At 41.3% G+C, this 288,358-nt stretch overlaps 4 protein-coding genes across 10 annotated transcripts in view; 1 reads left to right on the top strand and 3 right to left on the bottom strand.

Moving 5' to 3' along the window:
• TASP1 (taspase 1) overlaps positions 1-6,518 on the bottom strand; it is a 209,214-nt gene extending 202,696 nt beyond the window's left edge. For 2 of the 3 annotated variants that reach the window (XM_033939302.1, XM_033939300.1), the window contains exons 1-2: positions 6,387-6,518; positions 2,830-3,049 (exon numbers count right to left, since the gene is read on the bottom strand). In XM_033939302.1, the coding sequence (XP_033795193.1) occupies positions 2,830-2,968 (139 nt within the window). In that variant the 5' untranslated portion in view covers positions 2,969-3,049; positions 6,387-6,518. Of the gene's footprint in view, positions 1-2,829; positions 3,050-6,230; positions 6,252-6,386 lie in introns of those variants that run through there. The other variant, XM_033939301.1, reaches the window with a different exon arrangement.
• A 42,467-nt stretch (positions 6,519-48,985) lies between these two features.
• Positions 48,986-133,449, bottom strand: ESF1 (ESF1 nucleolar pre-rRNA processing protein homolog). Its single transcript, XM_033939799.1, has 14 exons — positions 133,312-133,449; positions 129,568-130,194; positions 125,103-125,449; positions 122,651-122,764; positions 118,851-118,951; positions 114,379-114,531; positions 113,204-113,318; positions 108,183-108,330; positions 98,631-98,795; positions 88,266-88,384; positions 74,262-74,358; positions 69,602-69,690; positions 65,825-65,971; positions 48,986-51,244 (listed from the first exon to the last, which is right to left on the bottom strand). Exons 2-14 carry the CDS (start codon positions 130,184-130,186, stop codon positions 50,933-50,935), a joined length of 2,526 nt encoding a protein of 841 aa, XP_033795690.1. The 5' UTR covers positions 130,187-130,194; positions 133,312-133,449; the 3' UTR covers positions 48,986-50,932.
• A 58-nt stretch (positions 133,450-133,507) lies between these two features.
• Positions 133,508-171,164, top strand: NDUFAF5 (NADH:ubiquinone oxidoreductase complex assembly factor 5). 5 transcript variants are annotated; one of them, XM_033939800.1, is made up of 11 exons: positions 133,508-133,765; positions 136,671-136,711; positions 139,084-139,147; positions 143,977-144,024; positions 144,127-144,230; positions 156,293-156,332; positions 163,133-163,330; positions 165,634-165,694; positions 170,341-170,424; positions 170,524-170,606; positions 170,926-171,163. In XM_033939800.1, exons 1-11 carry the CDS (start codon positions 133,550-133,552, stop codon positions 171,022-171,024), a joined length of 1,038 nt encoding a protein of 345 aa, XP_033795691.1. In that variant the 5' UTR covers positions 133,508-133,549; the 3' UTR covers positions 171,025-171,163. The 5 variants fall into 5 exon arrangements, with proteins under 5 accessions (XP_033795691.1, XP_033795693.1, XP_033795694.1 ...); XM_033939803.1 differs by having other exon boundaries at positions 133,627-133,765; positions 136,645-136,711; XM_033939804.1 differs by lacking the exon at positions 139,084-139,147 and having other exon boundaries at positions 133,627-133,765; positions 136,645-136,711; positions 170,926-171,164.
• Positions 171,165-180,514: 9,350 nt separating this feature from the next.
• On the bottom strand, positions 180,515-283,777 carry SEL1L2 (SEL1L2 adaptor subunit of ERAD E3 ligase). Its single transcript, XM_033937651.1, has 18 exons — positions 283,582-283,777; positions 259,168-259,270; positions 256,602-256,764; positions 250,424-250,477; positions 250,252-250,311; positions 250,078-250,159; positions 248,797-248,951; positions 246,202-246,258; positions 242,807-242,875; positions 238,224-238,301; positions 225,058-225,120; positions 215,772-215,859; positions 215,527-215,675; positions 200,550-200,715; positions 200,381-200,455; positions 194,567-194,739; positions 185,010-185,138; positions 180,515-180,648 (listed from the first exon to the last, which is right to left on the bottom strand). The coding sequence occupies exons 1-18, from the start codon at positions 283,775-283,777 to the stop codon at positions 180,529-180,531; spliced, it is 1,980 nt and encodes a 659-aa protein (XP_033793542.1). The 3' UTR covers positions 180,515-180,528.
• Between the last annotated feature and the right edge of the window lie 4,581 nt (positions 283,778-288,358).

Raw genomic sequence — 288,358 nt, 5'->3', positions numbered from 1 at the left:
CTGCAACATGACATAATTAAGCTCGAGAAATGGTCAGCAACATGGCAAATGAGGTTCAACGTGGATAAGTGTAAAGTGATGCATGTAGGTCACAAAAATCTCATGCACAAATACAGGATGTCCGGGACGGTACTTGGAGAGACCTCCCAGGAAAGAGACTTGGGAGTTCTGATCGACAAGTTGATGAAGCCATCCGCGCAATGTGTGGCGGCGGCAGTGGTGAAAAGGGCAAACAGAATGCTAGGAATGATAAAGAAGGGGATCACGAACAGATCAGAAAAGGTACCGGGCCATGGTGCGCCCTCACCTGGAGTACTTCGTCCAGCACTGGTCGTCGTACTTGAAGAAGGACACGGTACTACTCGAAAGGGTCCAGAGAAGAGTGACTAAAATGGTTAAGGGGCTGGAGGAGTTGCTGTACAGTGAGAGATTGGAGAAACTGGACCTCTTCTCCCTTGAAAAGAGGAGACTGAAAAGGGATATGATAGAAACATTCAAAATACTGAAGGGAATAGACTTAGTAGATAAAGACAGGTTGTTCACCCTCTCCAAGGTAGGGAGAACGAGAGGGCACTCTCTAAAGTTAAAAGGGGATAGATTTCGTACAAACGTAAGGAAGTTCTTCTTCATCCAGAGAGTGGTAAAAAACTGGAACACTTTTCTGGAGTCTGTTATAGGGGAAAACACCCTCCAAGGATTCAAGACAAAGTTGGACAAGTTCCTGCTAAACCAGAACATACGCAGGTGAAGCTGGACTCATTTAGAGCACTGGTCTTAAAAAAGTGCCGCCGCGTGAGCGGACTACTGGGCACGATGGACCACTGGTCTGACCCAGCAGCGGCAATTCTTATGTTCTTAAGTTACCGTATTTTCACGCATATAACGCGTGCGTTATACACGATTTTACAAACCGTGCATAACCGTGCGCGTTATACGTGTGAGCGCGTTTTACAACTTTTTTTTTTCAATCCGATTGGCATCCCCCCTGCAAACTGGCATCCTCCTCCCCGCTCGCGTCACCCCCCCTCCCCCGCTATCCTACATCCCCCCCAGCACCGCAAAACATGTCTTACCCAATTGGGCACTGGCACCGGCACCAGCACCAATGCACAGGATGTGCCAGTGCCAGTGCCCGAAGATCCTCCCTCGTTGGTTTGGGTTGGTTTGGGCTGGGCTGGGCGGTGCGGTGCAGGAGAGATCCTCCTTCTTCCTGCACCGGGCTGGACTAGGCTTTGAGCATTTGCGCATGCTCAAAGCCTTCTGGTCTCGCTCTCTCCGAGATTATCTCGGATCGTATTGAAAAAAAAAGTTGTAAAACGCGGGTAAGCGAGTGGGGGGGAGGATGCCGGTTCGGAGTAGGCGGGAGGAGGTTTTAGCATGCGCGGTATACGCGTGTGCGCGCTATATTAAATTTTTTTTACATAGATTTGTGTTCCCCGTGCGCTATACCCATGTGCGCGTTTTACACAGGTGCGCATTATCTACGTGAAAATACGGTATTACACACTTCTCTTAACATTTTTCTTTTCAATGAGGCAAATGCATCTAGTAAATGGGCACAAGTATAGGGAAACCAAGCCATTGTGACATCACCGTTGAGGTTGGCTCTTAGGCATTGGTGAAATGAGGCATTATGACATCATAATACATCATAATTTGCAGGAATTCATGCAAAACCTACACCTTAAATGGAGAAACGTTGACCAGGACGATAGTTGAGCGAGACTTGGGAGTGATCATCAGTGCAGACATGAAGGTTGCAAATCAGGTGGAAAAAGCATCATCCAAGGCAAGACAAATGATGGGATGTATCAATAGAAGTTTCGTAAGCAGGAAACCTGAGGTCATATTGCCACTGTACAGAACCATGGTAAGACCTCACCTGGAGTACTGTGTGCAGTTCTGGAGGCCACATTACCGCAAAGATGTGCTTAGAGTCGAGTCGGTTCAGACGGATGGCCACTAGGAATATTTCGGGGCTCAAGGGTCTCTCGTATGAGGAGAGACTGAACAAACTGCAGCTCTACACTCTGGAGGAACGCAGGGAGAGGGGAGACATGATTGAAACGTTTAAATACATCACGGGTCGTGTCGAGGTAGAAGATGACAACTTTCTACTCAGGGGACCCTCGGCCACAAGAGGGCATCCGCTCAAACTCAGAGGAGGGAAATTTAGGGGTGACATTAGGAAGTATTTCTTCACGGAAAGAGTGGTAGGGCACTGGAATAAGCTTCCGGAGCAGGTGGCCAAGGCCAACAGCGTGCTTGACTTTAAGAATAAATGGGACATCTACGTGGGATCCCTACAGAGGGATCTCTACAGTGGGATCTCTACAGTGCTGCCTACGGGCTCCAGCAGCGTAGGCAGCACTTTAAACATGCTGCTTCACGGCCTTCTACTGCCGATTTCCTCTCCCGCGTCTGTCTCCGATGATGTCATCAAAGACACGACAGAGGAAATCGGCAGTAGAAGGGTGCGAAGCAGCGTGTTTATAGTGCTGTCTACGCCGCTGGAGCCGGGAGGTTTGTGGAGGGTCAACGGGCGGAGCGGGGCTGCTCTCCACCACTCAGTTGCTGCCACTGCCCCACAGGGCCGCGAGTGTGGGGCAGTTGTAGTCGCGCATGCACACTTCTTCAGGCCACGGACATACGGAACACGCAAGTGGAAGTGCGCATGCGCGGCTTAGGGTTTTATTATAGAGATGGCATCTTGGCGTACTTATGACATCAAAAAATTGTAACTGCTGCTGGTTTTTTTTCTGTATGAGATTAAGAATGAACAAATATTTAAACTTTACTTCTTTGCAACCACACACCTTTCCCCCTTACCTGCATGTACCAGCACAAATCCTAATCGCTTTCCTTTTTCAGCTTTATTTGCTTCAAATTCTTTGGCTGTCATCTTTGTGCCAGAAGTTTGAGATGATTTGGAAGGCAATGCTTCAGGTGAATTCATGCCCTTTTCCATGATCACACACCGAGATTACCATCTTCTGTCGCACAAGAGGGCATGCTACCAGTCAAATGCAAACCCCGTCGAGGGATATTCCTAAAGCGGAAGATAACAAATGTTATGGACCTTCTTTCTACCAGCACATTAGTTATAAATGTACTAGTTTACCATACAGACAAAGAAAGTAGATGGATTATTGTTACTATTCAGATAGTCTGTCTCTTATGCCTTAATTAACATTTACAGTATGCTCTAACACAGTGTTTTTCAATCTTTTTACACCTATAGACCGGCAGAAATAAAAGAATTATTCTGTGGACTGGCATCGGTCTGTGGACCAGCGGTTGAAGAACACTGGGCTAAGTCGTGGGCCAGATCCCGCCTATCTCTACTCAATCTCCACCCCAGACTCCGCCCCCATAACAGTACTAATTGTAACATTATTTTTTCCATTCATTTTTCACATATACACAATTTAATCTTTTTAACAACACATAATGGTTAACCACAAAATTAAACTACACAAACCACACTGACAGCAGATGTAAATTCCCAAAATTGAGATAATTCAATCACTAAATTCAAAAATAAAATCATTCCCCCCCTACCTTTGATGACTCCCTCCCTCCATGCTATGCCTTACCTTCTGGCCTGCTCCCACCTGGCTATTTTATGCCGCCCCCTATATTATCTTCAGGCCGACTCCCTCTTCCTCACTGATGCAGTACACAAAGCTGCAGGCAGCGGCTCCTTGCGCGTCCTGTGCCTCATCTAGAAGCCTTCCCTCTGACGTTGCAACATCATAGAGAAGGCTTCCGGTTCAGGCGCAGGACGCACCTAGGAGCTACTGCCTGTGGCTTTGTGCACTGAATCAATGAGGAAGAGGGAGCTGGCTTGAAGATAACGCCGCATTGATCACATCGTGGACCAGTGGTTGAAGAACACTGTTTTGGGCCTGATGCATGTGCTGGCCCTATGGACCGGCAGGAAATTTCTGTGGACTGGCACCGGTCCACGGACCGGTGGTTGAAGAACACTGGACTAGAGGACACAGGGTGCCAGGTACATATTTCAACAGAACCTCCTTTTAATGTATGGTGAGCCCTCCAAAACTCTCCCATCTGTCTACCACCCAAATAGACCTTATGGCTGCAGGTGTAGTCTTGCAAGGTGACAAGCATATGCTCTTCTGTAGTTCTTCAGAACCTCCTCTTTTTCCGCATTTCTATTTTTTCATACAATGCCTATTCTTATTTAATTCAATTTATATCCCATCCTCCCCAAGGAACCCAGAACGGGTTACATGATAACATGGTAACATACATAACAGTTTTCTTGCCCTACATGCCAGCAATACTCTTATATGTATTTTTGCCCTACATGCCAGCAAATACTCATATGTATTTTACAAACAATCTGCTATCAGTGATCCTATTGTAAAATACACAGAAAAGTCTGAATGTCTCAAAATGGACAGCCCTTTTCTGTCTTAAAAGTCCTAAGCAAAATAGAGATTTTAGACACATTTTGTCTTTTCCAAAAGGTTCAAAATCCTATAGCCAGGATGCCTAAAAATACTGATCTAACTCAGCAGATTACCTCTGTTTGAAGGAGCTTGATTAGCTCTCCATGTTATGGTATTTCCATTTAAAAAATCCAAATGATTATTTAAAGAAGTTTTACAATGCAAAGACCTGTTTCAGTTAAGGGACAAATTACATTTTGCAAGTTCTGTTAGATCTTGGGTTTACTGCTACTCATCTTTTACTAGTGCCCAGTGTTATCAGTGTTTGTGTGTAATTATTACAGCCTCTTTATCTACAGCAGGCTTTTCTACATCTTCAGACCAAATTGGATGCTTATTTATTTTCACTGGCATTTGATACCTCATACAGAGACGTGATGTTAGATTTTTTATAATATGATCTTGTATTTGAATTTGGGTTATTAATTTATTATTTTTTATTATTGCTTGTGTTCTGCTATGATCCCCCTACATACATGTGTTGAAGACGCAAAACGACTCAAATAAGATCATAAGATGTCATCTAAGATGTAATACCAGGAAATGTTTGCAGAAAGGGTAATTAAGCTTTTTGAGGAAGATAACAACCATAACAGATTTCAAGAAAACATGAACACAGAATTCCTAGTTGGGAAGAATTAAAGGAAACAGCAGAAACCATACAGGGCAAAGAGCCAGGAAATAACGTAGGCACCTTTGTAGAGACAACAAAGAAAAATGGGGAGACCCAATGATCCACAGTGAAAACAATCCACTGATGAAAACAAAAACTGTGGATACAGATTAGAGAATGACACGGTGACAAAATTCATCACCGTTCCCGTCCCCGTGGATAACCGCGGGAAATAATCCCATGTCATTTTCTAGTGTCTATTTCAACCTCAGTCCTTCTACACCAGCATTCTTCAAAGCAAAGCTTGCGGGTCAGTGGTTTTGCCAAATTGTACTCTGATTCTTCCCTCTCTCCTTAAAGAATGACATGAAAATGGTCTCCCGCGGTTATCCGCGGGGACGGGGACGGTGATGAATTTTGTCACCGTGTCATTCTCTAATACAGATGTTCTGGAGATAATTTATTAAACACTGACATATAAAACCATGAAAATTCAATTAAAAAGTACAGTGATAAAAATCCAACCGGACCCTACACAGTCCGTGTTTCGGCGAACACACCTTCCTTAGGGGTCCAATGGCTTGCAAACTCACATATAAAGAATTGGACTGAAAATAGTCTATTGTCTTTAAACATGTGAGCAAAGAACACTGCAGAAAAATGCTACTCCAGCTTGTCTGCGGTGTTTATTGCTCACGTGTTTAAAGACAATAGACTGTTTTCAGTCCAATTCTTTATATGTGAGTTTGCAAACCATTGGACCCCTGAGGAAGGCATGTTCGCCAAAACACGGAGCGTGTAGGGTCTGATTGGATTTTTATCACTGTACTTTTTAATTGAATTTTCATGGGTTTATATGTCAGTGTTTAATAAATTATCTCCAGAACATCTGTATCCACAGTTTTTGTTTTTACCTTTGTAGAGAAACCACAAATAAGTGGTGGTGGAAGAGAGCAGCTGCAGAGGGTATAAGCCCCTTGCGGGTACAGTAAGGAAATAAGTTGGGGGTGAAAGAAAAATTAGATATGAGCAAGAGAGAAATGCAAGTATACCACAAGCACTAAACTAGTCTGAGCTCTGTGCGCCATCATATTTTGTGTTATGCTAAATAATCATTTATATGCAGAAATTCCAAGGACCATGCATTTGACGGCTCTCATCCACCGAGCACCCCTCTTCACACGCATTCAGACACAGGCAAGACCTCTTCCGCGATCTATCCTCTTTCCCTCTCTTTTTCACGCTACTCTGTCCCTCTCCCTAGGCTCGAGCTCCCCGCCCCTTCCCCGTCATACCTCCAAGCTCATAGCTAAGGTCGCTCCAGAACGACCCCGTAGATTTCCTTCTCCGGCGCACACCCCTTCGGACGCAACTTCCCTCCCTCGCTCTGCCGGAAACAGGAAGTCGTATTGGAGGGGGCGGGATGTCGGCGAAATAAAGGCGTTGGGTGGCCGAAAAAAACCAGAAAAGAAATTTAGTGGGTTGGTTGGGATGAGTAAAGTTGGAAGGCAGGACGGGGGACTTTAAGAATAAGGGAGAAATGGGGGATCGGGGCTTTGGGAGAGATACCTTTGCGGACGAATGAGTTCAGTTGGTCTGGTTTGTTTTTCACCGCGTTAGAAGAAACCGATAGTTCAAGACAGGTTGGCTTCGATCTCTTGAATCCCTCCTTTGGCTTGTCTGGGAGTTACCCAGGTGCATTACAGTAGATAGATTGTGAGCCCACCGGGACAAATAGGGAAAAATGCTTGAGTACCTGAATAAATTCACGTAGTGTAAACCGTTCTGATCCGTATAGAAAACTGAATAAACAAAGAACGGACTTCTCCTTGGATCTCTAAAAGAGAGAGGTCTTGTCTTGTCCGGTACAGTAGTTTGGCACAGGGCTTGAGTGTGGCCAGTAAAGGGCTTCAGCAGTTCAGAAGTGCTTCCTAGACTTCTGAACTACACTTAAGTTTAAGCAAACATGTATTGACTTATTCCTGCACAGGACGTTCCCCCTCTTACTGCCTTGGAATATGTACTGTAAATACCAAACCTTTTCCTGTAGCTTTATTTTACTGTTGCGGTTTTGGAAAACGATTTTTTCTTTTTAACCACTTTAAATGTCTAACTTTCTAAAGCATTTTCTGCGTGTGAGCCTTATGTGGACACGAGTTTTATAAGAACATAAGAGTTGCCATACTGGGACAGACCAAAGGTCTATCAAGCCCAGCATCCTGTTTTCAATAGTGGACAATTCAGGTCACAAGTACCTGACCAGATCCCAAGAAGAAAGCCAGATTTTATGCTACTTATCCTAGGATAATCAGTGGCTTTCCCCAAACCATCTTAATAATGGCTTATGGACTTCTTTTTTTAGGAAATTATCCAAACTTTTCTTAAATCCTGCAAAGCTAACCACTTTCACTACATTCCAGAGTTTAATTAACCCTTTGAATGAAGAAATATTTTCTCTGGTTTGTGTTAAATCTACTACTTAGTACTTTCATCACATGCCCCCCAAGTCCTAGTATTTTTGGAAAGAGTAAACAAGCAATTCATATCTACTCCTTCTGGTGCGACAGATGCTCCATTCTTGAACCTGTGGGTAGTCAATCTTTTATGAGAATTCTCATAGGGAACTTCATTAGCATGCTTTTGCTCCATCTCCCATCCTTCTGAGCTGTTCTCCAATTCCTCACTTGTCTCTCTGCAAGTGAGATGGTAGGAGTTGGTCTTTTCTGCTCATGTCTATTTTCAATTAAATTCAGTTTTTGCTGACCAGTTGTGATGCTTTTCAATGCTGCAGAGGATCCCACTCTTGGGACAGCTCTGGTTGTGAGACAGCGCAGATTCTGAGATCAAGAGTGCTTCCAAGGGGCAGACTGCTAAAATTCACCCACTTGGACAGCCTGCACTAAAAGTTCAAAGGCTCAGTGATTGTTCCCTTGGGAGCAAGGCTCACCACAGGTTTTGCCTTAGTGGGTTTGAGTGCAGGCTGAGCGGCTCCGTGGTGGTTTTTCTAGGATCGGAGCCAACTAATTTCCTCTCACGTTTTGCAGTCCAGTGGGGGTTGAGGTCTTCAGCCAGTTCATTGGGCCCAAGAGGCAATCAAAAGACACAAGTAGTCTAGATTCTAGGCTAGTTGAGGCAGAGGTTCTCCCTGTAAGCTCTTTGCAGCTTCCACACTTGCAAGGAGGAAAAAGCCTCAGATCCCCGTCCCAACTCAGAGTTTGTCTTGCTTGAGGACTAGAAAGGGTAACAACCTTACTGGCTTCAAAAAACCTCCTTTCCTCCTGATTGTTCAAAGTCTTTATGTTTGTTCTCTAACTTAGCACAGTTCAATTATGAATGATAATCATCAATCTTGACTGCATCAGCTCTCCAACTATTGCTGGCCATCTTCTGAAATTAGGTTTGGCATCCTTAAATGCCTTCCGACGTTGGTCAGCCAGCGTTTCACTGAAAGCTGCGTCAGGGTGGTCGGACTCGTTTTTTGCTTATCGGCACCAGACTTTCGTGCTAGTTTTTGGACCGCAGTGTAGTTCCCCTGGGCTTTTTTTGGCATTAAAATTGCTGCTGCAGTAGTCATCTTGAATTTCCCAATTTGAAACACCTTGATTTTGCTTAAAAACAGGTGTGATGGACTCCTCAGGCCATGATAATTTGGATTCATGCCATATATGCGATGAATGCCCATCTGAGGATCATCTGTATCCGATGCATCGCAGGAGATGATGACTTAGCCTCCCCAAGTCCCTTGGGGGAGTCTTAGTACCACTTGGTGCAAGGGCCAAGGAAAAAGTCCCAAGTTTGAGCAAGAGAGATGCACAAGTGTGTCCTTGGTGAAGCGCAATTGTGCTACTGCTTCTGCAGCAGAACCCCAGAAAGGAGCTCATGAGCATCTGCAGGAGACATCTGGATGTCCTGGACAGGGTCCTGCCCTCTCCCCCCTCCCCAAATTCATTTTTTTTTTATATTTGAAGCTTACATGAGTAATAAGGGCTGCATGGAATCTCAGGGATCACAGCCATACGGGGAGGTCCAGTCTAAGGAGGACTGGAATGAAGAGGGCCCTATTTCAATGCCTTTATTTTCCCAGTCAAGATCCTCTGTAGCAGGAGATGCTGCGACATCTCTAGGGGATCTGGATCTGGTGGAAGCTCTTGATCTCAGGTTGTTTAAGACCTCAGTGCTTTTGGGAGTGATCACGGAATCCCGCCAGGAATTAAAGATAGAGACTGCAGTCCTATGCTACACAGTACTCACTTATGAGCATTACAAAAGCACAGACCACCTGTTTTCCCTCTCATCAAGACATTATAAAAATGCTCACAGAACATTGGTGAAGTCCCAGAGGAGCCCCTTTGAGTGTCCAAAGCCAGGGCAAGCCTCTATCTGATGGATACTGAATTTAACCAGCTCTTCGTTCCACCAAAAGTAGATTCCCTGGTGACACAGTTTCCCAAGCGTACCTCTCCAATGAATGCATGGTATTAAAGGATGCCCAGGATCACAGGCTGGATTTTGTTCATAAGAAGCTCTTTGAGGCCATGGTCTCTGGTTTGAAAGCAGCTGCTTTTTTGTCGCCCAGGCTTGCCATTCCGAGTTGTGCCAAGATCAGAAGGCAATTACCGGAATGAGTCACCAATTTTTAATGTTGAGTAGATTGTGTAGCTGATGCTCTGTATGACCTTTTCAGAGTCATAAGTAAAATGTATGCTTATTCTGTTTCCACCTGCAGGATTCTGCGGATCAGACAATTGGCAGGGGATGCCTTCTCCAAGGTGACCTTACCATTTAATAATAATAATAAACTTTATTTTTGTATACTGCTGTACCATGAGTTCTAGGCGGTTTACATCCAGAAAAGCTGGACAATCAGCAAATCATATAAACGCATCACATATACGTATCATAAATACAATATTAGAACAATTAAGATATACATTTATCAAACAGATAGGTTTTCAATGCTTTTCTAAAAGTATGATAAGATTGAGCTTGAGGAATTAGGGTACTCCACCAGGTATTCATTTTACTAGCCTGGAATGCTAAAGTTTGATCAAAAAAACTTGTGTAATGACAAGTTTTAGGTGATGGAAATGCAAACCAGTAAGATTTGCGTGTATTCACGTTTGTTCTATGAAATTCAAAATGAGAAACAAGCTGGAGCTATACCAAATAGTACTTTAATGCAAATAGAGCCAAATTTAAATAAAACTCTTGCGTCAAACGGCAACAAGTGAAGCTGTCTATAATAAGAGCTAACGTATTTTTTCAGACTGAAGATCAAACGAACCGCTGAGTTTTGTATTCTTAGAGCTCTTTTTACTAAGATGCGCTAGCGTTTTTAGCACATGCAGCAGATTAGTGCACGCTACACGGCTAGAACTAACGCCAACTCAATGCTGGCATTAGCGTCTAGCATGCACGGCATTGTAGCTTGTGCTATTCCGCGCGTTAAAGCCCTAACACAGCTTAGTTAAAGGAGCCCTTAATCTGTTAAGAATTTTTTAAATGAAATCCTAAATAAATTATATTACAATAATCCAGGACAGACAGGACTGAAGACTGAACCAATAGCCTAAACATCGCTAAATCGAAATATTTTTTAATCGTGTACAGTTTCCAAAGGACAGAAAAACATTTCTTTATCATTAGATCCGTCTCATCATCTAAGGTAAGATGACGATCTAACACAACACCTAATATTTTAATAGTATTAGATATCGGGAAATTATGTCCATTAAGTTGAAGTACAGTTTCATTGATATTATTTGGACAGGCTAAAAAGATTTTCATTTTTTCAGGATTAAGTTTAAAGTTAATGGTCCATTTCTCTACTTGTGCCAGAATTACTGAAATCTAATGTTTTATATCTGCCGTAAATGACATCATTGGAATAAGTATAGTAATATCGGCATAGATGCAAAATTTAACTTTCAGATTTTGTAATAAATTACCCAGCGCAACTAGGTAAATGTTAAACAAGGTTGGTGATAATGGAGAATCTTGTAGGACCCCACAAGGATTACTCCTAGAAAACAAATATTTACCAGCACTATATACCTGGTAAGACCTATTTTTTTAGAAAACCCTGAAACCATTTACTAACATTTCCCAAAATACCGATTGAGTCCAAACAGCCCAACAAAATCTCGTGATCTACCAGATCTAATGCAGAGCTTAAATCCAGCTGAAGTATTAATGCACTGGATCCCATACTGAACAACCCATGAAGATGGTCCATCAATGAAGCAATTACAGTTTCAGTACTGAATCCCAAATGAAATCCAGATTGTAAGACATGAAGAATATCAAATTTTTCCAAATATTTTACCAGTTCTGAGTTAACTAATCCTTTTAATAACTTTGTAAATAACGGGATACTAGCGACAGGTCTATAATTAGAATCACTAGTAATAGATTCTTTAGGGTTTTGGTTTTTTTAATCGGTGTTAATAGAATATGACCTATCTCCTTTTGAAACAAACCCTCTCAAAGAAAAAGTGATCCATTTAAAAAGATCTACTTTAAAGGTAAAAGAAGCATTCTTCAGGATATTAGGTGGACAATTATCCAATTGACAATTGGATTTTGTATATCTACTAAATAGTTCACACAAAAGTGTCCAATCAGGAATTAAATTGTTGCCAACTCATGTCAACCCTAACACCATCATCAAATCATAACATATTCATACAAGGATCATTGTCTATCACTTGATTAAAATTTGATCTCAAGTTAATGATTTTATTCTTTAAAAAAAACTCAGCAAGAACCTCAGAAAATGGTGAACTTTCAGTCTTTGAATGCTTTTTAGATTCTATATCAAACTAATTATTAACCAATTTAAATTGTTTTTGCTATTAAGGGACATTTACTCTTTGGAAAAGGCCTGGATGATCTTATGGCCAGTGTACAGGATCACAAGCTGAAGTTTTTACCGGACAGCAGACCTCAATCCACTAGGAGGTCAAATGCGGTGATTCTCGAGCCTCCAAACAATATTGATAGCTCTCAGGAGGGCTTTCGGGCTAGAGAATATTACAAAGCTTGAGACAGGGGAAGAGTGGTGCTGTGGTTAAAGCTACAACCTCAGCACCCTGAGGTTGTGGGTTCAAACCCACGCTGTTCCTTGTGACCCTGGGCAGTCACTTAATCCCCCATTGCCCCAGGTACAGATGAAAAAAAATGCTTGAGTACCTGAATAAAGTCATGTAAATTGTACTGAGCTCTCCTAGGAGAATGGTATAGAAAATTGGATAAATAAATAGGCATCCCCAATCTTTAGGATCGCATTCTACAATAGCTCCCAAGAAGCATTTATGAGGTCAAGCCATCAACCGAGCTTCAACGCATCAGAGGGAGGTTATCAGCCCATTGGGAAATATGAGCAGAGACACAACAGACTTTCATCCCTTCCCAAATCTCTTTCTGGAATCTCCGGCTGGTAACTGAACAAAGCGGTCAAAGTCCAAGCAACAGGACAAAAGGTCTGGAAGCCATAGAGCCCATACCAGAGGAAGACTCGGGTTCCAGGAGATTCTCAATATATTTTGTAGTGCCTAAGGGAGGCACAGAAGATTCTAGACCTCAGTGCAGTGAATGCAGCCATCAAGATACCCCATTTCTAGATGTAGACAGGGAGGTCATTGGTTGCATCAGTGGTGCCAGGGGAATTTCTCACCTCGCTGGATTTGACGGTGGCCTATCTGTACATTCCTAATTTTCCAGAGCACAAAAAGTTTTTGCTTTTCTATGTGCTAAAACAGCACTTCCATTTTGCAACCTTGCCCTTCAGGCTGAACACAGCACCACGGACCTTCACCAAAGCAATGGTGATTGATGCAGCACATCTATGCAGAACAGGCATACAAGTACACCCGTTTCTGGACGATTAGCTAATAGCCTAATCAGAAGGCAGAGTAGTGGTTCAAAGAGTGATTCAACTGTTGCAGACTGGACTGGGTGGTCAACCTTTGGAAAAGCCACCTGGAGCCGAAGCAAATCTTGGAGTATCTAGGAATCTGGTTCAACACAAGAGAAAACAAAGTGTTCTTCCAGGAAGGCCGCAGAGAGAAGCTTATACATCATATACTGGAGTTTCGGAGCAAGATTGTTCCAGAGCCTGGCATTATTTATAGGTGTTGGGATCAATGGTTGTGTCCACAGATGTAGTCCCCTGGGCAAGGACACACTTGAGTCCATTCCAGGATGTGCTCCTCTCCCAATGGTGCATACAGAGAGATGCACTCCAGCAACAGCTGACTTGAACAATGGAAGTTCGTCGCAGTCTAGTCTGGTGGTTGGAGCCTCAGTCTCTCACTAGAGTTCCTCTTTGCATCTCTGATTGGGTGATCCTGATGAAAGATGCCAGCTTATATGGCTGGGAAGGCACATTGCAAGAGGCATCCAGTTCAGGGACACTGTTCCCCTTCCCAGAGGAAGTGATTGATCAACCTCTTGGAGCTTCTAGCTTGGCGCCTCAGGCATTCGGGAGTATGCTGTGGTACAAAGCAGTTTGCGTTTTCTCGAACAACGTAACGGCAGTAGCCTATTCCAATCACCAGGGGGGCACCAAAAGTGCTGCTCTACATTGGAAGCCCAGATGTTGTTTTGATGGGTGGAGGCTCATGTATTGGCATTCTCGGTGACATGTGGCAGGAGTGGATAATGTGCAAGCGGATTTCATCAGCTGGAAGACCCTAGATCCCGGGCAATGGTCACTGTCTCAGGAAGCCTTCACCGTTATTGTGAATCAGCAGGGGTGCCCAACATTTGATCTGATGGCATTGGCAGCCAACAAGAAGTCAAAAACTGAACAATTTTTTTTAGGTATATCAGAAGCAGTAAACCTGTGAGGGGATCCCTGGGACTGTTGGCTGATCAAGTAGTAAAAGGGGTGTTCAGGGAGGATAAGGTCATAGCAGAAAGACTGAATGAATTCTTTGCTTCGGTCTTTACAGAAGAAGAGATCTAACTGAACTGGAAATTGTTTTCAAAAACGATGATGCGGAGGAACTGAAAGAAGTCTTGGTGAATCTGGAAGATGTGATAAGCCAAATTGACAAGTTAAAAGGTGATATATCACCTGGACCAGATGGTAAACATCCCATGGTACTAAAATAACTGAGACATGAAATTGCTAACCTGTCGCTAAAATTGTCTGTAGTACCTGAAGATTAGAGGATGGCCAATGTTGGCAGAGTTCAGTTGTGGATTAGGAATTGGTTATTGGATAGAAAACAGAGAGTAAGGTTAAATGGTAATTTTTCTCAATGAAGGAGAGTAAACAATGGAGTGTGGCCGGGATCTGTACTGGAACCGGTGCTATTTAACTTGTTTATAAATGATCTGGAAATTGAGACGAGCGAGGTGATTGAATTTGCAGATGACACTAAACTGCAGATTGTGAAAATTTCCAGGCAGTCCTTAGGAAATTGAAAGACTGGGCATCCAAGTGGCAGATGAAATTTAATGTGAACAAATGCAAAGTGATGCACATTGGGAAGAATAGCCCAAATCACAGTTACCAGATGCTAGGGTCCACCTTGGTGGTTAGCGCTCAAGAAAAGGATCTGGGTGTCATTCTAGACAATATGATGAAACCTTCTGCTCAATGTACGGTGGCGGCCAAAAAAACAAACGGTACTAGGAATTTAAAAAATAGATGGTTAAAAAGACTAACAATGTTATAATGCCCCTGTATCGCTCCACTGGAGTATTTAATTCAATTCTGGTCTTATCTCAAGAAAGATATAGCAGCACTAGAAAAGGTTCAAAGAAGAGCGACAAAGATGATAAAGGGGATAGAACTCTCATAAGAGGAAAGACTAAAGGTTAGGGCTCTTCAACTTGGTAAAGAGATGGCTGAGGGGGAGATATCCTGAGTGAAGTAGAACAGGTACAAAATCCTGAGTGGAGTAGAACAGGTACAAGTGGATCAATTTTTCACTCCGTCAAAAATTACAAAGACTAGGGGGACACTCGAAGTTCAGGGAAATGCTTTTAAAACTAATGGGATGAAATATTTCTTCACTCAAAATAGTTAAGCTTTGGAACGCATTGTCAGAGTTTATGGTAAGAGTGTATAGCGTAGCTGATTTTGAGAAGGGTTTGGACATTTTAATGGAAGAAAAGTCCGTAGTCTGTTATTGAGAAAACATGGGGCAAGCCACTGCTTGCCCTGAATCCGTAGCATGGAATGTTGTTACTCTTTGGGATTTGGCCAGGAACTAGTGACCTGGATTGGCCACCATGAGAATGGGCTACTGAGCTTAATGGACCATTGGTCTGACCCAGTAAGGTTATTCGTATGTTGGTTCTTCAGTCAAAAATACGAGCCAGGAAGCGAAGGCCTGGACACCCTAGTCAAAGGCAGGGCTGCTTTACACCTTCTGTCCATGGGCTCTGATAGGCAGATTTCTGTGCAGGATCCTGGCACACCAGGGGCCGGTGATTCTAGTAGCACGGCACTAGCACATAAAGGATATTCGGACAGAGCGGTCTCTACCTTTCTAAGATGTAGGAAGAAGGCAACTATAGCAGCAAATGTGAAAACTGGAAGTGCTTCCAAACTTGGTGTGCTCAGATGAGTGAGGACATGAGCTCAGCAGCAATCTCTGTGGTACTCGCCTTTCTGCAAGAAGATGGGAAAAAAAGCCTAGCAGTTGGCTCCCTGAAAGTTCATATCGCGAGGCCTTTGTATTTTGAGCCTAGGGTTAATAAGAGCACCTTAGCCACACATCCAGATGTGGCCAGGTTTTTGAAAGGTGCTTTGTACCTCCAGTGTGACAGCCCTTTCCGGCATGGAGTCTTACTCTGGTTCTATGGGCGCTGGCTGTAGCACTCTACGAACCTCTCTGATGGACCTTATCATCAAAGTGTTTTCGGTGGTGATTACCTCAGCTTGACTACAGGCTTTGTCGTGTAGAGATCCCTAGTTTTACGCACAGTCCCATTTTTCTTACTAAAAGTAGTTTCCAGCTTCCACATCAACCAAGAACTACCTACCAGCCTACCAGCCTTCACTACTTCAGGATCGAGAAAAAAGTGATCAGGTGTTAAAATAGTTAGATGTCACAGACTCTTACTGCAGTATCTAGAAGTTATGAATTAATTTCGATTTCAGATCATCTGTTTGTATTAGTGGGGACTGCCCATAAAGATCAACCAGCCTCAAAAGTGACCATTTCAAGATGGATTCGTATGGCCATTTCTTCAGCCTATATTAGAAGTGGAAATGTCCATTTATATCCGTGAAGGCGCACTCGGCTAGAAGCAAAATTTCCTCATGGGCTGAATCTTCAACCGTGTTCCAGAAGAAATCTGTAGAGCTTGCCACTTTGTCTTCTCTTAGTGCAGGTTGCTATCAAGTTGGTGACTTGTTTAGGGGTTTTTTCACTTTTTGGATTGCAAATGGTTAAATTTTGTTTATCTAGTTATATGCTTAATGATATGAGCAGCATAGACATGTTTCTCGGGGAATGTCCCAGTATCCATTCCTATTCTGTTTCCTCTCCAGGGCTGACCATCTGTCTTAGTACAAACTGAAGAATGGGAGGCAGAACAAAAGAATGCTAATGAAGTTCCCTATACGAATTCTCGCGAGAAGGGATTAACTACTCACAGGTTCAGGAATGGAGTGTCTGTCTACCAGAAAGAAGATTACCGAGGTAAGAACCTAATCTTTCCTTCCACTCCACTCAATATCATATCTTTCCTGAGCTATCTTTTCCAGGCTGAAGAGCCTTTGCTGTTTTAGCCTTTTCTCACAGGAAAGTTGTCCTATCCCTTGTCCCCCTTCTGTGTACCATTTCTAGTTTTTATTTCTATATCTTGTAAAAATGTGGTGACCGGAACTACACACAATATTTGAGGTGCAACCGCACCATAGAGTGATTCAAAGGCATGATAATTTTCATCTTTTTCCAATCCTTTTTATACAACTGTGTGGAAGTACCAGTATACGCACCTGTAAATATATTTGCAAACAGGAGCATGTGTATTTTTAAGAGGTTTACCTGTATTTGGGAATAGCAGAGGAAATGCCAAGATACATCCACAGAGGAAGTCTCATTGGACATACTGTGGGATGCTTTCAAAGCTACCATGAGGGGGCAAATAATCTCATATTCATATCAGGAAACAACTTATAAAACTGGCACCAACGCACAGGACATGCTGGTGCCGCATGTCCTGTGCGATGGTGCCGGGTGCCAGATGGGGGGTAAGTGATGTGTTTGGGTGGATGGATGGGATGTCGGATCGCGGCAGGGGGGGTTGCCAGATCGCAGGGGGAAGCGCTCGTACATTGAGGCAAGCTCGTTTTCCGAGGCGCCTATTTTGCAAATGTTTTGCTCGTCTTGCAAAACACTCGCAAACCGGTGCACTCGTAAACCGAGGTACCACTGTACTTACCAAATTTATTTGGCTGGGTAAGGCAGCTTAAATTGCTTTAGTATCTTTGCAAAAACCAATTGCGGAGGGTGGGGTAAATTTCTCAAATTTCTAAAGGTACCATCAAGTCTATATAATGTGCCAGGGTATGTATTGGATCCTCCCCGTGCTTATGGAAAATCTTCCAGATTGGCTATACCCATATATGTTAAGGACAATAGTATTTTATTTGATACTTGGAAAACATTGAAATTTATTAATAAATTAACAGATATTCCAATGGAGAAATCTACTTTTCAATCCTTATGGCTAAACTCCAAGATTCAAGTAGGCGGGTCTGGGATCTTCTGGAAGCATTAGATGCAAGCAGGTGTTCATACACTAGATAATGTTATATCTAATGGAAAATTGCTTGATTTTTCATAACTGCAACAATCATTCGGTATTTTAAAATCTCAAAATTATAGGTGGTTGCAGTTGAAGCATGCCATTCATAAGAACATAAGCAATGCCTCTGCTGGGTCAGACCTGAGGTCCATCGTGCCCAGCAGTCCGCTCATGCGGCGGCCAAACAGGTCCAAGACCTGTGCAGTAATCCTCTATCTATACCCCTCTATCCCCTTTTCCAGCAGGAAATTGTCCAATCCTTTCTTGAACCCCAGTACTGTACTCTGCCCTATTATGCTCTCTGGAAGCGCATTCCAGGTATCCACCACACGTTGGGTAAAGAAGAACTTGTAGCATTCGTTTTGAATCTGTCCCCTTTCAAATTTTCTGAATGCCTTTTTGTTCTTTTATTATTCGAAAGTTTGAAGAATCTGTCCCTCTCTATTCTCTCTATGCCCTTCATGATCTTATAAGTCTCTATCATATCCCCTCTAAGTCTCCTCTTCTCCAGGGAAAAGAGACCCAGTTTCTCCAATCTCTCAGCGTATGAAAGGTTTTCCATCCCCTTTATCAGACGCGTCGCTCTCCTCTGAACCCTCTCGAGTAACATCATGTCCTTAAGGTACAGTGACCAATATTGGACGCAGTACTCCAGATGCGGACGCACCATCGCCCGATACAATGGCAGGATAACTTCTTTCGTTCTGGTTGTAATACCCTTCTTGATTATGCCTAGCATTCTGTTTGCCTTCTTAGCGGTTGCTGCGCACTGTGCCGTCGGCTTCATTGTCATGTCCACCATTACCCCAAGTCCCTTTCTTGGGTACTCTCATTTACTAACATCCCTCCCATCGTATAGTTGTACCTCGGGTTTCTGTTTCCCACATGTAATACTTTACATTTCTCAACGTTGAACTTCATCTGCCCATTCCCCTAGTTTGTTCAAGTCCCTTTCAAAGTGGGTTCCCTGAGTGGCAGAATCTCAAAAATCATTATAGTTTGCAGGTCCTATGCTTCCAGACAGATTTGCTGGGGCATCAGGCCGGCTGGTGGCATAAATTAATTTCTGAATTTTTGTTTTAGAGACATTTGGAGCTTTGAGATAAAGCAATATATTTCTGCTCTCGATGGCCACGAATTTGGACTTGGAGGATGAAATGTACGGCGTGGGCATCTATGAGACAAACATGTTTTTTTCTGTTACATAGCTCATTTTGGACCCCTGTTAGGTTACACAAGTTAGACCATTCTAAATCTAATACATTGGGACACTGGATCATCTGTTTTTCCATTGTCCTTTGATACTCAACTTCTGGAAGTCAATATGGGGACAGATTAACCTCATATTAGAAATCAACAATCCCTTTGACATATGAGGCAATTATATGTGGAACATTGCTGCATGTCAAGCCTCCTATGGATCGCTACAAAGGCAGGCTTTTCCTAATTATGACAGGGATCGCTATGCAAATGTTAACCCGCAATTGGAGAAATTGCGACTGCCTCAACTTTCCGTTTTGGTGGGCCAGTTTATGTTTAGATTACGAAAAGATGAACACTAATATGTTGGAGCATAGTAAATTATTTAAATTGGTTTGGGGCCCGTTGACATCCTTTTTACTTCAACATAGTTGTCTTTGTTTAAATTTTTGGTTTATTTTTATACATATCCAGGATGGGGTGGGGGGATATCTTTCTGGTTTATTTCTTGATTAAATTGTTGGAGGGGAGGGATATTTTTTCTGCATTGTCATGTTGATTATTAATCTATGTATACTTTATGGTACTTTGTATTAGTTTTGAAAATGAATAAAGATTTATTTTTAAAAAACTGAGATTTCTGAGTCAGGTAGCTCTACTAATATTTACTACTGCTACTACTTAATTCTGTAGTGCTGCCAGACGTGCGTCCCGCTGTACATTAAACATGTAAGATAATTCCTGTTCAAGAGAATTTCTTAGAGAGAATGATAAAACAGGCATTGGTACTTTACAAGTGAGTAAGAATTAGGAGCCTCAAAAGAATGAGCTTTTAGCCTAGATTTGAATACTGCCAAAGACAGAACTTGACGTACTGACTCAGTCATTCTGTTCAGGTTTACGGTGCAGCAAAATTGAACCATAGAGCCTGTTTTAAAATACATGACAAAATGGGTGTTGTGTCGTGGGCTGCCCTGCTTTGTTGTGCCCTCCTTTGAGATACGTGTTCAGCAGTAGGGTCTTGCCAGGCTTAAAACTTTCTAAGTATGTTACCCCCAGTTGTTTGCAAGTACTTCTTCACTAAGGCACTTCCTGATATATAAAATCCTTACCTGCAGAAAATGCAGATGAATACTTAGGGCGCTTTTTACTAAGCTGCGTTAGCGTTTATAGCGCACACAGCATTTTAGCGTGTGCTAAACCCGTGCTATGCGGCTAGAACTAACGCTCAATGCTGATGTTAACAGCCCCTCTAGCCTGGAACGCTTTGCCGATCTATTTGAGAGAAGAAAGAATTTTAGATAAATTTAAGAGTAATCTTAAAGGATTTCTTTTTAAAAATGCTTTTAGTGATTAATTGATTTTATAATTTAGATTCTAACTTCTTCAATCATTTTAAAATCCCCTACCTTTCCCCATTGTTTTTATCCTTAAATGTTTCTATTATATTGAAATGTATTTCTACTCCTCATCTTACCTATTGTTTTCAAGTTTGTCTAGTTATGTTATGTATACTTCGGATATTTTCATGTGTTTTAAATTGTTATAAATATATATAATTTTGTAATTGTTGATGTACATCGCCTAGAACCTGGAATAGGCGATTAATCAAATTTTATAATAAACTTGAAACTTGAATAATAACAGTTTATATACCGCAGGACCGTTAAGTTCTACAAAGATTAAAAGATGCTACAAATTGGAGTAGAATTAACAAAGTTAAAAGCTAGGGATTAACAGCTCAAGAGATCAGTTATTGTGGAGTAAGATTCTCCAGGTCAGTTACCTAAATACTTCAGGAACAGATATGTCTTTAGGTGCTTCCGAAATTCCCCGTAAGTAGTAGGCATAAGCAATTGTTTCAGATCTTTACCTCATGATGCTGTCTGTGAGAAAATATGTTGATGATGTCTTTTAAATTTACATCCTTTAACCGGTGGAGAAACAAAATTCAAGTGTGAGCTTTTCTTATGTCTATTGGTTGAGAGAGAGAAAAGTTCTGTTATATATTTAAGGCTATTTGGCGCGTTAAGGCCCTAATGTGGCTTAGTAAAAAGAGCCCTTAGTATCTGTGACAATTAACAAGCAAAATACAATATGCATAGACTTTGCATCTAGGTGAAAAGTTTGAAAATTGACCACATTGATAGTGATAGGAGCTGCTTATCTGCTGCACTGGACTGGATTTAAGCCAACTTTAAGTAAGAATAAATATAAATGTGTGTCTAATAGCTGCTGGGAGGTAAATGAAAGAAAGAAATATATACATGGGTGAATGAGTATTGGTGGGTATGTCTGAGACATGGTGGGTGTAAATTTGATTTTATAGTGATTCCTGCTGTGTTCGTTAATGACTTTTTTTTCCAAGCTATGAGAAATCTCTTCCATTTTCACCACCCTATCTCCTTTTATAGCAGCTGCCAAAACCCAAATATTCCCTGCTGTTCAACTTCAAGACCAAAATGATTTTAGGTGAATCAAGCTGTTTGATTACTTTTCTGCATCAATAGAACCAACTGCTTGAATGGTGAGGTTGCATGGTAAATCTGTTTTCTAATTTTAAAATGAATGGAATAAATATGTGCATATTGGCAGCATTTTCACTGGAGGAACATCTTGTCCTTCTAGACGTGCATATCAATTGTGGAATAGCTAAAAAAAAAAGTTGAGAAAACAAACAGGAGAAACTGCCTTCACAACAGTGAGGGGCACGAACACAACGAAGGAGAGCAGATGGTGTTCAATCCTTTTATTTTAAAACAAGTGTTTTTGTTTTATTCCATGTGTTCTGTCCAATTCAAATACCCTATCGGTCTATTAAATTTGACTTTCACTAAGAAAAAAATATTTTTTAAAAATTTATACATGAAAAACTCCAAAGCACCTGATCATTTAATTAGTTATATTTGACAGTTTTGTTAAGGGCACATAAATAGTAAAATACATTTTGATATTGGGATCTAGCACGATAGAGAATAGATTTGAAATGGACTTATTAGTGAGGTCCCACCTCCATTCTGACAGCCTTAGTGCTGTCATGGAGAAGAAAGGTCACCTGAAAGGAGGTGGTAGGAAGTTTGACAGTGGACCCTTTGGAAAACTAAGATAAGTGGCAGTTCATGTGATGACAATTTTGAAGTGATCCCTTGATTTAAGGTAAAATAAAAAAGATGATTAAAACAAAGAAAAAAAGGTTAAACAAAATAAAAGCATAAAAGGTTATGAATAAAATGAAGAATTGGGTTAATGACCAATAAAGATGCAGGTGAATCATGTACTGAGAAGTCCATGTGAAAAAAGCCACTGCTGAGGTCTGGTTTAGTGTTTTAAACTAAGATTGTTGCTGCGATGTTTTGAGATTAGATTTAAAATTCCTGGGCTTTCTTCAGGGTATTCTGTGAGGCCTGCAGTTTGGTTATATATAGTGGGTCCAGACACTCGATTAGTTCCCAAAAAATCACTCTCCAATTTCACATTCAGTCATTTACCTTACATGCTCACGTTCATCAATTCTCCCAGCCCCCTACAAGTTTCAAGTTTAATAAAAATTTGTATATCGCCTATCGGTCTTCTAAGCAGTTTGTACTTAATAAAATAGGGTAACATACATTAAAACATACAGGACCTACTGGAATGATAGGATTAAGGTAAAGAATTACATTATAAAATAGGAAACAGCCATATTGGGTAAATATAAAAGGAAGGGCGATCCCAACTGATAATCAAAGCAGAAATGAAGATGTTTCATAAGGTAAGTGCATTAATGGTTGAATGCATCTATAAAAAGTAACGTTTTTAGTTTTCCTTTGAAATGATCTAGCATGGGTTTATCCCGTAGTTCCTGGGGTAATGAGTTCCAAAGAGATGGGGCTGTGACAGAGAAGTTTATTGTTCGTGTAGTGCTAATAATATGGAGAGATGGAACAATTAAAAGATTTTGTGATTGTAATCTCAGTGATCTAGCTGGGGTGTAGGGAATAAAAAAATTGTTTAAGAATTCTAGCTGGATGTTTCAGAGTGTTCTGAATGTTAAAATTATGATTTTATAGGTTATTCTGTGTGGAATGGGGAGCCAGTGAGCTTTTATCAGAAGAGGTGTGACATGGTCAAATTACACACACACACATGGCGGGTAGGGGCATATTGATGTAGCTTGGAGTTTATATAGGCTGGGGTGATGGCGTAGAACCTTTTATTACCAGTGCCTTTAATGTGCAGTGTTTGTTGATTGGTAGCCAGTGTTCTGTGCAGAGTGCTGGGGAGAAGGGGCCATGGTAGTTGAGGTTGTGTAGGAGACGGATCCCTGTGTTATGGACTCGCTGGAGGCGCTTGAGTTCTTTTTTGGCTACTCCATTAGTGGCGTTCTGGTGATCCTTAGAACGTGTGATATATCAACATTGCAACATTGTAAATAGCGTGATGGATTAATATTGCAACAGTGTATTTTCAGCACTATTGTGGTATTGGTTGAATATAGTACTGAATATTGGTGCCAATTATTACTTGAGACAAATTGGACTTGGACATCTTTTCTGAAAATTGCCCTCATTGTTTTAAAATAGTGTTTAAGATTGTATTGTACTATTAAAGTTTGAATGTTTATCTGCAATACACCTAGAAATAAATTGATGGAGTGGAATATAAATGAATGAATTAAATAAATAAATAAGAGGGGTTTTTTTTTACTCCAGGATAGCTTTTCCAGGATCATTACCATCTGTGGCAGAGGTAGAGGCAATGCCAACTTGCCACAAGTATTCTGCGATCTTTCCTTTCTCAACCATGGTGCTCAAGTATGTATTCTGCCAACTTCCTGAGGTGTAGTGCTGAGATGTGAGAGAAATCAGGAGAGGGTCTATGCAATAAAAATGGTGATTTCGCTGGGAGAGATGTGTAGCTGTGACTGCTTAGCTCACAGGTATCATGTAACACCCCTCCCCCTTCCACACACACCATATTGTGTTAAGTAATTTCTTGTGGGGGAGAGTGTGGCGCAGTGGTTAAAGCTGAATACAACAGGTAAAGGAACAAGGATAATACTTCAAATACCTTATAAACCTAAAGTGGTGCTCAGAAACCAAGTTGGAATGTAAGAACTCAAAACTGGGGAAGAACCCCTAGAGAGCTTCTTATGATATCTATCATTGCACCAGTAGATGGTATAAAGGTACTGTAAAATACTTGTGAAGAATGTTCATAACTATGATATGTCCATAAATTGAATGATCCAATATAACTTCAAGAAAAAATAGCTTAACAGCTTAATGAATAAACTTAGCTTGAATGTTCAACCCGCGATGGTTCAGCTGAAGTTATATTGGATCATTCAATTTATGGACATATCATAGTTATGAACATTCTTCACAAGTATTTTACAGTACCTTTATACCATCTACTGGTGCAATGATAGATATCATAAGAAGCTCTCTAGGGGTTCTTCCCCAGTTTTGAGTTCTTACATTCCAACTTGGTTTCTGAGCACCACTTTAGGTATATAAGGTATTTGAAGTATTATCCTTGTTCCTTTACCTGTTGTATTCAGTATTTTGGACTTTCAGGAACATTTTTTTGACCTAATTCCCCAGCTGTTTATATTGAGATGCAGTGGTTAAAGCTACAGCCTCAGTACCCTCAGGTTGTGGGTTCAAACACACGCTGCTCCTTGTGACCCTGGGTAAGCCACTTAATCCCCCCATTGCCCCAGGTACATTAGATAGATTGTGAACCCACTGGGACAGACAGGGACCAATGCTTGAGTACCTGAATAAATGCATGTAAACCGTTCTGAGCTCCCCTGGGAGAACGGTATAGAAAATTGAATAAAATAAAAAATATTATGAATATGTCATTTATAAATGTGCATAAGTAAATAAAAATTCAATTTGTTCCAAAGCTGGGTCCTAGATCCTTTGTCAAGCCTTACTTAAAACATTGTACAATCTAGGGTATATTTAAAGATTGTGATGAAAAAATTATTTCAAAATATGCAAAAGCATATTAATATCTCTTTAGGATGGCTCTGTAAACATACCAGTAGAGTCAGAAAAGTTATTCTTAAAAATCTGAAGTATTGCAGTGTATTCGTGTAAGTTATAAGATAAGAAAAACCCACTTTACTATCAGTTAAAACGGCAATTTTATTGTCTACCTTGCTAAAACAAATTATTTTAAGTAAGATAAGAACATAAGAATTGCCGCTGCTGGGTCAGACCAGTGGTCCATCGTGCCTAGCAGTCCGCTCACGTGGCGGCCTTTAGGTCAAAGACCAGTGCCCTATTTGAGTCTAGCCTTACCTGTGTATGTTCTGTTCCAGCAGGAACTTATCCAACCTTATAAGTACATAAGTAGTCGCCTCCGCCGGGGCAGACCAGAGGTCCATCCAGCCCAGCGGTCCGCCCACGCGGCGGCCCATCAGGCATATTGCCTGAGCAGCGGTCCCTGACTAATTTTATACCTACCTCTACACTTATCTCTAAACCTTCCACTGCTCTTATCTGTACCCCTCAATCCCTTTGTCCTCCAGGAACCTATCCAGGTCTTCCTTGAAACCCTGTACTGTGCTATTTCTTATCACGGCCTCCGGAAGGGTGTTCCATGTGTCCACCACCCTTTGTGTGTAAAAGAATTTTGTCTTGAATCCCTGAAGGGTGCTTTCCCCTAAAACAGTCTCTGGAAGAGCGTTCCAGATTTCTACCACTCTCTGGGTGAAGAAAAGCTTCCTTACATTTGTACAGAATCTTTTCCCTTCTAACTTTAGCGAGTGCCCTCTCTTTCTCTTCTAAGTCAATTCCCTTCAATATCTTGAATGTTTCGATCATGTCCCCTCTCAGTCTCTTCTTTTCAAGGGAGAAGAGGCCCAGTTTCTCTAGCCTCTCATTGTACAGCAACTCCCCCAGTCACTTGACCATTTTTGTCGCTCTTCTCTGGACCTTTTCGAGTAGTGCCATGTCCTTTATCGTGTACGGCGACCAGTGTTGGACGCAGATGTCAAAACGTAATGGTTAACATAATATTAACTTATGTTCTTGAACACCACTAGTTGCTTAAAAATATGCAGCATTGTATGAGGGGGTGCTGAAAAGTTCTCAGCCCAACCAACCAAGTTCCTAAATTCTGAGCATTATTTTGCCACTGTAGCTGAAAAGAGTGTAACCTTATTTTGCGAAGTGTCAATTTGCAGAAATTCTGTGTTTTGGCATTGTTTCAGATCATTGATTGAACCATATCTACGTCATTCTCTTCTTGGTTCGGCTGAGAACTTTTCAGCATCCCTTTGTACCATGCAGATGTTGCTGAAATGTAAAGAATGAACAATGCCAAATATTGCCTTGAATTGGAAAAATGTTAATGTTAGAAGACAGAGTTAATAAAAACCATGCCTGACTATTCATCTTTAGTTGTCTGATCTTTTTCTTGGCTATTAAACAAATCAAAACATCTTGTGATTTTCAACCTTTAATCATAGTTTTCTTAATCATAAATGCTAGACTTACAATTTCATGCATTTATCATGCATAATAATAATAAATATGGTAGCAAAGTGTTGGACAAGTCTCTCCTGTCTCTACAAACTTTGAAAAGAAATAAATTCATCTCAATTTTAAACATTTAAGGGGCAGCTGTTATAAAGCATGCACCTCATGCTAAAATTCCCATTCTAGATACAGAGTTGTTATTGTCTCTTGAAAAATAATAAAAGGGATTATCACGGCTGCCTTGCTTCCTCTGTAAATGAGGTAATAATCGTGCAAATTATTATTATATGATACAATGCTACCAGGTATATACAAATAAACAGTAATGAATCATGGGATGCTGACTCCTGGTATAAACAGAAAAGAAAGATTTATAAACTATAAAGAGTTTTACCTCTTGCAAAATTGTAATTTCTTTGATAAGACATTAACTATTTTTTTCTGAGGCCCTCCAAGTACCTACAGATCCAAAATATGGCCCTGCAAGGGGTTTGAGTTTGAGACCACTGGTATAGAACATATCCCAAAACCCCCCTCTGCCAAGTCTATTATAGCTAAACCTCATTCCCACTTCCTTCTCTTATAATGTGAGGTGCAGTTTTTTTCAGCTCCCCTCCATCCATACAGAAAGTCATTCTGATCACAGGATATAAAAAGGAAATATTGATGGTTTTTAATGAAACTATTAATACTAACATTGTTCTTATTGAAAGTGTAAAAACAGCACCTAACCCTTTTGAAATGCATAGTTTTTAATAAATCAAGATTAAGGAGTGGAGGAAACCTAACAAATACTAAATTTAAACCTCTCCACCAAAATACTCTAAATAACTACTGTGAACACTCTCTCAGATCATGGAATTTCAACAACAATGGCTCTACCACACACACATCACAGGCATAAAACACCTTCAGTGCTCCTTATGAAATATTATAACAACCTCATGCCTAACCTATATGCTTTGCAAACCCCCCAAATGTTTAAAATTTTATTTTAAATAAAACCCACATGGGAGGGGGGGTGTTGCAAAGCATACTGTATAGGTTAGGCACAAGGACCTGGCTGCGTAACTACATCAATGGAGCCAGGCTGATCTACGGCGCCTTTTGGAGAGTAATTAAAACTGTACTATTTGACAGATTTATCTCCTAACAGAAGCCACACTAAATTTATATTCTCCTTCTGTCTATTTTCTTGTGTAATATTTTGTAATATGCTGATTGTCCAGCTCTCTTCGGTGTGAACCGTCTAGAAGTCATCTAGATAATAATATTATTATTATATTTCATAAGGATCACTGAAGGTGTTTTATGCCTGTGATGTGTGTATGGTAGAGCCATTGTTGCTAGAATTCCATGATCTGAGGCTTTTTCCTTTTCTGCTATGAGAGAGTGTTCACAGTGGTTATTTAGAGCATGTTTCTCAACTCGGTCCTGGAGTACCCCTTTGCCAGTCAGGTTTTCAGGATATCCACAATGAATATGCATAAACTTGATTTGCATGCAGTGCCTCCATTCTATGCAACTTTCTTCATGCATATTCATTGTGGATATCCTGAAAACCTGACTGGCAAGGGGGTACTCCAGGACCGAGTTGAAAAACACTGAGTTAGAGTATTGTGGTGGAGAAGTTTAAATTTAGTTTTTAATAAAGAAATGTTGAGTAAAATCTCAAAGAAGGTTTTGCATATAGTACACACAGGAGGTAGACATGATCAGTAACCGTACATCGGTGTGTTAAGAATCTGACCCCAAACTCTTTTGTCATAGATCAGTGATTCCCAACCCTGTCCTGGAGGGCCCCCAGGCCAATTGGGTTTTCAGTCTAGCCCTAATAAATATGCATGAGAGAGATTTGCATATAATGGAAGTGACAGACATGCAAATCTACTCCATGCATATTCATTAGGGCTATCCTGAAAACCTGATTGGCCTGGTGGTCCTCCAGGACAGGGTTGAGAACCACTGGCATAGATGACTCCAGAAGGTATGCAATGCGTGTTTATTGGGTTGGAAAGTACAATGCAACATGGAGAACCAAATTAAATGGTTGTTGTCTTGCAGCATCAAATATATGCTGCCACCTCCCAAATTCTTCCTCCCTAGGTAAAGGGCTATTCTGCCTGCCTAATGATACTCTGCCCTTATTTGTGATGAGGGCATGCCTGCCTAGTATAAGGTACAAAATTTAAAAATTTTTTGTAGAACACAGGAAAAAAAACTACAGTTATGCTTTCTCTGTAGAAAGAAAAAAGAACTTTTATTTTATGAGTTTGTGTGAGGAAGAGAGACAATATAATCATGTCATGAGAAAATAACAATTAAATGTTGCTGGGTAGCATGGTTGTAACTGTAAAATAGAATTGTGGGAATCTGTGTGAAGGAAAATGTGGTTTTAAACTGACAGAACACACCCCTTCTCTCATCATGTTGTGTTTGTTGGTATAGAATGAGTCTAGACATGGGCGTCGGAATGGGGGAGGTCTCAGCGGCCATGGCCTCCACAAAAATTCTCGGTCGCTGTGGTCTGAGCCCTCCCTTCTTTTGGTGTTTGCTTAAATCTTCGGGCAGCCGCCGCGCATTGTCAAAAAGCAGGCCTGCCCCGGAACCCTTCATTCTACTTCCAGGGGCAGGCCTGCTCGTGGACACTGAAGATTTAAAACTAAAGCACCAGGAGGAGGTGGGTGAGGGACTCAGGAACTGTTTAGAGGTTGTACGCTAGGGCGGAGCTCCTGGGCCCCTCTAAACAAAGCAGCATTCCGCTGTCTATGTGTCTAGACATGTCTCACTGACCTTTCTCCTGCCAAAAAAGGTATAAAGGACAACACGTTAACATGAAAATCAGATATAAATGGCAGGAGTTTGTGTAAGAAAGATAGAAACATAATTTTCTCATTACAGGATTGTATTGAAATGTGACTGGGTACAGTCATATGCTCTTGGTCAACTGTTAAAAAAAAAAAAAAAAGTTTAAGAGGTGTGAAAATTAAGGGAACCTAATTGCACATGCTCCTATGAAGCTATAAAGGACAATTGTTTGGTGATGGATGCACCTTCCAGTGACATCACTAAAAGGGGCAGGGCTTAGGGAGGAGTTATGACTTCATTTCCAGTGACCTCATGAAAAGAGGTGAGGTGGGGCAGGAAGGGAGGGAGTATGGTATGGGTGGGGCTTGGGTTGATCCTCAATTCAGATTGGCTGATGCAACTGAAAGTGGGTGTGACCACCTGTCAAAAATATGCAGATTAGATCTGACCAAAGCTAGTGAACCTTACTACTCACATGCAAATTGGGTATTATATGTGTTTACTGAGTTGTGATGTTCTGACATTAATACAATAATTGCCAACAAGATGGTTTACAAAAATCATGGATGTGTAGTAAAAGGCAATATATAAAGTCTGTAATAACCATAAACAACAATAGAATGTACTGACCTAGAAAAATTTTAAATAAGCCCAAAAAATAAGAAGAGATGGGGAAATGGAGAGAACCTAGAAAATATGTAACAAATGGAAAAACATGAAACTTGCCTGCAGTTAGTGAGTCTAACCAGCTAATATAACACCAATCTGGCAAGTCACTACAAAGCAATCATTCCTTGACTTTTTAAAAATTACTTACCGGTAATCGACCTTTCCCACCAAACATTGACAGGGTGAGAATTCCACATGGTAAGTGGCAGAAAATTAAACATCTCTATCATATCTCCCTTCTCCCACCTTTCCTGTAAGGAATACATATTGAGAACTTTAAGTTTATGATGAAGGCCACCGACCAATTTTGTAGCCTTCCTCAGGACTATCCTATTTATTGAAGGTGCAGTCTACACTATATTCTAAATGACGTCGCACCAGGATCTTATACAGGAACATCATTACATCCTTTATCCTACTGGAAATTCCTCTCCCTATGCACCCAAACATCCTTCTGGCTTTCGCCGTCGCCTTTTCTACCTGTTTGCCCACCTTAAGATCAACACATATGATCACACTTAAGCCCCGCTCCTCTTTTGTGCACAAAAGTTTTTCACCCCTTAAACTGTACTATTTCCTTGTTTTTGTAGCCCAAATGCACTACTCAGCATTTATTAGCTGCCAAATTCTGGACCAAGCTTCATTAGGTCCTTCTATACCATCAGGGGTGTCTACCCTATAGCAGATTTTTGGTATCACACACAAAGAGACAAACCTTACCAGACAGTCCTTCGGCAATATCACTTACAAAAATGTTTTTGCTTTTTTTGTATGTTTTTTATTTTGAAATTTCAAATAATGTTTACAAAGAAATATAACAGGATATGGAAACATATCAGATCATTTTACATAATTATTATCATTACAAAATCAGAAATTCCATCTAGCCCTCATTAAAAGAAGAGGTGCACTATTTAATAACAGAAATCTATTTCAAAGGAAAATTAAAGAAAGAAAACATCTTCCTTCTATATAAGCATCTTTTTCAAATCAGGCTCCTGAATTTGAAAATAGCTATCTCAACCAACAAAATATATAATCCCTCATTATTTTTGATCAAGAAATTGTATCAACTGAGCCGGACCCCATAAAATATAATCTGTACTTTGAAAAGTCACCAAACACTTGCAAGGAAACTTCGGAAAAAAATGTGACACCCAGTTCTACAACTCGAGGTTTACAAAAATGTTTAAAAAAAAACAGGCCCAAGAACTGAACCTTGTGGCACACCACTGGTAACAACCCTTTCCTCAGAGTAATCTCTATTTACTACTACCCCCTTGTCACCTTCCACGTAACCAGTTCCTGAGTTCATCACATTGGGGCCCATACCAAGGACACTCAATTTATTTAATAGACACTAGTGTGGAACAGTGTCAAAAGCTGTGCTAAAATCTAAATACACCAACATAAGAACATAAGAATAGCCTTACTGGATCAGTCCAGTAGCCCATTCTCACAGTGGCCAATCCAGGTCCTTAGTACCTGGCCAAAACCCAAGGAGTAGCAACATTCCATGCTATCGATCCAGGGCAAGCAGTGGCTTCTCCCACGTCTGTCTCAATAACAGACTATGGACTTTTCTTCCAGGATCTTGTTCAAACCTTTCTTAGAACTAGTTAAGTTAATCATTCTTACCAAAACCTCTGGCAACCTGTTCCAGAGCTCAACTATTCTCTGTATGAAAAAATATTTCCTCCTATTGGTTTTAAAAGTATTTCCCTGTAACTTCATCGAGTGTCACCTAGTCTTTGCAATTTTTGATGGTTTAAAAAAATCAATCTATTTGTACTTGTAAGAATATTATAATGCCCCTTTATCGCTCCATGGTGCGACCTCATCTGGAGTATTGCGTTCAATTCTGGTCTCCTTATCTCAAGAAAGATATAGTGGTGCTAGAAAAGGTTCAAAGAAGAGCAACCAAGATGGTAAAAGGGATTGAACTCCTCTCATATGAGGAAAGACTAAAACAGTTAGGGCTCTTCAGCTTGGAAAAGAGACAGCTGAGGGGAGATATGATGGAAGTATACAAAATCCTGAGTGGAGTAGAATGGGTACAAGTGAATTGATTTTTCACTTCGTCAAAAATTACAAAGACTAGGGGGACACTCGATGAAGTTATAGGGAAATACTTTTAAAACCAATAGGAGGAAATTTTTTTCACTCAAAGAATAGTTAAGCTTTGGAAAGCGTTGCCAGAAGGTGTGGTATGAGCGGATAGCGTAGCTGGCTTTAAGAAAGGTTTGGACAAATTCCTGGAGGAAAAGCTCAAAGTCTGTTATTTAGCAAAACATGGTAGAAGCCACTGCTTACCCTGTACCCGGTAGCATGGAATATTGCTACTCCTTGGGTTTTGGCCAGGTATTAGTGACCTGGATTGGCCACCGTGAGAACGGGCTACTGGGCTTGATGGACCATTAGTCTGACCCAATAAGGAAGGGGTAGGGAACTCCGGTCCTCGAGAGCAGTATTTCAGTCGGGTTTTAAGGATTTCTCCAATGAATATGCATGAGATCTATTTGCATACACTGCTTTCAATGCATATTCATTGTGGAAATCCTGAAAACCCGACTGGAATATGGCTCTCGAGGACCAGAGTTCCCTACCCCTGCAGTAAGGCTATTCTTATGTTCCTATGGTTCTTTAAATGTACTAATCTGTTGTATCAGAAGTTTGAATGCATCCAAAATACTCATAATTTCTTTCTGTATGCCAAACTGGTAAATTTCTATTCCTCTTTTGAAGAGGTGTTGTGCCTACAGATGGATGAAAAACAATTATATAAAAGGGATCAATGTCCAACATTCCATATGCTGGGAATCATTTTTTTAAAAAAAGAAGAGAAGAGCAGAGATAGAGAGGAAAAAGAGGAACAGAGACCAGACCAGAGCAAGAAAAAAAAAAGACACATTGAGCCAGAAAATTGAGCCAGAGGCACCAAAGGTTGGAAACTCTTATTGCTTGATTGAAAATATTAATAACTCATCAGTGTAAAATATCCAGGGATCCAGTTCAAAGTCTCTGACCTGGAAGTGTCTCCCGCACAGAATTTACATGTTCATAACAGCTGGCTTTTGTTGGTCGATTTGACTTTTTCTCTGGTGCATGATTACTTTTCATATGTAGGACACACCCACCAACCCTGAGGCTTTTGTATTGGATCCAAAATATTCTGTGGTATGAAATCTTAACTCTGCTTTGAGGTATGTTTTCAGAATAGAATACTAGAATTTTCTGTGAGAACAACCACTCCCATAGGTAGTAAAACAGGTAGCACTAGCAGCCCTTAGTCCTGGAACACTGCCTGATACCATGAAAAAACCCTAGGTTCCTTTTATTAAGCTGCGGAAAGTGCTAGAGCATTTTTATCACACCACTGAGGCATCCTCCTGTAAAAACACAATGTGAGCCCACACAATTTTTCTCCCTTTGGTTAGTTGCCAGTTGCCAACCTGACTCAATTAAGCTTGAAATCCTGTGCAGCCACTCATGTTTAAGCCTGGCCCTCTCCACTTGAGAACTCAAAACAGTTAGGCCCTGGTCAAATGCGGGAACATTAATCTCTCATTTAAAAAAAAAAAAAAAAAGTTCTCTTGAAAATCTTCTCCTTTTAATTAACTATTTGCAACCTAGCTCTGCCTCAGATGCGAAACTTCCTAATTTTTGATCATGGCATCTCTTTTCTTTTTCTATCTTCAACCTTCAACTTTATTCTACATTTCCACTGTAATGTATCCTGTTTGCCTTCATCATTTTCCCTTTCTGGTTTACTTTTCTTAGTTACCTCTTTGCGTGTGACTTTTTCATTTTGAAATTGGTCCTGTAAGAAAGCCCAATTGGAAAACAGTAGAATTGGGAAAAGGCAAAGAAAAGAAGGTGGCAGTTTTAAGGATGTTTAGCAGGAAAATGATTTTGCTGGGTTGGAAGTATAAACTTCTAGATGTCTCTGCTGTTCCCTGCTTACGAGTTTTCTGTATCTGTGGGGGGATGGGGAGGGGTGGGTGGGGGGTAGGATTTTCTTTGTCGGGGGGTGGGGGTATGATGGGTCCGGGGAGGACATAAGAGTCCAGTCCTCCGCGGGTGTTTGATGAAAATGCATACCATGGTTATTATTGCTGTTGTACTTACTGTTGCTTAATAAAATAGATTTAAACATAAATCATCCCAGTGACAACCAGCTGGTTTCAGCATATAGCGATACTTCAACTGGAAACAATTAATTACATTATGTAACACTAGCTTTATAGCCCGTTACATTAATGGGTGCTAGAATATGTGTGTCTGTCTTTATTTCTTTCTCTCTGTCTCCTTAGCCGCTTTCTGTATTTCTGTCTTTCTTTCTTTTGGCTGTCCACCACCACCCCTTCCGTGCTCCCCCTGTCCATTCTCCCTTCCTTTTACCTCCCCTGTGTCCACCACCACCCCTTCACTGCTCCCCTTTTCCAGCAGCAGCCCTTCTCCCTTTGTTTTACCTCCCCCTGTCCATCAGCACCTCTTCCTACTCCCCCTGTCCAGCAGTAGGCCTCCCTTCCTTTTTCCCCCCCTGTCCATCAGCACCTCTTCCTGCTCCCCCTGTCCAGCAGTAGGCCTCTCTTCCTTTTTCCCTCCCCCTGTCCATCAGCACCTCTTCCTGCTCCCCCTGTCCAGCAGTAGGCCCCCTCTTCCTGCTCCCCCTGTCCAGCAGTAGGCCTCCCTTCCTTTTTCCCCCCTGTCCATCAGCACCTCTTCCTGCTCCCCCTGTCCAGCAGTAGGCCTCTCTTCCTTTTTCCCTCCCCCTGTCCATCAGCACCTCTTCCTGCTCCCCCTGTCCAGCAGTAGGCCCCCCTCTTCCTGCTCTCCCTGTCCAGCAGTAGGCCTCCCTTCCTTTTTCCCCCCTGTCCATCAGCACCTCTTCCTGCTCCCCCTGTCCAGCAGTAGGCCTCCCTTCCTTTTTCCCCCCCTGTCCATCAGCACCTCTTCCTGCTCCCCCTGTCCAGCAGTAGGCCTCCCTTCCTTTTTCCCTCCCCCTGTCCATCAGCACCTCTTCCTGCTCCCCCTGTCCAGCAGTAGGCCCCCCTCTTCCTGCTCTCCCTGTCCAGCAGTAGGCCTCCCTTCCTTTCCCCCCCCCCTTCTCTTTCCCCCCAACACTCCAGCATCTCCCTTCTCTCTATCTCCCATTAACCAAGCATCTCCCTTCTGTCTCCTCCTGTCAGCCGTTGCCATGTGTCCAGCTTCGGCGCGTTGCTCAAAGGTAGAGCAGCGGGAGCAGCGCCACCAGCAGCAGCGCCGCCATCTCCGCTTCCGGACACTGCGGGAGCCCTTCTCAAGGGGGCGGGACAGGCTGCTGAGGAGCTTCGGGGGCTGCTGCTGTTAGCCCTCATAGAGACGTCTTCCGATATCAGATCGATTTTTACATGTTACCGCTGAGCTGGCGGCAGTGCCAGCGCCACTTTCCCTCTCAGCGGGCCGGACCAGAAAAGGAGGAGAGTTACAGTTGTGTGCAGTCTGTCTGATGTATGGCGACGTATAAGCGCGCATGCGCACTCTTGTGGCCACATCGCGACGGATCAGGGAACACGGCTTTAGAGTGCGCATGCGCGCTTACCATTTTATTATATATGATGATGATTAAATTAAATGGTTTAAAAAAACAAAACCAGATTGGAATTATACCAGAACAATACAGAGGTGATTTGTTATACGGATATGGGAAGGGATGATACTGTAAACCTTGGGAATGGAGAGAACAATTTCATAGTCAAGAGCAGCTGGGTCTACCTATATATATTGTCATAGGTGAATTTCTTCAAAAGGGTGATAAATCTTTTCCATATCCTGTAATGAATATTAATAGACAATGATGGGATAGATTTTCAGGTACACTTCTCCCTCCGTATTCGCTGTGATAGTTGGCAGTATTCGCATCAGAGATATGACACGCTTCTTTCTTATTTTGGTTAACTCTCTCTGGATTACAGTACATTTTGAATACCATCATTTGTGACTTCTAAGACTTCTGAGGCAGGCCTGTGGGCCGAAACATGTACATGTCAAGTCATTGAATTATTGAGTCATTGAATGTATCATTGTATCGTTGGAGGAATAAAGATCTTCATATCATCAGATGAATTGGAGGACACTTTTTTAGTGCACGTCATTCTGATTTGGACAATTCCATTCTGCTTTTCTTGTATTTGTATTTGTGGTTTTGTTTTTTCTTCTTGTGAAGCTCATGCATCAACATTTCCGAACCTGCAGTTGGACTGCTGTAGTTTTCATTGTTGGGTCATAGTGAGAGGAAGAACTTTGCATGTTTCGTTATGGCAGATGAGGAAGATGTGTTTGTGAGAGTACACCAGAGATGTGCGATTGAATTTTGTGTTAAACTTGGAAAGACCGCTAATGAAACTCTTGAAATATTAAGGCGCAGAAAGTTCTCATCAGATGATGAAATGAAAAATGCCACAGCTGCAGCGCTAAAAGTGAGGTCGCAAAACAGTTTACTGCACGCCTTTGAATCATTTTTGAAACATTGCAAAAGTGTATTGAATGTGAAGGATGCTACTTTGAGAAAGAAAAATGTTCAGATCCTGCGGAGTCATCGGATTCTGAATACAAAAAAGGTCTCATTTTTTTTCACTCAGCCCCCGTTGCTGCTTTCAGCTTGGATTATGGTCCTTCTACTTTTCATTTCTCTATTCAACCTGCCAGCTCTTTTGTAGGGTATTCCCCTCCATTCTACTAAAGTCAAAATGTTTGAAATCTGACACTTTCTTTGTGTTTCTACTTTCTACCCTTTGCTTTAGCTCTAGTATCAAACCATATCATGTAATAATCATTATTGCTTAATTGAGTGCCCACCCAGATGAAACACTTTCTCCATGTGTGAGCACTAAATCAAGTGTCGCCCCTTTCTTTGTGGGTTCCATCTCCATCTGTGCGAGCAAAACACTTTGGCAGGCATACATGATCACTGTGGCTATGATTCTGCAGATGGGACATTCCAAACCACATCGGGCAAGTTGAAGTCTCCTAGCAAGTCTCTATCCCAGGTTAAGGATATCTTCAATGAGAGTGTTGTCCATCTTCTTCAATTGTGAATGGCACCCATGTGGACATATGTTCTGTCTTCTAATAAAAACAAAAGAAACTAGCTGGAAATAGGCAAGATGCAGTACACATTTATCATAGGATTTTTTAGTTATACTGATATTTTTATGACATACACAGATGTTTAAATAAAGAACATATGTCTTTGCAATTAATTCACTATGAGGGTCATTTACTAACAGTTCATGTGTGTTAATGCTGTTAACATGCTTTATGTACTATAAAATCCACACCCATTCCCTGCCTCACAACACACTATAGAGTTAATGCATAAATTAACTTGCACTCTCATGCCAGAACACTAACAGTTACTGCACTCATGTGCTAAGAGTTCACATGGCTACATCATATGCTAGCTGCTTTAATAAAGATGCCTCTGGATGTTGTCAGCATATACTGTACTTTATACTGAACACTTAATCCTGATAAAAGTCAACAAACTGGAGTCAAATGTAAACACAAGAATCCCTGTAGCGCATCTGTCCTTAGGGATAACCAATCTGAATGATCCTTCCCAATATCTACTCATTGGCTTTAGGCCTGGAGATAGGATCAAAGCCATTGTAATGTAATAGCAGCTATTCTTAGACTTTATAACCCTACAATTAAAATCTCATTATCAAATGGCTGATATGTCTAACAAAATACCAGGAGAACTTTAATTCCAGACACAAATCTCTGTTGAATAGCTTCCACACTTAAAAACCAAAAGCATTTGAAATCTGCTAACAGAAGTCAAAGCAGAAGTCAAACTGATAAGGATCAAGTAGTACACTGCCCAACAAATTTTAACTTTTTTTCTGAGGCAAAAAGAAAATGAGGTTTACTTTATAGAATTTGACTTCCTGTGTTTGAAAATAGCCTCAGTTTTCTCCTATCAAGTATAGTTTTTGAGCAAATAGCAAATATTTATAGCATGAGCAGTCATAATATAATGCGTTGCACCAATTTAAGAGTTCCTATAAATATTATTTTCTAGAATCATTTTGCTGTTAAAGTGTGTTTATAAACGAGATTAGAAGCATCTCTAATTAATGTCCAACAATAGTCAGCCAGCATATTGATGAATTCCATCTGTCCTGATAGCGTTTCTCTATTGTAGCAATGTCATGGTGAAACCTTTCCCCGTGCTCATCACTAACACTACCAAGATTATCAGGGAAAATATCCAGATGCGAATGAAGAAAATGATTTTTTTAGTGACATCTTGCAAGTGAGATCACACAGAATGCTTTAAGCATCGTCGCTACCATTTGGACATAGTCTATTTCCTATTCTCCAGAAAATTGTTGAATACATTCTTCAATGCTATCCGTGCATTTTTCTCACGTCCATGCAAAACTTCATCAAAGTGCCTGTCTCTCAGCAATTCTCTTATTTGTGGCCCCACAAAAATGCCTTCCTTTAACTTCTGTAATTATTCTTCCAAAGATAGCAAACCGTCTACTACCTTGGTATACCCTCATGCATACATATTCATATAACGTTCTTAAGGATCCTCAGCGGCACCACTTAGGGCTCAATTCAATCTCATTGCCCTAAGCTTTACGTGTCAAATCTTCATCGGGTCCTATCTTAGCTTAATTGTATCATTTTTGTATGTCATTTTTTACTTTTGTTAAAGTTTTTGTATTGATTTAATTAATTCAATTTTTCAAAAAGCAATACTTAGCTCTTTAACTTGTGGTCTCTGGCCCAGGGATTGTCATACCGACATATTTCGCTATATATTAGCTTTATCAAGGAACTTCCCCATATATTCAATCGCCAGCAACCCGACCACTCTACCTATAGAGATCTATAGGTCGGGTTGCTGGCGATTGAATATATGGGGAAGTTCCTTGATAAAGCTAATATATAGCGAAATATGTCGGTATGACAATCCCTGGGCCAGAGACCACAAGTTAAAGAGCTAAGTATTGCTTTTTGAAAAATTGAATTAATTAAATCAATACAAAAACTTTAACAAAAGTAAAAAATGACATACAAAAATGATACAATTAAGCTAAGATAGGACCCGATGAAGATTTGACACGTAAAGCTTAGGGCAATGAGATTGAATTGAGCCCTAAGTGGTGCCGCTGAGGATCCTTAAGAACGTTATATGAATATGTATGCATGAGGGTATACCAAGGTAGTAGACGGTTTGCTATCTTTGGAAGAATAATTATTGATTTGAGTCCCTTGTGAAGAGTGTGTGTTGTGCTATTGCAAAGATTCCTTTAACTTCTGAGCACTTATGAAAGGAAATTCTATAAATAGCGAAATCCTTCACCTTCCTTGTTCATAGCCTTGACAAAGTTCTTCATAAATCTATATGTGATGAGGTGACAGTAGCACTTGTTTCGAATCGACAAGAGGATGGTGAATTACATTTTTTTCTTCCAGCAGGATCCAAATTATTATGAAGTGGCCAGCCGTTAATGATATAATGGGATCCTCTGTCTCGGCTATCCCACTCACAGATAAAACAGCAGTACTTTCTGTAGCCCAATTATAGACCAAGTAACAATGCAATGACCTTCAGATCAGCACAAATCTACCACTTGTACTCGCTGTACTTAATATGCTGTAAGAGGAGATGCAAATTTTCATAAGTTTCCTTCATGTGGACACTGTGACCAATAGGAATAGATGGATATACGTTTCTGTTCTGCAAAAGCACTGCCTTCAGACTTAGCTTTGATGCATCAATGAACAAGCACTATTCATTATTTTATTACTTATATACCACTTATATCCTAAGTGGTTCACATTCAGGTACTTTATCATTTTTCCCTATCTTTCCCAGTGGGCTCAAACTCTATCTAGTGTACCTGGGACAATGAGAGGATTAAGTGGCTTGTTCAGGGTAACAAGGAGCAGCGAGGGATTTGAACCCACAGACTCAGGGTGCTGAGGCTGTAGCTCTAACTCCTTCACCACATACTACCATTAGGGTAGTGGCTTTGACTAAACGCTTGGAATAATCCATTTACTTCATGACAAAATGTCAATGAGTCTGCCACAGAGAAATGTTCCATGAGGACCTTGTGACAATTTTGGAACATGGAGATGGTCTCAGGTGCCAAGAGATTTCACTGACAAAGCCTGGAGCTTAAGAGTTCGGCGTGTCTCTTAGATAAAGTAAGATCTCGAATGAAGTCATTTAATTCTGCCTGAGTTATTGAGGCTCATCTGAACTTGAAATCAAGAACTCAGGATAATTTTCGGATTCCAGTTCCCTAGAGTCATCAGCACTTGCTTCAGAGCCTTCTTCCAAATCCAAAGTATGGTTTTGAAATTGGAAAATTGTCATCATGAGGTATAAGTCGTATTGCAGATTCAAGATTAGGATATTGGCTTTTAGAAAATCATGTGGCATTATCATATGACACAGTTTTATTTGGCATGGAAATGAGGGCAAAGAAAAAAATTTCCTCTAATAATAAATTATTGCTCATTTGAACAGGGGTTGCCATTCAACAGATCACGTACAACTGGAAAAACTGGAATAGACTCAATTACTGTTTCTGGTGGAACTCTGTGTGCCACATATATAAAATGGAAAGGACATTAGCTATCCAAAAAGGAAATTATAGCAAATTTCAGGATGTGTGGAGGCCCTTGATAGATTATTGCAAAGATTAAAAATATTCTTCCCTGATTATAATATATAACATATGAGGGAGGGAGGGGGTAGGAAAATTTGATTATTAAAGAAATAGATCATTATATAAATAAAATAAGGGGGGAGGGTACAATATTTTAGGATGAAACGATCAAATGTAAGAATTCAAGTGTTTTTAAATGTTCAATTGTTAAACATCATTTACTGTACTTGATTTTAAGATATGAAATGAATAAAGATTTTTTTTTTTTTTTAAAAAGGATATTGAATTTGACTCTTTGGTTTTGAACAAAATCCAGACACTTTTGTTAAGCAGAAATAACAATCTGTGCAATGGTCCTTCTGTTCCCTCCAAACCATTAGAACAGCAAATAGCATCAATGGACAAACGCTTTTCATCCATGATCCAAGGTTGTTGGCACAAGATTTATAATACACGTGAGGCACCCAAACCTTATTTTGATCTCTAACTTTGCAGCCAAAATAGAGTTCATAGGTTTTCCTTATGAGTGGAGTCATATTTCTCTTCTGTATACTCCACACAGATGTAACAGAAGACGTTAGGGTGACTCGCACACTTTTTTGACATACTACCAAAACAACAACTTGATAAATAAGAAGCAAAACTCTGATATAAAATCAATGATTTAATCTCAACTGTACAGGACTGGCCGCAAACTGCCTGTTTTGAGGCTGCCTCCTGCTGACCGTCTGCGCTCGGTAAGGAAGGGAGAGGAGCAAGTGAGGGAGTTTGTGGCTCAGGACCACTGCATGCTTCTGCCACTTCGGGGCTTAAGGGAGGTGAGTTTTGTGGCTCAGGATCACTGCTGCACTGGTGCTTTGGGGCGAGGAGGGAGGTTTGTAGCTGCTTTGGGGCGGGAAGGAGGGTGGATTTGTGGCTCAGGATGTTGCTGCCGGTGCTTTGGAGGACTTTTTTTTTTTTTGTTTACACCAGTGATTTTTTTGCCGGTTGTGTAAGACTGAGACTTATATAATTTTATATAACTCTATGTAGCATCTATGATTCTATGTATAATTCTATGTAATGATATGCTGCTTGTAACTCACCTAGAACTCCAGTTTGCAAGGATTCGGCAGAATATACTAAGATTGCACATAACAAAATCCTTCCTTACTTTAATTCATAAAAACTATCACTTAAGTGTACCACTTTATCTTGGTTGCCATCTCATTCCATATGTTCCTTCCAGAACATTACGATCATCTCAAAATGAATTCCCTTTACATTCCTTCATTACGCCAAATATGTTTTGATTATATTTGTTCCAAAATTTTAAATGTTATTAGCTAACCCTTTGGAATTCTATACATCAACTTTATTTGACTACATCTTTCTCTTAGTTTTGTTCTTCCATTATAACATTCTTATTTCAAGATACTTATTTCTCTTAATCTGTTGACCTTCTGAAATGCCAGACCTGGCTGGAATTAACTGTCTGTTCAGCATGACTGGCAGCCTAATATGTTTTTTAATTTTTATAAACTGGCCTATATTTAATGGAGCTCCCTATTTCGGATTTTTTTTTTTTTTTTTTTTTTCCTTTCTTGCATCCTCTCTTTGATTTTATATTTTATTATGTATACCATCCTGAAACTATAATTTAAGGGCAATATATTAAGTTTTAATAGATATGAACCCTCTCTTGCCTATGTCCTAAGTTGAGATATTTAAGTCTGTTCCCTTATGCTTTATGGTAAAAATTACTAGGGGCATTTTGTGAGGAACAGCGAAAGAGGTCCAATATATGTGTAGTTAATAAAATACAAGGGTACAGGCATTGAATCTGTGTACAAATGTACACAAGCTTTGGACTAGGTATTCATTTGTGCATGTAAATTTGCACATTACTGGGGGTAGTTCCAACTGCCTTTTATATATAAAGCCACATAAATGTCTTTTGTCAAATTTGATTATTTTATGGGTTCTAAGTTATGCGAGTTTTTCTGATTCATTATTTGTGGATGATATACTCGTACAATTGTTGGCCAACTAATTTAGATTTAGATATTCAATGCTGGGCTGTGTCCAGACACCAGTGCTGGATATATAGGCATGATAAGGCATGTTCTACATGCCAGCATTTATGTGGGCTCTGATTGACATTTAGGTTCCCCAATTCCCCTGTTTTGATCCCTCCTCCCACTCTCAGACTTTCCTTGCACCTCCAGGATCCATTGGGATGCAACTCCCTGGTTTCTAGTGGGATGGTGCGAGAGCGATCTCCTTCTGCTCTAACCCAGTCTGGCTCTGAGTTCAAAATGACAATGCTGACTCCTAGGGCTAGGAATCAACCTAGATAAAGAAAAACTGATATTGTAAATTTCTGCTTGTAGAAGCTATTGAGTGGCAAAGGTCTACAGTCAATTTTTTTTCCAATTATGGAGCCTATACTATGAAATAGGATATCAGTTTCCAACTTTATTAAAATTTGGTATCCCGCTATACTGTTATAACCATCTAAGCAGTTTACAATCTAACAAAATTATACTTTTAGGGGAATAACAACCTTTGATTTTTCTGGACTAATTTTTAATATATGAATCACTAGCTAATCTGTTATGAATTGTAATTTGTCACTGACTTTGATAATTTCTTCAGTATTATAAGAATCAAAAGTATAAAGAATCTGATCATCATCAGCATAGACAAACATTGTAACACCTAATGTTTGTCCTAAAGTCAGGAGTGTTGATAAAAAAAAACCATTTGAAAAGAGGAGGAAAAAGTATAGAACCCTGTGGTACTCCTGCATCCACAATAAACGGGTCAGATGTAGAATTTGCAGGTGATACTATGGGCTCCTTTTACTAAGGTACGCTAGCATTTTTAGCGCATGCAGATTAGCACACGTGAACCCCGCGCTACACGGCTAGAACTAACACCAGCTCATTGTAGCGTGCGCTATTCCGCACGTTAATGCCCTAACGCAGCTTAATAAAAGGAGCCCTATATAAGATTTTTCTGTAAGATACAAGATAAACCATTGTAAAGCAATATCAGTAAGCCCTATCTGTTTGAGTCTATCCAGTAAAAGAATGATCAGTAGGATCAAAAGCTGATAAGTCTAAAGATAACACCAGTACATACTTAAACTGATCAAAAGCTTTATAGACATAGGTAGTTAATCCAAAGATGTTTCTGCACTGTGAAATGATCTGAATGCTGTTTGGCATGAATGTAAAACATTTGTTTTTGTAATATAATCCTGTAATTAATTGACCGTAAACAATAACCTATGCTATTTTAGAAATAAAAGATAAATTTGCAATAGGATGATAATTGTTTAAATCTAATAAAGGTAGTTTTATATCTTTTACTTTAGGTCTTAAATATTCTTGTTTCCAGTTCTTGGAAACAATTCCTAGAGTTCACCTTGTACAAATCATTGATTGAATGAAAGGTAAAAAAGTTGGAAGAAAACATTTCAAAAGTGTGTTAGGAATTGGATCAGATGGCAATGTTGTATTATGGAGACTAGTGATAATTCTTGAAAGATCCTGAGATGATGGCAGATTGAATGCTTTCATAGTACTACAAGGAACTGAAAATGGAAGAGAATTTTCTGAGTTTAAATCTGATAAACTATCTATCTGAATAGTATTCCTAACCTTTATTTTATTTAGTAATGCAAACAAATGTGCAGATATGCAGCATAATTAGTGTAGACTATGATTATCTTTGGTTTTGGAAGATGGTGAAAAAACATATTTCAGAAAGCTTTTGAAATATTTTATTTCTTTTAACGACAGGATAAAAATGTGTTATTTTTATCTGTATGTTATAGTGGTCTTTGGTGTTTAAATCGATTTGAATGTACACTAGAAGTGATAAATTTACTACTGGTAAATAAAATAAGATCGACACCTTTTCAAACATTTTACTAAGGTACGCTAGCATTTTTAGCACATGCACAAAATTACCACGCCCGGTATGCTTCTAGAATAACGCCAGCTCAATGCTGATGTTAAGGTCTAGTTCGCGGGGCAATTTAGCGTACGCTATTCTGCGGGTTAAGGCCCTGACGCATCTTAGTAAAAGGAGCCCTTAGTTAACCTCATATGAATTTTTCCTCGTAATCTCTAAGAAATATATTTTATTGCCCACAATTTATCCAAATTTTGCAGCCTGATAAAATGCATACTTTGAAAATCCTTTCACAAAAAAGAAAAAAAAAAAACCCCCAACCCAGTCTGGCAGTGGGATGCATGGCATTATTATGTGGAGGAGTGTGTGGTGCAGTGGTTGGATCTACAACCTCAGCACCCTGGGGTTGTGGGTTCAAACCCCGCGCTGCTCCTTATGACCCTGGGCAAGTCACTCAGTCCTCCATAGCCCCAGGTACGTTAGATAGATTGTGAGCCCACCGGGACAGAGAGGGAAAATGCTTGAGTACCTGATTGTAAAAACCGCTTAGATAACCTTGATAGGCGGTATATAAAATCCTAATAAACTTGAAACTTGAAAACAATTCTATTAAATAAAACATGAAAGAAATGATTAAATAAATCTATCCAAGAAGGGAAAACATCTCAGACTAAGCTTACAAATAGCATAAAGCTGTCCAACAAGCCAAAGTGTCAATCACTTGTAAATAAAAAAGAATTGAAATCCCTCATCAACAAGAGAATTCAAAAATATTTATAATTCATATACAATACACACAAAAAATGTGTATTCAGCTGTGACCAAAAATCAAGCAAAATCCATCCAAAGAACCTTTTTAGAATTTGGTGTATAAATCTGATTTAGGGAATGGCATGACTTAAAATGTTCACATTATTTGTAAAGCAAAAAACAAATTTCAAAAGCTTTATCAGACAACAAATATAAAAATGTGTTGTTTCATTTCTCTGACAGAATGGATACCAGAAATGAAAATAAACCCCCATTTGTCCACAATTCTAGGTAGATTACAGATTTACCAATCATGCCTTACATCTAATAATCATCATATTATAGAAACACACAGATTCAATCCAATACCATAAAAATACTGGGTATCACTCTAGATACACATCTAACCATGGCTGACCACACAAACTTACTGGTGAAAAAATGTTTTTACACGCTATGGAAGTTAAGGACCATTTAAAAATACTTTGACCCAACATCCTTCATGTTGCTGGTGCAATCGCTGATCCTATCCATCCTTGACTACTGCAAAATCATCTACCTGGGTATCCCACGAAAAACAGTAAAAAAAAAATTGAGATTAGTACAAAACACCGCTGTTCGCTTAATCTTCGGACTGAGGAAAAAAGACCACATTAGCCCCTACTACAAAAAAACTGCATTGGCTACCAATAGAAGCGCGAATACTATTCAAATTTGCATGTATCTGTTTCAAACAAGTCTGGGGACTAGCACCTTCCTATCTGCAAACTCACTTCATTCTGCACAACCCCACGTGAACAACCAGAAACAAAAATATTTTTGCATACCCAAAGATCTCAGGCTGCAGATACAAATCCTTCCTGGATAAAACCTTCAGCAAGTCTGGCTGAGAAACTGCATAAATGAACCCAAACTGACTTACAATGCATTCCGAAAATCAATTAAAACCGCCCTATTCGACAAATTCACTGACTAAAATAGACCACCCTCTCTCTCTATGATATTCCCCTCTGTAAACGCTATTACAATCTCTCAAGAAGCTCCAATTTTCATGTATTCTTTACCCATGGAACTTAAATTAGTATGTAACTTTTCTATTTTAGGCTTCTTGTTATTCGCTGACTGTACAGCCTTCTTTCAATGTGAATCGCCTAGAAGTCGCTTGACTATTGCGGTATAGAAAAATAAAGTTATTATTATTATTATTATTAAATTCAAATCCAAGGGTTCAATGGTCTTCAATCTAAAAATTCATTCTTGTTTAACCAGAACCAGTTTCATGTTCAGATTACCATCATGTAAATAAGATTTCATCTGCATGCTGCAAAAACATATCAAAGATGAAAAGGTGTGACTAGTTTTCAAACAAGTAATAAATGGGACAACTATCTTCTTAGTTTTAAGAGCAACAATATTCAAGTACAGCTGCATAATGCAAATCCATTTCAATGGCTTTGTAGCCATGCTAGGTCCATTCATTTAAGTATTGATCGCTCTACATATCATCAAATAAAGAATGGTCTTGTAGTAGTTTGTACAATTGCTCATCTTTTAAACTCAAAATATCATCCCAAGGTATGAAAGCCATTATAAAGCCTAGTTTTCTGTGTTTATACTAAGTAACTTTGGCTTTTTTTGTGTTTCATTGTGTTTTACAATGTTCCTTGTGCATTGTAGTGGATGTAATCCCTTGTCCTTGCTTGGTTTTATATTTATGGGAGCCCGAGACCCCTGTGTTGATGGGCGGAATGTAACACGGGGCCCTCGTGTCGCCCATCGGCTGGGGGGGGGGTGAAGTAGTGGAGGGAGGGGGTTGGAAGAAAGCAGAGAAGGATTGGACGAGGGACCTGTCAGGTTAAAGAATTTTTTTAAATGATTAGTGGAGGGGCGCGGGGGCAAGGTCTTAAAGTCGGGACCCTGGAGGACTCAGCTCCTTCTGAGGTCATCCAGGGTGGCTTTTCCCACCCGCCCGTTGTGGGGGCAGAGGTTGGTAGCTTGGGGGGGGGGGGAGGCAGATCTCCCGAGTTACTGGGTCATGGGGCTCATCAGGTGATGAGCGTTGGGATGGCAGGGAGCCGTGCCCGGTGGGTCAGGTGACCCAGAAAATGGGACATGCCACCCCTCTGACCCTTGCTGTGGTGGCAGGGTCGAGGGAATACATCTAATTCATTTGGTAGCTCGGGAGGAGCTATTTATATGATGTTAAGAATGTTAATGAAGTTGATATGTTTATGCTTATGGTTAATAAAGAGAGCTGCGGCTAATTTTACCAACTAGAAGACTGTAGTGTGGTTTTTGGTAAAGGGGGTCAGTTTATGATGAAAAGAGTTGAATCTGAGTATTTGTGCGGACAGCGGGGTCTATCCAGATCCCGCTGTTATTTTAAGCTACTACTGTACAGTCCTGTCCAATATGAGGAAGAACTTGGCACTTAAGGTGAACAAGATAATGTCACTGCCCCTCCAAGTTTCCTTTTCTATTTTTTCCTCTGCCTCTTCTTTTGCTATTTCTTTTGTCTAATTCATATTTGTTTAGTAATATAGGTGGTGTGAAACCAGAGTTCTGCAGGTAAAGCATTTCACATTAAGGTCCTGTTAAGAACTGCTCAAGTTCCATCTGCACCTATGCCCCTATACTGGCAATCACCCACCTACCAATCTGGTTCCTGTTTGCTTTTATGCAAATATCCTGCACCACTAACCATCCCCTGAAGGTTCTAAGGATTCTGTGATTTCACACAAAATAAAAAAAAAGATACCTACAAATAAAAGTACCAGGATCATCCAGCAAGTTCTATAGGTTACGGATCAGTCCCATACTCAGGAATAACCAATTAAGAGATCATTATCTTGCAGTATGCCAAACTTCATGGACATTTATATTATTTAGTAAATATGAAACTGTTTTCCTTTTTGGTACAATATGGAAATGAGCCCAGTAACACAATTTTTCTATGAACTTTTATCACAAATGTTTTTTTTGTGAAATCACATGCGAACTTAAGCTACATGTTAAAAAAAATAAATAAGCATCCAAAGCTAAAGTACTTTGAATAACTTTGTACCTGGTTATTCATTAGTATTGATTTTGTGGGGAAAAATGATCAAAAGGTGTTTTAAAATACTTGTTTACAATTTAAAAATTAAAACTTTGCACCCTTAATAGGCTAACAGCAAGTGTTATCCCATCTAATGCTTGCTAAAGCAATTTTAACACAGTGAATATAGAAAGGTATTGAGTCTTGGCAGTGATTTTTCAACATTTTGAAAGGCTGGGCTACATTGCTCTTCTTTTTGTGGTAATATTACCCGCTGACATAGAAAATAGAGGATACAATCTGTGTTACTAAGATTAATGACCTCAGACACAGGCATTTTGTCAAAACACAGCCTGTGTTGGGTCCCTCATTAAATCTGGCTGCAAACCCACTCTTGGAGGCCCACTGTGAATTGTTGTTTGGCTGAAAAAAATATGCCCATATTTTGTCTGTTGGTATCTTATTGCAACTGTTTCTGCCTGTCTGGTCAGATAGGGTTTTTCATAATTGCTTTATAAAACCATTCTGGATCTTGGCAATTAAATATATACTATAACTCAATGATGCAGAGAGAGTAAATTTGTCATTCCTTTGTATTTCAGAATTTATGTTTTAATAAAAATATTTACAATATAAAAACATTCTGAAATACTTCCTGGAAGTGTAACTCATAGTTGTTCAAATAAATGTTTTTACAAGATTGGCAATACGTTAACAAACATGGCATTCATTTAGCAAGCAATGAGGCTTACACCATAAAATTATTACAGATGCATACTTAGGCTTAATGTAATTCTGTAAGAGTAATCCTTATTTTATTATTGTACAACCTAAGGACAATTCATTTTGCTAAGAGCTCCTTTTACGAAGCCACGTTAGCGGCTTTAGTGCGTGCAACTTTTCATCACATGCTAACCCCTGCGCTAGCTGAAAAACTACTGCCTGCTCAAGAGGAGGCGGTAGCGGCTAACGTGGCCGACGGTTTAGCGCTCCCGCGCCTTTGTAAAAGGAGCCCTAAATGTGGGATACCATGGACCCCATTGCTACTCTTCAAAAAAGTCAGTGAATGCTACTTTGGCAAATTTGAATTGCAAGACAGTGAAGGTACACACTGAAACAGAATGCAAGAAACCTGGGACAGCCTGTGAAGACAGATGTTAGGTAATCTTTGCCATTTTCAGGAAACTTGGAGATAATAGAATTATACTAGTTCTTGATGCACCATGATGCACAGGATAAAAGGGCAGTAAATGGATATTACATATATGAAGACTGCCATGTGACAAGATGACCAGTACTAGCAGTGCAGCAGAGAAATGATTCTTGGAGCACATTAATGTGATTGACAAATATTACACAGCAAGAATAACTTATGTTTTTTAAAATTTCTATTATGGAAGGTCTGCTGTCTTGTTTTTGTTTGTTTAAGCACAGTGGGGCAATTTGATATTTCAAAAAAGAACAAATATGATTTTGTTGACAATTCTAGACAAATTTATTTACGCTGAAGATTATTTTACTTTAAAGGGAATCTAGTGATCGACAAAGTGGAGTCTTCATTCAAACAGCAAATTGAGCACTCCACAATAGCCAGCAGTATGAAGAAAATTCTTATTTATTTCAATCTGGGACTTACAGTAACATGGACCCGACACAGTACTGTGTTTCGGTGATCTTAAGCGCCTGCTTCAGGGGTTACTGTGATATGGGATCCACAGATCAAAACAACTCCCTTCTTTTGATGTACCTTTTTGCTGGTATAGCTATTTGATTTCTGTTTCTTAATGCATGTATATGCTGTATGTTCAATTAAAATTGAATAAATAAATTAGAAAACAACTCCCTTCTTAATGTGTGAATCTGAGCTGACAAAGCACAATGTAGAGTATGTCAGGAAACAACTGTGTCAGGTCCATGTTACTGTATGTCCCAGTTTGAAATAAATAAGAATTTTCTTCATACTGCTGGCTCTTGTAGAGTGCTCATTGTCCGTTTCCACTGTCGTCTTTGCTGTTTGGTACCTGTGGGTTTTCGTCCTGTTGGACTTTTGATTGCGTCTTTATTCAGACACCATTATCACCTGATTGAAGGTTAAAAAATATAGCTTCTTAGTACTCCAAGTCTGAGGATTTCATATTTAATAAGAAGATTTTTAATGGTGGTAATTTTTAGCAAGCAACATTTCATTCTACATTTGCTCCTCTGAAAGTGGTAATATGATTTTTGTTGTAGTATAGCAACCAGCAGGAACTCATGAATCGGTCAACATTCACAAGCCTGGCACCTTCTGAGTAGGCTTTCTAAAAGAATGGAAATTTATGCAAAATATTAGTGTCTGTGAACACTTGGGGCCAGATTCTGTTCTTGTGCACTCAAATTTAGGTGCCAGGAAAATTTTGCACTAAGTGATGTTCTATAAAAGGTACTCCAAACAAAGCCAGTGTAAGGATATCTGTCCAACACTACAGCTTTGAAGAAATGATACTAGGAGAATAAAGAATAAGCAAGACTGTTGCACTACAAAAATAGAAAAACAAAATTCTTCATTTAATTGACTTCTTGTTTTTCCATGCTTGAAATTGTTTAGTTTTACTTTTTATAGATTTTATCAGCAGTGACAAATCAGGATTTGTGGGCTTCTTGGTAGCATTTTCCTCCTGTTGTTGCTTTTCTATTTTCCTTTGCTTCTTCCCCACTGTCTCTGTGTGAGCCATGTACTCCTGAGCTCTTCTTCGAGTCTTCTCCTCTAAGATTTTCTCCATGGCTTTAGTTTTCCTGAAACTGGGATCTGAAGGATCCACACTGAACATGTGGGAAGTGTACATGGCCTGGAATCTTGCGTCAGCAACATCCATCTGTGCATGAAGAAATTAAATGAAATTAGGTTAGTGTCCACTAAACAGATGAAACTTTTACCTATCGAAAAAAAAAAATCTTCACCAGAGAATCACAGTATGACAGATCAAACTGGTTTTAAATCAGAAGTGATGGAAGAAATGACACATGAAACGTTAACTACTGTATGAAGATTGTATTTAATCTCTACTTCAAAAGGCTACATATGGACCTAGATAGTGGTTCTTCCTTTTTCCAATTATGTTTGTAATGTCCTATACATAGCTCACTCTCATTTTCTGTCTGAACATATTTAAGCATACCTGTGGTTTGTAAATCAGATTCTTTCAGCAACAGTATTAAATCCTGGCAAAAAAAAATCAGCATCCACAGCTGCTACATCAAACAGTGAGTAGAGTATGAAAATACTAGTCAACCAGCAAACCAAACAATCTGATACTTCAGCATTAAAAGTCAAACTATGGACCCAGATTCACAATAGGGCATTCAAAATGCTGCCACTCGGATTTTGTTCACTATGCTGGCTTCACAAATAAAGTATACTTCTATACATAAAAGGCAAACTTTTCTGTAGTTTTTCTGTCTTACAACATTCTTAAAGGAAGATTAGGTACTTACCTTGGTAATCTTTCTAGTAAATAGGCATATCACTCTTGAACTCTTGGATAGTCAATCCCTTTTCGCGAGCCTCATTAGCATTTTTTTCCTCCGCTTCCAATCACTCTGGGCTGTCCTGTACCTCCTCAGTTCATACCAAAACAGATGAAACAAAAGAGGGAGGGGTACTGGGATATTCCCTGAGAAACAAGTCTGTTTGAACATGAATAACTGAAACATATAAACGAGATGGAACAAACTAGCCACCTACCAGAGTGCAACCTGCACTAACAGTCTTAGGGGTTTTGAAGGATACCCCTATTCAGTTTAAATGAAAAATAAATCTCAGCAGAACAGACAAGCTTCTACCATTTCGTGTGTAAAGAGACAAACTGAGGAGGTACAGGACAGCCTGGTGCACTAACCACTATGCTGCTCCTCCACTCCACTGACTTCTCTAATGTTCTTCATGAAAAAAGCAGAACTGCAAGTCCATGCGAGGGTAAAACCAGACTGAATTAAACTGCCTTGAAAAAAATGATACCAGTTGGCAACCCTAGAGGATAAGATAGTGAACTTCAATACTGGGCAAGGATGGCAGACAAGGATAGAGTAAGAGGGAGAGTGGTAGAAACTGGGTCATAGTGATAGCAACAGCTGAGGTCTTTGCTTCATTGGTCAAGGAAGTCATTGGCATGCTGCTGACAGTGTGCTGAGAGGAAAGCAGCTAGGTACATGCTCCTGTCGGTGCTGTGTGAAAAGTGACACATCAAAGGCCCAGTTTACAAAACTTTCTTTTCCCAGACATGGAATGAGAAAACAGCCATAGTAAATCATACCCTAAAATTGTTGAAGTAGATCTCAGAAGGGATCCTTATCCCTCCTTCTACTCCAATTTCAATATGGAGAAAGGGTGTGGTAATACTAACATTCAAAGCTCTAACTTCAGAGGAACCAGCATATCTAGCCCAATATCTTACCTCTACACACCTACAAGAACCCTCAGATCTAGCAACCAGAGTCAACTGGTTATTCCTTCTTATCGTGACATTGAACACAAACACCTACAGCCAGCCATTTTTGATGTTCGTGCTTTCCAGTTATGGAACTCACTCCCCCTATCACTAATACAACACACTTTGCATGAATGCTTCAAATCTGAATTAAAAACCTTCCTGTTCTAAATTGATTCTACCCTATTCTCTATTCGCATGGGATTCAGACTAGGACACACAGCTGCGTGCATGCTCTTCTACCTTTTCTATCAGAAATTGTAGTTCTACCCCTCATCCTCACTTTTATGTTCACATCTCTCCCATGGAACCCTCTCCCAATATTAGATTGTAAGCTACTTAGGAGGTTTTATACTACATAGCAGTATATCAGATCATGAATAAATTTGGAAACCTGGTGGGGGATAGAGAGATGTCTCAGTTGTCAGCTCCTTAACTCTTTCAGCTGGCTCCTTAAGTAAAGTAGGGTTACAGGTTATATATTAACTATATACACATTCCATGTTCACAAGAAAGCACACCCAAACTTTTAAAGACAAATGGTAGGTTCATGGGGATTCAGCCCAATATATGTGGCTCACAATACCTCAATGAATATAAACTACAATGGTTTATCTTCGGTTTAATTAAATGAAACTAAGATAAGTGATCTATAATATTATTTCTTCAAGCTGCCTAAGCCTTTCAAAGGTTAACCCTACTGGGCATGAGTAGCAGTATATGACAACTTTATACTCCTTTTTTTCTCCACGTCTTCCTGTCTGCGTCTTACTCAAAGTTTCCACTCTCTTCCAATGAATAGGAAACTATTGTATGCAACCTATGCCGTGAAGAGTTGTTCTAAAATGGGTTTCAAGCAGCTCAGATAGAATATCCTGTTCATGATATTTCTACCTATTCACCATAAACTTAAATGATCCACTCTTTGGGATCAGCTGTGTATTGTAATAAGCAGTTCCTCTTCAGATCAAAAGAATGCAAATGTGTCTCTCTTCAAATAACCTTACACACAATGAACTTTATTGCTCCATAAACATTATTAGTGTCATATATGATAATATACAGTACATAAACTAATCAGACCCCAAGCCATGCATGGTTATTTTAATATTCCACAGCAATTAGGGGTGGAAAAAATGTAATGTGACTGGAAGAATGTTCAAGGGTATAAAAGATGCACTTCAACAAAAGTATAGTCAAGACTTTTGAGTGCAAAAATGCATTAGACACTTAAAAAGAAGCACACTTGCTGGCCTAATCATTAAATCTTATGTTAAATTATAGACCCTTCTGGAGTTTTGATGAGTGGATTATAAATAAACAATAACAAGACCTTACAATTACCAAAAAGCCCAAGTAATAATGGTCACCGCGGACCTGCCAGTGTTATAAAGCAATAGGAAGAGCTAATAATATGTTTAAGTACATCAGAAGATATTCCAAATGGAAAGCTGCACAAGAAAAAAGGATTGTGGGAATTCTGAAGAATCAACAGGATTCCTGTGGGTATGGAAGAAGTTCCACAGGATTCCCACAGGAGTATAGTCAAAATATCTAGTGGCATTAACATGAGGCTTAGAATGCACAGAGAGGCAATTGAAGCATCAGAATGAGGCTTGGGACATTCACTGGTTGAATAGTGAATACCAGTCAAAAAAACCACAGGAGGCTGTTGGGGTTGGGAGGAAACAGAAGGGCTGTGAGCAAATAAATACAGTATTATGGACTCCTGTGACTATGGGGGGAAATGGAATGGATCATAATGTGTGTGATTGGGTATTAGTCAGATTTCTTGGGAATGGGATGGGTGAAATTTCTGTTTCCGTGCAACTCTATAATTCCAAGCTCTTTTGTAAGCCCTCCCAAATGACTTCACTTAGCTGAATGGATGGCAGTAGTTCATGAAAAGCTACCAAACTGGTGCCCTGCCTGCCTGCACACCCTACTCAGAGACATAGGGAGGTGCCTTGCCTGCCTGCACACCCTACTCAGAGACATAGGGAACTCAGTATGCGTTCTTTAAGAAAGAAAAGGTGATACAATAAACGATTAAAATATTTAGCAAGATTCAGTGAAAGTAAAATATGGTATAGTATTCTCCATAGAAGCAGCATTTCATGAACAAGTTTATCATAAAATGAAGCTGGATGAAGACAGGATCATAAGAAATACTTCTCTACTAAAAGGGTGGTGAATGCCAGGAATGGTCTGACAGAAGATGTGGTAGTAAACAAATCGGTAACAAATTACAAGCATGTTTACAACAAATATAAAGAACAGCAGTATGGGTAAGAAAAGGAAATGATCAGAGACCACATCTGTGTGACTCAGTATTCAAAGATCATCCAGGCAAATTGGGTGGGCCATATGGTCCCTATCTGCCAACAACTACTATATATGATATATGTTACTATGGTTGCCCACAAGAGACTCAGTAGAACTAGAGAGCAGCTGTTTAAACAACTGGGAAAATGATTTTGCAGTATAATTTTTAATTGAAATAGTGTAGGTATTACTATTTACTATGTATTCTTTTGAAATATTGAGCGGTATATACCAAGGCAACAACTTTCTTTAAATGTATTTGACCAACTAAAGTTGTCTTTATCTATGCATACATAATGATTTTATGAAATACGAAGAAGAAAATTCTGGACACAAACATAATACTTTTTCACAAAAAGCGGTGAATGCCTTGGGTAGTGGATGCCTGATGAAGGTGGTGAAGCCAAAAGGGTGACAGAATTCAAAGAGGTGTGGGATAAACTCAGAGGGTCCCTGTATAGCAAGAGGATGGAATCAAAATAATAAAACATTCCACTAAATTCAAAAGTTACAACTTTCACAGTTCAAAAACCTAAAAGGGCACAGAGTGGGGTAATCTGCATGGAGAAAGCAGATGTAACCCTAGCCACTCTCCTGAGCAGCCTAAATGGGCCATCTTGGTCTTTATCTGCTGTCTAACTGTGCTTCAGTTTAGGACTTTAGTAATGTTTTGGGGAATAATGTATTGCCGAAATATAAAATTCTGGTAGTGTCCATCAGATTTGACATTTCAGTCAGCTGCAAACATCAGTTTCCTGGCATTACTTTTAAATTTACCTCTTTACAGCTTTATTTCATGACCTCTAGTCCTGGTTTTCATGTACAGTCAAACCTCGGTTTGCGAGTGTTTTGGAAGACGAGCAAAATCTTCTCGCAAATCTTGCCTCGCAAACCGAGCGTTGACTCAATATGAGAGCACCCCCCCTCCGAGAACTGGCATCACTTCTCACCCCACTTGTGAACGCCTCCCTCCCCCCGCGAACTGGAACCTCCCGCCCGAACAGCATTCAATCTTACCCCCATCTGGCACCAGCATGCAGCCCACAGGACGTGCGAGATCCAGAAGGCCTTGAGCATGCGCAGATGCTCAAGGCCCAGGCAAGAAGCAGGAACTTCTTTCACCGGCACACACACGTGAGGTGGGGGGGGAGGAGTGATGCCGGTTTTCGGGGGGGGGGAGCAGCGCCGCTGGCCTCGGGGGTGGGGGTAGGTGGGAACATATCAAGCGAGTTTTCCTTACTTCCTATGGGGAAACTTGCTTTGATATATGAGTAATTTGGTTTACGATCATGCTTCTGGAATAAATTATGCTCGTAAACCAAGGTTCCACTGTATTTAGAAAAGGTGTTTGTTTGTTAATACTTTTAACGTATTCAAATGTGTATCATATCTCACCTGCCCCTCCTTTCCTCTAGGGCAGGGGTTGGCAACCTTTTTACAGCAAAAAGCCAATTTATCTAAAATGTTTGACCCAAGATTTACAAAGAGCTGCAAAGTGTAGCTTCTCTCCCCCTCTAATCCCTCGGTCTCTGCACCTCTCAACCCCCCTCCCCCTTTCCTCCCAACCCATAGCCAAGATTCTCTCCCCGCTCCAGGCCCTGACCCTTTAATCTTCCTTCCAACTTCACGATTCCCCCCTTCCTGACCCAGGCATAACGAGTTACCTGGTGGACCAGTGAGAGTCTTTGTGGCAGAATCATGGCCCTCTCACTCCTGGCTCCTTGTGGCTGCTGCGACCTCTCGCAGTACTACAGGAAATGCAGCTAGCAGCTGCGAGATGTCACGGCAGCTATTTTAGAAGGCAGCCGCAAGGAATCAGGAGCAAGAGAGCCGTGCTCCTGTCACAAAGACCCTCGCTGGACCAACAGGTACCTCAGTAGGCCTGGGGGGGGAGGAGATCATGGGGTTGAAAGGGAGATTAAAGGGTCAGGGCCTGAAGAGCTGCAGCCACATGCAAGAGCTGCCGCATGTGGATCGCGAACCGAAGGTTGCAGACCCCTGCTCTAGGGCATACATAGTCAGGTCTTTTTTTTTTTTAAATCTTTATTCATTTTTAAACTTTAAACAAGTGATTTATAATACAATCATATACACTTTAATATCACTTTTTAATCACACAAATATTGAATCATAATATAATTCCTCCCTCCCTCCCTCCAATATAACATTATAGTTTCAGATAATTTGAAATTAAACACATCCTCCCCCCACCCTATACTTCAATAAATAAAAGGGGAAGAAATAAATTATTAAATATAATCAATCCTTACAATAATCTGTTAATGGCTCCCAAACAGCACTAAATTTTTTATAACGTCCCTGCTGAATGGATAATATCCTCTCCATTTTAAAAATATGACACAATGAATTCCACAAGAAATTATAATTTAATCTATCATAATTTTTCCAGTTTTTTGTAATTTGTTGAATAGCAACTCCTGTCATTATAAGTAAAAGTTTATTGTTTTTAGAGGATAGTTGACTCTTTTTCCTCATTGATGTACCAAATAATATCGTATCATATGAAAGCGCTACCGGATTCTCAAGTAAATTATTAATTTGACTCCAAATAGATTTCCAAAAATTATGTATTAGAGGACAAAAATACAATAAATGATCCAATGTACCAGCTTCAAGATGACAGTGCCAACATCTATTAGACTCAGAGCAATCTAATTTTTGTAAATGCACCGGGGTCCAGAATGCTCTATGTAACAGAAAATACCAAGTTTGTCTCATAGATGCAGACACTGTACATCTCATCCTCCAAGACCAAATTCATGGCCATTGAGATGCAGTAATTTGATGCTTAATCTCAATGCTCCAAATGTCCTGAAGACCAGTTTTTGTTTTTTTATTCATAAATCCAGATATTAATTTCTACCACTGTGCAGCCTGGTGTCCTAGGAAGTCTACCTGAAAACATAAGAAAGGCAAACTGTACTTATCACTAAGATTTTTCCATTCAGAGAACCCCACCCGAATGGCCTGCTTCAGTTGCATCCATCTAAAACTTTGTGATTTATTGAGGCCATATTTAGGTTGCAACTGTGAAAACTCAAGCAGTTTACCATTAGAAATAACATCTTCTAATACACGTATTCCTGCATCATCCAATGCTTCCAGATAACCTTAAATCCGCCAATTTGAATCTTGGAGTTCAGCCATATAGTTTGATTTGTTGATTTGTGAATTGGAATAAGTGATAAATTGCTCACATATCTTATTGTATTTGGTTACATAGTCAGGTCTTGACGTTTCTTCTCATATCTTCTGGCATAGACCTCACACTATTTTGGTCATTCTTCTTTGAACTGCTTCATGTCTTTTTTACATCTTTAGTTAGATAATACTTCCAAAATTGAACAAACAAGGCTTCACCAATGACTTTTATTAGGCACTAACACCTCCTTTCTGCTGGCTATGCCCCTCTCTATGCAGCCAAGCATCTTTCTGGTTCTGGCCACCAAATTGTCACATTGTTTTGCCACCTTAAGGTCTCTCTCTTGCTCCATAAATCCCTTTCAAGCCATAAGTAATATGAATTGTATGGATGAGAGGGGGCATACAAGACCAGTGGTCTCAAACTCAAATCCTTTGCAGGGCCACATTTTGGAGGGCCGCAGAAAAAATAGTTAATGACAATTTTGCATGAGGTAAAACTCTTTATAGTTTATAAATCTTTCCTTTAACTGTTAAAGGAAAAATTTATAAACTATGAGTTTTAACTCATGCAAAATTGTCATTTCTTTAATAAGACATTAACTATTTTTTTCTGCAACCCTCCAAGTACCCTATTTTTTTCTGCAGCCCTCACAGTTAAAGTTTAACATCTTTCCTTTCTCAGAACCGACACATTTCAATCACTATATTGAAAATAAAATCATTTTCCCTACCTTTGTTGTCAGGTGACTTTATGTTTCTGTGCTTTTACCTATGTTTCCAGGGCCTTCTTATCCATTGACTGTTTTTCTCTCCGTCTTCATATTCTTCCATCTTTGGCATTAACTTAACATTCAGTTTTTCAGCTTTCTTCTCAAAATCTACATTTCCATGTCTTATCTTCCCTTCCTATCTATCTCTCTTTCCCTCCCTATTTCCATGGTCTGGCATCTCTCTCCTTCCCCCCAGTGTAACATTTCTCTTTCCCTTCCTCCTTTCTGCCCTCTGCAGTTCATCTCCCTTCCCTTCCTGGTCCCCATCCCAGTCCAAACATTTCTCCCTCCTTTCCACCACTCCAACATTTTTTCTCTCTTCCTCCTGCATGCTTTTCCTCTGGTCCTCCTTCCCTCAACCATACAACATCTCTCTCTCTCCCTCCATAAATCCAACTTTTCACTCTCTGCCCTCTCCCCCTTCCCCAGTATTTCTCCTTCCCTCCTTTCTGTCCTCCCCATCCATTTCACCTTCTCTATGAGTCCAACACTTTCTGCCTCCTGCATACTTTCTCTCTGTCCTTGCCTCTTCCCTCAGTGGCATCCCTTCTTCCCACCCCCCCAATCCAACATGCTCTCTCCCCATGCACTATCTCACTCTCCCCTCCAATGTGTAGCACCTTTCCTTTCTCTCCCTTTCTGCCAGGTCCAGCAGCATCTGTTGTCCCTTTCTTTTACCTTCCCCCTGTCCAGCAGTACCTTCTCCCTTCCCTGCTCCCCTTGTCCAGCAGTACCCCTTCTTCCTCCCCGTCTTTCCAGCAGTACCTCTTCTCCCTTTCCTGCTCCCCTTGTCCAGCAGCACCCCTTCTCCTTTCCTTCCTCCCTCTCCTCCCCTGTTCAGCAATACCTGTATTTTGCAGCTGCGATCCGTACACGATCTCGCACACTGGGCAGGAAGAGAGGCTCCGCTGCCGGCATCAGCTGACTTGCAACTTCCTGTTCCCATCACATATGCCGGGACTCCTGCCTTCGCGCATCCGGCAGATATGCGAAGGCAGGAGTCCCGGCATACGCGACGGCTGCAGGAAGTTGCAAGTCAGCTGATGCCGGTGATGGAGCCTATCTTACTGAGTCAGTATGCTTGAAATCCAGAATGTTGATTTTGGTGTGTCTTGACTCCACCTGTAACCTTTATAGCAAACCATAATGTGTGATGATCACTGCTGCCCAAGTGGGCAACTGTTCTGACATTAGACACACTTTCTCCATTTGTGAATATCAGATCCAGTGTTGACCCTTCTCTGGTGGGTCTTTGATTGATGCAGTGTATATTGTAAAATGTGTCTCTGGTGTCTGGTTTTAGATCATCATAATAGTGTTTCTCTCTGAAATTGTTTCATTTAGTAGGTGGTTTTGTTCAATCTACATGCTTAGACCATCTATAATAATAATCCTCTAAGTGCGCATGTGCACTTAGGAGGATGTGGGGACCTGACATGTGCCGTGTCTGTCCGTGGCCAGCTTGAGGCGCATGCGCCAGTTTGGCGCATCGGGTGACACGGAGCGGCGCTGGTGGCGGCTGGCGGGCTCATGGCTCTGCTGCCACTGCCGCTCCTGTTCAAAGCAGCCTGCACGTCGCTGACTCCCCCCCTCCCGCACCAACCGCTGCCGCTCCTGTTCAAAGCGGCCTGCTGAGGTTCGCAGCCGGCTGTAGCAAACCTCGCAGGCCATTCTCCAGATCTGGTTCTCATTCACTAACCTATTCATCCCCGGCACCTATAAGCTAATATCAAAGCTAGCCTTACGAAGCAGCCCCCTGGACAACCGTCCACCATACCTTCTTTCAGCAGCTCCGCATCATATCATCAACTGGCTCATCAACCTGTTAAATAATTCCTTGAACCAAGGGCACCTACCCAAAGAAATGGGAAAAATAGCCTTAACCCCTATACCGAAAACAGCCCAAGCAGACCTCTCCATAGCATCTAATTACAGACTGATTGCTGGCATTCCGATCCTCACTAAAATCCTCGAGTCCCATGTCAGCAAGCAGTTAACCTCTTACATAGAGCAACACTCCTGTCTTCATACTCCTAATATGGCTTCCGAAAAAAGCACAGCACCGAGCTCCTCCTCATCACCCTAATCACTAAAATCAAACAGCTGCTAAGTTTGGGTCATCAGGCAATATGACTTCAATTTGATATCTCTGCAGCCTTCGACTCAGTGGACCACCAATATTCCTAACCAAACTCTCGGAAATCGGTATAACAGGAACTGTACTGAATTGGTTTGCTGATTTCCTACAAAATTGTGAATATGTAGTCAAAAGGCAAGAATCATACTCCAAACCTTGGAAGGCATTCTGTGGCATCCACAAGGCTTCCCATTATCCCCAATCCTATTCAATTTATTCATGAGCTCGCTGTGACACATCAAAATGGAAGACAAAACTGTACTATCTTATGCTGATGACATTCTCCTCCTCATTCCCATAACTAATAACCATCCTAATATTACCGAAAAAAATCTCAAACAATATAGATAAAATTCAAACCTGGGCAACGAACAACAAGCTGAACCTGTCCGCGCTCTTCAACCTCTCCCTTAGTATAGGCAGCGTCCCGTTGGACTGGAGGACGGCTAACGTCATTCCACTCCACAAGAAAGGCTCAAAGATGGAGACAGCAAACTACAGACCAGTGAGTCTAACATCGATAGTGAGCAAACTAATGGAAACTCTAATCAAACACCAATTAGATAAGATCCTGGATGAGGAGAATCTACGGGATCCCCGACAACATGGATTTACTAAGGGGAGATCCTGCCAATCCAACCTGATCAGCTTTTTTGACTGGGTAACGGGGAAGCTGGATATTGGGGAGTCCCTGGACATCGTGTACTTGGACTTTAGCAAAGCATTCGATAGCGTACCACACCGCAGGTTACTGAGCAAGATTAGTTCTATAGGATTAGGTGACACATTGACGAAATGGGTTGGGAGCTGGCTTGGAGGTAGGCTCCAAAGGGTGGTGGTGAACGGCACCCCCTCCGAAATGACGGAGGTGATTAGTGGAGTACCACAGGGCTCAGTCTTGGGCCCAATCCTATTCAACATCTTTATAAGAGACTTGGCAGAAGGGCTTCGAGGTAAAATAACATTATTCGCCGATGACGCCAAACTGAGTAATGTAGTGGGCAAATGCACAACAGACGAAGATTCAGTGCCCGACAACATGATGCACGACCTACTCCTACTGGAGCGATGGTCTAGGACATGGCAACTCAACTTCAATGCCAAAAAATGCAAAGTTATGCACCTGGGCAGCCAGAATCCATGCAAGTCTTATACCCTTAATGGCGAGATCCTAGCAAAAACGGTAGCAGAACGAGACTTGGGGGTAATCGTCAGTGAGGACATGAAGTCTGCCAATCAAGTGGAGCAGGCTTCGTCCAAGGCAAGACAAATCATGGGCTGCATACGAAGGGGTTTCGTCAGTCGTAAGGCGGAAGTCATTATGCCATTGTATAGATCCATGGTGAGGCCCCACCTGGAATACTGTGTGCAATTCTGGAGGCCGCATTATCGCAAGGATGTGCTGAGACTGGAGTCGGTGCAAAGAATGGCCACCCGGATGGTCTCGGGACTCAAGGATCTACCATACGAAAAACGGCTTGACAAATTACAGCTATACTCGCTCGAGGAGCGCAGAGAGAGGGGGGACATGATCGAGACGTTCAAGTATCTTATGGGCCGCATCGAGGCGGAGGAAGATATCTTCTTTTTCAAGGGTCCCACGACAACAAGAGGGCATCCGTTGAAAATCAGGGGCGGGAAACTACGAGGTGACACCAGGAAATTGTTTTTCACTTAAAGAGTGGTTGATCGCTGGAATAGTCTTCCACTACAGGTGATTGAGGCCAGCAGCGTGCCTGATTTTAAGGCCAAATGGGATCGGCACATGGGATCTATTCACAGGGCAAAGGTAGGGGAGGGACATTAAGGTGGGCAGACTAGATGGGCCGTGGGCCCTTATCTGCCGTCTATTTCTATGTTTCTATGTTTCTAACCTGAACGCCACTAAGACCAAAGCCATTAGTTTCCGCATTGCACAACAGAATGTCAAACCTAACCTCACTCTTCCATCAGGCATTACTCTCATAATGGAAAAAATCCACCAAGGTACTAGGCTGCATCTTAGATGACACTCTCACAATGGAACTACAAATATCTAACCTTTGGAAAAAGACCATCTACACCAGGGGTGCCCACACTTTTTGGGCTTGCGAGCTACTTTTAAAATGACCAAGTCAAAATGATCTACCAACAATAAAATTAAAAAAAACACAAAGCACACTGTACACTGAGAAAATGTTAATTATCATTCCTATTCCGGGTTTTTTTCAAAGAGGTCAAGGCAGATGACTCTATGCACTGTCACCTCAGTAACAACCATACAAAATTAGACAAATATACCCCCCTCCCTTTTTACTAAACCACAATAGCAATTTTTAGCGCAGGGAGCTGCGCTGAATGCCCTGCGCTTCTCTCGACACTCGTAGGCTCCCTGCGCAAAAAACCGCTATTGTGGTTTAGTAAAAGGGGGGCCATAGTGCAAAATATAGACAGCAGATATAAATTCAGACACATTTTGATCACTAAATTGAAAATAAAATCATTTTTCCTACCCTGTTTGGCGATTTCATGAGTCTCTGGTTGCACTTTTTTCTTCTGATTGTGCATCCAATCTTTCTTCCCTTCTTTCAGCCTTTATGCTTCCTCTCCTCCAGACCTCATTCCCTCCCCCAACTTTTTCTTCCTCTCCCTGCCCTTTCTTTCTCCCTGCCTCCCTTTCTTTTTTTTCTCTCTTCATGCCCCCTTTCTTTTTTTCTGTTTCCCTTCTTTCCTTTTGTCTCCCTGCCTGCCCCCTTTCTTTCTTTCTCCCTACCCTCCACCAAGCCACTGCTACCTCCATCAGGGTACAGGCCCCCAAGCCGCCGCCGCCATCGGGTAACAGGCCCCAAAGTCGCCACAGCACCAAGCTCTCTCTGCTTCCCTGCGGGCCGACCAGCATTCCTCTCCCCGACGTCAATTCTGCCGTCGGAGAGGAAGTTCCACCCAGCCAGGCAGCGAACTGGCCCGAACTTCCTCTCCGACGGCAGAATTGACGTCGGGGAGAGGAAGGCTGATCGGCCTGGTAGATCGCCAAGGCAAAGTGAGTCTGATCGACTCACTTTGCCCTGGCAATCTACCGGTAGATCGCGATCGACCTATTGGGCACCCCTGATCTACACTATGCGTGAACTGCGACTCACAAGATCATACTTCCACCCACACCACTTTGCTCTGATCGTTCAGATGATGGTCCTATCTCAACTGGACTATTGCAACTCTGCCTACCTTGGCATCCAACACCTCTCTCATCCAAAAACTACAACTCATCCAGAACACAGCAGTTAGACTAATCTACAAATTAAAGAAATTTGACTCAATCACAACCTTCATCAGGCAATTACATTGGCTCCCAATATTATCCTGAATAATTTTCAAATCGTTTTGTATCCTACACCAGATCCTACACAGAAGCTCAGCAGCCCCTCTCATCCAATTGTTCTCTAATGTTTGGTCAACATCAAAAAGAATCCTTAACAGAATCCAACTAAATCTACCATCCACAAAAAACCTCCACTATAAGCAAATTTTCCACTCTATGCTAACTTATCTGGGTGTAAAAACCTGGAAAGACCTACCAGAAGTTATCAGGACAGAGACAACTACACTACATTCAGAAAAAACCTGAAGACTCACCTCTTTGACAACTAACTGTCTTAGTTTCTGTATAACTCCCCCTACTTCTGGGTCCCCTCTCTTATTTCTCCATACCCCCTTCCTCCTTGATCTATCACCTTGAGCCTGTATAGGTATGTGTGATGCACAAATGGAAGGTTAGATTAGACTAAGATCAAGAAAAACTACCAAAACATCATTATGTCAGACAAATGTAGCATGTATGCCACTTAGCAAAGCAGTTACTGTTTCAGTACTAAAACCAGTATAAATCCAAATTGACATGGATGCGAAACCAGCGTATCTTCAAAAAATTGAGTGAGTTCATGGAAAATAATTTTCTCCAGAATTTTTGAGAGATAGATCAAGTTCAAAAATTGCTTTTCTCCATGATGAATCCCTCTTTTTGACATCTGTAAACAGAGGATACAATGAAAGGGATCATTGTCAGATTGCAGGCATTGCAGGCACAAAAAAATGGGTATCCAAAATGAGAGAAGTATCAAACTTTGCACAGGAACAAGCCAATCCAATAAAAGAGCAGAGAAGACCTGGTCTTTAAGCCAAACTAATCTTTAATAGCAACCATGCAAACGGTAACACCAGGACCATCGGTTAGAGAATCTGTGGTTAGGCTTTTAAACATTAGGACAGATGCGATTCTGTTTAGGAAGCCGGTACACGATGCTCAGCCACTTCGTAGGTGGCCACCGAGACTGGCGTACTATACAGAATGAGCCCCCTAAAGCAACTGCGACAAAAAAAGAAGTCTGAATGGCTCTATAGATAAGATTAGACTTAGGAGGTCCCACACAACAGTTGTCAGATGGGAACAAGCAAGCTTTCTGTGCTGGGCTTGGTTGGTCACATCACCCATAAGCGAGGTTTTAAGCTCTGCTTGTCTTTGGAGAATATTAATCATTTATGATGAACTCTCCTGCCTTAAAATGAAGAAAGAGCACTGATGATCAAAATTATTACCTGGAAGTCATCCTCCAACAACTCTTGCTTTTTCATCAGCTGCTTCTTCTTCTTCTTGCTTAGGTTTTGCTGCTCAACTATTTTCTCATAGTTGAAATGTCTTCGGCCATCTTCTTCATCATCCATCATAAGCAAAGCCATTTCAGCCTGCAAAAGCAGAAAAGCACGTGTTAATGGCACAAAATACAAAAAAATTCACTACTAGGAATAGTATTGTTTTGTAAGGGTCATGGAATGCATCAGTTTTTCTTTTGGTGAATTCTGAATTAATGTCTCTACAGTAAACGTATAGCTTCTTGCACTGTATTCTAAATGTGCAGGAACTTACAAGTGCAGTGATATCCAAACCTGGTCCTGGAGGCACCACAGCTAGTAAGTGGAAGCAGCGCAAACAAATCTCTCTCATGGATATTCATTGTGGATAACCTGAAAACGTGACTGTCTGGGTTGCATACAGGACCAGGTTTTAGAATCACTGTGTAAGTTAATGCATCTTCAATTATCTACTTTCATCCAGCTATTTGCCTCTGATAAAGCTGTCTGCATATGCCAAATGTGTGGTTGTGTGATTGAACTATACATATTTATATACTATAGTACACAACAGCTGTTATTTATATTTTAACATTGCATTCCTTTTTTTAAATGAAAACATGATATCTATCTGAATTAAGATAATGGCTCTAATTCCACACAATTGTTCTGTTTTACAAAACATATTAATGACTGACCTTGATCGGCAAGTTGAATAAGATCAATAAATCAGAAATACATATTTATATGGTCAAATTAAGGAAAAATGACATCTGTTGTATTAAAGATATCTACAACTTCCTATAAGCAGATAATGGAAGACTAAACTTGTATGCAGTGTATGGGACATAAAGAACACGTTAAGGAAAAAATCTGCTACAAACAGAAATCTAATTCAAGCTCTGACATTATGAGAACAAAAGAATAGCCTTACTGGGTCAGACCATTGGTCCATCTAGGCCAGTAACCTGCAGTGGCCAATACAGGTCACTAGTACCTGAAAAACTCAGAGTAGAAACATTCCATGCTACCTATCCAGGGCAGCAGTGGCTCCTCCCATGTCTGTCTCAGTAACAGACTATGGACTTTTCCTCCAGGAAATTGTCCAAACCTTTCTTAAAACCAGCTACGCCATCCGTTCTTACCACAATCTCTGGCAACTATTCTAACTAGCTTAACTATGCTAAGTGAAAAAATATTTCCTTCTATTGGTTTTTGAAAGTATTTCCCTGTAGCTTCTTTGAATGTCCCATAGTCTTTGTAATTTTTGATGGAGTGAAAAATTGATCCACTTGTACCCGGTTTTATTCCACTCAGGATTTTGTAGACTTCAATCATATCTCCCCTCAGCCATCTCTTTTCCAAGCTGAAGAGTCCTACGCTTTTTAGTCTTTCCTCATACGAGAGGAGCTCCACCCCCTTTATCATCTTGGTCATTCTTCTTTGAACCTTTTCTAGTGCTGCTATATCTTTCTTAAGATAAGGAGACCAGAATTGAACACAATACTCCAGGTGAGATTGCACCATGGAGTGATACAAAGGCATTATAACATTCTTAGTCTTGTTAACCATCCCTTTTTTTAATAATTCCTAGCATCTTGTTTGCTTTTTAGGCCGCCACCACACATTGAGCGGAAGATTTAATCGTATTGTCTACAATGACACTCAGATCTTTTTCTTGTGCACAAATTCCCCAAGGTGGACCCTAGCATCTGTGATTTGGGTTATTCTTCCTAATGTGCATCACTTTGTATTTATCCACATTAAATTTTATCTGCCACTTGGATGCCCAGTATTCCAATTTCCTGAAACACCATATTGAACTAAAGAGCAAGGAAGAAGGACGAGCTTGTATATCTGTGAGTATAACAGTTTTATCATATTCTCCTTTAAGCCCATTATTCTGATTCCATTATATTAATTTTTTCCCTAGATAGAGTGCCAAATACCCTGATGACGTGGTTATAGACCATGAAATGCTGGCCACTGTAGGGGGCTGTGTTATGTATTAAAAAACAAAAAACTTTTTTTTTTTTGGGGGGGGGGGAAGGGGGGAAGGTTAGATTGCAAAAACATATAGATTAGATATAAGGGTATCACAATATTTTATAAGGAGAACTGAAGGTTTTTTATGCCTGTGATGTGTGTGTGGTAGAGTCATTGTTGCTAGCACTCCATGATCTGAAACAAAAAAAGTAGAATCATAATTTCTGGATATCACAGGAATCATTAAACAATCAAAATGTATTGAAGTCCAATATTTAAGGCTTTTTTCCTTCTCTGCTATGAGAGAGTGATCACCGTGGTTATTTAGAGTATTTTGAAGGAGAGATTTAAATTTAGTGTTTGTATTAGGTTTCTTCCATTCCTTAATACTGATTTTGTTGTACTATCTTAATCTGCAATCTCTCAAAAAGTAAAGTCCTCCAACTCCTCATATATCACATGGATATAACCGTAGGTGTCTCTTTATAGTGACATTCTTGCCCAGCAGCTGTTGACAATACTGTGCCAAGGTCTGCAGCATCACTTTTGCTTGGTATTTGCCCTGATTAGACCCAATACCAATGTGTAACAGGTTCCTTATGGGTCCTGTCGTTTGCAACTCCTCAACCTGGGCAGGGTAGAAGAATGAGAGATGCCTGTTGGGTGGGGGGATTGGAAGGTGAGAAAAAGAAAAAAATTGTCAGGGATCAGAGGCTGGGGAGAAATATGAACTGTAACATAGGAAAGACAGGGATGTTGAAGTTCTATTGCTAGTTGATTCGCACTGCTTTTTCACAATGGTAATTGTACATTTGTCTATGTGTTACAATAAAAAACACTTTTAAAAACATACTTGTCTAATGTGCTGAGAAAGTATTGCAATTTCTTGAAAGTGTTTTTCTGTGTGTGTGTGTGTGTTTGGTTTTTTTTTTCAGGAATCTAGACAGAAGTCTCTGGGACCCTGGAAGAAATAATAAGGGAGGGGTGGGGGGAACGGGACCTGAGAAAAGGAACAGAGGAAGAGAAGTAATCTACTTGCTACAAGGCTTTGAGACAAGAAAACGAGCTTTGCTACTTATTTTTGATATTTTTCTTCTTTGTTTAGTACCCTGTATATGCTTCACTTTCTGGGGATATATTTGATAAAGGTGTTTTTATATAACAGTATCCCTCATTTGGATCTAGCTTTATAGCAAAGTTTTTGGAAGTTTTGTGGAGTTTTGTGAGTCAATCAACCAAGGCATTAGGGCATTTCACCTTACCTTATGTTTTCTTAGGCTTCCACAGCTGGCATCATGATTATAGCAAGTTTCTGGGTCTTGCCGCGTCTGTGTAGAAAGAACCTACTGAAACGTCGGTTCTTTCTACACAGACTCGGCAAGACCTGGAAACCTGCTATAATCACATTACATTATGTTTTTCTTCTCTATCTTTTGTGAATCCTCTGGGGCCAACTGCACACCACCAAGAGAACATCATTACATATGCTTTTAATGTACCTTATTGCATGAGCGTAATGAATCATGCACCGCAACAATACCACATATGTTCACCTTACAATCCTCAAAGTAGAAGTACTTTAGTTGGTAAGAAGAATGGACACAATTTAGCCATTAATATCCCGTTTTTAGAAACCATGACAATTGAAGACATATATTTTTATGGTTCAGATCTTTTACTCCAGCCCTTAACATTGGGAAATGTCTCAATCATTAGTAGTAAACCATGAAGGTAATATTAATAAATCTTTAGCTTTACCTTGTGTCTTTCTTGGTCAGCCTCTTCTTCTTCTGAGCTCAATATTCCCTTCTCTTCTTTTAGGTTCTTCTTTGATCTGTGTTTTAAATCTAGTACAAGCAAGCAGTCATAAAATTCAATCATAAAGGAGCTGGGCAAATTTACAAATGAACATTTAGGTTGTTAATAAAGTTTAAAAAAACAGCAGAAATATATATCATGTATGAAATAAAGATACATGATAATTGTTCATGACATCTAGATGTCTATTTTGCTATAGATATTTTCATGATTCTTACATTTGACACATGAATGTCTGTGTACTAAGTATACTATTAAACACCAGGAACAGTTTATCTGTATATAGGAAATTAAACAAGACACAGAGTAAGCTGGTGACTACAGGTGCTAACCAATGGCAAGTTCCTTTACAAATGTTAGATATCAACCAATGGCAAAAAAAAGACTCTATAACATAACAATGTGCTTTAACATTAATCTTGACCTTGAGATATTTAGTGAGCTGACTTATTTCCCTCGATGAAATTAAAACATGAATGTATTTTAATTGTCAGAAGCATCAGGGGGACATAAAAAACAGAAGCTGGGATCACTGGGTGCTCTAGTATTTGTAACATGAATCTAATTGAAACACGAATGGATCAAAAGTAATTGGTGGGAGGGTGAAAGATTATACCAATATATGCTCAGGAGTCAGACAATCTTCTTTTAAAATACTACCAAACTCTGCCAACTAATGAAGTTAGGATATTCAAATAGTGTAAAAAAATCAAATAGGAGTCAATTAGGGCCTTAGGCCCCTCCCAGTCCATCCCAGGATGCACTGGGAAGGGGAAGGCCCGCAATTTTGAAGAGGTAGACCTGCTGGCAGGAGAAAGTGGGTGTCCCTCCTGCTGAACTTCAATTTTAAGGTACAGGGGGGTGGGGGCTGGGAGTTACTGGCATGGGTGGGGCTTGACCCTGTGGCAGGAGGTAGTGATTTTTTTTTATTTTTTAAGTTCTAGGGTGTTGGGGTGGTGGTGTGGTGAGGTGAGGTCCTGGCATTGGGAGAAGGGGGGTCATTCACAGCATCAGGGGGTGTTTCATGTGCTTGGGCAATTGTTTTTTATTCTTTTTTTTTATATAAGTGCAGCTGTTAAGCTCATACAACAGATGCACATATGCTCATACAACACAAAGCTGAGCCTATTGGAAAAAAAAACAGCCTCTGCTTTCCCTGCTTGCTGGTTCAGCTGATCAGGGTAGGATAATCCCTGATCAGCTGAGCTGGAAGATAGGGAGATCAGGGGCTACTTTTTTTTTTGGGGGGGAGGCAGGCAGGAGGAGGAGCTGTGATAGCGATTGCTCTTCTGATCAAGGGCTAGGCACAGTTTCTCCCCTTTTTACTGGTGATATTCTGCACAAATAGCATGCATATATTTTGCATACTACTGTGCTGAGCATCACCAGTAAAAAAAAAAAAAAAAAGAAAGAAAATTGCTCCCACCATCGTGTTTGCTACTGTGGTGTCAGAGTTTTGTGGATCCTGCCCTCAGTGGTCTTTGTCATAAAACCAATGGGAACAGACTTAAATATCTGAACATGTATATTTTGGAAGAAAGGCAGGAGAGAGGAGATATGATATAGAGCAGTTTAAATACCTCCGTGGCATAAATGAAAATGTGCAAATTGCACAGAAGGAAAGCTCTGGAAGGAGAGACCACTGTATGAAGGTGCAAGGGGGAAGACTCAAAAGTAACCTGAAGAAATACTTCTTCACAAAGGAAATCGCGTACCAGCCGATACCGCACTCCTGAAGGGACACTGGACAACTGCTTTGAGATCTAGCAAGCGCTGAAGGGTCTGGCGAAAGGCTAGCGTCTCCCATGCCACCTGACATGGAGAGGCTAGATATGATCCGGCAGAGAGCGGGCAAAATTCAAGTACATAACCGTCCCGCACCACCACCAGGACCCACTGATCGTACGTGATCTCGGCCCACTTGGGAAACAAGTTGCGAAGCCGAGCACCCACGGGAACCAAAGGGGGCGCCGGCAAAGAGCCATCGCGCAGGACGGGCAGTAGGGGAACCGGGGTGAACTCCCAGCCCCCCGACGGGCCCCCTGAAAGGACTGCATGCGCTAAGCCAACCGACCCCGGGGAAAAACCGAAAGCCTGGAAAGAAGCAGTCCCATGCCCCAGGCGAAACTTGCAAAATTCCCGCAGACGCACCTGGGCAATGCCAACCCGAGACGCCGGGCGGGCACGGTCCTCAGGCAGACGGGGCACCTCAGAGTCCGTCAGAGTCTGAACCACCGGATCTAAGTCCTCTCCAAACAAAAACAACCCACGAAAGGGAAATTTTTGGGAAGTTCAGTTCTGGACGCGGCAACCGCCGACCAAGCGCGAAGCCACAAGGTACAGCGTGCGGCCACCAAAAGTCCCAGACTTAGCTGCACCAAGTCACAAAGAACAACCGAGAGGAACGAGGCAGTCATCTCAATCTTCACCACCTCCTGATCCACTAAGGACCAGTCATCAGACTCACGATCCAGGACACGCTCAGACCACCGAAACACGGTGCGAGCCACCAGCCCCACACAAATACCCCCAAGGCAAAGACATCAAAATTATACTTAGAAGTGTCTCTAACGTACGCTCCTCAGAGACCCTAAGAGCAGAACCGTCCATAACAGGCACGGTATGCCGCTTAGTAAGTGCCGAGACCACCGCGTCCCCCATTGGCAAAATTAAGGTAGCCCTATCCCCCTCCGGGATGGGATACCCATGAGCCAAGGTGCACACCAAACGAAACGGCGCCCGTAGGCCACTGCGCCAGCAAAAAATCCCGAAAATCCTGACGCACAGGAAAAGAGCGGGAAACAGGACAGACCCCCCTGAAGCAGAGGGGCCCCCATACGCGGGATCTCCGGTGGCGCAACTTCAAAAATGCAGCACCAAGGAGACCTGCTGCATCAGGTCTAAAAACTCATCCCTCTGAATAAAAAGCGCACCACGGACGCATCTGCTCTGGAAGACGGGAAACCCGCCGCCCCGCTGCCCCCGGGGGGGGGTCCCCTCCAGAGGATCCTGGAAGCCCGCCAAAGCGGCCAGGTCCTCAATCATGCCAACACGCTCCTCCGACCACCAATTTGCAATCCAAGGCCCCCCGCGGGCACTTAGATGAGGGAGGAGGAAGAGGGGACGCCAAACGAAAAGAGGGAGGCAAAGCCATAGAGGGCGCGGAGGGAAACCACCCCCGAAACCCCCCAGGTGCACGTGGGACCCCCAATTATCTGCACAAAGAAATTAAATTGGGGGCAAAAAACCCCTGGGGGTCCCCAGGGACTCCCTGCCCCAGCAGGGGTCCTTGCTGAAACCTGCCCCTGAGGTTGCAGACAAAATGGAGAGGCCAGACAGAGAAAATGGCGAAGTTCCCGCCAAAAATGCTCCCTCCATGGCCTGTAGCAGCTGAGAAGCCTGAACAGTCCCAGCCGCTAAAACAGGCAAGACGGCATCAGCTGTCAAAAAATCAGCTGAGAGGGAATCCCTCCGTGGGCGGTTGGAGAAGACCGGGCTTCCCCACTGCTCCCAGCCGACTCGCGAGGCACCATCGGCGGGGAGCTCTGGGCGCCTGCAGACGCTGCCGACGGAGCTCCACCACTTCACCGGCCCAAACTACTGAATTCAGTCCGGCCGCGAGTGCCTCGCGGCTGGACCTAATTGTGTCCCACTCCCCCGGAGAAGGGCACAATTGCTCCATACGCGACCTAGCTAGAAACAAAGTGCCGGTTAGATGAAAAAATACAGTAAAAACCATTAAACTGACAGGGAAGCAACCCTGCAGACCGGCACTACCTCAGGATTTTTTTTTTTTACAGAACAGACTCCACAGGATCTCGAAGCAATATGCCTTGCTTGATTTAGGGGGCAAGGCTTACTGCTGAGGCTCCTCTAAAAAAATGTGGGGAGGTGGAGGAAGTGGGGGGAGGGACCCTGCTCGAGACCCGCCGGGTTTGACACCCCCGAGGTCGGACGGACCCCCAAACAGGGCCCGCCCAAGCTCCGTCCGGCCAAAAACAGGGACTAGAAACCCCCTAATCAAATTCCAACAGCCCTACCAAGGGAGATGGGTACAGATCACTCAACACCTGCTGGAGACTGAAAGAAGACTGATGTAAATAGAGAAGGGAGTATATTATATACTGTCCCACAGTTTTGTTTTCAGTCTCCACCTGCTGGTCATGATTGGATATATACCCATTCGTAAAGATTAACCTCTACTGGTCTGGAGAGTGCTAAAGAATGTGCAAATTGCACAGAAGGAAAGCTCTGGAAGGAGAGAACACTGTATGAAGGTGCAAGGGGGAAGACTCAAAAGTAACCTGAAGAAATACTTCTTCACAGAAAGGGTTGTGAATTCATGGAACGCATCCTAGTGGAGGTGGTGGTGACAAAAACTGTATCTGAATTCAAGAAAGCTTGGGACAAGTATATTAGATCTCTAAGGGAGAGGAAGGGATTGTAGATGGCATAGATGGGCACACTGGTTAGGCCATATAGACTTTATCTACCTTCATGGTTCTAATTTTCAAGAGCAGGAGGCTAAATCACAAAATTGTTCTAAAACATTTAAATTGTAAAAGAATACCAATGCAATTTGACTAGCTAATCATATTACCTGGTTTTCCAAGTTCTTCAGAAAAGTAAGGATCATTAAAATTCACATCAGTTGGAAACTCGTCGCTGTCTTCACTTGGTCCTTCTTCTTGCTTAGCCTACGAGAGAAAATAGTGCAGTTCAATCAACCCATACTAATATAAATGGTTTACATTAGGGGCAGGCAAATTACGGCTCGCGAGCTAGGACCAATCTGTTGACACTCGGTTTGGCCTGTTGCCAAGTTGCTACAAATAAATTACAAGTGGACTGCAATGCTCTCTGCTCATTACATAAACCAAATACTGTAACCCATAGTTCACTTTAAGATCTTATCACAACTGCGGCAAAGCACAGTTACTTACCGTAACAGGTGTTATCCAGGGACAGCAGGCAGATATTCTTAACATATGGGTGACGTCACCGACGGAGCCCCGGTACGGACCTTTTTAACTAGAAAGTTCTAGTTGGCCGCACCGCGCATGCGCGAGTGCCTTCCCGCCCGACGGAGGAGTGCGTGGTCCCCAGTTAAGATAAGCCAGCTAAGAAGCCAACCCGGGGAGGAGGGTGGGACGTAAGAATATCTGCCTGCTGTCCTGGATAACACCTGTTACGGTAAGTAACTGTGCTTTATCCCAGGACAAGCAGGCAGCATATTCTTAACGTATGGGTGACCTCCAAGCTAACAGAGAGGGAGGAGGGATGGTTGGCCATTAGGAAAATAAATTTTGTAACACAGATTGGCCGAAGAGTCCATCCCGTCTGGAGAAGGCATCCAGACAGTAGTGAGTAGTGAACGTGTGAACTGAGGACCAAGTGGCAGCCTTGCAGATTTCCTCGATAGGTGTGGAGCGGAGGAAAGCCACAGAAGCAGCCATAGCTCTGACCCTGTGGGCCGTGACAGCACCTTCCAGTGAGAGACCGGCCCGAGCATAACAGAACGCAATGCAGGCAGCAAGCCAGTTGGAAAGCGTCCGTTTAGAGACAGGACGACCTAGACGGTTAGGATCGAAGGTCAGAAAGAGCTGAGGAGACGAGCGGTGAGCCCTGGTACGATCAAGGTAGTATGCAAGGGCACGCTTACAATCCAGCGAGTGTAACGCCTGTTCCCCAGGATGGGAATGGGGCTTAGGGAAGAAAACAGGCAATACAATGGACTGGTTGAGGTGGAAGTCTGAGACCACCTTAGGCAGAAATTTATGATGGGTACGCAGAACCACCTTGTCATGGTGAAAAACAGTGAAAGGTGGGTCGGCAACCAGTGCATGCAGCTCACTAACCCTCCTGGCAGAGGTGATGGCAATGAGGAAAAGTACCTTCCACGTAAGAAATTTGAGTGAAGTTGTGGCAAGAGGCTCAAATGGAGGTTTCATGAGGGCTGATAGAACAACATTCAGGTCCCAGACGACTGGAGGAGGCTTCAGAGGTGGTTTGACATTGAAGAGGCCTCTCATGAACCGGGAAACCAGGGGATGAGCCGTAAGAGGTTTTCTGAGGATAGGCTCATGAAACGCAGTGATGGCACTGAGGTGGACTCTGATTGAGGTCGACTTGAGGCCAGCGTCGGAGAGAGAGAGCAAATAGTCCAGTACAGTTTCCACCGCCAGTGAGGTGGGATTGTGATGATGAAGGAGACACCAAGAGGAGAACCGGGTCCACTTCTGATGGTAACATTGGAGGGTGGCCGGTTTCCTGGAAGCATCCAAAATACGACGGACAGGCTGAGACAGATTCTCTGGAGAGGTCAGCCCGAGAGAAACCAAGCTGTCAGGTGGAGCGAGGACAGATTGGGATGTAGTAGAGACTGATGCTGCTATGTAAGTAGAGTAGGAAACACAGGAAGAGGAATGGGCTCCCTGGAGTTGAGCTGAAGCAGGAGGGAGAACCAGTGTTGGCGAGGCCACCGAGGGGCGATGAGGATCATGGTGGCTCTGTCCCTGCGGAGTTTGAAGAGCGTCCGCAACATCAGAGGTAGGGGAGGAAAGGCATAGAGGAACCGATCCGTCCAGTCGAGCAGGAATGCATCCGGAGCCAGACGATGAGGAGAGAAGAGTCTGGAACAGAACTGGGGCAGCTGATGGTTGTGAGGAGCTGCAAAGAGGTCCACCTGAGGAGTGCCCCAGAGAGCAAAGATGGAGTGGAGTGTGGGAGGATCCAGGGTCCACTCGTGAGGTTGAAGGATGCGGCTGAGATTGTCGGCCAGGGAGTTCTGTTCACCCTGGATATAGACAGCCTTGAGGAAGAGACTGTGGGCCGTGGCCCAGGTCCAGATGCGGATGGCCTCCTGACAGAGGAGGGGAGATCCGGTGCCGCCTTGCTTGTTTATGTAGTACATGGCGACTTGGTTGTCTGTGCACAGGAGAAGAACCTGAGGGTAGAGAAGGTGCTGGAAGGCCTTGAGAGCATAGAACATGGCCCTGAGTTCGAGGAAGTTGATGTGATGTTGACGCTCCTGAGGGGTCCAGATTCCCTGGGTGCGAAGATCTCCCAGGTGAGCGCCCCATGCATAGGGGGAGGCATCTGTGGTTATGATCATGGAGTGAGAGGGTAGATGAAAGAGTAGACCCCTGGACAGATTGGAGGAGTTCAACCACCATTGAAGAGATTGCCGAAGAGACGATGTCACAGAGATGGGATGAGAAAGAGGATTGGTGGTCTGTGACCATTGGTTGGCTAGAGTCCACTGAGGTGTCCTGAGGTGGAGTCGCGCCAGAGGAAGTACATGGACCGTCGAGGCCATGTGGCCCAGGAGATCATCATCTGCCGAGCTGGAATGGAGTGATGAAGGAGCACCTGACGGCAGAGGTGGAGCAGAGTTCGATGGCGGTCGGAGGGGAGAAATGCCCTCATTAGAGTGGTGTCGAGAACTGCTCCAATGAACTGAAGTCGCTGTGTGGGAAGCAGATGCGACTTGGGGTAGTTGATCTCGAAACCCAAGAGATGGAGGAACGAGATGGTGTGATGAGTGGCTTGAAGTACAAGCGGAGACGTAGGTGCTTTCACCAGCCAATCGTCCAAGTAGGGGAACACCTGAAGGTCGTGAGACCTGAGGAAGGCCGCCACCACAATAAGGCACTTGGTGAACACTCTGGACGATGATGCGAGGCCAAAGGGTAGCACTTTGTACTGATAGTGATGGTGCTGTATCTGGAACCGTAGGTAGCGACGTGAAGACGGATGGATTGGAATGTGAGTGTAGGCCTCCTTGAGGTCTAGGGAGCATAACCAGTCGTGGTGGGAGAGAAGAGGGTAAAGCGTGGCTAGGGAGAGCATTCTGAACTTCTCTTTGACTAGACACTTGTTGAGGTCCCTGAGATCGAGGATGGGACGAAGGTCTCCTGTTTTTTTTTGGGGACCAGGAAGTAGCGGGAGTAGAATCCCTGACCCCTTTGGTCCGGAGGTACCTCTTCGATGGCATTGAGGAGAAGGAGGGATTGGACCTCCCTCAGGAGGAGGGTGGTTTGGGAGGAGTGAAAAGCAGACTCTACGGGAGGATGGTCTGGTGGAAGAGTCTGGAAGTTGAGAGAGTAGCCGTGGCGAATGATGTTGAGGACCCACTGGTCCGAAGTGATGACCTCCCAACGGCTGAGGAAAAGCTGAAGACGTCCTCCGATAGGTTGAGGGAGAGGCAGCGATGGTGGGAGAATGGCTATGCTCTGGAGAAAAGAGTCAAAAGGGCTGAGACGGCTTAGATGAAGGAGGAGGTTTGGCAGGTTGAGTCTGTGGGCGAGCCTGAGTCTGATGTTGGTGGCGAGGACGGCGAGACTGTTGTTGAGGCGGATTGAGAGGTCTGGCCGAGAACCTACGTTGGTAAGAAGACTGTTGTCTGTAGGGACGAGCAGGTGGAGTCTTCTTTTTAGGTTTGATCAGTGTCCCACCTGGTCTCATGTGCTGAGAGTTTCTGGGTTGTTGAGTCCAGGGACTCTCCGAAGAGTTCATCGCCCAGACAAGGTGCGTTAGCCAGGCGGTCCTGGTGGTTAATGTCTAGGTCAGAGACTCTCAGCCATGCCAAACGGCGCATGGCCACCGCCATGGCAGAGGCGCGAGAGGTCAGCTCAAATAAGTCGTAGATGGAGCGAACCATAAATTTCCTGAGTTGGAGGAGGCTGGAAATTTGTTGCTGGAACAGAGGGACCTTACGTTCAGAAAGATATTTCTGTAAGGAGGAGAGCTGTTGCACCAGATGCTTCATGTAGAAGGAGAAGTGGAAGGTGTAGTTGTTGGCTCTATTGGCTAGCATGGAATTTTGGAAAAGGCGCTTCTGCCAGGAGGGGTGGAGGCATATACACTGGAACCCTGAGATTTTTTCAAAGTAGATTCCACCAGGAGGGACTCGTGGGGCAATTGAGGTTTGTCAAACCCTGGGATTGGGATAACCCGGTACAAGCTATCCAATTTACGAGGGGCTCCGGGAACAGTGAGGGGAGTCTCCCAGTTCTTATAGAAAGTTTCCCGTAAGATGTCGTGGACGGGCAACTTTAGAAATTCCTTGGGAGGTTGCTCAAAGTCTAGGGCATCGAGGAAAGCCTGAGACTTCTTAGAGTCGGACTCTAAGGGGATGAAAAGAGCTGCTGACATTTCCCTAAGGAATTTAGAGAAAGAGGATTGCTCTGGTTTGGAGGCGGTGTCGGTCATGGAGGGTTCTTCGTTGGTTGACGAAGCGTCCTCTTCGGTACCGTGAGGGGAGTCTTCCCACAAGTCTGGGTCCCTATCGTCGGGGTGCGTACGTTTGGACATCGGCGTGAAGGGCTCGGCATGGCGGGTCTTTGAGAGAGATTTTCCTGAGCGCACCGAGGCGGTACCGGGTGAGGAAGACCGATGTCGTTCCTGGGACCGGACAGGGTCGGCAGTAGCACGGGTATGCACCGTAGGTGTTTCGGCCAAGAGGACTGGCATGGAGGTATTAGTCGGTACCGAGGGGGTCGACACCGAAGGGACAGTGCGAGGCTCGGACCGGTCCTGTACCGGAAGGTGCGGTGCCAGCAACGCCGGCAACAGTTGTTGGAGTTGTTGTTGCAGCTGCTCCTGTAACTGTGTTTGGAGTATGGCTGCGATGCGGTCATCCAGGGGAGGCACCGGTACCGCTTTTTTTCTTCTTCGGTACCATAGGTGCCGCTCTACGCTCCGGCGATGAGGAGGCCGATGATGAGGCACTCACCGAGATCGGAGCGGAGCGTTTGCAGGGCCGGTGCGGTGCCGGAATGGCTGGTGTCGCAACCGTGGCAGGAGGGCGCTCGAGGGAAGTGGAAGGCTTCTTAGCCGGCTTACCTGGGCCCAACGACCCCGAGGAAGGGTCCGGTGGTGTCGACGTCGTCGGTGCCGACTTTTGGGGTGCCGTCGACGTCGCGGCAGGTTCCATGGCAGATCCGGTACCAAACAAAATATTTTGCTGGATCTGCCTATTTTTCAAAGTGCGCTTTTTAAGCGTAGCACAGCGGGTGCAGCTGTCAGCCCGATGCTCTGGACCCAGGCACTGGAGGCACCAATTGTGCGGGTCTGTGAGAGAGATCGGGCGTGCACACCGCTGGCACTTCTTAAAACCCGGTTGAGGGGGCATGAAGGGAAACACGGCCTCCGCAAAATCAAAGCCGGAGGCCTGTATGGTGACAACAGGCCCCGCCGGGGCCGGCTCGAAAAAATAAAGAAAACTCGATGAGTTTTTTGTTTTTTTTTTTAAGGAAAAATAAAGTAATCCAAAGGGAAAAAAGGAAGAAATTCGGAAAAAATACGCGAGCGGGAAGGCAAACTAATGATTTCAACGGCCGTTGAAAAACATGAGACTTCTTTGCTCCGTGGAAACGAAGAAACTGGGGACCACGCACTCCTCCGTCGGGCGGGAAGGCACTCGCGCATGCGCGGTGCGGCCAACTAGAACTTTCTAGTTAAAAAGGTCCGTACCGGGGCTCCGTCGGTGACGTCACCCATACGTTAAGAATATGCTGCTTGCTTGTCCTGGGATAATCCTTGATATTTGACACGGAAAAACTAGCACATTGTTAAAAGAAAGCATTTCACCTTGAAGCGATGGGGAGTGGGGGAGAGCCAGCCATATCCTGTCTTCCTGATATAAAGCTGAAAATCTGCAGCTGGTGAGCAGCAAAGTAATTTATCCTTATATTTTGAATTTGAATCATCCAGATCTTCTATTTATCTATTCATAGATTCAAGTTATCTAGACTAAAACTTGGCCTCTAGGTCAAGAGTGAGCCAAACTCATTTGTTCCATGAATATCTGTACACCTTCAACTCCTCAGAATGGTCCCCCAACCCACTCACACTGTCCTCCGACCAACTCACATCTCCACCATAAAGTTTGCTCATCCTGCTTTACAACAATTAGTATTACTGTTTTTCGTAACAGCTACTGTAAAGGCATGAAAAAGCTCTCTAATTCACTATACAGCACTCGTTGTACTATTTAAGTTGTAAATTCATATTTGTGCAGCTGAGCAAATGTTCGCTTCAGACCAGTAGCCAAAACATTATACAGACATGCTTCTGCGTCTGCAAAAATGTACCAGGGATAACATTAAAAATGTTTAGTTCGCATAACAGAAGTAAATCTTTGTGTCAAAAGAATCCTATATTCTATGAATTTACAGTTAATGCAAAAATAATCTACACTTTTTCGTAATAAAAAAAGGGACCAAAAATGTGGAAAGTATACAAACTTCATTTTTATAAGCTTTACTAGTGCTATACAAAGCATAACTACCATAGTGCCATACTGTAATAAGAAGGAATATGCTTTCTTCTTCTTTAGCTCCCATTATAGGAAAACATGTTATAAATCATTCTCAGAATTTCAGAACCTACTGGTCAATATCAACAAGCAATCACACGTAAAGGAGATCTCAAACTATTTAAAAACTTAAAGTTAAGCCTTTTGTAACTTGGAAAGAAAACACCTTCAGTATAATTTAGAGCAGAGGTGCCCACACTTTTTGGGCTTACGAGCTACTTTTAAAATGACCAAGTCAAAATGATCTACCCACAATAAAAATTTAAAAAAACACAAAGAACACTGTACGCAGAGAAAATGTTAATCATCATTTATATTCCGTTTTTTTTTTCAAAGAGGTCTAGGCAGATGACTCTATGCATTATCATCTCAGTAACAACCATACAAAAATAGACAAATATACCCCCCTCTCTTTTTACTAAACCGCGATAGCAGTTTTTAACGCAGGGAGTTGCGCTGAATGCCCCATGCTGTTCTCGACGCTCATAGGCTCCCTGTGCTAAAAACTGCTATTGCGGTTTAGTAAAAGGGACCATAGTGCAAAATATAGACAGCAGATATAAATTCTCAAAACGGACATATTTTGATCACTAAATTGAAAATAAAATCATTTTTCCTACCTTTTGTTGTCTGGTGATTTCATGAGTCTCTGGTTGCACTGTCTTCTTCTGACTGTGCATCTAATATTTCTTCCCTATTTTCAGCCTCCTATATGCTTCCTCTCCTCCAGACCTCATTCTCTCCCCCAACTTTTTCTTCCTCTCTCCCTGCCCTTTCTTTCTCCCTGCCTCCCTTTCTTTTTTTTTCTCTTCATGCCTTCTTTCTTTTTTTCTTTCTGTTTTCCTTCTTTCCTTCTGTCTCTCTGCCTGCCCCCTTTCTTTCTTCCTACCCTCCCCCAAGCCACTGCCACCGCCCTCAGGGAACAGGCCCCCAAGCCACCGCCGACTGTAGAAGCGTCGGGCCCCCAGCATTCCTTTCCCCGACGTCAATTCTGCTATCGGAGAAGAAGTTCTGGGCCAGCCAGGCAGCGATTGGAGAAGAGAGGAAAAGATCTGGCAAGGGCCGGTAAAACTTGAGAGCAAAGCCATCCTGAATCACCTCTAGGACCCACTGATCCGTCATGATCTAGGCCCATCTCCAGTAAAATGCCCACAAATAGGCTCCTATTAGAACTGGGGGAAGGACTCGAACACAGTATTGGGCCAGGTGGGTGGAGATGGAGCTTATCCAACTCCTCCCCCAAAAGGAAGGAACCCCAAAAAGGAAATTTACTGAGCTTCTACTTAGAGGCCACATCCGCTGACCAACCACAAAGCCACTGGGTACAATGAGTGGCCACTCTGAGGGCCATAGACTTAGCAGATGCCCGCAACAAATCATACATGGCATCAGAAAAATAAGAAGCACCAAGCTCAATCTTAGCCACCTCCTGATCCACTAAAGACCAGTCAGCAGACTCCCGGTCAAAGACATGCTCGGATCACCGGAAACAAGCCCAGGCCGCCACACCGCCACAAATTTCCGCCTGGACAGCCAAGGAACCCACGTCAAAACTCTGTTTAAGGAGAGACTCCATCTTGTGGTCCTGGGAGTCTCTGAAGGCCGAGCCACCTTCCACTAGCACCGTATGCCTGTGAGCAATGGCTGATACCACAGCATCAACCACAGGAGACTTGAAGGATCTCTATCCACATCAGGAATGGGATAGAGACGAGCCATGGACTGCACCACGCAAAAAGGCGTGTCCAGAGTCTTCCACTGAACATACACCACAATAACCTGATGCATAGGAAAAGAATGGGAGGCCGACCAGATCCCCCAAAGCAGAGGGTCCACAACTTCTTCCTCAAAGCGCAAAACGAAAGACATCTGAAGAATAAGCTCCTGCAGCTCTTCCTACTGAAAAATGAACACGACCGAAATGTCCTTGTCAACCGGGGCTCAGAAACCCAACCATCCACATCATCCGCCCCCCCATCCCACCCCCAAAAGGATATTGGGGGTTATCCAAGAGGTCCAGGAGAAGCAACGTTAGCGAGGAAAAAAATCCTCATTCCATGAAACCTGCGGATGCTTGGATGGAGGCGGGGGGGGGGAGCTGGTCTGGGGCAGAGGCCAAAGGGAGAGACCCCCACCCAAAGAACCAGAGACCCCCCCCCTGAGGAAGAAGCAGGACCCCCAGCTGCCTGCAAGTAAATCTTTTACATAGCTAACACAAAATCAGGGGCAAAACCCTCTGGAGGCAAAAAAACACACACAGCCGGTGAAAAAGAAAACACCCATGACCTGTTCCTATTTTTCTAAAACAGGAGGGAGGTCACCTGAAGTCACAGGCAAAATGGTGGAGCTTCCTGCCAAAACTAATGAAAAGCCCACCAAAAAAAAATCTCCACCAATGTCTGCAGTGGCAGAGGCTAGAACAGGCCCAGCTGCTAAAGCAGAATTGCAGGCAGCATCAGCTGTAGAGGTAAAGGAATCCCCAGCACTCTTAGCAGTAAGGGAAACCTGATTTCCCTGACTGACAGCTAGGGAAAATCCTTTGTGGGCGGAAGGGGAAGCCCGTGACTCCCTACTGCCTACAGCCGACAAGAGGTACATGCACGAAGAGGAACCCTGCTTGCTGGCACCCAAAGCCAACGAGGATTCCTCCTCGCAACAGCCGGAGTACTTGGTGCAGATGCCAGCTGCATCAACCGCTTGGCGGGAGCACAATGAGTACTTTTTCACTTTCTTTAAAGTGCTCATTATGAACTTCTAGGAAGAAAAAACTAAGTGCCGGTTAGCAATAAAAATCAATTAAGCGCAATTAAAGGCTTCCTTTCAGACCAGCACTGCTTCAGGACAGGATTTTTTGTTTTTTTTTAAATAATAACTTTAACTAACAAAGGAGCATAGGCTCTCAAACCTGTAGTCTCTGCCCGACTGTGGCAAGGCGTACAGCTGAGGCACCTCTAATTAAAATTTGGGGAGGTGGGGGAAATGGGAGTATGGTACCCCCAAGGTCAGACAGACCCCCGAAAGGGTCCCCCAAGCTCAAACCAGACTGCAAAAAAGGGACAATAAAAAGGCCACTAAACAGGCCCTAACTAACAAGAGGAAAGACTGCATAGGTTTACCACCTCCACCTGCTGGAGACTGAGAACAGACTGATTGTAGATGAGACTGCACAGCCCACTTGTACTATTGCTAAAAGTCAATGTGTTCTCAGTTTCCACCTGCTGGCAGAGGAACGTAAACCCATCCATCTGTGCCGGTCTAGAGGGATGATAATGTTCTAACCTCAGAATGAAGCACACCAGTGGAGATGACATACACTCTTCTGTTAGCTGTAAAGGCAAGTATTGTGTGGCACATCATGAACTTTGCTGTAGTACCAGTGGCTAAGTAGCAGCACATCTACATGTAGCTGGTGGGGATCCCCCAAGCCCCACTAGCTGAAAACTCCCGAAAACTCTCCAACCACGTACCTTTTAGAGAGCCAATCTCTTCTGGCAGCGAGCAGTGTGACCAATACATGCTGCTCGTGCTGGCCCCATCTGATGTACTCCACCTATGTGGAACAGGCAGTTGCGTCACGATGAAAGGCTGTGGAACCAGTGCAAGCAGTGTGTATCAGTCATGCTGCTCATTGCTGGTGAAGATCAGCTCTCTAAAAGGTATGTAGCAGTGGGCTTGAGACACCGGAATGTGTTTGGGGGGGGGGGGGGGAGCGGCTCACCTAGACGGGAGAGGGGTGGCTTGAGACATCGGAGTGCTAGGGGAATGAATCGCCCAGGCAGGAGAGGCGTGGCCTGAGCCACCAGAGTGCCAGGGGCAGAAGCTGGATCGCCCAGGTGGGAGAGGGAGAAATCTACCCACTTGACTTGGGACCAGGCTCTCCCAAAATTGGGTGTCTGGCTACGCCCCTGTTGTACTGCACTGAACTAGACATACTCGTATCCTGGAACTATTCACACGGGATAAATGAAATGAACAGAGTAGCTTTTTAAGATTAAAGGATTTATAGCATCTAATAATAAAGCATTTTTAATTGTTTCTTGATTATTACAAATTTTATATATAGCTTTTCATTACACATCAAAGCAGTTTATATTCCCAAAAGAAATTTAGAAAAATACAAATTAGAAGAAACAGAGACTAAAAGGAAATAGAGCAAAGTTACTGTCCTGTCCAATACTATATTAGGCACAGTCATCTCTGATGGATAACTTAAAAGGAAGGAAGAATGAAAACATGAAAAGAGCTACATAGATAAGACTGGCATGAAAATCTGCGGTTCATAGACAAAACCGCCAAAGACAAAGGCGCGCACCGACAACTGAGCACAAGATGGAAGTGCGCGCCGAAGAAAAAGAGTATTTTTAGGGGCTCCGACGGGGGTTTTTGTTGGGGAACCCCCCTTTACTTAATACAGATCGCGGCGGCATTGTGGGGGGTTTGGGGGGATGTAACTGCCCTCATTATACTGGAAACTTAACTGTCTCCCTGTTTTTTAGGGAAAAAGTGAAGTTTTCAGTAAAATGTGGGGGGTTGCAACCCCCCAAACCCCCCCACAACGCCACCAGAACGCAGCGCAATCTGTATAAAGTAAAGTGGGGGTGTTCCCCCCCCACACCCCCCGTCGAAGCCCTTTAAAACAGTCATTTTCTTCGGCGCGCACCTCCACGTTGCGCTCAGTTGTCTGTGCGCGTCTTTGTCCCGGCGCACTTTTGACCTGACACCAAATCTGCTGATTAAAAAGCAAGACCCTACAAAATTAAATTCTGTAGTTAGATAAAGCCAGCTCACACATTATAGAAAATGGGGCCCAGCAATTAGAAGAAAGCTGTCCTTCCAAGAAAGTTAGAAAGTATGCAGATCTAGCTGAATCTGCCTCTTTCAACTATCTGCCTTAAAAGAGTTACCAACCTGCTTCTAGCCCTGCCCAAATCAGCTGCCTACATTCAATAGATAGTAATGACATCAGGAAAGGTGGGATTAAGTTCAATAAACCATAATCACGAGGTGACAGATGTATTTTGGAGACAGCCCAGTGTTGCACTTCCAAAGCCATATGCTGTCATGTGTTTATGTTTATTAAAAATTCTTGCTATACTGCAATTACAAAATTGGTCAAAGCGATTTACACTAAAAAACAAGAAAAGAACTCCAAAATATATTTAAATGTAAAGAAAAACTATATTTAAATGAAAAGAAAAAATATTCTCACAAGTAAAACACGTTAAACAGCAGCCTTTAGGCCTACACAGAGCAGGACAGAAAATGGATAAAGACCCTGCAAAATTACCATATATACTTGAATATAACCTGAGGTAACCTTCCCCCCCCCAAAAAAAAAAGGAGGAAAAAGGTTGACAGAAATATAAATTGGAAGGGGGGTGTTAATATTCAAGTGCAGTGCCCTGCCCGATTTTGTTTCCAGCCCCCCCCCCCCCGGCTCTGCACCCATCCCCCTCCTTTCCTGCTAGGCTCTGCACCGTTTGCCCTCCCTCTCTGCTTTGCCAGGCTCTGCATTCAGCCCCCTCCCTTACTCCCTCGCCTGCCATGCCAATTTCTGCATTCAGTCCCCCACCCTCCCTACATCCATCTCCCTTCTTCCCTCTCTCCTCTGCTGGACTCTGTACCCAGCCCCCCTCCTTCCTGCTCTGATAGGTTCTGTACCCTGTCCACCCTCCCTCCCGCTGCCTTCCAGGCCTCCACTAGGTCTACCATAAGTCTTGGTGGTCCAGCACAGGAGGAAACTCTCGTTGCCTGCCTCAGCCAAATTTAACAATTTTTATCTCCCTTCCCTAGTTCAAAACTTGAATTGAGACTAAGTGAGAGCTGTGAGCCTTGGAAATAAGAAGTGTTTGTGTGTACAAGCATATGTGCAACAGACACCTTGATTCACGCCCTTGTTCCTCCAACAACAGGTTTCATGTTTCTTTTGGCCTGCTACCCAAAAGCATTGATGACATAAGAACATAAGAATAACCTTACTGGGTCAGACCAACGGTCCATCAAGCCCAGTTGCCTGTTCTCATGGTGGCCAATCCATTTTATTTATTCATTCATTCATTCATTTTTATAGCCCGTCCTCCCCAGGAGCCCAGAACAGGTTCCTAGTACCTGGCCAAAACCCAAGGAGTAGCAACATTCCATGCTATCGATCGTGGCTTGCCCTATGTCTTTCTCATTAACAGACAATGGACTTTTTCTCCAGGAAATTGTCCAAATCTTTCTTAAAACCAGCTACGCTATCTATTCTTACCACAACCTCTGGCAATGAGTGAAAAAATATTTCCTCCTATTGGTTTTAAAAGTATTTATTTCCCTGTAACTTTGAGACCTATGATGTACACATTGAGAGAAGTCATTCCTAAACTGTACAAGCTTTTATATGTGTCTGAATAAATCTAAAGCCTTTGCGAACACTTTGAAAACTCAGTCTGCTTAGTTCAGCTGAAAACTCTCTTCCCATTCCAGGGCTTGTATTATCTTTTAGGAATGACTATGAACTCTCAACATTCCAAGCAGCAATAAACAAAATGATCAAAGTTAGCATTCTGGGTAGAACAACAACACGTTTGTTCTTCTTTAATCAAGCATTTTTGTAGTGATATTTATTTTGGCTGTCAGAGCTATAGTAAATGTGTGTGAAGCTACTGAAAGCAACATTGTCTAGACTTTTCTTAGTTCTACAAGATGGACAGACTGTGGCCTCCTAGACAACAGTTCCATCTGCTTGAAAATAACAAACTTCTTTACTTGTGGATATGGAAAACCGTTGAGTGTTTTTTTTAAACTTCTTTATTCTTTTTTATTTCTTATATCAAGTGAAAAATTCATAATAAATACAATTATTTCATAACACTTGAATTACAAACAATTATTCTTATAATATAAAGTAAAGAAACCCCTTTTTATCAGAATTCTAGCTCTAATTACCTTTACCCTCCCTAACCCCCCTATATATTCTATCCATGTGCTAAGATATCTGATCATTAGAAAAATTAGAAAACTGTTGAGTGTTACACAAAGTACCCCTTGGTTACTGAAGAAATATTCAATGCTTCTAGTGACTTTCCTGTTCTGTTATTTGCTGCCCAACCTAAAGAAAAGGCTTTTTAATACTGCTTTTGGCAGAAGGATTGAAAAGTTAATATAAATTTAAGTAGCAAAAGGAAACCATTTTTAAGAACAATTCAAAATAAAATGATGTACTGGTATGATGGGCTATTTTACCACTGTTCTGCTCAAAAAGCAAATGTTTAAAAAAAAATGTACATGAGTTGACTCTGTTACCTTTTTTCTTTTGAGCTTTCTTTTCTCTTTCTTCTTTTGCAAAAATTGTTCCCAAGGTGTAAACTTGTCTTTTCCCTCTAATTTGTCTTTAACCATCTTTTCAGCACTTTCTTTGAGTCCTTAAACAAAAAAGAAGAAAAATCAAAGTTATTCATTCACTTGGTTTTCTTTAATAGTCCAGCAGTTTCCTCCCACTTCCCACTCCTACTTCCCTAAATCTCAAAAAGATCTTAAACAGATCCAAAGAAACCTTTTAGTCAACAGCTCTCTCCTCAAGCAAATATATGCAAATTATATATGCAGTTCACAGGTTGCTGTGAAAGCTCTTTAATGCTGAACCTCTACAGTCTCTCTCTTAGAACTAGGCTTACTGAGGGTTAGGCACTAGGCCAGCATTCCTCTCCTCAAGGGTCACCTGTGGAGTCTCATCTCTAAGTAAGTCCTCAGATGAAGACTGGTGAAGATTTATTGATTAACAAAGTTGCCTTATATAGTTACTTTTGTGCTGCAGGGCATTTCTTTCCCTTTTTTTCTATGATTTTGAGTGATACACTTGTAATTTCCAGTATTCTATGAGTTACTGTAAGATATATGCATAGTTACAGAACAGTGCATAGGCATTTATGTGTATATACTCTTGTATTCTGAATATTTACCCACATAACTGGTGCATAAATGTTAGAGCTTACGTTATAGAAGTACCCTCATAATGTATTAAAGGTGACTGTAAATAGTTTAAATTCAAAGCACTGACTTAATGGCAGCCAATGCAAAGCCAAAAGACATTTACTGTTTCTAAAGATAGCATGACAAATACAAAATAAAAGCTGAACTTATTCATTTTACTGGGCAGCACCAAGCTTCTCAATATTAACTTATAAAAGGCTCTCAATCTTTTCACTCTTTAAAAAGTAATGTAAGACAAATAATTTTAGAATAGACTATGCTCTCAAATATGTGCAACAGTAAATTTAAAATATTATGCAACTAACAGATACACTTTCTTCTTCCAATTGAGATTTTCTACACAGGAGTTGCTGAAATGGGTAACCACAGAAGCTCCTTTTGGAAAACCTCTAATCCTTGGATATGTATAAAAAGCAGATTGTGCTAATACCACAGAAAATGAAAAACATCCTTTAGTCATATCTTCACGTAGGTTCATACTGACGCTTAGTGGCTGATTATGGGATTGCTATAAGGAAATTCAAATTAGACCACCGTATCACCACAGGCATAAACCTTAAATAGCTAGCAAGCAAGTCTGATGTTACTTTTCCAGTTTAAGTTTTTTATTGATTTTTTTTCATTTAACAACAAGTGTCATAAATTTTCATACAATTATCTTAATAATACACTTGATATTTCTATAATGTATTTTATACATAACATTTCTTATCTTATATTTTTTATGATTTTATATATCATATAACTGTAATTATTTTTCTTATAAAGTTATACAACATATATATTGTAATGATTTTATCAATTATTTTTTAAATTATTAACCTTTTTCCCCTCCCTTTATTACATTGTTTTCATGTAAGAATACCATCTATTAATAATATTTTATTTATAATTTATAATAAAGAGTATAAATCCCCCTCCCATATCCCCTCCCTCCCTTTCTTCTTTAACTATTTTCTTATTATGGGAAAATGAAATTCAATTATTACAATATTTTGTTAATGGTCCCCAAATCTTTTTGAATTTATCCATATATCCTTTTTGTGTTGCAAATGTATGTTCCATTTTATATATATGGCAAACTGAGTTCCACCAAAAATTATAGTTCAATCTGTCACAATTTTTCCAATTGTGTGTAATTTGTTGTACTGCTATTCCAGTCATTATAAATAAAAGTTTGTTGTTATTTGATGAAATTTGACTTTGAGATCTCATTGCAGTACCAAATAGAATTGTATCGTATGTCAAGGCTACAGGATTTTCTAACATCCTATTGATTTGGGGCCAAATTGATTTCCAAAATGTTAATATGAATGGACAATAGAATAAAAGATGATCTAATGTCCCTGCTTCAAGATGACAATGCCAGTATCTATTAGACTTAGAGCTATCAATTCTATGTAAACGTGTAGGGGTCCATAAAGCTCTATGTAAAATAAAAAACCAAGTTTGTCTCATAGATGCTGACAGTGTACATCTTATCCTCCAAGACCAAAGTCGTGGCCATTGAGATGCATTGATCTGATGCTTAATCTCAATGCTCCAAATATCTCTAAGACCATTTTTTTTCTTTTTATATACAAATTTAGATATTAATTTATACCACCTTGCGGCCTGGTGACCCATGGAATCTATCTGAAAACATAAGAATTCTATATTATGATAATTATTAAGATTTTTCCATTCAGGGAACCCTACCTGAATGGCCTGCTTCAATTGCATCCATCTGAAATATTGTGATTTATTCAAACCGAATTTATTTTACAATTGTGAAAATTCAAGCAGTTTACCTTTATTTATTACATCTTCTAAAATCCGAATTCATCATCCAATGTTTCCAGATAATTTTAAAACCGTCAACTTTGATCTTTGGATTGAGCCATATTGTTTGAGTCGTTGATTTAGTTATTGGAATAGGAGTTAGATTACTTATATATCTTATAGTTTTCCAAGTATCAACCAATATTTTGTGATCCTTATATAACCTTGGCATTTGAATACTGATAACATGACTTAGACGTAAAGGAAACATTAATCTCCATTCTAACCAGAACCAATCTGGTATATGTTCAATGGGTTCTGGGAGGATCCAATACATACCCTGACGCATAATATAGGCTTGATGGTACCTATAAAAATTTGGAAAATTTACCCCTCCCTCCGCAATTGGTCTTTGTAATGATACTAGAGCAATTCTGGGGTTTTTTCCAAGCCAAATAAATTTTGTTAACATCTTATCCAGTTTTTTATAAAATGACCCCTGAAAAAAAATTGGTATCATACCCATTTGGTAACAAACTACTGGTAATATCATCATTTTTACAGTTTGTATTCTCCCCCACCAGGATATGCACAGAGGATTCCATTGCTCACACATTTCTGACACTTTTTGTAATATATTTTTTTCATTAATTTTCATTGTCTCATCTACAGTTTTTGTTATCCAAATTCCTAAGTATTTTATTCCTTCTTCTTTCCAAATAAAAGAAAATGAATCAAATAGACTTTTTGTACAATGTACATTGAGTGGAAGTACTTCTGATTTATTCCAGTTTATTTTATATCCTGAAAATTTTCCAAATTTTTCAATCAATTCAAGCAAATTTGGAATGGTTGTTTCCGGATTTCTCAAATAAAGTAAAATATCATCAGCATATGCTGATAATTTATATTCTCTATCTGAATGTGGAATACCCTGTATCTCCCTTGTTTGTTCTATAGCTAATAACAAGGGTTCTAAAACGATATCAAAAAGCAGTGGAGATAGTGGGCATCCTTGTCTAACTCCCCTTTGCAAAATAAATTTTTCTGAAATATTATTATTGATGTATAATCTAGCAACAGGGGAGTTATACAATGCTTTTATTATTTGTATAAAACCGGATCCTATACCAAACCATTCCATTGCCTGAAACATGAAGGTCCATTCCACTCTATCAAAAGCTTTTTCAGCGTCTAATGAAATAGAGAATGTTGGGTCATTAATGGATTTTGTCAAATATAACATGTGATGTGCCAATCTAGTATTATGAGATGAATGTCTTTGAGCAACAAAACCTGTCTGATGCATATCAATAATGAAAGGGAGAGCTTTAGCCAATCTTAATGCTAATGCCTTGGTCAAAATTTTTCCATCTACATTTATTAAAGAAATAGGTCTATAATTTGAAACCAAAGTGGGATCTTTATTTGGCTTAGGTAAAACTATAGTTATTGATTCAGCCATAGTACCTGTGATATAACCTTTATTTAGTTGTGTCTGATATAATTTTAATAAATAGGGCATTGTAATGTTTTGAAATGATTTATAAAACTCTACTGTATAACCATCTCCACCTGGAGCGGATCCAACCCTAAGGGACTGCAATGCTGTATCTAATTCTTTTAAGGATATTGGTTCTTCTAAACTTCGTTTTATATGTTCAGGAATTTTCGGTCCTTTTATTAACTTTAGAAATTCTAAACCATCTTTTTCCTTTTCTGAATAAGGCTCGGAAGAATACAATTTTTTATAGAATTTCAAAAATTGTTTCATTATGTGATCATTGTGAGATAACATTTCTCTATTCTCATTTTGAATTGCAATTATTTTTGTTTTCTTTTTTTTTTGCTTTGAGATAATTTGCTAGCATTCTTCCCGCTTTATTTGAATTTCCATAATACAGAGCTTGTTGTACAAATAAATCTTTTCTAATGATTTTTGAAGAAATTTCATTATATTTACCTTTAGTTTTTAACAATTCTTGTTGTGTCAAATAATCCCATTTTTCAATTAATTTTGATTCTAGAGACTTTATTAGTTTTTCTAATTCTGTAAATTGTTTTTTTTCTTTTTTTATTTGCATTGCTGAATAAGAAATAATTTGTCCTCTAATGTATGCTTTAAAAGTCTCTATGGAAATTTCTTCTATATCATTAATTTGAAAATATTCTGATGTTACTTTTGAATAGTGGAGAATCAAGTGGAATAAATAATAGATTTAACAGTATTACTCCACAGCCTAAAAAATGGCCACTGATTGTGTGTCAATCACGCAATGGCACCATTTACAGCATTGCAGCTTTTGTTAAAGGTAGGTGCCGGAAAAATAGGCCAGGATATTAAAGGATATTTCAGCACCTACTTTTGATGAGAATTGCGTCTATGGAGTAGCCTTACAGGCCCTATTGGGGCCTAGAAATACATTTTAGCCTTCACTTACCCTTTAGACCAGGGGTGTCAAAGTCCCTCCTCGAGTGCCACAATTCAGTCGGGTTTTCAGGATTTCCCCAATGAATATGCATGAGATCCATTAGCATACAATGAAAGCTGTGCATGCAAATAGATCTCATGCTGCTTATTCATTGCAGAAACCTGAAAACCCAACTGGATTGCGGCCCTCGAGGAGGGACTTTGAAACCCCTGCTTTAGACTCTTAAGCATCTTTAACACGTCAGGTAATGTATTTTACCTTTTGCAAGGTCTTATCGCTTGTGTTTTTTTCAGATTTTTTAATCTTTTTCGTGCAGAGCCCTGACTAAATGATTATGTACATCATGAAATGTTGGCCATCGTCGGCAAAGTAAAGTAGGGATTGTATCCCGCTACAACATAGTCTGCACTGGGACAGAGATTTTGAAGTGAGAAGACACGAAGGAGCAAGCACCACTCAGTGAAGCTTCACACTTCTAAGGGTAAGATAAGATAGCAGTTTCTAGTGTGGGGAGCCACACTGAATGCCCTGCGCTGCTCCCGACGCTCATAGGAACTCTATGAGCGTCGGGAGCAGTGCGGGCCATTCAGCCCATTTCTGCGCTAAAAACTGCTAGTACGGTTTTGTAGAAGAGGGGGTAAGTCTGTGATACACTGTATAGATATTTGCCAGTACAGTTTGAACTTTAAAAACATAATAAAAGAGTGAGCTGTTTAAAGGGGTTTTTCCAGTCAACGATAGAAGCATGGGGGGGGGGAAGGGGGCTAGCCTTCAAAGCTCTGGTGCAATAGTTTTGCCCTGTGGCTTCTGAAGCCTTTTCCCCTTTTCATATTACAAATAAGTTCAGTGATTATTCTTCTGGCAATAGGGGTCAGGTCATAGATGGTATATGCTCTCAGCGTACACATAACTGGAGTGAATAGGAGTTGTTGGTTCATACGAGTCAGTGTACAAGCATTTCTTTGCCTTTATGTTCGGATGCTTGCAAAAAAAACAAACAAACAACAAAACACATGGAGGGAGCTTCCCTAATAGACACTATCATGTGGCTGAAAAAAGCCTAAAAAATAATATTCTAGTTTGGAAATGTTGTTATTGAATAGGTTCAATGGCCCAGGAACCAGATTCAGGTTTGGTACCCAGGCTGGTTCCTGCAGTCAAAATTTTTAAAAGCAAGAACTCAGAGAATTTTGAATATGAGAGCCTAGGTAAAAAAGGAAACAGCATGATTTCAACTGTTACTACATTAATTGCTAAGTTATATAAACAAGAGAATCCACATCACTTTTGGAGACCATCATTTTCATAAAATGTCTGATAAAATCCATCACGAGAGAGCTTTCTAAAGAAATTAAATCATCATGGGACAGAAGGCAATGTCCTGTGTGAACTGAGAGCTGGTTCAAATGACAAAAAAACACAGAACAGTGCAGTGTCTCAAGATCTGTACTGAAACCAATACTTTTTAACATATTTAAAAACAATCTGGACATGGGATCCAGAAATGCAGCGGTTAAATTTGCTGGTGATGTAAAATTATTCAAAGTTGTTAAATCGTATGCGGATTGTGAGAAATTGCAGAACACTGTGAGACTGGAAGAAAGGGGATCCAAATGGCAGATGGAATTTAATGTGGACACCTGCAAAATGATAAATAGGGAAGATAAGTTCCATTTTGGAGTCACCAACCAGTAAAGATCTAGGAGTCATTTTGGACAATAAATTGAAACCTTCTACTCTGTGCAGCAGCAGCAAAAAAGCAAATTGTTAGGCGTTAATAGGAAAAAAATTCCCAGATTTTTGGGAGAGAGGGGTAGCCTTGATGTTTGCCTCAATGAATACTGAAGTAAATTAGTTAATAACTACCGTACATACTCAAATATAAGTCAATCTGAGTATAAGACAAGGTACCCTCCCCCCCCCAAAAAAAAAGAAGGAAAAAAGGTTAACTCGAATATGACGAGGGTGGGGTGTTTAATATTCATGTGCCCTGCCAGGATCTGTGCCCTGCCCCCCTCCTTCCCCTGCCAGGCTCTGTACTCAGCCCCCTCTCTGCCCGGCTCTCCAACCTGTCCCCCTTCCCTCCCTGGCTCGCCCCCTCCCTTCCTGCCAGGCTCTGCACCCAACCCCATTCCTGCCCTGTACCCTGTGCCCCCTCTCTCCCAAAGTCCTGCAGGCCTCCACCAGGCCTGCTGTATGACATGGTGGGCTGGAAAAGAAGGGGTCCTTCTCGTCTCCTGTCCCGGCAGACTCTGTCAATTTATTTTTACCTCCTCCCACGTACCTTTTTGAATTCCTAGTAATCCAGAAGTGTACTGGGCATGAGCGACCTTTCCTCGCTCCTTCCCGGCGCTGATTCTCTCACTGAATGGCTGTTGCGAGTTCTCACGGACCACCAGATATTCAAAAAGGTATGCAGGGAAGCGGGAGGGAGGTAAAAAAAACTGGCAGCCAGCTGGGACAGGAGATGAGAAGGATCCTGGCTAACCCCACCAGGCAATACAGCAGGCCCAGCAGAGGCCTGAATTAAGTCCAGGAGGGAAGGCGAGTGGGTGAAGACCTGAATATAAGCCAAGACCCCCCACCATGTTTGGCCCCAAAATCTGTTTATATTTGAGTATATATGGTATATTCAAAGACTAGTATTGCAATAAAGATTTAATGTGTACATGTACGGAAAAGGAATGGAATGGATTTAGGAATTTGTGCCCGATTCAGTGGAACGGTTTTCTTTATTGTGTTTTTTTCTTAAGTTGCTGTGAAAAATGTTAACGATGTAATAAAATTTGTGATGCAGTATATCTAGAATTTTCAGAAAGCTTTGAACAAAGTTCCTTATGAGAAGCTCCTGAGAAAATTAAAGAGTCATGGGATAGGAGGCAATGTTCAGTTGTGGATTAGGAATGGGTTCCTGGACAGAAAACAGAGGGTAGGGTTAAATAGTGGAGTGCCACAGGGATCTGTACTGGGACCAGTGCTATTTAACTTACTTATAAATGATCTGGAAACTGGAATGACGAGTGAGGTGATTAAATTTCCAGATGACACTAAACTGTTCAAAGTTGTTAAAAACGCATGCGGATTGTGAACAATTGCAGGCAGACCTTAGGAAATTGGAAGACTGGGTGTCCAAGTGGCAGATGAAATTTAATGTGGACAAATGCAAAGTGATGCACATTGGGAAGAAAAACCCAAATCACAGTTACCGAATGCTAAGGACCACCTTGGGGGTTGGCGCCCAAGAAAAGGATCAGGGTGTCATAGTAGACAATACGATGAAACCTTCCTCTCAATGTACGGCGGTAGCCAAAAAAGCAAACAAGATGCTAGGAATTATTAAAAAAGGGATGGTTAACAAGAATATTATAATGTTTCTGTATCGCTCCATGGTGTGATCTCACCTGAAGTATTGTGTTCAATTCTGGCCTCCTTATCGCAAGAAAGATATTGCGGCACTCGAAAAGATTCTTCAAAGAGCAACCAAGATGATAAAGGGGATGGAACTCCTCTAGAATGAGGAAAGACTAAAAGGTTAGGGCTCTTAAAAGAGAAAGCTGAGGAGGGATATGATTGAATTCCATAAAATCCTGCGTGGAGTAAAACAGGTACAAGTGGATCGATTTTTCACTCCGTCAAAAATTACAAAGATTAGGGGACACTCGAAGTTACAGGGAAATACTTTTGAAAGAAATAGGAGGAAATACTTTTTCACACAGAGAATAGTTAAGCTCTGGAACGTGTTGCCAGAGGTTGTGGTAAGAGCAGATAGCATAGCTGGTTTTAAGAAAGGTTTGGACAATTGCCAGGATGAAAAGTCCATATTCTGTTATTGAGAAAGACATGGGGGAAGCCACTGCTTGCCCTGGATCGGTAGTATGGAATGTTGTTACTCTTTGCGTTTTTGCCAGTAACTAGGCACCTGGATTGGCCACCGTGAGAACAGGCTACTGGGCTTGATGGATCATTGGTCTGACCCAGTAAGGCTATTCTTATATGCTCTACATTTTGTAGTTCTTCCACTTTGAATACAACATAAACACAGCCTGGTGCATTAAAACACTATCCCGTAATGAGTAGCATTAACTAAACATATCATCAATTTCCACTATTAATTGTCCCAGTCTCACATTGAAAAGAATCTTAGCTACTACACAAGATTTTTAAAAAACCACTTAAGGAGTCTAAGATTTGGAGCTTAGTTTTAATTTACCGACAGCATTCTCACAGCAAACTGTGAAACATAGAAACATAATGGCATATAAAGGCCAAATGGCCCATCTAGTCTGCCCATCCGCAGTAACCATTATCTCTTTCTCTCTCCGAGAGATCCCAAGTGCCTATCCCAGGCCCTTTTGAATTCAGACACAGTCTCTGTCTCCACTACCTCTTCTGGGAGACTGTTCCATGCATCTACCACCCTTTCTGTAAAAAAGTATTTCCTTAGATTACTCAGGAGCCTATCACCTCTTAACTTCATCCTATGCCCTCTCATTGCAGAGCTTCCTTTTAAATGAAAGAGACTCGACTCATGCGCATTTACATTACGTGGGTATTTACACATCTTTCTAGAACAATACTAATAATAACAATCTATAAATTAATCACTCCAAAAAATGTTATTAGCCAAGTGGTGGAACTACCCATTGAAAAACCATTTAAGTACAATGGAGAAAAAGCCTCAACTTAATTTTATATGCAGACAGCAACCCAATGAGTGTTTAAGCCGTTCTTAATCTGTATCATGGGCAAAAAACTCCACTAGTGGAGTTTTTTGAACATGATACAGATTAAGAACGGCTGAAAAACTCATTGGGTTGCCGTCTGCATATAAAATTGAGGTTTTTTTCTCCACTTTATTTAAATGGTTTTTCAATGGGTAGTTCCACCACTTGGCTAATAACATATTTTGGAGTGATTAATTTACACATCTCTATCATATCTCCCCTCTCCCGCCTTTCCTCCATAGTGTACAGATTGAGATCTTTAAGTCTGTCCCCATAAACTTTATGATGAAGACCACACCCCATTTTAGTAGCCTTCCTCTGGACCGACGCCAACCTTGTTATATCTTTTTGAAGGTGCGATCTCCAGAATTGTACACAATATTCTAAATGAGGTCTCATCAGAGTCATCAATACCTCCTTTTTCCTACTAGCCATACCTCTTCCAATGTACCCTGGCATCCTTCTAGTTTTCGCTGTCAGCTTTTCAACCTGTTTGGCTACCTTAAGATCATCACAATCACACCCAAGTCCCGCTCTTCTGTCGTGCGCATAAGTTCTTCACCCCTAAACTGTACCATTCCCTCGGGTTTTTGCAGCCCAAATGCATGACCTTGCATTTCTTAGCATTAAATTTTAGCTGCCAAATTTCAGACCATTCTTCAAGTTTCGCCAGGTCTTTCTTCATGTTATTCATCCCAACCTCAACAAGTGCTACCAAATATGATTGTTTTCAGTTTTCACCAAAAACTAAGTAACTGTACCTGGAACCCATTTGACCTCCATTTCCAAGTCATTTTCTTCATGTTTCTTTTCTTTTTCCTGGATACCTTTAATGAGTTCCTTATACTTGGCAATTTGTTCTTCATCATCCTTGTGAATTTTTTTGTTTTTTGTGCTATCTTCTGTCACAAGGATCGCACTATCACCTAAACAAGAAAAAACAAAAGGAGAAGACAATCAATACAAAATGGTCCAAAGGGTCCAGAGAAGAGCGACTAAAATGGTTAAGGGGTTGGAGGAGCTGCCCTACAGCGAAAGATTAGAGAAACTGGGCCTCCTCTCCCTCGAACAGCGGAGATTGAGAGGAGACATGATCGAAACATTCAAGGTACTGAAGGGGATAGACTTAGTAGATAAGGACAGGTTATTCACCCTCTCCAAGGTAGGGAGAATGAGAGGGCACTCTCTAAAGTTGAAAGGGGATCGATTCCGTACAAACGTAAGGAAGTTCTTCTTCACCCAGGGAGTGGTAGAAAGCTGGAATGCTCTTCCGGAGGCTATTATAGGGGAAAACACCCTCCAGGGATTCAAGACAAAGTTAGACAAGTTCCTGCTGAACAAGAATAGGCGCTGGTAGGGCTAGTCTCAGTTAGGGTGCTGGTCTTTGACCAGAGGGCCACCGTGTGAGCGGATTGCTGGGTATGATGGACCACTGGTTTAAACCAGCAGCGGCAATTCTTATGTTCTTATATATGTTCTTATAGATTTAGTACTGTAATGTAATAGTACTGTTATTATTGAAACATGGCATGTTATCCTACAGGGTTAAAACAAAGCAAGAAAAATCAGAACCCTGGTTCAACCCCTGCGGAGTTCCCCAGGGATCACCCCTATCACCCACACTATTCAATATATACATAGCCTCCCTCAGCTTCTACCTAGACAAACATTGCATAACCTCATATAGCTATGCAGATGACATCACTATTCTCCTCCCCTTCGACCACCCAGAACCCACCATGACAAGCACAATACACAGAACACTCGAAACAGTAGCAACATGGATGACAGAGCACAAATTAAAACTTAACCCTGACAAAACAAACTTCATCCTCCTAGAAAACAATAAAACTCCTACCTTAACAAATCTAGTAATAAACTCGATCTCATACCCTATTCAACCCACACTAAAACTTCTGGGAGTACTAATTGACAGAGGCTGTATCATGCAACCACAAATCAACAAAATAATAAAAGCATCATTCGTGACCATGAGAAATCTAAGACAAATCCGAAAATTCTTCGACAGGAAACAATTCCTACTTTTGGTACAATCCCTTATCCTTGGACTAATAGACTACTGCAACATACTATACCTCCCATGTACAGCGACCATGATAAAACAATTACAAACTATACAAAATACAGCCCCAAGACTCATCTACTCATTGAAAAAATATGACCACATCACAGAAGCATACCATGACTCTCACTGGCTCCCAATACAAGCAAGAGTACACTTCAAATTCTACTGCCTACTATTCAAAGCTATTAATGGAGAAAGTCCAACCTACTGAAATAACCGACTAACTCAATCCTCCTCATCCAGGCACAGGAGAACCCATTCACTTTTCACACACCCACCATCCAAAAATGTCAAACGAAAAAAACTATATGACAACCTAATAGCCACCAAAGCAGCTAAACTGGACAGACAAATCACCATTCTGTTGTCATCGACCACAGACTACAAAACCTTCAAGAAAGACACTAAAACCCTACTCTTCAAAAATACATAAAATCTATCTAATATGACCAGTTCCTACCTAAACCCCACCTACCCACTCTACACCCTTAATATACTCTAATATGCTTTTAACTACCCAACCAATGCTAAAATGCCTCTATTTACCCAACACTTACCACCTTAAGATCTCAACAACTCTTTGGTAATTCTTATGTAACTCTTATGACATCTCTTATGCTATTCCTGTAAACTTTTATTTAAACTTTTATGTAATCTCTGAAAACTTTTATGGAATCCGCCTTGAACCGCAAGATATTGGCGGAATAGAAATCACTAATGTATTGTAATGTTATCTGTATATTTTATTTAATTTTGTATTTTAAAAAAAGGATGTTGTAAATGTTCATGTTATTAAACAGGTATTTTTTAAAAGACATTTCAACAGAGCCAAATAAAACCCAAGCACCTAGAATCTACCCCATAAAGAGGAGACACTTCTGATGTTGGGGACCTGTCTCAGGCCACTGAGTAAGGGGACATGTCCTGGGCCAAGAACTCATTGTTGTTGCTGATGTTAGGGAGACTAGAAGAAACTATTGCCACTAACAATAGCACCAAGGCTGAGCTGCTGTGATATGGAGTTGGCTCTTCTTGGTAGGCCAAGTACAAGTGTGCTAGAAGGAAAAATGAGGAGGGTGTGCCTAGAGCAAATTAAAGAAGCACTGTGGAAAGTGTTCCCATAAGGAGAAGTAGGAAGAAGAGTGCAAAGAAAGAAAATATAAAACTAAAGATGAAAAAGTGAAAAATAAAAAATAAAGCTAAATTTTCAAAAATGAAATGGATCCCCCTTGATTTATAAAAAGAGGAAACCCTCATAGAATGAGAGTAGTGGTACAGAATGTATATCTAGATTCTATTGTGCCCTATTGCAGCAATTGGCTACACCTATAAAATACATAACAGTATAGGAACAAGCTCTAGAGTGTGTTTATGAACCAAACGCCTGGGAAAAGATATCTAAGAATTTATTTACGTTTTTATAACAAGTAATAAAGATATAAAATATTTCATTGGTATCTTACATCATCAGCTCACATGTATGGCAATGTCTCTGACCAGTACTGGTGAACATTTAAGGAAAGGAGTACTTTTTTCATATTTTGTGGACATGCTCCCAGGCCTAATTATAATGGGGCATGTTTTTTTTTGTACTGATTACAGATATCCTTGGATTTCCACTAATGAAGTCAATGGGCTGCAGCTTATTAAATATCAAGCCACCGGAGCTACTGGGGAAATTGGTTCTGGCAGCAGCATGGAAACAAACCATAATCCCCTCTCTCAGATAAGTAATTGCTGAAGTGGATTTTGTATATCACATGTCCAAATTTCATTAAAATATGGGACTATTTGAAAAAAGTGGAAGTGGATAAATAAATAACAATAAATAGAATGCTCCACTTATTTAAACTACAGGCACTACCTCCAACGGAAGAAAAAGCCTCAGGTATTATTACGGCAGAGCAAAAAATGCTCAAACCTCCTCCACCCACATCATCGGCAAAAAAATTCCAGAAGGAGTGTGCTGCTACTACTCTATTTATGCAGGACTGAAATCGTTGGCAGCCTATAAACTGTGAAGATGAAACAACATGTTAGCCAACGTTTCACAGCGTATAGCTGTTTCTTCAGGGCTTTGTTAAATGTCACTTCCCTACTTACGTTGCTTGGCTTGCTTTTCTGTTCTTACCAACGCTGTGAAACATTGGCTAACATGTTGTTTCATCTTCACAGTTTATAGGCTGCAAACGATTTCAGTCCTGCATAAATAGAGTAGTGGTAGCAGCACACTCCTTCTGGAAGTTTTTTGCTGATGATGTGGGTGGAGGAGGTTTGAGCATTTTTTGCTCTGCCGTAATAATACCTGAGGCTTTTTCTTCCGTTGGAGGTAGTGCCTGTAGTTTAAATAAGTGGAGCATTCTATTTATTGTTATTAAAATATGGGACCCATTTGTCAAATGTTAAGAGAATGGACAATCTTTTGAATAGCTATAATTTTTGACAATTGCTGCTCTACCCCTGTAGGTGGGAGGGGAAGTAAGGGGCAAAAAAAATTTTCATCACTATATGCTAACCTTGGGCATTGAACCGAAGAGTGATGGTATGACTTTTCATTTACTGTATGTTGGATGGTTGATTATTGTTTCTGCTTTTGTTATGTTTTGAAAATATTTAATAACTAAAAAAAACAACCACCTTATAACTTCTTTACATTTTTGTTGCAATCCGTCAGTTTTCTCCCGTGTTCTATACTTGAATCTATGTGCTATGCTTAGTTAGCAAGGAAAAGAAATCTCGAATGCCCTTTAAATTAATTCTGCTCAGCATGAATAAACTTTGCAATGTACCTAAAAGGAACTGTGTTCAAGAATCTTTAGGCAAGCATCTTGACACCTTCCCCGAGGTAAGCCAGCCAGAAATGATTCAAATAAAGCATTTTGTGTTTTCATCTTAGTGCCAAAAGAAGCTTTTTTTGTTAAACTGATTGCAAAAATCAAAATGACAAAAAAAAATCACAGATCTAAAGAAATCTTCACTTATGAATGAATGTTCACAGGACATCCTGGCATGATTGTGACTATATCAAAACTGACAGGCAATAAATATGTGAGCTCATGTTGAGCAGTTTCTTGTTTAATGAATGTTGTAAAATAAACCCTTTGTCTTTACAGGTCCGAGAGACTGATATGGGCGTTCCCCATTAGAGAATGACACGGTGACAAAATTCGTCACCGTTCCCGTCCTCATGGATAACCGCGGGAAATAATCCCATATCATTTTCTAGTGTCTATTTCAACTTAAGAACATAAGAAGTTGCCTTCGCTGAGGCAGACCATAGGTCCATCCTGCCCAGCGGTCTGCTCCCGCGGTGGCCCATCAGGCCCATTGCCTGAGCAATAGTCTATACCTATCTATACCCCTCAATCCCTTTTTCTTCTAGGAATCTATCCAAACCTTCTTTGAAACCATTTAATGTTTTCTTGTCTACAACAGCCTCTGGAAGCGCGTTCCATGTATCCACCACCCTCTGAGTGAAAAAGAACTTCCTAGCGTTTGTTCTAAACCTGTCCCCTTTCAATTTCTCCGAGTGCCCCCTTGTACTTGTGGTGCCCCTTAATTTGAAAAATCTGTCCCTGTCTACTTTTTCTATGCCCTTCAGGATCTTGAAGGTTTCTATCATGTCTCCTCTAAGTCTTCGCTTCTCCAGGGAGAAAAGTCCCAACTGCTTCAATCTTTCGGTGTATGGGAGATTTTCCATTCCCTTTATCAGTTTAGTTGCTCTTCTTTGTACTCCCTCAAGTACCGCCATGTCTTTCTTGAGATACGGTGACCAGTACTGGACACAGTACTCCAGATGCGGCCGTACCATTGCACGATACAGCGGCATGATGACTTCCTTTGTCCTGGTCGTAATACTCTTCTTAATGATACCCAACATTCTGTTTGCTTTCCTTGAGGCCGTGGCGCATTGCGCCGATGCCTTCAGTGTTGCGTCTACCATCACTCCCAGGTCTCTCTCCAGGTTACTGACCCCTAGTGGTGTTCCCCCCATTTTGTATGTGAACATCGGGTTCTTTTTTCCCACGTGCATGACCTTGCATTTCCCCACGTTGAAGCTCATCTGCCATTTTTCGGCCCACTTTTCCAGCTGCGTTAGATCCTTTTGGAGATCTTCGCAGTCTTCCCTGGTTTTAGCCCTGCTGTATAGTTTGGTGTCATCTGCAAATTTAATGACTTCACACTTGGTTCCCGCCTCTAGGTCGTTTATGTAGATATTGAACAGGAGCGGTCCCAGCACCGACCCCTGCGGAACTCCGCTCGTGACCCCCTTCCAGTCTGAGTAGTGGCCCTTTACGCCAACCCTCTGCTTCCTGTTTGCCAGCCAGTTTTTGATCCATCGGTGGATCTCCCCTTGTACCCCGTGGTTCCATATCTTTTTAAGCAGTCTCTCGTGTGGTACCTTGTCGAAGGCTTTTTGGAAGTCAAGGTAAATGATGTCTATAGATTCCCCCTTATCCACCTGGCTGTTCACCCCCTCAAAGAAGTACAATAAATTTGTGAGGCACGACCTACCCTTGCAGAAGCCATGTTGACTCGGTTTTAGCTGCCCATTTTTTTCGATGTGCTCACAGATGCTGTCTTTAATCAGTGCCTCCATCATCTTTCCCGGGCCTGTAGTTTCCCGGGTCTCCCCTTGCGCCCTTCTTGAAGATGGGCGTGACATTTGCTATTTTCCAATCCTCCGGGATCTCTCCGGTTTTTAAGGATAGGTTGCATATCTGTCGAAGTGGCTCCGCTATTTCATCTTTTAGTTCCTTGAGTACCCTTGGGTGAATGCCGTCCGGACCTGGCGATTTGTCGCTCTTTAGTCTGTCAATCTGCTTGAGTACATCCTCTTGGCTTACCTCTAAATCGACCAGCTTATCGTCTTGGTCTCCTATTGCGATCTCCTCGGGTTCCGGAATGTTGGTTATATTCTCCATCGTGAAGACTGACGTGAAGTCCTTCTACACAGCATTCTTCAAAGCAAAGCTTGCGGGTCAGTGATTGTGGCCATTCATACTCTGATTCTTGAAGAATGACATGAAGATGGTTTCCCGCGGTTATCCGCGGGGACAGGAACGGTGATGAATTTTGTCACCGTGTCATTCTCTATTCCCCATCACTTTTTTCCCCCATTACTAATGACTATTTGTTTTCTAGAGCTATAAAGTGAAGTCTTCCGCCCCACAGCAAATCATTTGATTCTGAATCCTTATTACAACTATATTATAGATACAGTGCACTTCAGGAGAATATCTCTTGATTCTCATTTATGAGTACTCCAAAATAAAAAACTAAAATAAGAATAATATTGTCACCAATCTAAAATATTACTTTTATTACTTACCATAGTGGGTCCCATTTTTCTGACTGCTCGAAGTACACAGAGCAGTAAAGTTCCTCTTTTTCTTCACTTCCTGGTGGCACACAAATTGCATCTAGTTTTTTGTGAGTCTTTGAATATATTTTCTTGAATGTTTTAGTTCCCTTTTAGAGTACAGTGACATACTATACTGTTAATCCATTATATGCTGTTGGTTTCTCGTAAAAAATTGTTTGTCTGTTTTAAGCAACATGCATTATTTTGTTTGCTTTTAGTAAAGTGTGTTATAAGCAAAGGGAAATAATAACCATGATTTTGCAAAGCCCTCCTAGAGCTCCACAATTCTTCCATAAATCAATAGACTTCTCTGCACATTTTTTTTTAATTTTTAGATTTTATCCTCTTCACTTTAATATGTTTCAATATAACCTATATGTTAATATGTTTTAATCTATAATGTTACCATTCTTTTACTTGGATCTGATTCTCTGCTATTAAAAGTTATGTTTTAACACAATATTTATGTTCTCTTTACATCATATGCCACTATAGCAACAATTTCCTTAGGTTGTCAAACATAACTCAGCCAATATATTAGAATTTAGCTTATTTGAATTGCAGCATATAAGTTTTAACTTTTATTTTCTTCTTTTGTAATCACTTTTTAATGCTGTACCTATTCTGTTAATAATGCTACTCAGTGTTCATTGTTGGAAATGAACTACATGATATGGTACAAATATTTCTCTCTTATTAATTATGGATCATTCCATAACGACATTTGCTATATCAGATGAAGTTGTTTGCTACATGTAAATCTACATTTACACCTTTTGGATGCAAGCTTTTTGTGGTGTTATAATTACAGACTTTCTAGTGTTGCAATTCTGCTATTAATAATTTATTTGCACAATTATGGACTGAGACTAGTTACTGAAGGTCCTATTCAAGGTACCCTTTGTCTAATACTTATTGAAGATTTCCATTCATATGGGATTTAGATGATGGATGAGTTCCCCCATATAGGAAAGACCATGCTACCAGAGAAGGAACTTGATAAGTGCTTGGGAATCCTAAACTTACCAGTAAAAACTTATTGACTGTTGCTACTAAGATAACAAGCTTATGATGACAGAATGACCTTTAACCTTGAACCTCTACAGCTTGCTCTGCGGGTGCGGACTATTGCAGTTTTGATAAAATTCTCTAAAGCAGTTTAGGTGCAATAATATAAGGAAGCATAGCCCCTGATGAAACAAAATGTGAAACGGTTAGGCAGCCGTCGGGCCTCAAAAGATAAGTGCTCCCCTTCTCTAAGCACCTTATGCACTTAAAGCACTTTTATATTTATTGAAAATTGATATTTAAATAAATTTGCACAGCACAAGTCACTTTACCAAAGACCAATGATGAATTTACCACCCCAGTAAGGGCACGAAAAAATAATTTGAGTAGTGCCTTGGGTATCCGAGGTCTGGTAATTTAAATACAACTTGATTTGAATTTGTTCTCTGTTTAATATGAATTTTTGTTTTGGACAAATTTGTGTTTTCTCCATTTATTGTTGCAAAAATATGACAGTAACAGGCCTATTGCAAGATTCATGTGCTTTGCCTGATTGCAACTTTTAGGGAAAAATTGTTATGCATTTTCATCCTGTTTTGATTCCTGTAACTGCACCCTAATTATTTCCCACTTCAACAGATTCTTTCCACCCCCTTTTTTGCTGCTAAGTTGAAGTGAAGTGCAGTGAAGGAAGAGTAACGATACCACCGCTGCTGTGATACGGCCTCATGACTTTAACCCAACTATCTTTTCTGATCCAGGGATGGAGGTTTCTGAATTGAGAAATGCAATGCAGAACATGATAGCGTAAGAGGATTTAATGTGTTTACCTGAACTTCCACCTTGACCTGCGAGCATGACCTGATAATATTTGGAGTCAACCAAGTCTGCACTGATCTCAGCTCTTTTGGAAAGGCATGGAAATAATCTAGCTTGCAATGAAGAGTTTGTTAAATTATCCCTCTAGGTGTGGTATACTCATGACAGGATGAAGCCATGAAAAAGTATATTCAAATGTACAATCGATGCAAGAATTTTCCGGATGATTTCTGGTCAATTATTTCTATGATTAATGCTATTTTTTTATTTCATATATTATTATCATAAGCAGGTATGATTTTGTTATGAGTCTTAATGAGGTAGGACACTATTAAGATTTGGATGGCAATGACAACTGTCTTCTTAATATTACTAAGCTTGATTCCTGATTAGAGATCCCGTCTACCCCCACTCCTTCTGGAACAACCATGACCTTCATCTATATCTTGGTTCTGTTTGGTGAAGCCTCCTTAGGCTTCAAGAGGGGAATGAGGGAAAATAAGGAAGAAGACCTTCATGAGCATCATCTAGAGTTTTAATGACTTTTGTGACCTATTCTTCAACTAACGCTCCGTAGTAGTAGTAAGTGAGGGGTGTGGTGGACAGATCTTGGGTTCCCACCCATGTTATCCATTTACTTTGCCCTTCTCCTACTCCCCTTTCAAACTTCAAATACCTTAACTGGAAATGGATCCCTAAGACCAGCCAGCTGAAGACTTTTGGAGTCTGCAACCCCTCCCCCCCAAAAAAAAAATTCATTTCTGGTTACACCAGAAGCACTTCTTAAATTTGTTTTGAATTGCATCCTGTAAGTTTGATAGTGTACTACTTTTAATTTTAGAGATATCTATTATATCTTCTCAGCCATCTCTTGTCCTAGTTGAAGACCACTAGCCTATTAAGCCTATTTTTATGCTTTCCTTACATCGGCTTCCCTTGTTAAACTCACTGTACCTGGAAGATAATGCAATTTATTTCCTGTAACATAGTTTTGAAAGATATCTAAACAAGATAGGAATGAACATTCTTATCTACCAGCTCCATATTGTGCCTCCTCTTCCTCCTCTTCGCTGGAAGAGGCCAAATAAGCCTGAAAATCCATGTCCAGAATTTCATGTTTTTTAAAGTTTTTGTTTAATGCAGTCATTCTGTCATGGTCTGTCTCATCCCAGGTGATGTCTACCTATAAATCAAAAGAAAAAGGAGGATATTATCAATTAGAACTGCAAATCAAATCTACATTGATGGAAACAGGCAACTACCCTTTCATAAGGGAGAAAAAAGCTGGTAATACGCTATCACCTAGCTCAGGGGTCTGCAACCTTTAAGACATAAAGAGCCACTTGGACCCGTTTTCGAAAAGAAAAAAAAACTTGGAGCCGCAAAACCATTATAAAACAAATCTAACACTGCATATATTGTTTCTTATCTTAATGCTATATACAGGATCACTAAATTGAAAATAAAATCATTTTTCCTACCTTTGCTATTTGGTGATTTCATGAGTCTCTGGTTGCACTTTCTTCTTCTGACTGTGCATCCAATCTTTCTTCCTTTCTTTCAGCCTCCTGTATGTTTCCTCTCCTCCAGACCTCATTCTCTCCCCCAACTTTTTCTTTCTGTCTCCCTGTTCCCCCTTCTTTCTGTCTCCGTGCCGTCCCCCAAGCCACTCGGTTTGCTGCCACTGCAATCGGGGAACAGCCCCCAAGCCACCGCCGTCCCAAGCTTTCCCTGCAGAAGTGTTGCGCTGACCAGCATTCCGCTCCCTGACGTCAATTCTGACGTAGGAGAGGAAGTTCCGGGCCAACAAGGCATTTCTCCTCATTCCATCCAGCCTGAGCCCCATCTCTCCTTGATCCAGCATTTCCCTTCTGTGTCTGTCAGAATTACCATTCCACCTATTTTCCAGCATCACCCTTCTTTGTGTCCATCTCACCTATATCCCTATCTCACCACTTTTTCAGAATCTTCATTTGTCTCTGTCCTTTTCTTTACGCCATGTTCACCATTTGCCCTTTCAATGTCTTTATCTCCCCCCACACACTTTTTCAGCATTACTTCTATGTCTCTATTTCACCTCCTCTTCATGTCCCCTCTGTATCTCTATCCTTATTCAGTAGGTCCTGCTTACCCTTTCTCTTCTTTGTGTCACTATCTCCATTTTCAGCTTTCCCCCCTTTTCCTTTGTTACTGCACCCTGTAGCTAGAATCTTTCCACCCTCCCTCCACTCCGGCCCAGCCCAGTATGAAATATTTCCTTTTGTTTCCCTCCCCTCTCTCTTCTCCTCCCTCCCCCACGAGTCCTGCATCTGGCCCTCTCCCTTCTACCTGCACCTGGCAACACCCCCCTGCTCCGCGGCTCTCTTCAGCAACTCGTCAGCAGCGGTGATCAAGACAAGCTGCCGACATCGAGGCCTTCCCTCTACGAGTCCCGCCTTTGTGGAAAAAGGAAGTTGAAACAAGCGGGACTCGCAGAGGGTAGGCCCCGACGTCAGAAGCTTGTGTCGATCGCTGCTGCTGAGTTGCCGAAGAGAGCCGCGGAGCAGGGGATGTGGCCGGAAGCAGGTAGAAGGGAGAGGGAGATAGGAAGGCTGTAGATTTCCGGAGCATGACACCGACCCCGGCCAGGATGATTTCTTTTTCAGGCACCTTACAAGTCCAGCGTCGCGGCGGGAAATAGCCATGCTGAGCAGTGAGCTCAGCACTACACAGATGAAAGCCTTGCTTGCTGATTGGTCCGGCGGCACGGCGGTGCGGGGCCGCCGGACCAATCAGCAAGCAAGGCTTTCATCTGTGTATGTGCTGAGCTCACTGCTCAGCATGGTTATTTCCCGCCGCGACGCCGGACTTGTAAGCTGCATGCCTGCGTGACACACTTCCGGAGCCGCAGCAAAGGTGGAAAAGAGCCGCATGCGGCTCTGGAGCCGCAGGTTGCAGACCCCCGACCTAGCTGGTGGATGAAAGAAAGTTGAGGGGAGGGGTGCTTACCTTATACAGAGAATACTGGGGATTGAACTTATTGAACCTGCCAGGGAACAGGGGGAGGGAGATCAAGTCTATGAAAAGGGGTTCCAAAAAACTGTTTGAGCCTATCAGAGAAAGCTGGGGGGCTATCAGACCTGAACATGCAAGAGCCTGGACTTCATGATAGGGAAATTCTACAGAAAAAAATGCAAATAAAGAATTTTATTGATTTTAAAATACAGTAGAATCCCAGTTAACAGGCACTCAATCAACTGGCAACAAAAATCCCTCCTTCCCCCGAGACCACTTTCACTGTTACCCTCCCTACCCCGAAGCCACCAGCGCTGCTACCCTCAATTTCAAGTTCCCCTCCCCGAGGCCACCGGTTCTGCTATCCTCTACTGCAACCCTCCCTCCTAATCCCCCCACCCCCAAGGTCACCGGCACTACTCTCCTCTCTTTATGTGCAAGATGATCAGCACTGCTGTCCACCTCCTCCCCCCAGTGACAGGCAATGTGCTTGCCATATGCATACTGGTGCTGAAAGAGCCTTCTGCCGATGTTCTACGCTGGGCCGTTGCAGGGCCTTGAGCATCTATGCAGATGTTCAAGGCCCCGCAGCAGCCCAGTGTAGAACATTGGCGGCAGGCTCTTTCAGCACCGGCAAAAGTATTGCAAGCACAGTACCTGTCGGGGAGGAGGAGGTGAACAACAACAATGATCATCTTGGGCACAAGGAGAGGACAGCGGCGCTGGTGGCCTCGGTGGGGGGGAGAGGGGGGATTTGGATTGGAGGGTAGAAGCGCTGGTGGCCTCAAGGAGGGAGGATTTGGATTGGAGGGTAGAAGCGCTGGTGGCCTCAAGAGAGGTTGAAGTAGAGGATAGCTGCACCGGTAACTCGAGGAGGAGGGATTTGGATTGGAGGGTAGCAGCGCTGGTGGCATCAGCGGGGAGTGGGGAGTTGTTGAGTGGAGGGTAGCAGCACTGGTGGCCTCAGGAGTGAATTTGGCGTGGAAGGACACCAGCAACAGTGGTTTTTAGGAGGGGCTTGAATATAAACAGAGATGCCCTTTTTAGGCCAAAAATCTAAGTTTATATTTGAGTACTGTATATAAGGTAGTTAGGCCTATTTTTAATAGTACCGTATTTTCACGCATATAACACGCGCGTTATACACGATTTTACAAACCGAGCATAACCATGCGCGTTATATGCGTGAGCGCGTTTTACAATTTTTTGTTTACATTGCTGGTTCCCCCCCTGACGTCCGATTCAGCCCTGAAAGCCTGATGCCCCACCCCAAAGGACCACTGGCCCCCCCACCCTGAAGGACCACTCGCACCCCCCCAACGTCCGATTCATCCCCCAGCCCCCCCCGCACCGTTTGCGGTGGAGAAGCAGCCTACCGTGGGTTCGCGATGCCAGTGAGACCTGCTGCTTCCTCTGCCGCGGTCCCGCCCCTTCGTTGACATCAGAGAAAGGGCGGGACCGCGGCAGAGGAAGCAGCGCAGGGCTCAGAGAAGGGGCGGGACCGCTGGCAGAGGAAGCAGCAGGGCTCACTGGCATCGCGAACCCACAGTAGGCTGCTTCTCCACCGCAAACAGTGCAGGGGGGGGGCTGGGGGATGAATCGGACGTCGGGGGGTGGTGCGAGCGGTCCTTCAGGGTGGGGGGGCCAGCGGTCTTTCGGGGTGGGGCATCAGGCTTTCAGGGTGAGGACAGGACTTCAAGGGGACACACGCAGACCTTTAAGGGGGGACAAGACTTCAAGGGGGGACAAGACTTCAAGGGGAGACAGGCAGACCTTTAAGGGGGGACAGGACTTCAAGGGGGGCAGAAGGAGGTTTTAATTCAATGAGCAGCATGCACGGTATACGCGTGTGCACGCTATATATTAATTTATTTACATAAATTTCTTTTTCCCGCGCGCTATACCCGTGTGCACGTTTTACACGGGTGCGCGTTATATGCATGAAAATACGGTAACTCTCAAACAACCAGAAACTATATTTATCCAGCATCTACCAATCCCCAGTTAATTGAGAGTCTACTGTACTGTGTTCAGAATTTTTTTTGTGCATAATTACCTCAAGAAAAAACGCTTAAGTTTAAAGATGAAAAATATCTTCTGTTTCAATACAAATTCAAAAAAAATCAAGCCTGACAGAAAGACCTTGTAAACATTTAAACTGATTGCTACATGGGATTCATTCTAGAATAGTTTTATATTCTGGACAAGACAGCAAGCATAGTTAGGGCTTTCTTTTAAAACAAGAAAAAGAAAAGCACACTTAGCTTTATGGAGGAGGATATTTGAAAATACAGCTCAACAAAGAATACCTTATTGGACTAACTATTCTTATTTACACTTATCCAAGAGAGTTAACAAAGCAATCAGAATTCTCTAAGGAAGATAGGCAAAATTGTTTGAAAACAGTGGCATGTTACAAATAAAGAATCATTATACATAATAGTGGCAGACAATTGTTGCATATTTTCAAGATTATAATTACTGGTTCTAATCCTTATTTTAGTTATTTTGCTATCAGTTCAAAAAGATTTGCATAAACTGTTTAAAATCAGAAAAATTATTCTAGTTAATTCAAAAAATTAACAGTTTATACAAAATATACAAAAGCAATACTTTTTCTTTTACCATCCACTAGGGTGTCATGTTTTTAAGCAATTCTGTGTTTGATGGCCTCTTTTACAAAGCTGTGCTAGCAGCTGCCATGCGGCAACAGCCCCGAAGCCCTTTAAATCTCTATGGGCTTCAGGGCCGTTAGTGCGGCTTTGTAAAAGAGGCCGTAAGTCTGTAAAAACTAAGGGCTTATTTTAAAAACACTTAGGGCTCCTTTTACTAAGCCGCGTTAGGGCTTTAACGCGTGGAATAGCGCATGCTACATTGAGCTGGCGTTAGTTCTAGAAGTGTAGCACGTGGTAATTTCCTGCGTGCGCTAAAAACGCTAGCGCACCTTAGTAAAAGGAGCCCCTAAACACACAAACTACCATAGCTTAATATTGTATCTAAATGCTTTGAAAATTAGCCCCCAAATGAAATTTGGCAAATGAACACAAAATTAAGGGGAATACCTTTGATGTTGCCATAGCTGCAGATGTGAAGTATTTTGGTTTATATACAGTGAGGTCCACATCAGTGGCTGTGTCCTTTGGTTCATCATCAAATGTAACATCATCTGGAATAAATCTAAGATTAAAAGGAAAGGATCAACCACACAAACACCAACATACACAATGGTGGCTCATAAGAATAAACAATTTTCTGACTTGCCTTCATTGGCTTTGGTCAACGTCATGTTGGACATGGCAAGGCAACTAAGTTCAGCGACATAGTATATACCACTATAATATTATGTTCTTATATTCACTGAATTGTCTAATTTCCTCTTAAAATAATGAAGATCATTTTCTAAACTACTGGTTTCTAAATAATGGTTTTGGAGTCAGTGGTATTCTTGAAAGAACTGCAAAGTGGGCCATGAGATTAAAAAATCTGCTGTTTGTTTTCAACCAAGAAAATGCAAAATATAAACCGCTACCAGTCTCTCTGTTATTTTGGAGCTTATCACTTTGACAAGGCTTCCATAGGTCTGGCCTACTTGGCATATAAAGGTGGTGTAGCATGAGGACAAAAAAGTCTGCTAGTTGAGCCAAAGAAATCTGAATGGAGAGGGAAGGGATTTCAGAGGAAATACGTTCTTTTGAGACTGCAGCCATCAAGAATACCAGCCTCCTGGCTTCTCAGGTTGGTAGAAGAGGGAAATGCTGCAGTGATCTTGTACTGGCACAAGGTCTAGAGGGATCAATGGTCCCTGCCGCTCAACCATTACTGCATTAATATGGGTATGCAAAGAAGAAATGACAGAAAAAAAAATCTAGAGAGCTCCTAGAATATCACTACAGATTAGTTCTGAAAGAGCTGGTAATCCAGTCAAGTTGGAAGTTGCTGTGAGGCAAACAACAAACAGCCAGACTCAGGAGCTGGGAAAATTTTTAAGTGCTATGAAATTAAAATTTCAACTTACAAGCCCATTTTTTGCATAGGGCATCTCAATGACTTCCAAAAGCATCTGTGTGTGCTAGGACTTGCTCTGCTTCAGCACAATAATATAATCAGCAACAATACTGATCAAAATTCTGGCTAATAAATAAAGTGTCTTCCAATAGAAATCAGAATTAAAATAAAATTGAAAACTATATCCCTCACCCCTGTAAAAACAAAAAGATTCATCAAGCACATGTTTTACCGTAGATCTACAAAGGAACAGCTACTTTCAAATTCCAGGCCATCACATTCTTCATAAATTTTACTGGCCGTCTCAGGACAGTCACACTCTGCCACTGCGTAAAAGTATTTCAGTCGATTGAATTGATATTCTCGCATCTTCTCCCTGTAAGTTCTACAAAAAAAAAGGGGGGGGGGGAATATAGACCTCAGTTATTTTTTTTTAAACCATTTATCCTTATTAAAAAGTTTTATATAGTACAAAACAGATAAAAAGAAAACAATCTGTTAACATGAATGACCTAGTAGAACCAGCTACTCAAAAGTTTAACCTCCCTCCCATCCACCCCCTCCACTAAATAATAATCTTACTGAGAATGTACTGCATTTAAACATTAAACCTAATAGAATCACAGACAGTGCAGTGTGAGTATACACTCATGGAGCCTAGAATAGGTCCTGAAGGTTCTCCAACCATCCACTTCAAGTGAAGAGCAGGGGGATCCATTGCCTCTCATAATTATCCTTAAGACCTTTTAATTGACAAGTGAGTTTGTGATAGCTGTACAGTCCTTGACGTATCGCCAACCCAATTACCAAGAGAAGGTTCCCCATTGATTTTTCCATTGTTTAGCATCTCCATTTTAGCCCCCCATAACACCAAAAGGTATACTACATTTTGTGCAGGTTGATTACTGAAGTTCCACTAGACCCAAGAGACAGTGACACAGATCATCTGTCCAGTCTTCTCAAGTCCATTGTTCATCTTGTCCCATACTCCTTCCCCTTTTACAAAACCATAGCACAGATTTTAGTGCCGGCCGCAGTGGTAACAGCTCATAGGAATTCTATGAGTGTCGGAGCTGTTACCACTGTGGCTGAAGCTAAAAACCGCGCTATGGTTTTTAAAAAAAAGGGGGGGGGAAATAAAAATTAAAAGTAAAATATAATGTTTAAGAATACATAAAAATTAATCAAAAAATTATATTAAAAAAATCTTTAAAATATATGAAAACATATATAAACTACTAAGGGGGAATTCTAAAACTGGCACCTAAACTTAAGTGCCAGTAGGCAACCTGCTGACACCTAAATTAATTGAAAAAAAGCCATTAGAAACAGCAAAAAAAAAAAAGGCAATGTTGAGGTGCCAGAATTTCGCCTATGAAGGCCGCCCAATGGCAAAGTAGAGGGGTATTCTGCCCACCACAGCCAGTTAAGCTGATCGCGGCAGGGGAACTTTCCCCGATCAGTTTAGGAAGCAGGACTCCCCGAAGCTGCGGTTTTTGGGAGTCCTGCTGGCTGAGTTGATCGGGGGGAAATTCCCCTCCCATAATCAGCTGATGGCAAATTGCAGGTTAATTTCAGGACTCCCTGGCAAAGATAGGCAGCTGAAATGTAGGCCAGGGTTTTCCAGCCTACACTTTCAGCTGCCTATCTTTGCATGAATCAGGTGCGATTCTAAAACCGGCGCAGTTGCATGATTGACATGCGCTTTTAAGGTGGCTGCCAACATGGGCGCCAGTTAAAGAATCCGGGGGTAAATGTATTAGTGTGAACACTGTGTTAGCATGCGCTAAGGATAGCCATAGGAATATAATGGGAATCTTTAGCGGTTAGCATATGCCGACGCGATTGCACTCATTAACATGCTTAGCACCCTTTGTTGAATCCTGTCTAAATGTAACCATAAAATTTAATAAAAATGTAAAAAAATTAAGGGCCCCATTTACAAACTCGCAGTACCTAGTCTTGGCATGGCAAATGCGACACAGCCCATAGGAATTAAATGAGCTGCATTCCATTTGCCATGTGGGAGTCGCTATCATGGCCCTAAATAAAAAGATCCAAAACAGTCAACGAGGAAATCAGCCTGTCCTCAGTTGCTACTAGTTATGCCAAATCAAAGTTTGGAAGTCACTTGTCCACATGCTATTTGTGAATCAGGCCAGATGCATATTGCCTGCGTTTCTCAAGCGAGTATTATCTCTGTGTACCTGCCTTTTGGACCTCAGATAGACAGCTGCATTCACTTCAGCAGGACTGCCAGCATACATGTTACATATGAGACTGATATCCACAGCAAGCCTTATCCAGAAACATTACCAACATTATTGCTGTTATGTCCAAGCACATCTGAGTTACTATGGAAGACAGATGCATACACATTTGGAGAATCGCACCCTTACGCAGTCATTGCGAAATATGGCCCATGTTGGCGACTGGTCCTTATCATTTATTAAGATAAGTTGATTGAATTTTAAAATTTTGGCATTATGATTATATTTTGAAAAGACAATGAGGAGGCAGGCAAGTCACAACACTGAGGCTGATTATTCGTGCGGGTTTTTTTTTTTTTTTTTTAAGAATTATGCTAGCTTTCATGTTTGATTATATCAATTGTTGCCTCTGTTTTTGATTGCTGTGTTGACTCTGTAATTTAGATTTATGTAGTGTCACTTCATGCATACTATACTCCTGGCAGAATTATGCACTACTGCACAATGCACAATTTCTGCAAAATTGCACAGTTGCGCAGAATTCCCTTTTCCTGTACAGAATCTCGAGCGTGTCAGCATCTTTGGGTCATGGCATTGGCAGAAATTCCCACATGCTGCCTGCAGCTAACCTGGAAGTCTCTGCAGCACAGACCAGGCTTCCAGGTTATCAGCAGGCAGCATGTGAGAGTCGCTGCTGATACCGTAACCCTAAGAAGCAAGTCTTAGAGTACATGGGAGGAGAGGAAGGAAAGTTGCTAATGCAGGGGGAGGAAAGGGGTGAGAGGAAGGAAAGTTGGTGGCACAAAGGAGGGGAGGGGAGGATGAGAGGAAGGAAAGTTGGTGGCACGAGGGGAGACTGAGGAAGGAAAGTTGGTGGCATAGGGGGGAAACATGCATGGTGAGGGGAGAGGAGGAAATTGTAAATAATGGAGGGGAGGAAAGGAGATATGGTGCATGGAGTGAGATAGAGAGATTTGACACAGGGCACAAGGAAGAGAGATAAATATTGGACTTGGGGGTGGATGAGAGGGAGGGAGAGATATACAGGAGATAGAGGAGGAGAAGGAGGGAGATGTTGGATCCAGAGTAGATGCTGGGCTATAAGGGTGGAGGAAGGCACTGAGAATGGTAGAACACTGAGGAGGAGAGAGGAGAGGGTGGCAAGTAAATGGATGAGAGGATAGATATAAGAAGATAGAAATATGGTAATGGAGGTACGTTGAAGATGAAAGGGAATGGAGGGTTGAAGAAAGAATGAGATGGGGGAATGGGAGAGTAGATAGAAATTTGATAGGTAGTTAAAAAATGTAAAAGAGGAGAAGTGTAAGAAAGAGGTAGAAAAGAACTAAAAAGGAACGATCAATATGTCTGTGGCAGGTGTAGTGAGGGAATAGGCAGGAGAGAGTAGAAAAGACAAATGGATAGCAGCCACTTGAAGGAGAATTAGCAGACAACAGGAAAGCAGAAAAAAGAAACTGGAACCAACATGATAGCAAAATAAAACATCCAAAGGTAGAAGAAAAACATTTTATTTTAAATATAATATGGATAATCATCAGCAAAAATATTGTTTAAATTTTGACAAATAAGCTTGCAAAATTAACTAATTTTGTGCAAAGAATTTTGAATTTTTTGCACAGAATTCTGCCAGAATTAATACTTTTATCTGCGATAAGCAGAGGCGCTCTCAGAGATGGGATTTGGACTGACTCATTTTGGATGAAAACTTCTTCAAAAATTCATGCGCACCAAACAGCAATAAACGTGTGCTTGTACATGTGATTTGGTAGTTTTCCAAGGTAAAGCTGGTATGACTCATGCACATACTTCCTGTACATATTAGGCAGCTTTTACATAATTATCCTCATGGAGCAAATGGTCCTATTGTTCAGGAAATTCCTTGTTTGATGTTCTTTACTATGGGCTCAATATTCAGCTGGCAGCACTCAAAATTCTGCTGACCACTGCTGGCTTTATGCCTGGAAAGTCAATTGTGGGCCATGTCTGGCACTGAATGTACAGGTTTCCAGAGCTGGTACTTAACCAGCAATGGAACACTGCATAAAAATACAACTGACTTTTATATAATCCCATTTATGCAGTTTCCTTGGCCGATTAAGAGCTGAATATTGGTACTTAACCGGCTAAGTGCCAACTGCACCCCTCAGAACGGACCCCAAAATAACCAATTTTGAATTAGGCACTAACTGGATATTTTCAGTGGTGCTAACCAATTAAGTGCCACTTTAAATGAATGGTTACCCCTGAATAGGTGCTTTAACAGGCCAGGAACTGTTTCTGGGTGGTTAAATTGTTTTGAATATCAATTCCTATGTGTTTAATTTATTGACCTGTCCTCTCTGTCCACTGCAGTATGTTGGTCCCTCTGGCACTGGTTGACTTTTGCTTGGAAAACTCTCCTCTGTTTATCCTACTATGAAAGCAGTATGTGGGGGGGGGGGGGGGGTTCTTGCTTTAAGGCCAGACTACATACTTTGGCTTTTCTGTGTCATCTTCTTTAAGACTGGTAAGTTCAACAGGACCACGAAGCTCCTCTTGCTTCAATCGATCTTTCCCAAACTCTGAAGGGTAAATCTATTGAAAAGAGTATTACAAAAAACCTCAACTCACTAAAACAAAGTAATATTGCATCATTGAAAGGAAAAAGGTACTACAGTTCAGATTATGAATGTTATTCAGAAGGGTTATGCTCAGCTACGCATGCTAAAACCACTATTGAAAACTTACGATTTTTGAACTGTAGTCCAATGTTTGGTTCTATCTAGACTAGAGTATTGTAATTTGCTATTTTTTGAATTGATCAAAATAAAGCTAAAAGCATTACAGGTTCTGATGAATTCAGCAGCCAGGCTGATTAGTGGTGTTACAAGAACATCTCATATAACCCCTACCTTGAAAAGCCTTCATTGGCTGCCAATCGAACAAAGAATTCACTATAAAGTGTTATCTTTAGTTCAACAGATTCTATATCAATCTGCATCCCACTGGTTTCAGTTCCTCTGCGATCAGAGGGGGGCATGAGATTAGTAGCACAAACAGCTGAGAATGTGAAGTATGTGGCTACGAAACTAAAAATGGTTTCTCTTGCGGGTATGTCTCTTTGGAACAAGCTGTCTGGTCATTTGTGATTATGTATTGATCATTACAGTTTTAGGAAACTACTAAAAAACTAAGCTGTTTGTTGATGCTTAATTTTAGAACTATTTCTGTACAAGTTATTTTCATTTCTTTCGGAACTTAGTTTTTGTTTTTTATAATATTGAGGTAGGATATATATCCCAGGTTGTATTTTGTTATTTGTTAAGATGTATGGGACCATTGCATTAGGGATTTCTATTCTACCATTACCTTGCGGTTCAAGGCAGATTACAAAAGGAGTTATCTGGCCATTTCCAGAGGAATTGAAGAGTAGAGCGGGTTGCTTCAGAGAATTGGGACGAGTCTTGCGGTGTTAGTTTGTCTTCAAGGATTTCTTGAATAGCATGGTTTTTATTTCTTTTCTAAACGATTTGTAGTCTGGGGTCGTTATCAGTAAATTGGAGAGTTGGTAGTCTAGTTTTGCTGCTTGTGTTGCTAGAAGGCCATCGTACAGTTTTTTTCATTTGACGTCTCTAATTGGGGGATACGTGAACAGTTTGTGGGTTCTCCTATGTCTGGTTGAGGTAGTTTGGATTAGGTGGTTGTTTAGGTAAGCTGGGCTGTCTCCGTTTATGGTTTTAAATAGTAGGCAGTAGAATTTGAATAGTACTCTTGCTTGTATTGGGAGCCAATGTGAGTCGAGGTATGCCGCTGTGATGTGGTCATGTTTCCTCAGTGAATAGATAAGTCTTAGCGCTGTGTTTTGAACTGTTTGTAATTGTTTTATCATGGTTGCGGAGTAGGGGACATAGAGTATGTTGCAGTAGTCTAGAAGACCTAGGAATGGGGACTGGACAAAGAGCTGGAATTATGTTCTGTCAAAGAATTTTCAAACTTGCCTTAAGCTTCTTATGACTGCGAATGATTTTTGTATTGTTTTGCTGATTTGTGGTTGCATGGTAAAGCATCTGTCTATCGTCATTCCTAGAAGTTTTAGAGTGGGTTGTATGGGGTGAAGGGATACTTTTCATGTGCCTTGCAGTATTCTTTCAACTGTGTTTGAAGTTGTAAAACCAGACCCTGTTTGTCTTTCTTTCTTTGAAGAGAGTACAAGGACATTTATGTTTGAAAAGATATGTTCTTAACTTGTTGTGAAGTGAATTCAATTGTTTTTATAAGCCGTATTTGCAAACAGCTTTAGATTAGGGGCTCTGCTGGTCAAGGCTTTTCTGACCTTTTGGACTCCAGTCTTGAGATAGAAAAAATGCTGATGTGTTTAAAGTTTCATGTGACCTGTGTCCATATATGGTTTGTGTTTACGTCACATGCTGACAACACTGATTCATTGAGAATGATATAAAAGATGTGAAGCTCACAATAAAATTGGACATGTTTTGGAGATCATTTCTTGCCTCTACAATATGTCCCCAAGTGCACCTGTCTTCCAAATGGCAGAGAAAGTATGGGGCAGGAATTGGGACCTAATCCTTTTCATGGGGTATGTGATTGAGTTTATTACTAGATTTGTTATGGTTGCGGTTTTATTATTTTCAAGGAGAATGAATTTTGTCTTGTCTGGGTTCAGTTTCAGTTTGTGATTTTTCATCCATGTTGCTACTGTTTCAAATGTCCTGTGTAATGTGTCTGTCATGGAGGAAGTTGGTTGGTCAAAAGGAAGGAGAATGGTAATGTCGTCTGCATAGCTATAGGAGGTTAAGCTTAATTTGTCCAGGAAGGTGCCGAGGGATGCAATATAGAGATTGAAGAGAGTTGGGGATAGTGGAGATCCTTGGAGTACGCCGCAGGGGTTGGACCATGGTTCTGATTTCTCTTTGTTCAACTTTACTCTGTAAGTTCTGGATTGTAGGAATCCTTGAAACCATATCTGTGATTCCTATTGTATGTAGTATTTGTAGTAGGCGATGAGAACTGACTGCAGCCAGTCACAGAGCTGTGCGGTACCAGGCAGGAAGCGTAAAGGTTGCGCTCCCGCATTGTGCAGTGCTCTGCAAGGAAAGAGACAGCCATGCTGGACCACTGCCACTTTAAAAAAGGTACCAAGGGGTGGGGGGAGAGAGGGGGCTTTGGGCTGCTTCTTCAGGCAGCAGACTGCTTCTTCGTGCCCTGAGCGGCTTTAGGGCTGCTTCTTCGGGCTGAGGGCAGCTTCGGGCTGCAGGCTTCCCAGCACCAGATGCACCTAGGTGCAGAGGAGGAAAAACCAAGAAAAAAAATTCTGAACCAAATTTTTCCTCCTCTATAGGTGGGTATGTGTTATGGTCAGGTGTGTCTTATAGACCAAAAAATATGGTATTTTGTTTGGGTTCACCCCCCTCCCCCTTCACTTTTACTATGGCTACTATCCAAAATGACCTAACAAGTAATACCCAGGAATAATTCCCTTCATGACTGAGTGCAGTGGGAGGAAAAGCCACCTCCAAAGAGCAAAAGAAGCCCAATCCTCAGAGGCACACCAATAAATGGATCCTGTCACTTCCTGTCTCAGAGTCAAATTCACCTATTGGGTTTTCTGAAATTTTTGTGCTGCACAGAATTAAAAAACAGCAATCCAATCAACTTAAAATGCCAGTACCCTGATGATGAAATCCCACATCAAGAGTTCTCTTTTTATAACCCTCCCTTATTTGCAGCTCTTACTGCTTTCATCTAGGCTTTATCCTGAGCCTGCCATGCACTGTACCACTGGTTGGCAAAGTGCTCATCTTCCCATTGAGAGGCTCAGGAGAAGCCCATCACATCTTTTTCTTTCATGAATCTGAAGCATTATACATTAAGTGCAGTTCTACAAGGCATAAATGGGGACAGCAGTAGAAAGCCAACTGCTGACTAATTTCCGAGACTGAAAAAGATACTTACCTGTAGCAGGTATTCTCCAAGGACAGCAGGCATATATTCTCCATGGATGTCGTCACCCACATGTGAGAATATTATGCCTGCTTGTCCTCAGAGAACATAAAAAGTAACTCTGCAGAGTGTCCATTTGAAAATGAGCCTGCAATCTCATAGGTACAAGTCCAGGTTCTTGCAAGTCTCTGAAAGCAGTTTAACTATTGACCTCTCTGAAATAAAGGCCAATAACCAAGCTGAAGATCTGTATCTATAAAATATAAAGGAAAGGAGAAAACACTTTTACAGTATTTTTCTATTTATATTTTGGAAGGAAGGAATGATTCTTACCTTTACAGAAAACACAACACCTTCTTTAGGTTTAAAGGAATTAAATAATGCCAGTAGGTCCGTGGCTTTCAATCTGTCCCAGTCCATATTGCAAACTGCCAGTCTGTGTGTAACCTGGGGGATAAAGGATCATATTGAAAATCATCCCCACCCAACCGCCTCCAAAATGAATAAAATTGTGTGGATGTTCCCTATAGCCTCAAATGAAACCATGTACAATTTTTCAGCTGGGTTTCTATTAGTTTGACACTTAGATGCTGTTGAATGTACGTCACTCTCAGATTACTGTGCTCTGTGTAACCCAAAACGGCAACTTTGTCCAGGTACTACAACCCAACAAAGCCTTCAAGAGAACTGAAATTTTGTGGATTAATACAACACTGGCACTAACTTCATGTGCAAAGTTTGAAATGCTTTATTTATTTCGATTTCTATCCCGTTCTCCCAAAAGCTCAGAACGGGTTATAAGTAGACATTCACAATCATTTGAAAACAGACTAGTCATGACAACAAATAGGTTACAGTAGACAATAACAGAGATTATTCTAGAGACCAGACTGGTCATAGCGAAGAGTACTAGGAGAAGAATATTGAGGAGGCAGTTTTTAATGGCCCGATTGGCGGAAGAGGAAGGTCTTTACTGCTCTGCAGAAAGTCATTAGTGAGTCTAGCGACCTGATCTGTGTGGGTAGTCGGTTCCATAGCTGAGGTAGGAAATGGCTGTAGGATCTTTTGTACGCTGTACTCATTCGGAGGGATCTCCCTGTGGGAATGCTGAGTCTTTGTTTTGCTTTGGAGCGGAAGGGGCAGTTAGGGGTGTATAGGCATAGCTTGGATGCTATGTAGGCTGGGTTTTTTTGGTAGAATCTCTTGTGTGTTTGATTAGTTTACCTTCCCTTTTATGAGCCAGCAAAATAGGCAAAAAATGTTATGAGAAATTTATTACCTAAGTACTTTGACTCCTCATTGCTCCTGACCTGTATTTCAATTCAAGTCATAAATGTACCAGCAGTCATGGCACATGACATGCACATAGGATTTGCATTCAGAGCCTTTGCAGCCAATTGGAAACAAAGGTATAATTACACAGAGAAATATTAGTGCTTTGTACAAATTTTGGCTGTTTAAATATCTCAACTGTACATTGTCCAATTTTTTTATATCACTTAAAACAGCATCTTTTTCCTACAAAAGTCATTCTGTTTCATGTTTGACCTGGCCTTGCTCCTGCCAGAAGTTAGGTCTCAAATGCATGCATTATTCACATGTGTATACATGCAATGGTTAAAAAGGGCATCTTTGACATCCTACTGTGTAATATGCAAATGAGCCAGAGGTGTGAAATTGCATGGTGCAGCTAAACTTGTTGGGCTTGCCATGCTAACTCAGGTTACAACACTTACTGCTTACACATACTTTTGTAAATAGCCCATCAAAATGGACAGTAAAGCTAATAATCCCCCTTCATTTATTTAACTTGTCAACCTGCAGCCCGGCCAATATGTTGCTTGGTGGATTGGAAATATCTCAGAAATCTCCTCAAAACACAATGATGCCTAAATTAACTTTCTGTATTCACAATTAAACAGTATCAGTGTGCCTAATGTTTAGACACCTGCAGTTACACCAACCATAGAGGTCATGTAAGTGCAGGCAGCTAAATGCAAAAGAGACGTGTATAATTCATAGTATTCTCTAATTTACATGTGTTAAGCGGGAACCCTATGTTCCATTTATGCTCCTCTTCTGCGTATGCCCCCTTTAAAAATGTGCACTATGTAGTTACACAGGATTTGCAGAATATTACTCAGACACTTGCTAGCACTTATGTGGGTAAGTGCACACATACTCACATTAAGGGCTAGTATTCCAAACATTTACATACACAAGGGGGTGTAAATGTGGGTGCCTATATATAGAACTGGTCACCTTATTTCAAAAATATATAGCAGAACAATAAAATGTACAGAAAGGAACATAAAAAATTATATACATGATGCATGAGGTTAAATAGGTTATGGCTTTTCAGCTTACAAAAGAGACAACTAAGAGGGTTTATAAAGTCATGGAACAGATTAATCCTTTCAAATAACACTTTCTGAATGTAACTAGTAGCAGATTTAAAACAAAATTAAAGCTTTTCACCCAACACCCAGTTAAGATGTAGAATTTGTTGCTGAAGGATGTTGTCAAGGCTAATATAACCGGGTTTAAAAATGGTTTCTAGAGGTTAACAGTTGCTAGCCAAGCAAATGTGAGGCCTACTATTACTTCTGGGTGTGAGCAATAGGGATTGGCTCTCCACATTTAGGCCTGCACATAGCTTTATGTGCCTACAATCTAGGTAGTTCTATAGCAGGCAATTTCTAGAATACATAGAAGAAGGAGAAAGATGTTGAGGTTCAGATCAGGAATGATTAAAATACTGAAACAGCCTCTGTGAGCAGATTACCTGGTCTCCCCGAGGAGTCATCTTATCCAACTCTCCCCAGGCATGCTCAAACTCTACCTCCTTCACAAAATCTTCCTCCACGTCCTCATCTTCAGAGCTTGTTTCCACATTTCCTCTCCCCCTTGCTAAGTCAGGCCCACTATCACTTTCATCTTCTTCCTCTTCTCCTAAATCGGAGTCTGCGTTCTCATCTGTTGCATCCTCCAGCTCTTCCTTATTATGACTGTCTTCTGCTTCTCCATTTCTGGATGAGTCCTCTGAACCAAAGCCTTTGTCTCCCTGTAAAGACTCTTCATCTGACTGGCTTTCATCATTGTCTTCATGAACACCAGCCTCAGTCTCACTCTCTAAACAATAAACAAACAAACAAAAAAAAAACATTTGCAAGCAAGAATAAATACCAGATTGACTTCAGCATATCATTTTAGAAAATCAAACTATGACACTAACAAAAAACCTCAACAATAAAGCCCAATTATTATCTTCCTGTTTAGAATTTATTGATTAAAACAGTGGTTCCCAAACTTTTTCTGTTCACGGTTCACTTAGGCCTGGATTCTGTATAGGACGCCCGGTTGAGGGGTGGGAGACTCAAGAGCAATGTAAGGAAATTCTTCTTTACCGAGAGGGTGGTGGATGCCTGGAATGCGATCCCGAGAGAGGTGGTGGAGAGGAAAACGGTGACGGAGTTAAAAAAAAAGCGTGGGATGAACACAGAGGTTCTAGAATCAGAAAATAATAGTAAATATTGAAGAACTAAGGCCAGTACTGGGCAGACTTGCATGGTCTGTGCCTGCATATGGCCGTTTGGGGGAGGATGGGCTGGGGAGGGCTTCAGTGGCTGGGAGGGTGTAGATGGACTGGAGTGAGCTTTGACAGAGACTTCAGTAGTTGGAACTTAAGAACAGTATCGGGCAGAGCTTTAGATTCTTGCCCAGAAATAGCTAAGGAGAAGAAGAATCAACCCCCCCCCCCCCAACAAATTTTTAGATTGAATCAGGTTGGGCAGACTACATTGGCCATTCGGGTCTTTATCTGCCATCATCTACTATGTTACTAGGTCCTATACAGAATTGGCCTACACTAACCCAGATTCTGTAACTGACGTCCATGTTACAGACGCCGGTTACAGAATCGGGTTAGAGTAGACGCGGACGCTATACTTATCGCTCCAAGGGATCTCCCTGCCGCGATAAGTATAACGGCCACCTGTCCTCCCCCCCCCCCCCCCACACACACACACGATCGCCAGCAGGAGGGTGCCCAACCCCTCCAGCTGGAAGGCCAATGAAGCCTTAGGCTTAGCGGGGATGGGCCAGTAAGGGGCGGGCCTACCTCATTTCGACAAGGCGGGCCTGTCTGCCGGATGGTAGCAAGACCCATCCGTCTGGCCAATGATTAGAGGTTAGAAGAGAGAGGTTGAGAGGTGATAAAATTTGCGGACGTTGAGAAGTTATTCAGAGTAGTGAAGATGCAGGGGGATTGCGAAGATCTGCAACGTGACATAATCAGGCTCAAGGAATGGGTATCGACATGGCAGATGAGGTTCAATGTGGACAAGTGTAAAGTGATGCATGTCGGTAACAAAAATCTCATGCACGAATACAGGATGTCTGGGGCGGTACTTGGAGAGACCTTCCAGGAAAGGGACTTGGGAGTTCTGATCGACAAGTCGATGAAGCTGTCCGCACAATGTGTGGCGGCGGCGGCGAAAAAGGCAAACAGAATGCTAGGAATGATAAAGAAGGGGATCACAAATAGATCGGAGAAGGTTATCATGGTGCGCCCTCACCTGGAGTACTGCATACAGCACTGGTCATCATATATGAAGAAGGACACAGTACTACTTGAAAGGGTCCAGAGAAGAGCAACTAAGATGGTTAAGGGGTTGGAGGAGCTGCCGTACAGTGAAAGATTAGAGAAACTGGGCCTCTTCTCCCTCGAACAGAGGAGATTGAGAGGGGACATGATCAAAACATTCAAGGTACTGAAGGGGATAGACTTAGAAGATAAGACAGGTTGTTCACCCTCTCCAAGGTAGGGAGAACGAGAGGATACTCTTTAAAGTTGAAAGGGGATAGATTCCATTCAAATGTAAGGAAGTTCTTCTTCACCCAGAGAGTGGTAGAAAACTGGAATGCTCTTCCGGAGTCTGTCATAGGGGAAAACACCCTCCAGGGATTCAAGACAAAATTAAACAAGTTCCTGCTGAACAAGGACGTACTGTGATAGGGCTAGTCTCAGTCAGGGCGCTGGTCTTTGATCAGAGGGCCGCCGCGTGAGCGGACTGCTGGTCATGATGGACCACTGGTCGGACCCAGAAGCAGAAATTCTTATGTTCTAGTGGGGGGGGGAGAGTTTAGGGGTGGGGGGGGTCTGTGGGGGGTTGTTAGCGCAAGGGGATACGGGGGGGAGCGTCCTCCAGCAGGAGAAGTTGGGCACCATCCTGCCCGCGATTGGTGGTGTCGGGAGGCACCCTCCTGCCAGTGATGGGGAGGGGACAGGCGACAGCTATACTTATCGCGGCAGGGAGATTCCTTCCCGTGATAAGTATAGCGACCAAGTCTACTTACAATGTAAGCATCTCTTGCTCTACTAGGGAGACGCATAGGGCTGTCTAGGTTCTCCTAAGGCCCTTAGGCGAGTTTAGGCGGTCTTATGGGCCTCCCTAGGCTCCCAGAGGCACCTTCAATATAGGTGGCCTGCCTGGGAAGCCTTTTTTAAAGAAACTGCATCCCGATTGGCTGATTAAACAGCTGTAGGATGCCTACAGCTGTCTAAAATCAGGACGCATTTTGCAGAATCCGGGCCTTAATGTTTCAAAATTTTTCCACGGCTCCCCAGGTCAAACGATAATTCTGTAATCTAATACATATCTGATAACTGTTAGCCTGAGATGATTAATTAAAAAAATTAAAACAACTTATCATAAGGTTATTACAATAATCTTGAAATATTTATTTGAAAAAATTCAACAATGAATATAAAAAACATAATAACAAAAAATATAGATAGAACTAGTGAGATGGATGTTCCTGTTACATAGCAACATAGTAGATGACGGCAGATAAAGACGTGAATGATCAATCCAGTCTGCCCAACTGATTCAATTTAAATTTTTTCTTCTTAGCTATTTCTGGGCAAGAATCCAAAGCTCTACCCGGTACTGCGCTTGGGTTCCAACTGCCGAAATCTCTATCATAACCTACTCCAGCCCATCTACACCTTCCCAGCCACTGAAGCCCTCTCCAGCCCATCCTTCCCCAAACGGCCATATACAGACCGTGCAAGTCTGCCCAGTACTGGCCTTAGTTCAATATTACAAATCTTTTCAAACCTCGGAGCCATATTTGATACAGCCAATCTAATTTCTTGTTCCACATTGATTTTCGCTTGGCATTTGCTTTTTATCACGTGAGAGCCGAAAACTCAACCTCACATAAATAGGATATCGCAAACAGAATTAAGATTCTCTATGCTCTACCACTTAACAGCAGATATTAATCTCTTACTGAACACCAAAATTCAGTAATATCCATGCTGCTAAATCGTATCTTGAGCATATTGCTGAGACTTAAGGAGAAATTCAACAAGCAGCATTAGGGCTTTAATTCATCTTAAGGGAATTACCCTCCCCTCCTCTTTTACTAAGCTGTGGTAGAGGTTTCTACCACAGCCCGGAGTACTAAATGCTCCAACACTCAAAATTCCTATGAACATTAGAGTAGCATCAGAGCAGCTTAGTAAAAGAGGGCCTTAATGCGGGCTAAATGCTAAGAAGTCCTTTATATACCAATGAGTTTCTTATCATTTAGAGCCTGATTCTGTATAGGACACCCAGTCTCAACAGCTGCCTAAGTGGCTTTTGAGAATCTCACATATGCGCCCTTTACAGAATTGCGTCTGTCCGTTAACTGGCGCCATATTACAGGTGCCATTTAGAGAATCACATTGCCACTAAGCTGACTGTGGCAAGGGAATCTCCCTGTCGTGATCAACTGAGCGGAAGTGGCAGGGAACCACCGACCCCTTCTCCCTCCCCAAAGTTGGCTGGCAGAAGGGATGCCCACTGCCCACTCCCTACTGTCGCCACCCCCCCAACATCCCCAGCTGGCAGGAGGAATGCACACTTCCTCCTGCCAGCAACCTCCCTCCCACCAACATCCCTATCAGGAATGATGCCCACTTTCTCCTGCTGGCATCCTCCCTCCGAACACATGACCCCCTGAACCCTCTTTATCAGCAAGGCTAGCTGGTAGGATGGCTACTCCTTCTGACCGTCAGGCCCACCTCTACAGAACGGTGGCCTTTCCCTTCCCGGTGCATCCTGGGATGCACTGGGGAAGGGCCTAAGGCCCCGATTGGCCCAGGAGGCCCATAGGAGGGGCCTTAGGCACCTGGGCCAACCGGAGTTTTAGGCCTCCTTCCCAGTGCACTAGAATTATCCACAATAGAGTTTACCAACCTGATTCTGTGTTCCTTTCCTTTAATTTACATTTTATCTTGGGAGAGATTATAGCTTGCTTGCTGTTTGATTCCAAAGTCTCATGTTTGCTCTTTCGGGGCACTCCTGATGTTTGTTTCTGTTTACTTAGCAATGATGGTTCTTGGTCATCCTTCACTTTTTTTGCCTGGTATGCTTTGGTAGAATTCTTTTGCCCTTCACCTTGTTCATAAGTAGACTCCAACAATCCTCTAGCATTCTCTCTCTGTTTAGCCTTTTTGCTTCTCTCTTTTGGTTGAACATTATCAAGCGATGCCTCAGAGTCCAATTTTCCTTTTGCTTTCACTATTTTCTTATTGCTCTTTAAGGTTATCTCTTTGATCTCAGCATCAGAGAGATCAGACTCCTCTGACTCTGATAGATCATAGAAGCGCTTCAGATCTTCAGTGGTGTTGTGATAGATGGGCCTGCCTCTTTTATCCACAGAATACTTTAGACTGAACTTTTTGTCATGGAACATAGCTCTGAATCGTTTATCAATCTTGATTTTGTTCTCTTTTTCTGGCATTTCCCAAAACCTAGGGTCCTTTGAAACCCGGCTGAACCGCTGGTCAGTGGCTAACTCTTGTTTGGATGCCATTTTAAGTCCTGTCAAACAACACATGAATAATATAAGGCAGAAGTTTATATAGCACTTGGGTTTGAAGCAATATAAAAAAGAAAGAAAAAGAAAATCAGACCTTCTGACATATTGTTTTTTAAACTTCACAATAGTATCTTGCAATTTCACTCTTCAAAAATTCCCAAAAAATTTTGTGTTACCTATTTTAACATGAGTTTCCTCCTGTTCCAGTGCACCTCTGATTTGACAGGATTCAATGTCTTTGTTGGGCTACAGTTTCATGCACATTTTCCCCTTATTATGATATCCCTTCCCACCAGCACAAGAGATCTTGACGAACAAGTGCACACTTGTGGTAAGGGCAACTTCACTGTATGCAATATGCATGTCTAAAGAGAACAGAAGTGACTGCACTCAACTATGCATGAACTGAAATGTTGTTCTGCACATATTACACTCAAAAATTTGTTCCACATAAAATTTTTGCAAAACTGATACTTATGCACAGAATAAAATTCTGGTACATGTGCACCAGAAAGTGCATTTTCATTTTTGTTTGGAGAGATACACAGTATTGTTACCTCCCATTCTGCCTTTTAAAGGACTGATCTGGCTGCAGGAAAAAGAGAAAAAGGAGGCCAACCACTGCTGACAGTAGCCCAGTATTGATTTCTAGGCATAATGTCTGTGCGCCAAGTTTGAATTTCCAGGGCCAGCTAAATCACATCTGGTTAAATGTGAACTTCAGCACTTATCGGACTATGGGCACAGCATAAAGATAGGACTGACTTTTCTGCGATTACTTTTCTGGTTAAGTGCAGAATACTGGCAGAATGTCCCCAAGATAGCCAGTTTTGATTTAATCGCTAACCAGCCATTTTCAGCAGTGCTAACCAGTTAAATGAGGCTCAAAACGACAGATGATTTAACTAGCCAGGAGCCATTTTTGGCAAGTTAAATTGTTTTGAATATCAACCCGAAGGCATTTAAATTTAAAAAACTTGTACTGAATCCTGTCAACCAATCCTTCTACATTGCACCAGACTGATAATTTTCTCATTGTGTGTTAGAATCCCCGTTTTCTTCTGTGTATTGCAGAGCAGCACCTAATGGCTTCATTTTAATATAGTGGATGCCCTTGTCCACCCTACAAGTTAACCGACAGTGAATCCTTTTCTCTTTCATGTGGCCAGTAAAATGTACAGAATGCACGTTAACAATGCACTTCTGCCCACAGTAGCTTTCTGCATCTACCTCTGAGGATGCTGCTTTCTCTTCACTGGGGGGGGGGGGGGGGAAAGAGAGAACACACCAGAATCTCAGGGCTCCTTTTACAAAGCCGAGCTAGGGCCTTAACGTGCGCACTAAATTGCCACACGTGCTAGCCGCTACCGTCTCCTTTTGAGCAGGCGGTAGATTTCTGGCTAGCACATGCTATAGCGCGCGCTAATCCGGTGCGTGCGTTAAAACCACTAGTGCGGCTTTGTAAAAGGAGCCTTCAGTTATTTTTTTAATAGCACCACCTACTGGATGGTCATTTTATACTAAAAAGATATATGAAACCAAAATTGTCCCACATTTATTTATATTTATTAATTGCCTTTTTCATGAAGAGATTCACCCAAAGCAGTTTAAAATATACTGAATTGTAATCAGGTACTCTTAAGTTTTTTCCCTACAGTATATCACTGCTTCTCGGTCTTGGAGTATCCCCTTGCCAGTCAGGTTTTCAGGATATTCACAATGAATATGCATAAACTTGATTTGCATACACTTCCTCCATTATATGCAAATTTCTTTCATGCATATTCATTGTGAATCTCCTGAAAACCTGACTGGCAAGGGGGAACTCCAGGACCGAGTTGAGAAACACCGCCCTATATGTCCTAGCAAGCTTACAATCTTTAGCAGGGGTCTCAAAGTCCCTCCTTGAGGGCCGCAATCCAGTCGGGTTTTCAGGATTCCCCAATGAGTATGCATGAGATCTATGTGAATGCACTGCTTTCCATGAATATTCACTGGGGAAATTCTGAAAACATTGGATTGCATCCCTCAAGGAGGGACTTTGAGATCCCTGATCTATAGTATCAAAGGAGTAGTTTTACTATGTTTGGAAACCATGGTCCATGCCTATTATCCAGAGGTGCAATGTTTTCCCTAGAAAGGAAAGCTGAGAAAAAGACAGAATCATTTCAAAAAAACAGTCTGACATCTCAGCCTCCAACCCTGTGCCCTTCATTACAGTGCCAGTAACATAAGTTAGGATAGAACAGGAAGAAGTCAATGGATGGAAGGATGGTGCAAAAAAAGAAAAGGATTGCAGAATGTATAGTTGCATAAAACTGTTTTTATCAATTTTAATGAAGCTTTATCTTTTTAACAACAAGCACAGTGGGAGGCTTAAAAAAATCGTGGTGCATTCATTCACTGGCTGTAATCTCTTCCATTTCCTGACTTCTTAACCCTGGAATGATTCTAAATTAGAAGGCATGACTAGTCAAACATGCACTTGCGCATTCCACAACAAACTTTTTACCAACTTTGTGGCTTTCTAGTGATCCAACAAAGCATCTGTCATTGTTCAGAGTAGTATGTTTGGATACAGCCTAAAAGGTTGTCTATCCTAGAAATGTGGCTTTCACCCTGGTTGAGCCCACCGGGACAGATAGGGAAAATGCTTGAGTACCTGACTGTACAAACCGCTTAGATAAACCTCGATAGGCGGTATATAAAAACCGAATAAACTGGAAGCAATATATATAAGGATAAGCCAGGGCGCATTACTTAGTAACTTGCCTTTAACACTAACGCTTGTTCAAAAACACAAATACAGTATTTCCTAAAGCTCCATGTTTTAACAGCGTCAGCATACTCTAAATGTATCTAATTCTAGTTAACATTATAACAATGCACAAATCCTAACTTTAAACCTGATACATTCGGCTCTATATAGCTCGCTTAAGATTAGAAAAGGAGAGATCTTTTCTTTTAACGATTTAGTGCATGTTACATGCTGCAAGTAACGTGTGTAAATCAGTGAAATATGCCGCAAGAGAACAGTTCGCTGCACGTTCTGCAGTGAAAAAGAAGCCTTAAACAGCTCGTGCTTGAAGCTTTCACCGAACTGCTACCACTTCCCTCACCTTCTTATTTCGCCACTGGGAAACACACACGACCGCCTAGTCTCCAGCAGAAACCCAACGCCAAAGCCTCCTCATCAACGTGCTTCCGGGTACCCACAACCCCATTCGTGCTCGACGGTGCTTCGCAAGGGTCAGACTACTTTGGTCGCCTGGAGCCTCCGGGTTCTGCGGGTAGAAGGCAGCTCAGTTGTGTGGACAGAAGTTCGTTCGTACGTAGCTCTCACGCCGGGCTCGCGCAATGAGCGTGGGCTCATCCTGCCTCCTGGCCCGTGCGCGGAGCGCTGTTAAGCGCCTGTGGTGGAGAACCGGGCTCGGGCTAGAAAGGGGACGTAGAAGCTCTTCCCCCGGGCCAGGGGGAGTCCTCAATGTCTTTGACCGGCTCATGAAAAGGAAACAGAAGAACTGGGCTTCAGCGCAGCCTCAGGCCGCGCACTATGATTACCTGCGGGAAGAAGTGAGTCAAGGCGCACGGCTGTGCTTCTGTCACTCAGACGCGCACTAGAGTGGCTTGGCTGGATAAAAGGATCTTGCAATAGCATAAAATACTACAATGCTATGGTTTTTCCCAGACCCGACTGCATTGTTTAATCTCAGCAAAATGAATACATTGTAGTAAAAAGTGCATCCAATACAACTGCGTTGGTTAAATGGATACCTACCAAGTTACCCAGTTCGAGGAGGGAGTCTTTTTGGTCAGGCCTGGTTTTAAATTTATATCCTAAAGCAGTTAGATATTTGTAGTCACCAATGCTATGTTGAGTGTCCATAATGTAGCAAAGATGGGGGCACTCAGACGTCTAGCAAGGGACTGAAAGCTCCCTCTTGGAACTGGGTATCTTGACAGTTCAGTATGTGAGGAGAAAAAATCACCTGAGTTGAGAACAAAAAAATATCTACTAGCACACAACAATACTACTCCCCCCCCCCCAAAAAAAAAAAGGGAACCCTAAAAAAATTTTTTTAATATAATGGACTATCAAAACTTTTACTACAAACAAAACTCAAAAAGTGTTGAAAAAGACCTGTCTACTAATAACAAAGCACAGACATACTATATACAAACCAATGGCAGAAAAAAGAGTAGCTTTATAGCAAGAAACCTAAAGTTGTGTTTTAATATTATATGCCTCTGCTTCAGTTAATGGATATTTTTCCTCTAATTAGCAAATAACATTGCTGTTTGTCCACAAAAATAGAAGGTTTTGCATGCAATATATCTGTTTTGATGTGCCCTGTTTATGTGGTGCATTATTAAATGTATTTTGAGATTAAAAGCAAAAATAAAAACCCAGAGAGCTATTTAGCAAATTGCATTAAGGACATCCAAACTGTGCCTAAGTTCTGTCCATAGAACGCAGGTCTATCTGAAGCCTAAACTATGCTCAAAAGTAGACCTGGTTTTCATTAGTCGACAATGTATGCATGAGATGGACGCCCTAGGTCGCTCAGCGTTATGCAATGAATTGTAGGACGCCCATATTGAAGCCTTGCCCAAATCACGCCCATTCCATACCCATGCTTATTCTGTTAGGTGTGAGTGTTTCCAATGGGGCGGCCATGAAATTGTGGATGCTCATAAAAAGTGACATCCACATCCTTTGGATGTCCATGTGCCACTTATTGCTCGTTAAGACCCTTAAATGGCTCATTAACCACTTAGTTTGGATCACTAAGTCCCGTTCAGCATTAGGTGGGATTTAGGCACCCTTTATAGAATTGGGGCCTTAGAGTAGAACTATCAACAATGTCCTGAAGGCTCACCTAGTCAGCCAAGCTTTCAAGATTTCCAACATTCATTCTGGTAATCCTGAAAATGAAGGAAACAGAGAAGTAAGGATAACGTATCAAAAAATCTTATACAATTCAAATTTTAAAAAATAACATAGAAACCCTTTTATGAAGCCGCATTAGGGTTTTTTATTACTTGTCGTGGGGGTAAAAGCTCTGATACTCATAGAATTCCTATGAGTTTTGGAGCTTTTACCATTGCGGCCTGCAATAAAAAAAACCCTAATGCGGTTTCATAAAAAGCAGGGGGGGGAGTTTTTTTTTTAATGTTAATTGTATAAGATTTTTTGATATGTTATCCTCACCAATAACTAATTACTTCCAACAGGAAGTATGCTGTACAAAGTGATTTCACTCAGCTACAAGTATAGTGGCACAGAGACTGGGCTCAACATGTCTATATTTCAGTGGTAATGTCTGTGTCAGGAGTCATGCAGTCTAATAATGTCACACAGATAATATATTTCCCCTTTACAAAACCGTAGCATGTTTTTTAGCGCCAGCTGCAGCGGTAACAGCTGCAAAGCTTGTAGGAATTCTTTGAGCGTCGGAGCTGTTACTGCCGCAGCGGATACTAAAAAATGCGCTATTTGTAGTAGGTCAGCTGTTGCACTGTCTATTGTATTTTGTAGTTTGGATTACTGCAAATAGAAGCTCTCGTTCTCTAATCATCTGTGAGGTGCCATTATTGGACTGCATGACTCCTTTTGCATGCGTCACTGCTGAAAACGGCCTTCTCAAGTCTGATACTTTGTGCTACTATACTTGTAGCTGAATTAAATCACTTTGTGTATGTCCTGTTGGAACTTACAAAATTTAAAAAAAGTAATTGCATAAGATTTTTTGACCTTCCCCCTTTTTTTGTTATTTATCATCACTACTCTTATTTCCCAAAAGATTCTGCTGCCGCCTTTTGTTTTGATTCCTAAAAACCTGACTGGCTAAGTGTGCCTTCAGGAGAAGGTTGAGAAGCACTGCCTTAGAGTAAGAATCTTACCAAAAGTGCAATTTAAATCTTTCACCTTATATATTTTTAAAGTAGAATCCCCTTGAAGGGTTCCATCACTGGACATCCGCAGCTGTATTTACTCATAGTCCTGTGTTTTTCATTCATGCTTGTCTTTGCTTTTTTTTAAATGTCCGAGCTTGTAATAGCTTCTGAATGTGTGCATGTTTCCAAAGGGACATATGAGCAGCATATGTAGTGAATCAGCACACCAATCACAGGCCTCTTATAGCAATCAGAACAAGAAAAAAGGAGCTAAATTTGCTTCACTTAGTTGAGAAATATTTGATGTTTGTTTTAATTTGTCAGTCATAGGGTTGACCCCCCAAAATGTGAAGAGATTCTGCTGAAAAATGGCTTATCAATCATACTCCTGTAGTTACCATTGTTACAGTAAGCTTTGCTTCCTTAGCTTGGCTTTTGACTGCCTTTGCAGCTTGCACACTTGTCAGAAAGTACCTTCAAATGTTTTGCCATTGAATTAAATGAGATGTGATTTTGTTGAAAATTATTAAGGAAACTTGTTTTACATTCCCTAGATCTTGCTCATTTTACCATTCTATAGGTTGGTGGCAGGATAGCTGATCGTATATTTGATGTGACAAGGTAAGTGTCTAAATAATGTGACTGAAAAGTTCTCAGCCCAACCAACAAAGTGGGGGCATTCTCCATCGAGGGCTATTCACTTAGTCCAGTGATTTTCCACTTTTTTTTTGTTCCGTCGGAAAAATATGGAACCAAAAAAGTAGAAAAGCGCTGGACTAAGTGTATAGCCCTCAATGGAGACTGCCCCCACTTTGTTGGTTGGGCTGAGAACTTTTCAGTAGTCCCTCGTAATTTATGGAGTAGTCCTAATGATGGTGTTATTATTCCCAACAAAGGGGTCCTTTTACTAATGTGCATTAGGCATTTACTGCCAGATTCAATGTAGGTTGCCCAAAATTTGACATGCATTATAGATCTGTGCCCAAATTAATTAGATGAGGCATTAACAATCAATTATTGATGTTAATTTGCACTAATGTGGGCTTACACACATATGCCCATGTGCTACTCTTATTGTGCACACCAACTGTCTCATGTGCAACTCAGTAGGGGATGTAGGCATGGGTAGATCAGGGGTGTTTCCAAAATTTGGGTACAGCATTATAAAATAGGGTCATGTATGTGTCCATCTGCCAATGATGGCAGATAAAGACCTGAACGGTCCATCCAGTCTGCCCACCAGTCACACCCATCAAAAATTAATGATTAAATTAACTTGTCTCTTCTTTGATGCTCCTGGAAAACCGACTGCAAAGTCTACCTGGCATTGAACTAGGCTCCAAATGCTGAAGTTGCCGTCCAAGCTCTCTCCAGCCTATTCAACCATCCCATCCACAGGATATCTTCCATACTGTGGCTGTAAAATATCCTATTTTCTTTTTTTTTCAGTTAATGGTCATGCACTATGGTGTTGGCATTAGCACATGTCCAATTTTTTTCTTTAAATTACCACAGAAGCACTTATGGCCTCCGATTTTGTAGGCGGGTAAGGGCTCCTGCATTATCTGTGCACTAGCTGGTTATGGCAGGAATCCACATTCTCCACTCCTGACACACCCACTATAAAAAAATAACAAAAAACTTATTATTGCACAGTTGGCTCCTTGCACATGCCAAAACAGATGTAGAATACTTTTTAACATGTCCAACGTTAGGTCCATTTTTTTACTGCTTTAGGCACACATCTAGCGCCCTAATGCAGCTTAGTAAAGGGCCTCCTTTATGGGCCTAATAGTTTGAAAAATCCACTTGACCAGACCAAGTGAATTTTCCAGCTGACAAGATGGTAGTTCAGTTTTTTTTTAAAATTTGGTGGCATCGTTGGTCCTCGTTGGAACTCAGAATGACACAAAAATGTCTGCAAAAAGATGGAAGCAGAAAAGAAAGGAGAGAAGGAGGGTGGGAGAAGAAGAGCATGAGGGGATATGGACTGGTAGAGCAAAGAGAGAGCCCGCACAGAACGTTTGAGAGAGAAAAGAAGGATATGGGGGTTGGGGAAAAAAAATTAGAGGCCTGAGTAGATGCAAAGAGAATGTATGATAATGCATTTCATCCCTAGTTGGTAAGTCCTGGAGGAATTTTTCAGCCCTGAATATCCAATTTTAATATTCATTATTTTATGGTATTATAAGCTAAAAATTAGGGCTCCTTTTACTAAGGTGTGCTAGGGCTTTAATGCGTGGAATAGAGCGCGCTACATTGCCGCATGCGCTAGACCTTAACGCTGGTGTTAGTTCTAGAAGTGTAGCGCGGTAATTTCCTGCGTGCGCTAAAAACACTAGCACACCTTAGTAAAAGGAGCCCTTAGTTTTAAGTACAGCTGCTTTCCTTATATTCTCTGGTCAGGTTGCACAATAATGTCTTCCTTTCCTAGTCCAAGTGGCTACCATCTGTCAAACTGCAATGCAAGACAGAGTCCGGCTTGGGTTAAGACTGCAACAAAGTGAAACTGCACAAATATATGTTTTAACATAGATAAGTAGATACTGTAATACTTTACAGTGGTGCTATAAACCTATTGTTTTAACATTGAATGACTCTTAACTCAACTGCGCTTATTCCAAATTACCTGATTACCAAGGGAGCTTAGAACGGTTTACATGAATTTATTCAGGTACTCAAGCATTTTTCCCTGTCTGTTTTGGCGGGCTCACAATCTATCTAAAGTACCTGGAGCAATGGGTGGATTAAGTGACCTGCCCAGGGTCTCAAGGAGCAGTGTGGTTTTGAATCCACAACCACTGCACTTTTGCTGTAGATTGCCTGCTACCCCATGCAATTAAATTAATTTTACATAAACATGTTTCTGCTTGTATTGCTAATGAAAATCATAGACTCATTTCAGACATTGCTGCTGTTTTCTATTATTTACAGATAAGAAATATTTGAAATGTCAATTGTATATCTAATTTAAAAAAATGTTTTGTTTCAAGGATATTTCCTCTTATGTTGGACATTGGCTGTGGTAGAGGGTATATATCTCAGTATTTAAATAAGGTATGTTTAATTCTGCATTTCTGAGGTCTTTGCCTACCATCAACAAAAATTTTTTTTGAGTATGTTCTTCCATGGCATTTGGATCTGTCATTTTGTACAGTGGCAAATGTACAGTAAATATGGCTATAAAAACAAATCATTAGTTGAAAAATTAAGCTCATTATTTTATATAATTCAGGGACACTTTTACTAAAGTTCTGTAAAAATTTGCAGAGTACATTAGTTGCAAAATTTTAATATGTGGTAACTGCAAATTATGTGTAGTAATTGTTGTTATTGCACAGAAACCCCCCCCCCCCCCCCCATTTATTTTATGTTAAGTGCATAGGAAGCAATGCAGTTACACTTAATGCCACCTATTAAACTGGCATTATGCAATCTGCATTATCCTCTGCAGTAATTTACTACTATTTATTATTTCTATAGCGCTGAAAGGTGTACGTACCCAAAGTTGGGTATTGCTACAATCCGTGCTAAGCACCAATTCTATATGTCCATTAGCGCTAAGCTATCTTTATAGAATAGCGCTTATAGTGTATTTCTGTGCCTAACTTTGAGCACGAGGACTTATGCCTGCCTGCTAAACACTGGTATAAATTCTCATGCCCAAAGTATTCTATTGCATAGTGCCTATGAATGCTCCTGACCCACCCATGGCCACAACCTCTTTTGAGTTGCATGCTATGAAATTTAGGCGCAGATGTCATGCAAATCCAAATTGGTGCCAATTAAGTGCCAATTAATTAAATAATAGCAGCATTCCATGCCACCGATCCAGGGCAAGCAGTGGCTTCTCCCGTGTCTGTCTCAACAGCAGTTTACGGACTTTTCTTCCAAACTTAAAAAAAAAAAAAACAGCTACCTTAACTGCTCTTACCGCATCCTTTGGCATTGTATTCCAGAGCTTAATTATTCTCTGAATGAAAAAATATTTCCTCCTATTGGTCATGCAAATCCAAATTGGTGCCAATTAAGTGCCAATTAATTTCAATAATTGTTGGCACTTAATTGACCAAGTAGTTTGCACATGCATCTGGGATCTCTACCCAACTTTGGGTGACATATACAATCTGGGGGTAACTGTTAACATGTCTATGTGATATGTTTGACTTACTCCTGTGTTAAGAAGGGAATTATATAACAGTGTACCCATGTTTAGGTGCCGTCTTGCCTAGAGGGCCACCTATGTGATGCCTAAAATCAATGGGTAAAGTATATATGCATAATTTAGGTTCAAGCACTTAGTGACAGAAGTCACAAACATTTAACACAGCTACAAGTAAGAGCATAAGAATAGCTTTAGTGGATCAGACCTGTGTTCCATCTAGCCCAGTATCCCATCTTCACGGAGGCCAATCCAAATCACAAGTACCTGGCAAAACCTCAAATAATAGCAGCATTCCATGCCACCGATCCAGGGCAAGCAGTGGCTTCTCCCGTGTCTGTCTCAACAGCAGTTTACGGACTTTTCTTCCAAACTTAAAAAAAAAAAACAGCTACCTTAACTGCTCTTACCGCATCCTTTGGCATTGCATTCCAGAGCTTAATTATTCTCTGAATGAAAAAATATTTCCTCCTATTGGTTTTAAAAGTATTACTCTAACATTGAGTGTCCCCTAGTCTTGTAAATCTTGATGCAGTAAAAAAACCGATTCACTTGTACCGGTTCTACACCACTCAGGATTTTGTAGACTTCGATTAAATATCCTCTCAAATATCCTTTTCCAAATTGAAGAGCCCTAACCTCTTTTCTCATAGGAGAGGAGTTCCATTCCCTTTATAATCTTGGTTGCTCTTCTTTGAACCTTTTCTAGTGCTGCCATATCTTTTTTGAGATAAGAAGACCAGAACTGAATGCAATACTCAAGATGAGGTCACACCATTGAGCGATACAGAGGCATTATAACATTCGTAGTCTTGTTTACCATCCCTTTTCTAATAATTCCTAGTATCTTGTTTGCTTTCTTGGCCACTGTTGCACATTGGGCAGAAGGTTTCAACGTATTGTCCACGATCTTTTTCTTGAGTCCCAAGGTGGACTCTAGTATCCGATAACTATGATTTGGGTTATTCTTCCCAATGCGCATCACTTTGCATTTGTCCACACTAAATTTCATCTGCCATTTGAGGGGCAATCTGCCAAATAAGAATCAATTGCCTTTATTTGGCAGATTGACTCTTAGCAAAAGTACCATGGGACTACTGGGGTCATGACAACAATTTTAAACCCAGTGCAAGAGATGGCCAAAGCAACTGGGGATTGATCCTGCCCTGAGACTCCAGAGACCAGCCCCTCTACTCCTCAGCTAGATTCTGGGAATCTTAAGGGGTGGGAGGGAGGGAGCTTGAAGGCAGTTTTTGGAGGGGGAGGAAGGAGCGGGAAGTCTATGGGTAGGAGTAGGGTCATACAGATATGTGTTGGGGAGGTGAATGGGAAGCATTGCAAAGGCAATCAGGTGAGTTATCTTTTTATCAATGTGGTTTGGGTACTTGAGTCAGCAGATAGAGCTGTGAAGTCTGCTGATGCATTTACCATGCAGTAAAGTGTTTGCCCTGTGTGCAAATCTTACCGCACAGAGTAAAGAGGCCCTTTAAAGAAATAATCAGCTCTGCAGGCAAAACCCCTTTTGTTCACATTTACTGTAGTAAAGAGAACATCGTACACATCTATGCAGAAAGTATATTTTCGTTTGTGTCACAACACAAGGCTTGTAGAGCAGGGAATGTAGATTCTTTGGGAAACCTTCTCTTGTCTGGCTGTGCTTTGTTTACATTGTTTTGCAGGTATGGTCTCCAGAAACAGTGTACTTCAGATGAAGTCAGATTGATGGTATCGACACCTTATTTTTCCTGAGCACCTCCAGCAGTCTTCTGACTCTCAATTCTCTCTTGTTGCATTGTTTTATAGCCTTGAGATATATGGTTGAAGGAATTAATAACTTAATTTGTTAATGCTTAATCGGAATCTAAGAACAAAGGCCTTGATTCTATATAAGTCGCTTAAAAAATTGGCACAAAATAGTGTGGCACTAAGGACAGTTCTTTAAAGGTTGTAGCACTGTATAGAATTATGCTTAGCACCGTTGACATAGTGTTGGGCATCGATAGGTGTCCTAAGTTTAGGTGCACTGTATTCATGCAAGGGTTTTCTTGGCCTAAATGCATGTGCCTAATTAAAAAACAGGCACCTAACTTGAAAATACATCCATGATCTGTCCCCTAACCACGTCTACTTTTAGGTAGGTGCTTTGGCCTAGGGCCCAGATTCACTAAAGATAGCAACTCAATCGTTGTTGGCCAATTCTCTGGCTGATTTTTAAACAGTGATTGATTCACTATCAAGTTTGCATGCAAATCATTTGCATGCAAACTCCCCGACTCAATTGCTTAGTGAGTGATTGAGTCAGTGCAGAGCCTTGACAATAGTGACAAGAGAAGCAGCTTCCTGTCATTGCTGTCAGGGTGTCTGTCGCCCGCCTGCCGAACTTATGGCAGGAGGGATGTCCACTCACTCCCCCCATAGAAATTCCCTCGAACCCCCTGCCCACCGAACTTATAGCAGGAGGAATGCCCACTTCTGCCGTTGGGCCCCCTCTTGCCATATTTTTCAGTGCAGGGGAGGGGGGGTTGGCAAGCGGGGGAGGAGGGCGCCATGGCACCGATGGCAGGAGAGACCAGTCATCCCTCCTGCCATATTTTTCAGCACGCTGGGGGGAACGTCGGGTGGCAGGAGGGAGTAGGCATCCCTCCTGCCATTTGTGGGTTGCCGGGGAGGGGAGGGGGGCAAGTTTGTCAGTGGGTACGGTTTTTTGACAGGTCTGCCTGGTTTTTATTCTTTTTTTTTATGGGGCAGATATTTTGCATATGTAATACACGCAAAATATCAAGTTTCAAGTTTATTAAGTATTTGATTAATTGCTTACTCAGATATCTAAGCAATGAACAAATCATTCAATTTACAGATAATACAGGGGTTATAAAAGACAGATGGATACTGAACAAAACATATTAAATTAACGACTAACAGAATAAACAGAAAAGGAAAACAAAGGGAAAGGCAGGGTAATGAAATACAATAATAATGATAGAAAGAAGGACGATTATGGCAAAAAACAATAGGAGGGAAACAAAAGAAGTAGCCTTATGAAAATAAGCAAAAATAGGTTGGGACTCCTAAATATCATAAGCGTCATTGAAAAGAAAGCTCTTAAGTTTACTTTTAAATTTATCTAAGTTCTTTTCTTCTCCAAGATAAATAGGGAGGGAGTTCCAAGTTTGAAGAGCTGTAACAGAGAAGATAAAGTGCCATGGAAAAAAATGAATAAAAAATACAGGCAGACCTGTCAAAAAACCAGCAGACTTTTTGCTAACACAGTTACCGACAGGTCGGGTTTTAGGATAGTAAAACCCAGTGCAAAATAGCCAAGCAAATGTTAGTGAATCAATCGCTTGGCTATTTTGCACAGGGTTTTACTCATTTGCATGGGTTAGGTCGGATCGGAAAATACGCGGTGGGCCGTTTAGTGAATCGGGTAGGTAGCAGCGATCGTCGCGAAATGATCGCTGACTTTAGTGAATCGGGGTTTAGGTATCTACTTTCTATAGAAACACATTTTTTGAATTAGGTTCTTGTTTTTCAATTAAGTCAAGTTAATGGCAATTGGGAGTTAAGTGTCAATAAAGCCTATTAACCAATTAAGTTAGGTGCACTGTAAAGAATTTTGGGAAAAAAAGCGTTGGTTTTAGCCTTCACATCCAGAGAGAATTTTAGTTTCCCTTGTAACTTTTTGTCTTTGTTTTTATTTACTTTATTTTTTCTTTGCCCCCAGGAAACTGTAGAACAGATTTTTCAAGTAGACTCTGCAGAAAATGCTTTGGTATGTTGCCCTCTTATTTTTTATGTTTTATGCATATGATGGAAATAGAAAAACAAAGCACAGCTAAATTTTAACTTGGTTTTCTCTGTCATGCCAATTTAGAAAAATACAGTTGAATCTGAAATTCCAACCTGCAATATTTTAGCTGATGAAGAATTCCTTCCTTTCAAAGAAGACACTTTTGATCTTGTTGTCAGCAGCTTAAGGTGTGTAATCATCTGCTGTGAATGAAGCTTTTAATATAAATTATAATTAATTAGGATGGACTGTCCAGTAGAGTCCATTCAGTCAGGCCCTAGATAGGTTTAGAGGGAAATTTTATATGATATTAACAGGAGATAATGGAACCCCTAAGAAACATATATAATTAGAGCATAACACAAAAGGTTTTTCCTGATGTTTTAACCTTAGCACACATAACAGTCTTTCCCATGCCAGATAAAGATTTGTTAGAACCTGAATCCAATATTGTGCTGAATTTTGAGGCAGAGCTTTTTGCAAAACTTCTGGCTAACAGTTTCATGCAAATTATGCCAGCCCTGATCTCCCAAAAGTCAGGTGGGATTTCTGCGAGGAAAGTACTCTGTAAAAAAAAAATGTAAGCAGATTATGTTAAAGATCAAGGAATGAATTACACAGAAGTTTTTGAGCAATGCTGTACAGTCGCAAGTTTGGTTAGCCGCCTTGCTCGTTCAGAATTCACTTGTATGTATTTTTGATTTTTAGACTTTATCTATACATACTCTGTATTTACCCTGATTCACTAAGGGCTCCTTTTACTAAGGTGCGCTAGCGTTTTTAGCGCATGCACAAAATTACTGCGCGGTACGCTTCTAGAATAACGCTAGCTCAATGCTGACATTAAGGTCTAGTGTACAGGGCAATTTAGCGTGCGCTATTCGCACATCAAGGCCCTAACGTACCTTAGTAAAAGGAGCCCTAAATATCTATATATGTCAGCTTGTACTCAATTTGATTTATTAATCATTAATGCATTCTTAACAAATTTAAATAAGGTCAAAATAAAATTACTATTATTGGTGAAATTCTGAGTACTCTAATTCTTGACAGGGACAAGAACTTTTAACCATTCGCAGCAAGTCAGGAAGGCCCTCCCTGCTAATTAGTTTTGAATTGGAGATGGCACTTGACCATGTAAACTAGGATTATGTGTTTTTGACATGACAGGCATGGTATTTCAGATGATATTTCAGAGATATCCAGGTGGGAATACTTTACAGGGATCCCAGAGCAATGATTTGGAACTTTTTAAAATATAGAGAGGAATTAAGCATGAAAGCCCTAATGTTTGTTTTGTCTTTGGACCCACTCATTAGGAGGTACAGTGTAACTTAAACCATCCAGGGGTTCAAAATTTGGGAGTGAGAATTCAAAACGGTGACATTTTTTCGACAATTTATTATTGAACCCAGAAAGTCCCTTCCAGCAGTAATGGAAATACTTAGAATACTCAGTATTTCTCTGTCTCCAATAGAGGGTAGCACTCAAACATTTTAGAGCTAAGAAGATAGTTTAGAGGAGAGCCTCCCCCCCATCATCATCTCCCCACTCCTCCTCTGATGGCTGCCTGTTCAGGATTTAAATGTAATCTCTATACCATTTGGACTCTAGATGGATGTTTCACAAATGAGGGGCAAAACCTGATTTCTCAGCCGTAATGCCAGTCAGAGGAGATGCTTAGGAAAGCACTCTGGTGGTTCAAGCCATTTCTGTCTGCTTTCTTTGAAAGAGCTATTGATTGAGCCATGATGTCTGTCAGTGACAGAAGCATCCTAGGAAACAGTTATGTTGGCAACCTACTTTAGTTTCTTGCTTTGCTTTCCTGAACTCTTTAACTTTTTTTTTAATTCTGTTTTTGCCAATATTAAGATTTAGCAAGTTCCAATACTTAAAACTTGAAAGTCAAATATAAATAACAGTCATTAAAAAAAAAAAGAAATATTGTTTTGAATGTTGTGCTTTACATGTTGTTCTTTGGTTAATTATCCTTGAATAAAAATGATTTAAACATAAATCACAATCATAACTGGAACATAGTAAACTATCAAAGAACTCCTTTTTATTTGTTTCCCACATCTTATACGATCTGATCTTAAGAAGCTCAGATAAACAATGGGCTTTGTAATGCATTCTAAACTTATACTAAGTTTTAGTAAAAGGGTGCCTCAGCCCGATAGCAATTATGTGGCAAAATTGCTCCCCTTTAATGTAACTATACATGCATTTTAAACCTTTGTAGATTAGCAAGGAGCTTCAAGTTCTTGGTGTCCTGATGAGTTCCATATGTGTCCAGACCTTTGAAATTATTTCCACCTAGCTGATGTACCTTTACAGCATCTCTTTCCCTTCCCTTTTCTTCTCTTCCCTGGTCTTCATTCTTCCTTCCTTCCTTCTTCCCTCACAATTTGTCAACTTTCTCCTTTCTCCCTCCCTCCCCTCAATCAGGTGCAACATTTCTCCTCCCTTTCTCTCTTTTCTCCTTCGAGCTGCCAGCAGCATCAGTTGAACATGCTACCTAATCTAATCTTCCATTTGTGAGTCCCACAAACCTATACAAGCTCAAGGCGACAGATCAAAGAGGAAGTGGGAAAGTATTAGGGGATGGGGGCATGGAGAAGCAAGAAGAGGAACCTAGACGTAGGGGGTGCTATACAGAAGCTGAAACAGTTAATTGTCAAAGAGGTAGGTCTTCAGTTTTTTTCTGAATGTGATGTAGTTTGTCTCTTTCCTGATTGCTTCTGGTAGGTCATTCCAGGTTTTTACACCCAGATAAGTTAGCATAGAGTAGAAAATTCGCTTGTAGTGGAGGTATTTTGTGGATGGCAGGTTTAGTTGGATTCTGTTAAGGATTCTTTTTGATGTCGACCAAACAGTAGAGAATAATTGGATGAGAGGGGCTGCTGAGTTTCTGTATAGAATCTGGTATAGGATACATGAAGTTTTGAAAGTTATTCGGGATGATAATGGGAGCCAGTGTAGTTGCCTGATGAAGGTTGTGATTGAGTCATATTTATTTAATTTGTAGATTAGTCTAACGGCTGTGTTCTGGATGAGCTGCAGTTTGTGGGTAAGAGTGGTGGTGATGCCAAGGTAGGCGGAGTTGCAATAGTCCAGTTGAGGTAAGACCATCATCTGAACGATCAGAGCAAAGTGATGTGGGTAGAAGTATGGTTTTGTGAGTTGCAGTTGACGCATAGTGTAGATGGTCTTTTTCCGAAGGTTAGAGATTTGAGGTTCCATTGTGAGAGTGTTGTCTAAGATGCAGCCTAGTACCTTGGTGGATTTTTTCATTGTGAGAGCGATGCCTGATGAAAGAGTAAGGTTAGATATGACATTCTGTTGTGTGGTGTGGAAACCAATGACTTTGGTCTTGGTGGCGTTCGGGTTCAATTTGTTGTTTGTTGCCCAGAGTTGGTGGTTCACTGAGTCGAAGGCTGCAGAGATATCAAATTGGAGTAATATTGCCTGATGACCCAAGCTTAGCAACTGTTTGATTTTAGTGATTAGAGTGATGATGAGGAGCTCTGTGCTGTGCTTTTTTCGGAAGCCGTATTGGGACGTATGAAGGCAGGAGTGTTGCTCTATGTATGAGGCTAGCTTCTTGTTGACAAGGGATTCAAGGATTTTAGTGAGGATCGGAATGCCAGCAATCGGTCTGTAGTTAGATGCTATGGAGAGGGGCTTGGGCTGTTTTTGCTATAGGGGTTAAGGCTATTTTACCCATTTCTTTGGGTAGGTGTCCTTGGTTCAGGGAACTATTTAGCAGGTTGGTGAGCCAGTTAAACCTTTGGCGGCCCTGGAAACTTTCCCTCTGCTTCAACGTCCTGTTCTGCAGAGGGAAAGCTTACATTACATTAGTGATTTCTATTCCGCCATTACCTTGCGGTTCAAGGCGGATTACATATGAATTGTCTAGAAATTAAGGTAATACATGTTGGGTATTTTGAACATTTTAGATTTGATAGGAGTAGACAGTGTGGTAGGTGGAGCATGGGAAGGAACTGGTCGTGTTAAATAGGTTTTATGTATTTTTTGAAGAGTAGAATTTTTGTTTCTTTTTTGAAGATTTTGTAGTCAGTGGTTGAAGACAGCAGATTGGTGATTTGTCTGTCTAGTTTTGCTGCTCTGGTGGCCATTAGGTTATCATATAGTTTTCTTCGTTTGACATTTTTGGTTGGCGGGTGTGTGAATAGTGAGTGGGTTCTTCTGTGTCTCGTTGAGGTGGCTTGGATTAGTCAGTTGTTCCAGTAGGTTGTCTGTTTCCATTAATAGCTTTGAATAGTAAGCAATAGAATTTGAAGTGCATTCTTGCTTGTATTGGGAGCCAGTGTGAGTAGTGGTATGCCTCTGTGATGTGGTCATATTTTTTCAATGAGTAGATGAGTCTTAGGGCTGTATTTTGTATTGTTTGTAGTTGCTTTATCATGGCCGCTGGGCAGGGGAGATATAATATTTTGCAGTAGTCTAGGGCCGTCTGTGGTAGCGTGTTCAACTGACACTGCCGACAGACTGAAGAAAGAGAGAGAAATGTACTGATTCCAGAGAGAGAGAAATGTTGTACCCGATTTGGGGGGGGGGAAAGAGAGGTAAAGAAGAAAGTTGCCAAATTCTGAGGGAAGGGAGGGAGGGAGGGAGGAAGGAAGACTAGGGAAGAGAAAGAGATGCTGTAAAGGTACATCAGCCAGGTGGAAATAATTTCAACGGTTTGAACACATATGGAGCTAATACTGCCAGCGGCCTGAAGATTGCAGGCGGCAACATGGGGAAGGGACCAGAGCACCCCAGCAGACTAAGGTAATCAGCGTTTAAAAATTTTACGTGTTAATTGCATTAACACGCTATATCTACAGCCTTAATTTTTTTTTCTCCGCTGTTCTGAGTGCCTTGCTAAATAACGGTCTATAAATTTAACAAATGAGATGAAGTAAATACCTGTTTTATATGAAAAGTAGTGTGGTTATGTTCATTTTGGGTATTAGCATACTGATGCTCATGTGACTAATTAAACCAGTAAGGAGTTATTTTCTGATCAGTTGAAAATAAAATGTGTTTGTGATAGAGGCTGGATGCAGTTTTATATGATTATATATTAAAACTACTGAGGATTATAGGCCCTTATAGTTCTTCACTTAAAAGAAAAAAAGCCTTGGGAATGAAATGTCACTGCAAGTTGTAGATTGTGCAGAATGTGTTGCTTGTATTCTTTTGATGTGTGACAGTTCTGTCAAAGTTTCTTGTATGATGAATACAATTTAATAAATGTTTAAAAAAACCAAAACATAAACCTGCACTGTGTCCTGACATTTTCACATTGATTTTTTTCAACCTAGTCAACAGCTGGAGGGAAAAATGAGAATGTAAAATGTTTTATATTCAACAATATCTATATATAACCTTATCCAACTAAAGTGCCAATCTAGACGTCACAGTTTTAAGATAGACACTACTGAGAAGTATATCTGTGATAATACTGTATTTCGTGTGTACCATTTTTGCTCATTTTAGCTACTATCCCATCTTTTTGTTTGACATCTTATTATTCTAGTTAATGTAGAAAAGACATACATTCATAATCTCTGACAAAACAAAAAGATACATTTTCTAACATAGCCCCCTTTTATTAAACCATGATAGCGGTTATTTGCGCAGGGAGCAACACTGAATGCTCCACACTGCTCCCAACGCTCATAGGAGCTCTATGAGCGTTGGGAGCAGCACGGAGCATTCAGAACGGCTCCCTGCGCTAATAACTGCTATTGCGGTTTAGTAAAAGGGGGGGGGGAATAGTGTTCTGAGACTTATCCCAGAGGATTCCAGACAGATAAACTCATTGGATCTGTAGCCTATAATATTACCAGGTGGGTGCTGTTGCTCTCCTCTCCCTGTACATTCAGCAGACATCCTTTTGCTGAAGTGTTACCTCAAAGTAATTATTAAGACCATCAGCACAGATCCTGTTGGGTCAGAAACCGCAGTAACTGCAGTGGTGAAAAGGGGGTAAAACACAGACCTCGCCGACAAGAAATTGGAAACCGCAGCTGTCATAAAAATGAAGGAAGCAGATTTTTGAGGATGTGCGGATGAGGCCCGCAAGGTCCATTAGGTTTGCGTTTTACCCCTTCCTGTGGATGGGCAATTTGGCCTTTATCTGCCATCATATTTCTACATATTCAGTGCATAGGCACCCTGCTTCCATGAAAGTGGGGCAGAACATTTAGCATGGTGGTTATTTTAGATGCCTATTTGTGATTTGGACATGCATAAACTGGCATTTAGACATTTATATTTCACAGATGTCTAAATCCCCTATTTTTAGAAAGCCAGGATATACACATCCAAATCTAGAATGTGTGCATATTGCAAGGTATGTAGTCTAGGCTTGTTTTGGATGGAACTAGAATGGAGTTAAAATATACATATGAATTCCCTATTTCAGAAGAGGAATCCACATTTATGTCCCCCGAGAACAACTTTGGGAATTACACCTGCTTTCGGGAATATTTAGGTTATATAAAAGTGCTTGTGTTGTAAAGCACTAATGGATGGAATAGAGGAGGTGTTTTTTGTCCTCACTCTACCACCCGAGCCAGTGATACTGGCAAATGATATCAGGTGCTGTGGCAGCTTGGTGAAATATAGACCTATATGTTTCTAAAATGGCAGCTAGACATATGATCAGAGAACAAACAATGAAGATGACTAATTGGTGTTCAGTTTCCTTTGTTTGAAATGACTCGACACAATCATGTTTCGACCCTAAAGGGCCTGCCTCAGGAGTCTAAAACATAGGGCTTGATTCACTAACCTTCCTGCTCCGTGGGCGATCCGATCTGCTCCTTGGCCAGCCAACTGATCCACAACTTGTCCTCATGCAAATGGGAGTGATTGGAGGCATGCCCCACACCGACGACACAGATCGCTGCAAAGTGATCCCAACGCATGCGCAGACCATCTTCTTTGCCTGTAGATGGTCTCACATGCGCTTGCTGTCCATTAACAAACTTTGTTTTTTTATTTTTTTACTTTTTTACTCAAGAGCCCGTGGTTTTAACCCACGGGTTTAAAGTGGGTTAAAACCATGGGCTCATGCTGCAGGGAAGGGCGGCAAAGGCAGGAGAGTCGGGGCGGCAGAGAGGCAGGCAGGACGGCAGGAAAGGACGTGAGCGACTGCTCCTCAGCAGTCACTTCTTCTTGATCAGCCAGCCCAGTCGGTGTTCCTGAATTTTGTTTAGTAAATTGAGGCCCTTCCTACTTTGCGTGCCATTTCTCTTCATTTGCATGCGCGGATAAGATCGGGTGCGGGAGGAAGGTTAGTGAATCGGGTCGGGGTCGCAAAGTGGTCGGGACATGATCGGTGGGCTTAGTGAATCTAGTAAACACTAAAAAAAATGATGAAGATGAAAAGCGAGGCAATTTGGAAACTCCCACAACGACTATGAACCTCACTGATTAGGGTTCAATTACAATGTGGCAAATAAGCCAAGGTCTGGAGGGGGCATAACCTTCAGTGCTATTCATTGGCTGTCAGGGAGGCTTTAGTGCCAGCTGTAATGATAGCAGTTTCCTCTTTTTTTGTGCCCAAGATCACCACCTATATCCTTGGCTTTGATTACCAGCCCTTGAAGATTGCTGATAGATCGGGTTTTCAGGATATCACTAATGAATACGCATGAAGGATATTTGCATATAGTTGATGTAATAAAGTAGTCCAGTTGAAGCATAAGGTGGATGATCTGAGGTTTGTGGTATTGCTTACTGTTCAGTTTGCTAATAGTGGCAGTATTTCTGAGATGCTGTTAAGAAAAGAACAAAAATTAATCCACTCTTGAGGGGACAGTTGAGCCTTTTGGGTTAAACAAAGAGGATTAGTGGTATTTGCTTTAATTAGGGGCAGGTGTAAGTGGATTATAAAGAGGGATAGGAAATGAGTTAGTAGAGAGAGAAATTGAGTTCGACCTTTGGTTGAGCTGGAGAAAAGTCCTGGTTTGGATTTCTCGTTCCTGTTTGCTACTAGTAAAAAGAATGTAATGAAGTGTCAGGTATGATTATATTTTTTTTTGAATGTAATATATAGAGGTTTATTTTGAGTCATTTTGAACATATTGTAAGGTTTGTGGGTTAGTGCAATATTGGTATTATGGGCTCCTTTTACTAAGCCGCGTTAGGGCTTTAATGTGTGGAATAGTGCATGGTACATTGTCACGTATGCTAGACCTTAACGCCAGCATTGAGCTGGCGTTAGTTCTAGAAGCGTAGTGCGCAGTAATTTCCTGCGTGCGCTAACAAAGCTAGCGCATCTTAGTAATGTAGGAGTGGTTCCTTCCTCACACCTAAGGCTGGCCTCACTCATGTCAAGAAAGCCTGAACCATCTTCTGCAGGAACCATCTTTGCTGCCTGATGCATTCTGGATGTGTTTACAAGAACTGTGTGTTTCCAGTCAAGGACATCTGCCTATTCATACATGCCCAGCTCCTGTGAACCTGGAGGAGTTATGAACTATGCTATGATCTGTATTTCTGTGCTTATCAACTTCCAAGGCCTCTGCACAAGAAAAGGCTATTCATTCTTGCTTTTCTGCTTGGATTGGTCCTGGAGGGTCATCTGACACGACCTAAAGAGAAAGGTCTAAGGAGAATTAGACTATATTTGGATGTGAGGGAGCTCGGATCTAAACTTAGGTTTTTCTGCGCACACACACCGCAACAATAAGAACTGATAAAGTTACCTTTTGTGACCTGCTCTCGGATGAGAGTGAAGATGCAGAACTGTCTTTTAAATAGATCTGGTTTCTATCGCAGAAGGAACTCTGGCAGACATATAGTACAGCTGCTCTAGTGACAAACGAACTTATCTGACCCAAAGAAGTTTTATCATCTGCTAAGCTGAGGAAAACTGAAGAATTCCATCTCCCGGATCTGCTGAGGCATAATCTAAAGGGTGAGAAAAGGAATTATCTCTTCTTTCAGCTGGGCTAGATAGAATTGTATTGGTTATGGATAGGAATGTTAAGTCCCCTTGCTGATAAGCTATAATAGATTGCTGCTATTATCAGGACTTAGTTTTATAAGGAATTATACCTAGTGTGTAAGAATTAGTCATATTTACTGATTTACTTAGTGATTACTTTGTAATAATGTGCTGAAATATGTATGTATTCAGATATATTGTGAACAATAATTAGTTATTATTTACTGCTGGCTTGTGAATTATATTTTTATATCGTTAATAAAATCTTTCATATGGCTTTGGTCTCTGTAGTCGTATAAGTTGGCAAAAATCCAAATCTGTGGGTGTAGTTATGGGAAATCCTAGAAATGAGATGTGCATGTGACTTGTTTATGTTGCACTAATTAGTTATACCCATAAATCTACCTACAGTAAAAGGAGCCCTCTGTATTGTAATGATTGAGTGATTGTGAAGAAATGGAGCCTGCTTCAGTCTTAAGCTCCTGATGTGCCTTAGGGTCTCCAATGATCAGGCTGGACTGATGTGACAAGAATAGAGGAGATATTATGAACAACTGATTGAAGAGCAAAGCAATTGAGAATTGGCACAGTGAAGAAGACTGCATATTTTAAATCAGCACTTTATTGATAGAAAGGCTCCCTGGTACCTACCTTTCCATAGAGAATTGAAACAGAAATGTCGCGCTCTGGAGCGCAAATGGAAAAAATCTAAATCTCCCTCAGATAGACGGACCTGGAGAGCTAATATTAAATTTTACAATTCAACATTAAAAAAAGCCAGGAAAAACTTCTTCGGAGATAAGATTTCGAGATCCAACAACCAGACCAGTGCGCTGTTCAACATCTGGCGCTCACTAACTACAAAAAAAAATGACCTATCTTTGCTCCCACCATCTCTATCAGCCGATGCCCTTGCAAATTTCTTTAACGAAAAGGTTACCACCCTAAGATGCTCCTTCCCCCCCACAGTCTCCTATAATTCCTTGACCTCTATTGATCTCAACCCTACCTCACCTGTATCCACTCCCATCCCTGCCGACAGATCCTGGACCTCCTTCGAGCTTGTCTCCGAACCACAAGTCTCCAAACTCTGCCTCAAATTAAAAACTTGTACCTGCTCGCTGGACCCTTTCCCCTCCTACTTATTCGAGAATATCCCTACACAGGCCATCGCTTCCCTCACTGAACTTATTAACTCTGCCCTAACATCGGGCCTTTTCTCCCCCGACATGGGACACATTTCATTGTCCCCTTTACTGAAAAAGGCCGACCTTGATCCCTCCATTCCATCAAATTACCGCCCTATAGCAAATATCCCTCTCCTAACCAAGCTATTAGAATCTATCATATCCACCCAACTCTCTTCCTACCTAGAAAGATTCTCTATCCTCCTACCCCACCAATTCGGCTTCAGACCCAACTTCAGCACCGAATCCCTCCTGGCCTCACTAATCTCTAAAGTGCAACAACTCCAATCGCGTAACAAATCTGCTGTTCTTCTTCAATTCGACCTCTCCGCAGCCTTCGATGTCGTTCACCACGACATCCTAATCTTCCAACTCTCCGAAATAGGCATAAGCTCCACTGTCCTAGACTGGTTCTCGAAATTCCTACGCTTCCGCTCCTACACCGTAAACACAAACGGTACCTCATCCCCCCCCTGGAAGCCGAAATGTGGAGTCCCGCAAGGCTCCCCCCTCTCCCCTATCCTTTTCAACATCTACATGTCCTCTCTGAAACTACTTCATCTATCCCCCCTAGAAACTCTCTACTCCTACGCTGACGACATCCTCATCCTCCTTGAGACCGACTCGAACCTCTCTAACCTCACTGAAAACATATCCTCATGTATCACGAACCTCCAATCCTGGGCCCAATCTGTACAAATGAAACTAAATGAGTCCAAAACAAAACTACTTTGGCTCGGCCCTATTTCAGACCATTTACCCTCCTCCATTCCACTACCTTCCGGCCCCACTCTCCAGCTCGAGTTTTCAAGCAAAGTCCTAGGCTTCATCCTAGACTCCTCCCTCTCCTTCAGTGATCACCTCAACTCCCTGGTAAAAAAATGCTTCTTTAGCCTCCATATGTTGAGGAAAGTAAGATCCTACTTTCACCATTCTCATTTCGCCATCCTCGTTCAATCCACCATCCTCTCCAGACTGGACTACTGCAACTCCCTCTATATATGCCTAACTAAGAAAAACCTCCACAGACTTCAACTAATTCAGAACGCCGCGGCCAAGCTTATTTTCACAAAGGGCAAGTTTGATCACGTCTCCCCTCTCCTCTCCAAGCTTCACTGGCTCCCAGTATACTCCAGAGTCCTCTACAAATGTGCCTGCTTATCCTTCAAGATTCTACATGGCATCCTACCCCCCGTTATCCCACTCCTTTGGAATTCCTCTAACCCACTCTCCTCTAGATCCTCCCAAAAACTGAAACTATCTTTCCCATCTACAAAAGGTATATCCCGCGCGGGAAAACTTGGAACATCCCTCCCTTTTAGAACCACAGAACTCTGGAACAACCTCCCATCCCCGCTCAGAAATGTTAGCCCCTTCCAATCCTTCCGTAAACATCTGAAAACTTGGCTCTTTTCAAAAATATAATCACCCCTCGTTCTCTAGTACCCTGTTCCCTCCCTATCTTCTTATTCCCTCTCCCATATCCATCTTTGTAGTTTCCTTTTCCTCCTAACCTCTGTAAACCGTGCCGAGCTCTGCGCTTGCGGAGATGATGCGGTATACAAACCTAAGGTTTAGTTTAGTTTAGTTTAATTTCATGAATTTTAAGTGATTAGGGTGACTGGGTGGGCTTCACGTTGGGGAGGTTGATTGTATGTATGTATTGTATAAAATGATAATATTGAAAAAATGTTTTTAAGATGTGATGGTGCAATATATTATTATAATAAATGATTAAATATTTATGAAATTATGAATGGTTTGTAGGCATAGCTCTCTTTGTGTTTAGTTTATGGATATTCATTAGGGATATTTTGAAAACCTGACCTGTTAGCAGTCCTCCTGTACTGGAAGTGAAGACCCAAAGGACCTATTCAGTGTATTTGGGCCCAAATAGCTCCACTGGATGGGAAATCCTTGCCATATCACACTGCACATGACCCTTCTGGCCAACCCATGCATTCTGTTAATACTCAAGGTGTAGTATGAGTGTTTTTCATGAATTGTATGATTAATTTCCTGCAATATTTACATGCATATGTTAGGAAATTATATTTAAAAATATGCTAACCACTCATCATCTTATTTATAGTTTACACTGGGTGAATGACCTACCTAAAGCATTTAGACAGGTAAGAAGTATTTCACCTCTTGGTGAAATGTAACCTCATTACAATATTTCCTTTTTATGTCTGCGTTATAAACTGACTTATGTGAACAGTTTATATGCAGCACTTCCTTGGTCACGGTAGACGTTCCTTGGAGTTTTTGTTGAACAAATAAGGTCAGTCAGTTTATAGCCTATTCAAAAGGGTATTCCAGAAGAAAAAATTGCTAATTACAGAAATTAAAATTAATGTTATGGATAATGTGATTTGAAACTTGAAATCAATAATAGTTTTTTCTTTAAAAAAAAAAAAATCTGTTTTTGAGCAGAGGTTAATTATAAGAGGTTTAAGGCTCTTTTAAAAACTCACGTCTTTAAAAAGCCTTCAATGTACAGCTTGCAATATGAAGTAGATTGCAGTGGCTCTTAGATTAGTTAGTGTAATGCTGTAGAAGGATTAATTTTGCTTTGGAATATGTGTGCTAGATCTGTACTTTTTATTTTTATGGAATTATTTTCTTTATCTGTAATAATGGATTTTATGTTATAAATAACTTTGGTCTGGAAAGGTAAGTGGTCCTATTAAATTTCTAAGTAAACATAATGGAAAGAACTACCATAGCCCATAATTATATTTATGGGGCATTGTACTGTATCAAAAACAAAAATGGAAAGATAGACCAATATGTAACGCAAAAACACAAGGAACCAACAAACAAACCCTGTGTGACTGATGATCTGGCTGAAGACAAATTTATTCACAATATAAGCAGTCCCAAAAGTAAGTTAGTTATAGTTCCAAATGAAATATGGTGTAGGCCAGAGGGGACCCTATGGTTAATTCCAAAGTGGACTCGATTAACAATGGGTTCCTTTTACTAAGGCACGCTAGCCATTTTAGCGTGCGCTAAACGCTAACGCATCCATAGGATATAATGGACATGGTAGTGCACTAGCACGTCTTAGTAAAAGGACCCCAATATGAGCAGTTCAAAAGACCAATATAGTATATTCCAAGAGGGACCGAATACACTTCCCCCTCCGCATTCGCGGTGATAGGGGAATAACAAGTCAGCGAATACAGAAAAACTGCGAATAACTTTTCGTATGTTGTTCGCGGTTTTCTATTACAAAATCCTGGTGAATATAATTAAACCGCGAATAACTGACCTGTTCCTTTGAAGAAAGATCAGCGATTTTCTCTGTACAATGCTGCTCCCAGCAATTTTCTCTGATGTAATTTTGGGGTGCGGAGCCTGCAAACGAAAAAACCGCGAATAAACCGAAATGGTGAAACCAGCAAATGTGGAGGTAGGACATATACAGTCTGAGTTTTCAGCAATTTTATGCCTTTCTCAGGGGTCATAAGAACTAAGAAGTTGCCTCCACTGGGTCAGACCAGAGGTCCATCGCGCCCCAGCGGTCCGCTCTGACCCGCGTGTGGCCCATCAGGCCATATGACCTGTGAAGTGCGTCCTTAGGAAAGATACAAAATATACATATCTAAAGTGCAAAATGTACAAGTACTAAATATGTAGCATGAACAAGAATCACGTGAAGTATAACTTGCATAAACAAGATGAGCTAAGAAAGTGAATGATGTGAGCAAGTAAAGCATGTATAAACAATGCTGGATAAGTGGCAGCAAAGAGAACAAATTGATGTGAGTGAGAATGCATAGAAGACAAATGCATAACTATGAAAAGGAACCTCAAAGGGTAACAGTACACTTCTCCCTCCATATCCGCAGTTTCCGTATCTGCAGATTCGCTTATTCACGATTTTTTGGCTGCTGACTCCGTCTCCAAAAATTACATCATCATTAAAGTTCTTTTCCTTTTACTGTACTGATAAAAAAAAGTTTATCGCTTACCATTCACTCTGAAAATCACTGCTTCCATGCTTTCTCCCACAAAATCGCTGCTTCCCAGTGTGCACTGAGAAAAACGCTGCTTCCCAGCATCCATAGAGAGAAAGGCTTCTTCCCAGCATGCATGGAGAAAATTGCTGGGAATCGCTGCTTGCCTGCTATTAGCCCTAAATTCTCTTTGAATCGTTGGGAATCGCTTCTTGCCTGTTCCAAGCCCTTAATTCTTTGAGAATCGCTGGGAATCGTTGGGAATTGCTGCTTGCCTGCCCCAAGCCCTGAAATTGCTGTTATTTCGTGGTTTCAATATTAAAAATGACCAGCATTATCTAAAAGCATGAATAACATATAAAAAGTCTATTTGCGTTTTTTTCCGTATTCGCGCCTATGGTCGCCCGCATCCCCCACGAATACGGAGGGAAAGTGTATACAGTGATGAGTGTAATAAAAGTAACATAATTGTTGAAAATATACTGAGAAGAAACCTCAAAAAAGGTACAGTATTCGGTGATATGAGTGTTAAAAGGGCAGCATAAAATGTCAATAACGTATAGATACAAACTTGCATTTTATATTATTTGGGTAGTTTTTTTTTTTAAAAAGATAAAGGGCCTCTTCTATCAAACTGCGCTAGCAGTTTTAGCGCAGAGTCGCGCTGAATGGCCCACGCTGCTCCCGAAGCTCATAGGAACTCTATGAGCATTGGGAGCAGCGCGGGCCATTCAGCATGGTTCATCGCACTACAAACTGCTAGCGCAGGTTTAATAGAAGAGGCCCTGTATGCTTTTTAAGTGTGTTTTATGTTTTTATCCTATCTTCTTTTTTGCTTGTTCTTTTTATCTTGGTTTTTCCTTGCACTTTGTGGGGGGGGGGGGGGGGGGGTGGTTAGTCTGGTTTTCAGTAGTATTTTTAGTTCTACTCTTATTTTTATTTTGTTTCACGTATTTGATTTTAGCACTTAGGTTTAATTGAGTTCAATATCCTTTCCGTTTACTATCTTGGTGTCAATTCAAGGTTTGACTTGTGAAATCATTGCTCTAATGGATACTATTGGAGTAGATGCATCACATCCCTATCTGCAGTGTGCCATATATTATTATTTTGTGCAGAAGTTCATTGTTATTTTGTGTTCATTTGGGACTCTATTGCGGCACATCGCTCTTGGCCCCTGTCTTTAGTTGTGGTTAATTTTTAAATAGTTTGTTTTCTAATTAGATAGTTCCAATTCTAATAGATGCTGGCACTGCCATCTTGAACCTGGGACATTGGATCATTTATTATATTATTGTCCCTTGATACTTCAATTTTGGAGATCCATTTGGGATCAGGTAAACAAAGTAATGGAAAATCCAGTGGCACTAACATATGACACTGTGCTATTTGGCACTTTGATGAGAGCTAAAAGCCAAATGTCATCTCATATTAATAAACTACAGCTTATTTTAAGGAATTGGAAAAACTGGGATAGATTGAACTATACCTTTTGGTGGGAGTCTCTGTGTCACGTTTTTAAAATGGAACGTATTATGGCTATACAACAGGGACATTACAAAAAGTTTCTGAAGATTTGGGAGCCATTGACAAAATTTTTGCAAAGAGTGATTGTTGATTTTTGCCCTTTGGCTCAATACACGTCCAGGATGGGTGGGTGGGAGGGTTGTAAAATATTTTTAATTCTTTAATTTGAGTGCAATTTTTTTATATGAGTATGGGGTGATATATCTATTTTCATAGATTACAATTTGATTGATTTTAAGTGCTTTTATAGTGTAATATGATTGTATACTATGTTGCACTTATGTATGGCTTAAAAATGAATAAAGATATTTTTTTTAAAATAGTTTGTTTTCTACAGTATGTTGACAGATATAATCTTTCCTTCTTTTTAAAAAAATTATTTTTAATGTGCAGAGTGCAACATATGCTTGCTTCATACAACTGAGTGTCACTTAGTAAATTTAAATCTTTAATGGCATTGTTTGGATCCATGTTGACGTAAGATGACATAAGCTTTTCGTAGTTGCAAAGAGTTGAGACTGTATCCACCATGTTTTCAAATTTGCTTTTGAAGCGCGATGGCATTAGTCGCTACCCTTGTAAGTGTCTTATTGTATTTCATCAACTCTTATAAATCGACTGGATATCACCTTGGTGCTTGTATTCATATAATTTATAGAGAAAACACCTCAGCCCCACCACTCCACCGCACAAACTTTAGTTTAAATCGCGGGAAGCAACGTGTGGTGCTTCATCATTGGCTGTCTTCACTATTTTACTGTGTGTATGTAATTCTTCTAACAATCTTTTTTAATTTTATCAATAAAACTTGATTATCAACCTTCATTTCTTGTTGGTAATTTCCATAATTAGATAATACTTATCTCAGCCTAACCAGGGGAGCCAGACCCGACATGTTTCGCACATATAACGTGCTTCTCAAGGGTCTCCCTGTAAAATATAGAGACGAAGCTATAACATACAATTGTGACCGACCCCCCTCCCTACATCATACTTAATACGTTTATACGAACAGTCTACCTATGAAATAGCTTACCGAGGTACGCCGCCGTCATCCGACTCCAAAAGTTTAAAGAGCAAAAGATACCTTCACCTGTTATTTAGTAACCACCCCCCTCGCAGCCTATTGGCTCCACTCGAGAAACAGATTATAACCAAAGAATTCCACTCAATCATATTGTTCAACCCCCGGGGTTCAACTGTATCCAACTTAAAAATAAATTTTTGCTCTTCCTCATTCAATCGTCTGTGGTCCCCCTCCCCCTCTCCATCTGTGGTTTTATACACAATCCGCCATCTTATTGTATTTCATGGCTTAATTTGTCATATTCACATTACATAAATTAACTGGAGTCACAGCAGGAGCTCCTATAGATCTTCTGCCTGTGTAGCCATTCATTTTTTTCCCATGTGTTTGGTTTCAGACATATTATAGTTGCTTTTTGACTCTAATATGCTTTTTCACCCTGAAGCTTGGGTTTTTACCTTCAGTACACTATCACCATATGCTTCAATAGTATGTGTGATGGTCTTTTCTCCTTTTTGGTATGTGGCTTTTTAGCAAGCTAGTTCTCAGGTTTGTTTTTATAATACTTCTGAAAAATGTGCATTTTATTCTATGCTGGCTCACTTTTTTTTTTTTTTTTTTACCAATGGAGAATGTACACAGTAGGGGTTCTTTCTCTCAGACCATTTAAGTAAGCATGGTTTTGTATATAAGGGTGTATTTCATGGGTCTTTTCATTTTACTTATTAAATTGATCCTTTCCTATATTTTTTAATAGACTAGCTTTTGCTATTTTTTTTCTGAATTAATATACTTTTATTGGTGCCTTTGTGAAGGTATGTGTGCTCGATTATTGACATCTATGCTGCACGTTTAACCTTTATCACTACATACTATACATTTTGATGTTTCTTCTCAGTATTTAGTCACAATTATGTTGCTTTTTTACACTCATATCACTGTATATTGTACTCTTTGAGGTTCCTTTTCATGGTTTGTGTTTGATAATATAATTCACTATTGTTTGTTGTCCTCTCTGCATTCTCACGTCACTTGTTCCCTTTGCTGCCACTCACCCATTCATTCACTTTCTTAGCATCATTATGCTGCACTGTTCACCTTCATCTTGTTTATGCAAGTTTTATTTCATGTAATTCTTGTTCATGCTATATTTTTAGTACATATACATTTTGTATCTTTTATCTTTCCTGGGACCCCTACGGAAGGATATAATTGCTGAAACTTGGATCATGTTGGGACCCTCTTGGACTATACCATATTTTATTTTGAACTGCTCATATTGTCTGTTGGGTCCCTTTTGATATTTACCAAAGGGTCCCCTTTGGAATCCATTGTACTGTATTTCATTTGTGTCATGAAAACCTGCCTTATTGATTTTACATGAATAACAGGGACTAGAATTCATAGGATATGCAATTTCAAAGTACATTTAACAACAGAAATACTAAATCAGATGGAGCAATGGATGACTGAATTCAGACTAAAACTAAACTCAGAGAAAACAAAATTTTTCATAGCATCGCCATACCCGCTTGACACTAAAGCACCAATGTGCATTAATAACCTTAGTTATCCCATTCAAACCACTATGAAGATATTGGGAGTAACACTGGACCAGAACCTGACCATGAAAGACCAAGTAGACTCCTTGATCAGAAAAATCTTTCTCACCCTCTGGAAGCTTCGGTCCATCAGAGCTTACTTCGATGTCCCATCATTTTGAATTCTGGTACAATCCCTTATACTGAGTCAACTTGATTATTGTAGTATCGCCTACTTGGCACTCCCCCAGAAGTATATGCGGCAATTGCAACTAGTTCAAAATGCAGTGGTTAGACTGCTTTGTGGACTGAAGAAGTTTGATCACGTGACACCTTCCTATCAACTTTTACACTGGCTGCCGATGGAGGCACGTGTCAAATTCAAGTTTGGTTGTTTTTGCTTCAAGGTGCTTTATGGCTTAGCCCCTAAATATATAACAGACCTTTTCTCTTTCACAACCAACAGACACAAGCGAAGCTCACACCCGAACTTTGTTTCTCCACCAGCTAGAGGTTGTAAATTTAAAAGTCATCACCAACATCTTCTCGCACATCAAGCAGCATTATGGGGTAAAGACCTTGAACAATTGCTCGTGCCTACTACCTATGGGGAATTCAGGAAACGCCTAAAAACACATTTGTTCCTTAAATACTTGGGAAACCAACCTATACAATCATAGTCCTCAACAAATGATCGCTAGAACTATCAATCACTAAGTCTGTACTTTGTTTATTCCATTCAATCTTTAACATTTCTAATCATTGTAAACCGCATAAACTTCACGGTCCTGCGGTATATAAACTGTTGTTATTATTAACAAGTGCATATTTAAAATTCATAAATGTCTGTTGACTGATTTATTGTTTTACAGATTTACCATATCCTTAAGCCAGATGGAGTATTTATAGGTGCCATGTTGGGAGGCGAAACTCTTTATGAGCTTCGCTGCTCTTTACAACTAGCAGAACAGGAGCGAGAAGGAGGATTTTCACCACATGTATCTCCCTTCACTGCTGTCACCGATCTGGGAAATCTTCTGGGTAGAGCTGGATTTAATATGCTGACTGTGGTAATCCCAAAAATAATGATTTCAAACCATCTTTGTGTGTGCATATGTACAAAGATAGATAATATTGTTAATTTTACTTCTTAAGTATAAAATACCATCATAAACTGATGGAATCTGTGTTGAGGAAAATTTTCCTCAGAATAAATTTTATTTAGTTGAAATGTAATATCCTTATGCCATATACAGACTTTCTTCCCAATAGAGTGCTACACTTAACCTTAGATCTATTTACCATCATGTTTGATAAAGAAAGAAGAGGACTAAGGAATGTGGCAAACAAGAAAGATGAGAAAAGACAGATCAAGCTAGACACACACATTCCTATTCTTTTTGTGTTTTTGTCTTGGCAAAACAAACTATTATCTCCTACCTCACAAACATGAGAGAAGACGGAAGCCAATTAGCAGATTCAAGACGGAGCTTACTTTTCTTCAGTATTCTGTATTTTTCTTTTATCTACCTATGTATTTCTTTTATTTACATATATTTTCTTCTCTAATTTTTCACCATCCTGATTGTTCTTTTTCTTAAACCTCTCCCCATTTAGCAGATTACTCGGTTAATCTAAATTTCAATCAGTATTCAGCCAGTGACATTCAGCATTTTTTAAAACACTGACCATTGCTGGCTAAGTTAGACCCAGATATTCAATGCCAGGCCATGGGTGAGCAGTGGCATTGAATATCTGGGTCTGACTGGACTGCTGTTTGCTGCCCAAACTTATGCAGTTGCTGGCTGAATATGGGTAGTAAGTAGATCCATAATTTTCCCTACTTTATCATTCATGGTAGTCCAAGTGGAGTAGCACAAGAAGGAGCAGTCTGCTCCACTCATTCCTGACCCTATCAGCTCCATCTAAAAGGCTGCTTCATGAACTCTAGTGGAAGTCTGATGGTACTACTGCTAGAGGTTGTACATCCATGTGGCAGCCTAGTAGTGGTAGTACTGTACCATGAGGGAATCATTAGAATTCATGGTGGCACTTTCTAGATGGAGCCACTCGGGGGAAAGAACAAGTGGAAACTGCTCTTTCCTGTGTTATCCCACTTGGATCACTAGAGATGGGTGAATGGGGGGATTGGGAGGAAGTAGATCTCAGCGATGGAGTTTGGAAGAAGGGGCCAATCTTAGCAGGGGAGGGAGTTGGTTCAGAAAGGGGCTAATTTCACAGGGAAGGGAGATGGGCAGAATCCAGGGAGGTGTATACACATCTTTGGCTGCTAACTAGAAGCTAAACTGGTGCCGACTGATATCCATTGCCATCATAGCAGAGGAGAGTTGAGTCTTAAACTTAACTTGATAGAGTGTGATTTCCAGAAATCCTTTGAACCATGAGTAAACATTGTCGTGTAAACCTAAGGCATCCAAGTGTGCTATTATCTGTATGCTAACTTTTTGGGTCCTGATGTGTTTCGCCAAAGGCTGTTTCAAAAGACTCAATTAAAATCTTCAAAAATGCATATGGTCTCATTCAAATCTTCATAAAATTATTGAAAAGACCAGTTAGTGCCTCTCCTGCCCACTTATATCACTTTGAATGTTGACCAGATTGTATTTAACTATGTACACATCCTTGGTACGACTTTCCTTATTAATTCACAAGTTGTTTAAAATAAGGAGAGATTAATTTCCAATAAATTCACATGTAAATATTGGGGTCAATATGTAAAGTGTTTGAAATTGCCAGAAGCTCCTGACTGCTAAAATCACCTTTGCAGGACTATCAGCTGATATTCGGTGGCATTTAATCGTTTTGTCCTGCTGAATATCAGCACAGACGGCTAAACTGAAAGCCAGCTGTTTTGTGGGCAATTTGGGGGTGGAGTCAGCACTTAGGGCTCCTTTTACTAAGCTGCGTTAGGGCATTAACGCGCAGAATGGCACACGCTAGAATGCCACGCGCTAGGGTGTTAATTCTAGTCCTGTAGCGCGGGTTTAGCATGCGCTAAAATGCGTGCGCTAAAAACGCTATCGCAGCTTAGTAAAAGGAACCCTTAATGCAGTTAAATGCTGAGAATCTGCCCTTAACCACCTAAGATAAGCAGCCAAATTGGACTGCATAAATAACAGTCTAATATTTATGCAGTATTACTTAGATGGTTATGTGCTGAAAATCACACCTAGCCACATAAGAGAGAGCCGACTGTATAAGAGAGAGCCAAGCTTTGAATATCTGGGAATAAGCTACAGGTAGCTGAAAAAATGCTCACTTCTATCAGCTGAATATCTACTTGACTATGTATGCATGTTTAGTGTTGTAATAGTGAAGTTATGTCATTGATGATACAGTTTCATGTTTTTAGGATACAGATGAAATTCAGGTAAATTATCCAGGAATGTTTGAAGTTATGGAAGATTTGAAAGGCAAGTGCTCAGTGCTTCTCATAAATATCCAGATAGGATGTTGAAAATGTTACTGTAGTGCAGACATAATATATTCTCTCTCAAACTTAGAAAGGTATAGATTTTGGAATGCATAAAACTTCCAAAGACCACTTACGGTGTGTGTATATGTATTGATGTTTTGTATGTTTGTTCACTCCTAGTCTTTTCTCCTTCTTCCCTTACACTTCATTCCTCTCCCCTTTCCAACTTTATGCACCATTCACAATGTCCCCTTCATCCCCTATTAGCCTCATTTTCACCTACCCAGTTTCAGATTCCCTCTACACACCTGTCAACCTTAACTGGCCACCCAAGCAGCTCAGCTTTAAAAGAGTCTCCTTGCATGGAAATACATCCTGCAATCTTAGACATCTTCTGAGTCCCCCAGCTTATTGGAGAAATCAGCTACATGAGTTTGTGTTGGAGGCAAGATATGCTAGGGTCTCTCTTAAATTAATGAAGCACCTTTATAATGTCCAACTGGCTGAGTATATTAATGATGATGCTCTTAGTGATCTGTAACCTGTTATTAAAATCAGTATAGTACCTGAAGATTGGAGAGTGGCTATATAACACCAATATTTTTGTGCGGGCAAAATAGTGGAAACTATTATAAATAATAAAATTACAGAATACATACTGTAGATAATAATGGTTTAATGGGACAGTCAGCATAGGTTTAGGCAAGGGAGGTATTAGCTCACTAATTTTTTCATTTGAAGGCATGAATAAACATGTGGATAAAGGTTAGCTAATTGATGTAGTGTAACTAGATTTTCAGAAAACTTTTGAAAATGTTCCTTTTGAGAAACTCCTGAGAAAATTAAAAAGTCATGGCAATGTCCTTTTTTAGGATTAGGAATTAGTTATTGGACAGAAAACAGAGAGTAGGATTAAATGGATATTTTTTTCAACAGAAGAAGGTAAATGGTGGAGTGTCGTAGCTTTCTATATGGGGACCAGTGCTATTTAACATATTTATAAATTATCTGGGACTTGGAATGACAAGTGAGGTGATTAAATTTGCAGATGACACAAAACTATCAGAGTTGTTAAAACACATGTGAAAAATTACAGGACGACCTTAGGAAACTAGGCATCCAGATGACAGATGAAATTTAATGTGGACAAATATAAAGTGATGCACATTGAGAATAATAATGCAAATCATTGTTACCTGATGCTAGGGTCCATTTTAGGAGTCAGCACCCAAGAAAAAGATCTGGGTGTTATTGTAGCCACTACGCTTAAATCATCTGCCTAGTGTGGCTGTGGCAAAAAAATGCAAACAGGATGCTAGCAATTGTTAGGAAAGGGATAGTAAATAAGAACAAAAAGGAACTCCAATTGTTGAGTATCACTCTTTGCAATACAACAGAATGTCCAGGAGCCTCATCAGTTTGGGCTAGGATTCATCTAGTGGGCAGAGAAACAAGGATATCATGTAGTTTCAGATGATCAAACAGCTCCATAGCTGTTGATGAGAGGACTGTGTAGTTCTTCCAAGTCAGTCCCTGGAATTTTAGAGGGCATGAGATTTGTGAACAGAGGGACAAGAGCTAGCTTTAGGATGGAGGTGTACTCAACACACTTAGGGGCCATGGAGTTGAGTATGAAGGCAAAAGCATGACCAGTTGCTAGGTAACTGGGGAGAGCTTCTATAGCCCTGAATATCATAGGATCATCATCATGTTTTTGGGGTCTTAAGTACCATAGGATTGTCATTATCTTGTCTGGGCTAGACTGGATGGGTTTTCAGGAAAGTTAAGTCCTTGGAAAATGCCTCAATGTATTTCTGTGAGAGAGGGGGTTCGAACAGCTGCTGCATAGAAAAACTGACATGTTGAAATATTGCAGTTGGGCAACCGCTTCTTTCATAGTGCCCCGTCCCTCTTCTCTACTTGTCTGGTCACACACACAGAGCCTATACAGACAAATCTACACTCACATGGACACAGAAACAGTCAGAGACATATACACACACATACCTTTCTCCATACCCCCCATATAGAGATGCAGACTAGAATACACATACACATGCATTGACACAAAGGTACACAGATAAACACAGAATGTGTATGTCCAAGTTATTAGAAATAATTCTAGAAGGCATGCTCTCACGCTTTCTTTATCACACACTGTGCTAACACCACTTTCCATGCTAGGCTGTCTGAAATATGGCAATATTAGCAGTTATGGTTAAACTGTAAAATCTACCTGTAATAGTCTGAGCAGATTTTTGGCTAAGCTTTTGCACACACAGTCAGATATATACATGAAAGGTACAACAAAAACTATTAGTTCAGAAAGTTGAGCCCTGTTATTTCACAGGCTCAGGAAAAGAAAAATAGTCTCTTAGTTCAAAGGCAAAAGTCTTTAAATGGGTCTGTGTTTTACAGGGCCCAAGATACCGTTCATGGCCAGTGGCTGCCATACCCCAAACACAGGTGGCAACTACCTTTCTCAGTCAGGTAACCTGGCCTGCCCCTAGCCAGAATCCAGAACATGGTTCAGAAGTACTCAGCAAAAGTAGTTGGCTTACCTCAGCTACTCAGGAAGTCTAGTGGATGTAGTCAAGGCTTATATTTGGATCACTTTTTCCCTCTTCTCCCTTGGGGCCTCTCTCACCCAGTTCTGGCCCTGCCTCTTATACTTCCTGGCAGCTATTTCCTTAGCTCCTCCCCTTCTGTGGCACTTCTCCCTAGGGAGGAGCTACATATATTAAGGTAGCTCTAGATGGCTCTGAAACTGTGAGTAAGTATCCAGCAGGGAGAATAGTAGCAACCTTTAGACTACCTCATATATCCTCCCCCTCAGCTCAACCCTGCCTGGTTGAGCGCCTGCCATGTCAGGGTCCACCTCTCGAGAAAAAAAATCAGCATTAGCATGCGCTTGGTCGGCCCGATGTCGCACTTCAAAGCTGAAGGCAAAGAACCACCTCATGATGTGTACATTAAATTCCATGTGGCAAACCATTCACCGAAGAGGTTCATGGTCCATGACCAGCAGAAAGTGTCGCCCAGTAAATAATACTGGAAAGTTTCCAAAACCAATATGCGGCTAATAGAAGCCATCAGGTGTTCCTCTCCATTTACTTCTTGAGTCAGTATGGCCCTAAGCTCAACCTCTGAGGCTTCTGTTTGTACCACAAAGGGACAGTTAAAGTCTGGGTTGACCAGAGTTCGGAATGCTATGTACAATTCCAACTACCACTGAACTTTTTCCAGGACTTTCTTCTGTAGAAGGCGGGTCAGGGATTCAACCTTCTCAGCAATCTCTGAGATAAATCGCCTTTAGTATCCAAAGAGCCTCAGGAAGGTTTGCACTTGTTCCTTGGTTTGGAGTACAGGCCTCGGGGTAATGGCTTCCACCTTCTGAAACTGAGATTTCACTTGACCTCTCCCCACTGAATACCCCAGGAACTGGACCACCTGTTTTCCCAGGAAACATTTTTTTTTTTTTGATTGACCATCAACCTAGTGGTCCTTAAACTGTCCAGAACTGCTTCTATTTGAATGAGATGGGTCCTCCAGTCTTTATTATAAATGACATGTCATCTAAGTCGGCTTTGGCACAAGTACGATGGGAGGTAGAGTATTTTTTGTTTTTTTAAAAGTTTTGTACTGTTTTGGAGTATGCCTGGTAGTGGAGAGATTTATGTTGACATGAGAATGAGAATATTTTTATATGGTGATTCCATGGAGAGCGTCCTAATTGTGGTCTGAAGTTGGGGGTGGGTAGGGGGTTATGGTCTCAGAGCATGCTTTCATCTAGGAAGCAATTATATAACAAGGCACCCTCTTTATGCACCTCAGTGCTGCATGGAGAGTGTCTATTCTATAACAGTATCTAGGCATTCTGATTCTGTTATAGAATATTAGCATAAACCCACATTGGTATACCTAAATGTAGATAAGCCTAGTTATCAGATTTATGGCAGGTGTAAATTGCACCCCCCCCCCCAAGTGCAGCAGATATCATGCATAACTTATACAGTAGTATTCTATAAGTTGAGCATTTAAGTAGTAGCCTTGACCATACCTCTCCCATACTTTTCCCACAGGTACACCCCCTTGCAATTGTATATTATAGAATGTAAGCACATAGCACAGTAAATGCTTAGTTATAGAATTGCCTTTTTAACGCCTAATAACTGCCAAAATCCTTGACAGAAAGACATGTGTGCAGTGTGTCACATATGTGAGCATTGTCCATCAGCCATGTCTTGACTGAAAAAAGGTTGAGAACCTTTGTTTTAATGTGTGCCATTTCAGTCTAGTACACATTAATATTCAATTATGAAGGACACCCTTTTACAAAGCCACAGTAGCGATTCTCCCATAGCAAATGGCACCAAAGCCCATAGTCTAGGAATTGAATGTGCTTTGGTGCATTTGCCATGGGGGACTGAAAGGCATATACGCATCCCTAGTGTACATGTCTGAGAGATATCTGGTTAATCAAAGAACAATTTCCATAATTTGATCACTGGAAATGTCCAGTCAGCTCTTTTGTAATCCGCCTTGAACTGCAAGGTATAGGCAGAATAGAAATCCCTAATGTAATGTAATGTTAAAAAAAAAAAATGTGTAAATCTAGTTTTAAAGTCATAAAATTACTTTCAGGTATGGGAGAGAGTAACTGCTGTTGGAATAGAAAACCTTTACTACATAGAGACACAATGGTAGCTGCTGCAGCCATATATCAAGGTAAAATGCCTTTATAAACAGGCCATATTCAGCAGTAAATTATTGTTTTACTTTTGTAGCCTTCTTTCCCATTTATGGAATTGTCATCTTTTTAAATAGAAATTTATGGAAACGGTGATGGCTCGGTACCTGCAACATTTCAAATCTATTACATAATTGGCTGGAAACCCCATGATTCTCAGGTAACATTGATACCAGTATGCTGTGAATCAGCCTGCTTAGAGTTTTGGGGCTCCTTTTACAAAGGTGCGCTAGCGGTTTTAGCGCGCGCTAAAATGCTGCGTGTTAGCCGCTACCGCCTCCTTTTAAGCAGGCGGTAATTTTTCGGTTAGCGTGTGCTAATCTTGTGTGTGTGCTAAAAATGCTAGTGCACCTTAGTAAAAGGAGCCCTTTGCCATTTTGGGAGGATGTTTTGGCTCCTCTAATTGTTAGATGAATTTTTTTTTGTTTGTTTGAACAAACACAGTATCTCTATTTTTGGGGTTTTATTTTTTCTTTTAGGCAAAACCTGCTAAGAGAGGATCTGCAACAGTGTCCTTCGGAGATCTAGGCAAAGTGAATGAATTCGTGCCTGAAGCAAAAAGGAAAGGAAACACATAAAACTAATTTTTTATTTAATACAAATTAATACCAATCAGACTTGCTTATGTATTATTATATATATTGTATGTATTCTGTGGTTTTAAATATTTTGATACAATAAATTGTTCTTGAACAAAAAAAAAGCTAATGTTTGATGGTAATTTTTAAGAGAACTTATCTCCATAAGATAGAGGTGTCAAACTGCATTCCTGGAGGGTCACAAACCACATTGATGATCAGGATATACCTAATAAATAGTGTGGCAGGGAGTTGAGGTCAGCAATAGGCAGGCCTCAATCCTCATCACTGTACCCAGCCGCGCGGTTTAAATGATAATTGCACAATTTGAAAAATAAAACCCAAAACAGTAGGTTCAAAAATAAAACTTTTTTATTCAGTCCCAATTCCAGGGACATGCAAGCAAAACAAACACTGGATGTTATTATGTCACATCCTGCCAGTTCAAGTTCATAAAATCAGTCACAAAATAGAATTCACTTTATCGGTTTCAACTGTTGCAAAACACAGTTCATAATACAGCTTCACAAATATCATTTCTTTCCTGGAGTCTTTATAAGCAGTTCCAATAATTCTGGATTCTTTATGTAGTCTTTAAGCACACTTTAGCCAGTGGTTGGCACAAACAGTTCTTAGCACGCTTTTAACATAGTGCGGTTGAACTTGTGCTTTAATTAAGGAAAAAGGAGTTCCCTTCCACTACAGTAGTCTCTGGCTTGAAAGTGAAATGTTTGGCAAATGCCTTAGCTTTGCTTATCAGCAGTTTTAAAACAAAGTTCTTATTGACATTAAAATACTTTAGATTATGGACGCCTTCCCATTGCATTTGTTCAGTATCTGACAAGCATGTTAAAATCAAATTCCTCCTCTCTCGTACACACATCCCTATCTGGCTCATTAACACTCTCTCCAGTTACAGAAACAAGATCTCCTTTTCTCCTTCTTTAGGAATGGCTCCTGGTCTGACCTCTCTGGCAACCTGGGTGTGAGAAGTTTTGCAGCCAGCTGTCCAAGTTCAGCTCTCCTCAGGCTGGTAGCCTGAACTGTTGAGGACACAGGGCATTTGCTCCAGTGCTAAGATAGGAATCCCTCTCTGCTTGCAAGTGGAGCCTGTTTTGCTGTTAGCGGTTGATGCTCGTGCTGTCCCTCCTCTCTCTGGGTTCAAGGCTCTCATTTTACCTACAGCTGCAGATCTAGCTAGGGCACTGTTTGGCTAAGCCTTGATCAGCCTGCTTGCCTTTGCTAATGTTTTCCACGTGGTATTATCAGGTGAAGCTACTTCCACCCCCCCCCCCCCCCCCTATCTGTGCTTTCTACTTACCAGGGCTAGTGGGCTTTGGAATCACCTGATATTTCACAGGCTTCTCCCTTAAGGACAAATAAGTGTGCTTAATATGGTTAGTATTGCTACTGGGCTTTTCTGCAGTGACAGGGCTTGGCTTAAACTGTAGCTCAGGTATTTTACTATCTGTGGGCTTTTCCCTGTCCCAGTAGGCATGAGAGAGATATTTGTATCATTGCTTCCGTTGTATGCAAATATCAATATTTGTTAGGCATATCCTGACAATCAAAACTGGTTGCAGCTTTGCAGATTTGCACTTTGGCACCCTTGCCTATGATTTCAAATTGTGCTATAGACAGGTTGCACTTACTGTCTCTATATTGTTTCAGCCTCTTCTAATGCTGGTTTGAAAAGTTGATTGTCCTAATTATCATCATTGAATCATAAATGTCAAAATTTGACAAAGCTTATTTATTTATTTTTCAGATTTATATCCCGCTCCATCCAAAATTCTGGGCGTTATACAATACATGCCAATAAAATGTAATTATAAAGCATCCAAATAATTAGTTTATCTTGCTGATGCACTAAATTACTCCTAAAAGAGAAGTTCATAGGCTATTATTGAGATGGCTTGGAGAAATCTGCGCTTATTCCTAGGATAAGCAACTTAAAATCTGTTGTACTACTTGGGATTTAGCTAGGTACTTGGGACCTGAATTAGCAACTGTTGGAAACAGGATGATAAGCTTGATGGATCTTTGGTCTGTCCCAGTATGGCAATTCTTATGTTCTTTTAAGCCTACCACTAAACCAGACCATCATACCAATAAAAGAAACCAAACTACATTGATCACTAAACTACACTACCAAATGATAGTACAAATAGAATTCTCTTAAGCTCCTTCTTGAACCGAGAAAAATAAATAATTTTCCCAAAAAATGCTGGTAACTCATTCCAGAGCTTAGGACCCATTTCTTCAAACGTGGAGGGGCATAATCAAAAAAACCGTCTAAGTCCCTTTTTGGCCTAAGGCCTTAAACGTTGAAAGCAGAAGCAGGGAAAGTGTCCATAACCAAAACAAACGTCCTTGTTTTGATAATGGCCTGCCTCTACATTCAACTGTTTAAACGCCCAGACCCCCACTACGTCTACACTTGTACCCAAACGACGTCTACACTTATACCCCATAATGAACCAAAAAAACGCCTAAGCCCAAAACGTCCAACACAAGGGCTTTTAGGCGAAGGAGGAGCCAGTCCTTCACCTAAAAGCTGGAGTCTTTAACCGGTGTCTTGTCAAAAACAACACCGGTTACAGAATCAACCCCTTCCCCCCTGACATCAGGGCAGGAGGGAACCCAAGCCCTCCTGCCCCAGGCACCCGCGGCACCCCGCGACAACATCAGGGCAGGAGGGAGCCATCAGCTCAGTGACCCCTTTTTCAGCACTTAGACCTGTTTTGACTTTGTCTAAGTCAAAAAGGTATAAGTGCCGACTAGGCAACCTTCCTAGGGTTTTGGTTATACCTGCTGCATGCCTAGGTGTAGGTCGGCCCACCTCCCGCCCATCGCCCGCCCTTTCCCCTCCTCTAAACACGCCTCTTTTCTCTCTCTGTTTATAGGCAGGGGAAAGGCCTAAGATGGTTTTAGTTACGTCTAAAAACCAGCTTTAGTTATGGGTACTTGGACGATCAGGCTTTTTGATCGTCCAAGTAGCCATATAGGACACTTTTTTAGATTTTTTTTTTTGATTATGAACCCCATAGCTTTTCCATGTGCTTCTAGTCTAAATGAATTCAAAGAATGAACCTCAAGCAAACCCTAACTAGAAGAGCGCAATGGTCTGGCAGCTTGATAGTCATAAACTTGAAATGATAATGGGTGAGATCATTTGAGGTGCATTGAAAACCTCATAAACCACATAAAATCTTAAAATTTTATCCTCTCTTGTATCAGTAGGCAATGAAAGTATTTTTAGAATGGGTGTAATATGAGTGTCTAGACAATTCTAAAATAAATACAGCAACAAACTGTTACAATAAACAAGACACAAAAAAATTATACAGTGGTACCTAAGAATCCGAACTTAATCCGTTTCAGAACCCCCGTTCGAGTTCCAAGGTGCTTGGGGTCAACTTCCATGTTGGCATCAGGTGGTTCAGGTGTCTGCATTGTTGTGGTGTCTTTTGCGAACCAATGTTCCAAAGTGGTATGATGATGACCTTTTTGAACTTTTCTAAATGTTATCATTGAATAAGCTAACACACCTGTTAACAAGGGCTTTCTTAATGATTCTTAGGCAATGGAGGATATTGTAGTGATCCTTCCAGAACTCTCGGAGACTCAGTTCCGTTTGATCTTGCAGTCCCCACTAGCATTACAACACACCAACAGAGTAAGGAGGTCTTTCATTGGCTTATGGCCTGGTACAAACTTTTCTTCGTTTGAGATGTATGTTCGCCTGGGCATCTTTTTTCAAAAGAGGCCAGCTTTGTCACAATTGAACATTTGGTTCGAAACATAGCCCTCACTGATCACAAACTCCTTAAACTCCTTTACAAACTTTTCAGCTGCTTCCAAATTGGAACTGGCTGCCTCCCAATGCTTAACAATGCTATGGATCCCAGTCCTTTTCTTAAAGTTCTCGATCCACCCTCTACTGGCTTTAAACTTCTCCTTTTCATCAGTAGTATCAGGCAGGCCTTTCACTAGATCATCGTGAAGAACCTAGGCTTTCTCACAAATTATTTCTCAGAAATCGCATCACCAGCAAGTTGTCTTTCATTAATCCAAATACAGAGCAGTTTTTCCATCTCTTCCATACTTTTTGATCTCCTAGAGGTCAGTGTAGTAACCCCTTAGGCCACATCAGCTGCTTTGATAGCTTCTTTATTTTTCAAAATCGTACACATAGTCGTTTTAGGCATCCCAAACATAGTAGCGATATCAACCACACGTATACAGCTTTCATGCTCAGCCATAAGCTCTTTCCTAACTTCAATTGTAGCTCTAACAGCTTTCCTTTTGCTCTTATTTTCCACTGGACACATGGCTAATATAGATGGCCTGAGAGCTGTGTAAGAACAATGCGCTGTGGCATAGACAGCAAGATTGGGCCCCCCAACTGGCATAGACAGCAATATTAGGTCCCCCAATCGGCATAGACAGCAAGATCGGGCCCCCACCAGCATAGTCAGCAAGATCGGGCCCCCCAACTGGCATAGACAGCAAGATCGGGCCCCCCAACCAGCATAGACAGCAAGATTGGGCTCCGCCAACCGGCATAAACAGCAAGATTGGGTCCCCGCCAGCATAGGCAGCAAGATCGGCAAGTACAAGCGGTGCTCAGCCCAAAGCTTCCCTCTTGACGCGAACTGCCCAGGCGGAAACAGGAAGCTGCATCAGAGGGGAAGCTTTGAGCTGAGCAATGCTTGCAGTTCCCATACATTTCGGATTCCAAAGCAGCGTTCGGATTCCGGGGCAAAATTTAATTTTAAAAAATAGTTTGGATTCGAAGTTGTTTGAGTTCTGGGGCGTTTGGATTCTGAGGTACTACTATATTTTGTACCACCACCCTAAAATTAGAGGGATTTAAAATCTTTCAACCATCTAATAAGCCTAATTTTAGAGAAGACCAAAACTAACAACTTTAGCAACCTGATATTTCATAGTTAAGCTAGTATCAAAAATATATCCTAGATTCTGCAATTTATGAACAATTTCAAGTATCATGCCACCCATTATGAAAAATTACTGCTATTACTATTACAGTGCTCCCCCGAGATTTGCGGGGGTTCCGTTCCAGGAACCCCTGCTAATCTCGAAAAACTGCAAATACGTTTTTTCATGGGGGAGCCTGAAGCGGGCAGCGGGAGAGGGCAGCAGGAGAGCAGCCATAGCGCCGCGAGTGCAGGAAATCACTTGCAGTTCACTCCAACCGCCTCTTCCTGCACGAAGTCGGGCCTTATCTAATTAGGAGCTGCATATCAAAGCAGCTCCTGATTGGATAAGGCCCGACTTCGTGCAGGAAGAGGTGGTCGAAGCGAACCGCGAGTGATTTCCTGCAGTCGCGGTGCTCCGGCTGCTCTCTCCTGCCTCTCCCGCTGCCCTCTCCTTGTTGGCGGTTCGCGGTTGAAAAATACCACGAATGACCGGGACCGCAAACCACCAACTTCGAACAACTGGGGGAACACTTTCTATAGCCCTACCAGACATACGCAGTACTGTATAGAGTCATAAAGAAGATAGTTCCTGCTCGAAAGAGTTTACAATAAACAGGTAAGATAGACAAAGAAGATGTCATGGATACAGTTAAGGAAAAACATTAATGTGATGGCTGGGTTGGTGAACAGTGGGGAATAGGGTTATGGATTGAAGGCTATATCAAAAGGTGGGTTTTCAGTCTACTTTTAAACAAGGTAAGGGAAAGGGGCTTGGTGGACAAACTCAGGTAATTAATTCCAGTCATAGGGGGCAGATAGATGAAAGGAGCAAAGTCTGGAATTGGTAGTGGAGGAGACGGGTACAGCTAAGAGCAGCTTATCTGAGGAACATAGTTCAGTGGGAGGTGTATAAGGAGAGAGAAGAGAGGAGAGATATTGAGGGGCAGCAGAATGAACACACTTATAGGTCAGTACTGAGCTTGAACTGTATGGGAAGTCGGATAGGGAGCCAGTGAAGTGATTTAAGGAGAGGGGTGACATGAGGGTAGCGATGCTGAAGAATATTAGATGAAATATAATAAGACAATGGCAAAATCTTAGTTAGCATACCGAGTTTCAAATCATTACCCTTTAATCACTGATCAATCATTTTCAGGTCAAGATGTAAATTATTAAACATTACAGTAACAGAATTTTCAATTTTTACCAAAAACCGAGAATCTGTATATATTCAAAAGGAAATATCCAAACTTCTATTGAGAAGAGAAGACTGAAAGGGGACATGATCGAAACATTCAAGATATTGAAGGGAATTGACTTAGTAGAGAAAGAGAGACTGTTCACCCTCTCAGAGGTGAAGAGAACGAGAGGGCACTCGCTAAAGTTAGAAGGGAAAAGATTCCGTACAAATATAAGGATGTTCTTCTTCACCCAGAGAGTGGTAGAAATCTGGAATGCTCTTCCGGAGGCTGCTATAGGGGAAAGCACCCTTCAGGGATTCAAGACAAGGTTGGATAAGTTCCTACTGGAACAGAACATATGCAAGGCAGGCTAGGCTCAAATAGGGCACTGGTCTTTGACCTAATGGCCACCATGTGAGCGGATTGTTGGGCACGATGGACCACTGGTCTGACCCAGCAGTAGCAATTCTTATGTTCTTATTTATATAATAGAAGTAAAAAAGAAAAATTGAATGGTAATGCCAAAAGGGTGGAACCATGAGGTACTCCAGTTAAGCAATCAAAATCATATGATCTAACGACCTATGTTTATACAGAATTTTCTATTGTAGAAAAATGAAGTGAACCATCTTTACACACGAACTATAATACCAATTGATTGCAGGTGATTCAAAAGAATAGTATGGCTTATTATATCAAAAGCAGCTGAAATATCACAACAAAAATAATAATGGTCATTAGCAAATCTGACTCTAATATTATCCCCAAAAGATAAGTGTTTCTGTATTGTGCAAATTACAGAAACCATTCTGGTTTATATCAAGAAATCTCCCGAGCATCTAAAAATTCAACCAGTTTTTGTTTTTTTTAAATTAATCTTTATTCATTTTTAAAACTCACAATAAGTATAACATATAATACAGTTATTTATACTTTAACATCACTTAACATATCATCAAATTCTAACTCGCATCAAATATCCCCCCTCCCTTATACCTAACAGTTGTTCATAAGCAAAGGAAATCATAAAATATTCCCCCCCATCCCACCCTGGACATGTATGAACAAAAGGGAAAAAATTAATATTTATTTTATGCAGTAATTTCAATCTTTACAGTATCTTGTTAATGGCTCTCAAATAACCTGAAATTTCTTAAAATTTCCCTGCTGCATGACAATTATTCTTTCCATTTTGAATATGTGACACAAAGAATTCCACCAAAAGTTATAATTCAGCCTATCCCAATTTTTCCAATTATTCATAATTTGTTGTATGGCAACCCCTATCATAATGAGTAGAAGCTTATTGTTATTAGAGGATATTTGGCTTTTAGCCCTCATTTACATGCCAAACAATACGGTGTCATAGGATAATGCCACCGGATTATCTAACAAATTATTTAAAAATTATTATAAAAATTCAACCAGTTGATTATAGACCATAGGCAAAGATGAGATTGGTCTATAATTATCTATCTGATTCACATCTGGCAAGTGGTTTTTCAACAAAGGTGTTATAGTTGCCATTTTTAGTGAGTCTGGTAAAGAGCCTTCAATCAGCAATTTCTTAACTATATAGACAAACTTTTCTGCAACTAGATTCTTCATAGCTTTCAAAACCAAAGGAGGACAATGATCAAGCACACAGTAGGAATTTTTCACAGTCAAACACTTAAAGAACTTGCCGAGTAGAAATAGTTTGAAAACTATTCTATTGAGAGCCAGCTGTTAAGGCTAACATTTGTTCAAGTGGCAGTGCATCTTGTTAAAGTCTCTCGTATTGCTATGCAATTTTATCTGAAAAGCTTTTCGCAAAGTCCCGACTACCCAAAATCAAATCACATGACACATTAAAATTTCTAGGAGCCATAAGTCTAGAGACAACCTGAAAAAATTTCCTTTGATTGACTTGGAGCAGATTCAATAAAATGGTTTAATATAACTGAAGTTTTAAGTTGTAATACTCCAAAGTAATTCTGGATGGATACTTTCTCTGTGGTCACTCACATTCTAAACTCCCTTTTTTAAACTATGGAGCCTTATATATTCTTTTTGGATGGCATGATTTGAAAGGAGCAACTGTTTCAAGAGAGTTACAAAGAACAGAGTTCCATATATAAGCAACTTGGGAAATATCACAAGAATCAAAAGGCTTCAAATAAGAAATTAATTCTGACTTTAAATCAGAAATTTCATAATGTTTCCTAAGGGATAACATAACTTTATGTCGGGGCGCCATCAATTGGACAAGTTTGTACAGAAAAATATACTACTTGATGATCTGAACATGGTATTTCTGATATTTGGTGAATTTTAAGCCATTTATAAAAATCAATCCATGAAAACAAGATCTAACAAAATACACTTGTAGCAGATAACAGTTAGGTCCCTGTTTACTTCCAAAAAAGAATTTTTAAAAAAGTTAAAATATTGAATACCTTTGTGATGACCTCTTATTAGGTGGAATAAGGAAATTTCTTACTGCATATCATAGCATAAAATGAGATGAGGGATTCAAATGACAAAATTATGTGTATATTTGTTATTTCATTGCATTCAATTCAAGAACAGAAAACCAAGCTATTTACCTGTAACAGGTGTTCTCTGAGAACAAGCAAGATAGCAAGTTGTTCATTTTCACTTCCATCATGAATAAAGAATTTAAAAAAAAAAAAAAAAAAAAAGATAGCAAGTTGTTATAGTATGGGAATCCCTACCTATAGGCTGATTTCAATAGAAAATAGTATTAAGGTACGCAAAAGACAAATAGAAACATCTTTTGAGTGGCATGTACCCTTTTTATATTTTCTCTTTTAGTTCATTTATTTAGGAAGGCAGACTGGAATAGAAAAGGAATGGGCCAGGGGGAGGGGAAGGAGATATTCTTAATCCCCAACGAAATTCTGGAGGACTGAATGGTCAGACCTACTGTCATGTCAGAAGTTTATTCTAAATATTAACAGAATATAAATATATGAACAAAAGTCATTGTTGTAGCTCTACAGATTCTTCCATGAAGGGTGACCTCATATGAGGTACCGATATCATCATAACTGTGATGTGAGCTATGAAGTGATCCTCAAGATTCAAGTTTCTCTGAGCGTAAGTGTGAAGGAAATGCAGCACACTACCCAAATGGATAGTGTGTTTATTGGTGGCAGCCACAATCCTGTTAGGGCCAAAAAAATGGTTGGGTGGACGTTCTAATGGCTTTAGTCCCCTCTAAATAGAAGGCAATTTTAGTTAGCAAGAGGCTTAGGAAAAAATTGTTGGAAGGATGATAAAACTGGTTAGAATTTAATTTTATTATTTAAAAACTGAATATGAACATTATTTTTGCAGTATAATGCACTCAGTCATTTTTGCATACACACATTTTATATATATCTTGTTACAAACAATATTGTGAGCACAATGGTTATAAGCATCATTAATAAGAGATCCCACTGAAAGCCTAGTATTCTATCAACAAACAGCTGTTTCCATGCTCCGGTAAACTGTTGGGGGAAAAAAAGATATAGTCATATTATAAGCTAGTGATACAAAAAATATTTTATTATGCAAGTTGAAAAAGATACTCAAACATTTCCAAACAGAAATAACATTTTCATATATCTGTCTCAGTGTCAAACAAGGAAGCCAGGTAGCTAATATTAGAATTGTTTGCATATTAACCCTTTAAGCACAATGGTATACTTATCCATTCTCTAGTCTGCCTCACTTTCCTCACACTCTCATAAATTTAGCAAATGCGTTCCCAAAAATAAATCACAATGATGATTAATTACGCACTGAGCAAATCATTCTAAGCTTTTGATGAGAGAAGCCCAAAAAGGCTCACAGGTGAGAATCTTGCCCAGTCGCTTGTCCAAATCTATGACTTCATGCCTCTCTAAAGACACCAGATAAATTGGTAAATAATACTGAAGTATTGGGATTCCTAAATATTTTATGGACCTCTCTGCCCAAGTTAATGGAAAGCAACCTTTCCAATTAAGCTTAACATAACTCTGGCACTGTAGTGCCACCAATTTCTGCAATTATGAGTAAACCCTTATGTTCTTAAATAGCGAAATATTCCTCAACACAATGAAGAAGCTTTTAAAGTGAATATTGTGGATTTGTGGGAACTAACAATATGTCATCTACGAAAGCTGGTATTTTTACAGCTGTGATGCCAATGGACATTCCAGTGATATCAATATCTTTTTATAATAGAGCATAGGAAAGGTTCCAGATACAATAAAAATAATGGACATAAAAGACAGCCTTGACAGATTCCCTTCAATATTAGAAAGGGCTCTGTTTTTATACCATTAACTAATAAGGACATTCTCAGTGAGAAAAGACATGGGGGAAGCCACTGCTTGCGCTGGATCGGTAGCATGGAATGTTGCTACTCTTTTGGTTTTGGCCAGGTATTAATGACCTGGATTGGCCACCATGATAATGGGCTACTGGGCTTGATGGACCATTGGTCTGACCCAGTAAGGCTATTCTTATGTATATAAAGGTTTTACAGTTTGCAAAAACTATTCCTCGCTACCAGCACTGAAAAGGTACTGCCAGTCAACCTTATCAAAGGCTTTTTCAGCATCTAAGTTGTTAACAGCAGTAAAAATTTGGTGGTACTGGGTATACAACATTGCCAATAAAACCTGAACCTGATTCGGGCAAGCAGTTCTGCAAAATCTATTCAATGTCTGAGTACCAACTTTTACTTTAGCCCTTTTTTTTATGCCAGGCACATGTTTATATGGACAGTAGTTTTACAGGAGAAATGATCCTGACAGCTGGAGAGTCCCACTTGTGAGAATATCATGCCTGCTTGCCCTTGGAGAAAATGAAGTTACCTGTAGCAGGTATTCTCCAAGGTCAACAGACATATATTCTCATAACCCACCTTTCTCCTCTAGTTGGCTTCTTGACTTTTTTTTTTTAACTGTCCTGACAGTCCCGTACACCTACACATCGACGTCAAATAGGAAGGCACCTGCATGTACACGATGGGAGCACTGCCTCAAAGATTTAAAGACACAGTACACTTAGCAGTGTCTGCACCAGATTGCATTGAATGACACTTGTTTGTGAGTATATATATGCCTGATGTCCTTGGAGTACACTTGCTACAGATAAGTAGCTTTGTTATACTGCTACAACTAGCGGTTGTTGAAACCAGTGAAACAGAAATGAAGCTTAGGAGGTAAAGGAGGGGTGAGGTTGATGCTTGGAAGGGGAGGGGAGAAATGGTAGATATGAGGGTAAAGGGCCTTGAGTACCCCCTGGGCTGAATACACTGCTAAAGTACACTGAAATATCATATCACATACAAGCAAGGATGTCTGCTCTATGATATAAGATGGATTTTATATTTACATTTCTTGACTGAAAGGCAAAATAGAATTAGGCACACAACTGGGTGTCATCATCATAAGATGCTAGAACAGAACAGCTTTTCCCGAGTTTAGAAACTATTGCAAAATTCTCAGTATGCACAACTATTCCTGCATGTGGTAGACTTCTCAGTCTCCTAAGTTTTGTTTTTCTATTCTGACAGACAGATTGTATATATTTTTTCTCCTTCCTGTGGAACATAACACAGACCAAATCTGGGTTTCGACCATGGCCACAATATGACACAAAGATCTAGAACTTTGACAGGTGCCTCTTCTCTGTTTGAACTCAGATTACAACCAGGTTTAATGCAAGAACTGTGGAAGAATGTTTCTGCTAGTCTCAAAGGATTGCATCCATAACCAGAAATGAAGTTCATGCTTACACAGAAAGAGAAGCAAAGATGGCTTCCGTGCAGAGATTGGTCAATTGTGTACTCAAGTATATCCTCTTGTGCAGATGTTAACTCATCACCCCTGTACAGTGACGTCAGTCAGTGGTGAGGGGGCAATGCCATGGATTCTTTGACTATGTGTGAATTTAAATCAAAACTTCTTGGTCTGAAGCTCATAGCTATTCATTGTAGTTGTACAGATTTAAAAACAAACCAAATTCTAAGCCACACTAAAATAGTAGAAAAGCACCATCACATCAATGCAGATGATATCTAAGATACTATATCTAAGCATAAATGGACTTCCCTATGGCATATGACACTGAGGTCCCTCAATATCAGTGTAAAAGGTTTGAATGTCTTCCAGTATAGATGCATAGAAAAGTTGTAATTTGGAATCTACATTAGAGAATGACATGAGGATTGGGGCGTGGTAAACTCTGGCAAATCCGTGTTAACAGAAATTTAAAAAAAAATTGTGGTTGTAGAAGCAAAACTTACTCACAGGAAATGTAAAAAGCCTTGGTCTCATGATAAAAATTTAAAAAAACTGCTTCCTTCCTTTCACTCCCATCCTTGTCCTGCAGGCTCTGAAATGGCATCTCTGTGTCTCTTTCTCATCCCTCCTGATGTGGTGCCTCTACCTTACATTTTTGAGCTGTTCAACAGCAATTCCCTCTGCCTTCTGTTACAACTTACTGTTTTGCGAAGGTGGGATCTGGCAGAGGTAAGCCCCTTTAGCAGACCTGTGGGAGCCACTATTGGGCAGCTCAGTAATGTACATTTGAAACACCATGGCAGGAGGGAAAAGACTAAGTGCTGGATCTGCAGGGGTTGGGATGGAGGCTGGAGGGAAGGAATAGAACTGCTAGACCCACAGGGCTATGGAGATTGGAGGGAAGGGAGAGAGGTACTGGACATGCAAGAGGGGACCCTAGAGTAGGGGTAGGGAACTCCAGTCCTCGAGAGCCGTATTCCAGTTGGGTTTTCAGGATTTCCCCAATGAATATGCATGAGATCTATATGCATGCACTGCTTTCATTGTATGCTAATAGATCTCATGCATATTCATTGGGGAAATCTTGAAAACCTGACTGGAATACGGCTCTCGAGAACTGGAGTTCCCTACCCCTGCCCTAGAGGAAAGGAAGACAAGTTCTGGGCCGATGGGAGGGGGGTTGGAGGGAAAACATAGAGGTGTTGGATCTACAGAGGAGGGGAGGCTGGAGGAAAGGGAGAGAAGTGCTGGACCTGCAAGGGGAAGAGGGGAGGAAAAGGGAAAGCGATGCCGAATCAAGGGGATGAAGGAAGAGGGCGTCAAATACTGAACACCAGGGCTTAATTTGTAGGGGAACAGTATGGAAGACAGTTCAACAACTTATTTTCAGACTCCAGTGCAGCACGGGCATTCTGCTTTATCCTCTCCCTTCCAAATAACCTGCAGGGAAAGTGGCGAGACTGGAGCAGAACAGAGAACAGTCCCTACTTCCTAGTTCAGCCTTCTGTTGCTCCTGGTCCACCCCAGCCTCTCCCGGTTCCACAGTTCTACTTCCTTTTTATCTGCAAATTAAGCCCTGCTGAACACATAGAAGTTTTTTATTTGACACCCAGAACTTCTATCAATTTGTGAAACATCCTGTGTGTATTTTTGAGACAGTGATAATAAGTATATTAAAAGTATGCGCAGTAAAAAGTGAAACACACAGGGCCCCCACCCCCTCCTCTTTTACAAAGCCGCAGTAGCAGCTGCTGCTACAGTAACTGCCCTAAAGCCCATAGGGATTTAAATGGCTTCAGGACTTTTGCTGCTCAGCTTTGTTTAAGGGGGGGGGGAGAGCATTCCTTAGAACAGGGGTAGGGAACTCCGGTCCTCGAGAGCCGTATTCCAGTCGGGTTTTCAGGATTCCCCCAATGAATATGCATGAGATCTATGTGCATGCACTGCTTTCAATGCATATTCATTGGGGAAAACCTGACTGGAATACGGCTCTCGAGGACTGGAGTTCCCTACCCCTGCCTTAGAATAAAGCTTAGTGGGCACTAATCAAATATGCTAAGAACTTTACTTACATTGTAATGCAACATTTTTTGAAATAGATGAGCAGTTTCTAGTTTTATTAGTGCAAAAAACACAGGTACATATGCTTCTGGACTTGCTTCTGTAGCCAATTCATACAACCTTCTAGCCAAAGGAATGTTCTGAAAAATAAAATTGATGCTTTCTTAGAAATATTAGGCAACTTAAATGTTACTTTGCAGGATAAATAGGTCATTATTGAAGAAAAGATATAAATCATGTTATTTATTTGTTTTTCCACATAACAATTTGACTCTTATTTATATTGTCCAGTAAATGTTATGGCTATTTACTAAAGAGCAGTAACGTTTTAGTTACCACTTTAACTTTTGGGGGTGTATTCTTCTCTTTAATGTATTATCTCTAATGTTCTATCCACTCAATGTAAGATGTGACATTTTAAATAAGTCAACTGAAAGTCAATATATTTAACACACAAGAAATTTCTTTATTTGCTGATATCAATTAACCCAATATTGGCAGGGTAAATGTAACATCACGGAATTGTAGGGAGGTAAAATACCTTGATGAAATCAAGCTGTATGAAGGAGCAGGTTCAGAAGCCAACAAGTAGGGAAAGAATTCTAGACCTAGTTCTTAGTGGAGTGTTTGATTTGATGCAGCAGGTAATGGTGCTGGGGCCACTTAATAACAGTGATCAGATTTGATAAAGAAGGACATTTTCAATAGGAAATCTAAGCCCAACTTTGGACATTTCCCGCAAGACATCCAGAGTCGGAGGGGGAGAAACAGCCATTTTGAAAACCAGCAAAAACGTTAGATGTCCAAATTTTTTTTTTTTTTATCAACTATAGACCCTATGGGGGTAATAATAAAAAAAAAACCCGTCTAAAAAGTGTCCTAAATGGCTACTTGGACGATCAAAAAGCCTGATCGTCCAAATACCCATAACCAAAGCTGGTTTTTAGATGTATCTAAAAACAACTTAGGCCTTTCCCCTGCCTCTAAACGCACAGAGAGAAAAGAGGTGTGTTTAGAGGAGGGGAAAGGGCGGGAGGTGGGCCGACCTACACCTAGGCGTACAACAGGTATAACCAATACAGTTTAGTCGGCACTTAGATGAAATAAAACCAGGTCTAAGTAGCGAAAAATGGGCCGCTGAGCTGATGGCCGTTGGCGCCATCAGTTCAGCGGCCCGGCAACCTAACGGGTCGCGGCAGTTCAGGTAGAAGAGTGATGGCATCGCGTTAGGGGAGATGAGGCATCTCTCCTGCCGCGATGCATCACTCCCCCCCCCACACACACAACATCGTGGCAAGAGGGAGCTCAAGACCTCTTGCCCCAGCCAACCGCGGCACCCCCGACACGATCGGGGCAAGAGGGAGGTCAAGCCCTCTTGTCCCCCCGACTCCCTGACACGATCGGGGCAAGAGGGAGCCCAAGCCCTCTTGCCCCGCCAACTCCCCGACAATATCGGGGCAAGAGGGAGCCCAAGCCCTCTTGCCCCGCCAACTCCCCGACAATATCGGGCCAGGAGGGAGCCCAAGCCCTCCTGGCCCTAGCGACCCCCCCCCCCCTGCTAGTTGTTCAGGCCAGGAGGGAGCCCAAACCCTCCTGGCCCAGCCAATCCTGCCCCCCCGACAACATCGGGCCAGGAGGGAGCCCAAACCCTCCTGGCCACAGCGACCCCCTACCCCCACCCCACACTACATTACGGGCAGGAGGGATCCCAGGCCCTCCTGCCCTCGACGCAAACCCCCCTCCCCCCAATGACCGCCCCCCCAAGAACCTCCGACCGCCCCCCCCAGCCGACCCGCGACCCCCCTGGCCGACCCCCACGACATCCCCACTCCCCTTCCCCATACCTTTGCTTAGTTGGCCGGACAGACGGGAGCCAAACCCGCCTGTCCGGCAGGCAGCCAACGACGGAATGAGGCCGGATTGGCCCATCCGTCCCAAAGCCCCACCTACTGGTGGGGCCTAAGGCGCCTGGGCCAATCAGAATAGGCCCTGGAGCCTTAGGCCCCTCCTGGGGGCGGGGCCTGAGGCACATGGGCCCAACCCGACCATGTGCAAAAGGCTCCCTCCTGGCCCGAACAACTAGCAGGGGGGGGTCGCCAGGGCCAGGAGGGCTTGGGCTCCGTCCTGGCCCGATATTATCAGGGAGTTGGGGAGTCGGCGGGGCAAGAGGGCTTGGGCTCCCTTTTGCCCCAATCGTGTCGGGCAGTCGGGGGGGCAAGAGGGCTTGAGCTCCCTCTTGCCCCGATCGTGTCGGTGAGTCGGGGGGGGGGGCAAGGGGGCTTGAGCTCCCTCTTGCCCCGATCGTATCGGGGAGTTGGGGAGTCGGCAGAGCAAGAGGGCTTGAGCTCCCTCTTACCCCGATGTCGGGAGGGGGGGGCGCGGTTTGACATGGCAGGAGGGCTTGGGCACCCTCCTGCCTGGATCGTTGTGGGGGGAGGGGACTCTGTAGCCAGTGTTGTTTTTGACAGACACCGGTTACAGAATCCAGCTTTTAGGCGAAGGACTGGCTCCTCCTTCGCCTAAAAGCCCTTCTTTTGGACGTTTGTGGCCTAGGCGTGTTTTTGTTTCATTATGGCTAAAAAGTGTAGACGTGCTGTGGGGGTACTTGTAGACGTAGTGGAGATTGGGCGTTTAGGCAGAGGAAGGCCAAAATCAAAACATGGACGTTTGTTTTGGTTATGGACACTTTCCCTGCTTCTGGGTTGAACGTTTAGGGACTTAGGCCAAAAGGGGACTTAGACACTTTTTTTGATTATGCCCCTCCACATGTCCAACTTTAGGACATCTAACTTTGTTTGTTATTTTCTACTACAAAAACGTTCAAGTTCAAAATGTCCAAATCCAGATCATTTGGACAAGGGAGTGTGTCAGCACTGTAATGGACTGGCCTAATGAGACTGGATTATTGAGACAAAGCAAACTTGAATGTGGTGGGCCATTTTTGATGACGTCTCAATCCGATCTTGAATGTTTTGTGAGGTTCAGTACATCCAAAAATTGAGTAGGAAAAATGTCCATTTTGAAACCCCAAAACATCCATTTTTTTTTTTTTTTTTTTAAATGGACATTTCTAGATGTGCTTGTCTATAGTGCATCTATCTTTTAAGGCCATTTTTAAAAAACAAAACATCCAAATGAAAAACATACATAATAAGCCATTTGAACATAGGAGGGACCAGCATTTTTAGTACACTGACTACACAGACTTCCTAGCAGAGCAGTGGGGCATCCAAGGGGGAACTACAGTGAACTTCACATGAAGAGTCCCAGGTACACATCCCACCATAACCCCCATACATTGTATGGGGAACCCTCCAAAACTCACCCAAAACCAACTGTACCCAACTCTCTATCATCCCTATAGCCCTTATGCCTGTAGGTATCACCTATACAGTATATCAGTACAGTAGGGTTTGGTGAGCTCACACTTTCCACCACAAATGTAGTGGTTAGGGTGGGATATGGAACTAGGTCCTCTTCTTTGCAATCCACTGTGCTGACCACCAGGCTACTCCAGACATCTGCTTGCTGCTCTATTAGGACTGGCCATTACTTTTACTGTTGTCAAAACGACAGATATGTACTTTATTATGGATGAAACACGAGCTGCCTATCAAATTTTGGGTACTCTTTAAGCTGGAACTTCTTGTATTTCAAGCTTGTGCAGAGTCTATTCCAGCATGTTTATCACAGCATATTTTATTTATTTATTTATTTAGATTTTTATCCCGTCCTCCCAATAGCTCAGAACGGTTTACAAATGAACATACACAGTGCGGAGTAACTAGACATATAAGTAGTACAACAGGTTTAGTGGTTGGATTTATAGTTTTTAGAGAGAATTGAATACAGGGAGATTAAGCAGAGAGAGAGAAGGGGGAAATACCGTAGTTTAATTTACGGAAAGTTATAAGCATATAGATGCAAATTTTTAGTGGATAGAGTAAGAGAGGGTCATACTGGAATTTCGGGAAGGAGATAGGAGAGTGGAGGGTGGGGCTTAAGGGGGGGAGAGACAGAGGAGATCTTTAATTGAAGAGGAGGGTCTTTACCGATTTACGGAATGCTAATAATGAGTTCTGTTGTCTAAGTTGGGGGGGAAGTTGGTTCCAGAGGTGTGGAATGAAGTGGCTGTAGGATCGTTTGTGGGCAGTTTCTGTGAGCAGGGATCTTCCGGGGGGGACGCATAGGCGTGTCTCTGACTTTGAGCGGAGGGTGCGAGTGGGGTTGTAGATGGGAAGTTTGGATTTTATGTAGGAGGGGGTGGTGGAGTAGATTCTCTTGTGGGCAATTGTTAGGGCTTTGAAAGTACAGCGTTGGCTAATTGGGAGCCAGTGTTCAGCATGGAGTGCCGGGGAGATGGAATCGCGGTAGTTGAGGTTGTGTAGGAGGCGGATGGCTGCATTTTGGACCCGTTGGAGGCGTCTGATATTATTTTTGGTTAGTCCGTTAAATAGCGAGTTACAATAATCCATTCTGGAGAGGACATATGCGTATAGGAGTTGGGCGAGGTCTGGTTTGGAGATGTAGGGTTTGATTCTTTTCAGTTGGCGAAGGTAGTAGAAGGAGGTGGAGACTACTTGGGATATGTGGTTGGATAAGGATAGGTGTCCGTCTAGGGTTACTCCCAGGCTGCGAACTTGATCTGCTGCCGTTAGTCGAGTGGAATCCCATGTTAGTGTAGGTCGTAGGTATTTGGTGTTTTTGTTTCTGATCCATAGGAGTTCGGTTTTGGATGCGTTAAGTTGAAGCTTGTTGTTTGACATCCAAGTTTTCATGTCAGTGAGGCAGAGTTCGAGGTTAGCAATTTGGGATGGCCGATTTTCGCCTAAGGGGAGGAGCAGCTGGATGTCATCTGCATAAGAGTGGATTTTGATTTTATATTTTTGCGCTATATCGATGACGGGTTTGATGTAGAGATTGAATAGAAGGGGGGATAGAAGGGCGCCTTGAGGAACGCCATATTTGATAGGCTTAGGGTTAGATTTATGTGTCCCTAGTAGGACTGTTTGGGTCCTTTGGTGAAGGAAGGAGGTGATCCATTGGAGGGCTGTGTCTTTGATTCCGAGGTCGTGGAGCCTAGATGTGAGTAGGTGATGGTCAACTGTGTCGAAGGCAGCGCTAAGGTCAAGTAGGACTAGTAGGGCGTCGTTGCCTTTGTCCAGTATTGACCAGCTGTCGTCGATGAAATCAATGAGAACTGATTCTGTGCTGTGGCCCTTACGGAAGCCAGATTGGACTGGGGATAGGGCAGCTTGTTCTTCAATGAAAGGGTGTAGGCGGTGGAGTACAATTCGTTCAAGGAGTTTGGAGACAATTGGGAGGTTGGAGACTGGGCGATAGTTGCCAGGTTCATTAGGATCAAGGGAGGGTTTTTTGAGAGTGGGCTTGATAATGGCTGATTTCCAGCTGAGGGGGACAGTTCCAGTAGTTAGAGAGGTGTTAATGATGGGGAGGATGGATTCTGCCATGGCGTCTCCGGCAGCCAGCAGGAGGCTGGACGGGCAGGGGTCGAGGATGGTGTTGGAGGGTTTGAGTTCTCTCAGGGTTTCGAGGACCTCCGCATGAGTGGCTAGATGAAATTGGGAGAGAGAGGCGGAAGGGGGGGTATATGGAGTTGGTTGGAGCTGAGTAGGAGTGGGTTTGGTGTTGAGGTCGAGGTTAGCTCGGATGTTTTGTATTTTGGACTGGAAGAAGTCCGAGAGAGTTTCGCTATCGAGTTCTGTTTGGTTGATTTGATTATTCCTTTGGGCGTTGGTGAAGAGATGGTTGGTGAGGGTGAATAGTTGTTTTGATCTGGAAGGGGCTTGTTGTAGGAGACGAGAGTAGTAGGTCTTTTTTGCTTCTAGAATGGCAGCTTTGTATGTGGTGGATATGTTTTTCCAGTGGGTTTTGGTTTCAATGTTCGGATGTTTGGCCCAGATCCTTTCTGCTTTCCTCAGGGATCGTTTTATAGATCGGAGGTCATTAGTGTACCAGGGAGCAGGTGCTTTGTTGGTGATTGTTTGGGTTGTTTTTGTCTGGACCAGGTTATTATAGAGGGATTGGATGTTAGAGTGCCATGTGGCGGCTGCCAGGTCAATTGATAGGGGATGTTGGGTATAGGATTCGTTTAGGGTGCGAATACCTGCGGCCATATCTTGAGGGTTGACCGAGTTAGGAAGTTGACGTAGGGTGGGGGGGGGGGAATCTTTACGTGGGATTAGGGCAGTATCGAGTGGGAGTTCGAATTCAATGAGGTGGTGGTCTGACCATGGGACAGGTGTGGAGGTGTAGGTTTGCTGGGGTTTTGTCGTTGGGTCTCTGAGGGTGAAAAGCAAGTCTAAGATGTTGCCTGCTGAGTGAGTGGGGGTGGTTATAGTTTGGTGGAATCCTAGGTCGGAGAGGGAGGAGAGGAAGTTGTCAATTTGTGCTGAGGTGTTGGGGTAGTCTGGGAAATTGAAATCTCCTAGGATTGTCATGTGTTTGTGTGAGATGGTTAGTTCAGTGATGAATTCGAGGAGGGTTTCTAGGGTATCTGCTGGGGAGTTGGGGGTTCTGTAGAGGAGTATGAGGGCGGTTTTTTGTTTGTGGCCTAATGTGAACGCAATAGCTTCTAGGGAGGGAATGTTGATGGAGTTTATTAGTTTTGGTGTGGCGGAGGTTTTGATAATGGAAGTCACTCCACCTCCTTTTCCAGAGGTACGCGAGCAGGTTAGAGCCTGGTAGCCTGGGGGACATAGTTCGCCTAGCGTTATCCCCTCGTTGTCTTGGAGCCAGGTTTCGGTGATCATGAGGGCGTCCCAAGTCTTGTCGCAAATGAGGTCATGTAGGAGGAAGGATTTGTTGTTGACTGATCTTGCATTGATGAGTGCCAATTTGAGTGTGTTGTGAGAGGGGGTTTGTGGAGAGGGAAGAATGGGGATGAGGTTGGCAGGGTTTCTGGAACGGCTTTTTTTAGGTTGGGGGGAGATATCACCGTATCTGCCTTGGCCTGTAATAATGGGGATGGTAAATATACTATCATACACCCCTATGAGATCCTTTTGCTCCTCACAGCAGCATTTATTGCTGGTCCCATCTGTCCGCCAGGTTCCCACTGCAACCTCTAGGGATACCTTGTGACCAGTTGTATACCCGGCTCTCTGGAATCAGCTGCCAGAGGCCCTGCATGCTACCTCTTTATTGTTCACCTTTAAGCAGCTTCTCAAGACTTATTTTTTTCAGAAAGCATTTTTGGAATTCATAGTTACTTGATCTGCCGGGCCAACGGCTTGGGTTTTTTATTCTTCAACCAGGGGTCAGGGGAAGATGCAAGGGAGACTAGATATTTTGTACCTTTCTTTCCTTTTCTTGTCCTGTTTCTTGTATTTTATTGTTTGTAACCCACTTGAATGGACTTCGTGTTCTTGAGCGGTTAAGCAAATTATATAAGCCTGAACCTTTGAACCACCCATAGTCATAAATTCTTAGGCATAGTCATGTATCTGTAAGTAGGTTCCGGGTGAGATCCATGAAGACTATTGAACATGGTGCTAAGAAAGTGTGTACCTTCTGTGACACTTAAGACGAAGGCAAGGACCTTCCATAGGACTATGACACACTTTAATCTGATAATACTGAGTTTTCTGCCACTTCTGCAGACCTGCACTCAGCCCCTGACAATTAAAGCAGGATGTGTATTTGTGAAAGAAATGGGAAGCAAGCAGACAACAGAATCAAAATGATGGAAGGCTGTTTAGGTTGCACAGTGGTTGTTGGTTTCAGTTGCCTCTTCTCACTCTAACAAGGCCTTGTATAAAGCTACTGCTGGAATTGTGGTTGTCTGGAGAATGATATGAAAGACTTCCCAGAGTAGAGAGGTCCTTAATACTGAGAAGTGGTGGTTCAAATAGAGAAAGATGTAATCTCTGGGGCCCCCACAGTTAATGGAGATCAAAGACCTTTTTTAAAATATATTTTTATTTTTTTGGGCTATCCCCAAAACCCGACTGGCCTGGTGGTCCTCCAGGACAGGGTTGGAAATCACTGCTCTAGAGAGAGAGTAGAACAATAAGGCTCCCAAACTAGCTGAAAACTTCTTTTTTGTTTGTGTCTACACTCATTCATTCGTTCCATACCTCATAATGATGTTTTTCATATTCTCTGCTAAGTGACAGTAGGATCCATGGTCAATGTCCAGGTCAATAATATACACTAACAAGCCAACAAAAAGGCTATTCTCAAAGTTTTAGTTGTTTTAGAAAAAAAAAAAAAGGAGTACAGTAATCTTTAATAGTATCTACAGTCTCTTTAACTTTGTTACCAAAAGGTTTATGCCACCCATGCAGGGTGCGTAGCAGCAGCAGCTTGACGATCTTCTGATTAGAGGAGACCTCTGTACTAATATGGTAGTTCTTATGTACCCCATTAGAAGATGGTTTAGATACAGGCTTATGTACAGATCTGTGCATCTACATCCAAGAAGACTGCTTTATGATAAAATGCCTCTTTTGAAAGCTGCAACAGGGCAGGGAAATCCTGACATTGTAATTTGCAGTTAGACTTTTGATGTCATTGTGCTGAATAATGGACACTCTCATATGTATGATTTATGTGGTTTTGGGTTTTTTTTCATTTATGTATGCTTATTTATACTTAACTTTGATTTTAAAAAAAGATGGACGGAATCTAAGTTGAACAAATAAAATGAAATATTGGAATATGAGGAACTACTAAAATATGCAACATCCATTGATCTCCATACAGAAAATATCTTGTCTTCCATCTGAGTGAGCAGGACTCTGTTGCAGGAGCCCTTTCTCTACCTCATAGTGTTCAGGAAGACAATGAAGTTGGGCCTTCCCAGACCACATTGCCTGCAGCTAGCCTGGTTTTGCTCAGAAGCCAGGCAAGTGGTGGGTGTCTAAGTTCTGGATTTTTCTTTCATCTACAGGAATGGCCTAAAGGAAGACAGGGCAACATTAATATACAGAGGGCCGCATGAATGTCAGTACTATCCCTAATGGACTGCAACATTATATAATATTGAAACTGGACATGCACAAAACTCCATAGACCTTCTATAATAAATCAGTAAAAATTTAACTAAAAATGATGGAAACAAATTGCTATAGTGCCTATTCTGAAAATATTTGTGAAATACAGAATTTTAAATTGCCCAAACTCTAGTTAATAGCATGTTCTATGTATACTTCCTATGGTTTCACGAGCCAAATAAATTCAATGGCAGGATATAGGTACTCACCTTTGGCTTAAACCAGAGCTACTTCTACTAAATTCAAATAAAGATACAATCAGAAAATAGAGGAATAGGGAAAGATCTGTTTTCACATCCAGCACAGAAAAAAAAAAAAGAAAAGATGGACTGAGGAGGCCACTATGTAGAAGGGGCCACACATCTATAATTTTACAGTTGTTCTGAACAGGGAGAGCTGTTCTGTCCCACTGTTGTGCAATGACACCATACACTTGGGTATCTCATATCTTGCTTATCAATGGAAAAAGATATATTTCTATACTTCTGTTAATGCTTACTAGAAATATTTATCATGTCTCCTATAACTGTATAGCATGCAGATCAGGTTACCTCTTCTATTCCCAAGCCATGCTCATACATATATGCCAGATTGAATATGGCTTGAGCACTGTGGTGTTGTTCGCTTGCAAGGCGGTAATGATTTGCTGCTTTGGCATAATCTATCTTTGTTCCAGTTCCATAGAAGTAGTAATCTCCAATTTTAACTCTGGCAAATGCATTTCCTAGTGAAAATATTTTTTTAAAATTTAGATATATAACTTTTATTGTTTTTAAGAAGTGGTGGTAGTATTCTTATATGAATACATCTTTATCTATCACTAGACAATCATTAGACTACAAAATGGCATTTTACATACTACATTGCCTAGAATTCTATTTAGCAATAAATATCTGACAGCTAAACCAGACAAGGCATCTATGCTTTGCATTTATAAGGAAAAACACACTATATGAAGAGTCATTTTTAAAAGGTTCAGATTATATATGTGTACAATGGCAATTAGGGTGACTATTTGCGTGCTAGTAACAGTGCTTCTCAACTCGGTACTGGAGTACCCCCTTGCCAGTCAGGTTTTCAGGATATCCACAATGAATATGCATGAAAGACATTTGCATATAATGGAGGCAGTCTATGCAAATCAAGTTTATGCATATTCAATGTGGATATCCTGAAAACCTGAGTGGCAATGGGGTACTTCAGGATCGAGTTGAGAAACACTGTTCTGTAACCCGCAAGCATATCTGCTTGACATGCCCCTAACCTGCCCATGCCCCCTTGGAGTTATACATTTTAGAATTTGAGCTTATGACTTGTAGTATACCGACTAAAGCAGTGTTGTCTAACGTTGGTCCTTGAGGGACGTAATTCAGTCAGGTTTTCAGTATTTCCCCAATGACTTTGCATAAGATCTATTTGCATGCACTGCTCCCATTGTATGCAAAGAGACCTCATGCATATTTATTTGGGAAATCCTGAAAACCCAACCTTGTGAGGGCCAAGGTTGGAGCCCCCTGGACTAAAGGCAGTTATGCACAAAACTGCAATTACAGCCAATAATTTGTTGTTAAGGATAGATTCCATTATAGAGTAATAGCATGTGTACATGCAACTTATAGTATTCTATAAGCTAGGTGCATAAGTGGGAGCCAGTGGTGTACCAAGGGGGGTGGATGGGGTGGGTGGGTGGGGGGGGAGGTCCACCCCAGGTGCAAGGCCCAAGGGGGTGTTCAGCTGGCCACTTACCGGGCAATAGGCTGCCGCCAGGGAAAGACTGCCATTGTCATCAACAGAAAGAAGCTGGCGCCGAATTCTCCCTCCCTGCTGCTTCTCTTCCCCGAGCCGAGCAACTCTAGCTGTCCGACGTCAATTCTGATGTCGGAGAGGACGTTCTGGGCCAGCCAATCACTGCCTGGCTGGCCCGGAACATCCTCTCCGACGTTAGAATTGACGTCGGGCAGCCAGAGTTGGTCGGCCCGCAGGAAAAGAAGGAGGGCGAATTCGGGGCCGGCCTGTTTCCGATGGCCAGTGGCAGCCTTTCCCTGGCAGTGATGGCAGCATAGTGGTGGTAGCGGCGGTGGCATGGGGGAGGGAAGGGAGAAAGAAAGAAAGGGGGGAGGGAGCCAGGGAGCCAGAAAGAAAGCAAGGGGGGGGTACAGGGATCCAGAAAGAATGAAAGGGGGCAGGGTAAAAGAAAGAAAAAAATGGGGCATGGGGAAAGAGAGAGAAAGACAGACATAGAGAAAGAAAGGGGGCATGGAGAGAGAAAGAAAGAAGGGGGCAGGGTGAAAGAAAGAAATGGGGCACGGAGTGAGAGAGAAAGACAGACATACAGAAAGAAAGGGGGCATGGAGAGAGAAAGAAAGAAGGGGACAGGATGAAATAAAGAAAAAGTTGGGGGAGGGAATGAAGTCTGGAGGAGAGGAAGCATACAGGAGGCTGAAAGAAGGGAAGAAATATTGGATGCATAGTCAGAAGAATAAAGTGCAACCAGAGACTGATGAAATTACCAAACAAAGGTAGGAAAAATGATTTTATTTTCAATTTAGTGATCAAAATGTGTCCGTTTTGAGAATTTATATATGCTGTCTATATTTTGCACTATGGGCCCCTTTTACTAAACTGCAATAGCAGTTTTTAGCGCAGGGAGCGTCAAGAGCAGCGTAGGGCATTCAGCGCAGCTCCCTGCACTAAAAAACGCTATCGCGGTTTAATAAAAAAGGAGGGGGTATATTTGTCTATTTTTGTATAGTTGTTACTGAGGTGACATTGCATAAAGTCATCTGCCTTGACCTCTTTGAAAACTCGCGGAATATAAATGATAATTAACATTTTCTCTGCGTACAATGTGCTTTGTGCTTTTAAAATTTTATTGTTGGTAGAACATTTTGACTTGGCCACGGGAAGGGTAGCGGGAAGGGAGGGAGGGGAGCTGCTGAAAGACATCTAGTAATCCTTGCAGGCTTGACTGCAGGGAATTATTTTTGTAAAATCATGTTTTGTTATGTGACTGGCATTATTTAGACTTTAATTTCTATGAATGAATAGAATGAAAATGATATAAAATTACTTGCTTGTTTTTATGTGCGTGCGCTGAAGGAAAGTGGAGAGAGAGTGGGCTGAGGACGCTGAAGGGAAATGGGGAAGAGAGAGTGGGGAGAAGACGCTGATTTATAAATTGACAATTGTACAGAATATTATTTCTTTTTATACTTTAATATAATAAGTTCAATATAAAACAATTCAAGGCTTGTGTGGATGGAATCAGGTGGTTTGTGGGGATAAGGACCGAGCTTACGGGGATTAGTCCAATAAAATGGTATTTTCATATTTCTCATTATTTGTTTTATTTTTATTTGTTAATTTGTAAAGTGGTGATTGTTATGTATCAGTTTTTCAAATTTACATCTACTGTCTTTATATTTTGCACAGTATTAGAAGACTTGTATTACTGTTTTTGTGGTGTTGTGGTGTTGCATTGTATGCAGAGTCTGGTTTCTTGGCAGTTCAGTTTAACTTTTGTCTACATATTTTTATTTTTAGTTTGTGATTATTCCATATTGGGCAAAGGTGTATCTGTCTGTGTGTATGAAAGGGACATAGCTTTCTGATAGCATCAGCTGTACTGGATCAAATGACTGTGCAGGATCTGCTTTGTTTAGTTTTACAATGTATGTGTTGGTGTTCTAGTGCTCACTGCAGTGTTTAAGATGCTGCCTTTTCCTAGATACACTCTTGTTGTGCGATATGTAGATTGTTACTAAAAATCATATTTTTTATATAGATGAGGGGGGGTGTCAAAAAATGATGGGCCCCGGGTGTCACATATGCTAGGTACACCACTGGTGGGAGCAAAGCCCATTACCTGCCCGTGTGCATGTTTCTTTGCATTTTCATGCTGTACAATTTACGTACATCCTTGTAGCATTAGGCACCCCACTAGCATTAAAACAAAAAGATGGGAGTGGCTTAAGGAAGATGGCTGCGGGTGCTTGGAGCTAGACGCCACGGATGTTCCCGGACTGCTGTTACCTTTGTAATGGTGAAACGAAAGTCCAAACTTCGGGTTTTTCCCGACGAATCTTTGCCAGCAGCAACGGGCCCGATGGACGCCTTTCTTCAGCGAGGGACGCCAACACAGCCGGAGGCTTTCTCGGCTGGGAGAGACACGCTGGTGAAGCGTTACAGCTCTCCCTCGAGGCAACATCTCTAACCCCAGAAGAGCGGAGTCCTCCGAGTCGCCCAGGGGCGTTTGACCGATCGATGGAAGAACAAAGTCCTCCAAGTCGTTTGGGGGCGTTTGACCAGTCGACGGTGGAGGAAATGCCCAGGGGTGTTTGCTCTCCAGACATGCTGAGATCGGGAGTCGGCTCAGCAGGAGGAGGGGTGAAGCCAAATCAACCATCTGTGCATTCGGAGGAGTTGGAACAGAAACTGCCTCAGGATTTCCTGACACTGACTTCATCGCCTGTTGAAGTTCCAGGTACTTTTTCATCAGAGGTTCTGGGTGCTGAACTGATACCAATGCAGAGACCCAAGGTCTTTAATATGGAGACAATTTGGGAAGCAATATCTAATTTGCAAATCTCTTTGGGAACTCAAATGCAGCAACTTACCACACGCTACACTTCTGTTGTGTCTGAAAATTTGGAAATGAAAAATAGGATATCCAGCGTTGAAAATAAAGTGGATGGACATGAAACTAGAATAAAAACAGTGGAGTCCCAGGCTTCGGTCTGGGTAAGAGATAGTGGAAACCTTAATTTTAAAGTGGAAATGTTGGAAAATATGACTAGAAGAAGTAATCTTCGGATTATTAACTTTCCAAAATTACCACTTATCTCAGCGCAGGATACATTTAAAAAGTACTTGAAAGAAATTTTGAAAGTTCCCGAAACCTCCTATCCACCTCTCACTAAAATATATTATTTACCAACTAGAGTATCTGTTCAAAAACCAAACCAGCAGAATTTGTCTGCTGATAGTTTGGATTTGACAAATTTCCTGGAGAGGTCAGGTGAAGAGATACCGGCAACTGCTACGCTACTTATACAATTTGCTATAGATGCTGACAGGGAATGGATGCTTAAATTGTTTTTTAAGTTTAAAGATGTACCATTTATGACTAAATTAGTGAGAATGTATCCAGATGTGTCACGAATGACCCAAAAGAGAAGAAAACAATTTCTTATTTTGAGACCAAGGGTTCTGCAGTTAGGTGCGACGTTTGTACTCAGATTACTCTGTAAATGTGTAATGACCTATCAAGGGAATAGATTTATTTTCTTTGAACCTTAGCAGTTGATAAAATTTATTTCTGCTAAAGAGCAAACTTAAAACTCTTGAGAGAATTTCAGTTTCAACCTGCTCAAGTATAAGGATATTGGTCTTTGTTCTCTCCTGCTACCATCTTCTATTTTCTTTGTATTATTTGATAAAGATTTCAGCAATTGTAAAGCTTTCTCCCCCATTGATTGAGGTCTAATGATACAAACCAGTAAAAATTTATTTTGGGTCTAATGTTTTTGCCGTATGAGAAAGAAAAAATTTTGTTTTGTTCTTGTATTTCAATTGTATAAGTTCATTATTACCTATTGTCTCATTTTAATTTTTGAACTGAGTTGTATTATTTTCTTGTTTTGACTAATATTATGTCAATACTATAAAATGAAAATAAAGAATTAAAAAAAACAAAAAAACAAAAAGATGACCACCCCAGTATTCCACAATTGCTTGAGGATCCAAAACAAAACAAAAAGTAGAACTGATGTTCTGGATCAAATGAGTTTATTCCAAAATGCATAATGGCAGCAAAATGTTCAAAGTTGACAAACAATGAATTTAGTAGCTTTATATAGCAAAGGTCTACACATTTGGAATAGGTTGGTGCCACTGACTCTATTTATAGACTGGGCTTGGAGTTACACAGTAGAGAAATGCTGGACCTGCACGACCCATCCAGCCTACCGCACATTTTTAAATTAAATCCAGCGTAGATCATAAATGAAGGAGTTATATTCATTATATTCTATATATCCATTTGGAGTTTTGGAGTTATGGAGTTATATCCATTATATTCTATGGCCGCATTAGCATTTAGCGTGCACTAATTCGGCTAGCACGCCTTACTACCTGTACCAGAGCCGGTCTTGAACTCATTACCCTTTTTCTTTCCCACAAAATAAATGTGCAAAAAATATATGCTACAGTAAGTAGTCTATTTGAAAATTTGAAATACCAGACTTCTGTGGTTAACTTGATACCTTTATTTGCGTGAATAACCTTCATGAAACATATATCAGAGAACATCTGACTAACAGTTATGAATGGTTATGCACAAATTATGCTTATCTTGATAGTGTTACCTTGAGTTGCTGCTCGATTCCATAGAAGAAATGCCATTGGATACATTGCATCTTTCCTGAGAATTTTAGAACTTACTAGAAAAGAGACATAAAATTTGCATCTTTAAAAAATATCATTGTGATTTGCAACAGAATATTCAGTATTGTAAAGCATCTGAAATTATCTTACGAGATTCCATAATGTACGCCGCATTGCTCTGAGCTGTTTCGTATCCCATTTCTGCTAACAACATATACTGAACAAGAGATAAATCTATTTTGCCATCTTTGTATGCAAAGTATGCTGTTAAGAACTTCTCAGACCAACTTCCTAGTTCACAAACAGTTTTGTAAAGCTGCAAAGAGAAGGAGAGATAAATAAGAATGACCAATCTATATAAACATGACATTTAAATCAAAATTTTAACCATTAACTGTCTCTATGGGTATAGGGTCTCTATTGGGGGATTGTACATGATGGTTTGTTATTTGGATCCCTGGTTATTATTCTCTGCATTATTGGTCATTTCTGTTTGATATTCTTCTACCTGGTTCAATAAATATACAGTGATACCTTGGAATCCGAACTTAATCCGTTCCAGAACCCTGTTCGAGTTCCAAAACGTTCGCGTTCCAAGACCATTTTTCCCATCTATATATATAAAATCGGAGGTATGTATGTATGTATGTGTGTGTGTATGTGCCGCGATCACGCAAAAACGGCTTGACCGATTTGAACGAAACTTGGTATGCAGATCCCTCACTACCTGGGATGATATGTTCTGGGGGTCTCGCGGCCCACCTGCACACGTGGGCGGAGCTACAAACAGAAAATCAGATTTCACCCATTCATGTCAATGGAAAAAATGTAAAAAGCTGCCATTCTCACAGTAATTCAAAAACGGCTTGACCGATTTGAACAAAACTTGGTATGCAGATCCCTCACTACCTGGGGTGATATGTTCTGGGGGTCTCGCGGCCCACCTGCACACGTGGGCGGAGCTACAAACAGAAAATCAGATTTCACCCATTCATGTCAAAGGAAAAAATGTAAAAAGCTGCCATTCTCACAGTAATTCAAAAACGGCTTGACCGATTTGAACGAAACTTGGTATGCAGATCCCTCACTACCTGGGGTGATATGTTCTGGGGGTCTTGCGGCCCACCTGCACACGTGGGCGGAGCTACAAACAGAAAATCAGATTTCACCCATTCATGTCAATGGAAAATATGTAAAAAGCTGCCATTCTCACAGTAATTCAAAAACGGCTTGACCGATTTGAACGAAACTTGGTATGCAGATCCCTCACTACCTGGGGTGATATGTTCTGGGGGTCTCGCAGCCCACAACTCTATGTTGCTTGCTCAAGGGTGGGTTCACCCAATAATTTATATGTTCTTGCTCCAGGAGGTGAAATTAAAATTGTTCTTTATAATCACGTTTTGCGTTAGTTGTATTGTATTCATTTTGTCAAATATTTCACATTATAATTTGAATATTGTACTTTTTATTAAGCTGTAAAAAAATAATTTCATTCACCACTATAAAGTATCTTTATTTGAATCCATTTACAGTGTTATTGCTATAATTTAAATACCCTTGCAACGCCGGGGCATCAGCTAGTTGAAAATAGAAACTGGATTAATCAGTTTCTTGGTCCCACAAACCCAGATTTTCAAATAAGTTTAACAGTAAACACACAGTTTAAATAAGAACATAAGAACTGCCACTGCTGAGTCAGACCAGTGGTCCATCATGCCCAGCAGTCCGCTCACGCGGCGGCCCTCTGGTTTAAGACCAGCACCCTAACTGAGACTAGCCCTACCAGCGCACGTTCTTGTTCAGCAGAAACTTGTCTAACTTTGTCTTGAATCCTTGGAGGGTGTTTTCCCCTATAACAGCCTCTGCCAGCTTTCCACCACTCTCTGGGTGAAGAAGAACTTCCTTATGTTTGTATGGAATCTATGCCCCTTCAACTTCAGAGAGTGCCCTCTTGTTCTCCCTACCTTGCAGAGGGTGAACAACCTGTCCTTATCTACTAAGTCTATCGCCTTCAGTACCTTGAATGTTTTGATCATGTCCCCTCTCAATCTCCTCTGTTCGAGGGAGAAGAGGCCCAGTTTCTCTAATCTTTCGCTGTATGGCAGCTCCTCCAGCCCCTTAACCTTAAATTTTCAGGAGATCTCTATAGCAGCTACATAAATAGTATTTTGAGAGCAATCAGCTCTCTGATCTAATTTGAGAGATCTTATTGTAAATTCACTCACGTTTTAACCATCCCTCCCCTTCTTCCTATTTTCACTTTCAGTTCTTTCAATCAATGCCCCCTGCAGCAGATTCCCCACTTGGACTATCAAAAGCTTTGTATATCATGCCCAAAGCTCAATGCCACTTTCTCTCAGTACCGTAGGAAACCCCAAACGTGTTAAAAATTCATCTGCCTGAGGCACACAAAGGAACAAGGACGATCCGCAACAAGATGTGTAAAGCGAGCCGGGCTCCTTTCATGCCAAATGAGCACGGAATAGTCGCAGAAGCCGCCCCCGGAGGACCGACTAGTGCACGCAACTGGTGGTGAAGCACCGAGCGAGCCAGAAACCAGGTCTCCTCATTCCAGCTCCGCTTGTAACTCCTCCAGTGGCCGAGCCGGCACCACTGTGCCGCCCGGGACAGGGCGGGGTAGTCACGGCAGCAGCCCATTGCAACCCGGTGCGCCCCATCCCTCTCCCGCAGAGGGGAGGAAAGAGCACCGGCAGCTCATTCTCTACTCCTCCAACTCTCCAAAACTAACCAAAGAAAGAAAAAAAAAAAAAAAAAAGAAACCGCTTCCCGAAACGGTTATGAGAACCAAACAGAGCTCTTTGGTCCCAATCGGCAACATCGCGCGAGACAAGGGAGAGCAGGGCACATGCGTGTGCGGCTGCCACGGCCAGTAGCGACTCCTTGCGTACTCTCCCAGTATACACCGAGGTGCATGCGCCCAACCAGAGAAAAGAGGGTATAAGGGAAGGCGAGAGAAGGCTGACAAAGACCAGGTCATCCTATCTGCACCCAGGTTGAGGGAGATCCTGGCCTCGGCGAGGTATGGGGTGTTACTTTTTGATTGAACTCTCCTGATGGGCCAGCGGTCTGTCTCCTCCTCTGAAGATGTCACCATTAATGGGTAAGCACATGTTAAGGATCGGAAAGGATTTGCAGAGGGCTGGCTTCCAAAGCAGCGTTCGGATTCTGGGGCAAAAATGAAGAAAAAAAACGTTCGGATTCCAAGTCGTTCGAGTTCTGGGGCATTCGGATTCCGAGGTACCACTGTACTGGAAACAAACAAAAAATTTTTTTTTTAAGTTGCACCTACAAGTTTATAATGAATGTACCAATATCAGTAACGCAGTAATTTTCTGCAAGTAAAGAGTATGTTACATTTGTTATTTTAAAACTGCATATTTATGGATTGGACTAGAAGTATGTGGGCTAACAACAATATGGGGATAATTCTATAAAGGTGGGGCCTCCTTTTGAAGTGTCCTGATGCCACGTGATGATATTCTATTTTATAATGCACCTGGGCACACCTTGTATTTAGGTGCCATAGTTACACCAAGCATGGAACTTGTATAACTGCAGATGCTAAAATGTATCAAGGACTTGCGCAAGTTACTATATTCTATTAAGTTGCATGTGTAAGTGGCAGCCTTGCCCATAGCCCTCCCATGCTCCACTCATGTGAATGCCCACCTTGCATTTGTGCAATTTGCCACTAACACACACCCATACAGAATAGTTCTTAGGTCAGAAGTTCCCAGACTTTCTCAGGTCAAGGTGCCCTTTGGGGCAAATTCTATAAATGGCGTCCCGATTGTAGGTGGTGGTAGGTATCCTACCGCTGTCTAATCAGCCAATCAGGACACACGTTTTTAAAAACAATCATCCCGAGGCAGGCTGCCTACATTGTAGGCATCTTTATGAGCCTAGGGAGGTACGTAGGGCCATCTAAGCTTGCCCAAGGCTAGGCATGGGCGTGGTTTCGCCCGGAAGTGGCCTTAGGCAAGCTTAGGCGTGATAAGTGCCTGAAATGAAAGCCAGCAAAATGCTGGCCTACATTTCAAATAGACATAGCTACTGAACTGATCGAAGCAAGGGAATCTCCCTGCTGCGATCAGTTTAGCAGCCACGGCAGGGATGCCCAGTTCCTCCTGCTGGAACCCTGAAGCCCCCCTCCGATTTCCATGGCAGGAGGAGTGCCCAATTTCTCCTGCTGCCAGCCCCCAAAACATCCCCCATGGACATTCAGGTCAGCTGTGGGGGTTCCGGCAGAAGGGACTGGGCATCCCTCCTGCCGGTAGTCTTCGAGGGGGGGGGGAGAAATGGGTTCCTGCCATGGCCGCTAAACTGATCACGGCAGGGAGATTCCCTTGCTGTGATCAGTTCAGCGGCAACCCGATTCTCTAACTAGCGCCTGTGACATGGACGCCAGTTAGAGAATTGTTGTGTTAGCGGGCTTAGACTTCTGTCCATAAGGACAACCGCGATTCTATATAGGACGCCCATGTGTGATTCTCAACAGCCACTTAGGCAGGTTCTGAGAATGGGCATCCTATACAGAATCCGGCCCTTAGTGTCTAGCAAATTTTCCATGGTGTCCCTAGGCCACATTTTTTCCCTCAGCTCTTCTCTCCCACCGTCCACTGCCTACTGCTGCTGCAATGTTGAGCATAGAAGCCAGCTCTGTGGGTGCATGAGCACCCCCAATATTGGACACACTCCTTGATTATGTCCAGAAAGAGGTAATTTATATTGGGTTTAGCGCCCTCAATCATTTAGAAAAGCTGGCTCCTCTGGTGTTGAGCCCTACCTTTGCTAGTAGGATGCCCAAGCTCAGCCAGCTGAAGAGTTCTGTTGCCCAAGGGAAGTTGGTGTGCTTTAGCCACCAATGCTAGCACTCCCATACATGCCTCAGTTTATGAGCTGAGCATGAGAAGGAGTGCCAGCGTCGGCAGCTGAAGCATGCCACCAACTTTCTTTGCTCGGGCAGCATGAAGGGGGAGTTCAGGCAGAAGATGTTTTCAGTTAGGGGGTTGGGGTGAGTGGGCATTGACATCCCAGCCAGCTCTTTTGGAAGCGACCTTAAAATATCCTGGGGTTCCCATGTGAGTTTGATTTGGCACTTCAAGAATTTTAGGAAATTATTCGGGAACTATTGGCTTAGGTGTTTTGCTGCCAATTACCTGCAAAAGTCGATATTCTGAACATTTATGCCCTTAAATGTGGATTTTTTTAATAGGATTGCCCTTCACGTGATCCTTTTTGCAGATCCCATAGTATGAGCAGTACAAACATATTATACGTGTGTACCTGCACACATTAATATTTGTTTTAGAGCAGGTGAAAATTTGCATGAAATCATATTGTAGGAGCTTGTTTTATAAAGGCTCATGTTGCCTTTATGAAACAGAAGCAGTTTTTAAAAATTTTATAGCTGCCCATATTATCCCTCAGCTAGTTATAAAGTTACCATGGTATAATTACCTAGTACAAGCTAACAATAGTACTAGTTTCAAAAGACAACTATGCATTACCATGGAATATACAGTATTGGTAATCTCTTAAAATTATAGCTCTCGTAAATTTATCAGTGTCATCTCAGACTTTTTAAGGAATTTTATCTTTTTCCATGCTCTGAGAAACTAACGGACTCTGTTCCACCCATCTTGTCTGTACGTGGCCCATCGGCTATATGATAAGTTGTAGAAAAGCAGTAGAATCATACCTATATTCTTTGACTGTTTTGTAAGAATTATACTAGCAATGTATTCTATCTCTGCTATTTTAATTTCAGTGCTGTTAATAAGTATATTTTTGAAACTGTTTCATAGTAGTCCTATTATTAAGTTTCAGTTTGCTGATTTTTCGTTTACCTTTCATTGTAGACTCTCAGTTAACCAGAACCCATGGAAATTGATAGATGAGCATTACGGTACTATTAAAAATAGGCCTAACATAAGAACATAAGAAACGCCTTCGCCGGATCAGACCTAGGTCCATCTAGTCCAGCGATCCGCACACGTGGAGGCCCAGTTAGGTGCTCCTTATTGGAGACCCAGATTTCCCGTATCCTCCGATGTGATTTGCAAGAAGGTATGAATCCAACTTGCGCTTGAAACCCAGAACAGTAGTCTCTGCCACAACCTCCTCTGGGAGAGCATTCCAAGCACCCACCACTCGTTGTGTGAAACAGAACTTCCCGACATTTGTCTTGAACCTGCTGCCGCTCTGTTTCAGGCTATGACCTCTTGTCCGTGTCACATCTGAAAATGTCAGTAATGCTGTTTCCTGGTCAATTTTATCAAATCCTTTTAATATTTTAAAAGTCTCTAACAAATCTCCTCGCAGTCTTCTCTTTTCGAGGGTGAACAGTCCCATACCATAAACTGTTCCAAACTACTGGACATGTGGTAGGCAAAGTGTTGGTATATTCAGGTGTAGTGTGCCAAGTTTACACTTAAATTTCCACCAGAAATGGATTTTATTTTCATTGTTATTTAAAATATTACAGCATTTCTTTGATTTTTTTTTTTTTTGCTGATTGCTTGAGTTCTGGTTAACAGAGAGTCTACTGTATTTATATTCAGTCTATTTACTACTGTTATGCTGTTAATAAAATTGTAAGTTTTATATTAAATTGTACTTGCTGTACACTGCCTTGGATGAATCTCTTCATAAAGGCAGTTCATAAATCCCAATAAATAAATAAATAAATAGTACATGAGTTGAAAATGTGTTCCATATAAGGATGAACAATCAGAGCATGTATATACAAATACAGAGTGCAAGTTTCAAAGTCTTATCCTCAGAAAAAGCTTTTGAGCTCCTTTTACTAAGGTGTACTAACAGATTTAGAAATATAGAAACAGAGAAAAATTAAGGCAAATAAAGACCTTATAGCCTCTCTAGTCTGCCTAACCATATCATCTACTATCCCTTCCTCTCCCTGAGGGATCTAAAGTACTTTTCCCATGCTTTTTTGAATTTAGATGCATTTTTTGTCTCCACCTCCTCCCCTGGGAGGCGGTTTCATACATTCACCACCCTTTTCTTGAAAAAGTATTTTCTGAGATTACTTCTGAGTCTATCCCCTTTTATCTTCATCCTATGCCCGCATTTCCAGAATTTCCTTTCAACTGAAAGATACTCACCTCATGCACATTTATAATTCATAGGTATTTAAACATCTCTATTATATCTCCCCATCCTTTCTTTCCTCCAAAGTATACATATTGAAATATTTAAGCAAGTAAGATACTCCAATTAAGTTTTTCTTTCCCTCACTCAGTTCTTTTTCAGGACTTGTGTGCTAAATGATGACTATATTTATTTATTTTTAAATTTTCTTCACTGCTTAAAGCCTAAATGGTTTACAACATAAACTTTGCATTTGTCTACATTAAATTTCATCTGCCACTTGGATGCCCAGTCTTCCAATTTCATAAGGTCTGCCTGCAATGTTTCATAATCCGCATGCGTTTTACACAGTCATGTATACATATGTAATCATTAATAACATTTTTTCTACCTAATCTTCTCAACTCTTCTAATTGTTGCTAAAACTAGCACATAGCTAATAAAACTTAAATAAAACAGATTATCAAAATCTAAGACATTGTTACATAGTAAAAAGCTTTCACAAACAGATATGTTTTTAGTCTCAGATATCCCGGAAAAGCATTCCATTTCAGAGGACCCACCACAGAAACGGCTGCTGTTTGCATCTTTTTGTGGTGAGTTTCACCAAGCACCTCTATTGATAACCTCATGGCAGACTCTGACCTTAACGTTCGAGAAGGTATGTACAGTCCTCCCCCGAAATTCGTGGGGGTTCAATTTTTTAGCTGCAGTTGGCGTTACACCCATTGACTGTTTGGGTTCATGTGGCCGTGTATCTTTTATGTGATTAAGTGTAATTAGGACTGACCTTTATCCAGTCCCATTTGAATACTCAACTTAGGTAGTTAAGTTCTGAATATTGGCACCGCGTAAAATGCTGATTCCGACTACAGATTGCCCAAAAAACAGCCAGCTTTGAGTTTAGTGGTCAGTGGTGATATTCAGTGACATTAACCAGTTAAGTGCCACTGAATAGCAGCAGTTAGCCCTGCAGAAGCAATTTAACTGACCAGAAGCTATTATATATTGATCCCATGAAGTATGTCATAAAGTTACCCCTGCTTAGCAGCCTCCGCACACCACAGTCCTGATGTTGGATATCAATGAATTATAAAAAGGAGGGAATTCTTATTCATGATGTTCTTTTGTGCCCCCTGCCTTAATATGGGGCATAAAAGACTGCAGAACCCCCTCCCTCATAAAACCTTTCATCTTAATAATCTCAGGTCTGGCTCCACCACCATCTGTCCTAGGACCCCACTTCATCCAAAGATATTTAAGGGTTGATAGGGGCAAACACAATCCCATTTGCTCCTGCCTTGGTAGCTGCTGTGCTGTGTTCAAAATGCTGCCATCTGACCCATAACAATAGTCTGATGGTGATACCTATAGAGGTAAGAATGCTAAAGAAAGGCACTCATCCTTATTTGGCAGTCTGACCGCTAGCAGTGGTACCGGTACTTCCAGAGGGGTAACCATGGTAGTCTGTAGCAGCAAGAAAATTGACAAGAAAGTTAATGGCACCATATAGATGAAATTATTTAATATGACATGAGATTTTCAGGAAAAGATTGAAGGAAGTGGATACCTGTCCTCATAAATGCCTACTGTACACCATTTGGTCAAAGGATTTAATAAGTTCATTATCATCTCGGTGCTCTGGAAACTCCGCACTATAAAAAAATACTTTGACGACACCTCATTCCGCCTGCTAGTACAATCCTCCATTCTCAGCATACTGGACTATTTCAATATCATTTACTTGAACTCCACGAAGAAAACCATCAGGAGACTTAAAATGATCCAGAACACCGTTGTCCACCTCATATTCAGCCTGAATAAATGGGAACACGTCACCCCTTTTTACCACAAACTTCATTGGCTATCATTAGAATCCAGAGTCCTATTCAAGTTCGCCTGCTTCTGTTACAAAACAGTATTTGGTTTATCCCCAAGCTACATCAACCCACACTTCTACCTGAATCACAACAAGAACTCCCGCAGAATTCATCTTAATGCCCCTCCTCAATGAACCGAAACCTCCTCCTACCCCCCTCTATTACTACCCCAACCTATTCCCCCCATGACCTACTCTTTCCTACTCCTTCTAACCTCAACCACTTCGTTGCTTGCAACTTTGATCAATCGGTGTGAACCACTTGTAACTCTGATTAACAGATGTGAACTGCCTAGAACTCCCTGGGTATGGCGGTATACAAAAATAAAATTATTATTATTATCACAAATACTTCTCATTAGCAAATGCCTTAATGCTTCATATAGTATAAGTTGGAAATAGTTCAACAAACTAACATTTCAGCAAGCTTTGTTCACAGCAGTCTTTTTTGGAATTTCCTGAGGGAAATCCCACCCGCTAATACGATTCTTCCCCAGATGGAGGCACCAGGCACCAATCATTACAGGGCCCAATGGAGTCTGACCAAGGGAGAATCCAGTCATGTCAACCCTGGACCCAGGGTAGTTCACAAGGGGGGCATTACAACAATAACAAATTCACTCTCATGATCCAAATCCTCTCTTCCAGGTCACTTGTTCTTTTAGCTGTCTGTTCACTAAACAGCAAATTGCAAATTTTTTTTTAAAAAAAAAAAAAAAAGGGAAAAAAAATTAAAAGAAAAATTGTTAAGCACTGTAATAGTCAAAGGTCTATCAGTCTTTTTTGTGGCTGTGCTCCCCTGATTGAAGACAAATAAAAATATGTGATTTCCTCCAGAGGTGCAATCCTGTTTGGGGCCTCAACCCACAGTTTGAGAAACTCTGGTCTATTAGCACATAGACTTTAGCTTTTTCTGAAATACTGCCTGCATATGGAAAAGGAGAGCAAAGAATGAAAAACACAGAGGACTTTAATAGATGGCTCAGAGCCTGGTGTCATCAAGAAGGCTTCAGGTACATAGGAGGATGGGGAAATACATGGAAGGACAAGAAGCTATATTGCACTGATGGGCTACATATTACTACAGCAGGAAAAAGAAACCTTGCAGAGAAATTTAGACAATATTTTTCCAGGCATTTAAACTAGAAGGTGGGGGTGGTGTATGTACGAAGGACAATTATAGAGACCACCTCCGGCAAAAGAAAAGATGTGATAGTAGTAAAGGCTGCAACATAAGCAATATCAGCAACTCATTTCTTAGTATTGCAACGGAAAGTGAAACGACACAAAAATCCATACGAAAAAGGAGATTATTGCTGAAAAATAGCTGGAAAGCGATGACCACAAATGCTCGCAGTCTAAGCAACAAAGTTCATGATCTGCAAGCCCTGATATTAGAGGCAGATCTAGATATTGTTGCTATCACAGAGACATGGTTCAGTGAATCACATGGATGGGATGCAAACATACCGGGATATAATCTTTTTAGGAAGGACAGAGATGGTCATAAAGGTGGAGGAGTAGCTCTCTATGTAAAGATCAATATCCAAGCGACCGAAATGCAAGGGACCTGGGGAGAGGAAGAAGCGATATGGATTGCTCTGAAAAGAGAAGATGGAACTTCTATCTACGTGGGTGTAGTCTACAGACCTCCGACTCAATCGCAGCAAATTGATAAGGATCTGATTGTGGATATCCAAAAGTTTGGAAGGAAAGAGGAGGTTCTGCTGTTGGGAGATTTCAACCTGCCGGATGCGGACTGGAATGTTCTGTCTGCGGAATCGGAAAGAAGTAGGGAGATTGTGGATGCCTTTCAAGAGGCTCTGCTCAGACAAATGGTGACGGAACCCACAAGGGAAAAAGCGATATTGGATCTGGTCCTCACAAATGGAGAGAGTATCTCTAATGTTCGAGTGGGTGCTCACCTGGGTAGTAGCGATCATCAAACGGTTTGGTTTGATATAACGGCTAAAGTGGAGAGCGGCCGCACGATACTTAAAGTCCTAGATTTCAAACGTACGGACTTTAATGCAATGGGAAAGTACCTGAAGAAAGAGCTGTTAGGATGGGAGGACATAAGAGAAGTGGAAAGACAGTAGTCTAAGCTGAAAGGAGTGATAAAAATGGCTACGGACCTTTATGTGAAGAAAATCAATAAAAACAAAAGAAAAAGGAAGCCGATATGGTTCTCCAACCTAGTGGCTGAGAAAATAAAGGCGAAAGAGTTGGCGTTCATGAAATATAAAAAAACCCAAGAAGAGGAGAGCAGAAAAGACTACAGGGTGAAACTGAAAGAAGCCAAGAGAGAGATACGCTTGGCGAAGGCACAGGCGGAAGAACAAATGGCTAAAAATGTAAAAAAGGGAGATAAAAATTTTTTCAGATATATTAGTGAAAGGAGGAAGATAAAAAATGGAATTGCTAGGCTAAAAGATGCTGGGAACAAATATGTGGAGAGTGATGAGGAGAAAGCAAATGTGCTAAACAAATACTTCTGTTCTGTGTTCACAGAAGAAAATCCTGGAGAAGGACCGAGATTGTCCGGCAAAGTTACACGAGAAAATGGAGTAGATTCTGCGCCGTTCACGGAGGAGGGTGTTTATGAGCACCTTGAAAAACTGAAGGTGGACAAAGCGATGGGACCAGACGGGATCCATCCCAGGATACTAAGGGAACTCAGAGAGGTTCTGGCGAGTCCTATTAAAGACTTGTTCAACAAATCTCTGGAGACGGGAGTGATTCCTGGGGATTGGAGGAGAGCGGATGTGGTCCCTATTCATAAAAGTGGTCACAGGGATGAAGCAGGAAACTACAGGCCGGTGAGCCTCACTTCAGTTGTTGGAAAAATAATGGAAGTGTTGCTGAAAGAAAGGATAGTGTATTTCCTTGAATCTAATGGGTTACAGGATCCGAGGCAACATGGCTTTACAAAAGGTAAATCGTGCCAAACGAACCTGATTGAATTTTTTGATTGGGTGACCAGAGAGCTGGATCGAGGACATATGCTAGATGTAATTTATTTGGATTTCAGCAAAGCCTTTGATACAGTTCCTCATAGGAGGCTGTTGAACAAACTTGAAGGGCTGAAGTTAGGACCCAAAGTGGTGAACTGGGTCAGAAACTGGCTGTCGGACAGACGCCAGAGGGTGGTGGTTAATGGAAGTCGCTCGAAGGAAGGAAAGGTGACTAGTGGAGTCCCTCAGGGTTCGGTGCTGGGGCCAATCCTGTTCAATATGTATGTAAGTGACATTGCTGAAGGGTTAGAAGGAAAAGTGTGCCTTTTTGCAGATGATACCAAGATTTGTAACAGAGTAGACACCGAAGAGGGAGTGGAAAATATGAAAAAGGATCTGCAAAAGTTAGAGGAATGGTCTAATGCCTGGCAACTAAAATTCAATGCAAAGAAATGCAGAGTAATGCATTTGGGGATTAATAATAGGAAGGAACCGTATATGCTGGGAGGAGAGAAGCTGATATGCACGGACGGGGAGAGGGACCTTGGGGTGATAGTGTCCGAAGATCTAAAGGCGAAAAAACAGTGTGACAAGGCAGTGGCTGCTGCCAGAAGGATTCTGGGCTGTATAAAGAGAGGCGTAGTCAGTAGAAGAAAGAAGGTGTTGATGCCCCTGTACAGGTCATTGGTGAGGCCCCACTTGGAGTATTGTGTTCAGTTTTGGAGACCGTATCTGGCGAAAGACGTAAGAAGACTTGAGGCGGTCCAGAGGAGGGCGACGAAAATGATAGGAGGCTTGCACCAGAAGACATATGAGGAGAGACTGGAAGCCCTGAATATGTATACCCTAGAGGAAAGGAGAGACAGGGGAGATATGATTCAGACGTTCAAATACTTAAAGGGTATTAACGTAGAACAAAATCTTTTCCAGAGAAAGGAAAATGGTAAAACCAGAGGACATAATTTGAGGTTGAGGGGTGGTAGATTCAGGGGCAATGTTAGGAAATTCTACTTTACGTAGAGGGTGGTGGATGCCTGGAATGCGCTCCCGAGAGAGGTGGTGGAGAGTAAAACTGTGACTGAGTTCAAAGAAGCGTGGGATGAACACAGAAGATTTAGAATCAGAAAATAATATTAAAGATTGAACTAGGCCAGTTACTGGGCAGACTTGTACGGTCTGTGTCTGTGTATGGCCGTTTGGAGGAGGATGGGCAGGGGAGGGCTTCAATGGCTGGGAGGGTGTAGATGGGCTGGAGTAAGTCTTAACAGAGATTTCGGCAGTTGGAACCCAAGCACAGTACCGGGTAAAGCTTTGGATTCTCGCCCAGAAATAGCTAAGAAGAAAAAAAAAAAAAAAAAAAAAAATTTAAATTGAATCAGGTTGGGCAGACTGGATGGACCATTCGGGTCTTTATCTGCCGTCATCTACTATGTTACTATGTTACTATGTTAGGCCCTGATTCTCCAAAGTGCATCCCGATTTTAGGCAGCTGTAGGCGTCCTACAGCTGTCTAATCAGCCAATCGGGATGCACGTTTTTTAAAAAAAAATGCTCCCTAGGCAAGCCTGAAGGCGCCTCCGGGAGCCTAGGGAGACCCGCAAGATGCCTAAGCTCATCTAAGCGCCTTAGGCGGGCCTTAGGCTGAACCTAGGCGGCCCTACGCGTCTCCCTAGTAGAGGAGAAGCTTAAAATGTAGGCCAGCAAAATGCTGGCCTACATTGTAAGTAGACGCGGTCGCTATACTTATCGCGGCAAGGGATCTCTCTGCCGCTATAAGTATAGCACCCCCTCCCCGACACTACCGACCGCCCCCCGACATTACCGATCTCTCCCCCCTCCCCGACAATATCGATAGCTGGCAGGAGGGTGCCCAATCCCTCCTGCCTGAAGACGCACCCCCCTCCCCGGCGCTAACAACCCCCAAACCTCCACTCCACCAAACCTGTTCTTAGATGAGTCTTGCACGTCTTGAGCCGGCAGGCACGCCTCGTTGAAATGAAGCGGGCCCGCCCCTTCCAGGCCCATCCCGCCGAAGCCTAAGGCCTGATTGGCCCAGGCTCTAGAAGCCCATCCCCACTTAATCTAAGGCCTGATTGGCCAAACAGACCTTAGACTTAATTTAAGGCCTGATTGGCCAATCAGACCTTAGACTTAGTGGGGATGGGCGGACCTGCTATGCCTAAGGCCTGATTGGTCCAGGCTTCTAGAGCCTCTCCCGGGCATCCTATTCAGAATCAGGGCCTAGGTGTCTTGCGGGCCTCGCCTTCAATATAGGCGGCCTGCCTGGGGAGCATTTTTTTAAAAAAATGTGCATCCCAATTGGCTGATTAGACAGCTGTAGGACGCCTACAGCTGCCTAAAATCGGGACGCACTTTTAGAGAATCAGGCCCATACTGTCTAGAATGGCCATTGCCTCACTGACTCAGCCTTCATTGCCTATGACAGTTACCGTATTTTTCGTTCTATAAGACGCACCCATCCATAATATGTACCCCCCTGTAGAGGAGGAAAACCCAAGAAAAATAAATCTCCTCCTCTACAGGGGGATGCGTCTGGTGGTCTGGTGCTGGGAAGCCCAAAGCAGCCCACCCGCAGCCTGAAGCAGCCTGCTCGCAGCCGAAGGAGCCAGCCTGAAGCCCACAGCCCTCAGCCACCCTCAGCCGAAGGAGCCCTCCCGCAGCCTGCAGCCAATCACTGAGCGGTACAGGACCAGGCAGGAAGCGCAAAGGTCGCGCTCCTGCATCGCGCCGTTCTGCTACCATAGCCAGCCATCCAGCAGGAGAGCGCGCTGGACCACCGCAACTTTAAAAAGGTACTGGGGGGAGGTGTATTCACTCCGTTAGATGCACCCATTGTTCCAACCCCTTTTTAGGGGTGGAAAAAGTGCGTCTTATGGAGCAAAAAATATGGTAATTATATTCTACGCTTTTTCATCTTTGTTTTGTATTTCATGTATGTTACTTAACACTGAAAATGATAGTGCATTTTACAAAGCAAGTATCAGTTACTTATTAAGATTTGTTTACTGCCTTTTTGAAGAAAGCTGTCCAAGGTGCTTTATGAGGCCCACATTTCTCTATGAGTAACTTAAAAAATAATATTGTTAAACAGAAAAACTGTGATTATTGAAATACTATCACAATTTACATTATTTACCTCTACTGCAGTTTGGCATGATCTGAATACTGCAGTTCCAGTTGCATACATATTAGCCAAATTATAGAGTCCAAGAGGATGTCCACTTTGTGATGCCAAGAGAAAATATCGGAAGGCAGTTTTATAATCTTGCTTTACTCCAAACCCAACTGTAGGTCAAAATGTTATCTTACTTTTAGTGAAAAACAAACTCTGAAAAGAATAATGATTTTTAATTTAGAAAATGTGAACATTACTGTGCTTACAATAGTACATGACTCCAAGATGAAATTGTGCACTTGCCAAACCTCTCTCTGCTGCTTTCTGGAAATATATAAAAGCGTGGCCATAATTCTGAAAGACAGACATTATATCATGCACTAATCAGTCAGTTTTACTAGGTGGTATTTTGATCATTCTGATCAAGTAATCAATGTGTCAAAAAGGAAACAAAATAGCTAAGTAGAAAGAAGATAATCACTAAATAACTCAAACTGTTCCATTATAAAGCACATCTTAAAAAAGGAGGAATAAAAAAGAAAAACCAAAACAAAAGCAAAAACCAAAGTTCCAATGCCCTATGTATCCTATAAAACCTAATAATCTATTGTAGTTTTGTTTTAACACATCTTCTATTACATTATTGATTCATTACAATACTGTATACAGGGTTTTCATTATCCTATTGTGAATAGGTGTAATTGTTCTGATGTCATCAGCATTGGGAAATGAGCTGAGGAAACCCAATGAGCATGTTTTTTCCATCATGATATCAGTTTAAATTTTGAGTAATGAATTAAAATTACTTGACCATGCTTCAGTCACCATATATCCTCATTTAAATATGCTCAAGAATGGTTATACAGTCAAAATATATTACATTTTAAGGGGAAAGTACTGTACGTATAAAAGAAATAGAAATAATTTGATTTTAGTGGGAATCCAAGGGAGGGGAAATCTGTAGGACTCAGTAAAAAAAGACATTGCATTTGGGCTTTTTTTTGTTTTTGTTTTGAGGACTTGGATCACCATGGACTTAAAAGAGGTGTTCCAGGGATGGCCTTGCAATTTCAAAAGCAAAAAGAGGATTCACACAGATCAGGTTGCTAGACTCATTAATGACCTTCTGCAGAGCAGTAAAGACCTTCCTCTTCTACCAATTGGGCCATTAAAAACTGCCTCCTCAATATACTTCTCCTAGTACTCTTCGCTATGACCAGTCTGGTCTCTAGAATAAGCTCTGTTATTGTCTACTGTAACCTATTTGTTGTCATGACTAGTCTGTTTTCAAACGATTGTGAATGTCTACTTGTAACCTGTTCTGAGCTTCTGGGAGAACGGGATAGAAATCAAAATAAATAAATAAATAAGGATTCCTGTGGTTCTCTGCAAGAGGCCTTAGTCGCTATTCAGGCGTAGCAGCAACCACTCCTTGATCTGCTTATGGAGCATCTGAAGGCCACAAGAGTGAGGGGGTTAATGGAACCCCTACAAGGCTTGGATTTTGCCCCCTGCTGCAATAGGGCCACAAAAATTTGGGACCTTTTCATTAGGCAAGCTGGGAGAACATGATAATGGATGATTTTTTTAATAACTTTTGAAAGAGTGGCAGAGTCAATGAGGTGGCCCCAGAAACAATGAGAAATAACCTTAGCAGTATCCCTGACTGGGGAGGCATTGGCCACTTATAGAACTCTATACCTAGCTCATACCATGGACTATTAGATAGTTAAAGCTGACATCTACGATCTTCTGGGTCTAACCTGGGACGCTTATTGGAGAACCTTCTGTGCAGCCATTCTGGGCAAGCAGGAGAGGCCTTGTGCCTTGGACCTGAGATGAAAAGTTTTGGCTATGAAGTGATTAAAGCCTGAAGGAAAGTCCATTGTTCAGGTTGTAGACTGAGGAAGTAGTCCTGGAACAGTTTCTATATGCTGTCCCTCCAGAGGTGGTCAAGCAAGATTGTCATTCCATGGAGGAATCCACTCATGGAGCCAAGTTGTTTTATGAGGCTCAGCTTTCCTAGATGCAGATCAACCTAAGTCCCCTCAGGAGCTTTGTCATGGCCCTAAGGAGATGCCTAGGGCCGCTTAAGTAGCCTTGGGCGAGCTTAAGTGCCTGATGTGCCTCCCCCAACTGTGAGAAATGTCTACAGTGTAGGTGGCCTGCCTCATTTTGGGGGGGATTTTTTTTTTTTTTACATGCATCCTGATTGGCTGCTAGACAGCCTACCACTGCCTAAAATCAGGATGCCCATTTATAGACTCTGCCCCTCAGTGCTCTCGACCACCATGATTGAAACATCATTGAGACTCTATTTTATGTGTTTCTATTTGTAGCTTTTGTTTTTTCTTTTTTATGAAACATACATGTAAATGAATACATGGGCCTTCACCTCGTACCCCATACATAAAATTCAGGTGATAGGGCCTGGGTTTAGAGGGAAGATTCTAGCCATTGTATTGTCTAGATTTTCCTATGAATTAATATTAAGATGGGACTGGCCAGTTTTCTTCAGGTATATTTAAAAATCCAAGGGCACAGTGTATTCCCAATCTCAAAGTAAGGGGGAAGGAGACAGCCAAGGAAGCGAGGAGCCCTTGTCCCAGGTCTTCCCATTTCAGGCAGAGGTGGCTGGGAAAACTGGGAAGACAAAAAAGAGCAGGGTCCTAAGGAGAATATATCCTAGGCTTTAGGAGATTTACAGTTAAGAGAGAGGGAAATGCTGTGGGCTCCTAAGGAATTGGTAGACAAGTGTCCCTCATTTGAGAGGGAGCAAAAAGTGGACCCTGCCTTAAAGAGGGTTCATGAATAGGGCCTTAGGGCCAGTAATCAGGATTTTCCCAGGTTTAAGAACATAAGAATTGCCATACTGGGACAGTCCAAAGGTCCATCAAGTCCAGTATCCAACAGGTACCTGACAACATCCTAAGGAGTAAAACTGATTTTATTTGCTGCTTATCCTAGGAATAAGCAATGGATTTCCCCATGCCATCTAAATGATGGCTTATAGGACTTCTCTTTAAGGAAAATATCCAAATCTTTAAACCCTGCCATGCTGATTTCACCACATTCTCCAGCAACAAATTCCAGAGTTTAATTACATGTTGAGTAAAGAAATATTTTCTACGGTTTGTTTTAAATCTGTTACTTTGTAGCTTCATCGTATGCCACCTAGTCCTAGTAATTTTGGAAACAGTAAACAAGTGATTCACATCTACCCTTTCCACTCCACTCAATATTTTATACACCTCTATCATATCTCCCCTGAACTGTCTCTTCTCCAAGCTGAAGATCCCTAGCCTCATAGGGAAGTCATTCCATCCCTTTTATCATTTTCATTGCCCTTCTCTGTACCTGTTCTAATTCCGCTATATCTTTTTTGAGATATGGCATCATGACCCTATAGTTTGGGTTCTTCTTTCCCACATGCACGATTTTGCAATTGCTCACATTTAACACCATCTGACATTTTAATGCCCAGTCTCCCAATCTCAAAAGGTCCTTTTGCAATTTTTCACAATCCTTTTGCAATTTAACAACTTTGAACAGCTTTGTGTCATCAGCAAATTTAATTATCTCACTAGTTATTCCCGTCTCTAGATCATTTATAAATATGTTAAAAAGCAGTGGTCCCAGCAAAGGCCCCTGAAGAACCCCACTATGTATCCTTCTCCTTTGAGAATATTGACTATTTAAACCTAGGGCTCCTTTTACTAAGGTGTGCTAGCGTTTTTAGCGCACGCAGGATATTACCGCACCCTACGTGGCTAGAACTAACGCCAGCTCAATGCTGGCGTTAAGATCTACTGTGCATGGCAATTCAGCGCGTTAATGCCCTAACGCAGCTTAGTAAAAGGAGCCCCTTGTCTCTGTTTTCTGTCTTTCAACCAGTTCTTAATCCATAATAGGACATTACCTCCTATCCCATAACTTTCCAATTTCCTTAGAAGTCTTTCATGAGGTACTTGTCAAATGCCTTTTGAGAATCCAAATACATAATATCAGCTGGTTCATCTTTATTCACATGTTCATTCACCCCTTCAAATAAATGTAGTAGATCGGTGAAGCAAGATTTCCCTTGACTAAATCCATGTTGCTCATATACTGTATATGTTCTGACATTTTGTCCTTTATAGGCTAAAGACAAGGGATAATTTATTGGGAAGTCATGGATCTATTGTCTGGTGATTTCAGAAGCAACTAGTGATTCCATGAACTTTTAAGGACTTGGTTTTGAAGCTTGCTCATGATTACCCACTGGTGGGACATAAAGTCATATATATTAAGCCAGATATTAGCTAGGTTTTATTGTCCTGGAATCTTCAGGGTGGTCTAACAGTACTGCTTCTCTTGCCCCCGACGTCATAAAGTGTCTTGCTCTCATTTGGCCTGAGTGCCCCTTGTACCATCACCTGCTGTCAGGGAGCCAATATCTTGGCTAGCAATGGACATAATAAGGCCTCTTATTAAAACCCCCAGTGGGCTTACGTTCATCCTGGTCATTTTAGATCAGGCTACCCAGTTCCCATGGGCAATACGCTTATGGAATATATCAGCCCAGGTGATAGCAGGGGAGCTTATTAAGCTGTTTTGTGAAGTTGAGTTTCTGAGGGAGGTATTAACTGACCAGGGGTCCAATTTTATGTCTGCCAAATTGGGGCAACTCTGGGGAGCTATCAATATTAAGCACATTAAGCTTGCTGCCTATCATCCCCAGACTGTTTAATAGAGAGATTCAACAAGACCCTATAGGCCTTACTAAGGAGGGGGTTGAATGCTGACTTTATTGAAAGGGACTACCTATTACTTTTTGTCCTGTATGCATGTAGAGAAAGTGTCCAGTCTTGTCTGGGGGGGTTTCCCCCATGGCATACCTAGCATAAGCGATACCCAGGGTCCATCATTTTTTATACCCCTTCATCTATATGAAAAACATGATTTTTAGTAACAATCCACAAGTGTACCTAGGAAAAGGCAGCATCTTACATGCTGCAGTGAGCAGTAGATCATCAATACACCCATTGTAAAACTAAACAAGCCAGACTAGTACAGATTGATTCTGCACAGTCAGTGCTAACAGAGAACCATGTCTTTTGTACACACAGAAAACGCCTTTGCCCAATATAGAATATGTAATAACAAACTAACCCCCCACCCCCCTTTTACAAAACCCTAGCGTGGTTTTTAGCACTGGCCATGATGGTAACAGCTCCACCGCTATGCGCACTGGAGCTGTTACTGCTGCGACCAGAGCTAAAAACCGCACTACGATTTTGTAAAATATGAACCACCAAGAAACTGGACTCTGCATGCAATGCAACACCACAGAAACAGTGATGCATGTCCTCTAATATTGTGCAAAATATAAAGATAGCAGATGCAAATTTGAAAAAACAGAGAAATGGCAATCATCACTTTACAAATTAAAAAATAACCCCCCCACACCTTTTATGAAGCTGATTTGTTTTTTATTGCAGGACATGGTGGTAAAAACTCTGATGCTCATATGAATTCTATGAGCATTGGAGTTTTTATCACCTCAGCTGGTTTTGGCCTCATCAAGTTAATTGAAAAATGTATTAATCCAGTAAAATGGTATCTTATTTTCCATTTTTGTTTTATCTCCCTGGCTTCATAACCCCACCCCCTTTTAATGAAACCACGTTAGACTTTTTTATCGCCGGCCTTGACATTAAAAGCTCCAGCGCTCATAGAATTCCTATGAACGTCGAAGCTAAAATTGCTGCGGCTGGTGATAAAAAAGCCTAATGCAGCTTCATAAAAGGGGGCCAAAGGGGGAGAGGGGATAAAACAAAAATGAAAACCAAGATAATACCATTTTACTGGACTAATACTTTTTTCAATTAGCTTTCAGAGGCCAAAACCTCTTTTCTCAGTTCAGTGAAATATACTGCTGTTACGGTATCCTGTCCTGACCTGAGGAAGGGGTTTTTGGTCTCTGAATTAGTCAAAAATGTATTACAATTAGTCCAATAAAAGGATCACCTTATTTCCATTTTCTATTTATAAATATTTATCAACACAGCTACAATACTACTTTAAAACCAATAGGAGGAAATATTTTTTAACTGAGAGAATAGTTAAGCTCTGGAACGCATTGCCAGAGGTTGTGTAAGAGCAGATAGTGTAGCTGGTTTTAAGACAATTTCCTGGAGGAAAAGAACATAGTCTGTTATTGAGAAAGACATGGGGGAAGCCACTGCTTGTTCTGGATCAGTAGCATGGAATGCTGCTACTCCTTGGGTGTTGGCCAGGATAGTAGGGACCTGGATTGGTCACCGTGAGAACAGGCTACTGGTCTTGATGAACCACTGGTCTGACCCAGTAAGGCTATTCTTATGTTCTTATATAAAAAGAGCCCTAACTAATTTTCATGTCCAGGGACTTTATCACCTGCTATATTGAAAGAAGAGTTACCTCTGATGTAACTCCCACAGGCAGCTTGCTGATAGATGAAAAAACATCCTGCTGCACATTACAAGCTTCCAGATGTTCCACAGGCCATGACCCCTGCCCAATCAAAGCCATATTACTCTTTCCTGTATCTCCTTGAGTAGAGGACTCCTGCACATAGGGCCCTAACTCACCTCTTCTTCTCCTGCCTTAATTATGGTGGGAGGAACAAGAGAATCCACTCCTACCATGAGTACAGGAGAACTGATCACCTATGGCTGTGGGGAATCCTGTCAGGCAAGCTGTGTGAAACATTTTCCTCTAGGAGCTAAGGCTTTCTCAATGCTGATGCTCCAGCAAGGATGCCTCCATCTCTGAACTGCGACACCACACTGTACTGAAATAAAGAAGGTTGAATAAAGAGGGCATTACAGGAACCAGTGCCCTCACTTTTCCTCTGCTTTTCAGCATCACTAAATGCTTTGGAACAGAAAAGAACGCCAGAACAGGCATCGAGCAGCCAGCCTCACAATGTGCTCAATTAGCCATCTTGACATGCCTCTCCAATGGCAGGGTGTCAAATTTTGAGATTTCCCCAATTTTGAAACAGCTTCGTTGGCTGCCAGTCCATTTTTTTGGATCCAGTTTTAAGTTTTGTCAATTAGTCTTCAGATGATGTATGATAAGGTACTTTGGTACTTTGGAGGTTACATGTTTATTGTCCAGAAGCTGAAAAAGAGCCTGAGGTGCATTATGCCACCACGAGGGCTTCAGCTTTTCCTTTTGTAACCCCTAGTATATGGAACGATCTACGGTTGTGCCTATGTATGGGTAAGCTTTGTTTTAAGAAGCTGTAAAATACATATTTTTTTTGCCTAAGCCATTTTTTGAAAATTAAGATGCAGTATGTAGCAGGATGTTTTTGCCTATAGTGGCTTTTAATGTTTTATTATTGTATTTTGTGTTGTTGCTATGTTTTTATGACTATCCCCCTCTTATACAAAGCCGTGCGGTAACGGCCCAGAAACACATAGAGATTTAAAGAGCTTTGGGGCAGCAGCCGCTAGTGCGGCTTTGTAGAAGAGGGGGTATGTTATGTAAACCACTTAGGTTTTAAGCAGGTGATGAATTTGTAAAATAAACAAATAAATAAATAAATAGATAGACTTAGGGGTCCTTTTATCAAGCCGCGCTAGAGGGGTTAGCTCGTCGGACATTTCATCATGCCCTAACCCCCGCGGCCGGCTAAAAAACTAACGCCTGCTCAATGCAGGCGCTAGCGCAGCAGGCGGTTTAACACACGTTAAACCCCTACCGCAACTTGATAAAAGGACCCCTTAGCTTGTTAGCGGTGATATTCAGTCTGCTAAACCATGTCAGCAGACATACCTGGATATTCAATGGCAGGAGCTGTGCATGCCCTGGAATTAAATATCTGAGGTTAGCTTGGAAGTCACTTACTGCCATGGGCTGAATATTACTCCCTTTATGAATAAAATTTCTCATATTCACTATCTGGAGTTCTATAAGGATTTGGGTGGACCAAACCTTTAAAGAAGGGTTCCATCTGTAGTATCTGATCTAGTTTTGTAAATGTTATACATTGTGGGCTACCTAAAATAACATCAATGATTAGTGTGGCGCTAAGCACGATTCTATAAAAATTATGTGTACCTTATAGAATCATGTTTAGTGCCAGTATGCATCATAAGTTTTAGGTGCACTCATTTCTAGCCAAGGAAAACTTGGCTTAAATGCCTGCACCTAAATTGGGCACACATTGGCACATAGACTAAAAACTTATGCACAGCTCAAAACCATGCCTGTGATCTACCCCTAACCACATTCCCTTTTAGATATACACATTGGACATGATACATAGCACTTTGTGCTATGTGCCTACCATGTTGTGCAAATAACTTTCAATTAACTCCAATTAGCATCAATTATGAGGTGTTAATTGTCAATTATTAGTGCCAATTAGGACTATTATTAAGTTGTGTCCATACAAATGTACACCACTGTACAAGCACAATTTTTGGTATCATGTACAGAATTTGGAGTACTGATTCAAATTGAATTATATCTAATGGTCGGGTTAAATTTCCTGCTACAAGCATGACATTGTGCTGTTCCAGGCCTAACCTGAAAGTTAGCTTGAGGCTTTAGGCCTACCAAGAGACTTAGCTAAAGGCCTCTGGGAGATATTTTAAAATCTGACTCTCGGTGATTCGTGGTGCAAGTAGCCTGCGGGTCTCCTATCCTAATGAGGCACAGTTTATATATCTTAAGAACACAAAAGGAACTAGATAGCTTGATGTCCAGTCAGTAAATCCCAGTTAGTCCCCAGTCGGTTAATCCCTGTCACTTAATCCCCAGTCAGTTTGGCTTTGAGGAACACGCACACACACACATGCAGCTCTGTAACACATTTCTATTCTAAGCGCTATACATTTGTAATAAACCTATTTCTAGAAAATATACCTTTTTTTCCAAGCCAGACCAACTGTTTTATTTTGCTACAATTCCACTGAGTAGTAAACCCAGGACTACCCGTAAATTAAAGAATACAGCTGTTCGATTGATTTTTGATTTAAAAAAGAACGACCATATTAGTCCATATTATCTTTTACTTCATTGGCTGCCTTTGGAGGCAAGAGTATTATTCAAATTTTCCTGTATCTGCTTTAAACTGATATCAGGATTATCTCCATTTCCTCATTTTGTGTTGCATAGACCATCAAGAGAAACTAGAAACTTCTACTTATTTGCTTATCCAAAAATTAATGGGTGTAGATATAAGACCTTCTTAGATAGGGCCCTAGCATTTCAAGCTGGTAGGCAACAATCTTGGTTAGGTAAATGTATTCAACAAGCTATGTTATCCTATTGCTCTTTTTGGAAATTAATTAAGACCACTTTGTTCGATAAGTTTATTACTTAATGAGAGTTTTATTATTGAAAATGTATTTTACTAATATTCATAATTTTTACTGTATTATTGTATTTCGCTGATTGTCCAGCTCTTTTTAGTGTAAACCGCCTAGAACGTTTGGTTATGGTGGTATAAAAGAATAAAGTTATAATTATTATTATTATTATTATTAATAAAGAAAGATGAAAGATTACACTCACCACTGAGACTCCTTGTCCTTGAAGGTACATAACACCCACCCCACATAGTCCAATTGGATTACCCTAAAATAAATTAAGGATGTAGTTCAGATTTTTTTTTCCATATTACTCTTTGTATTAATAACCCTATAACTATAGATTCTCATGTGTTGTATTTGTTTAGCACACCTACGTTGCCAAAATGGAAACATATGACCCACCTCCGAACAGCCTATTAGTATAACATAAGGAGAATGATTGCACTACGAAGATGGACGTGAATGAAATGTTAAAATTATGTTCAATGGAAAACAGACACAGGAAGGGCCTGCCAACGTGAATGAGCAAAAATGCCAGCGCTACCGGGGGGAGAGTGTACAATACCCTTACGTTCTGTATAAATATGTCCTTCAAATAGTGCAAAACACTTGTTGTGGTGTAAAGCAATATACAGCCACTGAGCTGTACGGCAGAGCGTCTCGGGTGAAGCACAAACATAATAACAATTAAAAAGATGGTGAAAAAAGGTGGTAACAATTGTGCTGGACCCTGCCCTGGTCGACACTAACAAACACTATATAAAAACGCAGTGAGATATTTGAAATTATTTAAAAATGCCCAAGTTTGGCCGTGAAGGCACTTAGACCTAGATTCTGTAAAGTGCGCCTAACTTTAGGCGTGCTATAGACGTTCTTGTAGCACAATTGGCAGTCAGCATTATTTAGGCACTGTTTGGGCATCATATCGACGTCTCTAATGCACTAATTAACCCAAAGTATACCATCATTAAAAGGATAATAAAAACACAGTATACCATGTTTAAAAGGATATTTATAATACATTAGTTTCAGTAGGAGATGATCTGGGAACATCAGCATGGAAGGGGGGGGGGAAGCTTCACTCCTGTGCTACACAGAAACTTGTATAGCAATGGTATCATTAGCTCCTATAAGAAATGTAAAGCATAGGACTTTGAGCTCCATATAGGCTTCAAATAGACGTGGTTTAAGCTCCAGAAAGGCTTTAGCACAATATATGCTATTTAGGTCATGCAATCAGCTTTCTCTGGGCATCCCACAGACGTTATTTGAGAGAGTTTTTAGAAGCGATTCCTTGCTCTAAATAACACTCTCTTTATCATGAAACATTGCTACAATCGGCTCATTCTTTTAAGTAAACAGAAAGCCCATAACTTCAATTGGCCAAGCTTAAAAACAGAATAAAACATAGAACAGACCTGAATGTGGCTTCTAATTCATTGCAAATGGAGGTATGGAGCTGCACCATGATGACCTCATTATGACATCATCAAAGTGCACCTGCACAAGTAAAAGACAGGCCGGGAGTTGAACTCACAACCTCTGGAAGATCAGTATAGCGCTTTTACTCATAGTTTGGAATTCCTCAAACCCTAATACCACCAGAACCTCCCACAAATTAAAACTATCCTTCCCCTCGCTAAAAGGCATTTCCCACACAGGAAAGCTAGGGACCTCCCTCCACTTCAAAATCACTGAGCTCTGGAACAACCTTACCTCCCCTCTTCGGAACTTGAGCTCTCTCCAAGTTTTCCGCAAACATCTGAAAACCTGGCTTTTCTCAAAAATGTAAGTCTCCCTCCAACATAGGAATCAAGGAAACTCTTATATCTTGGCATCCCAAGTCCTCTAAATTTTCTTCACACTTCTATCTCTAACCATCTGTTGTAGTTCCTATTTCTTCTACTGTAAACCGCGCCGAGCTCTACGAACGTGGAGATGATGCGGTATACAAACCTAAGGATTAGATTAGATTAGATTAGTGATCTGCTAAGGAAAAATCTGCTTAGCTATCATCTCACAGTTAGCTGAGACAAAAGACTGGTAGCTCAATGGCTTAAAGCGCTGCTTTCATTGTCCCAAAAGCCAGAATCTCAAGTTGGGTTCAATAAATGTGACGTGGATTCAAATACTGCTGTTTTGTATAACATGCAAACTCAACTTTTGGAATAGATTGTTTCTAGTATTGCTAATGTTGTGCTGTTTGAGATGAAAATTAGATGTGATTGGTCTGTAGCTTGTAATTTTTATTAAAATGAGTATTTTGTCATCTGAAGGACATGAGGGAGTCAAACCCAGACCAGGCTCATACCCCAACCTTCATTCTAACCACTGTGCTACAGAATCAGCCATAAAATAATAGCAATTCTAAATGGATTATATTATGCTGTTTAGGCATCCTTTGGGCACTCAAAGAATGCAGACTTGGCTGCAGTTCAGCATATGTCAAGCTGTCAGGGTAGGAAACTGACTGAAAGAAGCCACCAAGTTAAGGCACCTGGTTCATCCTCTCCACCTCTCATCTAATCTTATGTTCTCAAATATTATGCTAGTTGCAGGCTGTGAAGCAGGAGACATGGCAGCTACCCTGTTTGCCACCCCCCACCTTCGCAGCCTGGGCCTCATGGAAAGACAAAGGCCAATGTGACTAAGGAGCTGAAGTGGTGCTTATTAAGGAAACACTAATGCCTGGCTGCTACTCAATGGAAATTAGCACAAGGTGAAAAATGGTTTAAGATTTTTATTGCACAGTCCAGGAAAGCAGCAACTGCAGTTCGATGAGATAGATGACAGATATGCAGAGTAAGGCACTTGTAGGTCCAAGTTGTTACTGTGGTAGAATTGGTAAGGTCCCAGAATCTGCTCCTGGTAGGAGAAGGCAGGCTGAAGAAAAAGGAAGATGGATTGAGACAAATTAAGAGTTGATTGGTGAGTTTTAAGATGTTTTTTTACAAAGATGCGCTAAATCCACACATGCACTAACTACTAATGTATGCATAGGATAAAATGCATGCGTTAACCTTTACCACACACTAATGGCGCCTAAACCGTGCCTAAATGGTGCCGTTTCAGCGTGCAGTAAAATTAATTTTACCATGTGCTGAAGCGGCACCGTTTAGGTGCCGTTAGCGTGTGGTAAAGGTTAACGCGTGCATGTTATCCTATGCACACGTTAGTAGTTAGCGCATGCATGGATTTAGCGCACCTTTGTAAAACTCACCAATTCACTGTTTTCTCAGAAAATCTTCTATAACTACACCATTCTGAAGGAAAAAAAAGTGTGAAACATGTTAGTATTGTGAAAATGTAGATAATTAATCACAAGGGCAAACAAAGGTTTCAGTACATCATTCTTACCTATTCTGTCTTAGTATTTGAGCTTTGTCCAGGTGCAACTCTTGTGCTGAACCTAGTTTGAACAGACCTGGGAACAGGAAATCAGGAGAAAAGGGGGAAAAGGTCAAGACATATATGGAAAAATAAAATGCAGCACAGCTAGAATGAACAGAAGCAAAAGAAACACAGTTCCTTTTTTTATAAGGATACTTAACAATTATGACTCTAAAAAGATTTACCTTTAGCTCTATGAGGAAAAGCACTGCTATATGTTCCACATATTCAAGTAACTTGCATATCCATTTTGCTGGCACCAAAGTTTCAAACAGCATGGGGTTTTTTTCAGCCAAGATTCCTGGAACCAATTATTATCATCACTAATTCTCAGACCTGATAATGACCCTGTGGAATGGAGAGAATTGTGGCAGATTTCAGGGGAGAAAAAGTTAATGAAGAATCACCAAAAGAAGTCCAAAAGATGAAATCAGTTCTGCCTCAGCTCTTATCTAATAAAGACACCTAAATAGCTAGCAATATATCATTCTCACCTAGATTTGTTCCTGGAAAGATGAAAAAGGTTAGACAAACATCAAAATTGCTAATTACTATAGCTGCTAATGGTTCTATGAACTGGAGAGTTGTGGCAGATATAGGAATGAAAAGGTTAAAAAAATAATCAAGAAAAGTAAAGTCTCAAAAATAAGCATTAATACAGAATACGTGTCCTAAAAGAGAAAACACTGCTCTGATGGACCTTCTTATACTAAGCATGCCTAAGTAGCGTCTGATGTCATAGGCACTGTTTGGACTTCCTACTAGAAAACGTTCAAATCTGATTGGGTGTGCTTTAAGTGTGGTTTGGGCAAACAAACCTGTCCTGACTTTTATTCAGTTCCTTCCCAAAGTTTTTACTAGAACCCATTTGTCATCTGCTTAGTCTGTAGAGGCACTGTTACCAAATTCTAAACAAAGTTCCCTCTATAGCTCTATGCCTTAAGGGGCTACTTTTATCTTCCATAAGTCATGGGTTCAAGTCTTGAGTGCGGTTAGCAAATATTTTATATTCATTTTTCTACCAGAAACCTTCAAACTCTTTGGCCATTCCTTTGCTTAAACATATTTGAGTTGATCTTTAAAATGATCTGTAGCAATTCTCAGATGTCTAAAGCAGCTTGTTCTCTCTTCCTAAATCCCCTATCCCCCACCCCAACATACACTTCTCAAGCATGAAACCACAAACAGCCAAGCTGAATATACCAACAGGAATGTCTCTAGGGTACATCTCAAAAACATGTACCTTCCTTCAATACCTGTCCAGGCCCTCTGAAGTTTTAGTAAACTCTTCTATCTGTTGCCCTGTGCAGATATTGCATAGAAAGAAATCCATTCCTACCACAATGGCTTGTAGCAGAGAGAAGATGAATGTATCTGATGCACTTGTGCCTGCAAACTGCAGAATGCTGATGAAAAACAGCAAAGTCCACCATTTATAAGAGCTGTTAGGATGCTGTTCAAATGAGTAAAGGTGAGGGTGGGATTTGAACCCAGGAGCTTCAGAAGATGGACAAGGTGCAACAAGGCGCATTAACCTGGTGAGCCATAAATGTCATCTTTCTGTCAGAGGAGATGTTTCCTCCCATGACAGCTTAGGATGTCCTAGCCACGGGAAGGAGAAAATAAGTTTGCCTGGAAAGGGAAATGCACTGCTAAAAACGGCAAAGTCCACCTTCTAGACCCTCTTATGACAGCTAATAGGAAGCTGTTAGGAAGTTGGGATTTCAACCAGGAAGTTTGAGATAGACAGAGTGCAACAAGGTGCACTAACCTGGTGAGCCAGAAATGCTTTCTTTGTGGTGATTGTGATATGATAGCTAATCAGATGATACATATGCAGTCAATTATTATATGAAAGGGCACTGAGATCCACCTAAGTAGAAGCTGATGAAGCTCTATGGGTTAAAGTCCTGTACTGATCATACAGAGGTTGTGAGTTCAACACCCAGCGCATCTTTTAATTGTGGCATACTACCTTGAAGGTGCAGCTTGATGATCTCACAATGAGGTCAGCTTTGTGAAGCTGAAGAGCTCCATTTTGCAATGAGGGAAAATGCATGTTAAGGTCTGTATCTGGTTTTTCTCTTTTTAAGTGCTGAGAAATGAAATAATGTGTGCAATAATATGTTTTTCATGTTCTTTCTTTGCTTTCAAGAAAGAGCTGATTGCAGCACTATTGAGAAAAAAAGGGTTCTTTTTAAGCAGGAAAGCCAAAGGTGGTGTAATGAGTAAATCATATTACTGTTTGAGCAGAAAAGTACTATGTTTTCCATGCAATATGTTTATATTGATGTACTCTATTGATATGGTGGCTTATTAAATCTATTAGGAGGGAAAAAGAAGAAAAAAAAACATATTCAAATTCACTATAGGAAATATCATTGCGAAAGCTGAAAGCACACCTAATCTGTGTCTATAGGAAGTCTCTGACTAAGAAAGCTGAAACTCCATTGAAATGAAGCAAAAACTACACTTAGGCCAGCAATGGAAATCACTCCAACCATGGAATAACCCGTCAGGGGTACCACAAAGCTCCCCTCTATCGCCTACATTATTCAACATTTACATAGCATCCTTAGGTCACCGACTACAAAAATTAAACTTAAAACACTACCTATACGCAGACGATATATCCATCCTAATCCCCTTAAATGACATCTCAACTGAAATTATAGACATCCTTTCACACACAATGAGAGAAATCGAAAAATGGACCACCAACTTCAAACTGAAACTAAATTCAGAGAAAACTAAAGTCTTCTTGGCAAGCCCCAACGACAAAATAACGAGAACATCATTAAAAATAAACAGCCACGAATATCCATAAAAACTCACGCACTTGATCATGGCTGACCACACAAACTTAACAGTGAAGAAATGCTTTTATACACTATGGAAGCTAAGGACTATTAAAAAATACTTTGACAGAACATCCTTCAGGTTACTGGTGCAATCGCTGTTCCTATCTACCCTAGACTACTGCAACATCGTCTACCTGGGTATCCCACAAAAAAACAATTAAAAAAAACCTGAGATTAGTACAAAATACTGCAGTTCACTTAATCTTCGGACTGAGAAAACAAGACCACATTAGCCAATATTACAAAAAACTGCACTGGCTACCAATGGAAGTGCGAATACAATTCAAATTTGCATGCATCTGCTTCAAACAAATCTGGGGCCTAGCATCTTCCTACCTGCAAACACACTTCACTCTACACAACCCCACACGAACAACCAGAAACAAAAACATCTTCGCCTATCCTAAAATTACTGGCTGCAAATACAAATCCTACCTTGACAGAACCTTCATGTTCCAAGCTAACAGACAACAGTCCTGGGTGGGAAACTACATAAATAAAACCAGATAGACCTACAACGCATTCCGAAAATCTATCAAAACCACTGTTTGACAAATTCATCACCTAAACAGACCAATCCGCGCTCACTACGCTTTTTCCCCCTACAAACCCGAAGCAATCTTCAGGCAATTCCTACTCTCTCACTTTCCCTCCCCCTTTCAACCCCTCTTACATTCCCTCCCCTATAACCCTTTTCTTCTGTAACTTTCCCCTCATGCATTTGTAATTCGCTGAATGTCCAGCCTTCTTTCGATGTGAACCGTCTAGAAGTCGTCTGACTATGGTGGTATAGAAAAATAAAGTTATTATTATTATTACTTTCAAAATTTCAAAATTCTGGCTGATGAATGGCAGATGAATAAATTAGGCTTAATTAAGGCATAAGTTAGGCTTAAATTAGTCTTACTTTCAAAATTTCTACTTTCTGGCTGATGAATGGCATATGAGCTTGCTCCGCCCCTGCACCTCTTCAGACACAGGGCTCTGCTTAAAGCCCACTGCAGGAGAAGAAAAATCAGCTGTCTTGTTTAAGATAGGCATAAGTTAGGCTTAAGATAGGCTTAATTTAGGCATAAGTTAGGCTTAAGTTAGGCATGTTGGCCCTGGGAGGGGCGTCCTATACAGAATTGGGCCTACAATAACCCCAATTCTGTAACCGGCGTCCATGTTACAGACGCCAGTTAGAGAATTGGGTAGAGTAGACACGGCTGCTACACTTATCGCGGCAAGGGATAAGTATAGCGGCTGCCTGTCCGATCACCAGCAGGAGAGTGCCGAACCCCACCTGCCAGAACAATCCCCCCAAACTCCCAATCACCGGCAGAAGGGTGCCCAACCCCTCCTAATGAAATGCCGCCACTGTCCCCCCAAAACTCTTGATCGCGGCAGGAGCCGGACCCCCCATGCTAACTACCCCCCTGATGACCACCCTAACCTCCCCCCCCCAACTAACCTCCTCCCCAACTAACCTCTAAATTGTTGGCCGGATGGATGGGTCTTGCTGCTGTCCAGCCGGCAGGCTCGCCTCGTCAAAATGATGCGGGCCCGCCCCTTCCCGGCCCATCCCTGCTAAGTCTACGGCCTGATTGGCCCAGGCTCTAGAAGCCTGACCAATCAGGCCTTAGGCATAGCGGGTCCGCCCATCCACTAATCCTAAGACCTGATTTTGAAGTAAAACTAACTTAAGCCTAACATGCCTAACTTATGCCTAAATTAAGCCTATCTTAAGCCTAACTTATGCCTATCTTAAACAAGACAGCTGATTTTTCTTCTCCTGCGGTGGGCTTTAAGCAGAGCCCAGAGTCTGATGAGGTGCAGGGGCAGAGCAAACTCACATGCCATTCATCAGCCAGAAAGTTGAAATTTTGAAAGTAAGACTAACTTAAGCCTAACAGCCCTGATTCTGCAAAGTGCATCCCGATTTTAGGCAGCTGTAGGCATCCTACAGCTGTCTAAAAAGCCAATCGGGATGCACGTTTAAAAAAAAATACTCCCCAGGCAGGCTGCCTATTTTGAAGGTGCCTCCGGGAGCCTAGGGAGGCCCGCAAGACACCTAACCTAGGCGGCCCTACGCGTCTCCCTAGTAGAGAAAGAGATGCTTAAAATGTAGGCCAGCAAAATGCTGGCCTACATTGTAAGTAGTTGCGGCCGCTATACTTATCGCGGCAAGGGACCTCCCTGCCGCAATAAGTATAGTGTCCGCGGCCGCCTGTCCGATCACCGGCAGGAGGGTGCCCAACCCCTCCTGCCGGAACGCCCCCCCGAAACTCCCGATCCCCGGCAGGAAGGTGCCCAACTCCTCCAGCCAAAACGCCCCCCCGCCCTCCCCCAAACTCTTGATCGCCGGCAGGAGGGTTCCCAGCCCCTCCTGCCGGAAAGCTGGTCCCCCTCCTGACCCCCCATGCTAACGACCCCCCTAACCTCCCCCCCAACTAACCTCCCCTCCAATTATGATTTGTTGGCCGGCTGGAAGGGTCTTGCTGCCGTCTAGCCGGCAGGCCTGCCTCGTTGAAATGAGGCGGGCCCGCTGTTTCCCGGCCCATTTTCGAAAAATACGTCCAATATTTTTTTTCTTTCGAAAATCGTCTAATTATACGTCCTGCTGATCTGATCGTCCAAGCCGCTAAATAGTCCATCTTTATACTACATTTCCGTCCAAGTCAAAAATGCCTAGAACAAGCCCTGTTGGATGTGGGAGGGGTCTGCAAAGTGATGGACTGAACACCCAGACATGGCACCTAAATAGTGGGGTACCCTACAGGGCACTGTTGTGAACTTCACAAAAAGGGTGCCATGTCTTCTCCTCACTACAGCTCCCTTATAGGTCACGATGAACCCCCCAAACCACCTCCAGAATCCCCTAGACCCACTTATCTACCACCCCAATAGCCCTCATGGCTGCAGGAGCCAATTATATGCCAGTAAAAAAAGGGTTTTGGGGGTGTATAGGGGAGTGCACATGTTTCATTATCAATGCAGTGATTACAGGGGCTTATGGGCATGGGTCCTCCTCTGCATGAGTCCCTAACCTACCCCCAAGATAACTTAAGCTACCTCTGTGCTGGACGACTAGGCTTTCCTATGCCAGGCAGAGGCTGAATTTTAAAGGTGTGACTAATATTTTTATGGGGATGGGGGGGTGGTCAGTGATCACTAGGGTAGTGTGTGGGGGTCTGTTTTATGTGTTTTCAGTGCTTATCTGGTGACTTAGGTGGGTTGTTGTGAGCTCTTTACTGCCCCACTTTGGTCATTTTGAAAACAAAGATGATCAATGGACTCTTATCAAGCTGCAGTAGCGAGTGCCACACGACAAATGTACCAAAGCCCATTCAATCCCCACCAGTCCTATTTGGTTTGATAAGAGAGGCACTAAAATTGGTAGAGACCTTAAATATGACTCAGCCCTGGTTTGTGCACTTGTGGGCTCAATGAGTGTTATGGACATTATCTTGACCACAAATATTTGATTCTGGCTCTAGTTATGTGGCCATAATTTTGTCTTTGTTGGGTTGAAGACAACAAAATGAAACTAAAATACAAAAAACTTATTTCTGAACCAATGACGACAGTAACAACTGCACAAGCATCATCCAGCAGTAGTTGTGGTAATGAAGATGATTTCTATTTTCAGAATGTTGATGGCAAAGACAGAAGTGATGTTGCTGCTGAACTGGACCTATTTCTAAATTACAATTCTTGTGAAGTAATCATTGTATCACAGTTTCCTCATCAAGGCAAAGTTTATGAAGTGTAACATGGGTATGCCTTCAAACACTCCTGTTGAAAGGCTTTTCAGCATTGTCAGACAAATTATGACTCTAAGAATATGCATTTCTACATGTTTGACTGTTATTCTGCAATTGCTCCTTCATTGTAATAGGAAATGTTTTAGTTAAAGTATTAGCAGGGATTATTCTTCAAAAACACTGTTTTGATACAAGGAAACTGTCATTGGACCTATTTATAAATGCACGCCATAAACTTGACCCCCTATGATCTACCATTCTGATTAAAGAAGATTTTGTTTCTTTGCTGGCATTGATATCAGAAGGCGGCTCTGCCTGGTGCTGCCATACCAAGTACTGCTGAAAATAGGTATTTGTTTTATTTCTACATTGCTTATATGTGAATTTAAATAAAAGAAAAGAAAAAATGATAGATCTCTTTTTAATTGTATTGGATCCCTTTATTTTAGGACTTGAGCATTTTGGCCCTGATTCTCTAAAAGTGCGTCCCGATTTTAGGCAGCTGTAGACGTCCTACAGCTGTCTAATCAGCCAATCGGGATGCACGTTTAAAAAAAAAAAATGCTCCCCAGGCAGGCCTGAAGGCGCCTCAGGGAGCCTAGGGAGACCCACAAGATGCCTAAGCTCGTCTAAGGGCCTTAGGCGGGCCTTAGGCTGAACCTAGGCGGCCCTACGCGTCTCCCTAGTAGATGAGAAGCTTAAAAATGTAGGCCATCAAAATGCTGGTCTACATTGTAAGTAGACGCGGCTGCTATACTTATCGCGGCAAGGGATCTATCTGCCGCTATAAGTATAGCGGGCCGTGGCCCCTGACCGATCACTGGCAGGAGGGTGCCCAAACCCTCCTGCCCGAAGACGCACCCCCCTCCCCGACACTACCGACTGCCCCCCCGACACTACCGATCCCCCCCCCGACAATATCGGTCGCTGGCAGGAGGGTGCCCAATCCCTCCTGCCCGAAGACGCACCCCCCCCGGCGCTAACAACCCCCACTCCACCAAACCTGTTCTTACAGATGGGTCTTGCACGTCGAGCAAGCAGGCACGCCTCGTCGAAATGAGGCGGGCCCGCCCCTTCCCGGCCCATCCCGCCGAAGCCTAAGGCCTGATTGGCCCAGGCTCTAGAAGCCTGGACCGATCAGGCCTTAGGCATAGCGGGTCCGCCCATCCCCACTTAATCTAAGGCCTGATTGGCCAATCAGACCTTAGACTTAGTAGGGATGGGCGGACCCGCTATTCCTAAGGCCTGATCGGTCCAGGCTTCTAGAGCCTGGGCCAATCAGGCCTTAGGCTTCGGCGGGATGGGCCGGGAAGGGGCGGGCCCGCCTCATTTCGACGAGACGTGCCTGCTTGCTCGACGTGCAAGACCCATCTGTAAGAACAGGTTTGGTGGAGTGGGGGTTGTTAGCGCCGGGGGGGGTGCGTCTTCAGGCAGGAGGGATTGGGCACCCTCCTGCCAGCGACCGATATTGTCGGGGGGGGGGCGATCGGTAGTGTCGGGGGGGCGGTCGGTAGTGTCGGGGAGGGGGGTGCGTCTTCGGGCAGGAGGGTTTGGGCACCCTCCTGCCAGTGATCGGTCAGGGGGCCACGGCCCGCTATACTTATAGCGGCAGAGAGATCCCTTGCCGCGATAAGTGTAGCGGGCCGTGTCTAATCTAACCCGATTCTCTAACCCGCGTCTGTAACATGGATGCCGGTTACAGAATCGGGGTTTAGTTTAGGCCGATTCTGAATAGGATGCCTCTCCCGGGCGTCCTATACAGAATCAGGGCCTAGGTGTCTTGCGGGCCTCGCCTTCAATATAGGCGGCCTGCCTGGGGAGCATTTTTTTAAAAAAAACGTGCATCCCGATTGGCTGATTAGACAGCTGTAGGACGCCTACAGCTGCCTAAAATCGGGACGCACTTTTAGAGAATCAGGGCCTTTCTGTTTAGATATTTTCTTTGATAATAGATTTCCAATTGCTACAAGTAACTTTATGTAATGTCAAAACAACAGTTTATATCCAGTATATATCCAGAATTAAAAAGTAACTAAGGTCTCTTTTTACTAAGCTGCAGTAGCGTTTTTAGTGCGCGCTGAAGATTAGCGCGCTAACCCCCACGCTACATGGAAAAACTAATGCCAGCTCTATGGAGGTGTTAGTGTCTAGTGCGCGCAGCGTAGTAAAAGAAGCCCTAAAAGTTACATAATATGTTCACAGTAACTTAACATATTATTTTTATTAAAAAGTAATTAGTAGCTGTACCATATTACTTTTTGTTTGAGGTAACTAGTAATTTTAATATATTAAAAAGTAACTTGCTCAACACTCAGCCCCCTTACTCATGCATTCTGATACCCTCAGAAATTTAGGGTCCTCTATATAGTCACCTGAACTCCTCCAGTATAACTGCACCCTCTGGCACTAACAAACCTCACCGCTGACATTCAGTATGTTGCTCCTCCTTCCCTACCTGGGGTTTCACAGGCTTAATTTGTACCTTCAGGGTGGCAGTACTCCCTCTCCGTTGCTGTCTAGGTCAGTGCCTTATTCAAAATGGCATTTGATCCCGTTAGTTGACTGTACCATTGTGCATGCCTTCCTGATATATGGGAGCACCTGTGCTATGTTAGGCACTACATGTAACATGGTACCTTTGAGGTAACCATCTGTCCTGTGCAGGAAAGTTCACAGTTCACTTTTATTTAATATTCCACAAATAAAATAATTTTCTAAGTGGTTTACAATCAATCATAAATTTGATTAAATTGAGGGGGGGGGGGAGATACAAAAGGAGTCAGAGTCGGAGAGAATTATTAATCTAAGAGGAAAGGATTTAAATTTAATTCAAGAAAAGGATACAAAAGTTGGGAAGGGAGTACTTAAAAGGCATTTACCACACAGTTTTTGCTTATAGTGTACAATAATTTTGGCATTAACCATAAGGAAAGTGCAATATTTAACAAAGCTTAGTAAAAGGAACCTTAAGTAAGCTATAGAGCAGGGGTGTCCAACCTGCAGCCTGAGGGCTGCATGCAGCCCCGTGAAGTATTTTTTGCGGCCCCGGTCGCAGGCCATGCAGTGTTTTCCTCTGCTGCCCCCGGGTGTTTATCGTCTTGCTGGCTCCCTTCTGTGTCTTACTGTAGCGTTTGCACATTTGTGCGGCCCCAGAAAAATTTTTTCAGCCAATGCGGCCCAGGGAAGCCAAAAGGTTGGACACCCCTGCTATAGAGGAATGAACCCAGCTCAATATAAAGTAGAAAATGGATCTTATTTAAAAGAAATAATGAAAAGTATTATCCAAATGTAACAGGAATATTTGCTATAAATAATGTTTTACAAATTAATCTTCTCCTATTTTACAATAATAATAATCTTTTAATTCTTACTCTTTCAGCTGCCATTGTGAAGTATCTAAAGGCAGCAGAATTATTCTGTGGCACAACAGTATTTCCTTTTAAATACATCTATATAACAGAAAAAAAGAGGAGATATTATTGTAGAGGACTGAAGCAAAACTATTCTTTGATTATTTTTATTTATATTATTTTAATATACTGTATATTTCCAACCAAGATATATAAGAAAATGAAAATAAATTTTCCTAAATATAAAAAAAGTATTACTTCTCATATAAAAGCATTAAGTCCAGATCATGAGGAAATTCTACTTGCATAACTAAATAAGATTTACCAAACAAAAGAAAAAGGAATGAGTTACCAAAGAACCAATGGAAATATATGAACCCTTCATACTAACCTCACCTGTGGAAACAAATTATAAGAACATAAAAATAGCCTTACTGGATCAGACCGATGGTGCATTTAATCCAGTATCCCATCTTCACGGAGGCCAATTCAAGTTGCAAGTACCTGACAAAAACCCAAATAGAAGCACTCCATGCTACCGATCCATGGCAAGCAGTGGCTTCTCCCATGTCTGTCTCAACAGTAGTTTATGGACTTTTCCTCCAGGAACTTGTCCAAACCTTTTTTAAAACCAGCTACATTAACCGCGCTTATCACATCCTCTGGCAATGCATTTCAGAGCTTAACTATTCTCCAAGTGAAAAAATATTTCCTCCTATTGGTCTCAATGAAGAATTAGATTGGTAGTCGTTAATTTAACACACTGAGGATTGGATATTATGGCCCTTTAAATGCTGACGTCGCTAACTTTGATTGGCTGTTCTGTGTCTTTAAATGTAGACGTCAGACGCCATCGCCATTTTGTATGAAACTTGAATGAAAGGAAATAGCAGGACGTAGTGAGTAATTTTCTTTTGTGTGGAACGTGGTCTTTGGAAATTTTTTTGGTACATTGTTTTAATTTTACATTTACATTTTACATTAGAGATTTTTATTCCGCCTGTGCCTTTCGGTTCTAAGCGGATTACAAAATTGGAAGAGAACTGGACATTTCCAGGAAGTTTACATATCAGGAATATAACAAGTTTACATATCAGGAATATAATATGTTTACATATCAGGTTTAAATCACAGGTAAGGATAGCAGTACATTCAAGTTAAGGAGATTATTACATAGCGCTGAGGAAGAAATATTGGTTACATATGGAGGTTGCTTACATGGCGTTGAGGGATGCTGTAGGAATGATGAATATGAAGGAGTAATTGTGTGTGTGTAGGCAGGAGGTTAGAGTGATGGTAGGTGTTTTTTAAATAGAAGCGTTTTGATTTCTTTTCGGAGAACTTTGATGTCTGATGTTTTGGTCAGCAGTTTGGAGACTGTTGGTCAATTTTCGCTGCCTGTGTCGCTAGAAGGTTATCGTAGAGTTTCTTTCATCTGGTACCATTGAAAGGGGGGTATGTGAATAGGCTTTGAGCTTTCCTTGTTCTGTGTGTGAGGTTGCGGTATAGGCGGTTGTTTAGGTAACTTGGTGCAGCTCTGTGGGTTACTTTGAATAGAAGACAGTAGAATTTGAAATGTGACCTTGCTTTTATTGGAAGCCAGTGAGAGTCTAAGTAAGCATTTGTGATGTGGTCGAATTTGCTAAGCGAGTAGATGAGTCTGAGGGCTGTGTTCTGAACGGTTTATAGTTGTTTTATCATGTAGTTTGGGCATGATAGGTAGAGGCTGTTGCAGTAGTCTAAAATACTAAGTACCAGGGATTGGACAATGATTCTGTATTGGTCTCTGTTGAAGAATTTTCTTATTTTTCTAAGGTTTCGCATGGTGTAGAAAGCTTTTTGGATGATTTTGTGAATTTGTGTCTGCATTGTACAGCGTCTGTCTAGTTGTATTCCTAGGATTTTGAGAGTGGTCTGTATAGGGTATTTGATTGCATTTATTTCCAGTTCTGTAACGGATTGTAGTTTTTCCTTCTCTAGTAATAGGAATTTTGTTTTATCCGCGTTTAGCTTCAGCTTATGGTTGGTCATCCAGTTTTCTACTGTTACCAGTGTTGTTTTCAGGCGTTCTGTGAAGCTGGGGTCTTGGATGTCGAAGGGAAGGAGGATGGTTATGTCGTCCGCATAACTGAATGAGGTTATATTTAGGGTATCTAGGGTTGTGCCTAAGGAAGCTATGAAGAGGTTGAATAGTATGGGCGATAGTGGTGATCCTTGTGGTACTCCGCAGGGGTTGGACCATGAGTCTAATATAAGCTCTTTTGACTTAACTCTGTATGTTCTTGTTTTAATGCAGATAAAAGGATATGCTGTATACAGAAAGCCAATAATTATCACCTGTTGATTCCTCAATTATTTGATCTTATATCAAGTTTTACTTCCAAAGGTGTTTCAACAATATTTCTCTTCAACCAATCTTATTTATATCAATTTAAGACCTTTATATGGACCTTCTGTTTGTAACTAGGCACCACACTGCCGGTTACTTTTTATTCTGCATCAGTCCAAATTTATTAAACAACTTTATTTTATTCTGTATTTTTTCATATATTTAATTAAAAAAAACAAAACGATGTATCTATCATTTTTGTATATAACTCAAGCCTAATAGTTTTCATATTCCTATTGGCGCTGTGATTAAAAGGAACCCGTCACTTATCTTTTTTTTTTTTTTTTTTTTTTTTATAATTCTTTATTCATTTTAAAACTTTCATCAAGTGTACAAAAATTGCAACACAATAACATAGATTTAACCACTTGTACATCTTATCATTATAACTTATAGTTGTAAATATAACCCTCCCTCTCCCATCCTGAAATCCTTTTAGTAATTTTTATTTTACATGTAATAGAAACCCTCCCCCCACCCCACCCTTATCTTATATATTAAATATAGAAATATTAGGAGAATGGCATCAATCATGACAAAAGGACGTTAATGGTTCCCAAATTTTAATGAAGTTTTTATAATTTCCATTTTGCACCGCTATTGATCTTTCCATTCTGTATATGTGGCAAACTGAATTCCACCAAAATTTAAAATTGAGCCTACTATGGTCTTTCCAGTTATTAGTAATATGTTGAATGGCTACTCCGGTCAAAATCAATAAAAGTTTGTTATTACACATTGATATCTGACTCTTTTTTCTCATAGACATACCAAAAAGTACAGTATCATAAGTTAATGCTACGTGATTTTCCAATAAACAATTTACTTGATCCCAGATTGAGTTCCAAAAGGCTAAGATATGGGGACAATAGAACAAAAGATGATCTAAAGTCCCTATATCCAGATTACAATGCCAGCATCTATTAGACAAAGAACTATTTAACTTTTGCAATCTAACTGGGGTCCAAAAAGCTCTATGTAACAAAAAAAACCAAGTTTGTTTCATAGACGCTGACATTGTACATCTCATTCTCCAAGACCAAATCTGTGGCAACCCGTCACTTATCTTAACAGTAGACATGCCAAACCATGCCTGTGTATATATTATTGTGCTACAAACCCCACTGCCTTTGGGAAGTGAAGTTGTGACCAAAGAAATAGAGAAAAGAATAGTAGATTACATCTACTTTAATAGCCACCTTCTGACTAGTTCCATCCTGTTTATATGTTTCTGAAGGTGCGGTCTCCAAAATTGTACACAGTACTCTAAATAATGTCTCTGTATGGTGAGACCTCATCACCTCTCGTCCTATGCCCTCAAGCATTCTTCTAGCCTCTGCCATCACTTTTTCTACCTGTTTGGCAATCTTAAGATCATTAGATATGATCACCCCCAAGTTCCACTCTTCTTCATGCAAAGTACTTGGCCTCCTCCTATACTCTACTGTTGCCTTGTAACTTTTTGTTTAGCCCAAATTCATGACCCTGCATTTATTAGCATTAAATCTTAGCTGCCAAAGTCTAGTTATCCACATCTTCCACAACTACCGTATAACATATTTTTCTATCCTCTGCAAAGAAGTAAACCTTATCTTACAATCCTTCTGCTAAATCATTTACAAAAATTTCAAAGAACCAGAACAAGGATTATCTTCAGAGTAAACCTCATTTATCACTACTTTTTGGCATCTCCCACTCAATCAGTTTCTAACCCAGTCACTTTAGAACCCATACAAAGGTGCTCAGTTTATTATCTAAGTCCCCCATGTGGTAGTATGCAAAAAGCTTTGATGAAATCTTTTTTTTTCCAATTCTTTATTCATTTAAAAAAAAAAAACTTACAATAAGTGTAACAGCATATATAACATATATGTTGATGAAATCTAAGAATATCACATCTAGCATTCTACTCAATTCAACTTGCTGGTCACTCAATCACAGAAATTAATAAGATTTGTCTGAAAAGACCTAACTCTAGTAAAACCATGCTGTCTTAGATAATGCAATCCATTGGATTTTGTTTTAGCAGAATTTCCATGGTGCAGTGAGACTTGGAAAACAGAAATATCAGCATTTACTCCCAAAGTGATTAAACTAACTGGCCTGTAGTTCCCAATCTCTTCTTTACTTCTGCTTCTGTGGTAGTTCTATGATGTTCTTAGCCACCTCTTATTACCAGAAAAAGGAGAAAAGAATGCAAGGAAAAATATTATACCTTTCCCAAAAGTGCCATAGCATTGGTACTTCCACTGTTGGCTGCTTTCATCAAATAGTAATATGCTTTCTAAAGAAAAAGAAACAAAATAATAATTTTTTGATGGGAAATAAATTTACCGTACTGATTTTCAACAGTATTTTTTTTATTTTATTTTATCTCTCTTACCTTTTAAATTTTATTGTTAACCAGCCAGATATCTGTTGATGGTCGGTATATTAAAAACTAATAAACTTGAAACTATGATAAACATCTGCCTTATCAGCACAACTTATGTTCTTTGATTTCTTTAGTTCTACTGTGGACATATTTTTTTTGCACACAAAGCGGACTTAAAACATAATTCTATATCTCACTGACAACCAGAAATGAAGAATATGATGTTTGTTTCCTGATATTTTCTTAGAGAGACAATGTAGTGTTTAATGTTATAAGGGCAATTCTATAAGTTGGCACCTAGAGCTATGTGTCATTTAGCATATCAAGGAGCAACTGAGATACTATGGGTTCGATATTCAAATTGATTTAACCAGTTGGCAATGGCCATTAACTGGTTAAAGTGCAAATAGCTGGCTATCCAGAGCCGGTCTGTGGCACCTTGAACAAATGTCCCTCCACCCCCACAATCTTGGTATGTCTCTCCTTCTCCTCCCACCCCCACTCTGTAATCCGGCTCCCCCTACCCTGTAATCCAGTATCTTCTCCTCTCTCTTAAGTCTCCCCCTCATGCTGTACCAGGTGAGGTACTGGTTTAGGGCACTGATGATAAAGGGTGCCAAAACTTCAGTCAATATAAATATCACCAAAGTGCAGAAGAAGCGATCCAAGATGGCTGCCGCCATCTGTTGCTGAAAAGACGCTGGAGGGTGTCTTCTTACCTTATTGCAATAATGCCGAAGAGAAGGGGTAGAAGCGTTGGTGGAGCCTCCCAGCGCTCGAGCCCCGCAGTCCTTACCGTCGATGACATTTTCCGACGTCTTCAAAGTGAGCCGAGTCGTTTGGGGAATCGCCCGATGGGAGCGCCGGCTGAGAGGAGTGCTTCGGCGGATACCCCCGGGCTGGACGTTACGCTAAGCCCCGACGTCAGGACGCCTCCCCTACAGCCGTTGCCGCTGGGAACTAGCTCTCCGAGGGAGGAGAGCATGTCTGAAGAGGCAGAGTTTTCCTCTCAAGAGGCCAGCGAAGCGGAGGGCTTGCTACAAGGAACAGCACAAGGGGATTTTCTCCTTGTAAGACAACCAGCGACCGGGACAACCATGTTTGAGGGTCAACAAGGCTCAAGGGAGGTAAAACACTCGGATGAACCAACTAATATTGCACAGGTACTTTTCTTTGCCCCTATTCGACCCCCTGAGGTTACATTGGAATCCTTATGGGATTTGGTCTCTAGTTTGGGTAATTCTCTCAGTCCTCAGATAAAGAATTTGGATAAAGAATTACAAGTTCAGAAAGAAGAAAATAAAATTGTTAAACAGGACATGGTACTTATAAAAACTGAGATTCAAGAAGAAAAGAAGGACTTAAAAATGTTAAAGAGCAACCAAGATTTGATTGTGAAAGATAACCTTAATATGAGAAGAAAATTGGAAGTACTTGAAAATAATAGTCGGTCTAATAATTTGCGTTTGATTAATTTTCCGAAGGTTGCATCAATTCCTCCAGGAGAAATGATAAAACGTTACTTTCTGGAAAATTTAAAAATTCCAGAGGGTTCATTTCCACCATTGTCAAGAGTGTATTATTTGCCTAACAAAAAAAATCAGGACTTTCAAAAAAAAGATGGTGCTGGCAGACCACAGGAAAATCCTTTGGATGTTACAGCTTTATTGGAACAATCTGATAGAGAGGTGGCTAGTTCAGCCACTCTCTTACTGACTGTAGCTTTGGCTCCGGACAGAGATTGGATTCTTAAACTTTTCTTCAAAAATAGATCCAGGGATTTCCTTGGCTTCCATATTCAAATTTATCCTGATGTTTCGAGAGAAACTCAGAAAAGAAGGAGGGAATTTTTATTGTTAAAACCTGGTGTGACCCAGATGGGGGGATTATTTTTTCTTAGATATCCTTGTAAGTGTGTAATTAGATATAATTCCCTTAAATATATTTTCTTTGAACCGTCTCATCTGACTGCTTTCCTCTCTATGAAGCGCCTAGAAAAAGGAGAAACATCTGTGTCTTAATCAATTAATTAAGCTCTCTTTCAGCATCAGATGACGTCTTTTGCTTAAATTTCTTATTGTACTATATTTACTCCTAATTCCTTAATCTTGGATCCATTGTTGAGGACTAGTGTATGATTAAGTTGGACTTATTACCTTTTATGTAATTTTGATGTAATTTTGATTTATTTTCAAGTTTGAGAATAATCAATGATATGTTTTCTTGATCGTACTTTTCTGTACAAGATTGTAATGCTTGTTAAAATTTTTTAAAATTCATAAATAAATAAATTTAAAAAAAAAAAACAAAGTGCAGAAGAATGTGTAATGGGATGTGGAAAATTGCTAGTGTTTAACCTCAGGGTCTTCAGGCCAGCTGGGTCATGAGACTCAAGCTGGCTGGACTCCTCATTCGTCCCGTTGGATTTTCTGTTTGTTATTAATGTCTAAATATTGTTTCTTTATTTCATGTTTCCTTTCCTCTTTGTTCTTAATTTTTATATTTGATTGGTAAGTTTAATTTCATATATAAATACATGCCTTATTCATCATATTAATAAACTGCTAAATACACTCCAATTTATAGATCGTGTACTTAGCTTGCTTAGCAGCAACACCTCTCCGCCCAGAGTAGCAATGTGGCAGGACCATGGGAAAGCCTCTGGTCCCCACAGACAGGCCCCAGGTGTTTAACTTTTACTGGTTACTGGGGGTTTTTTTTGGGGGGAGAGAGGGGTCATGCTAACGCCTCTAAAGAGCTTGCATATTTTTCATTTAGCACATGGTTAAAGCGCGCTAATCTTTAGCGCACGCTAAAAACGCTAGCGCACCTTAGTAAAAGGAGCCCATAGTGTATAGAAGTGGGAAGAGAGCGAGAAGGACATGCTGAATGACAGGGAGTAGAAAACAGAGTTAGTGAGAGACTGGGGAATAAGAGAAAGGGGAATGAGAGATATGATATGAGAGAAAAAAGATAGAAAGATGTAGGTAGACTGTAAAAAGAGGTACATTGAAGATGATATAGTAAGAATAAATGAAGAGGGAGAAAAATAAATTGAAGAATGCTGAGAGGAAACCCCCCCCCCCAATGTTAGAGATGGATGTAGCAGTGAGAGAGATAAAGACAGGAAGTGAGAGAAAAATGAGAAATAGACACAAAAACCTGACCTGAGAGTTGAGAAGACAGAGGAAAGCAGAAAGCAGTTCATTAAGAAGTAATATAAAATATAAACTTACATAAAAATCTTGTTCTAATCCCCTCCTTCCTACAAGGTGTAATTTTCCAAGAAATACCTAAGAGAGTAATTCAAAAGGTTTCCCTTATTTTTTAATACATATTATACTCTACTAACCTAATAAAATAATAAATCCTCTACTGGACTTTTAATCATTAAAATGATGAAAATATTTTATTACAATATTTTAGATCCAGTGTAGTATATTCTACATTCTGTTGTTCTCATATACCAATCCCCCCTTTACTAAACCATGGTAGAGGTTTCTACCGTGACCCAGAGCACTAAGGGGTCCTTTTATTAAGGCGCACTACTTGATTTAGTGCGCATTAAAGATTAGCACGTGCTAAATGCTAAGGTGCCCATTATAGTCTATGGGCACCTTAGCATTTAGCGCGCACTAATCATTAGCATGTGCTAAGTCGGTTAGCGCACCTTAATAAAAGGACCCCGAAATGCTTTGACACTCATAGAATTCCATAGTTATTTCTGTATAAGTTCAAGAAGCAGAAAATGTCTACCTTCACTGGTTGCACAAGGAAAGATGTTCTATATTAAACCCAAAGGCCCTGATTCTCCAAAAGTGCGTCCCGATTTTAGGCAGCTGTAGACGTCCTACAGCTGTCTAATCAGCCAATCGGGATGCACGTTTTTTAAAAAAAAATGCTCCCCAGGCAGGCCTGAAGGCGCCTCCGGGAGCCTAGGGAGACCCGCAAGATGCCTAAGCTCGCCTACAGGCCTTAGGCGAACTTAGGCGGCCCTACGCGTCTCCCTAGTAGAGGAAGAGACGCTTAAAATGTAGGCCAGCAAAATGCTGGTCTACATTGTAAGTAGACGCGGCCGCTATACTGATCGCGGCAAGAGATCTCCCTGCTGCAATAAAGTATAGTGGCCGCGGCCGCCTGTCCCATCACCGACAGGAGGATGCCCAACTCCTCCTGTTGGAACTCCGGAACCCCCTCCCCCCCAAACTCGTAATCGCCGACAGGAGGATGCCCAACTCTTCCTGTCGGAACCCCGGAACCCCCTCCCCCCCCAAACTCGTAATCGCCGACAGGAGGATGCCCAACTCCTCCTGCCGGAAAGCCCAATGACCCCCCGCCCCAACTAATCTCCCTCCCCCAACTAACCTTTCAATGTTGGTCAGCTGGACGGGTTTTGCTGCCGTCCAGCCGACGGGTCTGCCTCGTGGAAATGAGATGGCACGCCCCTTCCCGGCCCATCCCCGCTAAATCTAAGGCTTGATTGGCCCAGGCTGTAGAAGCCTGGACCAATCAGGCCTTAGGCATAGCGGGTCCTCCCATCCCCACTAATCCTAAGGCCTGATTGGCCAAGGTGCCTAGCCTGGGCCAATCAGGCCTTAGATTTAGCGGGGATGGGCTGGGAAGGGGCGTGCCGTCTCATTTCCACGAGGCAGACCCGTCGGCTGGACGGCAGCAAGACCCGTCCAGCTGACCAACATTGAAAGGTTAGTTGGGGGAGGGAGATTAGTTGGGGCGGGGGGTCGTTGGGCTTTCCGGCAGGAGGAGTTGGGCATCCTCCTGTCGGCGATTACGAGTTTGGGGGGAGGGGGCTCGGGGTTCCGACAGGAGGAGTTAGGCATTCTCCTGTCGGTGATGGGACAGGTGGCCGCAACAACCGCGGCCGCTATACATATTGCAGCAGGGAGATCCCTTGCTGCCATAAGTATAGCGGCCGCGTCTAATTTAACCCGATTCTCTACAGACGCCGGTTACAGAATCGGCGTTTAGTATAGGACGCCTCTCCCGGGTGGCCTGCCTGGGGAGCATTTTTTTTAAAAAAACGTGCATCCCAATTGGCTGATTAGACAGCTGTAGGACGTCTACAGCTGCCTAAAATCGGGACACACTTTTGGAGAATCAGGGCCAAAATGTCTACCTTCACTGGTTGCACAAGGAAAGATGTTCTATATTAAACCCAAAGTGTGGTAAACAGAAATAAATTGGCAGTGCACAGTAATGGAATTGCACCCTAAACAAAAACTTGAATAGGTGAGTACCACAAGAAGGTCATCCAGTATTCACACCCCATATTATGCAACTATTTAAAAATTAATAACACAATTTTAAATTGTACTCTTTGGGCCACAGGTAACTAACAGGGATGATTAACAATGTTGTCTTGATATGTCTATGTTATACGCGATAATCAGAGGGAAACAAGATTCTATGTATGTCATATAGAAACCGCATAGTTATATGCAGTATATAAATTTTTTTAATAAATAAATAATAGAGATGTCTCAACAAAGGAGTAACATAATCAAATCTCTTCTTGAGAATTACCATTGGTAGAAGACACAAGTGGTGCTTAGTTTAAGTATAAAAATTTAAATACTCATCTAGCCAAAGTGATAGAGAACTACAAAGGAAGAAAACTGGACAGACTGTATAAGGCAAATGGCCCTTGTTTGCCATCATCTGTCATATATTTTAACATTTACTACAGAACAATATTATCTTTCTCATGTTAATGACAATTATGTAAAACGAATTGCATAATAAAATTAAAATGCATATTTAATAAAACATTTTACACTACAGATTTTTAAAGTATGCATATTCTTAGATAATACCTGTGCATATCGGTCACCCTTTTCTGCAAGAAATCTGTAATATTGATATACATCCCAATCCAGAATTTCATGGTTTATACTGGAAATTTCTGGTCTCTCTGTAAGTTTTATTTTTTCAGCTGGAATGATTTCATAGCTGTCTAGTTCACCTACAACTATAGATCAAAATGGTTTCTTAAGCACAATAGTAAGATGACATGCAGTCTGAAAATGCAACTAAAAATAACTAAATCCTTCACTATGCAGTGGAACCATTTGTTAAAATGACATATGTTAGAAAAATATACCATGCAAATATAAATTATTTATTTTAGTATTTATAGACCACTTTATAGTCTAAGTCAGTGTCTCTCAAACTTTCTCAAGCCAGGGCCCACTAAAGGTAGTGGCCACGGCTCAAGGCACACACTAACAGGTAGGGTGATATTATAAAAAAAGAAACCACTGGCATAGTTTCTGCATTGACTCTGATAGTCTAGCAACCTTCTCCCTCCCCCCTGAACTGATGCTCCCCAAATTAATAAATTCCTGGTATCTAGCAACAATTCCTACCCATCCAACCCCCCTTCCCCACCCCCAATCACCCCATTGTACCTTGAAGAAGCAGGAGCAATGCCTACCTGCTTCTGGTCCTGGTGTTGCCATCATGGAAAATAGTGGTCCCGCCCAGAGCATTCTAGGATGCACTGATTGCCAAATAAGATAATTTTTCTTTTATTTGGACATCTCTATCCAAGCTACCATATAAGGGTAAAATTCCTTTATTTGGCAGACTGACCCCAGCTCTGTGTATCTCAGGATGTACTGCAGAGTTAGACACTGATGTTTTCCATGCTGGCACTACCGGAATTGGGCATCACTCCTGCCTTGTCAAGGTATGACAGGCGGAGGGGGAAGGGGATTTTTTTTAGCATTGGGGAGGAAGATCAGGTTGGGTCAAAGTGGGGTGAGGGAGGGGGCTACTAGAATTCTTGGGATTGATGTTAGTGCAGAAATGAGGGTTATCAGATTTTGAGAGGGGTGGGATCTGGGAGTTTGGGGCCCAGAGGAGGGAAGTTATCTATTTTTCTACCCTGATGTAGAAAGTGAACCAAACCTTCTGTGCTGCCTCGGACCTGGTAGTTAACTGCATGCTGCTGCCTTCAGTATCTCTCTGCATCAGATCCTCAATTTGGCATCATGTGAAGTCATGTGATCCACTTGCCTGACTCAATGAACCTGCTTATCTTCAGAGACACTGAATTACTACCATAATAATGGGAAAATCTGTGAAATGCTTACTTTTATTTGCCACATTCTTGTATTTAATAAGTGCAGCTTCACAATTGCGTGGTACATTCAGCCCTATCAAATGTCTGTACCCCTAATGAAAAAAGTCACACAGATATTTAATGGCTTTGTTTTTAAAAAAGTTTTAAAAAGGTACTATGATTCAAAGATATGTAATGTACAAACCAAAATCAGCTGTGATATCAGGTTTCCACCTAGTGCTCCAAATGTGTAATACACCAATGCCTGAAAAGATTAGTAGAGCATGCTTAATTATAGGAAGGATCATTGCCTGCTCAGCCTATTATAAAATAAATGAATTAAGTAGCCACTGTCTCTAACCAACATTTTTACCCACCTTAGCTGGATTATATTCCATACCTATTCCAGTTGCTGCCATAAATCCTAAGGCCTGTGTGAGGAAAAAGAAAGAAGAATGATCAAAATTCTTTTAGTGTATCTGTTAATTTACAAACATTTGTTTTTGTTAATTTGCAACTAATACTGGTAGCATATGATAAATCTTATTTGTTAAGAGCTAAGAACTATATGCTAAATTTAAAAACTACATTCAGATGACTGTTCATGGTTTGTTATTATCTTGTGAAAGAATATCTTTAATATGTTTTCTAGTTTCAATCATAAAACATCCGAACAAATTTGTTAATTCCCTATTTCTTTCTCTATATACATAGAGTGGCATAATAAAAAAAGTCTAAGTCTGTTTTGGGACTAGTTGCCCAAAGTCAGCAGCATCTAAAGTCCATTCTCGAAAAATATGTCCAAAATATTTTTTTTTCAGTTTGATCGTCAAGACCACCAAGTCGTCTATCTTTATACCCCATTCTCATCCAAAAAAAATCATCCAAGTCCAAAACACCTAGAACAAGACCTTTTGGATGTGGGAGGGGTCAGCAAAGTGATGGACTGGCCACCCAGACATGGCAACAGAGAAATGGGGCACTACTGTGAACTTCATAAAAAGGGTGCTACATAAACATCTCATAACGCCCTTGCAGGTTATGGTGAGCCCCCCAAACCCTACTATACTTACCTGTCTACCACCCCAATAGCCCTTATAGCTGCAGGCACCACCTATATGGCAGTACAATAGGGTTTGGAGATTTGTGGGGGTTTGGTGAGTGCACATTTTTCACCATGAATGCAGTGGTTAGAGTGGCTTATGGGCCTGTGTCCTCCTCTCTATGGTTCACTAGCTCATCCCCCCATACTACTTAAGTCACCTCTGTACAGCTCTACTAGGCTTTCCTATGCCAGCTGCTGTTGTTCTGGAGGCAAGTATGTTCGTATTTATTCCGATTTTTAGATCATCCAAGTACCGATGTAGGCGGGTTTTTAGATATATTTTCGTTTCGATTATGTACCTTATATTTAGTAAACTTTATTTTTTTAATACAACTTTATTTCACAGTCATTACTATTTTTATATAAGCAATAGTATCATGAAAATCAGCATTTATAAAAGAGGGAACTAAGATGATGTGATTTGCCTACAGCTGTATTCATTAAGAGCCAAGTGTTTAATTTTACCACAAATGAGGGTGTACAGAAAGTATCATATTAAAATGGCAGTCTGAACAAATACAATATTTGTATCTTGTAGTTAATGGGATAGAGGTCTACTAAAATAAAGTTGTTTACCTGTGACAGGTCAGTCATGCAAATGGGTGATGCCATTTAATGGCACTAATATGATATGCTTCTTTGAAATCTTGTAAACTTCTCTATTTCCATTCATTTTATTGTGCGTTTCTTCCCATTAGGTAGAAGCTAGGAACATTGTGTCCAATGACACATAATTGATTTAACAAAGACTTGACTCCTTCCCCCCACACATACTATGGGATTTTCTGTTTTATGGCTGCTGCATGGGAGCTAACCAGTCCAACAACAGCTTAAGAAGCCTGTTCAAAAATAGAAAAGGAAGGGTATTGTGTGGTAGTTTTCTCCATGGACAGGTAGTCACTCAAGTGGGACTCTTTAACTAAAAGTTGCCTTCTAACTAAAAAGGAGAAAACCAAACAAATTCCAGCTGATTATATCACATTTTAGAAACATGGTGGCATCTAATAGCCGAATGGCCCATCCAGTTTACCCATCTGCAGCATCCACTATCTTCTCTCCCTAAGAGATCCCATATGCCTGTCCCATGCTTTCTTGAATTCAGACACAGTCTTTGTCTCCACCTCCTCTACTGGGAGACTATTCCATGCATTTACCACCTTTTCTGTAAAAAAAAGTACTTCCTTAGATTACTCCCGAGCTTATCTCCTCTTCATCTTATGCCCTCTCATTCTGGAGCTTTCCTTGATTTGTAAAAACTCACCATCTATACATTAATGCCACGGAGATATTTAAACATCTCTATCATATGCCCTCTCTCCCGCCTTTCTTCCAGAATGTACGTATTGAGGTCTCTCTGTCCCCATACACTTTATGACAATTTTGTACCAGGGGCAATGGAGAGTTAAGTGACTTGTCTAAGGTCACAAGAAGCTGCTGATACTACTACTACTATCCATTCAGTCACGTCCAACCCTTAGATACTCTGTAGGCCAGTCTTCGTCATGTTTCCCTGTTTTCCACGGCTTCTTTCAATTGCTTGATGTTCATTTCCGTGTCATTCTTGATGGTATCCAATCAATGGGCTTTTGGTCTCCCCTGCTTCCTTTTACCTCTGACCATTCCAAGAGAGGCATGTTGGGACACCGAAGGTACAACAGGACCCCGTTCGTAAGTATGATCCTGACGTAAGTCCGATGTTCGTAAAACGGGGACTGTCTGTACCACCTTTCTGTGGATACAACCAAAGTGATTTACATATATTCACATACTTTTTCTTGTCCCTAGTAGGCTCATAATCTAAATTTTGTACCAGGGGCAATGGAAAGTTAAGTGACTTGCCTAAGGTAACAAGAAGTTGCTACTAATGCTACTCATTTGGTCCGGCACAAATGGCGTCAATGACCCTTGCTCAATTTCCATGATGGTATTTTTAAACAACATCCTCGCCTGGTTTACACTTCTGACCTTTGCCACAGACTCTTTTAGTTTCTTTTTTAACCATTTTCCTCATTTTGTCATAATTGCCCTTGCGAAAATTAAATGCCGCTACAGTAGATATCTATAGCGACATCACTCCAATTATCATCTTGACTTGATTCTTATGACTATCATCCAAGGATCTGGCAAACTATTTTTAGACAAGGTTCCTTCTTTGCAGAAATAATTTCTAATGTCATCCCTCAAGACATTTCCTGCTTCTCCCTTTCTCATACCTGAAATAGTTATTTTTATTTTTAATAATGTCTTTATTGAATCCAAAAGCCAGACATGCACAAGCCACAAACATGTACAACTAAAACATTGTAACAGCAGTACAATACATAAAACAAACATTGTAACAGCAGTACAATACATAAAACAAACAACTGATAAAACAAACACTGTACTTTCACTATCCATTTTGCAAAAGACACATCTATTAGATCCATCTCTGATCAATAACAGTTTATCCTATTGTGAGTTTCCCGATTCTTAAAAAAAGCAATAGTTCATCCAATCTTGAAAAAAATCCCCTTGGATCCCTCAGTTCCCAGCCTGTTTTTGATCTCTTCTTTATTTCACTGCTGGCTGAAAAGGTAGTTTTTCAACAGCTTTCTCAGCATATTGAAAATTCCAGTGTTTAACATCCAGATCAGACCACAAACGAATACCAGAAGGAAAACACTAGCAAAGTGGAATAGATGAACTAGACACTCAAAAGTTTATTAAAAACATTAAAAAAATCATAAAACTGAGTTCATAAAAACATAAACAGCTGGAAATGGTAACAAAGTTCCAAATATGTATTAGTCTGTATGAAAATCAATCGGTCATCTGTACATGAGAAATTCCACGATGTATATGGTATCAGAAAATAATGACCTATATCCAGCATATCAAATCAGCTGACAAGTGGTGTAACAATAAGATGGATACAATAGATGGATTGGACCCTACACGGTTTGTGTTTTGGCATATCAAAATGCCTTCATCAGGGGTCCTGTAAAAATATGTATCATGGACTAATAATCATGGGTGATAATGAATGTGTCATAGTGGTGAAAGTGAGTGTGTAAGAACGTAGAAAATGTGACACCATGGTGGGACAAAAGAAATCATATGTCTATTTATATGAAAGGAAAAAATGACAGTAATTGGTGCATAAAGGAATACCCATCCACAGTAACAATTACAAATAACCAAATGTGATTATAATGAAATCTGATTAATGGAATAGCAAAAAGTGACAATACATGATGTTTCGGAGAATGCAAATATAAAATAAATAAGTGAATTAAATGTAAAGAAAGATATTAGTATGGACATATCAACACTGAAATCAATCAGCTGATTCAAAAGACAAATGCATGAAACAAACAAAACAAAATAAAACAAACACATGAGATCAACCTATAGACAAATCGGAACTCCTTTTCATATATATATTTATATCACACACATGCTATACATTGTTTTGCCTGTAGGTTGACCTCATGTGTTTGTTTTATTTATTTATTGTCACTTTTTGCTATTTCATTAACTAGATTTCATTATAATCACATAAACAAACAATGAATATGCATGAGATACATTTGCATATACTGGATCTCCAATGTATGCAGATTTCTCTTATGTATATTCATTGTAAAGATCCTGAAAGTGACTGCGGGCTCCAGGATAGCTCTGGGAATCTCTAGGCTAGGAGGTGAAGCAATCATTTCCCTTAAGCACTGAGGAGGGACGAGCACCCCCAAGGCACCATAAGAAAAGTAAAACTGCACCAACAATGGAATGAAGATCCAAGGCACCAAGAAAGTTGCAAAGCAGGTAGAGGAAGAAAATTGGCATCTATACACAAAGAAACTGATTTGAAAAGGCGGCTACCAAAAGACTAGTAGAAAGATATACAAAAATCTCAAAGTATTGTACCCACACTTCATCATTATATTTAAGAATTACAAAATCACTGGTGTGATGTTAAAAAAAATGTCCTAAAGATTTAAACCAATGGCATGATTCATTGGGTTAGGTCTACTGCAGATCATTTGGTCATGGGTTACCAATGTTAGGAACAAGACAGCAATGAGAGAAAACAGAGAAAGGCACAGCAAAAGCTTCATGCCAGGAACTTTCCCAGATTTGTCAACATAAGGCAGCTTACAAACCTCCAATTATAAGCCAAAGCATATCCAGGTTTGTATGTTGTTCATTTAAAGAGAAAAGAATGGCCTTAAACTGTCATGTTTTGTAATTCATTTTCAATGAATGAACATCCCTACTATCTGGATGTATACGCCGACAGTGTATTGACTTTGGCATCTAGTCATCTCTGGCTGCACTCCAAGACAAAAGGTTTTGCCGTCTTTATACTACCTAAGTGGTCCTAGGGTAGAGATGAAAGGCTGAGCCCTGGCTTTTCTTATTACTGTACAATGCTTGGCAGGGCTGGCCCTACCATATTTCTCGCACACATGGCCCCAATATTTAGCTCCCACTTTCAGCTTATGAGTTAGGCAATTGAGGACTAAAATTGATCTCTGTATATTGTCATGCATCCCTCTTATTCTCCTCAGGCCACACTTGATGCATGCATACACATATCACCTGTCCTTCTTCTGTTATCCATGGAATTTCTAGGGGTCTATGAAAGAGGGAATGTATTTATGGTATTTGAAAAGACTGCATAGAGCACCATGGTTGTACTGTCACAGAACACCGACTACACTATCTCTCTGTAATCCTATATTGTGAGATCTAGCTGCCCCTCTTCCTGAAGCACAGACCAAAAAGGCAGAAAAAAGTCAAGGGTTCTGAGAGTGGATCACTGATAATCGACAACCTGAGAGAAATAACACAAGTGTGAATTATTAAAATTACTTAAATTTGTAAGTGAGAGGGGGTATCCTCAGCGTGAGAGGTCAGCGAAAGGAGAAATGGTGAACAAACCTCTGCCTGCACACCATCATAGGATACCTCCCGTGTGCTACCAAAAATAGTGAAAATACCTCAGTGAAAGCTCCACAGTGAGAACTAATAATCAAACAGGTTAAGTCAATCAACAGAACCACTCTGAGAACCCCCCAGCCAACTCCCCCAGTAACCCTACACTTAGATGAAAACGTGTATATCCAAAGGTCTTGTTGCCGAATACGGGGTAACACAATCATTCGGATACCCCTGGAGGCGAGTTCCTGAAGCAGCATCTGAAACTTTTAAAGGGTCAACAACCCACTAACAGACTTTAAAAACCTTAATTCAACAACTGATTACTGTAGCTCTTAATGTTTGTCCTAATACATGCTGTTAAAATGATTAAATCCGTTTAATTAGAAATTGATAATTGATGTTATCAAAGCAATCCTAATAAACATTGGAGCATAACTTGAAATGAATCAAAATGCTCCAAAATGCTTGTAACTACAGCAATCCAATTAAAAAAAATGTTTATAGGCATGTCAATTGACACTTACAGTTTGTGCTCTATGTGAGCCTTTGCTAGCCAAAGAAATATACAATTTTTTAGCTTTTGTTATGTTCTGAGGCATATGATCTCCAAACAGCAAAGCAGAAGCAATTGTTTCTGCAGCTCTGACATTTCCTATGTCAGCTGCTCTGGTAAGAAGTTGGTAGGCTCTGTTTCAAGACAATACAAAGGTGAGAATTAGTCATCTGATTTTAGTTCATCTACTACCTACAATATCCAAGTTAATAATTAAGCAGTCAGATACTGTAGTGTGTTGAAGATCTTGGCCAATGAGATTTCTTCATGGTGTGAGAGGCTACTTAACATTTTCCTACAAGTGACTTTTGTAAGTAAAACAAATACATCAAAGACATCAAGAGGCGGGTATTAACATATCAGCACTAGAAGCAACACAGTGTGCCAGGAAACAAAGTAATTCAAAAATAAGAGTTCCAAAGTTTATTTATAAAATATATTCAGACTTACCGTATGGATGGCAGCTTAACTTGGAAGCATCTGGAGTCAATTGTCATTTATACAATACAAGAACAGTATGACAAAAGTCTTCCAACAAAAGGGATAAACCAATTATGAAAGTCTCTGGCCTACATTTCAAATAGATGCGGCTGCTAAACTGATCATGGCAATGAAATCGCCCTATCGCAATCAGCCGAGCGGCTGTGGCAGAGAACCCCCGATCCCCACCATAAGTCGGCCAACAGGAGGGATGCCCACTCCTTCCCGTCGCCACACCGGAACCCCCCATCCTCTGTCTGCAGCAGGAGGGATGCTCACTCCTTCCAGCTGGAACCTCCAAAACAACATCCAGTCAGGAGGGATGCCCAATCCCTCCTGCTGCCACCCCCAAAACAAACCCCGGCAGGAGGGATGCCCACTCCCTCCTCGCGGCACCCCCCCCCCAACATCCCCAGCAGGAGGGATGCCCACTCCCTCCTGCCATCATCCTCCCTGAACACATGACCCCCAACAAACCCCTCCCCTCGAAACCCACCCGTTCCCCCTCCCCCCCCATATCAGCAAGGCCGGCTGGAGGGATGCGTACTTCCTCTAGCCATTACTACTTAAACGTGGCTACTGTGCTTAGGGGCATCTGGGACTTCAAACAATTCTTATCCTATTTAAGATTTCTCACAATCCTCTTTGAATAGTTTTGTGTCATCAGCAAATTTGATCACCTCATTCATTATATCGATTTCAAGATCATTTATTAATATGTTAAAACTCTGGCCTCCTTTTACAAAACTGCGATAGCAGTTTCTAGCTCTGGGCCACAGTGTTATAAAATACTAGGAATGTGCACCCAAATTGGATGCTGGGAATTGCACCTAGGTTTTATCGCATGCACCGGATTAGCACGCGCTAGCCGGAAATCTACCACCTGCTCAAAAGGAGGCGGTAGCGGCTAGCGCACGTGGCAATTTAGCACACGCCATTCTGTGCGTTAAGGCCCTAGCGCGGCTTTGTAAAAGGAGCCCATGGTCACAGAAATCAGCACTCAATGCTGTTCTGTAATGGATGCTTATCTTTGCGCATTCATTATAAAACAGCATTGGGTGCCTTTATTTCAGCGCTGATTTACGAATGCCATTTATTGAATCTAATCCAAAGTGTGTATATAGACTGGGGTTATTACTTGAAATCTACAATTATCTGCTTTTAATTGGAAGTAGAGGAATATAAGTTCTTGGATTGGATTATAAACATGCAGCTTGGAAACCTCAAACCTATGTGTGTGAACTAATTTTTGCAAAGCAAAGTGAAATCAGTGTCTCTCATCTGTGAAGCCTTGACACATGTGTTCCTCCTAAGGAAATTAACTTGAGACAGTGTCATCTCTCTACAAGTTACTAGGCTGAACCTCTTATCCCTTCCACAGAATAATTTTTGTTAAGACTGTTAGAATCAATCATAGAAGTGGCAAGGTTGCACTGAAATAGTTAGCCTTCATCCTACAAATGAGCCAGAAACTTGTATTTGTTTGGTATACCTAAGCCTTCCTAGCCACAACATGAGGGACTAGCTTAGGTACTTTGTCTTTTTGATTGTATGTTAAGAACATAAGTTAAAGCATCAAGTCTATCATCCAGTCTTGGCCACAAATACCTACAGATTCCAACAAATTTGACCTATTTCTAATAACTAATTTCCAGGGATATAAAATTATTATTTGTTCTTACAAAATTATATATTTTTAATTCTATTTATTTATTAACAACATTTCTATACCACCAATCACAAGATAATCATAACTATCATACTCCTCCCCCTTTTATCAAACTGCGCTAGAGGTTTTTAGCACGGGCCAGTGAGGTAAGTGCTCCAACGCTCAAAGGAATTCTATGAGCACTTGAGCATTTACCATGCCGGTTCGAGCTAAAAACCTCAAGCGCAGTTTGATAAAAGGAGCCCATAATAAAATATAAAATACCAAGTAAAAACTTCAATAAACTTTCTTTCATGCATGAATTAATTCAGGAAATTCTGGACAAATCTTTTCAAATTATGAAATTTTTTATTCTAATTTTAAACTTCATTTGCAAGCGTATACTCACCCTTTTTTTTCTCTTTCATTCCTGGAATGTTTCAGAATCGTAATGCCCAACTCAAAAAGGTGACGTCCTGGCTGCGTTCTATTTTTCTTAGGTTGCTGTTTAGCTACATTTGAAGAGAGATAGAGAAAGAGAGAATTTTGCTTAACATCAAACTGTTATTTCACAGGTAAAAATAATTATTCAGAGGTGAACAAATCCAAATCTGCCTACCACTGAATCTTTGGGGAAGTCACTTTACTTCTTCACATTGCAGTTTACTTAACAGTATTGCTTCTTCTTCCCTTTCCTATTAAGAAGCTTTTAAACCTGCTTCTTGTAATTATATTCCATTTGAAGCTAGACTGCAGCATACTATTTAAATCAGGGTGTCCAACCCGTGGCCCGGCAAGGTGACATGTGGACGATGTGGCGTTTTGCTCATTGCTGGGAGATCACAAAGCACTGAATCGCCCACGTTTCACAGGATTAGTATCGCGCTAGGGCTATTTTTTTCTGTAATTGGGCTATTTTGGGCATGTAACGGGGTTTGTTGATTTTTTTTTTCCATTGGTTTTGCTGCAGTACAATGGGCCAATCATAGATGACCTTAGGAACTCTGAGGTCATTTGTGATTGATCAATTGTGCTCCAGCTAAACCAATGAAAATTCAAGATCTCGTCGAGATCTGTCTGGCGGGAACAGCCATTCTGAGCAGTGAGCTGTGCATGCACGTAGTGAGAGCATGGCTTATGCTGCTGCTGATTGGTCTGAAGGTGGTCATGGGCAGGCTTAGAGTGGTAGAGATGCTGGAGGGAATGCTGCAGAGCCAGTAGGAGGTTGTCAGTGAAATCGGCATCGCTTCACAGAGAGACGGTAGAAAACGCTGGCTGGGGAATAATACGATAATAAATGCTGGCTCAGGGGGGATAGGAAAGAGTGTAAGAAATGTTGGCTGGAAGGGGACAGGGATGAGAGAGATGTTGGCTGGAAGGGGACAGGGATGACAGAGATGCTGGCTGGGGATGAGGGTACAGGGATGAGATGCTGAACGGGGGAGAGGGAGGTGTATACAGCTTGCTGGGGTGTACAGAAAGAGAGATGCTGGGCGGGGTGGGGGGGGGGTTAACATGAAATTGCCAATTGGCTTGCACCTCAGTTATGTATGTTATATCTGTTTTTAAAGGAGACATTACATTACATTACATTAGGGATTTCTATTCCGCCATTACCTTGCAGTTCAAGGCGGATTACAAAAGAATTATCCAAGATGTATTACAACAAGAACTTACTTTAAGACATTACTTTAAAAAAAAAAAAAAAATCTAAAACAATATTAAAGGAACACTGTGAAGAGGAACCCAAAAAAGCAGTAATACTTACCCTGACTAAGTAATCCTCCACGTGCGCCGCTGATAGCTGCTTCAGCATCCCCGCTCTGAAGAGGCTCACCGTAGCTGTACTAGAAGTGAATGGGAGGACCAAGCTTCCACTGTCAGTGGCGCACGTGGAGGATCGCTCATTCAGGGTATTACTGCTTTTCTGGGTTCGTCTCCACAGCGTTCCTTTAATGAAGGTTTATTAGATACGTGCATCTTCTATATTAGTGATTGCAAATTTGGGACCTGCTTGACCTATTTTTCTGCTCATCAGCTAGCGTTAGTATTTGTGTGGCCCCAGCCAAATTTTTTTTCTTCCAATGCAGCCCAGGGAAGCCAAAAGGTTGGACACTCCTGATTTTAAACTTGCCTGCTATACTATCTTTGATAGGCAGGAGTCAAGGGAGCAGGTAGTTGGTTGAAGATCTCTAAGGATTTTATCAGTTCTCCTCTGCTATTAGATTAAGAGAATCCCATATGTCTGTGTTGGGAGGGAGTGAGTTTGTGCTCTCTTGATCAGCTGGAGACTCGGTGGGACTACCTATAAATCCTGGCGAAGATTTTTAATTTTGTTGGCAAAGTGTGCAGCAAATATTGCTGTAGTTCAGTTTTGACTGGGTAGGCTGGTTCTAGTGTGGGGGTTGCAGTAGGCTGTTTACTATGCTGAAGAGGTGCTTAGTTAAAATGGCAGCCTGGTCAATGCATTGAGAGAAATATTGCATTAGAGTGTGATGCAGGAGCCTTCTATTTAGGAGGCACTAATACTCCCGTGTTAACTCTACATTCACCAGTTAGCATGTGATAATCTGAATATGTTAATATAGAAACATAGAAACATAGAAATAGACGGCAGATAAGGGCCACGGCCCTTCTAGTCTGCCCACCCCAATGACCCTCCCCTACCTTTCTCTGTGAATAGATCCCACGTGTCTATCCCATTTGGCCTTAAAATCAGGCACGCTGCTGGCCTCAATAACCTGAAGTGGAAGACTATTCCAGCGATCAGCCACCCTTTCAGTGAAAAAGAATTTCCTGGTGTCCCCATGCAGTTTCCCGCCTCTGATTTTCCACAGATGCCCCCTTGTTGCTGCGGGACCCTTGAAAAAGAAGATATCTTCTTCCACCTCGATACAGTCCGTGAGATACTTGAATGTCTCGATCATGTCACCCCTCTCTCTGCGTTCCTCGAGTGAGTAAGCTGCAACTTATCCAGCCGTTCCTCGTACGGGAGATCCTTGAGTCCCGAGACCATCCGGGTGGCCATTCTCTGGACCGACTCCAGTCTCAGCACATCCTTACGGTAATGTGGTCTCCAGAATTGCACACAGTATTCCAGGTGGGGCCTCACCATGGATTTATACAATGGCATAATGACTTCAGGCTTACGGCTGACGAAACTCCTGCGTATGCAACCTATGATTTGCCTTGCCCATTTTCCACCATGATATGCTCCCTCCCAAAAATATTTTTAAAAACAGTTAATGCATGGCTAACATGCAGAAAGGGGGAATATTGTGGTAGCCCATTTAAGCACACGTTAAAGACCTAAAACGGTTTAGTAGAAGGGTCCATTATTTATTAGCTGTATTTGTTTGTATGGCACCAAGGCTTAGGGCATCACTTAAATGCCAAAATAAAAAGTCTATGGTGCTTTAGGTAAATATGTATAGGTGTCATGTAGGTAGGTGAGGTGTAGGGTTACTGATTGTTTAAATACAGTATGCCTAGTACTGAATAAAATTTATCCTTCTTGAGCAAACAGAGTACCTGTAATGGGCAAGTATAAAGGATTACTACAGGGAAGGTAGCATACCGGAAGATAAAGCATCAAATGAAAAGCAGACATTCACAAGATGTCAACATTAAATAGTACAAGAGTTGCCTCACTTCTACTTTTACTGACTAGGCTTTGTTGGCTCTTCAGAGCTGGAGTGAGGATTATGAACAAAGTTCAGTTTCTTTAAGGGCATTCCTCCCTAGCTCAGTGTCAGACAATAACAGCTAGCCAGCATTTTCTGGCTCAGAGTTTATAATATTGACTAAGGCTTTGATTGCATGAACTCTTTGCTGTTTAGGCCAAAGTATAAGGGTTAAATGAAAAGTAGTATCTCCAACTCCTTAACTCTGTTTAAGTGAAGATATTATAATGAATAAAAATAGTGTCTGAAACTTGTTCTTTTATTAAACATTTTTCTACATAGTTGCCAGCATTTGCCACCCATTTCTACCACCAATGGCCAAGATTTTGAATGCCATCACAAAAGAATTGCACATCTTGGGCCAGATTCTCCAAACAGCACCATAATCGCTTACATGAGTGGCACCGATCGTGTTTCAATCATGCAATGGAGAATCATGAGTTTCAAGTTTTATTTTAGTTTTATTTAGTTCTACTAAGCAAGATACAATATTAATAAAAAACATAAGCATATATTTAGACATACCATTTAAAATTTAAAATAATGGGTTACACAAATAGACTTACAGACTAATCAATACACAAAGTAAAAAGGGACAGAACTACAATTCAATGCTTTAAAGTACAGAGGAGAACTATAAATGGAAAGAACATTAGGGAGGGAAAAGTGGAAACCTGGAAGAAAACTAATATAAAATTTGAGCATAATTTAAAGATTAAAAGCATCTTTAAAAAAGGAAACTCTTTAAGTTACTTTTAAAACAACTCAAATCATTTTCCTCTCTTACATGCTGAGGCAAAGTGTTCCAAAGTTACGGAGCCATCACCGAAAACATATGTCGTCGAGACCCAATAACTTTCAAAGAGGGGACTACTATGAGCTTTTGATTAGTGGACCGGAGAGAACGCGACGTGCTATAAGGGATAAGTAATTTATTAATGAATTGAGGTTCATTAGTGGAAAGGGTTTTAAATACTAAGAGTAAAATTTTAAAAGTAATACGATGGTTAATTGGGAGCCAGTGAGATTTAATAAGAAAAGAAGTGACATGATCATTCTTTTTACCATTATGAATGAGTTTAACAGCAGTATTCTGGATTATCTGAAAGCGCTTCTTTTCTTTTTGCGTGATATTTATTAATAAAGAATTACAGTAATCGAGTTTAGCAATAATTAAAGAGTGAATTAATATATTTAGCGATTTTGGCTCCAGAAACTTAGAAATCGAGCGACTCATTCGCAGCCTGTAAAAGCAAGATTTGACTGTATTACTTATGTGTTCGTGATAGGAAAATTTATCATCGATGATGATTCCCAGTATTTTTAATGAAGTTACCAAATCCAATTGAATATTATCCAGGGTAAAAGGGGCTCTCAATCTTATTCCCTTTTTCCATGGAAAAAGTAAAGCTTTTGTTTTCTGTATGTTTAAAGCTAACATGTTGGAATTGAGCCACTGTTTAACCCTCTCAAGTTTTTTATTAATCGCGGGTATTTCCTCTTTATTTTCTGGATTTAGAGGGTATGAGAGCTGAATATCATCGGCATATGTAAAGGTGGTGAAGCCTATAGACTGACAGACTTAGTAGAGATGACAGAAAAATATTGAACAATAATGGAAAGGGAGGCAACGGAAACGTAGGCCAGGGTTTTAAAGGCCTACATTTCTGGCACCTACCTTTGATGAGAATCATGTCTACAGAGGCACCTAATGGTGCCTAAGGTCACTTTTGGCATTAACCACGCCTACAGTGGTCTTAGGTGCTGCAAGGTGCATCCATAGTCGGGACATCGGCACCTCTAGGTGCCTCACTTTTTTTTAATGGTGTTTTAATAGGTGCTGTCATTTACTGTGCCGATTGAACCAATTAAAACAATTAAGTTAGGCAGCATTAGGGTGCCTACTACTGTCTAACTTACGGAGCTGTTATTAGAATCAGGGCCCTCGTCTCTTCAACTAGTTGCTTACAGTCCCTTCTACCTCTTCATTCGAGACAAACAGATGCCCATGAAGGTATTCCTTCAATTTTGGAAAAAGATGGAAATTGCATGGCACTAAATCTTGGCTATATGGCAGATGCAGAAAGACTGTGAGACCCATCTTTGCAATTGCCTGTGTGCTGTTTCATGCTGTGGGAGGCCCAGCGTTGCCTTATTACAGCAAAATGTCCTTCTTGTGCTTCTGAACTCTTCTCAATTGTTCATTCAAAATTTTCAGGATTGCAATGTAATGCTCCGAGTGATCCTCCAATTTTAGCCTCCTAAAGTTAGGCATAATTCCTGGGCATAAGTGATATTCTATATGCATAAGTGTCAGAAGGCAGTGACATAAAAAGGGAAGGTGGTGCCAAGTATTTCTCTCCCCTGCAGAGATGGAGGTCCCTTAATTGTACTCTCCCTTCTACTCCCCCCCCGGGGTACTTTCTAAATCCTTCTATTCTTCACCAGGAGGGACTCCTACCTACTGTTCGCATCAGCTTGAGCCTTCACTCTACATAACTTCCTGGACCTGTGAACAGGAAGTTACATTACATTACATCAGAGATTTCTATTCTGCCATTGCCTTGCAGTTCACGGCGGATTACAAAAGAATTACAAAAAACATAATACAAGAAGAAGATATCTGGTAATTTCTAGAGGAGATAAAGAGTAGATGAGGTTGCTTTGGGGAATTGGGAGGGTATTGGGAAGTGGTATTGGGAAGTGGGAAGGAGCTAGTGGTTACATCAGATAAAAGGCTTGGGGCTGGCATAAGCAATGGGTAGGAGTCCTTGCTCATTGCTGGTGAAGAAAAGAATGATTATAAAGGTACCGGGAAAGGGGAGTGCAATTAAGAGATCCACTATTGCTGCTGGGGAGAGGTGCCAGGCATCTTCAGTTGGTGGGGCTTGGTGATTCTCACAAGCCACATTGCTGATCTGCTGTTGCTGGGTGACATCCCTGATAATACGGCACTCAGAGTGTTCCTCCTCTCCTGTCCCCTTTACTACACTACTGTCAACAGGGAGCCTAAGTGCTGTTCTGTAAGAGCTTATATAGCTGATATATTGGGACAGATTCTGTAATTGGGTGCCCATAAAGACAAATGCCTAAAGTTAGGCACCTATTTGATGTTAATCACACTTAGGTGTCCAATACATAATCATGCCTAGCTAAAACATAGGTGCCTATTAGGCACCTACAATATAAGCCAAGGTTTTAAAAACCTAAATTATAGGTGCCTAAGTACTTTAGAGCAGTGTTTTTCAACCGCTGTTCCGCGGCACACTAGTGTGCCGCGAGATGTTGCCTGGTGTGCCGCAGGGCCGCCATCAGGGCAGTACTACCAGTCCTGCATTCAGGGGCCCGGAGCTGACAGGGGGCCCGAGGCAGGGGCGCCAGTAGCTCGTCAAGGCAAAGTGAGTCGATCACCCAGGACTCACTTTGTCTTGGCGATCTAATCTATCAAGCCGATAAGTCTTCTTCTCCCCGACGTCAATTCTGCAGTCAGAGAGGAAGTTCAGGCCAGCCAATCGCTGCCTGGCTGGGCGGAACTTCCTCTCCGATTGCAGAATTGACGTCAGGGAGAGCATGCGTCGGCGTCGGCTTTGGGGCCTGTTATCCATTGGTGGGTCCTGTTCCCCGATGGCAGCGGCAGTGGCAGTGGCTTGGGGAACGGCAGGGAGAAAGAAAGAAAGGGGGCAGGCAGGGAAACAGAAGGAAAGAAGAGAAACAGAAAAAAAGAAAGAAAGGTAGGGAGAGAGGAAGAAAAAGTTGGGGGAGGGAATGAGGTGTGGAGGACAGAAAGCATACAGGCTGATAGAAGGGAAGAAAGATTGGATGCACAGTCAGAAGAAGAAAGTGCAACCAGAAATCACCAGACAAGGTAGGAAAAATGATTTTATTTTAAATTTAGCAAAGTGGAGGCAGTATTACCACAGTTTTCAAAGGAATTTGCACAAATAACTTAATAGTTAACTGGGTAAATTCCCAGAGATGAAAACTTCCCTTCACTTACTATGCACAGTTCTGAATTTATATCTGCTGTCTATATTTTACAATATGGTCACCTTTTACTAAACCACAATAGTGGTTTTTAGCGCAGGGAGCCTATGAGCGTCAAGAGCAGCGCTGGGCATTCAGCGCAGCTCCCTGCGCTAAAAACTGCTATTGTGGTTTAATAAAAAGGATGGAGGGTATATTTGTCTATTTTTGTATGCTATAAAAACCAAATACAGAGAGAGACTGAGAGCTGTTGATGAAGAGCTACGTGTGTGTCTTTCTTCGATTCCAGCCAGAATATCAGCTTTGTGTTCAGCCAAACAGGCCCAGGTTTCGCACTGAATAAAGTATTTTATAATTTTTCACTATTCTGTTTACTTAATATTTCATAATAAAGTAATTATAAAATACTTTCTTTGTGTTTATTTGATTCCTATTCAAGAGAATTACTTTATATATAGTCAATATAGGCACAGAGTTAAATTTTTTAACATTTTCTAATGGTGGTGTGCCTCGTGATTTTTTTTCATGAAACAAGTGTGCCTTTGCCCAAAAAAGGTTGAAAAACACTGCTTTAGAGCAGTGGTTCCCAACCCTGTCCTGGAGGAACACCAGGCCAATTGGGTTTTCAGGCTAGCCCTAATGAATATGCATGAAGCAAATTTGCATGCCTATCACTTCCATCATATGCAAATCTCTCTCATGCATATTCATTAGGGCTAGCCTGAAAACCCGATTGGCCTGGTGTTCCTCCAGGACAGGGTTGGGAATCACTGCTTTAGAGAATCACACCTAATGGTGCCTAAGTCCTTCTTCAACCCTAAACACACCTACTTTGGAGTTAGGCACCTATCTTATGTTGAATCATGCCTCACTGTATACATGCAAGAAGGTAAAGTTAACAAAAATAATAATTGAAACCTAAGAACATAAGAATTGCCATAGTGGGACAGACCAGTTTCCTATTTCCAACAGTGGCCAACCCAGGTTCCAATTACCTAGCTAGATCCCAATTAGTAAAACAGATTTTATGCATATGCAATGGATTTCCCCAAGCCATCTCAATAATGTATTATAGACTTCTCTTTTATGAAATTATCCAAACCTTTTTTAAACGCTGCTAAGTTAACTGATTTTATCACATTCTCCAGCAACAAATTCCATAGTTTAATTACATGTTATAAGTAGAAATATTTTCTCTGGTTTGTTTTAAATCTACTATTTAGTAGCTTCATCACATGCCCCCTAGACCTAGTATTTTTGGAAAGAGTAAACAAACGATTCACATCTACCTTTCTACTCCACTCAGTATTTTATAGACTTCTATCATATCACCCCTGAGCCATTTCTTCTCCAAGCTGAAGAGACCTAGCTTCTTTAGCCTTTTCTCATTTTCGTCACCCTTCTCTGTGACTTTTATAATTCTGCTATATCTTTTTTGAGATATGGCAACCAGAATTACACACAATATTTGAGGGGTGGCAGTATCATAGAACGATACAAGGGAGATACAAGGCCCTGATAATTCCCAAACATTCTCTTTGCTTTCTTAGTTGCTACCACACACTGAGCCATATCCTTAATGACAACACCTAGATCCTTTTCCTGGGCAGCAACTATTAACATGGAACCCTGCATCACGTAGCTATAGTTCGGGTTCCTCTTTCGCACATACATCACTTTGCACTTGCTCACATTAAACATCATTAGCTATTTTGATACCCAGACGCATAGTCTCCCAAGGTCCTCTTGCAATTTTTCACAATCCTCTAGAGATTTAGCAACTTTTAATAACCTTATGCCATCAGGAAATTTAATTCTCTCACTAGTTATTCCCATCTCTAGATCATTGATAAATATGTTAAAAAGTAGTGGTCTCAGCACAGACCCCTGGGGAACCCCACTATTTACCCCTCTCCATTGAGAATATTGACCATCTAAACCTACTCTGTTTTCTGTCTTTCAATCAGGTCTTAACCCATAATAGGACATTATCTCCTATCCCATGACTTTCTAATTTCCTCAGAAGTCTTTCATAATGTACTTTGCCAAATGCCTTTAGAAAATCCAAATACACAATATCAACTGGCTCACCTTTATCCACATGTTTATTCACCCCTTCAAAGGAATGCAGTAGATTGATGAGGCAAGATTTCCCATGTTGGCTTTCTCTCATTAATCCATGCTTATGTATATGTTCTCTCGCTAAAATGCTTCATCCAACCAGTGTAAATACTACCTTATAGCAGAGTAGGAAAGAGTCTCAGATATCGGTGAGCCAACAACAAAGGCTCTTCCCCACACATCATCAGCATAAAAAACCTTTAATGCTCTTTATAAACAGCTGTGACAACCCTGTGCTTTTATGCTTAGCATTTACAACCCCCAATATAACTTAATATATAACACAGGGGTTGTAAGTGCTAAGCATAAAAGCACAAGGTTGTCACAGCAGTTTATAAAAAGCATTAAAGGTTTTTTATGCTGGTGATGTGTGAGGTAGAGCTGCTGTTTTTTTCGCTCACCAATATCTGAGGCTTTTTCCATCTCTGCTATAAGGTAGTGTTCATACTGGCTGGATTAAGCATTTTAGTGGAGAGGTTTCAGTTATTGTTTGTTTAAAATTTCCTCCACTCCTTAACATTTAGTTTTTTGTTTCATGCAAGGGTGTATTTATATGAGTGGAGCAGGGGTAGGCCTCCCATTTACACATGAATAGGGTTATCAGATTTCCTCTTTAAAAAAAAAAAAAGAGGACACTTGGCCCTGCCCCATTCTGTCCCAGCCCCGCCACATTCCACCCCCAGCCCCATCCTCACACAAACATCATGCTTCCTTCCCTGACCTCCGGACCACATATAGAAGGTCTCCGCACATGCGTGGACATCGATGTGATGACATCACGCTCATGTGTGCATGCGTCTGATGTCATTATGTCAACATCCACACATGCGTAGAGGCCCTCCAGATGCGACCATGAGCTCGGGGCCTTCCAAAACCTGGACAAACTGCCTACAGATATCTTCTTACTTGGGGCCATGACACCAATAATGCTGCATGACATTCATTCCTAGCAGAATATCTGGCCTTAGTCACACAAGCAGATCACAGAAAAACCCTATGCAAATATAGGACGACAAACTAAAAGTCCTAATATATACAAATGAAACCCTAAGATGCCAGGCTCTGTGTGCAGTACAACACCAGAGAAATAGAAAGAAATACATTTCTTCCTGAACAGTGCAAAATATATTCAGCAGATGTAAATTCTGAAAGCTGACACATTTCAAATCACTAAATTGAAAATAAAATCACTTTTCCTACCTTTATTGTCTGGTAACATAGTTATGGCAGATAAAGACCTGAATGGTCAATCCAGTCTGCCCATTAGTTATTCTAATTAAAAATACATGATTAAATTAACTTATCTCTTCTTTGATATTTCTGGGCCGCAGACTAAAGTCCACCTGATTTGTCCTAGGTTCCAACTACTGAAGTTGCCATCTGAGCTCATTCCAGCCTATCCAACTATCCCATTGTTTGCAATATATCTACCGTAAAGTCTGGCTACTAAGGTTCTCATGTTCCAAGTTAGTGGAGTTCCCAATGATGCCCTCCTAGCTCATCCTACATCGAATCACCATATATGGGATACAAATCGTACAAGTCTGTTCAAACCGGCCTTAGTTCTTTAAGTTATACCATTTGTTTTTTAATTAGAGATCCCCTATGTTTATCCAATGCTTTTTTGAATTCCATCACCGTTTTCCTCTTCACCACCTCCCTCGGAGGGGGGGGGGGGGCATTCCAGGCATCCACCACCCTCTCCGTGAAAAAGAATTTCAGAACATTACTCCTAAGTCTTCCTCCCTGCAACCTCAAGTTAAGCCCTCTAGTTTTACTATTTTCCTTTCTCTGGAAAAGATTTTATTGGTACTGTAATTTTATTTTTCTATTCATCTTTTTCTGGTCTCTGGTTGCACTTCCTTCTGTCTGTGCTCTTAATTGTGTTTCCAGGGCCTTCATATCCAATTGCTGTTTTACTCTCCTTCTTCATTTTCTTTGGCATTAACTTTTAACATTCAACTTTCTTCCATTTTTCTGCTGCTTCTTCCTCAAATCTGCTTTTACATATCTTCCCTTCCTATCTATCCATGTGTACCATCTTCTCCCCTATTCCCATCTATCCATAAGCAGCATTTACGTCAAACTCATACAAACCGATGTCCTGCATCTCCCTTCCTGCGCCAATGCACCCCTTCTTCCACCCTTCCTGTCAAAACATGACCCTCCTCCTCCCTTCGGTGTTCCAACGCACCTCTAGTCATCTTTCCCTCCATTCAGTGTCCCAAATTCATACCTCTCGCGGGTGTTTACCTCCTCTGGCCGACTCTTCTCCCAGTCACACTTTGCAAAGCCACTGGTTCCTGCACATGGCTTGCAGCTGATCCTGAAGTGAGGGAAGGCTTCAGGGTCAGCCGCGAGCAGGAACCAGTGGTCGCAGCTTTGTGAAGTATGACTGGGAGGAGAGACATGGCCAGAGAAGGTAAACACTTGTGAGAGGCATGAATTTAGGATGCTGAATGGAGGGAAAGATGATGAGGGGCACGTTGGGACACCAAAATGAGGATGAAGGGGCAAGTTGGCACAGGAAGGGAGGAAGAAGGGGTGCATTAGAATACAGAAGGAAGGGAGGGAGCACAAATTTCAGACAAAGGAGGGAAGGAAGGAGGGAGGAAGCATGAACTTGGGACACAGAATGGAGGGAGAGAGGGGAGCAAGAACTTGTGACACAGGATGGAAGAATGGAGGGAGTGAGGGAAAGAGATGCTGAGGTGGGGGAATAGAAAGAGAGAATTGCTGGGCATGGGTGTCTGAGTGAGAGAGAGAGATGGTGCACATAGGGAAGTGAAGAATGAATTGTTGGGCATAGGGAGGGAAAGAAAAATATTGAACATGGTGGTGGAAGAGGCGTGAGGTATAGATGCATGGGAAAGAGAGCGAGAAATGTTGATGTGATGGTGGAGAGGGAACAGTGGGATAGATGAAGAGCGAAAGTGTAAACCTATCTTTTCTTTCTATTTAAACTACAGTACTTTATTTTGAGGACTGTTTCTTTAATGTTTAATGTTCTTTAATGCTTTTATAGACTATGTACTGTACAGGATTCGAGTTACATACAAATTCAGCTTAAGAACGGAACTCTTTCTTAACCCAGGGACTGCCTTTATATGGCCTTTCCTATTTTGAATGTATACGTATGACCTTTCCTATTTTACTTTGGAGTTTCTTTCTATTTGATGTCATTTTAATTTTTTAACTTTTATTGTAAACCGCTTTGACCTCTTTAAATAAATGTAGGACCTACCCATGCTGTTCCCATATGTACTCCCCCTTTGCAGTTAGACATTACTGTACTTAGGCACTATGGTGCAATAGCACCTAAGTGCATGTACGCGTATAACTATTTCACCCCCATTTTGACACGGAACTTCTGTTTTAGCGCATAAATTGCACACTGAATTGCCATCAATGTTTCAAGCTACCACAACCAAATTTTTAGGATAAATATATCTACTGCTTGTTAAATGTACAGTGCTGCATATGTCTTTCAAAGCTATAGAAATGATAAATAGTAGTAGTAGTAGTAGTAGTAATAGAGTACTATATAAAAGCTGGAAACCAGTATAACTTTTCTCCAAGTCATTTAGCCTACATTGCATTAGGTACAAACTTATCCCCCCCCCCCCCTTTTTAACTAAGCCACTGTAGAGGTTTTTACTACGACCCGGACTGCTAAATGCTCCAAAGCTCATAGAATTCCTATGAACGTCAGAGCATTGTTGGAGCATTTAGAGATCCAGGCTGTTGAAGAAATCTCTACTGCGGCTTAGTACAAGGGGCAGGGGTAATTTGTAAGCTCTCTGGGGACAGGAAAATGCCTACTGAACCTGAATGTAATTCACCTTGATCTACAACCAAAAAAAGGCGTAGGCTAAATCCAACATCCCTTCTTCCCCCTGCATCCCCATAATGATATACACTCCCCACCCTTGAAAATAATAGAAACAAGATTCAAAAAGAAAATAAAACTAGAGAATGACACGGTGACAAAATTCATCACCGTTCCCGTCCCTGCGGATAACCGCGGGAAATAAACCCATGTCATTTTCTAGTGTCTATTTCATCTTCTGTCCTTCTACACCAGCATTATTCATAAGAACATAAGAAATGGCTTCGCCGGATCAGACTCTAGGTCCATCCAGTCCGGTGACCCGCATCCGCAGAGGCCAAGCCAGGTGTTCCCTGCTGAGAACCTTGTTTACTCGTATCCCCCAATGTGATTTGCAAGAAAGTGTGCATCCAACTTGCCCTTGAATCCCAGAATGTTGGTCTCCATCACGACCTCCTCAGGGAGAGCGTTACAAGCGTCCACCACTCGTTGTGCGAAACAGAATTTCCTAATATTTGTCCTGGACCTGGTGCCCCTCAGTTTCAGTCCATGACCTCTTATCCGAGTCACATTTGACAATGTGAATAACGATGTTTCTTGCTCTATTTTGTCAAATCCTTTTAGTATTTTAAAAGTCTCTATCATGTCTCCTCGCAGTCTTCTCTTCTCGAGGGTGAACAATCCCATTTTTCAGAGGCGTTCTTTCTAGCTCAAATTCTCGATACCTTTAACTAGCTTCATGGCTCGCCTTTGCACCCTCTTCAGTAGGGTTATATCCTTCTTTAGGTAGGGAGACCAGTGTTGGACACAGTACTCCAAGTGTGGTCTGACCATTGCTCTGTAAAGCGGCATTATGATGTCCGCCGATCTACTCGTGATTCCCTTCTTTATCATACCCAATATCCTGTTTGCTTTCTTTGCTGCCGCTGCGCATTGAGCCGACGGCTTCAGGGTCCTATCAGTACCCCCAGGTCCCTTTTTTGATAGGTCTTGCCCAGTGTCACACCTAACATTTTATATTCATGTTCCTTGTTTTTCATACCCAGGTGCATCACTTTGCATTTTTCTATGTTAAAATTCATCTGCCACTTTTCTGCCCATTTCTCTAGCTGGTTCAAATCTCTCTGAAGTTCTTCTCTGTCCTTTTGTGACCCAACTACCCGACATAGTTTTGTGTCATCTGCAAACTTGATTAAATTACTTGTTGTTTCATCTTCTAGGTCGTTTATGAAGATATTGAACAAGATGGGCCCAAGAACCGATCCCTGGGGTACACTGCTCGTCACCTCTTCCCAGTCCGAGAATTTCCCATTTATGCCCAACCTCTGCAATCTGTTTTCCAACCATTTGCCTATCCATCTTAGTATATCTCCTTCTATTCCATGGCTTTGTAGTTTCTTCAGAAGCCTTGCGTGGGGAACCTTGTCGAACGCTTTCTGGAAGTCCAAGTATATTATATCCACCGGTTCACCGCTATCAATTTGTTTGTTCACCTCCTCAAAAAATTGAAGTAAATTAGTCAAACATGACTTCCCTTTCCTAAAGCCGTGTTGGCTAGCTCTCATCAGGTCGTGATTTTCCAGGTGTTGCTCTATGCTATCCTTTATTAGTGCTTCAACCATCTTCCCAGGAACCGACGTAAGACTCACAGGTCTATAGTTGCCCGGTTCTCCTCTCGATCCTTTTTTGAAGATTGGGATGACATTCGCTATCCTCCAGTCGTCTGGTATTTGCCCGGTTTTAATTGACAAGTTAGCTAGGGATTGTAATAGTTCTCCGATTTCTATCTTAAGCTCCTTTAGCACTCTTGGGTGAATTCCATCTGGTCCAGGGGATTTATCACTTCTTAATTTGTCGATCTGATAATATATCATGTTCAAATCCACATTTACTGTGGTGAGGCTATCCTCAATTTCTCCCTTGAATGCTCTCCCTGTTTCTGGCATTGATGCAGTGTCCTCCTTGGTAAAGACAGACGCAAAGAATGAGTTTAGCCTATCCACAATCTGTTTGTCTTCCTTGATGCACCCTTTTCTTCCTTGGTCGTCGAGAGGGCCCACTGCCTCCTTAGCTGGTTTTTTCCCTTTTATGTATCTAAAAAAGGGCTTGAAGTTTTTGGCTTCTTGTGCTATCTTTTCCTCATAGGCTTTTTTGGCGTCTCTTACCGCCTTGTGACACTTCTGGTCGACCTTGTGACTGTTCCAGGCCTCCGTTGTGTGTTCACGTTTCCATTTTTTAAAAGAGTTCCTCTTGTCCCTTACTGCATCCTTCACCTCTTTAGTTAGCCAAGCTGGTTCTCCTTTGTTTTTATTTCTCCTTCCTTTGGATATCTGTGGAATGTAGAGATTCTGCGCTTCGGTGATGGTATTTTTTAGTAGGGACCATGCTTGATTGACCGTTCTGATTTTGGCTGCCTTTTTCTTCAGCCGTTTTTTAACCATGACTCTCATGCTGTCGTATTTCCCTTTTCTGAAGTTAAAGGTTGTGGTTTGAGTCTTGTTACGTTTCTCCTTCCCGATGCCAATTTAAAAATTGATCATACTGTGATCGCTTGTCCCCAATGGAACAGTGACCTCTACATCTGTTGTCCTTCCAGTTATGCCATTTAGGACCAAAGCTTGCGGGTCAGTGGTTGTGGCTATTCATACTCTGATTCTTCCCTCTTTCCTTAAAGAATGACTTGAATATGGTTTCCCGCGGTTATCCGCGGGGACGGGAACGGTGATGAATTTTGTCACCGTGTCATTCTCTAAATAAAACCACAAAAACAGAAAATGTAAATGTTGTGAGCTCCCCTGGGAGAATGGTATAGAAAATTGAATGAATAAATTTGATTTTTCTTTTGAGAAATAATAAAGGATGTAGTACTGGAAGTGGCCACAAGGTGTCAGTATCCTATTATTATAATTGATGATTTCAAGTCTCAAGTTTATCTTTATTTGATATCATAAAATCATAAAACACACTGGGGTCAGACCAATGGCCCATCTAGCCCAATATCCTGTTTTCACAGTGACCAATCCAGGTTACAAGTACCTAGCAAAACCCAAATAGTAGCAACATTCCATGCTATCGACCCTGAGCAAAGCATTGGCTTCTCCAAATCTGTCTCGATAGCAGACTGGACTTTTCCTCTACGAACTTGTCCAAACCTTTTTTAAACCCAGCTACATTAACCGCCGTTACTGCATCCTCTGGCAATATGTCTTAAAATTTTTTCTCTGTAACTTCGAGTGTCCCCTAGTCTTTGTAATTTATGATGGAGTAAAAAACTTGATTTGCTTGTACCCATTCTACACCACTCAGGATTTTGTAGACTTCTCTCCTCAGCTGTCTCCTTTACAAACTAAAGAGCCCTAACCTTAGGGCTGCTTTTACAAAGCCGCGGTAGAGCCTTAACGTGCGGAATAGCACATGCTAAATTGCCGCATGCGCTAGCCGCTACCGCCTCCTTTTGAGCAGGCGGTAGATTTCTGGCTAGCATGCGCTAATCCAGTGTGTGCATTAAAACTGCTAGCGTGGCTTTGTAAAAGGAGCCCTTAGTCTTTCCTCACATAAGAGTAGCATTATCCTTTTTAGTATCTTGGTTGGTCTTCTTTTAGACTTTGTCATTCTATAGCGTAAACATTTATTACAATGTAAGTGGTTATTTATTGTTTTAGATACCTTATCTTACAATACACGAATAATGTTATGTTGCATATATAATGTTACATAGCATGTATGTTTCGATGTATAATTTTATGTAGCAATATGCTGTTTGTAACTCGCCTAGAACGTGGATTTGGCAGGATATAAGATTGATCCAAGTCGCAAAAATTGACTACAATATATTATTCTCCTAGCCAGAACCAACAACGGCGTGGAGAGTGCACCACCGGCTTAATCCTTAAATAAGGAAAAAAAAATTTTAAAGAAGAAAAAGGCAATAATCAGTACGGGCCTAATTCATCCCTCGCAATAACCAACAGCCCTGGGCAGGTATTCATGAAGTGACGAGCACTTAAACCGAAGTCTAAATGAATCCTGCCCCGTACATCATCGTACCTTTATATCTAAGCTGGTATGAATGAAGTGCTAACCCAAGTCCTGAGTGGAAACAGGGGGAGAAAATATAAATGTAACAGGAAGTTAAAGAAAAAGCCCTTCCGGAGGAACACACGAAAAAATATAAGGAGAAATTAGAAAAAATCAAAAATCAAAAAATAATAACAAAAAATCAATCAAAAAGATAACACACTCAATAAACGTCCATTAAAGAATCATTATCCATGAAAGAGTCCATGTCAATGTCCATATCCCAATGATGATAAGAAGTGAACAAAATCTTTGTCTAAGTGTCCAAAATAAATACAAATTGTGTCAAACAATAAACGTGAATGAAAAAGTAAGCGTAAATAAAACTCCGTGAGTAAGAAATTTAATACTCTAAAAATAAATATGACATCCAGCTGGAGCCACCCAACACAAAGGTCGTAAGTTCGTAATAGAACACACAATGCTGGGCTGGGAAAAACCCACCCCTTGTTGGTTAAGTGAATCAAACTACTTAGCTCTGACAGCTGGAGTTATCATTTCAAGTGCGAATACTTGTCCGCGCTGTATCTCCACACTCCGCGCTGTATTGCACATAACATAATATAACCTTGTCTAATTCCACTATATCTTTAATGAGATTGGCAACCAGAATTAGGCATAATACTCAAAGTGAGTTTGCGCCATGGAGCGATACAGAAGCATTATAATATTCTGTCTTATTTATTATCCCTTTTCTAATAATTCCTAGAATTATGTTTGCTTTTTTGGCTGCCAGGTTTCAGTGTATTGTCTATGATGACACCTAGATCTTTTCTTGAGTGCTGGCCCCTAAGATTGACCCCTAGCATCTGGTAACTATGATTTGGATTATTCTTCCTACTTTGCATTTGTCCACATTAAATTTTATCTGCTATTTGGATGCCCAGTATTCCAATTTCCTAAGATCTGCCTGCAAATTTTCACAGTCCACATGCGTTTTAACAATTTTGAACAGTTTAGTGTCATCTGCAAATTTCCAGATGATTTATAAATATGTTAAATAGCACCAGCCCCAGTACAGTTCCCTGTGGCACTCCATTATTTACTTTTCTCCATTGGGAAAAATGGCCATTTAAAACTACCTCCTATCCCATGACTCTTTAATTTTGTTAGGAACATCTCCTGAGGAACTTTATCAAAAGCTTTCTGGAAATCTAAATAAACTACAACTGGCTCTCTTTTATCCACATTTATTTATACCTTCAAAGAAATGCAGCAAATTTTTGAGGCAAGACCTCCATTGGCTGAACCCATGCTAACCCAAACATTAAACCATGCTTGCCTACGTGTTCTGTAATTTTATTGTTTATAATGGTCTCAATTATTTTACACAGCACTGATGTCAGGCTCACTAGTCTGAAATTTCCTGATCAACTCTGGAACCCTTTTAAAAAATTGGCATAACATTAGCCACCCTCCAATCTTCAGGTACTACAGACGATTTTAGGTTACAGATCACTAACAGCAGATCAGCAATATCTTGTTTTGAGTTATTTCAATAACCTGGAATATACATCAGTCAGTCGATTTGGCTCAGTACTTCTTCCAGGCTCATTGAAATTTCTTTCAATTCTTCCACATTGTCACTCTTGAAACAAATTTCCAGTTTAGGTAGATTTCTTAAATCTTCTTCTATAAAAACCAAAGTTAAGAATTCATTCAGTCTCTCTGCCAAGGCATTATCCTCCCTAAGTATCCCTTTTGCTCTTTGATGATCAAATGGTCCCCTAGATTCTTTGACTTGGAAGCCAAGGACAGGCCTCAACAATGGGACGAAAATGCACAATGAAGAAGTCATGAGGACAAGATGTCAAAAGATCAGCCAAGAGTTGTATGGTTCCAAAGACTTTATTGATGAATATGCCATAGATTCTCTCACAGACTTTCTGCTTTTGATATACAGTGGAGCCTTGGTTTACGAGCATAATTTGTTGCAGAAACATGACTGCAATCCAAAGCACTTGTATATTAGTGAATTTCCCCATAAGAAAAAATGGAAACTCAGACGATGCGTTCTATAACCTAAACACATTTATAGAAAAATGTTTAATACAAAATACTGTACTATGGGAGTATGTGGTGTAGGGGTGGGCAACTCCGATCCTTGAGAGCCAGAATCCAGTTGGGCTTTCAGGATTTCCCCAATGAATATGCATTGAAAGCAGTGCATGCAAATATATCTCATGTATGTTCATTGGGGAAATCCTGACTGGATTTTGGCCCTCGAGGACCGGAGTTGCCCACCCTTGGGTTAGAGTTACAGCCTCAGTACCCTGAGGCTGTACAGTGTTCTCCCCAGAAACTTTTTCCAGCTGGGTGGGGTGGGGCAGGGCGGGGAAATTTGGAGGTGGGGAAAATTAAATCTATACTATTTTTATTAGTTAATTATTATTCTTTTCCAATGCTCAATATGACTTCCTTTTTTAAGGTTTGACACTTGTGCCAGAATATTTACTAAATTTAAGAAGTATCCAATTCTAGAAGTGAATAATTAGATATTCACCCTCTTTCAAATGGTATAGAGGTTTAAAAAAGGGAAATGCGTTAATGAATCATTAGGTTCAATGTAGCCATTTATTTCTGCATGAATTTAAACAACTAAAAAAAAAAAAAAGATAAATATAGCTCATCCAGTCATACAAGAAATGGCTGTACAACACCTCTAATAATGTTTTGATCACTAGGTTACTTTCTGAGGTCTCACTGAGGATATGAAATAGATGCTATCCTCACTTTCAGACCTCTTCCACATAATTTATGGAGAGGTGTTACTGAGCCTTGAAGGACACCTGTGTGATTGATCTTTATCTGCTTCTTTTTTATTTTGCTATAGTGCAAAGTAAGAACTAGGGCAAAACAGTATAGGTAAAGATGCAGGTAATAATTAGCAATGCATTAAAAATATTTTATTTTTATTTGCTTATAATGTTATTTGAAAGCTGCTTGATGATAATACAACATTAATTTAATTCTTTATAATGTGTATGTCTGTGTGTTGGAGGAGACAACACCTACGTCAACAGTAAAGTTAGAACAGGGTCATTAAATCCAGTGGTGTACCTAGTATATATGACAGCCAGTGCTGATCATTTTTTAACAACCCCCTCCTCTATATAAAAAAAAGATATTTTTAGCAATAATCCATGAGTCACACAATAAGGGTGCATCTAGGAAAAGGCAGCATCTTAAACACTGCAGTGAGCACTAGAACACCAACACACGCATTGTAAAACTAAACAAACCAGATCCTACACAGTCAATTGATCCTGTAGTCGATGCTAACAGAAAGCCATGTTTTTTTTCATACACACAGAACACAGATACACCCTTGCCCAATATGGAATAATCACAAACTAAAAATAGAAATATGTAGACAAAAGTTAAACTGAACCAAGAAACCAGACTCTGCATACAATGCAACACCACAGAAACAGTGACATGTCCCCTAATACTGTGCAAAATATAAAGACAGTAGATGTAAATTTGAAAAATACTTCTACATAACAATCGCCACTTTACAAATTAACAAATAGAAATAAAACAAATAATGAAAAATATGAAAATACCATTTTATTGGATTAATCCATTTTTCAATTAGCTTTCAGAGGCCAAATCTTTCTTCAAGACAGTATAGTACACAGCTGTTATGGTATCCTGTCCTGACCTGAGGAAAGGGGTTTAGTCCCCCCCCCCAAATTGCCTTATTTCCATTTCCTATTGATAAATTTTAATCAATACAGTTACAATACTACTTGATTCTACGTAAAGCAACAAAAATATTTTTTTCTACCTTTTGTCGTTTCTGCTTTAGTCATCTTCTCTTCACTCTCTTCTTTCTATTCAGCATTTGTCTTCTCTTTGCCCCTTCCACCCAGCCTCTGCCCTCTCTCTACCCCATCTACTGTCCACCCTCTCTCTGCCCCTTGTATCCACTGTCCACCCTTTCTGCCTTTTCCATCCAGTGTCCGCCCTCTCTCTGTTCCATATGGTATCTTCCCTCTTTCTATGTCCCTTCAATAAACTCTATATCCTGTGCCCTTTCTCTCCTTTGTACATGATTTATTTCAGCTTCACCCCCTCTCCATTTTTTGTCTCCACCCCTCCCCTATACTCTGGCATCTCTCTCTTCTTTCCTTCCTTCCCACTCCACCCCATAGTCTGACATCTCTATCTCCTTCCCTTAGCTCCCCCCTCTCCAGTATTTGCCTCCTGTCTTTCCCCTTTGGTCTCTTTCTCTCCGTCTTTCTTCTGTGAGGAGATCATGTTGATCTTGAACCCTGAATAATTCTTCCACATTCTCCATATTACTGTACTATAGTCTGGTCCAGTAGACTGCTTTGGCACTATTACATGGGTAATAGTAAATTCATTATGCATCAGCTTTCCACACATAATGCCACAGGTCTCTATTTCTTGTGCTGTGTTTGCATATTCACATCGTCTTCCCAATCCTTCTGTCCTTGGAAGTATTGTCTTCTGGATTTTCCCATTCTTGTCAAGAGCCTGCTGTGAGGCACAGGATCATGCACACGACAGCAGAAAAGCTTTGCCTCGAGCCGTTTCTAGGCAAACTGGGACGCTTCTACTGCTCCTGGGCCTTCCTGCCTCAGTGAAGAAAAAAAGGAAACGTGTATTTTCACAGCTGGACTTCCCTCAACACCCTTTTCCCCTTCTTGCGTCGAGGTCTATTCTTGAGAAGAATGCGCGAGAGTGACGCTTCCAGCTGGTGGTTCTTGTTAGTGGGAGAAGCTGGCACGGTCTGAACCTCAACGAGCAGGAGAGCGGAGTGAGAGCCATATCGGACGTGGGCCACAGTGAGATCCGTTTTGGGCTTCATGTTGTGCAGGGCTGGACTAAGGCAAGTTGTAAGCTTCCTTCCCTCGCTGACCTATTTTTCATAGGTCAGCGACGAAGGGAAGCTTATAATTCGCTGCTTTTGCTTGCTTCGGGCCTTCCTCATTGCCGGGTCCTACCTTCACGGAAACAGAAAGTAGGCAGGACCCGGCAGCGAGGATAGCCCGAAGCAAGAGCAAGTTGTAAGCTGACCTGTCTCCTGTAGCGAACCCATGCTCCAGGGCTCTAAAGTGTTTGTGCCGACTTCCCTTCTCTTCCCCCCTTCCCCCTCCTCCGGGACGTGACTTCCGGTTTTGGAGAGAAGAGAAGGGAAGCCAGCACACACGTTAGAGCCCCAGAGCATGGGTTCAAGTCGCTTGCTGGCGTTAAAAACTTAAAAAAAAAAAAGTCAGGCTCCTGCGATTCAGGCTGTGCCGAGTCAACCCAGTAAATCTCCAAGCCGGTGAGAAGGTTTTTTAAAAAAATGTTGAGCAGCGGCGGCAGCAGCAGCAGCAGGATTGCGATCAAGATTACAGCCGGGCGGTCATCTAAATTAACTGGGCGGAGCGCCCGGCTAAAAGGCCCTAGGGAGAACACTGCTGTGGGTTCAGATCCCTCGCTGATCCTTGTGACCCTGGGCAAGTCACTTAATCCCCCAGGTATACTAGATAAGAGTTTGAGCCCACCGGGGCAAATAGGGAAATATGATAAAGTACATTACGTTACATTACATTAGTGACTTCTATTCCACCTTTACCTTGCAGTTCAAGGCGGATTACAAAAGAGCTAACTGGACATTTCCAGTGACATTATAATTGTTTTTTGGGGGTTTTTTTGGTTACAGAAGAGGTGAGATAGCTGGATATTTCCAGAAGAACTTGCAATTAGAAAGTAAGATGACTGGACAATTCTAGGTAATATTACAAATAAGGTTCCAAATAAGATTACAGTTAAGAATGCTGGACATTTTAAGGGAGTATTACATATTGGGGATCTGTATTCTTGGTTGATATTTTGAGGAGAAAGGGATTACCAGAGAGGAGAGGGAAGAGGGGGAGGGTTATAAAGTATCTGGATAAATTTTTTGAATAGTAGGGTTTTGATTTCTTTTCAAAATGTTTTGAGGTCGCCCGTTGCCATCAGCAGATTGGAGATGGGGTGGTCAAGTTTTGCTGCTTGCGTCACAAGAAGGTTGTCAAACATCTTCTTGCGCTGAGTGTCTTTGAGCGGAGGGTAGGCAAATGGGGTCAGGGTTCTTCTTTGTGTTGTGGTGAGGGACTGATTTAGGCGGTTGTTTAGGTAGGAGGGGGCAGAGCCATGTAAAGTGTTGAATAATAGACAGTGGAATTTGAATTGAATTAGTGCTTGTATTGGTAGCCAGTGAGAGTCTAGGAAGGCATAGTGATGTGATCATATTTTCTCAGAGAGTAGATCAGTCTGAGAGCAGTGTTTTGTATGGACTGTAGTTGTTTTAGCATGTTGGCAGGGCAAGGTAGATAGAGGGAGTTGCAATAGTCCAATAGACCTAAGACTAGAGATTGGACAATTAGCTTGAATTGCTCTGGGTCAAAGAATTTTCTTATTTTACGTAGATTTCTCATAATTAAAAAAGCTTTCTGGGTTGTCTTATTGATTTGGGCCTACATTGTGCAGCATCTGTCTATCGTTACTCCTAGGAGTTTGAGATCGGGCTGTATTGGGTATTTGGTGTCCTTAATTTCCAATTCTGTGATGGTGGGGGTTTTGGCCTTTTCGAGCAGAAGGATTTTTGTTTTATCTGAGTTTAGTTTCAGTTTGTGGTCTACCGTCTATTTTTCCACTGCGTCTAGTGTTTTTTCAAGTTTTACTATTGAAGTGAGTTCTGGTGGGTCAAAGGGGAGGAGTATGGTGATGTCATCTGCATAGCTGAAGGATGTAACATTTAAGTTGTCTAAAGTGGTTCCAAGGGAGGAGATAAAGAGGTTAAAGAGTGTAGGTGATAATGGCGATCCTTGTGGAACTCCGTAGTACCTGAGTGTAAACCACTTAGGATATAAGTGGTATATAAATAATAAAATAAATACTGTATAAAGTAAAAATACTTACAGTAAAACAAATTAACCTGCACTTTACTTTTGAAAAGAATTGTGGCTGGTATGACTTTAACAAGGAACCTATCCAATGACAGTTGCTTTTGCCTCCTTTTGAGAATTTTGCGGAAATGTGACCTTGCATTGTCTTTAAACAGATTCATCGCTCACACTGCTACAGCCTTATTTGGTTGGCACTTTTCTACAAAATTTTGCACATTTCCCACATTTTAAACATCTCCCTAATCTCATTTGAAGTGAGAGATTCCTCTGTCTTTTCTTGTCCTCCTCCTCAGACAAGATCTCCTCCATAACTTCTTGCTGTTGCGTGCGATGCAGATTCATCAGTTCATCGGTGGTCAGCTCCTGGCCATGTTCCTCCACCAGCTCTTGAATGTCGGCCTCATTCACCTCCAGTCCCATGGTCTTCTCCAAAGACACAATTTCATCGACAACTGGTGGCTCCACTTCATAAGCAACCCCTCCAAGTCATATCCAAGAATACAATCAGCCCAGTGTTTTCTCTAAGCAGAATTGAGTGTTTTCTTGGTGACCTCATCACAGACTTTATTGATGATCTTGAGGCAGTTAATGATGTGGAAATGATTTTTCCAAAACTCTCAGAGGGTAAGGTTTGTTCCATCAGTTACCTTGAAACATTGCTGAAATAGTGCTTTCGTGTAAAACTTTTTAAAATTCAAAATGACCTGCTGGTTCAAGTTGAATTTATTTAATATACCGCAAATATAAACCCAAAGGTAAATCTAAACGGTTTACAATAAAAGTTTAAAATAAGTAAATATAAAAATTAAATAGGGTAGGGAACAAAAAATAAAACAAAACATAAAATACAGTTAAACAATCAAACCAACAAAAAAATATGAGGAATGAAGCGAGTCGGTAGGTTGCAATAAAACTAAAAAGGTTTGGGGAAATGGAAGAAATGAACAATTTGGTAAGGGAAAAAACTAAAGTTTGTTCTGCTCACATTAGTTGAGATAAAGCCAAAGATGGAACTTTAGAGAAAGGTCCATGGGCTGGAGTAGTGGAGTCGTGTTAGGAGGAAGGAACGTGACGTGACTTTAATGAACTCAAATTCCTCCAGTAAGTCGTCCTCAAGGCCTGGAGGATGAGCAGGAGCATTATCCATTATCCAGATTCTTTTCTAAAAGGTATTTATTCACTGTAGGACCAAAGACCTTGTTGTTCCACTCAACGAACAAGATACAAGTGACCCAAGCCTTGCTGTTGGATCTCCACATAATGTTTAACTAGCTCTTCTGTACCTTGCATTTTTAGAAGGCTCGTGAATTCTTGGAATGATACACAAGCAGGGGCTCAACTTTGAAATCCCCATTGCATTAGCACATAATGAGCTTCTGGAACTCGGCAGCGAACGTCACAGCTGCCTTAGCATCTGAACTCGCAGCCTCTCCATGCCTCACAACACTATGGATGCCACTTCTCTTTTTAAAGTTATCAAACCATCCCCTGCTTGCCTTGAAGTCTTCTTCATTTTCTGTCGACGTACCTGGCAGTTTACTTACGAGGTTGACGTACAAGGCCTTTGCCTTCTCGTAGATAAGTTCTCAGTCACAATATCACCTGTGAGTTGCTTCTCGTTTATCCATATGAGAAGCAACTTTTTTACATCTTCCAGAACTCGTGGTCATTGCTTTGATACTCTTGTGACTCCTTTCGCTGCATTTAGGCTCCTTATTTTTCTTTCTTCTTTATTATTGTGCAAATTGTTGAGGTAGACTTGTTATAACATCTTGCGATATCAGCCACTCGCATACCTCATTAATGCTTCTTGATTTCCTTCTTAACTTCCACCATAATCATAACCTTCTTCTTCATAGGGGCCATTGTTACAGTATTATAGAACGGTCATTAAACTCGGATTAAGTACAATCCCGCGGCGTCAGAAAAAGAACCATCGGCTCAGTTGTGATGACATGACACGCGTATACATACTGTATTCGTATTGCAAGACCTCGCTCATTTATCAAACTAAAGTTTAATAAAAAGTTTTGCTCGTCTTGCAAAACACTCGCACACCAAGTTACTCACAATCCAAGGTTTTACTGTACCTTAAAACGTTGTTACTATGAGTTTTTGCCTCTTTGACAAGTTTCTCTTCATAGTCTTTTATTAGCTTTCTTTATCAATGTTGTGCATCTAACTTGCCAATACCTATGCTGCTTCTTACGTATTTTCTTCATTCAGATCCTTTTTCCATTCTTTGAGGGATGTTCTTTTGGCCTCTTTTACTTCACCTTTTAACCATGCTGGTTCTTATATGCTCGTCTTTCCACCTTTGTTAATATGCAGAATACATCTTGTCTGGGCTTTCAGGATGGTATTTTTAAATAGTCAATGCCTGATTTAAAGTTTTAACCTGGGTCTCATAATGGGTTGAAGCATTAAACATTTTACTTTTGCCTGACATCAATCCACACTGAGGTCTTCTCACTAAATTTATTAATATTATTTGATATCAAGTGTTTGCTAAGCAGTGACACTTTAGAACTTATATATTTTGGGTTTTGTTTATTTGATAGTGTAGAAATATAGCTCTTTATATAGAAGTACAGTGATATCACTAACTAGCAGAACTACTAACTAGCAGAACTGTCATTTGGAAAATATGAATGATATGAAGCAGGGGTGTCCAACCTTTTGGCTTCCCTGGGCCGCATTGGCCGAAGAAAATGTTTCTGGGTCCGCACAAATGTGCAAACGCTGCAGCAACACAGAGAAGGGAGCCGGCAAGATGGTAAACACCCGGGGGCAGCAGAGGAAATCACTGCATCGCTCTCGACTGGGGCCACACAAAATACTGCACAGGGCCGCAGATTGGACACCCCTGATATAAAGAATATTAGAAAAAAAAATCTAATTCTCATTATTGAAATACACTATTTAAAACATATGAAGGATTATATTAACAAGCAGATGCTTTTTTTAATCTTCAATATCTTTTAATGTTAAGAGATTACAATGTTCATTTAGAACAGGCTTGTCCAACCTTTTTCTATCAGGGGGCCACATTTTATATTTTGTAACATTTGGAGGGCCAAAATACACTGTTGTATTTTGCCATATGTTTCATCAAATAGAGCAAAATATAAGTGTGTCGTCCTCTCCCAGCCAGTCTCTCTCATCTAACCACAGCCTTCATGAAGTCGACTTGCTCTATCATCTAGCCCCACCAAGCTTTACCCAGTCTCTTTCCCCTCATATGGTTTCAGTTGCAGAACAAATAATGGGTTTCCTGCTTCAAGTCTGAGCTGTATGGTGCCATAAACTTGATCTCATCAGTTTGATTTCATGATTTCAAGACTCGTGAGACCAATCCCAATTTCTGGCACTGCTCAGCTCAAACCTACACAGCTCTATTAAGGCAGGGAAGCAGGAATCTTGCTATAAAGCACCACATGAATTACCAAGTTTCAGAGGGCCAGAAAAAAAGCACATGGAGGGCCAGGTTCTGGCCCCAGGGCCAAAGGTTTGACAAGCTTGATTTAGAACAGTGGTTCCCAACCCTGTTCTGGGGGACCCATAGCCAGTTGGGTTTTTAAGATATCCCTAATGAATATGCATGAGACAGATTTGCATACCTGTCACTTCCATTATATGCAAATCTCTCATGCATATTCATTAGGGATATCTTGGAAACCTGACTGGCTGGGGGTCCCCCCTTGACAGGGCTGGGAACCACTGATTTAGAATGATAATATTCTGACAATCTACAACGTTCATCCTTTAAACTTTCAGGATAGATGATACACGAATATAAGTTTCTCAGGAATTCATTGCAAGATATAAACAAGTAACAGCCAGAAATAAAAACAAACAAACAAACCCCTTTTGACAAAAAAGGGGTATTCTCTTAAAAAAGAAAGATTAGGTGCAAATGAACAATAGACTTCAAATTTGCCATTCTTAGGTTTAGGTCCTCTACGTTTGGTCCCTGACTGGTTTAAGAGGTTTCTTTGGATGTTATAAACAGTAACATGCTAAATTAGTCTCAACGAGGACAAAGGACAAGAAGAGCTTAAGTCACAGTGCCTACATACTTTTAGCAGTGGCACAGAGGAGAAGGAACAGGAAGAGGACCTTCATCCTGACAGCTCTCACAGTCCACAGTCACCACACATACAGCTCCCTCCACTCCCTGGTGATGGGAAACTACAGATGCTGTTGCCAAGCAACTCTGACTCTCTTAGCAACAGCCAGTCCTTCCTCACCTCTGGTTGGTGGGATGCCAATATGACCCTTCCACTTGGAACTAGGTCTGTGAGGCACCCGTTTTGTTTCTCTGAATGAAAACAATGAATAGAAACTATAAGCAAAATAAGAATTCAGATTAGTTAAGTTTAGAATCAAATAAAACATTTAGTAAAAAAGCTAAAAATAACATTAGAACATCTCTTGGATAAAAAATGCATTAAGTTTCTTTTATATGATTTTACTTTCCAACAGCAGCAGACAGATATAATAATCTTTTTCCATGCTCCATCTTCAATCCCCCACTCCCAAATTTCAATGATATCTGTCTCTGAGCTTTTTCTTAGGAGACAAGGACCTTGCTTGTTGCTAGGCAGGACTGTTTCACCTAGAGGGTTGCTTTCAAAGGTAATATTTCTGCTCCATGTCCGAATGAGTCCTTGATTGCTTTATCTAGGAGAGCTAGTGATGGATCCAACTGATGCACTGGTCAGGGATACATTGGTGGGCCTTTGTAACTAGCATGTAAAATGCCTGAAGGGTGGATCTTAAAAAAGTAGAGAGCCTGAAAAAGTGTGCTGTCTGCATCCTAAAGAAAAAAGGGATGGTTTGGCCCGAGACTACTAGGGTGTGAACTTCTAAGGAAGTTCCCACCCACACAGCATCCACTATCTCCTCCTCTCCCAAAAAGATCCCATGTCTGTCCCACACTTTCTTGGATTCTTTTTTTTTTTTTTTATGGACCTTCCTTCACAGAGCTTCTATGCTGGA

This window comes from Geotrypetes seraphini, chromosome 3, assembly GCF_902459505.1.
Source record: "Geotrypetes seraphini chromosome 3, aGeoSer1.1, whole genome shotgun sequence".
Taxonomy (NCBI): Eukaryota; Metazoa; Chordata; class Amphibia; order Gymnophiona; family Dermophiidae; genus Geotrypetes; species Geotrypetes seraphini.
The sequence above is the reverse complement of the archived record's forward strand: the minus strand, read 5'-3'. Positions and strand labels throughout refer to the sequence as shown.

Bases quoted from the DNA above. Each gene is read 5' to 3' on its own strand.
- ESF1 (XM_033939799.1), bottom strand. From the start codon at position 130,186: ATGGCATCCAAACAAGAGTTAGCCACTGACCAGCGGTTCAGCCGGGTT. The intron at 108,331-113,203 runs GTATTCCCCTTA...TTTGATTTATAG, and splicing joins CAGCTATGGCAACATCAAAG to GTAGACATCACCTGGGATGA. The intron at 51,245-65,824 runs GTAATAATTTTG...CTTCATGCACAG, and splicing joins TGTTGGAGGATGACTTCCAG to ATGGATGTTGCTGACGCAAG.
- NDUFAF5 (XM_033939800.1), top strand. From the start codon at position 133,550: ATGAGCGTGGGCTCATCCTGCCTCCTGGCCCGTGCGCGGAGCGCTGTT. The intron at 133,766-136,670 runs GTGAGTCAAGGC...ACCATTCTATAG, and splicing joins ATGATTACCTGCGGGAAGAA to GTTGGTGGCAGGATAGCTGA. The intron at 170,425-170,523 runs GTAAAATGCCTT...CTTTTTAAATAG, and splicing joins TGCTGCAGCCATATATCAAG to AAATTTATGGAAACGGTGAT.
- SEL1L2 (XM_033937651.1), bottom strand. From the start codon at position 283,777: ATGGGACTGGAGGTGAATGAGGCCGACATTCAAGAGCTGGTGGAGGAA. The intron at 259,271-283,581 runs GTGGGAAATGTG...CTTCAAATGTAG, and splicing joins ATTAGGGAGATGTTTAAAAT to CTAAACAGCAACCTAAGAAA. The intron at 250,478-256,601 runs GTAAGTGTCAAT...TTCCTCACACAG, and splicing joins GCTCACATAGAGCACAAACT to GCCTTAGGATTTATGGCAGC.